Source organism: Eupeodes corollae, chromosome 1 (assembly GCF_945859685.1).
Source record: "Eupeodes corollae chromosome 1, idEupCoro1.1, whole genome shotgun sequence".
Classification (NCBI taxonomy): Eukaryota; Metazoa; Arthropoda; class Insecta; order Diptera; family Syrphidae; genus Eupeodes; species Eupeodes corollae.
In genome coordinates, this window is record NC_079147.1 from 155,826,883 (window position 1) to 156,115,240 (window position 288,358).

Below are 288,358 nucleotides of genomic sequence, written 5' to 3' on the forward strand. Positions count from 1 at the left end.
GAACCTCATTCCTGTTGTGACATCCCTCTATCCCCTCGATCGTGCTCTCATTTTTTCAATCTAAGAAGCCGGTGTTCCTCTCTCCTCTTCTGCTCGTAGATCTCGTGAGCAGCTCTAGTCCTTTTGTGCAGCGCCCTTTTGTATGCCTCTCTTGTTTCGCTGCGTGCATTCGTTCGTGGTGGCCGTGTGTAACCTAGCACTTCAGAGGCGGCATCTCTGATGGCTGCAAGGCAATGTTGCCACTGGTTTTCAATGCTTTATGCAGGAATCATAGGACTACTTAAGATGTTATTAGAGACTCGATCGGAAAAGGGCATGGCAGTCTCTTGCGATTGTAGCCGGCTTACGTCGAATTTTCTCATAGTACTTCCTTGTTTTGGCTTGGATCGGGATATCCGTAGCCGTACCTTGGCTACAACGAGGTAGTGGTCCGAGTCAATGTTGGCCTCTCGGAATGTTCGGATATCCTGGACACTGGAGAAGTGTCGTGCGTCGAACGCAATGTGGTCAATCTGGTTGACGGTTGTTTCCATGTCCCCTTGTGTCTCGCCCCGCAGCGAAATCGACCAGCCTGAATCCATTGTCGGAGGTAGTGTCGTGCAGGCTGTATCTTCCGATTATGCCACCAATGATGTCTTCTCTTCTTAGCTTGGCATTAAAATCTCCTAAGACAATTTTAATGTCATAGCAAGGGCACTGCTCATATGTCTTGTCCAAGAGCTCGAAGAATATGTCTTTGGTGTCTGCATCTTTCTCCTCTGTTTGGGCATGCACGCATATTAGGCTTATGTTGGCGAATTTAGCCTTGATGCGGATTGTCGTGATGCACTCGCTCAAACTGTTGCAACTCAAGACTTTTTGCCTGAGTCTAGTTCCAACAACAAATCCACACCTAAATAGACGCTGTCTTTGTTCTCGGTAGCAGTCGCCGTAGTAGATATCGCAGTCTTTTAGTTTGCGTTTGCCCAGTCCATCCCATCGCACTTCTTGGATGGCTGTAATATTTGCCTTGCAGCAGTTTAGGGGTTCCGCTAATTGTTCGGCTGCACGTGGTCTGTAAAGGGACCTAACATTCCACGTTCATATCCGAAGTTCGTTGTCCTTATTTCGTTTGCGTGGGTTGTCAACAGTGAATCCGTCCGTATCCGAGGCTTGTTGGTGCTTCGAAACTAAAGGTATTTTTTACGTGGCCAGGAAGTCACCCCTACGGCACAACCCCCAACCTGGAGGGCCAGATCCTTAGTATAACTCCAAGGAAGGGGAGCCGGATAAACCGCTGTTTACAGGCCTGGGCTCCGAATATGTCGAAGAAGCTCTATAAGGTGTTCACTAAGTAGTTCATCCTTACTGGAACTGTAGACGCCACCGTTGATTCCATCTCCAGAATTTGTCGGCTGCCGCCTGGATAAGGAGATGTGCTTCAGTGGAGACACCCAACATGTAAGGGAAGCCGACCAATCCCTCCTCCACTAGAAATTGTATTGAAATTCTCAACATAAATAATCTCTTTATAATATTAATTGCTGCGCTAGCGGTGTTATCAATGCTAATATTATAAAGCTGAAGAGTTTGTTTGTTTGTTTGTGTGTTTGAACGCGCTAATCTCAGGAACTATTGGGCTGTTTTGAAAAATTCTTTCAGTGTTAAATATCCCATTTTTTGGGGAAAGCTACAGGTTTTTTTTTGTTTGTGAACTTTCGCTGCGTGCGCTACGAACACGGTTCAATTGTTGCCAAAAATGTGTGAACAAATTCTACGCCATTAATAGTTCAAGAAAAAAGTCACCAACAGTTTTAAATTTCACATTACTCCTCTGTGAAACTGTAACGAACAAAAATAATTAGCTCACTACAATTAGATCTAAATAGTATTGACAATTGACAGTTTTGTAAAGGGTTTTCCACTAAGGACTTGACAACTTTCTTTGTATGTAAAACCCAAATCCTATTGATACAAAACAATTGTATCGGCTTGAAGTACAATCGAAGCATTTATGAATAAAATTCGACTTCGTTCATATATCGGGCACGTTTGCAGCGGTCGTTGGACCCAATTTTCGAATACTTCTAAACATTTTTCAAAACGGGTGCTATTTTGCGTTCAATGTTGGCTCTTATCCAAATACTAAACGTAGTCCCAAATAAAATAGTTTAGAAGTGTTGTCTGTAATAATTATGGCGCAATATCACTGGCTATTCATAATAAAATGACGATCGTTATCCAAGACGAAAAAATATGGCCTAATTTTTGTGAATGAAGTTGTGATTCATAAAAGAAATGTGAATTTGAACCCGGATAGTAACGAAAATTTCACTTATTGACGAATCCATATAGCCAAAAATAAGCTTTGGCCAATCATCTCCAAAGACCAATGGAAAAACGGAGGTTTGCTTCAAATAGTACATCGACTTCAATTCGTCAGTCAGCTTGATCTTGTAAGGATGTAAGCCAAGATTCAAAAATACGCCATAATGTTGTCTTTACGTTACCCAGTTCTTGAAAACGCCATGGAATTAACTGATTTGCATCGTACGTTACGGACGCCTGAACGGAAGCCATATTTTTGACACTTTGAGCAACTCGTTGTATCTCTGACATCGCAATATCACACAACGAATATTTAGACTCAAGTTTTTAAGCTAAGGCGAGAATTACGATTTAATGCTTAATGCAAAATATTCACATTAAAATGCTACTCGTCGTATTTTCATTTTTGAAAATATTGTAGCGATTTCTTCTTCTGCAATACGATTCAGCTTTTTCAATGATAATTGTTGCCAAAGTTTTTAATCGCTTCATAATTGAGCGTAAATATGATTTTCTTATTTCAATTTTTGAAAAAGGAGCTTCCTCCGCGGCAGTTGTTAAAGTCGGATACGATCCAAGGAAATGGTTTGAAGCTAAATAATTCTAAATTAATAGCGGTTCGAGATCTGCAAGATTTGACGTTTGATTGAATATAAATATTTATTTTACTAAAGAGATCTCTAGCTATTATATCCTCTTAAACTTCTTCATCAATTCTTGTGTTGAAATTGTTTCAAGTTTCTAGCAATTTTGAAGTCCATATTTTTTAAAATATCGCAGAGAAAACCGAAGTCTTCGTTTAGATATTGGTGCTTTCCAAAACGCTCGTCGAGAGAAGAAGAACTTCACATCGATACGTGGTAGAAGAAATCAACTTTAAAATTAAATTTTTGATCAGTTGGTTGAGATTTTTTTAGACTGATAACGTTGAATACATAAGTTCATCGAATCGGACACAATGAAATCTAAAGGGTTTTTTAATTGACGTGGGAAAATGTTGGGGCCCCAAGTCGGGGCTTTTGTTTTGGTGACATCTGTTAAATTTTTCTTTATTATTAACTTCCCGTAGGAAGTTATTGTAATGGGTCCGATTTGTCAAATTGAAAATTTTGACATTTCTCGACGTTTCAAGGTCCCTAGAGTCAAAATAAAAGATTTTTAGAAAGATGTCTGTGCGTGCGTGTGTACGTACGTTTGTACGTCCGTACGTTCGCGACGTTTTTTTCGTCGTCCATAGCTCAAGAACCAGAAGAGATATCGACTTCAAATAAATTTTGTTATACAGATAATTAGGCAGAAAGGGCTCTCAAGAAAATTGCGTGGGTGGTTTTTTTACCATAGCAGTTTGAAAAAAGGTGAAAATTTTGGTTAACCCTAAATATCTTAAGAACCAAAAACGCTAGAGACTTGAATTAAATTTTATATAAAAAAAATTTGTCACCTCCTAAATTTTTTACAAAAAATAAAAACCTAAAAAAAAATTAATAAAAGTTGGTAAAAATTGATTTTCGACTCAAATATCTTTTCAGAACTTTGAGATATTGGCTGCAATTTACTTTTGTCCTTCAAAAAATATTGTTATCAACATCCAGTAAAATTTTGAACAAAATCGAATTGACAGTTTTTTTTTATAAAAAATTAAAAACCGAACAAAAATTAACAAAAGTTAGTAAAAATTGAATATGGATTCAAATATCTTTTCAAAAACTTGAAAGTTAGACTTCAAACTTATTTTATCTTATAAGAAATATTGTTTTAAGCATTCTGAAATGACAGTTTTTTTACAAAAAAATAAAAACCTTAAAAAAATGTATAAAAGTTGGTAAAAATTGATTTTCGACTCAAATATCTTCACAAAACTATAAAATATTGGCTTGAAACTAATTTTATCTTATAGAAAATATTGTTTTCAACATTCGATAGAATTTTGAAGAAAATCGAACTGACGTTTTTTTTACAAAAAATAAAACTCTAAAAAAACAATACTAAAACTTGGTAAACATTTACTTTCGACTCAAATAGCTTTTCAAAAATTAAAAATATTGGCTTCAAACTTATTTTATTTTACACAAAATATTGTTTACGATATTCAGTGATTTTTATATAAAAATCAAACAGTCCGTTTTTTCATAAGAAATAAAATCTATAAAAAATAGTACGCAAATTTAGTAAAATTGATACTAGTACATATAGACAAACATTTAAGCAAGACAAATCGACAGACGGGATGGGAAGTTATCAGTGTGGGTCGCATCCCAGCCTCTTTTTTAAATTTAAATCATCATGGTTGAATAAAACTTTATTATCAAAACGAGTGTTCGTTAACGTAAACGTTGAGCACATTGTGCCCATTTTACGGTAGACGAGGTTGCCTTCACATTCGACTCTTCAACGTTTTAGCTTCTTCAACAATTAGCCAACACCCTTACCTTCAAGGAACGAAAGATTGGCCGAGTACATCGCCGCGGTCCGTGAAAGTGTACAGCAGAACCCGAGGCAGTATATTCCTCGCCATGCACAAGAACTTGTTCGCTGACTGCGCTTCGAACCATTTGGAAGAGGACCTCAATTTTGGTCGAAAAATCATTTGTAATGCATATCTTGGAGAATGGCGGTGTGAACAACCAAATTTGCCGTATATGGGACAACACCAACCTACTTGAGGTTAACCAGAGGATAATGCATCCTCAAAAAGTTACCGTTTACTATGGTTGTGGCCACGATTGATATTTTGCATGAACGATTTGAGGGCAATGTTATCTCTCGCAGGGGTGATGTGAATTAGCCACCAAGGTCATGCGATTCGACCCCGTTAGACTTTTTTCTGTGGGGTTTCTTGAAGTCGCAGGTCTATGCAAATAAACCATAATAGACCGATGACCTAAAGGTAAACAAAACACTTTGATCAAATTCACACGAATCTATGCGGAAGAGTCATTGAAAATTAGACCACTCAGATCCGTGCCACCGTAAGAAGCCGAGGTGGGCATTTGAATGATGTCATATTCCACACTTAATGGCATACAAGTGCTTTGCAGCAATATCGGAAGCGCTCTTTATTATGCTTCAAATAAAAATTCCTCAAAGCGGTTTGTCTAAAAGTATTGACGCAGATTATCTAAATGTGCTAAGCATATTAAAAAATCCATAGATTTTGACTGAAGAATTGTTGATAGGACGTTTACTTTCCTTAAAAACTCATTTCAAATAAAATTATTGAAAACAAAAACTTTAATTTTAATAAAATTCTGCATTTTATGCGATTTAGATTAAAGAATCAAAAATTTCTGATAAATTTTCTTTAAGATAGTTAATAGCTTTTGCATTGCTTGGCCAACGTGTATCCGACAAATTTTGAAAAACAATTTCCTTTGGGTACTCGTAGTTAGCATGTTTTTGCAGAATAACTCGGTGCTTGGGTGTTTCCGAAAAAAGTTATACTGGTCATGAGCAGCAGAATAATAGCATTAGACTTCATAAAAAGTTTTTGCTGCTTCATTTACTAGAAAATAGAGTGTATGTGCAGAACAAGGGAGAAAAAGTGCTCTTGCAAATTTGTCAAGAATTAGCTTCTATGCACCTTTTTTGATTTCAACCATACATCTGACGCTGTCATATGGATGATCGTTCAAATAATTTTAGTTTAATTGCCTTCTACTAAGCTCGCTCTAAAAATAGCTTCACTTAATGTTATCCCTGTGGTATTTTCATCCTCCACATAAGATATGAAATGTTCGTGGATTTTCACAAAAATCTACAAAACTTACCAAAGTTATTGACAAATTATCTGCCTTAGGTCTTTTTCAAGTCAGAAGCATTACCAAATATAGGTAGACAACTCGACTTTATGTTTTTGTCAAGTGACATCACCTTACTTCATAAATCAATAATCTTTATTTTAATTCGTTCTTCGATTACGACACCTTAATAGACATTGTCCTGAGTGGCTATTAACCGATGTTTGGTTCAATCGGTACCATATGTCCCAAGCGAGAATCTGTCTTCCTCCCCTCAATGACATAATAAATATCTACGAACCCTTCGAAATGTCAGAAATTCATTTTGGAAAACATATTTGAAAACCAGCTCCGTTGTTGCGTTCTCAAACTATCTACAAGCTCAATGCAGATTTTCATCTCTGATGTGAATTCCTATATCTAGAATACATAAACAAAATGCAATGTAGCCTGATTATGAATCACAGACGCTTCTTTTTATTTATTAGCATTAAACGTAGATCCGATGGAGTCCCTTCAACATTAAAATTACACAATATGACATCTACCGACCCTAAAACTATTTCAAACCTGTTTGCCGCATTCTTCAGAACCCGACTTACCCAAATTGAAACGCTTACTTACTTACTTAAGGTGGCGCTACAGTCCGGGCGGACCTGGCCCTCAACCAACATGCGTCTCCAGCTAGCTGCCTCCAGTTTAACACGCCAAGATGGTTGAGGTCCATTCGCTCTACATGACCTAGCCATCTAAGCCGTTGGACTTTAATTCTGCTTACTAGGTCAGTGTCGCTGTACTGCCCGTACCGTTCGTCGATACCTCTTCCTCCACCCGAAGAATTTTTCCCTCGAAGCAGCGATTTGCAAGAATTATTGTTTGTTTGATTTCAGATTTTGATTTCGTTTGATCTTCCAATTATGTCTATATCATCTGCGTATCCGAGTAATTGGATGGACCTTTGGAAAATTGTGCCTTTAGTCTTGACGGTTGAGTTTTGCACAATTCTGTCAAGAACGATGTTGAAGAAGTCGCATGACAGTGCATCGCCTTGTCTAAAACCTTTTTTGACATCAAATGCATCGGAGATCACTTTTCTGACCTTCCGACAAACAATCTTTGTGCTTTTATGTGACCGAAAGCTAAATTTCTGTACTCATATAGATGAAATACTGGTAATACTCAAAGTCAACTTAGAGCTCGAAGTTGTAAACCCCTACGTTACCCGATATTTGTACATCACCTTTGTCCATCCCTTCCATATCTACGGTATGTCAATTTGAATGACATTTTTGTTTTAGTTACAATGTAAGCACTTTTAGCTTAAGACATCGTTTCCAAAACCACCCAACCTACTTTTTAACTATAAATTACTAAGTTTTTAAGTTAGATTAAGTTTATAGCTTGAACTCAGCCTAATAGATGCTCTTAAATGTGTTTTTTGGCTTGTGATTTACAGTCTTTCAAATACTTTTTTTAGTTTTTACCTCTCAAAAGTTACAGCCTCTAACGGATATTTTCGACAAAAAAGCTTAAAAACTTATTGTCACTTGTTAATATCAATATGTTCAGTCCCTGTACCAATTTTCATTTTTATGCGAACTTTTCTAAGGTGAAATGTCTTTTTTGAACTGATAACTAACATATCCTCAAATCATTGCTTTCGAAAGTCTGTTGCAATTTGTTTTTCTTCATTATCTTTGCTTAGTTAAAGGTTGATTAATTTTGTTTAATTGTTTCTTAAACATGATAAAGGTTTTTAAAGATATTTTTATGTAAAACTAGCACATTAAAAAAAAAAAACAATTTTAAAACAAAAGTTCTAAAAGTTTTAACTCTTTTTCTAGATAAAGAAAGTGAAAATGCTTTTACTTCTGCTTTTTTGTTTGAGCTCTGCATCGCACATTCGGTCTCAACCCCTGGTTGACCTGGCCTTAGATTTGGAGACAACAATTCTCAATACTCGTATTCCCGATACAAAGGCGTTCCATACGACTTATGACTTTATCATAATTGGTGCCGGTTCTGGAGGTGCTGTTATTGCGAACAGACTTAGTGAAATCAAGAATGCAACAGTTTTGCTTCTAGAAGCTGGAGATCAAGAGACTCTTCTAAGTGATGTTCCTGTGATGGCAGCTCTTACCCAAATTACACGCTATAACTGGGGCTATAAATCAGATCCAGTGGAAAATGCGTGTAAAGGCTTAAAAGGTGGTGTTTGTAATTGGCCCAAAGGAAGAGGTCTTGGCGGAACAAGTCTTATAAATTACATGCTCTACACACGTGGTCATCGCAAGGACTACGACAATTGGTCGCAGCTGGGAAACACCGGATGGAGTTATGAAGAAGTTCTGCCGTACTTCAAGAAATCCGAAAGAATCGGTATTCCCGAGTTACGTGATTCCGTATATCATGGTCGTGAAGGTACTCTTGATGTTCAATATGCTGGTTACACATCAAATTTACTGAGAGCTTTTCTTAAATCAAGCAACGAACTGGGCTACAACATAACTGATCCTAATGGTGAAAACTTGATGGGATTTAGTAGGTCCCAAGCAACGATTCGAAATGGACGACGATGTAGCACTGCAAAAGCTTTTATAAGACCAGCAGCTGGTCGGCCGAATTTGCACATATCAATGAGGTCTTGGGTAACAAAAATTGTAATTGATCCAAAGACAAAACAGGCTATTGGAGTTGAGTTTATGAAAAATAAGAAAAAGCAGGTTGTATATGTGAGGAAAGAGGTGATTCTCTCAGCTGGAAGTATATCATCGCCACAACTTTTAATGCTGTCTGGCGTTGGGCCTGCTGAGCATTTGGCTGAGTTTGAGATACCAGTGATTCAAGATCTTAAGGTGGGATACAATCTACAAGATCATGTAACTTTAAATGGTTTGGTATTTATAACCAATGGAACGGCATTGAGTGACAAGGCTTTAATGAATCCATCAGATATGATGCAGTATATTCTGCAGGGCAAGGGACCCTATACTATTCCAGGAGGAGCTGAAGCTTTTGCATTTGTTCGAACAGAACATTCGACTTTTGGTAAGATAATAACTTAAACTTGATTAGACATATAATTTATTTCAGTGCGTACATTTTAGATAATGACTATCCTGATATGGAAATTGTCCTCGGTGCAGGATCTTTAGGTGGAGATACTATGGGTGCCATGAGAGATCTACTCGGCATCACCGACGAGTTCTATGAAAAAGTTTATGGAGATATTGTGCATAAGGTATAATTGTGCTCATTCAGTGTAGTTTCCTTGATTTATGTGCATGACCAAATCCATAGAAAACATTCGGAATGGTTCCTGTGTTGCTGCGACCTAAAAGCCGTGGGCGAGTATCACTTCGAAGTAGAAATCCTTTCCATTGGCCTAAAATGCAGCCTAATTTCATGGAACACGAAGATGATGTACGAGCTATGATCGATGGAATAAAGATGGTAAGACAAAGAATTAAAATGTAAACATCAGTTAATCAATTTATTGTTTTTTTTTTCATTTAAGACCTTAAAAATTGGCCAAACTAAATCTATGAGAAAGTTTGGAAGCGAGTTCCACACGAAACCTTTCCTTGGCTGTGAAAATGAAACTTTTAATAGTGAAGCCTATTGGAGATGTTGCCTTCGATTATACGGAACGAGCTTGCAACATCAATCGGGAACTTGTAAAATGGGCCCTGCTTGGGACAATGATGCTGTTGTTGACCCTGAACTTAGGGTCAAGAGAATTCGTGGTTTGCGTGTTGCAGACGCATCCATAATTCCCGTTATACCAGCTGGCCATACAAATGCAATTGTCATAATGATTGCAGAGAAAGCTGCTGATATGATAAAACAGTCTTGGAACTTAATTTAGGAATAACTTGTCGATAGAGACAAAATGGCTGTGATTTGTATTTACTAAGTCTAGAAATAATTCATAAGATCATACAAATTAAGCTAATACAATTTATTGATCACATTTCATATTCACTTAAAAAAATCATTTTGTAAATATGACTGCCTTCATTTTGAACTAAGGAAATAATAAAAACAAAAATTAATAATACACAAGAACTTACTTTTATAAAAGACTAGGGGGTCTTGGAATTGAATATTTCTCTCCTTTTTGCAAGTGTGAATAAAAAAGAGATATTTAGAAAAGAGGCTGGGAAATGATCCACAGCCGATTGGATTCATGGACCTTTGAAAAGCATAGTATCAAAAAATGAAAAATATCTAATTTAGTGCCATTTTAATTCTTTGTACTGCCAGTTATATTTCTTAAAAATGTTTCCCGATTAAATCATTTTAGTAAAAAGTCAAAAATAGTCAAACGGTGTTACATTTAAAAGTTAATTTTGTCTGACTTAGAGACGGCTAAGTATCGAAGTGTTAAACATATTTTTTCACAATGTATTGACAAGGCATGTTTTCGCATTTTAGTTTCAATATCTGGAGCTTCTTAATTATCACCAGTGTGGTTAGGATAGGTTTTGTTTAAAGTGGCTGTCCGTGATGGAGTAGGGCACAATAAGGCCAGTTTAATGGCCCATTGTGATACCACATGAATCTTGAGGCCTTCCTCTAAGCTCAATAAAAACTGTTTAAGTCCCTTACGAAACGTGTGACATTTATTTAAATTATTTAGATCGGTACAGAAGAATTCTCCTGACCTGACACGCGGTGATTTTCTTCCACCTGGTATTTGCCATCTTCATAGCGTCCTGCATTACCAATAGTTTACATGTGGCGATTGGTATGCCAACATTTGCCAGACGTGTTACAATAGGTTGTACTCTATCATTCCTGGCGAGTTCATCTGCCTTACAGTTTCCTAGAATGTCTCTATGGCCCGGGACACGGCAAAGGTGAATATTAAACTGTTGTGTCATCTCAATTAAAGGTGGTCGACAGTTATGGACTGTTGTAGAGTTTGTAGAGACAGAGTGCAGAGATTTGATAGCGGTCTGACGATCTGATGAATACGGATATCAGATATCGATATCACGTTTTCTTTAAGCCAGGACAAGCCTCTTTTATCGCCAAAAGTTCCCCCTGGAACACTCTACAATGATTGGGAAAGCAGAATCAAAGACTTTTTTTCAGTCGTTCAGAGTACACACCTCCACCAACCCCTTCTTTTGTTTTTGATCCATCTGTATAAAAGTGAACTGACTCGTCTTCCAGAAATGCAATGTCCTCTTCGAAAGATCTGGGAAGTATAGAAATCTGGAAGTTTCTGTCGAATTGCAGCTGGGAGATCATGCAGTCTGTGTGCTTTGGAATTGATTTTAAATACCTAAGAATTACGAAGTGGCCAATGTTGTTGTTAATCCACTGCTACGAAGCTTTGAGGGGAAAAGCAGAGGTTTTAGCTATTTGTTTGCTTAATATATCAAGAGGTGTTAAGTGCTGCAGATGGGGTCGTGCGAAGCGATCCGCTTATGCATAGACAAGCTGAACCTCGATCAGGAAGATCGATGTGTATAGCCAATGCGTGATCCCTTGTTGTAAGCCTAATTTATTACCAATAGCTTTTCTGCAACAAAAAGGGAAAGTTAACAAATAGAATTTTGTATTTCTTTGAAAATAGGACCAATTCGGTTTGGTGTGGATTAACACCCAGTCCACAACAATCAAGGCAAAGTTATAGTCTGTCGAATGCATTGTGTAAGAATTCTTTTAAGGTGTTAAGATACTTTCCTGAAACCGTAATATCAACGTCATCCGCATATGCAAACCCTCTAAAACCTACCGCATGCAGACTAGTTAGAATTCCAATTGCCCTTAATTTTCAGAGGAGAGCGGCCACCTTCCTGTGGCCCTACCACTAACGAATATTGAGACGCAGACAGAAGTCTTGTATACTTGCCCTTAAATGGATATCAATTAATCTTTCCAAGGTCTTAAGAAGGAATGATAATAGACATATAGCTCGTGGATCTTTAAGATTGACTTGCGAGCATTTACCTGCTTTAGGCATAAAAACAACTTTAGCTTCTTTCCATTGCCGAGGGAATATGAACCAGGTAAAGACAGCTGGTAAAAATTGCCTCAAGGATTGGTGCAATTTTGTCAGAAGTTTTTTGTAGCTCAGCTGGTGTTATTCCATCTGGTCCTGCAGATTAAAATTGTTCGAAGCTATTGAAAGCCCATTGTAGCTTGTCCCTTGTAATCAGACCTTGAGGATATGTTATATTGAAACATAAACGAATATGATTGTTTAAAGTTGCGGTTAGAGAACTGCCAGGAAAGTGAGTATCCAGTAGTAATTTCAGTGATTTTTCACTTGAATTTGCCCAGGCGCCTCGCTATCTACAGTTTTTAGACAGCTTGGCATCACTGGATTAGTTGAAATAATTTTCAGTAGCCTCAGAAGTTATTTATATCGTTTCTTCTACAGAAGAATCACCAGGAAGATCGCTGAGATTTCCTCAGTGTTGAATCAAAAACCATGTAATGCTTAGAAAACCCAATACTATCTGCTATCGCAAAGCGTGTCAAAATTCTTCTCATATTTCACAACGCCTAAGGGCTTAGGTTTTCTCCGACGATGCAAGAGTTTTGTACCCTTTCTGAAATGGCAGTAATTCTCTAATACCCTCACTAAGGCATTTGCCACTCTAGAAAGGTCTCATGTCTATTATTATTTCATCTTAAAGTTAATAAACAATGCTCTAATGCAAAAGCTAGTTATAATTCTCCTTTAACAACGTCTGTACTTCAAGGAATGCTTATCGTCATCAGTCTACCCTTGAGTCCATTTTTGGACGTACTCTTAAGTACAGGGATTCTTTTTTTAGCCGCATTACAAGATAATGTAATGCTGTACGAGGCTTAATATTTCCCTCTCATTTTATTGAACAAACTTTCAAAACCAATTAGCATTGGTATCTCCTTTGTAATCCTATTGTCCTTTCATCATTGCTGTAATTGTGTTTGATCGTTTGATCGTTTGAGGGGCTTTTCATAAATAAATAAATTTGAAAATTATGAAACTGAAAAACAAGGCTGCAACTTTGAATACATTTGTTAGCTGTTACATGTAATATTAACAGTTTACAAAGATCCTCACATGTTTTAAATTCTACTTATCATTTTTGGATTGCAAGGCAGTACTTTTTGTTGCTACTGTTACCATATAAAAAGCTCACTTTTTCCACAAACCCAAAGAATAAAAGCGTAAAACAGTCCATATTTTGTACAGTCTTAAATAAAAATAGAGCTTTCTCTCCCTCCTCAGACAACAACCTGTCGCAAATTCTAAGATAGAAAACTCTTATTGCGCATGGAAACAAAAGTTACCCCCAAATGGTTTCATTCTCCAATTATTGAATTTGAGGGAGCATTAAGGAGAAATTCATCTACGGAAAATTGTAAAACGTCAAACCTCAGTTGACGTTCGGTTATCGAGGCAAATAGAAACGGTTCTGCTGCGTGCGTGTGAATATTTTTAAATATTCAAACAAAACAAAAAAAAAAACATTCCCTTGCGAAGTATATTCATCCATAGCTTAAGGCTTTAAGATTGAAAAATAACTAGAGCTTAAACGAAAATGAAAATTATGAAAAGTGCGACACAAAACTAATCTGAAAAAAAAAAACACATTTACCATTTTTTCTTCAGCACACATAGAAAAGGAAAAATTCATTACTCAAACCTTAAATATAATCCTGAAACTGAAAAAAAAAACGAAGTTTTCACACGCGAAATAAGGTTGGTTGACTTATATGAAGACGAAGTTGTAAATCGATACGTGAACTTGTTGTTACATTGTGTGTGCGTTACGTTTGTTCGTTTCATATAGGGAGGGGTCATAACTCATAATTACACTCTGGATTCGAGTTGCACGGCGGCGGCGGTGGCGGTGACGACTACGACGACGACGGGCGTGTAAGCTCGCGTGTTCTATATTTTCACTTTTACCCTGCCTTTACCCTTTTCTTTTTTTAAGTCTTTTTATTCTTCAACCAACAAACCAACCAAACTAACCCATCACATACCCCACCCTTACCGGAATAAATTAAAATCGAAATTCCCATTTGAGAGAGCAAAATAATAATAAAAAAAAGGTAAAAGTAACAAAATTGAAACCAAAACCGGATGACATACCACTCGGAGATTTAAATTACTTTCCGGTAAAAGAAAAATGGAAATCCCGTCGGTTAAAGTGTTGAGGCCACCCACAATACTCGCACCGGCTCAGGTTCAGGCCCACTACTAACTTATACCCAACCCATATCCCCTACTTCCACCCTCGTGTTGCGTCGAGTTAAGTTGAGTCGCGTCGCTTCACTTTGTTTCGCAACAACTATACACTCTTAACGTGGCCTGCTTATGCCAGCCTGTCAAAAGGAACTCTAAAGCGGTAACGGAAAAACCAATACGTCATGTCATGTTGGTTGTTGGTTATAATATGTTGCTGCTCATGTTGCATACTTAACAGAACATAGAACTTCAACAGAGGGGAAAAAGTCTGAATTTTTAACTCGCCTTGTCCCACATTGCACCAATAAATAAAAGTCGGAATAAGTGAACAGGATTCCAGCACAGAAAACAGCAGGAAACACAAAAAATAAGAATATACAACAACAAACAAAGGAGAGCAAAAAGGACTCAAGAGTCCTGAGCTGTGAGCAAGAACGAGAGTGAGAGAGAAAGAGAACGGATTAATAATCTAGATACAACACAAATTATATGCACTATTCTACACGTATGTTAACAGTGAAGCATTCATTTGTTCTGTTATGCCAAGGATTTGATATTTGAACTTTAGGTGCAATAGCTGAGGGAAATATATCACAATCATCATCATCATCACCACACGCTTAAAGAAGGGCAACAAGGCGAGGGGGTGTTGATTTTTTCTTTTTTTTTCCAACCTTACGCCATCAAATCAACAAACTAACCAACCTACCAACAAACCAACACCCTTTGCTATAACATTGGAGCTTTGAAGTGTGGCAGAATCCTTCAACCCTCTTCGCCTCCAACACATAAAGCATCAGCCTTTCCCATATACATAAACGTAGGTAAATGTAAAAAGGACTCGTGGATCTCGGAACAATAATATTACAACGAACAATGTCAATGACGTTGACGTTGACGTCGACAACGACAGCGACAGCGACAACAACACCAACAACAACAACGAGCTGCGCGAGGACGGAATTTTAATTTGCATTTAATCGCTGTTGCATATGATTTATGTGGCAACACACCATCGGCATCAGCATCGCCTACACCCCCTTTTCATCATTCAGGTCGATACCGACCCTGTTGCCAGTCATACCAGCCGCAGCCCAAACTGAAACTGAAACCGAAAACGAAACCAAAACCAAAACCAAAACCAAAAACGAAGACTCAGCTAGCCATCCAGCCTCGGCCTTGTCTCAAAACTAAGCAATCGTTGAAATTACTACGCCAAACTTAAAATCACATACACAAAACTATATTCATGCACTGAACAAAGGTAAAGGAAGGAGTGCAACAATATCCTGGGACAAAATGTAAGTACTATGCATTAATTAAACAAATTGGGGGACTACCATAATAGAGTAGCATATAGATGCATATATTTTATAGTTAAGGCTGCTCTGCGGGGTGGTGTGTGATTGTATAGGTTTGGGAGGCATCAGAAGTATGAAAAAGGCATATCTATTGTTTGGGTTTTGAAATATTTAGCTTTTTTTTTGTATTATATTTCACGTATATTTGTGTGTATTTATCTTGAGAAAAGTCGATTAATGAAACTAGGTTTATGATGAAGAATCTTGTTTGTTGAAGGTTTTCACGAAGGATCAATTTAAATTAATTAAAGTTACTATTCTATGCGCTTAGCTTGCTAGTTTTTGGGATTTTCAAGGGTTCAATGACACTCTTTTAAATTAGTGCTTACGAACCCAACCATGATCATAATGTTGCTCTAATGCTGTAAAGACACAATTGTTCCCATTCTAACGAATATATTCAGAAGATCTCTGGACATTACCTATATTTCTCTTAGATGGAGAGAAGTCAATGTTATCTCGGTAAGCTCTCTCAAATTGAAAAGGAAGATTTCAGGCTTGTCTTCCTTTCTTCCAAAGGCTTTACATAGATAAGTAGAAACTTAGATTCGACAAAAACTATATAATAATGCTCTTTAATAGGCCCAACACAAGCTTTTATGAAAAGAAGGTCTATTGAAACAGCACTTCATGAAGTAGTTGGTACAATTGAAAAATCAATTTACTTCAAAGAATATAACTTAAGTGCATCGAGAGAGCCTTTATCAATGTCACTAGCAGTGCTATTCAACAAGCCCTAAACTCTGTCAACATAGAACCAATGTTGTCAAACTGGATTGATGCTATGCTCAAAACAAGAATTTTAAACGCAGAGATGAGCTTCAGCAAGTTACAAGACTCTTTCCGGGCCGTTGGTATGTAAACCGTACCACCCATTTTAGATTTTTTTATGCTTTAATGTGCAATTGTTTAAACTAAATACCTCGTTTCTATTAAAATGGAAACCAGTGTCTACAAGAAAAAAAATATTTTTTGAGTTAGAGAGGGTTAAATATATGGAATAATTGAGTAGTTTGTGTCCAGTTTTACTAAATGTCAGAACGGTTTTTACAATTTCCCGACTTTGGTTTGAAAGTTATTCATCTTTCAACTACATATATTCAAAGGTTCAAAGTAAGTGTTGCTAAAATCATACCACTGCGCATATATAGATCGTATCAAATAATTTTTTTGTGAAAACGAAGTTTCAGAAATATGGTTCGTAGAAACCTAAAAGAAGTCGATGATGGCAGATATACCATCTGACGACGAATCTATCATTGACGATGTTTTTGAAGACGAAGACAGCGTTCTTCATTATAATAAATTTGACATAATATTCAACGACGGAAGTATTGAAAATGTCGAAGCTCTTAAAGATCATGAAAGTGATCAAAATTTTGGTAGGTATACATCACGTGATGATTTTGGTAGTGAAGACGAAATTATTCTTAGTGAGCTGAGAAAAAAATAACCAGTGCAATTAGTGCCCCTAAAACTCATGCAATGCAACCAGCAGGTGAATATTTAGGCAACAAACATGACCCAGTTGATGAAATTGAGAATTTAGAAAACCATGACGCTTACTCAATATTTAGTAATATACGTAATTACAAAAGAAATTATTGATCACATTGTTTTTTAAACCAATCTTTTTGCTGAGCAATCGGGAAAATGTTTTACTTCAACAAATGCGTCTGAAATAAAAGCTTTTATTGGAATCAATTTTCTTATGAGTATCAAGCCTCAAGGAAGCTTTAGAAATTATTGGTCCACTCGGCCACAGCTGCACGATTCTTTCATTGCTAATGCTATGCTAGTGAAAAGGTTTGATTGGCTTTTGGGAAACTTGCACTTGAACGATTCATCGCTTATGCCAAGAAAAGGATATCCAGGATTCAAAGGTGTGTTACAAAAATAAGGTTCTTTTATATTGTTGCTACAATGTTCTTTTTTGGTTCCCTGAAGGACGTTCTACTCGCATTCAATACATACCCAAAAAACCAATCAAGAGAGGGTTCAAGGTTTGGATGCTGTGCGACAGTAGTGAATACGTTTTTAGATTTGATTTATACACCGGCAAAAAAGGAAACTTCGTTGAGAAAATGCTTGGCGAACAAATGTGTTGATAACTTTTTCAGTTCATGTACACTGTTGCACACGCTAAAAGAAAGAAATATCAATGCATGTGGAACAGTGCGTCAAAATCGTAAATTTTTGCCAACCAATATCAAGTGATAAGCAGTTAAAGAGGGGGGAAAGTGATTGGCAAGTTAGTGGCACCGGCTTATCTTAAATGGAGTGGATGGATTAAAGGGCCGTAACCGTTCTGTCTAATTTTCATGATCCAAAATCATGCGTAAAAGTTTAAAGACGACAAAACGATGGTTTTCGAAGAGAAATTGAAATTCCGGAGATGGTTTAAGACTAAAATATGCAAATGAATATCGTCGACAAACTTGACCAATTCAAAAAATATTATGAGGTCGATTGGAAAAGTAGGAAATGGTGGCATAGAATTTTGTTTTCACTTTCTGGATGTTGCTGTGGTCAATGCTTACATCTTGGCAAGATATACAGGATACAGTTTACCTCTAAAAGATTTCAAACTGGATCGTATAACTAATCTTTGCCATCGTTCAGATTTACAACCAAAAAAAAGTTGTGTCCAAAAGAAAAAAAATAAGCCATATGTGGACAGAACTTTCGATCTGGTTCTTCACACAACCGAAAAAAACCTACCTCATTGAGGAGATGTGCATACTGTAGCACAAAAGGCCATCAAAGAAGAACCCAGTGGATATGTACAACTTGCAATGTTCCCCTCTGCTTGAGGAAAACAAAGACATGTTTCAAAGATTTTCACGCGTAAAAATAAACTTAATGTGCATTGGGATAAATTTTGTACCATGTCCTTACAATGAATCCTGCGACGTTTATTTTGTTTTTTTTTCACAATATTTATAATAGTAGGACCTAAATAAAGTTATTTTTAAAAAAATGTTTTCTCTTGTAGTGCCCAGGAAAGAGTTAAGACATGAAGGGGTGCTCTGAAAATTACGCAATATTACAAGAATAAAGTGTCAGTGAATTAAAGATCTTAATATGCTCAGTAATAATTTGGCCAGTAACTATGGACTTAATGTCAACCCACTTAAGAAAGCACTTTTTCTATTTACGAGAAAACGAAACATTCCAATTATGGACTGCCCTACTATTAATGATGTTTCCCTACACATTACTGGTAAAGTAAATCAAACTGGAAAGAAAACATCAAAGAAAGAGGGAGAAAAAGTCTCAGTTGCCTTCTATACCTACAGCTGATTTTTTGTAGATGATGGAGTCCAAGCCTTAATAACCAGCGCTTGAAAGGTTTACCAATCTTAAAAATATGACAAAACACCAACTGTCGACCTAGAGACATTTGTGAATGAACTGGCGATTAAAAGCGCATTACATATTATATGCGCTTAAATAACTGGAAAAGGGCTTCCTTTGGTCACAGGAACATAGAAACACTATTTAGATAGACATTAGCACTCAAACAGGCTTTTTAAAGCCGTGCATTGATTTTAACCCTGTAGGACAAGCATACATTTCCACAAGAAAGGACTTGATGAAAAACAGTCATAAAATAAATTATGGATCTATTTTCACGGATGGTTCCGAAACGGAGGAGTGGGAAGGTCTGATATCTTTTCATGGAATACTCAACTAGAAAGATCAATAAAACTTTCAAATTACTGCAAAACCTTTAAGCAGAATTACTGGCGTTTTCGAAGCCGCTTAGAATCTTTCTTCCCACAATTTGGAAGAAAACTGCATGAACACATTTATCGACAGCAAAGCAGCAATCAAGGCGATTTCTAACACCGTAACAAAGTTAAGACTTGTACGGCAATGCCGTAGGGAGCTTCTTTACGGCTACAGGTCCCAGGATACTAACAAATTGGTCAAAAATGGATCGATGCTCAGTTTAAGCCATATGGTATCAATGATATACAGGTCAATAGAGTAGGTTAATAAACAAATCCTACAAAGTTTCATTGGAACCGCAAACAGCAGGTGGGCAGCTCTAAAACTTGTACAGGGCCAAAGATTTCCAAAGATAAAACGAAATTCCTTTTGCATCTAGGTAGGCTTCAGCTAATAGCTATCCTAACGGGTCACAACTCATTGAGTGCCCACATAAACAGAATGAGGACGGGGAGACGGAGGAAAATACCTTCCACTTTCTATCCGAATGCCCAAACCTACCCAAAAGAAGACTGACAATATTAGACAATTACTTTTTTCGAAGACTTATGCGACGCACATCTCGTAATTGCTATCTAAAGACATTGTTAAATTTTACCAGAAATAAAAATGGTTCTAAGAGGTGCCCTCAACCTAAATCCTCATCAACCTACCCACTTCCGTCCCAATAATTTCCCTTTCCTATGGAGCACAATGGATCCAAAAGGATCCAAGTGAGATGTTACCTTTTTTAAAGATAAACACTAGTTTTCTGGTTTATCAAAGTTTGATTTGCTTGTCGATTATTAAATAAGCTTATTAACTTCCCATAGGAAGTTATTGTAATGGGTTCGATTTGTCAAATTGAAAATTTTGACATTTCTCGACGTTTCAAGGTCCCTAGAGTGGAAATAAAAATAATAAAATCAAAAAAACTGAAAAAAAATTTGTCACCTCCAAAATTTTTCGACTAAAATATGATTTCAACTCCAAAACAATTTTTTGCAACGAAGAATAATGTTGACATCTGATAAAATTTTGAGAAAAATCGAATTGACAGTTTTTTATAAAAAATAAAAATCTAAAAAAAACATTACTCAAAGTTGGTAAAAATTGAATATCGATTCAAATATCTTTTCAAAAACTTAAAATTATTCTTCAAACTTATTTTATCTTATAAGAAATATTGTTTTCAACATTCTGAAAAATGTTGAGAAAAATCGAATTTATAGTTTTTTTCAAAAAATTAAAAACCGAAAATAAATTAATAAAAGTTGGTAAAAAATTATTTTCGACTCAAATATCTTTTCGAAAATTTGTGATAATAGCTTCTAACTAATTTTTACTTATAAGAAATATTGTTTTCAACATTAGGACAAATTTTGAGAAAAATCGAAACGAAAGTTTTTTTACAATAAATAAAAACCAAAAAATGTATAAAAGTTGGTAAAAATTGATTGTCGACTCAAATATCTTTTCAAAAATTGTAGATATTGTCATAAAACTACTTTTATCTTTCAAATACTGTTGCTAACATTCAGTAAAATTTTGATAAAAATCAAATAGACAGTTTTTGTACAAAAAATTAAAAACTTAAAAAATATTTAACAAAAGTTGGTAAAAAATGATTTTTGACTCAAATATCTTTTCAAAAATTTGAAATATTGGCTTTAAACTAATTTTATCTTATAAGAAATATTAATAGAGTAAGAGCCCAGAGCCGCCAGACGTTTCTTATTTTCTGAGTAACAAAATGTATCGTACAGAATAGTGTTAGTGTATACTATGAAGGTTTACATACTTGCTAGGTTGGGGCGGCGGCCAATTTACCTGTACCAGGTACTAAAGGTACAAAAAAAAAACTCTTACTTTTCTTAAAGTCTGAGTGATAATTTTTGTATATATTTTACACAATTTCATACAAAATTTAAAATCAATATTGCCAGACAGTTTTCGTCGGCGGTAATTTCCGCCAAGCACTTTAAAGTTTGCGAAAAAATGAGGTAAGTTTTCTTAGAGTCTGAGTCTTTATATTTATACATGATATTTTGGAAACTATTTCAACACACTTTGCAAACAGCCAGACAAATTGTAGGAGCCAAATATCCCCCAGACATTTTTAAAATCTTATAAGAAATATTGTTTTCAACATTCTATAAAATTTTGAAAAAAATCGAATTGACAGTTTTTTTTACAAAAAACAAAACTCTAAAAATAAACAATACTAAAACTTGTTAAAAATTTACTTTCGGCTCACATAACTTTTCAAAAATTAAAAATATTAACTTCAAACTTATTTTATTTCACAGAAAATATTGTTTTCGATATTCAGTAATTTTTCATAAAAAATAAAATGTACAAAAATAGTACGCAAAGTTGGTAAAAGTTGATACGAGTACATATAGACAAACTTTTAAGCAAGACAAATCGACGGGCGGGATAGGAAGTTTTCACCGTGCGTCGCATCTCAGCTTCTTTTTTTGAATTGTATTCCATACGGTTTTAAGGAAATAATACAAAAACAAGTAAGCTGAGTTAACTAGATTTCATCTGAGGTGGTATCGAAAGGCTTAGCTTAAGCTCATGGAATGAAAATTTCCCAAGTACTATTACAAAAATGATAAATTTTATAGCAATTTTCTTGCTGGTTGTTTGTTCAGAAACCATGCAAAATTAAATGCTTTAAAAACTGAATGCTATCCGCTGTGGGTAAAGTGAAATCACCCTCTATGCAACTATTCCTAAATTGCACTTATGTACATCAAGGAAAGTAATCAACTTTCAGTACAGATCAGATTAGTCGCTCAAGCTGCTGGGTTCTGTACTCTGTACATTTATGTGCTTAGTAGTATGTAATGTAATATTACCAAAAATACGGCTAGGAGCGACTGACGGTGCAAGAAATCGTCCACCTCTTCTGATATAAAACTCGCATATCTTGGCAGGTGCCAAGTTTGAGCTTTTTGGATAGGACATAAAAAAGAGCTTTGAAAATTAAAGAACTATAGCCGAAACAATTACATATCGCGAACACCGCAGCAAAGTTCCATATTTTTCATTGTTTAAACGATATTTTTATATAGCCAGTTGCATTCCCCTCTCAAGCAATTCTACTCGCACTTCCAGGAATGCTCATCAGTTTATCATTGAGCTCGATATTGGGGATTCCTTTTTTAACTACACATCGAGGATATGAAATTCTTTACCGAACTCTGTTTTCCTCTCCCATTTTACTATTCAAAATTTTAACATGAATGTGCACCGTTGTCTTCATTTAAATCTTTCATATTTTCCTAAAAATCGGACTTAGTTTTAACGTAAATGCATTAATACCCCTAGATTGCCTGCACAGTTAACATTTTTGTTTAAATTGTTTGCATTTTTTTTTGATTAAATTCAAGTTTTAAAATATATGTACACTTCAAAAACTATTTACTTTAACAATTTTTTGTAAAAATAAAATTAAAAAATTGGTTTCTGAACTCTCAAAATGCTGAAGCATGACTCTTTAAGTATAATCGTCCTTTTTTTAATATGTTTAATTCCTCATAGTAAGATATTGTGTAAATAATTATCTCAACGTTTCAAGGTTCCTACAATCTAGAAAAAAGCTGTGATGCGACCCACACTGAAAACTTTCTATCCGCGCCCGTCTGATTTTTCGAAACCTTTAACAAAAAATATTGTGTGAGACACAAAAGTCTTAAGATAATATCTCTCTTTGTTCGCCACTTGGTGATTTTCGTGTTTTATAAAAAAAAGTTGTCAATTGAAATTTATCAAAAATCTACCAAATGTTGTCAATTGAATTTTTCTAAGAAATCTACCAAATGTTAGTAAAACTTTTTTGCAAAAAATTTTATTTTAAAAGCACTTTTTTAAAGTTTTTGTCTTATTTAACAAAAAAAAGAGGCTGGGATGCGACCCACACTGATAACTTCCCATCCCGTCTGTCGATTTGTCTTGCTTAAAAGTTTGTCTATATGTACTCGTATCAATTTTTACCAAATTTGCGTACTATTTTATGTAGATTTTATATTTTATGAAAAAAGGGACTGTTAGATTTTTATATAAAAATTACTGAATATCGAAAACAATATTTTCTGTGAAATAAAATAAGTTTGAAGCCAATATTTTCTATTTTTGAAAAGCTATTTCACTGGAAAAATTTTTTTTACCAACTTTTGTTAAATTTTTTTAGGTTTTTAATTTTTTGTACAAAAACTTTTAATTCGATATTTTTCAAAATTTTACTGAATGTTAATTACAATATTTTTTGAAAGATAAAATTAGTTTGAAGCCAATATTTCTAATTTTTGAAAAGATATTTGAGTCGAAAATCAATTTTTACCAAGTTTTATACATTTTTTTTTTTAGGTTTTCATTTTTTGTAAAAAAACTGTCAATTCGATTTTTCTCAAAATTTTATCAGATGTCAAAAACATTATTTTTCGTTGCACAAAATTGTTTTGGAGATGAAATCACATTTCAAACGTAAATTTTTGTATTTATAAAAAAAAAAACCGTAAAAAGGATTTTTTTCAAAAAATATACCTCTTTGATATCACGTTACAATATACGAGCATTATATAAAATTTAATTCAAGTCTCTAGCGTTTTTGGTTCGTAAGATATTTAGGGTTAACCAATATTTTCACCTTTTTTTCAAACGCAATTTTCTTGAGAGCCCCTTCTGCATCTTTCTGCCTTATTATCTGCACAAAATTTATTTGAAATCGATATCTCTTCCGGTTCTTGAGCTATGGAAGACGAAAAAACGTCACGAACACAGGCACCCACAGATATCTTTCTAAAAATCTTTTATTTCGTCTATAGGGACCTTGAAACGTCGAGAAATGTCAAAAATTTCAATTTGACAAATCGGACCCATTACAATAACTTCCTATGGGAAGTTAAAAAACACTTTTAGCAGCGTTTTTTAGGTTTATATATTTTTTGTAAGAAAAACTGTTACTTCGATTTTTCTCAAAATTTTAACAAAAAATACAAAAATGCATACAATTATTTTGCATTTCATTTCTGGTCGCAAGATATTCAATATGACAAACTTTTATGAATCCAATTTTTAAAACAAAAAAAACTATCCTTTTTGAAATAAACAATTTCACGCTTTTAGTGCAAGATTTGTTTCTTAAGTTTCATGAATGTAAATGAATAGGATCGATTTGAAACCACAATATTGTAAACTTCTTTAAATCACGCTTTTCCAACAAAATATTTGTTTCATATAAGAAGGTTCAGAAAATCTATAATTCCGCTATGAAAGGTCTCGTTTTACTTTAAGCATTTTATAATCGCACAATAAGTTCAAGCATGTCACTTAGGCACTAAGATTCAATCAGTACGAATTGGCATGTTTTCGCTATGAAGTCTTAATGTAAATGTATATAAAATACATACATATGGTTATTTATATACACAATATTATTTGCTGAACGTGATATGTGTTTGTGTTTTGAATGTTAAATATCAAAAACACACGAAGTGACGATGATTATCCTTGAATAAAGTTAATGGAGTTTTCTCTTCAATTTCCATATACACAAAACATACAGAGGCACAGAAATTTGAACTGCATTCATTTTATTTTCAATCGTAGAAAACGAATTAATAAATAAATGTACACTACTGAACAAAAAAAAGTAGTCAAAAATGTTGGCTTTTTAAAGAACTCATTGTAAAGGGTTTAACAATTTAGTAGTTAGCAATTTATAAATATTTAGTTATTTTATAAGTGACTCTAAAATTTTAAACTTTCCTAAGTAGGAAATTGCTAGTTTTCTTTTATTAAAAAACAAGCATCCAAAATGATAGTTCGTGAAAATAAACAATGCAAATGTACATATGAGTGATGGTGAGTTTGTTGGACTGTCGTGCCAGAGGTCTTGGGATCAAAGATCAAACTATGCCTGTGCCAACTAAGGTTTTTTTTCTTCCGAGGAATTGGGTACTTGTCATGAAAAGTGCTTTCTAAAATTAGCTGTTCGGAATCGGCTTGAAACTGTAGGTCCCCTCCATCCCTGACAACAACACTCGCACACAGGAGTGGATAAGAGTTGTAATTCACTAGACCGTAATTCACTAAATCGTTTGAAATTTTGCGCCATTGTTTCTAACCCGAGTATTGTCTATTAATTGTTTTAATTATTAGCCCAATAGATCTGTACATCTGTACAGAATCTAAAAAATCTAACCAAAAAAATGTGACTACAAATTTATATTTTCACTTGAAAAACTCGACTTCTTTTCAGTATGTCAGTAGTGAAGTACGAATTTCACTGAAGATAAAAGCAAAAGTAGTATCCAGCTACGGATAGAATTTTGACGTTTCCAGTGTTTCGAAATTATATGTTAGTACAAGTGATGCCTTTTTCATATCTCGAACACTCGAACTAATGTTTGATAGTAAGATAAGTAGATTTTGGTTCTGGTATTACATCGCACATTATTGAATTCTTCTCGATTATTTTGCTTTGATGTGACAGTTAATGATGCGCTGGTTATTACACGAAGACTTTTCTGATTTTTCAGTGTTTTGTGTTGTTTGACAGTTTACCTTTAATTTCAACTTTCGATGTTCACTTGGTGCTTCGGTGTGTGGTTAAGTAAATACAAACAAAAATTGCAAAATTTATTTTAACAACTTATTATATTCAGTGTCGACATAATTTAATTTTCCAGTCACAATGAGCTGAGTATGTTAAAGAGCAGAAAAGAAATAAATCAAATTCGAAAAATAAAAAGAAGCAAAAAAGGAATCGTCAAAACATGCAAGGAATATTCTACCTGCTCATTTCGAAAAATATTTAGTAAGATAGTAAGTAGTTGTATTTAGTCCAATTTGTCGAATTGAAAATGTTGACATTTTTCATAGTCCATAGAATCTAAATCAAAGATTTTTAGGGAGATGTCTGTGTGTGCATGTGGTATACGTTCGGGATAACTGTGTTCGCTAGCGAATTCTCTAGAACCCAGAACAGATATCGACTTACATAATATAATACCATCGAAAGATGCAGAAAGGACTTTTAAGAAAATTGAGTTGGTTGTTTTTTCACTAAAGCAATTAAAAAAAATGAAAATTGTGTCGACTTAAAATATCTCACAAACCGAAATGTTTCTCACCTCGAATATTTTATTAACAAAAAATTATACTACCTGCAAAATCTATATATATAAAAATCAATGCCACTTTTCGTTGTAATGTTATAACTCAACAACGCCTTTACCGATTTGGCTAATTTACGTCTTGAATTATTCGTGGAAGTCCAGAGAAGGTTTGTACGGAGTGAGAATTAAAAAAAATCTTGAAAAAGTGTAAAATCAACATCTTTCTATACTCCCATATACAAACAATTTGTACTAATACTTAACAGCCGATTTGAACCTTTGGCAAAACAATCGAAGAAAGTAACGTTGTTTCTGTCAAACAAATTTAATGTGATCATGTGTCATTTCATTTTATAAGCGATAATTATTGCTTTGTTGTGTTTGTATTTTCCAAAATGTTGTTGAGTTGTTGAGTGAAGGTAAAATGCCACGAGCAAGACGACCAAACATAGGCCGGCGAACGCGTACTGCAAATCAAGTGGCATTATTAAGACGATCTCAGACTACAGATGAACGCGCACAAGCTAATACACCGCAGCACAGTACACAATACTGCACAGAATAGATCTGTTGAGCTGTACCTGTACTTAATCTTGCACTACGATCAAAAATACGTCGTACTGTTTTAGATGAAATGCTACGTGCTGCTTTTAATTACAATAGTCAGATTGATTATTGTATGTACGGATACATTGAAATGATGGACGCATTATGTCCACATTGTGATGCGGCTAACTTTCCAGGTGAAACGCCCGGCATGTGTTGTGGTAATGGAAAAGTGAGATTGTCAACATTAGAAACTCAACCCGAAAAATTGTGTTCATTTATTTTTGGGACGTCTCAAACTTCGAAGCAGTTTGAAACTAAAAACTCTGTAAACTCTTGCATTTGTTGGAGGATGATGTAACTTGGGATCCAACTCTTCAAGATGCATCTACTTCAGCTCTTCCAAAACAAATACGAATGCTATTTGCCATTATATTATCAACATGTTCGCTATCAAATCCACTTGAATTATGGAACAAATATAAACATTATACGGCATAAGATATTTTAATTCGTATGCGTCATCATGAAAACAATCCCGAATTGTTGATTGCCTTGGAAATGTACAACGAAACTTTAATAATAATTGAAGATATGTGTCTAAGGATCGTAAATAAAGCATAAGCACAGTTGGGTATGAAAGCACCAAATCTTGAGATACATGATTTTTTGGATCGTGAATTGCAACGTGAGCAGGAGTTTTATTCTAATGATTTACATTCGTTTATTTGTACAATCGAATATAATTATAACTTTCGTTGTATCATTGATTTTAGCGACTATTCGATCAGAACAGAAAATTGCATTGGCACTTTCATCTTCGAGAATTGCTGCTACATTATTAGAAGGTAGTCGGACCGCACCTTCTGCATTAAAATTGCCATTGAATGTACAGGTGATTGAAACTCCAACTTGCAATATTTCGAGTAATTCTGCTATCGCAAAAGTTCTGCGATTGCACAATGGCGAATAAAAATCAATAGAAGCATTTAATCGAACAAACGCGGTAATCAACAGCTTTTGGTGGTGCTCTGATATTGCTGTCAGTGGACTTTCGTTAAACATTGCCTGTCATTCCTCAACTCCTGCTGATGAAATAAACGTTTGAAGTCATCAGTTCTTTGGAGATATGTACTAAAATTGAAACTGAACGTTAATACATAATCACCTACATAATGATGCAACTGCACATGAGTTGGCAAAATACCAATCGACAGTACCAACGGATTGATCACTTTATCAAACAATTTTTGTACAATTGCGCAATCTATAAATGAGTTAATTAAATGTGTTTTTCCGAATATTATTCTTTGTTTCTTTGTTAATATTATTGCGAAATATTAATCCACCAAAACTGTGTAATAGCACCAGATTAGCAGTGAAAAAGTTGTTGCCAAATTTGATTGAAGCTACAAACTTAATTTGTAAATCAAAAGGAAATATTACAATATCCTGTGCGTTTATCATTTGCTATGTCCATAAATAAGGCCCAAGGGCAAACATTTCACGTTTGTTGTGTCAATTTGGAGAAATCATGTTTTGCACATGGCCAACTTTATGTTCCCTGTGCCAATTTTTTAATAAAAATTATTTTTTATCCAACTGTTTTAGACTAACCTAAAGTAAGAGCACCCAATTCTTTTTTATTTTGTACTCTTTGCTGATAAATATAATATAAACACTATATCATTTGGGTCATTTGGACTTTTAAATAGCTAGCAATTTAAAATATTTTGTATTACCTTGCCTTATACGTAGCGAAGCACGTACCGGGCCGTTAGTTTTTTCGTATAACGAAAAATAACATTTTTGATATCTTTTAAATTTTTTTAAAATCAAGATAATGCTTAAAAAAAATAATAAAACACTGCTAAAAGTTTGGAAAAATAAATTTTCGACTTGAATATATTGGCATAAGTGTCTATATATATATATATTTTTAGAATTTGTCGTATTTTATAAAAAATAAGAATCTATAAAAAAATGGCAAAATTGGTAAAATCTGATGTTCGATTCGAAAATTTCGTAAAAAAGATGAAAGTACTGAATTCAAAATTATCTCAATCTTTGCAAAAAATGTTTTCATTCTAGTAAAATCCAATTAGTATTGTTTTCTATAAGAAATAAAAACTTTAAAAAAAAAGCTTGAATTGATGAAAATTATTTTTCAAATATAAATGACAGAAACAAAAATAGGTATTGAAATCTATCTTATTTTATCGTATGCAAAATATTGTTGCTAACTTTATGTAATTTCTAAAACACGAACACCAACAAAGACAACAAAAAATAGATAGAAATTGTTTTTTGACTTAAATATTAAAAAATAAAAAAAATAAATATTATTAAACACAAAAATATTGACTTTACGTTTTTTATCGCACATCAAATATTGTTACCAATGTTTTGTCAAAGTTTTGGAAAAATTGATAGACGGGCACTTATGGAAAATTGTAGGAAGTAAGTGTGGGTCGCATCCTAGCCTTTTTTACGCCTTTAACTGGTTGCTGCATTTTTAAGATTTCATGTTTTTCTGTAACCAGACTTACGCCAAACAAATGCGGGAAAGAATTAAAAACGCTATCGACAGCAAGTCTCTTCTAAGCCAATGCTATTTGAAGCAGCGACATAAGGTCTTATTTTAGTAACCCATCGTTTCATGAATGCTCGCAACCTAAAGTGACAAAAATGCATGTTTTCGTTTAATTATAATATATTCCTACAAAATTTTAAGGCACCATACATTTTAGAACGACTTCTTCAGGTTTTTTGTGCGCATCATTTCTTTTTGATAATAAATCGCAAGAATTAATAAAAATGCATTTCTCTTTTTGTTAGATGACTAGACTAAGTTCTTTAAATACTCGTATATGAAAGTAAACATAAATAAATAAATTAAGTGGCGCAACAGTTCGTATATTTGTTTCAAATTACAACTAGTAAACATCTTTGCCTTTGATATGTATTTTTTTGCTCTTTTACCTTTACCTACAGCCTATACTACTTTGTGCATACATGATTATTTAATTGTATTAATCTTAAATAACAAAAATCATTGATCTATATTTTTTTACTCTAATCAGGCTATCAATATCTGAAATGGGCCTGATAAGTATTTTAACTTCTTGTAAATGATTAAAGAAGACTTTTACTTACTTACATAAAGTTTTATTAAAGTATTTAGGTTAGATGTGGCTCGCTTGACAGTCAGAAATAGAAGATAGCTAACTTAAGTTAAATGAAAAAGAAGAAGTTTAGAAGACGATATTCTATTACAATTATTATAGTGTAGACAGATGTGTATGAATCAGCACTCTAGTACTCTATTTTAAGTAAAAAAAGGAGTTCCAATTCACTACCCATCTTGAGGGAGTACAACAATCGCTCAATGGCTGAGTGGGGTGGTACTTGCAAGCAACCTCGGATGAGTTTGTGGTCTCGAAAATTACATCGGTCTTTGGCCTGCTAATACAACAAATTAAATGATCGAATATTCGGAAATAAGGATCCACAGAACTTCAAAACTGCGATCACAGCCAGTACAGAGCGGCACTTAATTCTGATTGAAAAATTATCGGAGAAGAAAAGCGGCCACTTTTTAGTATGGAAAAAGCTCAGCGAACCTAGTTGGTCTTGTCGGGCTAAAGCTTCGAAAGCCGTAGTCAACGGCCATTCGAAAATCGAAGAAGCTCTAACCAGCATATCTTCCAATAAAGAGCAAAAAGACATCGTGAGGAATGAATCAACGCCTAATTGCAACATTTTGGAACGATATCTTGGAGCGATTCAACACTACAAACAAAATGTTGCAAGACCCGAAAATGATTCTTGAATCGGCAATGCGTCCACTATTGAAATCATTCGGGGAATCCAAACGAAATTCTTTTGATAAATACGAGGAAGCAGCCAAAACCATATCCCATACTGATGAATATGTACAATCACGCACCCACACCAGAACGAGAAATGTGAAGTTGAATCCGCTTGAATACGGGAAAGCACAAGACGCAAATCTGTCACCCAAGGAAAAATACAAAGTATCCGCCTTCATCCCAGTGATTGACCAGTTATCTGTTTCTCTTACTGAAAGATTGCATGCCTATGAAGCTGTACGTTCGAGATTTGGATTCCTGAAAGGAACCTGAAATTAAAAGGACTTTGGAACAAATCAATCGCTGGAACTATTTTATTACCAAGTTATCGAAAATAAAAAATTTCAGAGCTACATTCTTAAACATCGAAATTGCATTGAGAATGTATTTGGTTTTGATGGTAACAAATTGCACTGGAGAACGCTCATTTTCAAAAATGAAAATTATAAAAAAGGCATTTGAACCACGATGGGACAAAACCTTCTATCGAAGCTTTCTCTCCTGAGCTTTGAAAGTGATTTACTCCGAGAGCTGGATTTCATGTGTTTGTTCAATACTAAAGGAATCTACTTGGTACACCTTAATGCGCAATGCATTAAACTGAAAGACAGTTTCTGCACTGTTCTTCGGGAAAATGAATTGATTCCAAGTATTTTTCCGGATTTGCGAAGTAATTACTTGAATCAGTCTTCTGGTTATTTTGGAATGCAAACATTAACTTCCAGATGCAACAGTTTTTACAAGGCGATTTAATGTCTCTTAAATAAATCGATACTGTTGTAAATGCAAATGAAAGGGTAAATTTATTAGGCATACCTGGAATGCCACCACATAATCTTTGATTGTTTCACCTATTATTCCCCTGCGTAATTTGAATCCACCTCAATTATAGAACGTTAAAAGTTTGGTCATAAAAAAGATCACCGGAAATATTCCTGAAGCAACCATTTTAGCTTTAAAAATTAAAGGAAAAGAGTTCCAGTTTCCACGTGTTCCAATGATACCGTCTGATTCTACAATACACTTAAGAAGGTTACAGTTTTCAATTCGTTTATCTTGTCCATGTCTATAAATAAGTCTCAAGGCAAAACGATGTCCAATGTGGTTTAGATTTGGAAAATCCTTGTTTTTCTCACGGGCAGCTATATGTTGCATGTGTGACTTGCAGGAACACCGTAGAACCTATTTGTGTTAGCGGACAAACACATAGGTTGACAAAAAATATTATGCACCGATTAGTGCTAAATTATTGAAATTAAAAGTTTTTATAATTGAAAACAATAAATATAAAAATAAAAGGACTAATATAAAATTAAAGCCATGGATAAATAATTTGCTCTTAAAATCTATACGTTTTAAAAATAAATTATATAAAAAATGTCGAAAACATCCGCTCAATACAAATCTAAAATTACGCTTTAAAAAAATTAGCAAGGAAGTTAGTAATAAAAATCATCAGAGTCGCGATAGTTATTATAACAACAAAATAATAAATGCCAAGAATAATCCAAGAGAAGAATGGAAAGTCGTAAATGAAATTATAAACCGAAAACAAAATAGTCAGTCAAATTTTATGACAGTTGAATATGGAGATACGTGTATCTCAAATCCAAAAGAAATTGCAAATCTATTCAACAATTATTTTACTAATGTTGGTAAAACTTCTTTTCCTCGTGATATCAAAAACTCTTGTGAATGTTGTATTAGCTTCAGCTATTCAAATGTGGTACATAGTGAAAATAGGTTAGTCTTCGAAAGAATAAATGGCCTTGAAGTACCTACTAAGAACTATAAATACACTGAATAAATCAACCTCAGTTGGCGTTGATGGCATTTCTAATACATTGTTAAAAAAAACTGCTTTTTATTTAGTGGGAGGTTTGACGCATTTTTAATTAAAACTGTTTTTTCAGGTGTCTTCCCAAATGACTTAAAATCTGCTTGTGTTTTACCAATTTTCAAAAAAGGGAGCAAAAAGGATGTAAAGAACTACAGACCTATTTCATTATTACCATCAATTTCAAAAATTTTTGAAAAAAGCTAGAATTACTTTAGCCCCTCACAATTTGGATTTAGATCTTGAATGTCAACTGAAGATGCTTTATTAAATTTCTGTTGTTCAATACAACAAGGAGTGGACAAAAAAATGAAATGTGCTGCGCTTTTTGTTGGCATTACAAAAGCCTTTGATATGGTCAGTCACTTTATCCTTTTAAAAAAATTGCATGATGTTGGTTTCCGAGGATACATCTACAATTGGTTTGAATCCTACCTGTGTAAAAGGTCTCAGATAGTCAAAGTAGGTAATGTTCTAAGTGATTCCATGGATATCAACTTGGATGTCCCATAAGGGTCAGTTGTTGGGCCCATTCTTTTCTTGGTTTATATAAATTCCATCTTCAATCTGCCATTTTTAGGGAAAGTTAACGCGTTTACTGATGATATAGCAATTAGATACAATTCACTTAGTCCATTAAATTTGGTTTCGGATATAAACCATGATGTATGTACATTTATTAAGGCTATGGTTTACGGACCATACACTTTTAGTCAGTAACAAATCCAAACTTATGATGTTCAGCAATGGACTAAATGACATACAGTTATAGTTCCATGCTCCGTCTTGTTCTAGTTTTAAACTCTTCAATAGCAAATGTCTAGTATCTCATTTAATAAATACCTTCAATATTGTTCATTCTCCACGTTAAAAAAGGTTTAATATGGTATATTCCACTCGAAGCTACAATATGGTATCAGTTGTTGGGGATACATACTTAAACAAAATCCAACAATTAAAAAAGTGTCCTAAGAAAAATATGCAACGCTACCCCCCTCGCTCAGTCCGCAGATTTATTTAGACAAACAGGTATTCTACTAGTAAGAAACTTGTTTTATTTTAAGGTTTTGAAGATATTTTTTATGAGGAGTGGTAGAGCAATTCTTACTCGGTACGATCAAACATTTTTTGAACTACACTTTTTAGGAATTCCGCTTACTTACTTACTTAAGGTGGCACTACAGTCTTGTGTGAACTAGGGCCTCACCCAACAAACTTCTCCATCTAGCTCGGTCCCTAGCTAGATGTCTCCAGTTTCGCGCTCCAAGTTGGGTGAGGTCACCTTCCACTTGTGTGCGCCACCTGATCCGCGGTCTTCCTCTACTGCGCTGTCCTGTGGGTGCGGATTTGAAGACTTTCCGAGCCGGAGCATTGGTTTCCATGCGCTCTAAGTGACCCAGCCATCTTAGTCGTTGGACTTTTACTCTTCTGGCTAAGTCTACGTCGCTGTACAGCCCGTACAGTTCGTCGTTCTATCTTCTCCTCCACTCCCCTTCGATGCATACGGGACCGTAGATCACACGAAGAACTTTTCTCTCGAAGCGACCCAAGGTGCTTTCATCCGCTTTTGTCATGGTCCATGCTTCTGCACCGTATAGCAGGACGGGGATGATAAGGGTCTTATATAGCAACACTTTGGTCCCTCGAGAGAGGACATTACTACTCAATTGCTTTCTTAGTCCAAAGAAACAGCGGTTAGCAAGAGTTATTCTGCGTTTGATCTCAGCGCTGGTGTTGTTTTCTGCGTTTACAGCGGAGCCTAGGTAGACGAAGTCCTTGACTTCCTCAAAGGTACGTCTGTCGATTGTGACGTTTTGACCAAAACGTCGGTGTTGTATGTCCTTTCTAGATGACAGCATGTACTTTGTTTTGCCCTCATTAACCGTTAAACCCATTTTTGCCGCCTCTGCCTCAATACTCACAAAATCCCCATTGACATCACGCTGAATTCTCCATGGTCATCCTGCACAAACGGACGAGTTTGGCAGGGATGCCAAAACTAGACATGGCTCTATACAGCTCGTCCCTGTAGATGCTGTCATATGCGGCCTTGAAATCGATGAAAAGATGGTGGGTGTCGATTTGGTGCTCTTGAGTTTTTTCCAGGATCTGCCGTAATGTGAATATTTGATCAACTGTGGACTTTCCTGGTCTAAAACCACACTGATAAGGACCTATCAGGTTGTTGACGATGGGCTTTAGACGTTCACATATTATGGCAGAGAAGATTTTATAGGCGATGTTAAGTAGACTTATTCCTCTATAGTTGGTGCAGTTTAGAGGGTCTCCTTTTTTCAGGATCGGGCAAACAATACTGAGGTTCCATTCATCGGGCATGTTTTCTTCCGACCATATCTTACAGATAAGTTGGTGCATGCTCCTAACCAGCTTATCCCCAGCTGCTTTAAAGAGTTCGGCATTCAAGTTATCTGCTCCAGCGGCTTTATTAGACTTCAACTTAGATATGGCAATCTTTACTTCGTCTAAGTCGGGAGGACGGGATTGTTGGCTTTCGTAGTCTATGTTGAATGGGTCATCCTGCCTGACAAGGGGATTCAGTTCTTCGTCGCCGTTATACAGTCTGCAGAAGTGGTCCTTCCATATCCTCAGCATTGACTGCGGTTCCACTATGATGTTTCCACTTTCGTCTTTGCAGCCTTCCGTTCTAGGTTTATGTACCTGTGAATTTCGTTTCACCTGTTCATAAAACTTTCGAACCTCATTCCTGCTTTTATACCTCTCAACATCTTCGACCGCACGCTTCTCATGCCCTCTATTTTTCCTTCTGAAAAGTCGGCGTTCCTCTCGCCTCTTCTGCTCATAGAGCTCACGAGCAGCTCTCGTCCTTTTATGCAGCGCCGCTTTGCGTGCCTGCATTTGCCTGCCGACATTCCTCATCAAACCAGGGGTTCCTTGTTGGTGGCTGTTTGAAACCCAGCACATCAGAGGCGGCTTCTCTGATTGCATCTTGGCAATGTTGCCACTGGTTTTCGATATATTGTGTTGGCGGCAGAGAACTTCGAGAGAGGTTACTTGTCACTCGGTCGGAAAAGGATTTGGCGATCTCTGGCGATTGTAGCCGTTCGACGTTGTATCTTCTCCCAGCACCTCCCTGTTTTGCCATGGGTCTGGAAATCCGATGTGCTACCCTGGCTACAACGAGGTAGTGGTCCGAGTCGATGTTAGCTCCTCGGAAAGTTCGTACATCCATAATGCTGGAAGCGTGTCTGGCGTCGATCGCAATATGGTCAATCTGGTTGACGGTAGATTGATCTGGAGAAGTCCAAGTTCCTTTGTGGATGTTGAGGTGTGGAAAACGCGTACTGGCTACTATGACGTTTCGCCCCGCAGCAAAATCTATGAGCCTGAATCCATTGTCGGAAGTGTTGTCGTGCAGGCTGTTTTTCCCGATTATTCCACCAAAGATGTCTTCCCTTCCTAGCTTGGCATTAAAATCGCCCAGGACTATTTTAATATCGTAGCTAATGCACTGCTCATATGTTTTGTCTAAGAGCTCGAAGAACATATCTTTGGTGTTGTCGTCTTTCTCTTCTGTGGGGGCGTGCGCGCATATCAGGCTAATGTTGCCGAATTTAGCCTTGATGCGTATGGTCATGAGGCGCTCATTGATGCACCTATAGCTCAAGATTTCTTGCCTAAGTCTGGCTTCAATGACGAATCCGCATCCAAACAAGCGCTGTTGGTTTTCGTGGTAGCAGTCACCATAGTAAATATCGCAGTTTTTCATCCTCTTTTTGCCCGGCCCATCCCATCGTATTTCCTGGATCGCGGTGATATCTGCTTTATATCGTTCTAGGGCCTCCGCTTATTCTTCGGCCGCACGTGGTCTGTTAAGGGACCTAACATTCCACGTGCATATCCGAAGTTCGTTGTCCTTTATTCGTTTGCGTTGGTTGTCAACAGTAAATCCGTCCGTATCCGAGGCTTGTTGGTGCTTCGCAACTTTGAAAGCTTTTACGTGGCCAGGAAGTCACCCCGACGCACAACCCCCAACCTGGAGGGCCCGATCCTTAGTATAACTCCAAGGAAGGGGAGCCGGATAAACCGCTCCTTACAGGCCTGGGCTCCGAATATGTCGAAGAAGCCCTATAAGGTGTTCACTAAAGAGTTCAACCTTACTGGAACTGTAGACGCCACCGTTGATTCTATCTCGAGAATTCGTCCGCTGCCGCCTGGATAAGGAGAGGAAACACCTCTCCCCCCTCTCTCGTTTGCCTAGTGACTTACACCTCTCATCCATTCCTGTGTGCGAGTACTGTTGTCAGGAATGGAAGGGACCTACTATTTAGGCCGAATCCGAACGGCTAGTTTGAGAAAGCACTTTTTCATGACAAGAATTACTCTTGAAGGATTTGTCAATTCCACGCTAGAGGCAGTACCCGCGAAAATTTTTTTTTTTTAAATTAAGGTGGCACAGGCAGGGATTGAACCCAAGACCCCTTGCATGACAGTCCAAAGCACTAACCATCATGCCACGGGTACTACTTCGCTCTAAGATATGGTTTCAAAATGTTGCAAGCAAAGCGGTTTTGAGACCACTCTTCTTCTAAATTCTAACTGATGGCGACTGAATGTAGACTGGATTGAGTATAAATAAGTATAAATTAAATTCATATTAAAGTGAATGTAATACAACTTAATACGCAATGCATTAAACTGAAAGACGATTTCTACACTGTTCTTCAGGAAAATTAATTGAATCATAACTGGTTCAGTCTTCTGGCTATTTTGGAAGGCAAAAATTAACTTCCAGATGCAACAGTTGTTACCAGGCGATCGGATGTCTTTTAAATCAATCGGTATTGTTGTAAATACAAATTATAGTGCACATATTCCTGAAGCAACCATTTTACTGGAAAAATTAAAGAAAATGTGTTCCGCTTTCCATCTATTCCAATGATAGCGTCAGATTCTACAATACCCTTTAAAGGGTTACAGTTTTCAATTCGTTAAGCTTGTCCATGTCTAATATACTCATTTATTTCAAACTAATAACGGATTTTATTTTTGGTATTGATTTTTGCTTTACAACAAATGAACGAAAATATTGATCAAATGTGTTCAAAGTCCTACCTATAAAATCCCAAACCCATAAATTTTTATACTAGTTTTAAAGTTTCGTCTTCGTTAGTAAATAATATTTTCATTTTAATATGGTAGTAGGAAATAAGTCATGAAGGTCGCCATGTTTTTTTACAAATGGCATCTTCATATGCACGAAAACGTTAGCTACAGCAACGCGTTGCCGGGTCAGCTAGTTAAATATAAATTGGTCATGATATTTTGATAATCCTCTTAAAAGTGTCAATTTTATCAAGTTAAAATTCGCTCTTTTATGAATTTTGCTAAACTTTTAAAAATGTTGTTTTAAATTATTCTTATCTTATTGTGACAAATGTTTAATTGTCAATTGTGTAAACTACTGCGGATCGTTGTATTGGCAATTTTTCACTCTACTTTATACCAAAGAATATCAAAAAACAAGGCAATTGGCTTTGTGTTATTTTGCTGTTTCCCGAATAAAATTTATATCATATTCACCACAAAGAATTTGCATATCAACATTTTATAATAATAATATTTAATTTATAAGATTTTTGCAGATACTACTGTATTTTTGAATTATTTACAAAAGGACCAATGTGGTTCGAAATGCCTTAAAGTATTTATGTACATATCTCTTAGTAAAGTGATGGAAACGACAAAAGTTGAACACAAAATAGTAATAGAGTTGTCTTGGGAATATACAAATGGGAAATAAGTGTATATATACATACATACTATGTACCTATATGCATTTTAGATGTGTCTACATATATAAGCTTCATATAAAGTCAAAGCAATAGTAATTTGTCCTTTCCCGTGTGTGTAAATTACTCATCCTTCTTCTCTCCTTCCAAACTTCAGAAATAAACGCCTTCATTCACTTAACTTGTATTTCTGGCTAAAACAGATCGACCATTCGACATATGTACATACATATGTACATCTATGTATAAGTATATCCTTTTCTTCGAAATTGTTACCCGCTAAAATAGAAGTCATGCCATTTTTCCTCCCACCGCATCGCAATAAATTCTTATTTGGTTTGAGGAATCTATTACATGTAGAAAGAAAGAGGTTTTATGCTCTCTGCGACAGGATATGGCATGGATTGGATGTCCTTTTTGAAACGAGACAAACATTCGTATATGTGTAGATATGTATGAACGGACATTGAACAAAATACATATGTAAATATGTATCTATTGATGCTCAATGTCATTCTATATATTATAGTTTATATAAAATTGTTGTGTAGGTATGTTTGGTGTTGGTTTATATAGGAGGAAAGGATACTAATCGGCCGGAAACCCAAAACAAACGGAAGGAAGGATTTTTTTGACAGATAGGAGTATTTATTTAGGTAGTAGATTTTGTTTTTGATGTCATTTATGCCTTCTGGTCTAACAAAACTAGGTACTTTTACTATATTTTGTTGGAATTTGTTTGGTGTGTGTTTAAACAATTTGATAGTTCGTTCACATTCATTTCCGTTTTCTGTTTAGTCTTTCATTTTAGTTTTGTTTTTGACAGTTTCATTTGGAAATATGTGAAATACATTTGTGTAAGAATTATGGCCAGAATGTAATACTAGTAAAGTAAAGAAAGTGGTTCATTTCAAAATGAGAGATATTGAGCAAGAAATTTGTCCATAACTTCCTTTTTGTGTTCTTAACATTGAGCTAAAAGGCTCATAAGATCTCATGTCTAATTTTTAAGTTAAGGACCGGAAAAAGTCACGATAACAGATTTTTCGTGGTTGTCTTCGTTTCTTCAAGTCCAATTGTGTTAACGTTTTTTTTTTTAATTGTCAAGCATAAATTCTAAAAAATCAAAAAATGTTTATTTCAATTATTTGTTAATAGAATAGAGTATTTCAGGATTCAGGATATTTGGATTATAACAAAAATGTACCAGGTGCAAGTTTTTGAGTTTTTAAGACACATTCTTTTTGAAATTCTTCTCCAAGATCAAAAGGGTATAATTTTTTCACCTATGTGCTCAGAAGTGAAACCATTTGTTATATGATTTATTGTTGCTATTCAGCTCACTTAATAACTGCTCGAGATTGAGAATGAATGTATTTATTTTGGAATTTATACGACAACTTAATTTCGTTTTTTCCTCTTGACCATGCTTTTTTGGTGGGTTTTTTTGTAAACTTTCATAGGTTTTGTTCTTCGCCTCTCGTAAAGCCTGGACACAGTATCAGAGTCTATATCAACACCACGAATGTTTGTTGATACAATATTAAAATTCTTGACATAACAACGAAATCTAATAGTCAGACACTGGAAATTTTCATGCTTGAAAAATCCCAAAAAATCGATTTTTTAAAATTTTTAATTTGTTTATTATTCTTCAGAAATATTGTAAATTTAACAATTGTTAGGGGTGGCTTGCTTGAGAATTTCGAAAGTTTAACCACTAAAAAAAGAACATTACAATTTGGAAAGTTGCTAGGGGTTTGCGCCACCCCATAGCCGCCTTGCCATTCGGTGCTGTAGCCCTTTAAGCTTTAGGTTATATAGGTAGGTAGGTAGAAATGGTGATCTCAAGGCAACCTAGCCTGAGATCCAATTAGCGCTGTAGTGTGCCGTTTTGATACCAAAAACTCGTTTGACCATTGAATGAAAGGGATAGATTTATTGAGAAGCTTCATAGCGATTATGTTAGAGCCATTTTGTCGCATTGAGAAAAAAGATCAGGTCTGTAATCTTTGTCTCGATAGCTCATCAAGTTCTTAAAGAATGCTTTTCCAAAGTATTTCATTCCTCCCCAAGGAAAACTCTCAGATTATCTGAAGCGCACTTACAGTGCTTCAGATTAATCTGGATGACCTTCAGCTCGTTTTTTAATTGTTTTTAGCTGCAGAGCTGGGGCCCGGCAACTCACTGTTGATCTCGACTATCCGCTTATAACATCGTCAACCTCGACGTTGTCATCAGCTTTGTCGGTGTCTGTTCCCCGACTCTGCAGAATTTTAATTTTGGCATTCCTTATGTCAAAACTGAGTTTATTTTCGGCCTTTTCGAGAGCCCCTAGACTCTCCTCGCTAATCTTCAGAAGGTAAGAGGCGCTGGTCTTCTGTGGTTCTTCGGCTTTAACTAAAGCCCAATCGTGCATGGGGACCAGCGGATTTTGCCTCTGAAGACCGCGGATCAGATCCTATCCGCTTGGCTTTATGCTCATGAGCCGCAACCAAATGCGAGCCTTCGGTTGTCTAAGGATGTCCTTGGCTGGGATAAGCTTGAGCTTCAAGCCCTCCCAGTCATTGCTAACCTTAGCTATGCTTTCACTAAGGAAATCCCTAGAAAACCTGTCCGCACACTTAATTACCCTATGCCTCCTGAGCATCTCGCCAGAGTCAAAACTAGGGTAGGGGCCCTAACTGTTTGTTATGCATGAAAACACCATCTCAGAGAGCTTGCCTTCGATAGAATTCCACACGTTCAGCAGACCTTTGCTGTTTGGTGAGAGCTCATCCACAACTGCTACGTGGAGGTCAACCTCACTAAGAGTACGCAGTTGCACTGCTCCAGAAGATGGTGCTTTCACTGGCTTTGTCCGGTCGTCAAGCTTGCTCTTTTCTTGAGACGTGTAGATCTCTACCTGAGATCTGTTTCGCTTAACGGCCTTTTCTCGGCTGGCTAGAAGATTGTTGTATTCATCAACAACCTTCTGGTACTTTATTTTATCTTGGGCGTTCCTCTCATGAATCACTCCAGTCTCTTCATTTTTGGCAATCTTGGCAAGAATATAAGAGGCCGTTTTGAAGCGGTTGCTGAGAAGAGCGCGTTCTGATGGTTTTTTGGTTCCTCGAGTTGCACTGCTACTAGGAGTAGGAAACTTCAGCAATTCAACCTGACCTTAGCTGATCTCCATCTTGACAACGTGCAAGACAACTGTGGTGAGCATTACCGCCCGGCACCCACTGGGTGGTTTGAAACGAGGATTTTTGCCAGGCCTAGGTTATATACGCCTCTGGTTTTCGAGTGTTCAAAATAATAGGGTTAAGGTGGACAAACTTCTCCATTTAACCCTGCAACTGGAGAGTGAAATCTCCAAGTTGGTTGAAATCAGTCTTTTGAGGGTGGATTCGATGATTTTTCAGGCATTTTTTATCCTTCTGGCTAAGTCTACGTTACTTCACAGCTCATACATGTAGCTTGCCGTTACACATTCTCCACCACTACATACCTTTTATGCATACGGGACCATAAATCACGAGAAAAACTTTTCTCTCGAAACGACCGAATGGGCTTTCATCTCCTTTTGTCACAGGCAACGCTTCTGCACTGTATAGCTAGAAGGCCTTAGCACTCACTTGCTTTCTTTGCCCTCATTAATCGTTCAACTCAATTTTCCCGCTTCTGCCTCGATGCTCACAAAAGCTCTATTAATATAACGCTGAGTTCTTCCCATTATGTGAATATCAACAGCATATGCAAGTTATTGGACAGACTTTTAAAAGATAGTCCCTCAAGTGTTGACGGAGGAGCTCTACACTATTCTTTTAAGAAAGATGTTAAAGAAATCACATGACAGCGCATCAGCTTGTCAAAAGATTTTTTTACATCACGATCATCATGCAAAATCGTACAAGAAAAGCAAAAACACAAATGACTAGCAAATTAAAAGCATCAGAAGTCTTCATTCATAATTCTGGTTTACATATATTGTAACGTAACTTTGCAATAGTTATATGTACAGCTTGGAGACATCCATCTCATTCAGCATACTAAGAACTTGTTCCTCTGATAAAAAGTCATTTCCAAGAATATTTCTTCTAGTTTACCTAAAAGTTGGACACGTTCCGACGAAATATATGACGTTCTTTCGTTCTGCTAAATTGCAAACAGTACACTCCAGAGGTAAATCGGGTCTGTGCGGTATGAAGCTCAGGTTGAATAGTTCGCTTTTTAGCTTGACCATTGTAGCATTGATGCTAACATTATTTGCATCATGGAAGTAGTTCCTTTCTGCGAATCTATGGTTGCAGTAGGCTCAACCTGAATAAGGACCCAGTAGCTTCAGCTGCATGTTCTGATCTGCACTTTTCATCTACCGCTACTACAACCTTGGGTTTTACTGTGCGATACATCTTCCGCATTTAAATTAAAATTCAAGTTGCATCCCTCTGGGATGCTCGACCACTCACTGTACCAGAGATTTTGGTCTTCTTCAGCCTTTACTGTTAGTTTTTTACCAAGTCGTTATTCATTCATACTAAAAACGTTCAGGAGATAATCCACTTGCATCTTTAGGGTCTTTATAAATAGAGGTGATAGTCTGCTTTCTAGCATAATCATGTAATTTGGCGTATTTTTTGGCAGACGAAATATTCTCTTCAAATAATGTGTTAAGAGTTTCTCCACCGTATGAAACTTTTTGTATCCCCATATTTACTACTATGAGCTATGTTTTCGTTCGTAAAGCATCTTTTCCATGAAATTTTAGTTGTAAGTTTTTGCCTCTAGTAGTTTCTCGCTTAAATGTTTCTCCAAATTCAGGTTTCTTGAAAAAATTACTTTTAGGTATTTGTATTCGTTAACAAATTCTATATCTTTTCCTCTGAAATTCCACTTTTCATTCGATGCATTTCGTCCACCACCCTTCTTAAATATCATCACCTTAGATTTTCAAGTATTGACTGTAAGGTTCCAAATGCAGCAGTAGTGGTAGATATACTCTATTTGTCATAAGTTGTAGTGTTCTTGAGGAATACGAAAAAATTACTATTTCATCAACAATCATTAATGCTTTAATACGAAATTCTGCTAAATCAACACCACCTGAAAGGCAATCTACAAGGTCATCTATGAAGAGCGAAAACAAGATGGGACTCAGCTCCGTTCCACACTGCAGCCTGTGTTCCTCTCTACAGCTCTTCGAGAACACGTCCCAGCTTCAGAGACAAGCCCAGACCATATAGCTCGTAGAATAAATCACCTTGGTTCATTGAGTCGAATGCTGCTTTGAAGTAAATAAAGAACGCATACACTTTAAATAAAGCTTTCAGATAGCCTTCTGATAATGAAAAATTATCTTTTGTAGAGTACCCTGATCTTAAGCCCGCTTGAGTCTCATTTTACAGGTTCTGGATTTGCAATCCACGTTGGGAGTCTCTTCTGCAAAAGAGTTGTAAGAATCTTAGTAGTCGAATTAAGAAAACAAATTCCAATAGTTTGCTACATCCAACAAGGATCCTTTTTTGTGTGTCGGGAAGATTATCGAGTTTCGAAATTCATTTACAGAAATACGCCCCTCAAATATTCGATTAAAAAGTATTACCAGACGGTCTTTTAACATGCCTGTTCCGTATTTAAGAACTTAACAGGAATACCATTTGCACCCGAAGCTTTTCCATTTTTAGGAGATCCGTATTTTCGTATCTAGGATTTCTTTGTTGAATCCAGGTATTGCGTAGTAACAATTTGTTTGTATGCTGCTTGGATTCAATAATTCTTTGAAATGAGAAGATAGAATGTTTTTACTATTCAATTCCCACTCAAGTTTCCAAAAATCGGTGGCGTGTTGGCAGGTTGCCAGTTATGATGCCTGCAGTTCTTCATAGTTCTTATTTTTGTTTTTAAATAGCTCCTTATATTGAGAGTTGGCATCTAAGTAGTTTCTACGCAACAATCCTTGGGAATTCCGGAAATTTCTCAGCCAAGCAAAATATTTCTTACGGGCTTTTTCAAATTCTTCATCAAACTAAGGCTCCATTTTCCACTGCCCTGTTGTTGAGGGTATAATGACTTTATAATTTGTCCTAACATGGAAAAGTCTACATTTTGGTGTGATTGAAGTTTCGAATCAAGTTGTTGTTTATATGCTTGGATTCTTGAGATATTCCATTTAAGTCTAGGAAGTAATAGCGTGTTACAGGTTTCTTCATTTGATTGTGTAAGCCATTGGAAGGTAACAACCACTGGAAAATGATCGGAGTATGGAATTTCTTTGACCTCAAAATCTTTCACTAAATGCTCCCAATCTTCACTTAAATTTGCATAATCTCTCACTGATGCTCCTTGTCCCCCACAAAATGTATGATTTTCCTCACAATCATTTGAACTGGTACTAAGTCCAAATCAATCGCATAATTCTAATAGTTTCCTTCCTCTGGCGTTACATATGGTATCTTTTGATTGCCTCATGCACTAAGAATCACTCTACAGGTACAACTTACACTAGATACACGTATCTATTTAACTTAAATATCGTTTAAAAATGAATAAGATTTGTGAACGTACTTCGTTCAAAAATATATTATACTATATTACGAAAGGTACTTAACTTATGACTGACAAATGAGTTCTAATACATTTTTCTTCAAGTTTTAACCAAATAAATGTAATTCCACAAAAGGACACATTATTTGTAGCCAATAAATAAAGAAAACCATAAGTTGTTAAGCTACTCTCCTTTTCAGGATCAGATTTAGTATCTCCAACACTCCATATTTACAGCATAATCATATGGTATTTGAACAAGGAATTTATGTGCGCTAAACAATCCCCATTCCAATATTTTAAGTCCAACAAAAATAAAATGAGGAGGAAAAGAAACACAACAACAATATTTACTGCTGCTATTCTCCATGGGGATCAATACGAATTTGCCACAACACCCATCATTGGCATTCGAATCAATTGGCTGTGAAGGAAAAAATATTATACGATGTACCACCACAAACCAGCAGGGTCTCAAATTACCCATAGGTTAGGTACTTAGATACTTTGTTTATTCCATTCGAATCCTGGAACTCCATCTCAGCAGGGGATGCGACGACGACGACGTTGATATGGAATGAAGAAACCAAATAACACACAAATATTTTGTCGCTTTTTTTCGGCTCCCATGTTTCCTATGGTTGAAAGTTAACTTTTAATCCTTGCCAAGAAATTTCGTAGCGATGTAAACAAAATGAAAAAATAATAATAAAAAAGTAAAACAAACAAAAGTTCACACTTTGTTTTGTTCATCCAAAATATACTCAATATTCAAGAATGTGCTAATTGAGATGGAGCATGGAAATTCTTTTGTTGGCTCTGAGCCATGCAACAACTTTTTATGCCTTTACTGCTGTATCTTGAATAACTTACAGCGATTATCACTGCAAACCAATCGATTGGAAAGAAATAATAGCTCCACTACCCCGGCCACGGCTCCGGTACCTTTCCTGCCACTGCCATAGCCGCACTGCCGCCGCCGCTATCGTTGTTCGCCGCCTCCATATCCGTCTTTACAAAAGCCATCATCAATTTGAATCGAGGAATGAAGTGGTAGGTACGAGTTGGTGTATAGATTGAATCCTTGCAGAAAATTCTCGGCGATGATTTATGTTGGGGCATAAATATTTTAACAGGCAATTGTGCCAGTAGCTCAAGTGTTTATTAGAAAATGCCTTTTTAGAATAATAAACTCGACCCCGTATAAGTGGATATTAATATATATATTAGCTCTGCATAAATACATATACCTACTTGAAAATATTTGCCTATACAGATACACCTTAGCTCCGTGAAAATATGTTTCAAGGTTATACTCTGCCAAATCGCGAAACCGCACTTAAACTGACTCGAGCTACAGTGGGGAAGATAAATATTTCTATTGTTAAAAGTAAGAAAATAAACCCTCCCTCATAACAATGTTTTAAGAAAAAGTAGAACCAAAGTCTTTCATTCTATTTTTAATTATTATTGTAATGGTCGTAATAATGCGTGTTTTGTTGAATCTACAATCTGGCAATAGTTCGGAATTCGATCTATGCTTATTTTGGATTGTCATTTCTTAAAACATAGACTTATACTATTGAACAACGTATGCAAATCGCGCATATCTTTTACCAAAATAATAATTCGATTAATTGCGTCCAATGTTCTGTCGACATAATCCCCGCAGGAGTATCGATACTCTAGTGCAGCGGTTCCCAGTCTTTTTTAGTCACGGAGCACTTTTTGCGTGAGAAATTTCGCAGTTACGTGTAGCAAATAAAATAACTTTTTTTATTTATTTTATTGAATTCAGGAAACCGATTCTACAACTAAAAACACAAGAATAATCTTTACTTAACTTAATAAGAAATTACTTAATTATATTATATGCATTTTAATTGTAAGGAGTTCCTTTTTAGTGGGAATAATGTGCCTGCTTATTTTTGCGTAAAGCTGAAATATCTGGTTGAATTTGGGACAACTGCAACCGTATATCAGGTTCTTCATCGAGACGGGATCTATATTTTGTTTTGGTTCCAACATATGCAGGGAACCCTGATTCGCACAGTATGTTGTTGCAAACGTCAGAAGAATTATTGAAGCTTTTTTTGACAGTGAACTGAACTAGTCTTTCAATAAGCAGCAGAATTCTATTAAAGACTTCTTTGTTGCAAAAAGTTCTTTTATCAAAGAATCTGATGTCAGGTCAATCAAGTAATCAAACTGCAGCGATGTCGGCGTAGGTGGCTTTTCCAACGCGGCAGAGTACGGGTTTATTATCTTTACGATTTCTTTAATCTTCAGGTGGAATTCGTCTGGAAATTGTGGAGGAAGCTATTTAGCAAACCATTTATAGCAAATATTTTATAGATTCAGCTTGATTTAATATTTAAATGCTTCTATTTTGTCACTGGCATTGAAAACCGTTATTGCATTTCCCTAAAGTGATACACTCAAATCGTTTTTTTGTTTTTTAAATATATCTGACAAATATGCCAACTTTAATAACCAACGCTTATTACACAAAATGTCCCAAAAAAGAAATTGTCGTCCATGAGAAAGTTCTAACTACAGCTCTTATTTCGAAAAGCCGTGTCAGTGTTTTTCAGTGAGAAAGCCACTTTACTTCTGCGTGAAGAAGTAAAGACGTATGTAGGCTACCCATGTCATCACACAATACTTTAAGAAGCCTTGTATTCTTTGGCCGTGATTTAATAAAGTTAAATATTTTTTACGTTTTCGTCCAACAACTCTTTAAAAGAGAACGGTATTTTTTTCATTGCGCAATTTCTTCTTTATTCTTGCGATGGCACCGGACGTTTTTTCTATTCATGGAGTTGGCACCGTCGCGTCCGTGCATATTTCCACGCAGTTAATCCATGGTATTTCATTTACAATAACAAAATGATCAATCAATCAATCAAATTAAAAATTTCACCACCAGTTGTAGTAGTTGACAACGGCTTGCAGAAGAGCAGATCTTCTTGAAAGGACTGTAGATATTGGTAGAGCACAAATACTATTAAAATAGCCAACCCTGCAACATTAGTTGATTCATCCATTTGCAGCGCAAATTATGTGACTTTTATTCGTTAAAGTAAGCAAAGTAGCTTTCATATTCTCCACTAAGTCTCCGATTCATCTTGATATTGTGTTATTTGACAAAGGAACGGTGTCAACTAATTTTTTGGCCTTTTCACCCAACAAACATTTAACAATGTTTTTAAAACATGGCTTTGGAAACTTACCAAGTAGGACGCCAAAAACGCATTTTCGTTCACTCTCTTTGAGTGATAAGTAATAATGGTTTGAGATTTAGTAAGTTCAGCATACTTTCTTTTGAAGGAATCTGGATGAATCGCTGCAAAGTGACGTTTCATTTTTGCTGCAAGCATTGCACTTTTCGGGAAAGCTTTGTCGCAAATTACGCATTGAAGTTTGTTGTCACTTGTCTCAGTAAATCCAAAGTGCAAATATGATTCGTGGTAATTCCTTTTGACAGATTTTTTTCTCTAGCATTGATCACCTTGGGTTGTACTCGTGGCATCATGCTAAGTACGTTGGACTGTCATGCGAGAGACCTTAGGTTCGATCCCTGTGCAAACTAAAAAACAAAAAAAGAAATCACGGGTACTGCCTCTTGCGAAGAATTGACAAATTCTCCAAAAGTAATTCTTGTCACGAAAAAAGTGCTTTCTCAAATTAGTCGTTTGGATTCGGCATATAAACTGTAGGTCCATCCCTACAAATACTCGCACACAAAAATGGTTGAGAGTTGTAAGTCACTAGGCTAGGCCTGGTTTCCTACGGACTGCCACCTAATGCAAGGGGTAGTGCGTACCATTGAGAAGACAATTAAATATAAGGAATTTACTCTTGCTTTCTAGACGTAGAAGGAACATGTGAGTAGAGGAACACACAGCTCTTATTGATTTTAGTCATGAATAAAATCCTCAAATCCTGTCTCTAGCGCGAAAGTCATTCTATATCAAACTAAACTGGAACGTAAACATTTAAGTTCCCATATCATGATGGTTAGTGCGTTAGACTATCACCGTGCCAGAGGTCTTGGGTTCTATCCCTGTCTATGCCATCTAAAGTTTTTTTTCACGGTTATTGCCCCTAGCGAGGAATTGACAAATCCTCCAAAAGTAATTCTTGTTATGAAAAGTCCTTTCTCCAATCAGCCATTAGTAGGCTTAAAACTGTAGGTCCCCTCCATCTCTGACAACAGAACTCGCACACAGGAATGGTTGAGAGTTGTAAGTCACAAGACCTTAGTTCTCAACGGAATGTTGCACCATCCAATTTAATTTAATTTAAACATTGAAGAAGGAGTTTAAAATGTTTGAACTGCTTTAGAAAAATGTTTGGTAAAAAGTGCAGCCTTAAATCGAAGAGGACTTAGGAAGATTTAATTAATAGCTAGTGTGGGCACTTCTTAAATGTTATTCTGCAGCTCCTGCCAGTAGTAGTACACATTAAATATTTAGAAGCGTGAAGTGCGCTAAGGTTTAAAGAATCAAACTGTTGGTTTTTCAGACCCTACGGCCATGTAATCTTTCCTGCAAGAAAGGATTGGGAGGATGAAATAGTTACGAAAGACTTCGATAGCACTATGTTTTTATGACGGGTCAAAGGTGGATTGTAGAGCTAGGTTGGGAATCTCTTTCGAGACTTAAAATGTCTTAAGTCCTTCAGCTGTACTGGTCCAACAATGTCGCTAAGAACTACCCAGCCTCAACATCAACCTCCGTTTCACTCTTATTTGATTTCGAGGTGATAGTGGCATTGATGGAAATGAACGAGCTAATTAGTTGGCCCGGCGAGGTTCGGCCCTTCATAGCACATTTACGGAAAGAGTAAATTTTCCTCTTTAAGCTATGAAGAGCAAAATTTACTTGATTTTTGACAGAATCCAACCGCAGCAGGTGGAACAGTCAAACGGATTGTACTATATTTAGAAAGATATGGCCTACCTTAAAAGAAAAACTCTTTTATCGAACCGGATATTGGCTGCAAAAGAGAGCATGCATTAAAGTTGGGTATACCCCGCAATACTCATTGAAGTAGCCGGGGAGACCAACATGAAAGGGAAACTATGATTCACTTTCTCTGTAAACGTTCTGCTCTGGCCAGTTTTAGAATGTTAAATATAAATCAAATGTCTAATTTCCTTTCTGAACTCTAGGAAGGAACTCTATTAAAACGATGTTTTTCAGCGCTAATTGAGTCATGCAGAAAGATCTGCTTGTGACTGCCATTTCTACATATCTATCTGTGATACTTGTGGATGATTTGTCGTCCATCTAGGTTTCTAGTTGTTTGCACTGGCGTTTTACGTTTGCCAAATTCAGCTTTTATATGAAGTATCATAATATTTCTTAAATGCTTGCCTCTAGCCTTACAATTAAAAAACGTGAAATAAACTTAAAATTTCTTAAGGCCTCATCGTAATTCAAGCTCAGTTTTTCTTTTGAAATGACAATGCATTGAATAGTTGATTCCATTTTTGGAATTTGTTCGCTTCCTTTTAAATATTCTATATGCATTCTTTGTTTCCTCGAAATCCGAAACAAATAACTAAGAAACAAAAACAATAACATTAACAAATCAAATTACTGGCCTCAGGACTTATATTTTCTGGACGGACTTCTGTAGCGGAGAATTCTGAAATTGGAATTAAATTCAATTTAAGGATTGCATTCATTGTGTTCGTAGAAAAATTATCTTGATTTCATTTAAACATCTTAACCCCATATTCATGTCCTGATTGGAGGAGGTAGGAAAAATGGACATATAGAATTTGATACTCAGGTTCAAATCCCAGGTGAAAAAGCTTTGAATAGGATCAGGACTATTGTTGTTATGTTGTTAGAGTTTTACACATGTCCATATAACAAGATTGTATTATTGATTTGTACAATAGAAACATTTTACTCCGATCCACTGTTTATTACACGCAGCCAAATACGGAACGGGACGGGTGCCGGTTCTGATGGTGGCGCTGTTTGTTGTTTTTATTTAATTTCAGATTTCGCTACCTTCATTGTGAGTGACTTAAGGCTCACTCTGATGGTATTTATTTAAATTTTATTATCCAACTCTCACCTTCGAAAAAGAAGTATTTTCTCGTTTATACTTTTGATGAATTGTCTTAAGTAATTACAATTTAGAAACTCATTTAATAAACAAAAGCTAAGGAATTTTTGTATGTGGGTGTGTGCATTTGAAATAAAACCATAAATCTTTAATTTTCATCGCAAAATAATCAAAAGATAAAAAGAGATTGCTTTTGATTGAGATTTAAAAATTGCGAACAAAATATCAATGTGTACACTGCGGTTCATCTGAATAGGTTCACAAGCTAAAAATGGAAGAAACCATAAGAACAATTAAGGTAATTAAACAATTTGTTTTGCATATTAAATAGGAAGGGACACAATAATCTATATTAAAAATGTCTACTGCCACCTTTTTTTTAAATGGTTTCGAAAATTCGATTTCGAGTTGATTCATACACTGTTTTTAGGTATTGTAGATGAATTTCTGCACACGGTTTCCTAATTTCTTCGAATTAAGGATTCCTTGTCTTTATATTGTCTCCCCGACGTCTACACCTTACGGCAAGAAGTCCCCAAACATTTTCAACAAGATCAGCCTTACTTACACTTTTTCAATTCTCGATAAATTGTTTTAACGCCACTGCTATATGGTTAGGAGCATTATTGAATGACCTTTGGAATAGTCCCAAATGGTAAGAGATTCGTGGGAAGCGCTTTTGCAACACATCCTTGCACAAATTGGCATTCATTCACGATGTAAGAAATTGAAGTTCAAAGGTTGCATAGTAGGAAATAATTGCTTCAGACATCATGACACTGCCTTCACAGCTATGCAGGCGGCTTTAATAATGTTCTTCTTTGCGAAGGTCATGACCATCTGGACCTTCTTAGATGAATTATTTTTCATCATAAAAAATGACTCGCTTTAACTCTGATTTTTACGACATGTATTTTATGATTTTAAATGTTTTGCACTCTTGTCCTTGATAACTCGTTTCACCGTGTCAAAACCACACTGGGCACCAGTTTCAAGCCTCTCGGCCATTCATGTGCCACTATAAGTTACACCTTTCATACTTTTCCTGAAGTTTTCAGCTTAATAATTTCCTACTAAAAGTGGATTCTTTCAATTTTGTTTGTTATTTTTCTTTGGGTCGCATCACGCAGAATATCGATTGTGTTTGGGGCTGTGTGGCACGTGCTATTGAAACTATATGTCTTAGGTGTCGATATCATGCAATTCAGCCTACAAGAAGTTGATCACCTACCGATTGAGATTATTTTTGACAGTAAAAGGGAGATATTTTGACAGAAAGTAGAAGAAATAATATGGCCGCCACTAGCTATCAACTCGATTCATACACATACACAAAAACTAACTGTTTAAGGTGATTTTTGGCCGCTTGTAGCTGTTACAGTCACACCTATAGTGCCTTGACTACTTACTTTTACGTTTATCACAACAACTTATTAAACTTGGTCCACAATTGAAGAAAATATTTTTTTAACCGCATCGGTTCACGTTACGGACCCTTAAATTGGTCTCCAAGATCACCACTTGATTATTGCTTGGCCTGCAATGCAGTCGTTACCTTTTCAAATCGTATGTTCAATCCATTGCCACTTACGCCTTCGTATTATAGAGTCTATATGTTCCTTGCCTGTCCTTCTTTGAAGGACCTTATTTGATATACGGTTTGGCCAGAAAATCCTTAGGATGTTACGAAGACATCTATTCACGAAGGCTTTCAGCATTCTAGTAATGGTTGTTGTAACGCTCCAAGTGCTGCACCCATAAAGAAGCACAGATTCGACATTTGTGCGAAACAGTCGCAGCATTGCCCTTAAACTGATAGAGTTAATTCTCCAAATTTTCGACAACAAACCGAACGCCGCTTTTGCTTTGCCGATGTGGCAGATGACGCCTTGTTCGGTTCCGCCTTCGAGGGAGATGATACTTCCAAGGTACCGAAAACCGAATGCTCTCTACTTTTTCTACCGGTTGTGATTAAATATTTATTTGAGAGGATGGTTGGGTTCCGAGCCTGATCATTTTTGTTTGGCTGGAATTAATTTTCAGCCCCATATCTTCTTCTTCTCTCTCCACACTTTCCACACTTGTTGTCATTTGATGGAGAAACATGATCCTATGAGAGAGTATGCAAACATCGTCTACGTAATCCAAGTGCTAGGATAGGATAGTCAAAGTCCATTGGATCCCTCCGCTACCTGAAAAAGCTGCGCGCAGTTCATCGCTTATCACCAACAAAAACAATATTGGTGACAGAATACAGCCCTGTCTGACTCCGCTCCGGATTTCAAAATCATCTGACAGCCGACCATAGTGCATAACATGACACTTGGATCCATCATATGATGTTGCTTTAATAATAGTAATTAGTTTTTATAGAACGCTTCTCCTCCGGAAAGGTAATCAGATATACTCCCTGCTAACCCTATCAAAAGCCTTCTCGAAGTTATGAACAGCAGGTTTAGTGGTGATCAATACACTGTTCAATATTGATCTGCAGGTTGTTGATATGATAAATACAGGGGGATCCAGCACGGAACGCTTGTTGGGCATCGAGTGTGGCCTCAAGGTGTTCTCTGATGCGTTTCAGTATTCAGTTTTCGAACTTTGTTAGATCTGTTTTTTTGGGAGCTTGCAGAAAATTGCCTTATTCCAATGATCGGGGAAGCTTTCGGTGGTATAGACTTCCTTTATGAGCGGATGAAGCAGTTCGCTTGATAACGTTGGGGCTGCTTGTAAAAGCTCTGCGGGAATTCCATGAAGTCCTACAACTTTGTTGTTCTTAAGTGCTTTCATTGCGGCAACGATGTCATCTCTACTGGGAGGTGCGGTGCGGATTCGCGGATTAGTTTGCTCATGCGCTTCAGAAGGTATCGGCTCCACGTTGTTTGCAAATATTCGGTTTAAAACTGAGGAAAAGTGTTCTTTCCACCTTCTGAATTGCTCATCCACCGAACTTACCACAGTTCCGTTTACTTCTTTCACCAGGTGTTTAGCAACGTTAAAAACAAAAATGTAGGTATGTCCAAGCCAAAAAAAATGTTTTTGAAATATTTCAGACATTTTTTTTTAAATACTGTTAACTGAAATGTTTCTCTGGTGCGCACAAATATTTATTTTTATCCTTTTTTCAAAGGTTTTCCAAGATGCTTTGAAGGCTTTGTTCTGAAAGGTGTATGTACCACAGTTAATATGGAGTCACCACAAAATTTTGTACTTCTATACAAAATAAAAAAACAAACGTAAGCTCATTGGAAAAATACAGAACTGATTAAATTAATAAGCATTAGTTTAAATAAACTACAAAAAAAATCTGTTTAAATATCACACTTCATCCTGAGTTTCGATATGGCATCATAGTATTTTGCATGGTGTAAATTACTCTAAGAACACATCCATTGAGCCTCTAAGGGGTATGAATATAGGATTTTAATGCACAGCATTTAAAAAACAGCATTTTTATTAGCTCACATCAAATTATCCTCACTCCATTTTGTCTCAAATTAAAAATATTGCTTAAAGTTTTGTTTTTATTAAAAAAAAAATAAAACTTAATTGGAGCTTTCTATGCCCGTGAGATGTTTGAGAGCAGATAAATGTTACACTTAAATTGCTATGGTGAAAAAACAACTGAATTTTTGAAATTCATTTTTCATTTTGTTATTTAAAGGGTGGTTAAATTTTAGGGGCCGATGTTGATTTTGAATAAAACATAAATTATTTAGGAAATAAATGTCAATCCTTTTTATTATCATTAAATTCGTATGGTTCAATTATGAATTGAGGAAAATATTAGTCAAACGGCCACTGCGACCTGGACGACATACCTTCATCCTTTAGTCCAAATTTTCGATGACGCTGAGGCATAATTGAGGAGAGAAGTCCATCGCTGTCAAAAAACATAATCTTGGCGGCCAATTGACATCGACACCACGTTAGGTAATACTGTTTCGTTAGCTGCGGGTAAGTGGTGCTGTCCAGTTGAAATCAAATATCGTCCACATCCATATCTTCCATTTTGATGGGTTTTTCTTCAATTACTCCTGATTTATAACTCAACTAAATGCGAAAATTCTTCTTATTGAAGAAACCACTGAAGTAAAATGTTCCTCATCTCTGAAGATGGTTTTCTTCGAAAATTGATCATTCACTGTTACTTTTCTTGTCACCATTCTGAACATTGACGATGTTTGAAATTGTAAATAGGCTTAATTCTTGAGTCAATTGTAAAGTAAGAGGCGCAATTGTCGTGGACGACAAGACGACGAGTTGAGGTGGACGGCTCTTCAGCCACACTATCGCGAATAGCAGCCATATTTTCTTCAGCACGAGGAACGATTTTCCCGATAGTACGCAAATTTGGACAAAAAAATCACGAAGTGAACGATACGCATAAGCCTGATGGTAACTTTAACATGTTTCCCGAGTGTGTATGGTTCAAATTGAGTAAGACTGAAATTGAGAAATGTCAAATAAAATGCAGGAAAAAACTTGACCCTTAGGTGTGGTTCACATTCAACATCGGCCCTTAAATCCTTTATCAAAGCTTATTTCGGAATGTTCTAGTTCTTTTTTTAAGTGAGTCATCGGAACCAAGTAATAAATCATGTATCTAAAATGTTTACTCAAATCATACTATATAATACTAACGAACATACATACAAACATATGTGTCCTTGAAAAGAAAGAAAATCCAACCCTAACAAAAGATTGTTTTCTTTTTTTTTTGTTTAAGGTTTACATTTTTTTCCAAACTTTGGTTAGATTCTATTTAAATATTTAATTTTATGAATACTTAACCAATACACTACACTATACACATGCCCCTCAGGGAACTTAAAAAAAGGCTTGATACTACAAAAATATGTATGGACTAAAATGACCAAAACTTATGGGATACTGGGTAATTTTTGTTTGGATTGTTTTTGTTGGTTCTGATGGTAGATGAAAATGAAATGATTTTCCCTGAAGCAATGCAGATATAGTGTAGTACGTCAAAAATGACTCAACTTTTTAGTTTGTATTCTGTTTCGTTTTCCTTTGGGAAAAGAAAAACAAATAAAGGTGGATACTTTGTGTCAGCAGCAGATATAAAATGATGCAAATTATTAAAATGGTGCAATGAGTATTTTATATCATTTGATATTAATATAATCTTAGTTGATGTTTAGTTACCTTTTGAGTCACCCTTCAAGGTTCTGTGTCTTTATTTTCTTATTGTTATTTTGTTGTTGTTTAATATGAAATTTTGCTGACCAATTTTTGTGTTCCATTTAATCATTCTAATAAATTACAGCACCCGTGGCGTGATGGTTAGTGCGTTGACTTTACTTGGGTTCAAAGCCTTTCTGTGCCATCTTACATTTTTCTTTACACGGGTACCAAATTTTGCGAGGAGTTCTTATCATTAAAAGTTCTTTCTCAAATTATCCGTTCGGGTTCAGTTTAAATACTGTAGGTCCCATCCATCAATAACAACAAACTCGCACACATAAATGGTTGAGAATTTTAAGTCACTAGGCCCTAGTTCTCAACGGACTGTTGCGCCAACTAAATTATGTTGTTTATAAGTAAATTACATCAAACGAAATGAAAAAAGAAGAAATAAATTAAAAAATAAGATGGTGCTACAGTTTTATGTAAACTAGGGCCATACATATCAAACTTCTCCATCCCTAAAAAGATGTTTCTAGTTGCACAATAAAAGTTGGGTGACGTCACTTTCCACGCGTGCCACCTAAACCGCGGATGTCCTCTACTAAACTGTCCCGTTGGCGTGGATTCCAAGACTTTCTGAGCTGGAGTATTGGTTTCCATGAGCTCAACGTGGCCCAGCTATCTCAGTCGTTTGACTTCTATCCTTCTAGCTAAATCTACTTAGCTGTACAGCACGTTCATCTTGTCGGCCTATATTCTCCTCCAATCACATTCTATGCATACGGTACCGTAGACCACGCGAAGAACTTTTCTCTCAAAATGACTGAAGGTGCTTTCATGTGCTTTTGTCAAAGTTCATGCTTCTGAACCGTATAGCAGGAAGGGGATGATGAGGCTCTTATATAGCGACACTTTGGTCGCTCGAGAGAGGGCTTTACTACTGAACTTCTTTCTCAGCCCAAAGAAACAGCGGTTAGATAGAGTTATTCTTCGTTTGATATAAGCCCTTCAGTTGTTTTCTGTATTTGCAATCATTAACCGCCAAACCCATTTTTGCCACCTCTGCTATAATTCACAAAGGCCCCATTGACATAAAGCTGAGATCTTCCGACTATGATATTGTCATCAACATATGCTAGTAATTGGACAAACTTTTAAAAGACAATTCCCCTAGTGTTGACGTTAAGGAAGATGGTAAGGGAATAACCGGACAGCGCATCACCTTGTGCAAAGTATTTTTTGACATCGAAAAGTTTAGTTAAGTTGTTTCCAACATGTATGGAGCAGCGCAAATTTTTCCAAACCAAAGAGTTTGACAGAGAAGCCGAAACTAGATTACTATACTATTGGGTGGCGCAACAGTCCGTTGTGAACCAGTGCCTAGTGACTTACAACTCTCAACCATTCCTGTGTGCGAGTAATGTTGTCAGGAATGGAGGGGGCCTACAGTTTATATGCCGAATCCGAACGGCTAATTTTTGAGAAAGCACTTTTTTCATTACAAGATTTACTCTTGAAGGATTTGTCAATTCCTCGCAAGAGGCAGTACCCGTGCATATTAATTTTTTTAAATTAAGGTGGCACAGGCAGGGATTGATCCCAAGACTCCTTGCATGACATTCCAACGCACTAACCATCATGCCACGGGTACTACCGAAACTAGATATTGCTCTATAAAGATCAACATTGTAGATTCTGTCATATGCGGCCTTGAAATCGATCAATTTTAAGGATCCGTGAATATTTAATCGACTGTGGTCTTTGCTGGTCTAAAGCCACACTGATAAGGACCGAAAAAGTTGTTGACGATTCAGAATTAAATGCGGTTCTACTATGATATTTCCACTTTTGTATTAGCAGCCTTTCGATTCGAGGTTTTTGACTTGTGTATTTTGTTTCACCTGCTCATAAAATGTTTAAACTTCGTTTCTGCTTCAGCTGCATTTGCTTGGCTGAATTCCTTATTAGATAGAGTAAAGTTGATCAAAAGTGTTTGCGACTGAGCTCCGTTGTTTATAAAGAAAATATTGCTTAAAGTACCGAAATAAATTCGCTTAAGTGCGCCAATTGAAACTCAATCTTTTATCCTTGTAAGGGTAAGTCGAAAACATATATTGTAAGTAAAATCGCAGTTTTAGAGATTTAAAACTTTTAAAAAATGAAACGAACACCGCCAACGAACAAAGGCTTCGAATTTTTCACTAATACCACTCAACAACCGAAACGGGGGCTGCACGACACTTCGCCCACATACCCACCAGTAAAACAACGGGGATGATCAGGGGAAGTGGCGATGACTTAAAAACCATGATCTGCGAATCCATATCAACAACTTTGGACGCAAAGATAAAGCTTTTGGCAACAAAATCTAATCTCGAAGGAATTGGGGCACAATTGAACTTGATAAAAATAGAGAATGCTAACCTCCAAACTCAACACTGCAGACAACGGAACCTCGCTGCATCTCTATTGAGAAGCAAGTAGAGTGGCTTTCAAATAAAACCAATGAAAAAAACATAGTGGATCACATACCTGTTGAGAATGGAGAAGCTGCCGCTGGGAAAGCAAAATCAATCTGCATGGATCTGCTTGAGAACTATAATCCTGCAATTGTTGCATCAACGAAAGAAATTAGATCTACAAGAGCAAATGTTGGAAATGTTTAATTGAGTTTTAAAATAGAGAACACGTTAGACACATGTTGCAAGCCGCAAGTAAACCCAAAGGGTCTGGTATTTCGATACACAGAGATTATCCTTTTGCTGCGCGTGAAAAGCGAAGAAAAATTATCAAAATAAAAGAACAAATTATGTCAACAAATCCAAATAAAATTATTATCTGGATGTAAACAATAGAATGACGTGCGATCAAGAAGATGGGATGACAGTTGAACAGCTGCTAAGTAACAATCGAGAAATGTCAAATTATGGTGGAAGCGCAGGTTGCAGTCGGTCCAGCCGAACACAAGTAGGGAATCTCGATGAACACGTTAAGCGTATTTAGTTGTAATGCCGTCAGCCGTTGTAGAAATAAAATTAAAATTAGTAATTCAAACAAATATTTAAGTATTTGATCATTCAACGTAGCAGGATTAGCCTTAGATGGCAACACCATCGATCGCAGTTATCTATTACCAAAGCTGCAATGGAGAGTACAAATAAAAGAGAGATACAGATCAAACCTAGATGAAGAACTTATGCTAGTAAATCAGAGACTGATCGAAACCATCAACGGAACAGACTAGCTAACAACCTGCATAGTCACAGCCGCAAGACCACTCCAATCGAGACAAAAGGAAAACAACCTTGCTATGATTGAGAATGCGAAGCAGCCACAATAAAAACGTTCGTTTAAGGGAACTGAAAAAAACTGGAACCACAAACACGAAATACCTATACCAAGAAGCAAACAAAAAGTATAAAACGCTGTGTAAAACAAAAACAAAAAGCAAACACTCTCACACTAGCATTGAAACTTAAGGATGTTAACGATAGCAGATCCTTCTGGAAGATCATGAAGACAATAAACTTCACAACTTTTGGGCAGAATATAAAAGTTGATGCTTCTATGTTAGCAACCCATTTCGAGAAACTCCTGAACAACAATCTCAATGAAAACCAAATTCACTTTGCGCTGCCATTTTTAGAAGTAGAATAGCTAGATCGCCTAATAGCTGCACAAGATGTAAGCAGAGTCATTTCCTGCTGCAACACTAACAAAGCTCCTGGTGAAGACCATTTTCCATATGAATTCTTCATAAATTTAACCGAAACTTTTCTAGAAGAGTTTACAAAGGCTTACAACTCTATTTTTAATTTTGGAAAGGCAACAGAAAGCTTCAAGAAAAAAACATAACATTTCCTTTTCTAAAGAAGGGTGACCCAAAAGATTCAAGCAATTACAGAGGAATCTCGTTCCTCAATACAGTGACAAAAATATTTACTGGGATTATGTTGGAGAGACTGGAGAACTGGATCCGAGACATTGATCTACGCAGTGGGTTCCAAGCGGGTTTCCGAATAGACTACTCCACCGTGGACAATATTTTCTCCCTTACTGACATTGCGCAGTCGTTCCTGAATAGAGGAAAGAAACTCGATAGATAGGAAAGCTCTATTTTTTAAATTGAGTATCCTAGGGATGTCAACGAAAATGCTCAAGGTATTGCAGAATCTCTATGAAGATAATCTTACGGCGGTATGGGATGGAAACACTTTGTCTAGTTGGTATCAGACGAAAACAGGAGTCAAGCAGCGATGCCTCCTGAGCCGAATACTATTCTCAATTTTTCTTGATGATTTCAAAGATTCCCTACCTGGTGGTATAATGTTTGATGGTCTTGCAATAAAGCTGCTACTATATGCTGATGACATTGTCATAATAGCAGAGAGCACCAACATGATGCAGTTGATGATCAACAAACTACAGCAATATCGCTACTTATGGAATCTTCAGCTCAATACGAGCAAATCGAACATCATGATTTTTCGCAACGGACGAGGACGATTTGGTGGTTTACCACCACTTTATATACACACTTTCGAACTTCATTTCAGCTACATCCAGAAAGTCATGGCACTATCGAGCAATCGTCTCCCTCACAGAGTACTGAAGTATCTCCAAAGGGGTAATCTGCAATCTTTTAATGAATGGGTTAGGCTAAGCAGCGCCCTCAGCGTTATTTTGGAAAACAATAACGAGATACCCTCAAGGAGTAAGATACAAGATCTAATATCAAAAATAGAAGATTCTACACGAAATGAATTTAAGAACAAAGCCAGTCAAGAACAACATACAGACTATTGCAGCATGACCTTGGTCCGAAGAATTATTTTGATGATAGCTTTAACCTAGATATGATATCTGCCATTTTTAAAACCAGGGGAGAACTACTATACTTGAATTACCTGTCATACATCAATGAAACAGATGTGGAGTGCACTGCTTGCAAGGAAGATGTACAACACCTCGTGGGTTCCTGTCCAATACTTAGCCCAATAAGAAGAGCAATATGTTTGATGCAAACACATAATTTGAAGTCACGTCGAACACTTGCATCATACATGTTGTATCGAATCTGTTGCATCGATCTTGTTTAAAGCCGCGTCAAATATGCTGCATCATAAATTTCCAAATTTTAATTAAGGAGCTAAAAGTCTGCCACTCAATGCAAATAAACCAAGGGTAATCCCCGAAAAACGTAAAGAATACACAACTTTGAGTTTCTTTCTTGTTCATGCTAAAATCAACTCCTTTATTTCATAGTCTTTCATCCGGCAAAACATTTGAAATATTAATTTCCCTGAGGTCAGGCGACAGAGAGTCATGACAACAATAGGTATCTTCCTTCAAAATATGCACAAGTTTGGTGCATCATCATGTCTAGCTAGCTAATCTTCAAAAACCGAGATCAACCTTAGAAACAAACTAAAGATTTTTTGTCGCTTGCTTGAAAATACTATTTAATTCAAAAACGTAAGGTGTTCATGAAAAAGTATATTTCATCTGCTATGCTGTTATTTTTTATTTTTTAAGAGTATATGGTAACCTAAGGTAGGTTAGGTTTTAGGTATAGATACGTATGTATATGCAATGTGCCAGCCTACCCACTTCGAATAAGAATGACTCTTAGTCCCTTGTCTTTCAGTGAGAGTTCTTGAATTTTTTTTATTTTCCTGTATAGCAATTCAAAAGGATACACCATGTGCGGAAAAGCTTGAAAATACCCAAAAGCAAAACAAAAGAAATACATACGAGTATATAGATATTTTCTTTAAGTGAGTTGAAAGAGGTGCGGTTGGTGTATGTGTTGAAAGTTTGTTAACTGTGATGGTTTTTCCCAAAAAAAAATTTGGAAAGGTGTTGTAGAAAGTTTAGAAAATTATCTCCGAAGATTCCCAATGGAAAAGAAAAAAAATTATGAAAATGGATATATCCTCGCGTATAAATTTATACGATCGATGTCATTGGATTATGGTCATGTTTATTTTTACAAGTACATATGTACACATAATGCATTTGTAAATTTAAGCAAGAGCAGTTTTCAATTTTAATTTTGCAACGTTTAAATTAAGTTACATATAAAATACAAGGCTTTAGCGGAATTGGAAGGAAGAAAGCTTTCTTTATTTCATTTATCAAAAAGTTTGAATCCCAAAAAAAAAAATAATAAAAATCTCTTAGTTGTATTGCAAACAACTTTGAACGGATACTATATGTTTGTTCCAGGAAAGGCTTATACACTTTATGAGTAAGCGTGCAACTGTCAGTTGCAAAGATAGTTGTGAAAGGTTTGTTGACTTCTGCAAACGCTAACAATCCTGTGATTGGTGGCATGGATTTAACATAAGACGTGCCAAAAAATGAATTGATAACTTTTCTATAAGTCGATGCTTCAGGACTAGTCCCCTGGATGTCAGAGGAAGAAGAGTGACATGGGACTTTCCCGTGATCACCATCTTATGGTAGGTGAAGATAAACACCGACAGGTTAAAGGACCAACAACCCGCCAACAACTCCGGGAAAACAATTTGCAGTCAGCAGTACATGACCCGAAAATATAAATAAAACTTATCGTGCTGCTAAAATGATTTCATATCAGGTGCTGAAAAAATAGTCGATGGTGTGCTAGGACGGACCAACACCAAAACCATCGAAGGGATGCAATTAAAAACAGAGGTGAAGACAAAAAAAAAGATTCAATCCGCATACCTCATGAAGATGAAAGAGGTTCGACTTATAGTAAGATGTACTTAACACAATAACACACACCCTTTGGTTCAAGAAGAAGAAGAAGAAGAAGAAGAAGCCACAAATATATGCGACAATAGAACTTTCTATTTTTTTTGTAATTCATTTTTATTAATTCAATCTTAAACCTATCTTAAAGCTAGACAAAAATTCATAAAACTAGCCCAATTATCCATTTAATGGTTCCATACGGACACTCTAAGTTAAACAATAATACTTAATCTTAATGCCTTTCGGCTCTAAGATCTATTTTAGCTCAAATTCAATTTTATTTATTCGAAAATTTAAAAAACTAATATCAATATCCTTTTTTATTCTTACTTAAAACTACTTAAAATTAGATCCTTAAATAGAAATTAACGCTAACTTAAACTACCTAGCCTACCTTTAAACTACTTAAAACTAAAACAACCACAGCAGCAAATCTAACTAACTAACATTTTTGTTTTTCATAATTTGTTGTCTTTTTTTTTTTCATTCCTATTTTTTTAATGTTTTTTTTTATTTGTTTTTTTTTTGTTTTGTATTTTTTTTTTATTTATTTTTGTGACACCATGCCTATTCTACTTGAAACTAAACCCTTAAACAATAAAACAACTATGTAAGCCGGCCAAGGCTTAAGACCCCATCCCGACTACCCACTATCAAGTGCCGTTTGAAGCCACCAAAACTGGTTTTCCTGCTTCACCCTATCAGGTCGGACACAGCCCTACTGAACGGAAGGAGCTCTGCTCTGCCTTTTGCCATGACGTCCCGATTGGACAGGAAACGCCAATCCACGGTTCGTCGTCTGACGTGGTAGATTAACGGAACTGCCAATCCTGTATCAGACAAATGCGTCTAAAAAGAGGAATGCCTCTGGTGGAATGAAGACGCTCAAGCGTGCACTTTCAAAATACTCGTCGTTTGGATGTTCTATCCGCCCCGAAAATTAAATTGTTGGTCGAAGACATAGCTCTTGCAATGTGACTTTGAACGAGTTTTATCACGAAATTGTCAATTCTGTTGATTCGAGCCCCGACAGGACCTCGTTGGTATAGTAATGCACGTAAGAAGATTCGGCTATTCAATATAAGTCGGTACAGCGTCGTAAACACCCGAAACTTCTCCACCTGGGAAGCGGCAACGTCGAACCGCAAAGGATAACCATAAACGATCATTGGCCGTATGAGGGCCATGTAGAAAACTACATTCACTCTGGAGTCAAGCCGACTGCTAAAAAACAGCTGTTTCGTCACAGCAGCATTTGTATGTCTGTCGAAATATAAATACTGATCTAACCAGATACCGAGGTACTTCACTACACTTTTGCTCGCTATTGGCTGCCTGTGAAGATCAACGAAGACCATCTTGAACCAATTCTTGCACGTATCCCTCGTGGCCCCAGCCAGCGGAGTCCGGATGAGAATTGTCTCCGACTTCTGGACATTTACTTTCAGTTTCCAGTCGTCGCAATATCGCAGAATCTTGTCGAAATCACGTTGCAAGAGAATTCTAATAACATCAATTTCGGGCCGTTCTGTACGCAATTAGATCGTCGGCGAACGCAATTGCCTTTGTAAGACTACCTATTACATCGCTTGTGTAAATGCTGAAGAGAATCGGGAATTCACCGCTCCCTGTTGAAGACCATTTTTAATTGAGAATGTTGTGGTAGAAGTTACATTGCCACTTTTGACAACAAACTTCCTACCGTTAAGCATATACAACAATGGCTTGCTTATGCCAAGCCTGCTCAGTTTTAAGTAACGACCCTCTAACTATACGGTGTCAAAGGCCTTTTCCAAATCAACCAGAACAGCACCTGTGAATTGTTGGTTTGATTTATTCCATTGGATATCAGAAACGGGCTTAGACGCAGCATGAATTGTGTCATAACCCGCCTTGAACCCGAACTGTTTATCCGGAATTATTTTGTTGTCCGCAGCCCACTTAGTCAGAGCCCTTTTAATGATTTTTTCGAAAACTTTGCTGATGCTCGGAAGAAGACTTATCGACCGAAGATTTGACGGGTTGGAGTTGTCCTTTCCCTTTTTCGGGAGAGGATGAACCCCAGCGGTCTTCCAATGCACTGGATAATATACATTATTCAGTGCATTATTGAAGTTGAAGAGTGTGGTGTAAATGTCAATTGACTCCTTTGGTAAATGTCTTAGTACAACGTTGGATATACCATTGACACCTGCTGACTTTTTGCTTTTTATTGAATTAAGGATCACTAACAAGGGACTTGGTCCCGTTTGTTCGACGATTATGGCATTTGCCAAGGAATCGTCATTGAACCGCATGAAACCTCGGTTATCTGATCGCTCTATATGATAACCAAAGTGCACGCTGGTGTTTTCATTTCTAAATAATACCCGGTAAAAGATATAAAGGGGGCAACGGCCTAGTCACTGAAAAAGCTTTGGTTTCCATCCATCACCGAAATCAAGCATCAGTGAGCCAGGTGAGTAGACAGATGGGATACCGTTTTGAAGCCTACCACATGCTGTTGTCATGTGTTTTTTCTGTTTGTTGTTCTTTTTCTTCTGTCTTGTAATAATGTCTTGAGTTGTTATCACCTTACATAGTCTTGTCGCTCAAGGTGCTGTGTTCTCTACTCTGTCCGTTTATGTGCTGAGTAGCGTGAAATGTAATGTATTGTAATATAAATGGTTCCCTGCTGATCCCGGGTGAGCACCAGCTTAGAAAAATTCTACATGAAACTGACATTTTCTGAGATCCTAGATGCAACAAATTCTCATTAACTCACAGCAACCCCAGCAAGGAAGAGCCAAAGAAATGAAGAACAACATTATTCCCTCAGAATTGATACAGGCACCGTCAAGTTCATCAAGCAAATGGCTGCAACCACTCATAGAAACAACATTGTACTCTGAACTCTTCTCCCCAAAGTGTGCAAAAAGGGAGACCTGATGAAGTGCGAAAACTAAAGAGTCATTTCCGTTTTTCTTGCAGTTGCCATAATAGTAGCAAAGATTGTCTTAAAACGCGTAAGAGCAGACCCCGAAGCATCAGTTAACGCTGAACAAATAGGTTAACGCACTGAATCCTTCTGTATTGATGAAATCAACACTTTGCATATCGTCATCGAGCATAAAATTCTATATAAACATATTTCATAAGTCGACTTATGAGGGGTACAAATGTGACGTCTTACACGGAGGTAGGTTGTTAGAAGAGTTTGATGTTCAAAGTTCGGTCAAACTTGGCTGCATACGACTACTAATTCTGTTATGATTGATGATCACTGATGAGCTGTGGACAGCCTTGACCGGCAATGAAGACATAAGATGGACTTTGGCAACGTACTTATAGAACATCTAGACTAAGCAGACGATGCATGCTTGCATCAAAGGTCAACAAGGGTGTTAAGAGAAAAAAAAAATCATGGGAATGAAGATCAACACGGGAAAAACTGTTCCGCTTAGAAACCTCCCACTTAAATTCCCTAATTAACAGCCAATACAAAAAGTAGATAGTTTTCAATATCTTGGAATTACGGTTTCTTCCCGAGACGGATCCGAACAAGCCTTCACTGATAGTACCGAGATATCTAAGGCTGAGTTCGAGATATTGTCCAAGAAACTCCAAAACTTTATTAATAGGTGGCAGACATTTTTGTTGGCCAAATTTCCACATAACGGGTCTATAATTGGCCACACTCTTGACTGCTTGATCGGGAAAGAGCTAGAGGGATCATACACACTTCGTAGGAGTAGTTGCTGCCTTATTTCAGGTTAGGGCTTTTTGAGTCTTATTTTGACAAAAAAAAAGTTCTGTTTCTCAATCCTTTTACTAATAGGTCCTGTTTTTGAACATGATTCACGCTCACTCAATGCACTTTATTGTTCACTTCTAAATGCTTCTATTCTGAAGTTTAAAAATATTGACCTAATTCAAAATAAGACAAAAACATTATTTACGCAATGCGGGCATAATCATTAATCACGGAACGTATACGTTTTTTGCACTACTTGTTATTAATGGAATACAATTGCGTATTCGACAAAAAGGAACCACATTAAAATTAATGGAATTTTCTTGTGGGTTTTGATATTTGAATAAAATAATGAAAAAGACACATTGAAGATATACATACTCACTACATACATAGGGATATACCTACAACTTACAGCAGAACTTGTCCTTTCTTCTTTGGCCTTAGGAAATTTACTTTATATTTACGAAGTCATTGTAGCGTTTGTTCTGTGAATAGGGGAGGTTAGGTCGTCCTTGATTCAACTCTCAACACACTTCTAAATCGAATTGGAACTGACAATGGATATTTTCTCAAAAACGCTGCCGCGACAAAATATAAAAACATCTGTTGTTATCACGCGCGTAAAGTCGATACTATGTGTATATAATTTTGTAAACCAGAGCACGAAATCGCTAGGCAATTAATTTTGACAGCAGGATTCAAAGTCAAATGTTTTGAAAACGTGTTTTATCTAAAGGTTTTTATTTTTTATTAGACTTATGATGGATTCAGGACACGTTGTTGAAAGGAGTGAATGTAAAATATACATGTATAGCCAATGTGTCTACTACTATTACAAAAAAAAAAAAAACAAACTCAATCGAAAGGAAATATTTTTTGGGGCTTTAATGCTTTAACGAGGGTTCGGCAATGAGAAGTTTGTCAGCCATAGAAGGAGCGCTGGAGGACGGAAACGTTCCTGTGCTGAAAATAAACCTCTTATTTTTTTTTTCTTTTTTATATACTTTTCGGCTTAAATATTGTAAGTTAAAGATTCCACACACGCTTTGTCATAACATAATACCCTATTATGAAAGTTGCTTGGTAAATGAATGATTACATACATTGAGTATTTTGATTTTTAGATTTTTGTGACACCTATTAAGTGAGGGTTCCTATCGATTGAAGACCAATTGTGTGCTAGTAGGAAAGACGTTGTTGAAATGAGATAGGTATACAAATTCAAGCCGAAAAAAAAACTTTAACAGTAAGAACACAACAGTTTTTCTATGGTCTAGATTCCTTGATCTTTCTGAAAACAATTAAGAAGCATTTACACGTTTTTAGTTAAACGTTTCTTTTTGTGCTAGTATTATAATAAGTTTAATACTTTATTAAAAACAGTTGTGAACTTAAAAGCACAATTCATTATATTTTTTGTTCTCAAAAGTCGTTTCCATTTAGCAAACCTTTCACCTCTTTTTCTCGCAAGAAGTTTCTCCCTGAAAAAAGCCTTCTGTGCTTCCTAAAATACGGACAACTCGTAAGGAAGTGAAAGGTGTGTAAGTTGCAATTCACATAAATTTAAGGTCATTCCAAATTCCGGGCAAGACCAAGCCAATCACTGTACAAAAGCAACGATATCATCAAAAAATAGCGCAAAAAGAAGAGGGCTTATGTTGTACCCTTTTCTTACGCCACTATTAATCTCTAGATCAGTACATATTGAGGCAGCATTTGAAGTTTCTTCATTTTGTTTCTATATATAACTCTTAGGTTATAGAGGATGTCTATCAATTGAATCGAAATCTACTTTAAAATCTGGCTAGTATTCTGTTAGATCCAGCAGCGTTTCCATTTTAAGAACTTTCAGTGTTGTTTATGACATTTGGCTTTGAGTAATTCCATTGTAACTTTTGCGGTGACCAGCTCCATGAGCAAAATTTTCTCTAAAATCTTGAATTGAGATCTAAAAATACTGTTCGCTGACTATTTTTCAAAGTAATATTCGAAAATTCTGCCAAATTTTTGCATTTACTTGAACATCAGGCTAAGTTCTCGACATATCTTTTACGTTTTTCCTTGAATAATTTCTTATAAAGTGTTCACAGTTCTTTTTTTCGCAATAGATGTTTTCCAATCATAACATAAGCTGCATCTCTTGAAACGGTTTCTAACTCGATTAACAAGTAATCCACTTCACCTTCTGAGCTATTCCCGATAATATTTGGTCAAGAGAATCTTCACTGCTGTTAATTTCAATTTTAACTTCAGTTGGAAGATGATCAGATAAAGTCATTAGGGTCTTACCTCTCTTGGGGATATTTAGTATCCCCAAGGTGGCAAAATGACATCACCAAGACGAATGATACAATTTTGGAGTTCGTTGCGCGGTGTGTTCCACTCTGTTGCCTACCATAAAATGTATTACAAAGGACTTTCCGAGCTGGTTCCTCTTTACTTTTACGAGTTAAGTGCCCACTCACCAAAAGCTACTGAACTTAATTTTTGTCAAAATATCAGATTCGAGGGAGAATGTACACAGTTCATTATTTTAGTGTCTACGTAATTGTCCTTCATTAAGGGGTCTGAGTTCACTAGAACCTGGACTATTTAGTCCTTCCTCTAACGCTAATGAACTTGACAGCAAAGTCAATGACCTAACCTCAACTATGAACAGAACGCTGATAATTGGTTGTCCACTTATACACATAAGAGGAAAGAAGAAACCACAATGGTGGTTCTCAGAGCTTGACTCGCTCAGGAAAGAATGCAGGAAACTTTTCAACCGGGCCGAAGCCGCAAGACTAGCCTGTCACTGGGACTCTTACAAAGAATCCCTAAGAATCTACAAGAAGGCACTAAGGAAATCCAAGCGATCTTCTTGCCGATTCTTCTCTGGCACGATAGAAGAAATTTCTGAAGCCTCTAGGTTACGGACAATTCTTTCAACTAGTCCAGCTATGCCAAGCTGCTTGAAAAATACAGACGGCTCCTGAACAAATTCAAGTAATGAATCGCTGAACTTACTATTGGACACTCACTTTCCTGGTAGTTCTCTTACTGAAACTTGCAACAATTATATTCGTTCAAGTTCAAATGCAACATATCCACAAGGTCTGGCCACAAAGGATAAGCTACAATGGGCTCTCAACGGCTTCAAACCATTTAAATCTTAACTAAGCACCGTCGAATATTCCCTACATCATAAAGAGTTCACTATTGTAGCTTTTGACATCGAAGGTGTCTTTAACAACGTGGACACATCTGCACTAACATCTCTAAATGTAGAGAGTTCGCTTCGGGAGTTAATTCATTTAATGCTTACTAGCAGAATAATTACCTCAAAACTGGGCAACTAGACGATTCGTTAGTACAGGGACACAGCAAGGTGGTATTCTATTCCTCTCCTCTGGAACCTAGTGGTGAATGAAATCCTAACTAGCCTTGTTGTGGAGGGTTTCAGAGTGATAGCCTCTGCGGACGACGTTGCTATAGCAGTTTCAGGAAAGCATCTTAACATCCTTAAAAAACTCTTACAAAATGTCTTGGACATACTAATACTGAACTGGGTGTTAACCCACACAAAACCGATCTGGTCTTGTTTTTGAGAAGATACAAAATTCCATCCAAAATTCTCAGACGAGGCTAAATACCTGGGTCCTGTCTTAGACAAAAAACTAAATTGGAAACGCAACGTACAGGAAAGAGTCAGAAAAGCTATTGTTGCTCTCTTTTCTTGCAAAAAAGCTATTGGTAATAAATGGGGTTTACAACCCAAAACCACGCATTGGCTATACACATCGGTAACCAGACCGATTTTAACGTACGGTGTGGCAGTATGGTGGACTGCTTTAGAGAAAGGTATAAACAGGGATAAGTTTAATAAAGTCCAATGTTCAGCTAGCCTATGTATTAGCGGATCGCTTCGCACGACCCCGTCTGCGGCACTGGATACCTTGCTCTACCTTACACCTCTTGCTATATTTAGCAAACAAATAGCTGCAAGCTCTGCTATTCGCCTCAAAGCTTCGTCGCAGTGGACTACCAACAAAATTTTCCACTCCGTAATTCTAAGGTATTTAGAATCAATTCCAAAGCACATAGACTACACTATCCCTCAACTACAATTCGACAGGAATTTCCAGATTTCTATACCTCCCAGATTTTGTTGGGAGGATAGGACATTCTTGGAGGACGAGTTAATCCATTTTTACACAGATGGCTCAAAAACCAAAGAAGGGGTTGGTGGTGGTGTGTACTCTGAACGACTGAAATTAAGTCTCTCATTTCGCCTTGCCAATCATTGTAGCGTGTTCCAGGCGGAACTTTTGGCGATTAAAGAAGTCTTGTCTTGGCTCAAAGAAAACGTGATATCAACATCTGATATCCGTATTTTCTCTGATAGCCAGGCCGCTATCAAATCTCTGGACTTTGTCTCTACAAACTCTATAATAGTCCATAACTGTCGACCATCTCTAATGGAGATGGCGCTACAGTTTAATATTCACCTTTGCTGGGTGCCGGGCCATAGAGACATTCCAGGTAACTGTAAGGCAGATGAACTCGCCAGGAACGGTACAGTAAAGCCCATCCTACCACGTTTGGCAAGTACTGGCATACCAATCGCTACTTGTAAACTGCTGCTAATGCAAGACGCTGAAAGGAGATCAGGCACCAGATGGAACAACATCACCACGTGTCAAGTCACAAAAAACATCTGGTCAACACTGGATTTAAAACGTTCAAGGTGCTTGCTCTCTCTAAGCAGATCGCATATAAGCTCGATAATAGGTGTCATAACCGGACACTGTCTAATAAAAGCACGCCACGAGACTAGGCGTATTCTCAAATGACTTTTGCAAAAGCTGTATGGACGAGGAAGAGGAAGAAACGGTTCTTCATCTTCTCTGCACATGCCCTGCTCTGGCTCGAAAACGCAAGAATTACGTAGGAGAATTCTTCTTTAACGATCTAAATCATATCGGTATAATCAGCCTCTCACGTTTCGTAAGGAACTCAAGCTGATTCCATTGAGCTTAGGAGGAAGCCTCAAGTTTCATGTGGTAACACAATGGGCCATTAAACTGACCTAAGTGTGTCCGTTTCCATCTTACCTAAGGAGTCAACTATTCATGTTAAGGTATAGTTTCTGGATTTAAAAAACTTTGACGGACCGAAGTAGGTTCTGTTAGCTTTAAGCAACCACCCACGTATTTCTTCTTTTATATTGTTATCGGCTTCTTCTATTGTCCCAAAGAATTTCAAGGATTGTACTATTTCAAATTCATGCTGCGCCACCTTGATTTCTTGACCAATTGTGCCTCTGGCAGTCGACGCCACCATTTACTTTCTTTTTCATTTACAAGTGTGTAGACTAGGGTGATTCAAAAAAAATTTTTTTTCTTGCAAACAAGCTTAAAAGTTTAAATTCAATGTAAAAAGATGCCAGTTAAAAGTTGAGCCCTTAATATTAATATTAAGACTGTCCGCATCGCGTTTTTCTATTTCCCGTAAGAATAATATGGAAAAATTATTCTCTGCACTTTTTGAATTTTATTGCTAGTCTGTCATGTATTATAAAAAAGAGACTTTTACTTATTTTTGTAGAGAATCGAACGCTCTACAAAAAAGGTCTCTTATAATTTTTTGATAAACCTAATAGTTTACAAGTTATTTAAGGCCAAAGTTAAATTTATCGAAAATTTTAAGGTTTTTGATGCATTCCAGCAATTTTGATGGTTTTATTGGAACAAATCACTCAAAAAATTCATGTTTATTTTAAATTTAGTTACTTAGACAATCATTGCTAATAATTTTTTGCAATAATGCGACTAGTGAAACTTTTGAAATTATTTTTAGCATCGATTAGCTTCGAAATCATAGTCCATCTTTTTTGTTTAATCTAAACACAAAAGATTTTGTTTAATCATTTGAAATACTCACAGAAGGAATATATTAACTAACAATGGGTTTTGTTTGAATAGAATACAACAACTACCTTACCAAAGATGAAAATCAACTACAGTATTTGTTACAGGTAGTTCGAGAACATCGACAACGCTATCCAGATTGTTTAAAAAAAGTCTTCAATATTAATTTATATTACATTAGACTAAGTAATTTTAAAAATAATTCTTGAAAAAGTGAATAAATTTTTCTATTCAAACAAAACCCATTGTTAGTTAATATATTCCTTCTGTGAGTATTTCAAATGATTAAACAAAATCTTTTGTGTTTAGATTAAACAAAAAAGATGGACTATGATTTCGAAGCTAATCGATGCTAAAAATAATTTCAAAAGTTTCACTAGTCGCATTATTGCAAAAAATTATTAGCAATGATTGTCTAAGTAACTAAATTTAAAATAAACATGAATTTTTTGAGTGATTTGTTCCAATAAAACCATCAAAATTGCTGGAATGCATCAAAAACCTTAAAATTTTCGATAAATTTAACTTTGGCCTTAAATAACTTGTAAACTATTAGGTTTATCAAAAAATTATAAGAGACCTTTTTTGTAGAGCGTTCGATTCTCTACAAAAATAAGTAAAAGTCTCTTTTTTATAATACATGACAGACTAGCAATAAAATTCAAAAAGTGCAGAGAATAATTTTTCCATATTATTCTTACGGGAAATAGAAAAACGCGATGCGGACAGTCTTAATATTAATATTAAGGGCTCAACTTTTAACTGGCATCTTTTTACATTGAATTTGAACTTTTAAGCTTGTTTGCAAAAAAAAAAAAAAAAAAAAAAATGTTGTGAATCACCCTAGTGTAGACCCAGATTTTGTCACGTTTGCCCGATTAAGGTTAAGGAATAGTGTACAACTTGTTCGGTTTTCTAGGTGATGTAGATGTTGTTTGTCTCTTTAGAAGTTTAACTTGGAATACAAAACTAGTTTTGTAATAAATATTTTTAAACTACTTACTTACTAAAGGAGACGCTACAGTCCGGGACGAACATAGTCTTCAACCAACATATGTCTAAAGCAATCTCGGTCCCCAGCTAGTTGTCTCCAGTTTCGCACTCAAATTTGGTTGAGGTCTTCTCCCACATGCGTGCGCCACTTGAGTCACGTTTTTTCTCTACTGCGCTGCCCCTTAGAACTGGATTTGAATTCCGTGCTGAAGCAGTGGTGTCCATTCGCTTTTCATGACCCATCCATATAAGTCCTTGGTCTTTGTACAGCTCATATGGTTCGTCATTGTATCTTTTTCTCAACTCTCCGTCTGCCATGTCCAGGCAACGTTGAAGAAGTCACATGACAGTGACATCAAGGCATTGGTGAGATCTTTTCCAACCTTGATAGAGCAGCGTGTATTCTCCATCGTCCTTCTATACAAAAAAAGATTGACAAGTGTGCCAAAACTAGACATTTCTCTCTAAAGTTCTTCTCTATTGGTACTCTCATACGCAGCCTTAAAATCGATAATGGGTATCGATTTAAAGTTCCTTTTTTTTTCAAAGATCTGCGTTATGTAAATATTTGGACAATGGTAGACTTTCCTGGTCAGAAGCCACATTAGTATATTTTTAAACGTTTGATGTGTTTAAAAGCGTTTGGTTTCATTTATTGCTGAAAATTCATTTCCAATGTCTGACGCTCTTTCAGCTTGCTTTGTTTATTTAAGTCATTTTATTTGCCTTAGTAACAATTCATAAAGTACTTCTTTACCAACCCTATACTTTCCCTATTTATTTATACCTATATAATGCTTCTTCAACATCAACAATAAAAGTGATAAATTGACATTAAATTCATCTGATACAACAGCAAAGAGACAAAAGCTTATACAAAACACACAAAACATCCAAGCATTTTACATTGAGTGTAACTGAAATCTCAAGAGAGTCACAGACGACAATGTGACTTGTGACAGCAACATGTCTTCGTCATTTATTGTGACTGTTGCGACGATACTACCATAACCGACTCTGGCATTGATTGAATGAATTTATTTGTCTTTTACATTTGAAATGAATTATCTATATATTTCATCCAGTCACAGTCCCATGTAATGGATGAATCCCTTTTCCAATGATACTTAAACTTATACATATGTAAAGGTGTATAAATAATTTGAACAAGTCGCCCCTCTTATTTGTAGATTTATCTTTGCTTTATTTGTATTGTGATTTCTTATATACAGATTTATACTTAACTTATATTTTAAAATTTATTTTTTTATAAATGTAATTAATTGTACTTAATTGTTCTTTAATGCCAAAATTTGATAGGTTAAAATAAATTGCTAAATTTCATTTCGGAAAAGGTCAATTAATTGGTCAGAACATAAGACCCTCAAGGATATAGCAAAAGGGTTATGGTAGGGTAGCGTTTTTAAGTTTTAAATTAATTCCGCTTGGCTTTTTTTAATATAGCACTCTGTCATTAATTACATTGTATGAAACTTACAAAAGGAGGAGTTTCGATAAAGTTTTACTTTCTGATCCTTTTCACTTCTTTTTATATTAAAAAGTATCGATTTAATTTATATTTATAACGTTATACTTCATACTTGTATGTATGTGGAGATCCTTTGTTTTCAACAGCAAACATGTTTTACATTGATGTACACATACCTACATGCAGGTGAAATTAATTCTGATAGATTTCTAAGGAGATGTGAAAATCCTATTTTTATTGTTGAGTGTGGAAATTAGAGAAACTTTGAAAATGTCCAATCTTTGACATGAGAATAATTTTCCATTTTTATTGACGCGTAAATTATACGTAAATGTTTTACATGTAATATTGGTTTGGTCTATCTTTTTAGATACAATCACAAATGAACTTTATTATTTTTCATTACATTCCTTCTCTTTTCAATGAAAAAGTTTTATGATGCACTGAGGCGTATGAGTGCTTTTTTATTTTCTAACAAATTTGTAAATGTTTCTTCTGTTAAATTCAGAGTTTCTTTTTACAACAAAAAAAAATAATAGGGTGGGAACGATGGAATTTAATGTACATATGAAATTAATTGATGAAATTTTATGATTGGAATGCTACGTCGATTTTTGGAAAAGGCGAGTAATTAGAAAAGGATAATAGGATTCGAAAGGAGATACTGACATATGTACATTGTAATGAGTGGGAAATATTGAGCCTGGCAAATTATTCCACATATGTGTGCTGCGGCTAAAAAAAGAATCCCTGTACTTAACAGTACTTCCGGAATCGACCTCAAGATAGATAGATAGATAGATTTATTAATTTATCAAGAACATTTTTACAAAATCATTATGTTTAATTGACTAAAATCTTATAAGGCATGGCCAGAGGGCCGTCAGCCAGATGATAGCCCTGCTTACTGTTTATATTTGAATTTTTGTAAATTAATTGATTTTTTAATCTAAATTTAAAAGCTTTCACTTATTATCTTCCTTCTATAGTTTACTTGTATTTTAATAAATTGTGCTAGTTGTTGCCAGTTTTTCCCATTTAAAATCGCTAGAAGATCAACTTCTTCTAAAATATTTTGTTGCCTTATTTGTCGTCGGATTTCTGCCAGAATTGGACATTTTGCGATGAAATGAACTATATTTTCCCTTTCGTTGGTATTGCACATGGAGCAAATCAGAGCTTAGTCATTGCGGTGCGGTATGAAGTTCAAAGATAACAACTCTCCTCTTACTCTTGTCCTAAATTATATTGGAGTTTTGAATATATTAATCTGTGAAGTGAGCTTCTCGCCTTCTCTATGTTGTCTTCCCTTTCTTTGTAATGGAGGCTTTCCAGTAAATTACAGAGAAAAGGTTTCCACTCTGTAACATTTTCCAAAGTCAAGCTAAAAGGTATTTCACACGAGTCTGCTAAATTTTTCCATTCTTCAAACCATGAACTTTGGGACCTTATGACTGATACTGCAATCTTCCTAGCAATTTTATCGGTGTGGCTGTTCATCAGTTTAACAATGTAATTAAAATGTAATCTAAGTGATTTTAGGTACAGTGGTGATACCCCAGTTTCGATAAGAAGCATATAGTTTGGTGTAGACAAAACTGTCGTTTTAAAAAGAATCGGAGGAATTTTTCAGTGGTCTCAGAAGGGCGCCAGCCCCATGATTCTGCAGCATACAATATGATGGACTGAGACGTTGCGGTAAAAACTCGATATTTGGTTCTGAAAGAGAGAGCCGAATTTTTAGAAGCCGATAGCTTTTTCTCAAGGTGCTTTTCGGAATTCAGGTTGCTCGTTACAGTAAAACCAAGGTATTGGTATTCTTTTACATTTTCGATTAAATCTTCACCATAGTACCATTTTTCATTTGCAGCCAAAGGCCCAGTTCCTCTCCGAAAGACCATCGCTTTTGATTTGTTAGGATTTACAGTAAGGTAAGGAACCCATCGATTGTTATGCCACATGGCAATTCAAATCTTGAATGTAAAGGCAATATATTGGGGGGCTGCGATTACAACCTTGTTTCAATCCAGCGAACGCAAGAAACCACTCTGACAAATTTTGCCCATCCCATACCGTATAGCTTGTTTCTTTGTAGATGTTTTCAATCAACCTCCCAAATTTCAGAGATATCCCGTTTCCAAACAGCTTGTAAATTAGGGCTTTTCTGTCGATAGAATCGAAAACTGCTCAGAAATCGACGAAAAAGGTGTATAATTTTTTGCGCTTACGAAGGTATAATTCAGCAATGTTCGTCAAGCTAAAGATGCGGTCCACTGTAGAATATCCTTTCCGGAACCCAATTTGTACTTCACTTATCTTGCATCTTAAGATTTCCATAAATATTTTAAGCGAAGAGTCAAGAAAAGATAAACCCCAATAGTTCGCTGGATCCATCTTATCTCCTTTTTTGTGTAGGGGAAAAATAATACATTTTCTAAAAGCATCCGGTGCATACCCTGTGGTGAAGATATCATTATATACTTTTGTAAGATGCATAAGAAAATCTTTTGTTGCATATTTAAAGAATTCGTTTGGGATCCGATCAACTCCGGGAGCTTTTTTTTAATTAACATTAGCTACAATTATTTCAACCTCTGAGATTGTTATTTCGCTATCTAGTATTAGGTTTTCGAAATTAGGCCTGGCATACTGAATTGGTTGAGAGAAAAGCTCTGCGTTAAACTGATTTTGAAAATGATTTTTAAGTGCTGATGCCGATAACGGTGTTTTTGATCCAAACGTTTTTCCTCTAAGAATTCTTATTGCTCTCCAAAAATCCGAGGAGTTTCTGCAGACAGCTATACTTTCTGCTTCTTTCTTCAAATAGTTTACTTTTTTGGCATTGCAAATAGCTTTGAAGGTTCTTCTATTAGTAATGTTGTCGGCTTTTAAAAAAATGCCATTGAAGTTTTGGTACGAGTTTAAAAACGCAAAAGATTTTTTCCTCGCAGACCTTATCATACCAAGGTGATTTAGCTTTACATTGAACTGGATTAACTTGATGTGTAATAGCTATGGATGTTATGATGTTTTCAAAAACTTCTCTCGTCAAAATGTTACACTTTATTCTTTGTACTGTCATATTTCGGATTAAACTCATTTGATACGCTTCAACTTGATAAGTTTTGGAAGATGGCAATTTTGTGTTTCTAGTTCATTTCTGATTCTGAAGTGGTCAAAGTGGTGACCAATGGCATATGGTCGGAGTATATCTGACTCTTCACCTCGAAATCATAAAGATAAACAGAAATGTCGTTCGACATGAAAATATAATCTATAACAGATTGGCCTGGATTAAGGATGAAAGTGAGTTTACCTTCCTCATCGCTTTTTTGGTGTACCGTTTATAATGGACAGATCGAAAGCATTTCAAATGTCCAAAATCATTTTACCCCTAGCGTTTAACTTTTTATCTGGATTTTCTTGCAAAAGAAGGTTTTCCAAATGATACGCACTGTTCTTGTCCAGTATGCGCATTGAAATCGCCAACGAGAATACTATATTTGTCTCCCAACTTTTACATAGCCTCCAGTAAATTTGCAAAATCAGATTACCAATGCGAACAGTTAATATAAACAGTTTATCATAATTTCTAAATATTTTAGCTCCTCCATTTCCTTGAAACTATGTATGTTATATTGTTGAAATTGTCCTTTTGTACCCATATAGTGCTCCATCCAATACTCTACCTCTTGTTGCTCCATTTCTTTTTACAGCTTCTACCCAACATAGCTCATAATCCGTGAAGAAGTCTTCGAAGTATTTTTGTTTTTTTTTTCATGACATGCGTTTCAAAAAGGAAAAATATTTCAGAAGTATTGACATAGTTGAAAAAATCACAATATATTTTTTTTTGATAATCCATTGATATTGTAGCTTAAAATTTTAATTTTCTTATAACTAATTTTATTTTCAATTTTCTGGCTGACTGGTAAATCCTAGAGCGAACTTTCCTTTACATGATCTGCATTTCGATGCGCTACATTACCGATACCAATATTGTTTACCATTTGAGATGTAGATGGCGGTAGAGAATTGATTGATGACATATTCGTGATGTTCAATCACAGGTTATTGTTTTGATTTGTAAAGTTTTTTCGCCGCAAATTAATTTCATATTTAGAAAAAAGTACACTTAATCTATCCGACCTTCCACACATTAAACCACTTTCTTCGTTCCAGTAGAAATAATGATCATAAATGCGCAAATTATCGTCCAAAAGGTTAATTTTGAGATTCGGGCTTTGGTGCTTCACCTCTCATTTTAGCTTCAGCAAAATTGTTCTTCTTCGGCGCATACCCACTGGATAGTCCTTGTGCATGGAAATGCCAGTAGTTGCAAGTTTTTTTTCCTTGACTTAATATATCCCGTGCTAATTTCCCATTTGCTACCTTGCATGGCCAAACATTACGGCAAAAAAATACTGCAATGTCCCAAAGGCAGTAAGAATTTTTGGTCATTTGTAAAAAACATGAGGAATTCTTCCTCTTCCTCGGTTCCTACGCTTGTTGTCAATGACACTCCTTTAGTTAGCTCTATTGATAAAGCTTACTTGTTTGCAACGCAGTTCACTAAAAATTCCACCTTTCCAGATAGTGTAATGGCTCCCCCAGTTCTTAAATGCGCAAATGATTCTATAGACCAATCTATTTTCGTACTCATACTGTGGCGAGAGTTGTTAAAGATCACAAATTACATATATCCTCTGGTCCGGACGGTAACCCCACTATTATTCTAAAGAGATGTTCTTCCACGTTAGCAAAACCACTGCGTAAGCTTTTCTTTCTATCCTATTCTTCTAGGCACCTACTGCATTTGTTCTACCAATCCCAACAAAAGTCGAATCTTCTTCCTCCGCAAGTTATCGACCGATAGCACTAACCGCACTAACGTCCCTTCTTTCTTAGGTCATTGAAACGCTGATTAATCATCAGCTTATAAAATATTTTGAGGAGCGGAAGCTTCTTAATGGCTGTCAGTACGGCTTTCGTGGCAATATGTCCACTGTTGATTTGATGGTTTATCTCACCGAACAGTGGAACTAATCTTTACATCGTTTTGGAGAAAGTAAAATTATTGCATTCGATATTTCAAAGGCATTTGATAGAGTTTGGCACTAAGCTCTCTTATCGAAAATGCGTGCGTATTGATGAATCCCTTCTTCGTTGGGTAAGAATTTTTTTTTCGAACCTTTCAATACAAGTTGTTTTGGACGTATTCAAGTCTAAAACTCATAAAATAAATGCTGGTGTGCCCCAGGACTCCGTTTTGTCTCCGACCCTTTTCCTCGTGTTTATAAATAATCTCCTGTCTGCTACTTCTAATCCAATACATTCTTTCGCTGGCGATAGCACTCTTATATCTTTTCATATTCTTTTCTAGACTCACAACCCTCCTCTTCGGATGTGGAACTGCAACGACAAAATATGATTAGCTCATTAAATTCCGACCTACACAGCATTGTACAATGGGGAATAAAAAACCGTGTGGAATTTAATGCTTCGAAAACTCAATGCTGTCTAGTATCGTTAAAGCGAGATAAACCCTCTTTGCCACTATCTATGAGTGGCACTTGCATCAACGAACTGAAAATCTTGACATTCTCGAAATGTGCATCAGCAACCGCCTTTTGTGGATCGATCACATACGCGATGTCACCAAAAATGCCGCAAGATGTCTAGGTTTTTTGAGACGTTGCAAGAACTTTTTCTCTCCGTCTGATCTGGCTACAATCTACCAAACCTATATACGTCAGAAACTTGAATATAACTCTCATCTCTGGGCTGGTGCTCTAGTAACTTATTTAAGCCTCTTGGGCAGTATTCAAAGAAGATCTTTTAAAATGATAATTGACATTAACATATTACCAACACGATTACGTCACTCGAACATCGTCGTAAAGTTTCTTGTCTTACCCTTTCTTGCCATTATTTTAACGGACATTGCTCAAGTGAAATAGCCAGTTGCATTCCTCCCCTTAAACAATTTAACAGTTATACCCACGCTTCTAGGAATGCCTATTAGTTAACTCTTGAGCCCAATTTCAGCCGTACTATGAAGTACAGAGATTAATTTTTTAGCCTAACTACGCGCATGTGGAATGCCTTGCCACGCTATATCTTTGCCTATCATTGCAACGTTCAGGAATTCAAAATCAATGTGCACCTGCACCTTCTATCCAACCCTTTCCTCTTTTCCTAATACTCAGACTGTGTCTTTAGCATATTAAAGGCATACAAAACCCTTTAAATGTTCGCTAATTATAAAAAATAAAATAAAAAACTATGAGGAGTTTTCGGACTGACTAACTAAATTATAATTTTTTAGTAATAGATATTTTTAATATATCTGAACATAGACTCATGTAGTTTTAGCTTTTTAACCCAGCTGAAGCACAACATTTTGTGATTAATAACAGCTTATGCTAGAATTTTATAGCTTTTAAGCTACAAATTATATCAAAGTTCCTGGACATGACTGAGTTTGTACGCGTGCAAAAGTCAGAGTTTTATAAAATTTGGTGATGAAAACTGGCATAGGAATCATCAAAGCGGATATTTTTGAGACATAGAATTAATCTGGATTCCAGTTCAGAGTAGGAAAAGATGTTGAAGTTGAACGCTTTACAGTGTACAAAGCAATTAATCACGTAGCCAACAAAAATATGAAAAAAAGTGAGACAAGAACACCAACAACATTAACAAAAAGTTGAAAACTAAGGCCTTAATTCAAGTGAAGAAACCTTCGTAGACACAAAAATTAATAAGCCAAACATATATTTTTTTTTCAAATAAAAATATTGAAGTTTTATTTCCATTTTATGATTTATTTGACAAAAACCTAAAAGGAAGTTTAAAGCAAAATTTTGAAAATTGTAAATTATAACCAAAATCCAAAACTCGCTTGCATTTGCTTTTCGGCAAGAAAATTCAAAGTTTTAGCTTAATCTTCTCGGCTTAAACACGCGAAAAGACAAACAAGAGCTAAAGGGTTTTTCAATATCGCCGGGCAGATGCTGAAAAAGAATAAAACAAAATGTGTGTGAGGTATTAAAAAAATTATTTTTTTTAAAGGCGCATGTATGTCATTAAGTGTGGAATATGACATCATCAAATGCCCCCCTCGGCTTCTTACGATTTCACGGTTCTGACTGGTCCAATTTTCAATGACTTCAGCATAAATCCGGCTGAATTTAAGCGATGGCCTGTGTTATATTCACCTTAAGGGCATTGGTCGATTGTGGTTTATTTGCATAGACTTGCAACTTCAAGAAACCCAAACTGTCAAACTGCATGACCTTAGTGGCAATGCACATCTCCCCTGCGAGCGATAACCTTAACTTCAAAAAGTTCATGAAAAATGTCAATCATGGCGTAACGCTGTCCTGCTGGAACCACATGTCGTATAAGTCCATATCCTCACTAACGTAACTAACTTACTTTTTAACACAGCCATTCATCCAAAAATGCGCCTCGTCACTAAAGGTGATTTTTCGGCCAAAATTGGGGTCCTCTTCCAAACTTTTCGAAACTCAGTCAGCGAACAAACGGCGGCGTTGTCTATGTTTATGAACTTTGAGCTTCTTTGTCAGTTGGATCTTGTACGGGTGTAGGCTTAAGAAACGACACAAAATTCGCCAAGTTGAAGTCTGCGAAAGGCCGACTTCTTGTGCACGGTCATCTCAAATTTGGCCACCAAAAGTTGACGAGTCGACTGTGAAGGACCGCTACGTCATCCGTAAAATGGGCGCAATCCACGCAATGTTTTCGTTTACGAACACCCATTTTGATAAACAAGTTTTATCATTTGAACTTGCTGTTCAATAGTGTCACTTGAAATGATGATTTGGCTTGAACAACAGAACAATAAACGAAAGATTTGACGGATGTCACCAAAACAAAATGGTCGCTACGAGGTGCCAAAATATACCAGCGCCAATCGAACAAGACTTAAGAAATATTATGCTCAAGCTAGAATCTTCTAGCTAAGTTATTTAGCGTAGCTTTTTCACATTAAACAGAGTTTAAGCTAAAACTGCCTTCCTTCACCTCCTACTAATAGCTATGAAAAGCTAGCTTTATTTTAGAACCTTGTAATTGAGATATTGTTTTTCGGGAGAAACAAAAAAAAATGAAATGAAAGTGGGGGCCAACGTTATTGCCCTGCTTAAATGCTTTAAGAAATAGACAAATAATTTGTTAGTGCAAATTTTATACTACGAATACTGTTCCTCGACATAAAATGGCTTAAACTTCAGTTTCTAATAGCATACTCAAGTTGATAATTTGGCTTATTAAGAGAATAAAACACCAATCGGAAGTTATCATAAGTGTGGGACGTACCCCAGTATCTTTTTTTTTGAATTATGTATGTATGTTATTTCAACTTATTCAAGGCAGGCTGAGATCCTTGGAGTATATGACATTTGAATCAAATATTAAAATTGTATTCACATACACCCACATACACATAACTATAGTTATCCTTTCCAAGTATACTAAGTACATTTTATCTTTAGTATACTTGCTAAGGTACATCCTTTATTCTCACGGTCTTATCTCATATATGTATGTGTTTACATTTAAAAGTTTTATACACACTCTTTTTTAAGGTTAATTTTCCCAAAGGATAAATATAAATAAATATATATGTGTACAGTTATATATAAGGCCATAAAACGGTGACGCATCCATTCCCATCATTATCGTTTGCATAGGGATGTTATAATATATGTATATTATTTTCGTCTTAATTACAAGTTAATGTGTTGAAAAGGAATTTCCCACGTGATATCTTTGTCCCATCATCATCATTATCATCCTCATCATCACGGTCGTCATTATCATGTAATGTACATATATACCTATTACCCGACTACCGTCAGTATACTTAAAGTTTTCTGTCCTCCTTGTGTTATCATCATACTCGTATACAGGATTATGTAACGCATATTTTAACGTCCTTTTTCTTACATTCATTATATTTTTTGAGGTAGGTTAAACGTTTGCTTTGAAGATATCTTTCCTTATTTATACACTCAGAAAAAAATGTAACATTAACTGTTTAAATCTTTATATTTAAGACTTATAGATTTAAGTGAATGTTGGTTTCACCAAAAATCATATTTATTGTAAATGAATCAAAATCTAAACTATTTGTATATATAATTATTTTTCCATCAGATATTAAGACATACAAAATTTAAACTTAACCTAACAAACTTCTTAAAAGCTTCTTGATCTAAGAGAAAATGCTGATTTAGATCTAGATGAGACTATTGGATTTTATAACCTTTAAAAAGCTGGAAGAACGAATTAACTTATTGCAGAATCACCTAAAGTAGTAAAGTAGTGCCATAATTTTTGTTTCACAGTCACCGCCCCTTGCTAGGACATTCCACCAAAAGTAACTCTTCAGATAAAAAGTGCTTTAGGTCCCTTTGACAATATTCCTCGAACATACGAATGGTTGAGAGTTGTAATTCTCTATGCCTTAGTTCACTTTTGTGCTACCTTACTAGAAGCACCTTAGCTCAAAAACAATATAGTAATTACGCACAAAGAAAAATCTCTTCTAAGTTCACAAGTTCACGTTTTACTACTAGGAAGCAGCGTTTGTCAGTAGAATTCTTCGGTCACTTATGACTTTACTTCCCAAAGTATATACCACTAACTTTAAAGACCTATTGAAGAAAATTTAATGAATTAATGAAGAAATAAGGTCCATTGATATTAGTCTACGAAAAAGTATTGAATATGTGACAAATTCAACACTCGGAATAATTAAGCAACTAGCGATTATCATATCCCGAACAACATCTTCGTTGCAAAAGTTAAAGTTAAATATGATGGGATTGACCAGGCAAAAAAATGATGAAAAACTGCCATATTTACTATGGTAACTGCTACCGAGAAAACCAACAGCGCTTATTTGGATGCGGCTTTGTCATTGGAGTGCGTTGGACTGTCATGCAGGGGGTCTTGGGTTCAATCCCTGCCTGTGCCCCTAACTTTTTCCAAGGGTACTGCCTCTTGCGAGGAATTGACAAATCCTCCAAGAGTAATTCTTGTCATGAAAAAGTGCTTTCTCAAATTAGCCGTTCGGATTTGGCATATAAGCAGTAGGTCCATTCCATCCCTGACAACAGTACTCGCACACAGGACTGGTTGAGAGTTGTAAGTCACTATAGGCCCTGGTTCTTCAGGGACTGTTGCGCCACCTAATTTATTTATTTATTTATTTGTTATTGGAACAACACTTAGGCTTTAAGTCTTGAGTTATAGGTGCATCAACGTCTTTGCTGGAATAAGCAGCCTGCATGACAATGGATACACTCTCATCGATTTTGCTGCGGTGCAAAACGTCATGGTGGCCAGTACTCGTTTTCCACACCTCAACATCTACAAAGGAACTTGGAGTTCTCCAGATCAATCTACCGTCTACCAGATTGACCATATTGCGATAGAAGCATAATGGATGTCCGGACTTTTCGATTAGCTAACATCGACTCGGACCACTACTTCGTTGTAGCCAAGGTAGCACTTTGGGTTTCCAGACCCAAGGCAAATCAGGGAGGTACTGGGAGAAGGTACAACGTCGAACGGCTACAATCGCAAGAGATCGCAATCCTTTTCCGACCGAGGTACACCCGGGCGTAACTTGGAGAGATTAACAGCTGAAGCGCAAAGGCTCAACATCGGCCTTATCATCGGAAGTGATGCTAACGCCCACCATACAGTGTGGGGTAGCACGGATATAAACGACATATATTCTAAATACAATATATTCTAAACACAAACCTACTCATAAGTAACGTTGCTAAAGAGCCAACCTTTATTACTCAAAATGGACAAGAAGTTTTAGATATAACTCTTGTCTCCGACTTCATTAATAATAATATTTTGAACTGGAAATAGTTAAGTAAAACCTGAACTCTTAAATACCCCCTCCAACACTGAAGATCTTGACGACAAAGTCAATAATATAACATTAGCCCTTAACATAGCTCTAGATACTGCATGTCCTCTTAAACAAGTAAGAGGTAAAAAGAAACCACACTGGTGGAACTCCAGGCTAGATCCACTTCGAAAAGAATGTAGAAAACTCTTTAACAGAGTGAAAGCTTCTAGTGACATGTCTGACTGGGATTCATATAAAGAATCACTGAATATATATAAAAAAAGAACTGAGAAAAACCAAACGATCGTCCTGGAGAAACTTCTGCAGCAACGTGGAAGATTGCTCTGAAGCATCCAGGTTTCGCAAAATAGTCTCCAAAAATTCAATCATACCAAGCTGCTTGAAAAACGCCTCTGGACCAATTTAAGCGAAGAATCGCTCAACTTGCTACTAGACGTTCACTTTCCTGGTAGCTCTAATATTATTAATAACATTGTACCAAATAGATGTGACAATACATTATATCCCCAATATATACACGGTCTAGTCACTAGGGAAAAACTCAAAGTGGTTATAAACAGCTTTAAGCCGTGTAAATCTGCAGGTCCGGATGGTATAATTCCAGCTGAACTGCAAGAAAATGCAAGTTTTCTAATAACCATCCTAGAAACCATCTTCAAGGGATGCCTTAAATTGGCTTATATCCCGATGTCTTGGAGACAATTTAAAATCGGTTTTATACCAAAAGCTGAAAAATCCAGCCCTCCTTTCAAAGGCACAGTATAGTACGTACAATCGTATATTCCCTCCATCATAAAGAGTACACCTTAGTTGCCTTTTAAGATATAGAAGGTGCATTTCACAATGTCGACATATCTGTAATTGCACGTGTATTGACATCTCTGAAGGAAGATAAGTCGATCAGCGAATTTATTAATCAGATGCTGATAAGCAGGATTTTAAATTAAAAACTGGGCGATTTACTGCACAAAGGGGTGTCAGCAGACGTACGCCACAAGGTAGTGTCCTAAGCCCTATCCTCTGGAACTTAGTAATAAATGAATTACTAATTTCTCTAGAAAGAGAGGGATACAGAGTGTTTGCTTATGCGGACGATGTTGCTATTGCAGTAACGGGTAAACATCCCAATATACTAAAATCTCATCAGATGGGCAAATCGGTGTGAACTAGGCGTTAACCCACAAAAAACCGACATTGTCCTCTTCACAAGGAAATACAAAGTCCCACTCATTGACCCTCCCCTCATAAACGGTGTACCACTTAAATTTTCTGAGCAAGCAAAATACTTGGGTCTCATTTTGGATAAGAAATTAAGTTGGAACCCTAATATTCAAGAGAGAATAAACAAGGCCACAGTAGCCCTGTTCTCCTGTAAAAAGGCCATTTCTAATAAATGGGACCTACAGCCCCGCATTACACACTGGCTATATATCTCGGTCTTAAGACCGATCCTTACTTATCGAGTAGCGGTATGGTGGACGGTGCTAAATATAGCGAAAAATCGCGATAAACTCGGCAAAGTCCAACGAATAGCCTGCCTGTGTATGTAAGGATCACTTCGCTCTACCTGCTCCACCTCACTTGATGTTCTGTTCCATCTAATACCGCTGGACATTTTCAGCAAGCAAACGGCCGCTAATACAGCCTCACGGCTTCAAGCCTCCTCTCTGTGGATCAATAATGGAAGTGGCCACAAAACTATTTTAAACTCGTTCAGAACTATAAACAGTAATATTGACTACACCATACCCCATCCTCAGTTTAATAACTATAGCTTCAAAGTAACTATACCTCCCAGGTCTTCTTGGGACAATACATCATTTTTGAACGATGATCATATACACTTTTATACAGACGGATCAAAAACTGAGGATGGAGTTGGTGCAGGCGTATACTCAGATAGACTAAGCTTAAGTCTCTCCTTTCGTCCACCCGATCATTGTAGCGTTTTCCAAGCTGAAATCCTGGCTATAAAAGAAGTACTATCATGGCTTAGAGAAAACGTTATATCAACTAATGATATACGCATCTTCTCGGATACCTAAGCTGCGTTAGAGTCCCTAGACTCTGTCTCCACTAACTTACTAACAGCCCTTAATTGTCGATCATCTCTTACGGAGATGGCTACACAGTTCAACATTCACCTTTTCTGGATCCCGGGCCATAGAGACATTCCAGGAAATTGCAAAGCTGACGAACTTGCAAAAAGTGGAACAACTTTAACTCTACTGGCTCACATAGGTATCCCGAGGAGGAGACAATCTCTCGTAGAAGTAGAATCCACATTGGAGACTACTACTTCAACGATACCAGTGACCTAAAAATTCTGACATTATTTGTCTCCTACGCTTCATTCGGAGCTCCAATTGGTTGGACGAGTTAATTTGATCAACTGATCCACGTGGTATCACAACGGACCATACTTTGGTCTAAGTGTGTTTTGGATTTCCCAACCAACAGCCACTTTAACCTAACCTAACCTATATGAAAAGATCTTGTCACTCACAGATATTTAAAATGTTCTCAGTAACCTTCCTTTATGAAATTGTTTTTGAATTTTAACGATTGCAGTACGTTTTTAAGATGAAATCCTTCTGTTTAAAATAATTTCGTTGATTTTTCTTGCCAAATGTCAAAAGATGACAGCTGCTTAAAAAGTGGGTTTTTCAAAATCAAACTTTTTATTGGAAAATCTTTATAAAAACTCTATACTTTTGACATTCACTCAACAAGGTGTTTTTTGTCAGTGTTTATTTCTATACAACATTTATTTATTCGTATTTGTATTTCATGCGCATATTTGTACAATACATACATTTTATCTGGCAAAACACTTGAGAAAAGTTGATATGCTTCACTTATGAAAATGAGAACTTACCTAGCATACCTATACCTACCTTTCTGACATAATATACCTACTTTTATTGTACTTAAAATACACTTCCCCAGCACAGGGTGTTCTTATTCACGGAAGTACTTTAAACATAAAGGCCCCGGTAACATACTTGAAAATTCTCTTTCCAGGGATTTCTTTAGTTGAGTGTTTGTACGAAATTGTAGGTTGGTATAAAGTAGAGGTACTTTACTCACGACAACAACGACGATGTCGACGACGACAACGACTACGACATAAAAGAAGGGGTATTTTCCCTTAAGATGAAGGTACTGTACAAACCATTAAAAAAGACCAAGACAGTCGAAATATTTTTGATCATCAAGAAAAGCATAAACGGATGTTATTCGCTCGTTAAAATATACCTTCATAATTTACATGTACTTCACCACTGATGACACAAGCTAAAGTTAAAAATTATTACAGGGATTTGTTATCGGAGAGAGTTAGTTATTGTATATAGTAAATGTTTGTATGTAGTACGTTTCAAGGCGGAGCGGAGGAGACATTCCTTCGCTCAAAGGTGTCAATAATTTTAAGGAGTTTTTAATGGTGCTATTAGCATTAATTTGGTTGTTTTAAAGGAGTGGTGTCTGGAAAATATCCTTGGGATGGCGATGGCATTAAAGGTGACAAAATAAACACCATGTTTGTTTGCATAATTTATGAAAAAGGAATTTATTTATTTTTACTCTTTTTTAATCTGATACAAGGTGTAATATTAAAGGGAAACTTTTTGGTGAAATTTTGAGTTGAAATTTTTATATTTTAGAAAGGCTTACAGGATTTTTGAACTTTTGATGTTTTATACTAAAGTACAAAGACTAGTTGCAATTTTTGTATAATTTTAAGACTTTTGCAACTGTTTACCCTTTGAAAACATTATTTTTATTGTATTTCATAATTCATAAATGTTTCCGCTAGTGCATATAAGGAAAATAACCAACGAGTTAAAATCTTTAACAGAACTTTATAACTAAATTACAAACAAATGTTGAACAAATTCTATAGAAAATAGTGAAACAAGTACATTCAAAGCTTTGTAGACAAATATTGTAAAATCATTATGTAATTAAATTAAAAATGTTAATCAATCAGAATTGACAACTCATTAAATACTCTAGGAACATCATACCTGGTAACTTTCCATCTCGCCTGTCGTTTTGTCTTGCTTAAAAGGTTTGTAGGTTTTAAGGTTTTGTTAAAAAAGTTATCAGTTGATTTGGAAACAACATATTTTTTGGAACATTTCTATCAACTTTCTGTTGTGACAGCTTTTAAGCTATCAATTTGACTATCACCTTGCATAGATCAAATTTGATTAGTTTGACTATCATTTATCAACAAGCACCTTAGGTACGGCCCAAGGACGCCACCGGCCCATAAACGACACCAAACCGTAATTTTTTCGGGATGCAACGTGTTGATTGCTGCCTGACCAATACCTCATATTTTGTTTATTGACGAAACCATTCAGAAAGAAATGAGTCTCAACGCTGAAGATGATCTTTCGATGAAAATCTGAATCATTTTCAAGTTGTTGCTCAGCCCAATTCACAAACATACAACGCTTCTGGTGGTCAAGCGTTCAGTACTTGCGTCAATTTAATCTTGAAAGGATGTAGGCTAAATTTTGTTCGCAAAATTCACCACAACGACGTAACAGAGATGCCCAACGTTTAAGAACGACGTGTAAAAGACACATTTGGGCTTTCTGCAACTGAAGCCTCAGCGGCAGCAATATTCTCGACACTACAGACACTTCTTTGTCTCAATGATACGAAACATTTTGTAGTGTGGCTGTGGATTCAAATTGTTTCACTAGACGATCTTCTAAAATGATTATGACGACCATAAAATGGAAGTTAAGCTCTTAACGTTAGGGGCACTGATAATTTCGACTCGTTTTTGGCTTGTATATCTTTCCATCATGAAATGGCAAACCTTACTGAAGAGAAATATCAAAAGAACCGCAAGAAATATGGCATCGTTTGTTGTACCTGTCACCCTACTTTGGGTTAAAAATACTGGGGTGCGACCCACACTGATAACTTCCCATCCCGTCTGTCGATTTTTCTTGCTTAAAAGTTTGTCTTTATGTACTAGCATCAATTTTACCAAATGTGCGTACTATTTTTTATAGATTTTATTTTATATGAAAAAACCGGACTGTTGGATTTTTATTTAAAAATCACTGAATATCGAAAACAATATTTTCTGTAAAATAAAATAAGTTTGAAGCCAATATTTTTAATTTTTGAAAAGCTATTTCAGTCGAAAGTAAATTTTTACCAAGTTTTAGTATTGCTTTTTTTTAGAGTTTTATTTTTTGAAAAAAAACTGTCAATTCGATTTTCTTCAAATGTTGAAAACAATATTTTCTATAAGATAAAATTAGTTTGAAGCCAATATTTTATAGTTTTGAAAAGATATTTGAGTCGAAAATCAATTTTTACCAATTTTTGATAAATTTTTTTTAGGTATTTAATTTTTTGTACAAAAACTATCAATTCGATTTTTTTCAAAATTTTACTGAATGTTAACAACAATATTTTTTGAAAGATAAAAGTAAATAAAAGCCAATATCTACAATTTTTGAAAAGATATTTGTGTCGAAAATCAATTTTTACCAACTTTTATTAATTTTTGTTTTAGGTTTTTATTTTTTGTAAAAAAAACTGTCAATTCGATTTTTCTCAAAATTTTATTGAATGTTGAAAACAATATTTGTTATAAGATAAAATAAGCTTGAAGCCTAAATTTCAAGTTTTTGAAAAGATATTTGAATCGATATTTAATTTTTACGAACTTTGAGTAATGTGTTTTTAGATTTTTATTTTTTATAAAAAAAACTGTCAATTCGATTTTTCTCAAAATTTTATCAGATTTCAAAAACATTATTCTACGTTGCTCAAAATTGTTTTGGAGATGAAATCATATGTAAGTCGTTAAATTTAGGATGTGACAAATTTTTTTTTCAATTTTTTTGATTTAGAAAAAAAAACCGTTAGATAGTTTTTTTTCAAAAAATATACTTCTTTGAGATCACGTTACAGTTTGTTATATTAAATTTAATTCAAGTCTCTAGCGTTTTTGGATCGTAAAATATTTAGGGTTAACCAAAATTTTCACCTTTTTTTTAAACTGCTATGGTAAAAAAACCACCCACGCAATTTTCTTGAGAGCCCTTTCTGCATCTTTCTGCCTTATTATCTGTATAATAAAATTTGTTTGAAGTCAATACCTGTACTGGTTCTTGAGCTATGGACGACGAAAAAAACGTCGCGAACGTACGGACGTACGAACGTACGTACACACGCACGCACAGACATCTTTCTAAAAATCTTTTATTTCGACTCTAGGGACCTTGAAACGTCGAGAAATGTCAAAATTTTCAATTTGACAAATCGGACCCATTACAATAACTTCCTATGGGAAGTTAAAAAAGCGTGCAAAAGTTTTTGGAATTCTTGCGTTCTTTGTTTGAGTTAAAAAAACTTGGATTATTTATTATTCCAACATCATACTATTGTTTTCTAAGTTAAGATAATGTTTTCGGTAGGCTTCGATATATTTGAAGACTCTGTTTTGTTGGGTAAGGTCACTTTCCACTTGTGCGCGCCACCTCATCCGTGGCCTTCCTCTACTGTGCTGTCCTATTTGCAAGAATAAATATTAGTTTTATTTCAGCGCTGGTGTTCTGTTTTAATAGAGAAGCGTTGGTAGACAAAGTTCTGAACTACCTCAAAGTTACGACTATCGATGGTGAAGCTTTGAACGGGGCGACTAGTGCCTCTAGTGTTGACTTGGGAGCTCTGCACTATTCTTTCAAGTACGTATTAAAAAAATGGAGCAGCATGAATCCTCCATGGTCATCTTGCAAGAACAGACAAGTATTTCTACTTACTTACTTATGCGGCTCACAATTAATGAAGGGTCTCAGCCTGAAATACTGCAGTCTTCCATCGTGAACGATCCCTCGCATGCACTCCCCAGTCACCGAGACTAAGCGCTCCGCAGTCACTTGGTCTTTGTACCGTAGGTTCGGTCTTCATTGTCGTCTTGAACCTGGGGGCTGGGCTGAGAAAACTTTCTTGGCTGGAGAGTTGTCGTCCATTCGCTCGATGTGGCCGAGCCAATGTAGTCGTCTTTTCTTGGCCTTCTGGACTACATCCACATCTTGGTACAGCTCATACAGTTCTCAGTTGTATCTTCTTCTCCATTTGCCATTGTCGTAACGGGACCAAAAATCCGTCGAAGAATTTTTCTTTTGGAAGTGCCGAGTATCAATTCCCTTTTTTTACTTATTGTCCAGCACTCGGTGCCGTAGAGTAGGACTGGTAAAATCAAACGCATCTCCTTGTCTAAACCCTGCTCAAGTTTGGAATAACTCGCATGAGCTGTTACCCATTTGCACAATGCACTGTGTATTGTTTAGCGGCATGCGGCTCAGCTGGATCAGTTTGTTCGAGATCCCGAATATAGACATCGCCATCATCAGCTCTTGGCGGTGGATGCTATCATAAGCAGCTTTGAAGTCGATGAAAAGATGGTGGGTTTCGACTTGAAATTCGTTGGTCTTTTCCAGGATCTGCCTCAGTGTGAATATTTTGTCTATCGTTGTTCTGCCTGGCCTAAAACCACATTGCTACGTGCCGATATTTGTGTTGCAGAAAGGTTTAAGACGCTCACACAGTACGTTGGATAGGATTTGGTATGCAACATTAAGCAGGAATATGCCACTGTAGTTTTTGCATAACATCAGGTCGCCTTTTTTGTAGATGGGGCATATGGAGCTTATTGAACAGTCAGCGGGTATACATTATTCCTCCCAAACTTTGGTGATGACTTGGTTTATCAAAACACTTCTTCCATGTTTGAAGAGTTTCGCGGGTATGCCATCCGACCCGGCAGACTTGTTATTTTTTAGCTTTTGGATGGCTCTTTCTAGCTCTTCTTTACTTGGGGCTGGGACTGGGTCTTCATTGACTGGTCTTCCTTCTCTTTCGTCATTATCTTGCTCGAGATTTTGCGCATTCAGCAGCTGTTGGAAGTGCTGCTTAAAAACATCTACAATTCCCTCTGTTTCAGTGACTAGGTTTCCTTCACCGTTTCGAAGAACTTGTGTCCCGGTTCTGAAACCAGAAGCTAATTGCTTTGACCTTTTAAAGAAACGTCGGGTGTTGTTTTTGGCCCGAGACCCCTCTATATCTTTGAGCTGAGAAACTGCGGATGCTCTTTTCTTCCTTCACAGTGTCTTTTTCTCATTCCTCTTTTTCGTGCGGTACTCTTCCTTTGTTGCTTTTGTTTTCCGTTGCAGGATCTGCACACGTGCATTTTCCGTCTCTCTTTTCAATATCATGCACTCATCATCATACCACGGGTTCTTTTTCGGAGGTGTCTGGTAACCTATGGGGATCTCGGCTACATTTTTTATTATTTCCCGATATTGGTTTCACGATGTGTTGGCGTCTGTAGTATTTGGGAGGACGGCGGCGGAGAGGCCTTAGCTCAGGCGCTCACTGTAGTCTCTGGCATTCTCCAATGTGCTAAGGCAACCGATGTTGAACTTCTTTCTTTGGGCCGCACGTGTTTTTTTGTCGTTTGATACTACTCAGGGACATCCTATCAGATTGTTGACGATGGGCTTAAGTATTTACATATTACGTCAGAAAATATATATAAAATAAACACTAAGGAGACTAATTCCTCTATAATTGGTGCAGTTTGGTGGGTCTGCTTGTTTTAGTATCGCGCAAACAATACTGATGTTCCATTTATTGGGCATGCTTTCTTCCGGCCATATCTTCCAGATGAGTTGATGCAGCTGCATGAGTTGATTACTGTTGCAAAAGTCTATAAATAAATTCGTATAAGATATTTTTCGAATCACTGATGGTATACTAATCCTACATAATATAGATATTTTGTACTAAGCCAACAGATTCAAAAATCTTTTCTTATAATTTAAAAGGTCGAAGGATTCTATGTTTTACATAACTCATTATTTTAAAATATTCGTTCAACATGAAGAGGTAATATTAAATTTTTGACATCAGTCAAAAGTAACAACCAAATAAATCTTAAATAATCGAATTCAATTGAAAAAAAAAGGAATTCTATACATACAAAAAGTATGTATTCTGCAATATGTAAACATATACAAATTATAAAAACATGCCCACGTCGCGTACCTACAACCTACATATGTTTATGAAGCTTAACCAAAGTGATTTATTGTGTCTTTGTTTAGAAAAACAAGAAAAGTAAAAACAGCTAAAGCCCCGCAATGGTGTAGTAAACAACGGAAATTACCCTAATTTTCGAATTTCGGTTCAACGCAACTTATATTTTATGTATTTTAACTTTTTTACTTAAATATTGTAAATCTAAATCGCAATAAACACTCAGCAAATTTGTATGTAAATTTGTGAAAAATTTCTTCCCTGCTGACGCTCGTTCTTGAACTAACAAAAATAAATTGTTTTATAATAAAAAGTAAACAAACCGTTTTCTCCGTCCAGTGATGGTGCTGCTCGAAAATAAAAATAATTCATCTACCCAAAAATAGAGTAAAAAATTGGATTCTAAAACTCAATGATTCTTTACAATATTGGGAAGGCTATTGGTATGCCTATGCCGTAATATAGTTTATGGTTTCAATGCAAGTATTTGAACCATAAGGTGGGGGCGTGCAATGCATAGTAGAAAAACAAATAATTTCTCAATTTAAGAATTGTTTTTTTTTTTTCAAAAATTAATTAAAATTTGTAACAATAAAACTCAAATTGATTACGGGCCGACCGGCAACGGAACTGGGTTTATTCATTGGGACTTTTCGATTTAGCTATTATTTACTTAGCTTTACAAAATGCATGAGCAATAAGAGATATTGCACAATTCGATTAATTATGCAAGGTGTTAAAATACGTGAAATAAGAATTGGACTAGTTTCTAAAAATTCAAGTTTTTTGTATGTTTATTGCGCACTAGAGGGGTAATGACTATCTTGGAAATGAACGAGGTCAGTAATCGGAATTCATTTTCTTCCATTTCATTTGAAGTTGGATTCGAGGGACAAAAGATATAAATTTTAAGGGAGACAAATCAAAAGTTACATTCTGCAAACTAAAGGGCGTCCCAAAATTAACGCAAGATTTGAATTTGCCGCCATTTATGCAGTGAAGTGTTGGAAACCCTGAAAAAAAGCAATTTGACAGCTAACAGTATAGGGTTAATAAAAATGGAGCTTTACACGATAGAACAACGTGTCTTCATTATTAAAAAATATTTCAAAAATAGTGAAAGCTTGGCGGCTGCAGTTCGAAAATTTCATACAAAATACGGTCGGAATAGTCTTTTAACTTCGTCAACTGTGAAGAGATTAATTGAAAAATTCATGGAGACTGGATGCGCTGGAGAAGCCAAACACACTGGTCGTCCAAAAACAAGCAGTTTAAATGTGAATGTCGAACAGTGCGTGAGAGTGTTGCTGACAATCCAGGAACTTCAATTCGACGTCGTGCACAAGAATTGTAAATTTCAAGAACCTCTCTACAGCGTATACTCACCAAAGATCTGTGTCTTCATGCTTACAAAATTCAATTAACACAACAATTGAAGCCTAATGACCATGGACAGAGAAGAGAGTTCGTTGAATGGATTATTGAACATCAACAAATGGACCCTGATTTTTCGAGCAAAATCATCCTAAGCGATGAAGCACATTTTCATCTTGATGTGATTGTCGAAAAACAAATGCATCCACAACGCGTGACTGTATGGTGTGGATTTTGGGCTGGAGGCATAATTGGGCCATATTTTTTTGAAAATGATGCTGGTCAAGCAGTGACTGTTCCTGGTGCTCGATATCGCGACATGATTACACAGTTCTTTCTGCCAAAATTGGATGATATTGATGTGTCCAATATGTGGTTATAACAAGACGGTGCCACATGTCATACAGCCCGTGAAACAATTCAATTACTGCATGAGACATTTCCAGGTCGTGTACTCTCTCGTTTCGGTGATCAAAATTGGACTCCTAGATCGTGTGATTTAACACCATTAGACTTCTTTTCATGGGGTTATTTGAAATCACAAGTCTATGTCAACAAGCCCACAACCACCCGTGCAGTAAAGGAGGAAATTCAACGCTGCATCAACGAAATTCAGCCATATTTATGCAGAATGGTCATGTAAAATTTCAACAAAAGAGTGCGCATGTGCATGCAAAGCCGTGGAGGCCATTTGTCCGATGTGTTATTCCATACAAAACCCTATGCTATGTACTTAACGAGACAATAAAAATATAACTATCAAAAGACTAAAAACGGCGTTTTCTATTTAATTCAAATCTTGCGTTAATTTTGGGAAACCCTTTATTAGCCTTACTGTTACCCTTATACTACTTTAATTTTTTTCCGCACTTGTGTGCTTCCACTAAAATTTGAGGTTGAGGGAAAGGGGAATAAAAAGGGAAACACTCGGAACATTCTCCTCGCGATGGTAATGAAATCAAAACATGTGTTGCATTTACCTATTAAACGAAAAATTGTCCAGGAAAATACTACTTAATATTTTGAGTATTGGTTTTGTGCTCAACTTTTCGTTTTTATCTATCGAATGTTAATAAGGACCAATAAGTTTAATACTTTCCCATAGCATTAAGTATTTTTAGTATTTCTTAATCTCCGAACATTGTCTTGTGCATTTAGTAAATTTAGGAAGGTCACCATTTCAGATTTGGTATGTATTTGCAATCAGTGATTGTGTGATATAGCGAGTTTTTAAACCACTTCTGAAACCATTTCAATTTGAATTACTGGATAGGTTCAGCATTTGTATTTTTTTGTACAGATCCATAGCCGAACAGGCTTTAATACTTCTTTATATGACGTAATTTTGTAATGGATAAATAGGTCAGTGTTCGTTCCTATAAACCAAAACTTCTTATTGATGTACTCTTTTCTTTTACGCTTTGGTCCTCGAGAGAGGACTTTATCACTCAATTGCTTTCTTAGTTCAACGAAACAGCGGTTAGCAAGAATTATTCTGCGTGTGTTGACGTGTGAGCTCTGCACTATTCTTTCAAGCACGATGCTAAAAAAATCACATGACAGCGCTTTACCTTGTCTAAAACATTTTTTGACATTGAAAGGTTCTGTTAAGTTGTTTCCAACCTTTATGGAGCAGCGTGAATACTCCATGGTCATCCTGGACAAGCGCACTGGTTTGGTAGGGATGAAAAAACTAGACATGGCTCTATACAGCTCGTCTCTGTATATGCTGTCATATGCGGCCTTGAAATCGATGAAAAAATGTTGGTCGTCGATTTGGTGTTATTGGGTTTTTTCCAGGATCAGGTTGTTGACGATGGGCTTAAGACGTTCACATATTACGGCAGAAAAGATTTTATAGGCGATGTTAAGTAGACTGATTCCTCTTTAGTTGATGCAGTTTAGAGCGTCTCCTTTTTTCAGGATCGGGAAAACAACACTGAGGTTCTATTCATCGGGCATGGTTTCTTCCGACCATATCTTACAGATAAGTTGGTGCATGCTCCTAACCAACTTATCTCCAGCTGCTTTAAAGAGCTCGGCATTAAAGCCATCCGCTCCACCGGCTTTATTAGAATTCAGCTTAGATATGGCAATCTTTACTTCGTCTAAGTCGGATGACGGGATTGTTGGCTTTCGTAGTCTATGTTGAATGGATCATCCTTCCATTCAGTTCGTCGTCACCGTTATACAGTGTGAAGAAATGGTTCTTCCATATTCTCAGCACTGACTGCGGTTCCACTATGATGTTCCCACTTTCGTCTTTGCAGCCTTCAGTTCTAGGTTTATGTACCTGTGAATTTCGTTCTACCTGTTCATAAAACTTTCGAACTTCATTCCTGCTTTTAAACCTCTCAACATCTTCGACAGCACGCTTCTCATGCCCTCTCTTTTACCTTCTGAGAAGTCGGCGTTCCTCTCGCCTCTTCTGCTCACAAAGCTCATGAGCAGCTCTCGTCCTTTTATGTAGCGCCGCTTTGCGTGCCTGTCGTTTGGCTACGTTTGCCTGCTGACATTCCTCATCAAAACAGGGGTTCCTTGTTGGTGGCTGTTTGAAACACAGCACATCAGAGGCGGCTTCTCTGATTGCATCTTGGCAATGTTGCCACTGGTTTTCGATACATTGTGTTGGCGGCAGAGAACTTCGGTCGGAAAAGGATTTGGCTATCTCTGGCGATTGTAGCCGTTCAACGTTGTACCTTCTCCCAGCACCTCCCTGTTTTGCCTTGGGTCTGGAAATCCAAAGTGCTACCTTGGCTACAACGAGGTAGTGGTCCGAGTCGATGTTAGCTCCTCGGAAAGTTCGTACATCCATAATGCTGGAAGCATGTCTGGCGTCGATCACAATATGGTCAATCTGGTTGACGGTAGATTGATCTGGAGAAGTCCAAGTGCCTTTGTGGATGTTGAGGTGTGGAAAACGCGTACAGGCTACCAAGACGTCTTGCCCCGCAGCTAAATCTACGAGCCTGAATCCATTTTCGGAAGTTTTGTCGTGCAGGCTGTTCTTCTCAATTATTCCACCAAAGATGTTTTCCCTTCCTAGCTTGGCATTAAAATCGCCCAGGACTATTTTAATATCGTAGCTAGGGCACTGCTCATATGTTTTGTCTAGGAGCTCGAAGAACATATCTTTGATGTTGTCGTCTTTCTCTTCTGTGGGGGAGTGCGTGCTTATCAGACTAAAGTTGCCAAATTTAGCCTTGATGCGTGTGGTCATGAGGCGCTCATTGATGCACCTATTGCTCAAGAGATATTGCCTAAGTCGGGCTCCAATGACGAAGCCGCACCCAAATAGCGCTGTTGGTTTTCGTGGTAGCAGTGACCATGGTAAATATCGCAGTTTTTCATCCTCTTTTTGCCCGGCCCATCCCATCGTATTTCCTGGATGGCGGTGATATCTGCTTTATATCGGTCTAGGGACTCCAATAATTCTTGGGCCACAGGTGGTCTGTTAAGAGACCTAACATTCCACGTACAGATCCTTATTTCGTTTGCGTGGGTTGTCAACAGTGAATGCGTCCGTATCCGAGGCTTGTTGGTGCTTCGCAATTAAAGGTATTTTTTACGTGGCTAGGAAGTCACCCTGACGACACAACCTTCAACCTGGAGGGCCAGATCCTTAGGATAACTCCAAGGAAGGAGAGCCGAATAAACAACTTCTTCAAGGCCTGGGCTCCGAATATGTCGAAGAAGCCCTATAAGGTGTTCACTAAATAGCTCAACCTTACTGGAACTGTAGACGCCACCTTGATTCCATCTCGGGAATTCATCCGCTGCCGTCTGGATAAGAAGAGGTGCCTTAGTCGAAACACCTCTCCCCCCCTCTCTCGTTTGCTGCCCCCAACAACTTTCCACTGGGGTTGGAACCCAATCTCCAGTTGAGGTGCTAGGCATCCGATGTTCACCGCGGGGAGGTGAGAGTAGGAGTTGATATACAGAGGTGGGTTTTGAGAAAAACCTGCGGACGCTTGTGTCCTCTTGAATGCACAATGCACATGTCTACCATTTGAACATCCATGTACTCGTTCATATGTACAAATAAAGTCTAGTCTAAAAATCCTTAACCTTGTTACACTCTTTCTGAACACATCTTTTCTTTTTTTGGTTGTAAATTCCATCTATCTGTAACTCAGAGAAAGAGAAGGGAAAAACAAATTCACCACGATCTACTGTCATAACGTTTACTGTAATTTGTTACCAAACGAAATTTTTTTGCTAGAATTAATTTGTGACGTTTTTGAGTAAAAGTGTTAAATTAAAAAATTAAATATTAAATAAATTGTTTTGTTTTCTAATTCGGCGGAAATGACAAATGTCTCAATATCTCAACAGAAGTGAAAACATGTATACACCGATACGAATTCAACACACTATAAAAAATGAGTGTAAGAGGTTTCGAAGGGACGGAAGCGAGGAAATTTGGAAAATCTCTGGATTAGTTTTTTCTCTCTGCTTTAGGACATAGAAACCCTGGTGACCACAGGATGCTACTTTGTTCAAATTTCTTTTTCATAATATAAGATTTACAAAATATAGAATTTAGCTCCCAATAATTTATTTTTGTATTGAAGGTGGCAATCAAAATATAACTACACACATTGTTGGGTAAATTCAATTCTATGGACTCAAAAAATAAACATATCATTATGATTAGTTAGCTCGTGAAAGACCGTTGCAATTGTAGAGAAGTATCAAAGGTCAATATGCAAACAACAGCACTTTTGAAATTTGTATCAATTTCATGTAAAGAACATGTTATTTTATACAATTGTACGATTGCATTCAGCTGAAAAACATCCTGTTTTTTTTTTTGTTAACAAATTTCATTCAAATCCTAATCTAGTATGAGTGTATCTGTATATATTTGCACAACACACAAACTACATTGCACATTTACCTACGTATAAGTATAATCCTTTTTGAGATTGACTTTACGATATGTGAGGGACTTCATATCAATTCTGATTGTGAGTGTGACGTGATCAATGATGTCAATTTCTCACTGTTCACTAGAGAGAATAATCGTGTGAAATTGAGTTATGGATAGCTAGGAACACATTTATAGCATTGCGTTGAAGCCCCCACCATGCATAAGTATAAATATAGCACCTGCTATATATGAACATATATGAGGGAACGTAATCTGATTAAAAAGTCAAACATACACATTCAGAGAGTAAAAATGATGTGAGAACATCACAGGAAGAAGAGGTTCAGGCAGGGACAGATTAAGTGCAGACTGAAATGAAACTGCATACATACATATATGAAACTATATGTAGACTTATATAAAAATGGTCGAGGAAAATTGTAGTGAACGGATAAAATGGTGTGTTGCGTTGAATTGAATTTTATTATCTACAACGATGAATGGAGTCATAGTTGTTGAAGTGGCAGGAGTTGAATACCATCAATTCAGGATTTACGTCCTTCTTTTCGAACACATCCCTACAAATACACGAAGTCATACAGTCAAGCAACACCCATTCAAGCAAGGCACAAAATATATACATACACACTACACAGGTATACTAACTACATCCAACGAGACAAACATCCAATTCCATTAAAGGGCTTTTCATGTAATTACTATTGATGTGATTTTGTATTAAATATTTTTGTCTTCCTTTAATTTTTTTTTCTTACGATGAAATACATACAGAGGTACATATATACTCGTCTTGTATAGGAACTATATACACATAAAAGTATTACACCTACACTCCAAGTCATAATGATTGATGCAGGCATCATTTACTAGATTAAAACTGATATTACCATAAATTGTATTCAAGATCTCAAGTGTAAATGTAAATGAAACGCATATAATTCAATTTTAAGGCCAAGAAATAAAATCTAACACAAACGCCATAAGGGAATCGTCTTAAAACCTTTATTTTCAAGTTTGAACTCAATCCATAAAATGGAAGGAAGGATTCGGCTGACCCACTTTTTTTGATTTCTCTACCACCGTATTTCATTATTTGTAAGTGTATGTTTGGAAAAAAAGGTATTAACTATTTTTTTCTAAAAAAAAACTAACTGAAAGATAGCAAAAATGTTTTGCCTATAATAAAATATGTTTAGTTTCAAAACCTGTTTTTGTTAACGAGATCTTAAGTCAAAAAAAAATTTGTACCTATGATAGTAGCATTTTTTGAAAGTTTGTATTTCTTTTAAAGGTTGATTTTGTAGCCATTATTTTTTTGGCAACACTGGTTTCAACAGCTGACGCACTTTTCGTGTTTTGTTTCATTGTCAAACATCTTCAGTTTGGTCTATAATTTAATAATGAACAGTTTTAAAAACGAATACCCTTAAAAATTAATGAATTTTATCATCAAAATGCGTGCTTTGTTAAGAAAGTTCATCGCGCGCTTCTTCCATTTTATGGCGTTCAGCGACGAAGCTCATTTTTGGCTCAATGGGTACGTAAATAAGCAGAATTTTCGATTTTGGAGTGAATATCAGCCAGGCGCATTCCAAGAGCTTCCAAAGCATCCAGAAAAAGTCACAGTTTGGTGCGGTATATGGCCTGGTGGCATCTTTTACACTTCCGATGATATCCAACTTCTTTTTTTTTGCCCAAAGTGCAAAAGCTTGACTTGCATGACATGTGGTGCCACATGCCACACAGCATGCGCAACTATGGACTTATTGAGAGACGATTATTTTTCCACGTTCGGGACCGGCCAATTGGACGCCTAGATCGTGCTATTTAAAGCCTTTAGACTATTTTTTGTGAGGCTATGTTAAAGTTTATGTCTAAACTATACAGACAAGCTCACTTCAATTGACGCATTAGAAAACAACATTGAAGCATTTATTTGTTAGATACCGACCGAGAATGTTAAAAGAGTGTGCCAGAACTGGACTAACCGGATGAACTATTTGTTTGTGTTTTTTTGTTGAAAAATTCTCTTATAGCTTTTAAAGAATCACCCTGTTTAAAAAAATACAGATTGGATTTCTCAAAGAATATTATCTTAAGTTAACAACAAAACTTAGCACAGAATAAAATCGTTTGAAGGCAACACCTGCATTTATACGGGCAATATCAAGAACATAAATTTTTACCAATTTTTGTAAAGTATTTTTTCTTGATTTTAATTTTAATGTAAAAATTGATTAGTTTAAAGCCAATATCTTCCATTTTTGCCAAGATATTCCAGTCGAAAATCAATTTTCACTTCATTTCTGCATCCTGAAAAAAGGAAACCCTCTAAACTGCACCAACTATAGAGATATCAGTCCACTTAACATCGCCTATAAAATCTTCTCTGCCATAATATGTGAACGCCTAAAGCCCATCGTCAACAACCTTATCTTTTTATCGATTTCAAGGCCGCATATGACAGCATCTTTCGGGACGACCTGTATAGAGCCATGTCTAGTTTTGGCATCCCTTCCAAGCTAGTCCGTTTGTGCAGGATGACCATGGAGAATTCACGCTGCTCCATAAAGGTTAGAAAAAACTTAACAGAACCTTTCGATGTCAAAAAAGGTTTTAGACAAGGTGAAGCGCTGTCATGTGATTTTAAAGTGCTTGAAGGAATAGTTCAGAGCTCACACGTCAACACTAGATTCACTATCTTTCAAAAGTCTGTCCAATTACTGGCATATGCTGATGACATTGACATAATTAGAAGAACTCATCGTGATGTCAATGGGGCTTCTGTGAGTATTGAGGCAAGGCGGCAAAAATGGTTTCGCTGTTTCTTTGGACTAAGAACGCAATTAAGTGGTAAAGTCCTCTCTCGAGGGACAAAAGTGTTGCTATATAAGACCCTTACTATCCCCGTCCTGCTATACGGTGCAGAAGCATTTACTATGACAAAAGCAGATGAAAGCACCTTGGGTCGGTTAGAGAGAAAAGGTCTTCGTGTGATATACGGTCCCGTATGCATCGAAGGGGAGTGGAGGAGAAGATGGAACAACGAGCTGTACGGGTTGTACAGCGACGTAGACTTAGCCAGAAGAGTAAAAGTCCAAGGCTCCGGCCCGGAAAGTCTTCGAATCCACACCTACAGGACAGCGCAGTAGAGGAAGACCGCAGATCAGGTGGCGCGCACAAGTGGAAGGTGACCTCACCCAAAATGGAGAGAGAAACTGGATATATCTAGCTAGGGACCGAGCTAGATGCTAGCTCACACAGGACTGCAGTGCCAACTTGAGTAAGTAAGTAAGTTTCTGCATCGTTCTGTAATATTCTCTGCATAACAACATTTTCTTTGAAGTCTATGTCACTAATGATTCTTAAGATATAGACGCCCAAATATTGTGATACCACGATCGTACGGATATACACACAGACATCTCTCCAAAAATCTTTGATTTTGATTCAAGGGACCTTGAAATATAAAGAATTGGAAAATTTTCAATTAGAACAAATTGGAGCGAGTAAAATAACTTCCAATGTAGAGGGGACCTACATTTTTTGTGCTGAATCCAAACGGCTTTAAGAAAGTACTTTTCATAAAAATACTCTTGGATTATTGGTAAAATCCTCGCAAGTGGCAGAACCCGTAAAAAAGCTTTTAGGTAGCGCATATTTAGGCATTGAACGCAAGACCTCTAGCATGACAGTTCTGAGCAGTAAAGACGAATTCATGTGTATTATAAAGATCATTGTTTGCCACTATGTTTAAAAATGATTTCGGGCAGATGGCAGCCACAGTTTACTGGAATAAATTGCAGAATATAACAGCCCCTGTATTTAACCACTTTTTGACGTACACTTCGTGTTACATGTCTTTTTTTATTTCAAGATATTTTTCAAAATCTTTGTTTTTTTTGGAAAAACCCAAATGTAGAATGAATGAGATATGTATTAAGTAGCAACACAAATCTTAGATTAAGATTTAAGGCGGTTTTTCCCGAAGAAGTTATATAAAGTATCTGCTTTTTTATGTCACATGAATAGGGACAATATCAAAATTTTCTTTTTATTGTGTTTGAAATGAGATAAAAGGATACTGTAATTTAATAGAATCCAGTAGTATGGGTGGAGGTAAGGGCCTAACCAATTAAAATAGGTTAAATTTGAGCTTATCGATATCTTGGCAGAACCTTCCGCTGTATAGTCAGCGAAATTAGAAGAAGTTCAAATGTTGTATACAACTACCTTAAGGGCCCAGAGACGTTTGGCAGAAATTATAACGGAAGAGTCAAAAAAACCACATCATTTTAGGAAAGGCGTACGATAGTGAGAGTTTCTTCGAATTAAAGATTCTTATTAGTTAAATCAAGATAGAAACTGAGGCTAATAGATCGACTGTTGCTCGAGTGATACAGAAGGCAGACCATATACGACACCAAAAAAATGAGATTAAAAAAAAAACACCATTGAATGCTACAGGCAAGAGACAACGCCTTAGTTTAGCAACAAATCACATCAGGTAGCATCGAGCATGGCATAGCGTCGTCTTTTCGGATGAAAACAAATTAAATTTGGACAGACCTAACGGATATAGCTGCCACTTTCATGATTCAGGAAAGGACAAGATCTAACTTGAAAAACAGCAAAGCAAAGAAGTCGGTGTATTGGTATGCAGCAATCACCTATTACAGGACCATAGAGCTGGATTTTTAAAGCTCTAAAATGTTGGCAATTACTTAAAAACCGATTCTTTAACGAGCTTCTACGCAGTATTCTGAATTATTTGGTGGTCATCAATAGACTTTCCAATAAGATAATGCACCAATATATCCCACACGGACAACAAAAACCTGGATTCAGGGGCAAAATGTAAACCTATTACCATGGCCCCTATATTTCCTTGACTGAACATCATGGAAAACGAGTGGGGATGGTTTTCCAGAAAAATCTACGAAGAGGGAGGGCCATACCAAAGAACCGAATAACTTATTGAAGCCATAAAACTTGGCACTCCATACACCATACACCACAGGTTGCTTGACATTATTAAAAAATCAGGAGGCAGCACACATTATTAAAAATTATTTTAATCCATTCAATAAAAATAGTATTTACCTTAACCATAAGGTTAATGGGCAAATTAGTCTCTTACAAGGCGTCAATCGTCTCGAGCTTATCTGCATAGGCAAACGACTTTACAGTGTGCCAAATTATCTCATCCTTAAGGGTATGTCTCCCGCAGAAGCGAACTCAGAACTCATGTAAATGAATTTGAATGTATTAGTGAATGATCGTTACTCTCTTCATTATCAAATTCAAAATTTGAATTTCCAATTACTCTATATTTGCCTCTTGATCTTTTTTGTCTCTCAGAGCGAGGGATATATTTCCGCACAAGCAGCCAATCAAAGAAATAAGAAATAGAACAACGTTGCATGATAAACCGGTTTTTTTTGGTATGTCTAGTTAGGTAGATTTGTTGTTATCTTTTGCATATGGTTCGAATTTTATAAAGCAAGTGGGTATTTTGCTATCGAAGGAGATGTTTTTTTCTTGAATTTCTTTTTTTGGTCGACATTTTCTAATTATTGAAAATACCTATTTTATTTTAATATTTTTTACTTCCCATTGGAAATTATTGTAATGGGTCCGATTTGTCAAATTGAAAATTTTGACATTTCTCGAGGTTTCAAGGTCCCTAGAGTCAAAATAAAAGGTTTTTAGAAACATGGTTGTGCGTGCGTGTGTACGTACGTTCGTACGTCCGAACTTTCGCGACGTTTTTTTCGTCGTCCATAGCTCAAGAACCAGAAGAGATATCGACTTCAAATAAATTTTGTTATACAGATAATAAGGCAGAAAGCTGCAGAAAGGGCTCTCAAGAAAATTGCGTAGGTGGTTTTTTTACCATAGCAGTTTAAAAAAAAGGTGAAAATTTTGGATAACCCCAAATATCTTACGAACCAAAAACGCTAGAGACTTGAATTAAATTTTATATAATATATTGTAACGTGATATCAACCAAGTATATTTTTTGAAAAAAAATTCATTTAACGGTTTTTTTATAAATCAAAAAACTGACAAAAAATGTGTCACCTACCAAATTTTACGACTAAAATATGATTTCATCTCCAAAACAATTTTGTGCAACGAAAAATAATGTTTTTCAAATCTGATTAAATTTTGAGAAAAATCGAATTGACAGTTTTTTTATAAAAAATAAAAACCTAAACAAAAATTAATAAAAGTTGGTAAAAATTGAATTTCGACTCAAATATCTTTTCAAAACTTTGATATATTGGCTTTAATTTACTTTTATCTTTCAAAAAATATTGTTGTCAACATTTAATAAAATTTTGAGAAAAATCGAATTCACAGTTTGTTTACAAAAAATTAAAAACCGAAAAAAATTAACAAAAATTGGTAAAAATTGAATATCGATTCAAATATCTTTTCAAAAAGTTGAAATTTAGGCATCAAACTTTTTTTATCTTATAAGAAATATTGTTATCAACAATTTTGAGAAAAATCTAATTAACAGTTTTTTTTATAAAAAATAAAAATCTAAAAAAAACATTACTCAAAGTTCGTAAAAATTGTATATCGATTCAAATATCTTTTCAAAAACTTGAAATTTAGGCTTCAAGCTTATTTTATCTTATAAGAAATATTGTTTTCAACGTTTTGAAAAATGTTGAGAAAAATGGAATTGACAGTTTTTTTACAAAAAATAAAAACTTAAAAAAAAAATGTATAAAAGTTGGTAAAAATTGATTTTCGACTCAAGTATCTTTTAAAAACTTTGAGATAATAGTTTCTTACTATTTTTTCTTTTAAGAAATATTGTTTTCAACATTGGGTCAAATTTTGAGAAAAATCGAATTGACAGTTTTTTTTACAAAAAATAAAACTCTAAAAAAAAAAACAATACTAAAACTTCGTAAAAATTTACTTTCGACTCAAATAGCTTTTCAACTTAACTTAACTTAACTTAATTTTTTTTATTTCACAGAAAATATTGCTTTCGATATTCAGTAATTTTAATATAAAAATCCAACAGTCCGTTTTTTTCATAAAAAATAAAATCTACAAAAAATAGTACGCAAATTTGGTCAAAATTGATACGAGTACATATAGACAAACTTTTAAGCAAGACAAATTGACAGACGGGATGGGAAGTTATAAGTGTGGGTCACATCCTAGCATCTTTTTTGAAATAGTTTGACAGGATTGTGCACACTGATAACTTCCGATCACGTCTGTCGATTTGTCTTGCTTAAAAGTTTGTCTATCAATTTTTAGCAAATTTGCTTTTTATTTTTTGTAGATTTTATTTTTATGAAAAAACGGACTGATGGATTTTTATATAAAAATCACTAAATATCGAAAACAATATTTTCTGTGAAATAAAAAAAGGTTTGAAGCCAATATTTTTAATTTTTGAAAAGCTATTTGAGTCGAAAGTAAATGTTTACCAAGTTTTAGTATTGTTTTTTTTTTTTTTATTTTTATTTTTTGTAAAAAAAACTGTCAATGAGATTTTCTTCAAATTTCTATCAAATGTTGAAAACAATATTTCATATAAGATAAAATTAGTTTGAATCCAATATTTCAACTTTTTGAAAAGATATTTGAATCGATATTTTATTTTTACTGCTGTGGTAAAAAACCACCTACGCAATATTCTTGAGAGCCCTTTCTGCATCTTTCTGCCTTATTATCTGTATAGCAAAATTTATTTGAAGTCGATATCTCTTCTGGTTCTTGAGCTATGGACGACGAAAAAAACGTCGCGAACGTACGGACGTATGAACGTACGTACACACGCACGCACAGACATCTTTCTAAAAATCTTTTATTTCGACTCTAGGGACCTTGAAACGTCGAGAAATGTCAAAATTTTCAATTTGACAAATCGGACCCTTTATAATAACTTCCTATGGGAAGTTAAAAAAATGCATGACCCTACATCATACCACATACTAGAAATAAAAAAATATTTCTAAGAAAAGTCTTTTTTTTGTTGTATTTTCTGTTATTGTATACCGCAAGCAAAACAAAGAATACAAAAACTAAATGAGCCATGAGACCAACAACAAAAAAAAAATCTGAGAGAGGATGGGCGGGCAAAATTCTTTTGCAAAGAATTCTCTTCTTGAGCGCTGAGATGCAGTGGCATTCTTGGGAACTGGAAACTTCATTGTGTGCGTTTAGAAAGAAATTTGTTGTTAAAAAATGCAAAATAGACCTCTTTTATAAAAATTAAATTAAATAAACAGTAGACGCAAGAACTTTTTACTTTTTTAAATAGAATAAACAAAATGCCAAAAAAAAATAAAAAAAATATTTTGCAATTATATAAGCTCCCAATCCCTCACAATTGCACCACAAATGTTGTTATATTGAAATGCATTTTTAATTATGTTGCGACAAATATTTTTTTTTTTTTCAAAATCGATAGTAAGAGTAATATATATGGTCCTTTTTTAAAAAAAAAAAATTAAAACCAAAAAAATAAAAATCAGCTCGCCCCATGAATTCGCAAAAAATATTGGAAAAAAAAGAATGCATTTTGGATTTTTTGTCTAAAAAAGTTACTATAACTATTTTTTAAAAAAAAAATTTAAAAGCAAATATCTGAACATATATTTAGAATTTGAAAAAAAGTTAAATTGACTTAGCTAGCTGTTATACTTTGGAAGTTTTATCAAATATTGCACCTATGCCACAATGCAAATTTGCCCTATTTTTCATAGTTTTCTACAATTTTTCTTGGAATAAATAAATAAATTAAAAAGAAAAGAAAATCGATACTATTTATAAAAATTTATTGTTTTTTGGAAAAAAATATAAAAAAAATAAAAAATTATATTTTACACACTGCCCCATTGATTTTCGCAAGTAACTACCTGAATTTAATGATTTTTTAGTGATTCTAGTGCTGTTAACGAACAAACAATTTTTTTAAATTTTGTATTCCTTTATAAATATTTAGCCCAATATATTTTCAATCAAAACCCGTTTATTTCGTTTAAATATTTAAAAAAATGTGAACGCTACAAAGCTAAGCGCAAAGCACCAATCAATTTTTTTGCATGCGACATGCCCTTAAGAGGCTTAAGTTATTAAATCAAGTGTACATTAACGTCGATTGCACCCTGACTTGACGTTTAGGTGTGGTTCACATTCAACATCGGCAAATAAATTTTAACCTCACTTTATATAAAGTGGTAATGTTTTTGTTTGATTGTGATGGTTTAAATTTAAGAACATTAAATGTTGTGTTTTAAAGAAAATAAGTTGAGACAACATGTTCGAAATACACAAAACTCATGTTTAATTTGACGAATGTTTTTTGAACCACTGCTCTAAAGGTCGCAAAAAATTCACTAATCATCTTAATTCTCCTCGAACGAACAACTTATATAGAAAAACTCTTAAAGTTTGCAGACTTGCATCGAATTCAACACTATCAGCAGCTTCGGCCATTTTTAAAGAAGGGGTTGGTCAGGTTTATTAACTCTTTTTACTTCTATCCGTAGTATTGAATATTTCAAGCATCTATAGCTTTAAAAAAAAACCTAAACATTTTAGGGACCTACCTTGTGTTTCGCCAAGGAGTAAATATTGAATGCCCTGAAAGTTTTATGTATATTAGAAACAATGTAATTTAGAACTTAACTTAACTCTCTTTTAATACCATTCTTATATGCCAACAAACCCTGGTTCTATCTTTAAGACTTGGAGTGTATTCTTCATATGTAAGTGGGTATATGGATAGTTATAATCATGAATTTGAAAAAGATTTGTTTACAGGATAACATAACACAGTGTTAATTACTTATTTCGTGTGTACACAAATAATGTCTCGATATTATAAAAATAAACAGAAATTATTAAATTATAAATTAAAAGAAAAGAAAATAATATAATTTATATTCGTATTACTGACAGACATGCACATAGATAAAAATAATAAGGAAAGAGGAATAATGAAGATGAATGGTGCTTGTGCTTATCGATTTAAGATTATTGTGATTATTTTATTTTATTTTACTTACTTCAAGGACGACAGGCACTTAATTATACTTAAGAAGATAAAAGCTAAGAAAATGTTCAGTAAGATTTTATCTTAAGAATGTTCCCAAAGAAATGAATAACAAAAGACTAAATAAATTGATGCAAAAAGACTGTTGAGGGTAATTAAGAACACTTTAATCTATATAATAGACCTTGAGAGAAAAAAAAAACTAAGTGAAATTTTGTGTGCTAGTGGAAACTTCATTATGTGGCTTAGCTTAAATTGTTGAATTTTGCATTGAAAATATAAAATTATAATAATTTTTGTCAAAATCTGTACTAAATTTATACTACGTAGAGCGACAAAACAAAAATAAACAATACAAAGTTTAAAAATGTAAGTTAAAAGTTTATCATCACGAATGTTGAAGTGTGCTTTATTCATGCTTCAGAAATTTAAAGCTTGTCCTGAAAGGTGATGCGAGGTCTTGAAATATGAAGGGAAATCATGAAATTCTAAGGAAGGTTTGGAGATTTCAAGGGAGGTATGGAGATTTCAAGATGGTTGGAGATTTCTAGGGTGATCTGGAGATTTTAAGGGAGGTTTTGAAATATGAAGGGAGTTTCTGAAATATCAAGGCAAATCTTGAGATTTCATGGCAGGTCTTGAAATTCAAAGGGAGATCTGGTTATTTCAAAGGAGGTTTTGAAGTATCAAGAGGATAATTTAAGATGTAAAGACAGGTCTAGAGATTTTGAGTTAGTTCTCGAAATATCAAAGTGGGTCTGGAGATTTCAAGAGAGGTTTAATAATGTAAAGGAAGGTCTGGAGATGTTAAATGCTTTAGGCATGTAAGAAACTGCCAGCGGCAAAATTCAAGTTCAGATTTAGGACAATGCGGTTCATCCAGCGAATTTAATAATTAAGTCTTACAACTAATGCAAAAGGTCAGTGGATCGATTTGACTTACAGGAAGTAAAATTTGTAGAATTCTGTAATCGACATGATTGATATGTCAATGACGTTTATTTCGAAAACGATGGAAGAAGTTGTTGATTGCAAGATCTTATAGTTTAACACCTTCAGATCTTTTTACTAATTGCTGCTTTAAAGAATTCCTGATAAAATTACTCGCACACAGGAATGGTTAAAATTTGTAAGTCACTACGCACTAGTTTTCAACGTACTTTTGCATCAACGATGAAGAACCAGGGCCTAGTGACTTACAATTCTCAACTATTCGTGTGCGCGATCAATGTTCTCAGAGATGGAAGGGACCTACAGCTTATATTTTTTTTTTGTTTACACTTCAGAATTTCAGAAAGTAGTAAGCTTATAGCAAGCGTCAAACTACGATCAGAGGCTCATCATAAGTGCATGTGTTAGTTGTTAGTAAAAAATAATACAAATATAGCCTAATACACGCACAAAATACAAAACAAAATAAGCATTTAACTATTACAGAACAAAAAATAAAATGAGATTTTAATCCCACCTTATTTAGATTTAAATCTATCGATGAACAGTTTAAGTTATATAAAATGCTCATTCGACTTAAAGCTTCATTTTTCCCATAGTTAGTTCTATGGAAGTCAATATGTATAAAATCAAATGCGCGCAGGTGATGAGTTCCGCCTCGGTTATTCAAATGTACACAAGAAAGCAAATAAGGTCCATCAATTTCACCATTAATGAGTTGATGAAAAAATACTAAGTCATTATTAACACGCCTTTGATGGAGAGATTGCATTTGAAGAAGTAGAATACGATGTTCATAGGGAGGCAGATCATAAGGATCTTCCCAAGGAAGACCCTTTAGGGCAAAACGAATGAAATAATGTTGAATTGATTCAATACGTTTTATATGAATTTCGTAATAGGGAGTCCATACCTGCGAAGCATATTCAAGATGAGGACTCCCCATTGAACTCCTTTGCCCAGCGTTTTATAAAACCAAGCATAGAACTTGCCTTATTGACAATAAAATTAATGTGAGGTGTAAACTCTAAGTTGCAACAGAAACAAATACCTAAATCTTTAAATGTGGAGACGCGACAGAGTTTTTGCTGTGATATACTCGTACAATAATCAAATACACTAACGATTCGTCTTTTAGTAAAAGTTATTTATTCCACACCAAAATGTGAAACTATCAATGGCGGCTTCTAAAAGGATACGATCATGGGTGGACTTTATAATCTTAAAAATGTTCATGTCATCAGCAAAAATGAGAACTGCACTTGAACGTAGACATGACGATACGTCGTAAATAGACAGGATGAACAGAAAAGGGCCAAGATGGCTTCCCTGGGAAACACCAGATTGAGCAACAAAAGGTTCAGAATGACAATTTCTAAATTTTACCTCGTAGGATCTGTTTTCAAGGTATGACTTAATCCAAGCTAAGAAAAATGGTGGAAAACCAAGAGCCTTAAGTTTAAATAAAATAATTCCGTGGCTATGTTGGTCAAAAGCTTTAGAAAAATCAGTGTATACACAGTCAACTTCATAACCTTGTTCTAAAGCGTTTGAACATATGTTTGAGAATGTGAGGAGATTAGTAACGGTTGATCTTTTTTTCACAAAACCATGTTGCTGTTCCCAAATAAGATTTTTACTAAAAAATGCTACACTTTCACAAACAACTTGTTCAAACAATTTAGGAATGCAAGAAAGCTTTGCAATGGGTCTGTAGGTGCTTAAATCCGACTTGTTACCTTTCTTGAAAATTGGTTTTAGAAATTACTTCTTCCATATACTGGGAAATTTGCCTTTTTTGGAGAAAGTTTGAATAAGAACGTAAGGGGTTCAACTAAAGCATTACTACACTTTTTTAGTACTATCGGGGGATTACCATCGGGACCGGCTGAGCAGTCATCATTCAACGCAGATAAAAGATCAAGGACCGTACTCTCTAGCACAGGTATGTGACTACAGCTAGTTTGCGAAAAAGTGTGATTATTATGAAAATATACTTCATCAACTTCTTGAGGGCTATTAACAAAAGACTCCCGGAAAGTTGTTGCCGAAGCGTTACAGATATCAACAGTTTTATCTAACGCAAGGTTCTTGTAAGTGAAGTTAACTGAAAAGCCATCTGATTTTTTCTTTGAGTTTACAAAATTCCAAATTTTTTTAGGATTCTCTTTCAAAGAGGTGCTCATATCAGTAACATAACAAGCATATAAAAAATTAGGAGGAGACTTACGTAAATTGGAGACAGTTTTGAGATACGTTTTCCATGCCTTATTTCTTTTGTTACGCAGCAAACGCAATTCTTTCGTGTACCAAGGCTGGCTAAAGTTTGTATTTCTTGATTTCTTTATGGGTACATTTTTTTCAAAACAATAATTAAGGATCTTATAAAGTTGAAACTGCTTCGTCAATGTTAGAAAATGCTAGTGTATCAGCAATTCCAGAAATGGTTAAATCTTCAGACAACTGCTTAAGCAATCAAAGGAATTACTGCAATCAGTAAGGTGATTATTTAAATCCAAACAAAATGTTCAAAGGGGGGTGATATTTCTTAATATTAGTAATTCCGATCTAGTAGATTATAGAACAAGAGTACTCATAGCGTTAAATGAAAAGACTAAATCGAGAATTCGATTTTTTGAGTTTTTAATACAGCTTGTTTGCTGTAAGTCAGTAAGAAGGACTTTATCGAGAAGAGATAGTTCCATTTGTTAAGAAAAAGGAGAGGCTTCAAGGCAGGATTCGTCTCCGGATGGAATCCAGTCAATGTGTGGTAAATTACAATCAACTAGAAGAAAAATATTGGTGTCAGAACTGGACAAACTTATAAGTTAGTCTAGTGCCAAGGAGAGATCGTTATAAACAGACTCCAAACTTTTTGGTGGAACGTAAACGTTTAAAATGAAAAAAGTCTTAGTCTGTATCATTAGGTTTACACATACCAGTTTAATTGATAATTTGAATGAAAAAGATATAGAAGAAGAGATATATGTATTTTTTACCGCTGAGAACACATCCACCCAAATCCTTTGCATTACCAACATGACGATCGTTTCTGTAAACTTCGCACTCTTGACTAAAAAGTTTTGTGTCGAAAAAGCTTGAATTAAGCCACGTTTCTGTCAAAACGAATACGTCGTGCGGAAATGATTGGGAGTTAAGAAAAATGTCATCAGTCTTGCTACGAAGTCCCCTTAAGTTTTGGTAGAAGAGCGCAAGCCTGTTAAGTTTTTTCACTTGATAGATACTTAGTGGGAAGTTATATCTTCTGGCGTTGTAACTGGGTCCAGACGAGATATACAAATTATTTTTGGTTTCGAGACAGTTCTTTTGAATACACTTGAAATATCATAACTTTCAAAAGACTTTTGTAGTATTCAAGACAGTTTCCAAGCAAAAACTCAACAAAACGTTGTTCAATAATACATCATTATCAGCTTTGATAGGGATAAAGTTGTTTATTACAGTTCCTGTAACGGAGTCACTATTATATGCCGAATCCGAACGGCTAATTTGAGAAATCACTTTTTCATGACAAGAATAACTCTTGGAAGATTTATCAATTCCTCGCAAGAGGCAGTACCCATGAGAAAATGTAGGTAGCAGGGATCGAACCCAAGGCATGACAGTCCAACTCACTAACCATCATGCCACGGGTACTAAGGCTAGGACATTGCTCATACGATTTGTCCAAGAGCTCCAAAAACATATCCTTAATGTTGTCATTCTTCTTCTTTAAAGGGCGCATATTAGGCCAATGTTGCCGAGGCGTTCGTTGATGCACCTTTAGCTCAAGACTTGTTGCCTAAGTCTGGCTCCAATGATAGTAAATATCGCAGTTTTTCATCCTATTTTTGCGCCACCTATCGCATTTCCTGGATGGCGCTGATATCTGCTTTATAGCAGTCTAGAGCCCCCGTTTATTCTTTTCTAGCACGTGTTATACCGAGGGACCTTACATTGCACGTATGCATATCAGAATTTCGTTCTCCTTAAATCGTTTGCGTGGTTTGTCAACAGTAAATCCGTTCGTATCCGAGGCTTGTTGGTGCTTCGCAACTTAACATGGGTCAGAAAGTCACCCTGACGCACGACCTTCAACCTGAAGGCCAGATTCTTGTATATGTCGTAATAGCCCTTTAAGGTGTTCACTAAGTCGTTCAACTGTAACTGTAGACGCCACCATTGATTCCATCTATTTAATTCCTCAGTGGCAGTCTGGATGGAAGGAAAGGTGCCTTAGTGAAACACCTCTCCCTCCTCTCTGGTTTGCTACCCCTAACAACTTTCCATCGGAGTTGGAACACAATCTCCAGTTGAGGTCCTAAGCACCCGATATTCACAGCACGGAACTGAGGTGTCCGTGTTTTTTTTTTAAATTTAAAATACGGAAACCCTATAAAACAAACCTTAGTTGTTTTTGTTTTGAACCGCAAAAATTAATAAATTTGGCCTAAAAAGCTAAATATTGTTCGACGTTCAACAACCCTTGGAAAGTCAATTATCCGTTTGACTTAAGACTACAAACAAAAATAACTTCAAACTTGTAGCACAAGCCTCCTTCTTTGATTTTATCCTCTCTGCACCTCTTTCAATACACACCATAAAATTATTCGTGTGTAAACAATTCGCGTAATTTACCTACTGGAGGAATAAAATAAGAAGCCAAGCTATTTTTGGTTCGATTATACACTTCGATTACAAACGCCCATGTTTCACATGGCTACGATAAACACATACAATTTATTTGATATGAAAGGTCGATTTAAAGATCGCAAGATTATACTTTATGTTTATTCTTGTTAACTTAAATCGTTCCAAACAAAATAAAACCAAAACACAAGACTCGGTACTTTTATCTATTTTAAGAATTTCAAGAGTTTTAAGATTTTTGGTTTTGTTGGTATTTAAAGATTTTCAGTCTATCTTTATCTTTGGTATAGAGAAAGATATAGGCTAATCATGTTCGCATTTTGTAATAATATCCGCGAGGGATTGGATGAAAACCAAATTTAATTCGAAGGTACAATTCTGTGGCAAATAGAATAACGAAACGTGATTGCCAGGTGTGTTTTCAGGCGCAAGCCTCTGAGCAATATAGAAGAATAGAGACGAAATGCGTCTTATAAATGGTGAATTTAGATGCTCGAAAGAAGAGACTTCAGTACTCAATTGCCTTCTAAGTCCAAAGAAGCACCGATTTGCTACAGTATGTAGACACAGTCCTCAACTACCTCAAAGTTATGAATAGCTGTCCATGGCGCCTTTTTTCCAATACGTTGTCATTCAATGTTCTTTCCTTCTCTACTTCCATGGCAATGCTCAGAAAACGCACCACTAACATCGCGCTTTGATCTTCCAATAATGTCAATATCATCGGCGTATTCGAGTAATTTACTACTTACAAATCTAATTTTTTGCGTGCTTAATTCTTACAAAATAACACATTGCGTTCGGTTTCAGTTCGTTTCTTCGTACTCTAGCATTCTTCCCCGGGTGTGGAGTAAACAAAGTTTCCTTTTAAATTGATGAACATACTAAATATTAACGTGAAACGATAGCAAATAAATATTTAGTATGTTTCAAAATAAAAAATATAGTACAAAATAATGAAAACACAAACTGAAAAGTTTAAAAAAACAGATCTTGTTAAACGTCAACTATTAAATTGTTAATACGAATATATTTGTCTCGTTCCAACTCGTTCGACTTGACTTTCCGCATTGTGATTGCTTTAGATTTTTGTAAGTTTCATTCATGGAGCGTTTTGTTATCAATGTAAATTGTGTTATATTACTTCTAACTTAATAAACGGTGATTTTTTAAGAGCTTGAGAACTTTTTTTTACGTTATATTGGTCCATGACATTTACTTTTTGAAGATAATTTCATTTAAATGTTGATCGCGGCTGCGTCTTAGGTGGTCCATTCGGAAAGTCCAATTTTGTGTAACTTTTTCGAGCATTTCGGCCGGAATAGCCCGAATTTCTTCGGAAATGTTGTCTTCCAAAGCTGGAATAGTTGCTGGCTTATTTGTGTAGACTTTAGACTTGACGTAGCCCCACAAAAAATAGTCTAAAGGCGTCAAATCGCAAGATCTTGGTGGCCAACTTACCGGTCCATTCCTTGAGATGAATTGTTCTCCGAAGTTTTCCCTCAAAATGGCCATAGAATCGCGAGCTGTGTGGCATGTAGCGCCATCTTGTTGAAACCACATGTCAACCAAGTTCAGTTCTTCCATTTTTGGCAACAAAAAGTTTGTTAGCATTGACCGATAGCGATCGCCATTCACCGTAACGTTGCGTCCAACAGCATCTTTGAAAAAACACGGTCCAATGATTCCACCAGCGTACAAACCACACCAAACAGTGCATTTTTCGGGATGCATGGGCAGTTCTTGAACGGCTTCTGGTTGCTCTTCACTCCAAATGCGGCAATTTTGCTTATTTACGTAGCCATTCAACCACAAATGAGCCTCATCGCTGAACAAAATTTTTCGATAAAAAAGCGGATTTTCTGCCAACTTTTCTAGGGCCCATTCACTGAAAATTCGACGTTGTGGCAGATCGTTCGGCTTCAGTTCTTGCACGAGCTGTATTTTATACGGTTTTACACCAAGATCTTTGCGTAAAATCTTCCATGTGGTCGAATAACACAAACCCAATTGCTGCGAACGGCGACGAATCGACATTTCACGGTCTTCAGCAACACTCTCAGAAACAGACGCAATATTCTCTTCTGTACGCACTGTACGCATTCGTGTGGTTGGTTTAATGTCCAATAAAGTAAACTGAGTGCGAAACTTGGTCACAATCGCATTCATTTTTTGCTCACTTGGTCGATTATGTAGACCATAAATCGGACGTAAAGCGCGAAACACATTTCGAACCGAACACTGATTTTGGTAATAAAATTCAATGATTTGCAAGCGTTGCTCGTTAGTAAGTCTATTCATGATGAAATGTCAAAGCATACTGAGCAATGAGCATCTTTCTCTTTGACACCATGTCTGAAATCCCGCGTGATCTGCCAAATACTAATGCATGAAAATCCTAACCTCAAAAAAATCACCCTTTATTATAAATGTGAAAGTAACTCTGTCTGTCTGTTACTCAATCACTCCTAAATTACTGAACCAATTTGCATGAAATTTGGTATGGAGATATTTTGATACCAGAAAAAGGACATAGGCTACTTTTTACCCCGGAAAAATGAGTATTCTCGTGGGCCGATCGCTTTACGTCTAAATTACTGAACATATTTAAAGGAAAATTTGGTAAGGAGATAGTTTGAGACTTAAAAAAGGACACGAGTTACTTTTGACCTCGGGAAAAATACGCATTCCTAGGGGAACAATTACTTTCCGGGGAATATGATCGCTTACGCGGTAAACGAGGCAGCGAGGCAGGTGGGGAGAGGACATCACTGAGTGGGTCTACCCTACTACTGACGAGAAGTATGTAGGTAGGTAGTTTTAAGTCAGTTTTCTGTATTTATTTTAATACATTCATACGTGTTTATTTTTTAGTTTTTAAATAATAATTTTAAAATAATAAACGGTATGTAAACCGACTTAATTTCTATTTATTTTGGTTGCTTTCAGACTTACTTAATTTTAGTTTACGTTTAGCTTGATTTGCCTGGAAAACGTAAATGTAATCTAGCGCTTAGTACTAGCAGAGCTCGAGCTGACAAAATAGCTAGAAGCCAAGATTGCAAAGAACAGCGACAAACCCGTTTGTCTTTAGATGCTGAGCGCCATAGGGCTCAAAGAGCTTGAGAAAACGAAAACTAAGACCAATAACATTTAATTTTATGGACACGGAGCAAATAACATCATACCCCATAGAGTTTCTTAATTCTTGGGAATTATCAGGGGTGCCTTCTCATAACTTGAGATTAAAGGTTGGTGTTACAATCCTGTTAAAAAGAAATCTTGACGCACCAAAGTTATTTAATGGTACACGGCTACAGATAACTCACCTAGGACGAAATATTATAAAAGCTATAATCATGACAGGAATAGCAAAAGGAAAAAAATGTTTTAATCCCCCGAATTCCGATAATTCTAACCGATTTTCGGTGTCAGTTTAAAAGAGCGCAGTTTCCTCTGAAAGCAGCATTTGCAATAACAATAAGTAAAGCTCGGGGACAAACGCTGAAAGTTGCAGGTGTAATTTGAAAAAAAAAAAAATGTATGTACCTTTCGAACCGTTCAATTCAAGTAGTACTGAACGGGTTCAAATCTGATATCTACAAAATAAACGCTTCGTTTTGTCTCCGATGCTCTTAATTATTTTATAATTGATGTTTTATCTGAAACTCTTAGCCCACTACATTGTTTCGCTGATGACATTACCTTCTGCTTTTCATATTCGTTTTTAGGTTCTCATCCTTGTTCTTTGGATGTTGACTACCAACGGCAGCGTATGATAAGCTTATTAAATTCTGATCTTGACAGCATTGTATAATAGGGATTCAAAAACCGTGTAGAATTGAATGCTTCGAAAAAAAAGAGTAACCCTCCCCCAAAGCCACTATCCATCGGTGCTACTTGAATCGGGGAGATTGAACAACTATCAGTCCTAGGTATGTGCATCACAAACCACTTGTTGTGAAGTGGTCACATATTTGACATCGCCAAAAATTTTTAGGTTTTCTCCGACGATGCAAGAATTTTTTTTACCCCTTGTGATGTGGCTATAATTTACCAAGCTTTTATTCATACTAAGCTCGAGTATAACTCTTATATTTGGGGTGGAACCCCTATAACGCACTTGAGTCTTCTGGATAGAATTGTTATCTCACGAGACATTTTCTTCTCTTGAACACCGCCGGCCGCAAGGTCTCATGCCTGTAATTGTTTTATCGTTATTTCTTTAAACTAGCGGAATAGCCAGTTGCATTCCTCCCCTTAAACAATTTAATCTTAATACCCGTACTGCTAGGAATGCCCATCAGTTTACCCTTGAGACCAATTTGGAACTGTTAAGAACAGAGATCCTTTCTTTAGCTGCACTACGCGAATGTGCAATGCTTTACCTGACTCAATATTTCCCACTCATTACAATGACAATGTACAGACATTCAAAACCAATGTGCATCGGTTTCTCCTTTCGTAATTGCTCGCACTTTGTTTAATCATTATAAGGGTATTCATAACCCCTTTAGCGCGAGCATAATATAAACAAATTGAAAATTTTGGTTGATTCTTAAATATCAAATGTAAATTAAATCAAATAAATTTAAAAAAAAACTCGTCACATCGAATATTTCAAATAAAAAAATCACTACTAAAAGTTTGTAAAAATGGATTGTCAACTCATATTTCTGGCAAACTTTGGGTGGGTGATTTTTTTAACCATAGCAGTTTAAAAAAAGCTGAACATCCTAAATATCTCACGAACTAATGACGCTAGACTTGAATTTAATTTTATATTATATAATATAACGTGAAACCAAATAAGTATATTTTTGGAAAAAATACAATTTACGTTTTTTTTATAAATCAAAAAAAAATTGTCACTTCGAAAAATTTACGAATAAAAACGATTTCATCTCCAAAACAATTTTGTGTACCTAACTAAAAAAAACGTTTTTAACATCTGGTAAAATTTTGGGAAAAATCAAATTTTTTTTATAAAAAGTAAAAACCTAAATAAACAATACTCAAAGTTGGTAAAAATTGAATTTCGACTCAAATATCTTTTCAAAAATTTAAAATAATTTCTTCGTAGTAATTTAAACTTATAAGAAATATTATATTCAACAATCGGTAAAATTTTAAGAAAAATCGAATGGACATTTTTGTATAGAAAATAAAAAACTCAAATAAAATACCAGTGAAAGTTGGTAAAATTGAATTTAGACTCAATTGTCTTTTCAAAAATTAAAACTATTTTTTTACTATTTCATCATGTGCAAAATATTGTTATTAATTTTTAATTTTCTTAGAATGATTCAACTGACAATTTTTTTTAACAAAACACGAAAACCTACAAACCTTTTAAGCAAGACAAATCGACAGACAGGATGGGAAGTTCTTAGTGTGGGTCGCATCCCAGCCTCTTTTTTTTTGAATCATTTGATGTTAGAGTTTTCACAAATCATCAAAACAATATCGTTTCTTGGCTACCGCTTTATAATATTAAATTGGCAATGGCGCCTTAAACCAAAAACTGATGACAATTTTGCGAAAATATACATTTATGTAAAGTAAAAGCAAAGAATTTTGGTTGCACAATTGTTGTGAAAGAAAAAAAAACTTGGCAACATTCTTGCAATAGAATCAACGGAATTTGCTCTTCAATATCTTCTATAGAAATATCTAAAATTGCCCCTTCAATTGGAAATGAGGTGCAAATTGTAGCGGATGGTAATTTCCAAATTCTGTTTGTATTTCCACCCCCACTGTGATTCATGGCATTTGGACGAAGAGAAAAAACATCATAAGAATAAAAAAAGAAAAATGTTTTTGTAATTGAGAATTTTTTTTCTTTTTTTTTATTTTAGCCACATGCATATTCTTTAACTAAAAAGCTTCTCGATGGTTCATGACTTCCCGAAAAATAAAGAAAGATCTAAGTTATATTAAATAAATATTTGAATATCTGTGAAAACATCAATATGGTCAGAGTTAATTTAATTTTTGATTAGAATATTTTCATTAGTTTGTGGGAATCAACTTTGAAATCCAATATTTAATATATTTTAATATTATGTATGTTTTATTTAAAGTTTATCATTGTTTGATGAGAGCTTTTGTTTGTGAGCAGACTTATTGACATACTTAAACGACAAAAATCTTGGTATATTTTTGTTAATTTGTAGTTTTCTTCATTTTTTCAAGAGTCTCTCCCCATGATAAGTGGAACTACAAAAGTCAATAAGCCGGCTGAGACAAAACAAATTGATTTAGGATATATCAAGGCAGCTACATGAACCTGGAGGGAAAACATTTTATCGGGAAATACATGAATTTTGTGATTAAAGTACATTTATGGGAACATGAATGAATGTTCATAGACTATACTAAACATTTCTGTAATCAAATTATAAAGCTAAAGAATTTGCTTGCTTCTTTGTTTGTCTGTTTGAACGCCCTAATCTCAGGAACTCTTAGTCCAATTCAAAAATTTTTTCAGTGTTAGAAAGCCAATTTTTCGAGAAAGTCCTTAGGCTATATAACATAATGCTAAGACTAATTTTTGGATAGGTTCAGCATTTGTTTTCTTTGTATAGCCCCAAATTTAGATGCCATAAGTCATACGGGTTTTAATACTTCTTTATATAACATACAATTGTTATGGATGGATACCTATGTCAGAATTCTTGAAGTTTTCTTATGATGTACTTTCCTTTTCATCAGGTAAATAAGTAAAAAAAATTATGCAATGTGTTTATTATCAAAATGCTAGTGGTCTTCGTGCAAAAACTCATCAATTAAATATTTGAAGTTCCTTGCATTAATATGATGCTTGAATCATGATTAAATTCCAATATTGAATCATCTGTAATTTTTGATGATTTTCTCAATTTTAGATGAGGAATTTGAGTTACAATTAATTCTGTTTATTCAAGTAAACTTATAAATTTGCCCAAAACAGAAGATTTTATAGAAAAAATGAAAAAATGTCTGTGTTCTTGTTAAGTTTTTAAATAATAAAATAGTGTTTACTTAAAGCCATTTTCCACCAAAAAGTTGATTTCAGGTAAGTCTTAAGCATATTTTGAATATTGAATTTATAACTGAAGTATAATTGTAAAGTAATTGCCCTTTTTGTGCTATATTTAAGCCATGCTCGCAACATTCTCTTCGTCAATGAGATTACCTGTTATATGAATTATCTATATGCCTCAGAGTTTCTTTTAAATAAATTGTAATATTATGAGTACAAGAAAACAACGGCTTTTATTGAACACTAAAATATCTCAGTGGCGACGAGATAAAAACAAAAAAAAATAGAATAAAGATCTAAAAAACGTGCGCAACAAAAAAAAAAGACTTTCGGTACTATTCCAACTTTCGATTGTGCTACTAATTGTTGAATGTTGGGATATATTCTTAATAAGAATAGAACATTTTTTTTTAGCAATGTCATCGATGACACAAAGGGCAAGCAAAAAGCCATTCTTCTCAACGCGTTGCATGAGAATTCCTACAAATTGCTTAAGAACCTGCTACATCCTACCAAGCCAGATGAGTCCACCACAGGAAGTATAAAGGCTGCATTTAATCAGTTCTTTAAATCATCAACTTCTGGATTCGCAGATAGTTACCCATTTTATGAAGCCTCAAAATCAAAGCAAGAAACTATTTAACAGTGGGCAGCGCGTGTTCGAGAGCTTGACATTAATTGTGACTTCGACAACTTTCTCACAATTGCCGTGCGAGATAAATTTATCATGGGTCTCGAAAAAGGTCCCGAGAAGGACAAGCTTTTCCTTGAAAATGTAAAAACCTTGACTTTGGTAAAGGCGATCGAAATTACGCAGACAGTGGAGTTCATACGAAACCAATACTTAGTGACAGCGGTAAAATCTGAACCAACAGACTCTGAACTGTACCGTATGGGATCCCGCAAACCTATACAAAATCATGTGGTCAGCAAAGCTGACAAACCGGTACAGTTTGTGGATATACAAATCACGTGAAGAGCCAATGTAAATTTCGAAACTACCGATGTAAAAACTACAAACAACGTGGTCACCTTCAGAAGATGTGAAAGAAAGCTGATTCCAGTTCCAAGTCACTGCATTATAATTTAAGTTCTTTTAAGAATAGTAGTTGTAGTGGTAATGATATTGAATCTTTACCTTTACTTCATTTCAAAACATATCTTATTTAGAGCCTTTAACCGTGGATGTGGAAGTGAACGGTATTTTGTTAGCTATGGAAATAGATAGCGGTGCATCAAAGTCGGTGATATCACAAAATTGTTACAGCAGGATATTGCCGAATGAAGGTTAGGTTCAGGTATGAGAATAAAATCCGATTGCTAGATATATATGTTATTTCGAATGGTGGCCCGCCTCTTTTAGGTAGAGATTGGATGAATGAATTCAACATAGGTTTTGGTAAAATATTTTTTTTAGAAAATTTAGATTGTGAATTAAAAAAGGTTCTTAGTAAGCATATTTCGTTATTCGATGGAAAATTAGGCACTTTTAATAAAATGATAGTTTCGCTACAATTAAAATAAAACGCGGAACCCAAGTTTTTAAGCCACGACAAGTTCCATTGCCAACAAGGGCAAAGTAGAAGCTGATCTTTCTAAGTAAATTAAGTTAGGAGTGTTAGAGCATGTTGATTACTTGGAATGGGGTACACTAATTGTTCCCATTCTTAAAAAGACTGGTGATGTCAGCATCTGCAGTGACTATAAAGTTACACTCAACTTTCAACTTAAAGTAGTTCAACACCCATTTCCTAAAGTTGAAAAGCTATTTGCGGAATTACATGGTGGTCAAATGTTCACGAAGCTCGATTTGTCAATGGCTTATCAGTAGCTTTTGTTAGATGAAAAATCTAAGGTTTGACAACCATTTCCACAAATCTAGGTCTGTTGAGGTATACTCGTCTCGTGTATGGTGTAGCGTCTGTTCCTGCAATTTTCCAGGGGTGGAATCGGCTAAGGTGATTGTTAATAAATTACAATCAAAATGATCGAATTTGGTCTACATAAGGTGATAGTCAAATTGATACCTAAAAAGCTATCACAAAAAATGCGATATTCGTTTTCAAACAAATTTGTTTATTCCGAATAGAGCTACCAGACGCTAACACAAACGAATGGAAAATTTTCTTAGTTCACTTTGTTTCTTTTAAAAAAACGACAAAGCTTACGACATTCGAAAAAAAGCAAGAAAAGTAAGAATTTTATTCAAAATCAGCCAATTTGAAACTTTTATTTAGATATTTTATAAGAATCAATTTAAAATTTCACCAAGGCAACAACGAATTTTGACAATTTGAATCTGAAATTGTTCAATCGAATTGAATTGAGTTGAATCATCTTACACAGACGGAATGAAATTGATAGTCAATTGGACTATCAAAATATTGATAGTCAACAATCACCTTAGCCGATTCCATCCCAGTCAACAATGGACAAATTTTTACTTGGCATAAAAGGTGTTGTTATCTTTATGGACGATCTCTTAGTTACTGGTAGAAATAAGATGGAGCATCTTAAAAGATTAGACTCAGTTTTGAGTGTCTTGGAAGGTTCCGGTTTGAAGATAGCTAAAGACAAATTTGAGTATTTTTCGAAGTCAGTAACCTATTTAATCAATGTAATTGATAGCAAAGGATTACACCCAAGCCCAGAAAAGATTGATGCGATTGTTGGCATTGGAAAACCTTCGAATGTAGCCGAACTTCAATCGTTTCTAGGAATATTGAACTATTACATGAAGTTTTGTCCAAACGTAGCAACAGTATGTGCGCCTTTGTACGATATCTTAAAAAAAGACTGAACATTTTTGTGGGGATCGAAAGAAGATAAAGCATTTGCAGAGGGAAAAAGTCTTTTAACATCGAATAAAATGCTAGCGCATTATGATCCTTCCGTTCTAATACAAATTACTGTGGACGCAAGTTCGGTTGGCCTCGGAAGAGTTCTTGCTCACGTTTATCAAAATGGTGTTGAGCACCCAATTTGTTATATCTCTAGGAAATTGTCTAGCTCTGAACAAAGTTTCATCGCAAACTGTTTGCATAGTGTTTGCTGTAAAAAAATGTCACCATTATATTTTTGGCAGAAAATTTGTTTTGGTTTACGACAACAAACCACTTATTTCCATATTTGGTCCGAAAAAGGGATACCTACAATGACTGCTAACAGGCTTCAACGATTTTGATATAGAGTAGGTATATCAATTCAAAGAAAAATATAGCTGATTACTTTTCTCGTAATCCAGTCGTAATTTCAATGATAAGGTAATTTTTTTTTTTTTATCCGATGGAAATCTTCAAAAGACACTCGGTAAGAATCGGTACCGAGTAGTGTGGGACTCTTACCGCACTAAAACCACCGTTGAATCAGGACCAATCTATGAAATATCGACAAATGATTTTTATTTCTTAATTTTTAAATCGCATTGGGGGAAGTTTAAGGTTATAACACTTTCCCGTAGCTTTTAGCCCATCAGCTCATGAGGCTTGGTTCTTCTTAATCTCCGAACATTGTCTCGTACATTTAATACGGTCTCCATTTCAGAGTTAGTATGACTTTGCAGTCGCTGATTGTGTGATACAGCGTGTTTCTTAACCACTTCTGTAACCATTTCAATTTGAAGGTCACGATGTAGATCGCTATTTCTTATATACCAAGGGCCATTTATTATTCCACGAAGGACCTTGCTTTGGAATTTTTGGATGGGATCAGCATTTGTTTTCTTTGTACAGCCCCATAGTTGGATGCCATATGTCCAAATGGGTTTCAATACTTGCTTATATAACATTAGTTTGTTCTGGATAGATAGGTCAGAGTTCTTTCCTATTAACCAGTACATTTTTCTGTACTTCAAGTTTAGTTCTTCTCTTTTCTTTTTGATGTGTTCTTTCCATTTAAGCTTTGCATCCAAATTCATTCCAAGGTATTTGGCGGTATTGGAGTAAGGTACTTCTGTATTGTTTATAAAAATTGGAACATTGTTTATGTTTGTAAAGTTTATATGCGTCGATTTTGTTTCGTTTAATTTGATACGCCATTTGTGCGTCCAATCACAAACTTTATCAACTGTATTTTGCAATTTTTGTGTAGCCTTCGTAACGGATTTATCTGGCACCAATATTGCAGTAACATCAGCAAAGGTGGCCATGATAGCGTTGATGTCCACTGGAATATATCTTGTATATAACAGATACAGGGTTGGTCCTAGGACACTTCCTTGTGGTACACCGGCTTCAATTTTCTTAAGTTCCGAGTAATTTTGGTCGTACCGTACTCTAAAGAGTCGGTTCGTAACGTAGGATTTCAGTATTTCGTAGTGCTGCCTGGGGAAGTCCCTATGCAATTTATACTCAAGTCCCAAGTGCCAAACCTTGTCAAAAGCTTGAGCAACATCTAAGAATACAGACGAGCATACTTGTTTTTCTTCAAGTGCCTTTTCCACAACATCCGTAATTCGATGCACTTGGTCTATCGTGGAATGTTTATTTCTAAATCCAAACTGATTGCTCGGAATTAGTCTTCTTTCTTCAATTATTTTGCTAAGCCTTTCAGTAGCAGTTTTTCAAAAACTTTTGCCATGATTGGTATAAGCGATATTGGTCTGTAAGATGTGACTTCTGTTGGTGGCTTACCTTGTTTAGGTATAACAATGACTTCCGCAATTTTCCAATGATGTGGCACATATCTTAGTTTAAGGCATGCGTTTATTATAAATTGGAGTTTATTGAAGGCTATAAGAGGCATTTCTTTCAGAACCTGAGCAGTTATAAGATCGTACCCTGGTGATTTTTTGTTTGACAACTTATGTTGACACATGCTTCTTACTTCTTTGAGCGTGACAAAAGGTATTTCACATTCGCCGTTTCTGTCAACAAACTGTAAGGGATCTGTAGCTGTGCTTGCTGGGAATGGCTTGAAAACATTCGCGAGATGTTCAGCGAAGAGATCAGCCTTTTGTTTCGGGTTTCCGATCCATTTACCATCTTGAGATTTTAACGGCGGGTTTTGTGTCTGAGGTCTTTTTAGGCGCTTAGCTGCTTTCCATAAGGAGTATTCTGTAGAAGCATCTGTCGTCAGACTTTTCAGGAATCTACTTAGTGAATCATTTTTAAACTCACAGATTCTTTTTTTTAATTCGTTGTTAAGACGGTTAAAAACTACCTTATCATCTGGGAATCTCGTGGATTGCCATTTTCTTCTAGCTCTTTATTTCGATAGGATATTTTATTTCTTTTTCTCTCGCATTCGAAATAGTTGGAGTACTTTCTTCTGCAGCCTGCTGCACATCAGCAATAAATTGTTCTACTTCATGATCAATTTGTTCAATTGTTTGCATAGGGGACCTTAGGTTTATAAATTTTTCAAGTTTGTCTCTGAATTCGTTCCAGTTTGTTCTGTTATTCACAAGCTTGGGATTACTTTTTTCTATTATTTCTGTTTCGCTCAGTGATAAAATTACTGGAGTATGATCTGATGATAAATCGTAATTACCTTCGACATTTATATGATTTCGTTTAATACCTTTAACTCGATAAGGTAATTGAATGTGAAAATAACATTAACATGAATTGCATTAATGGATCCGGTGCTTTACCTATAACTTTTGATATGGTTAAAAAAGAGACGAAACAAGATATCATCTTAAAAAAGTTCTCCGACTATACGTTAAAAGGATGGCCATCCAAAGTTACGGATAAAGAACTTAAACCATATTTCATGAAGAAGTCTGAGTTATCACTGAAAAATGACTGTCTATATTGGAGATTTCGTGTAATTATACCCTCTTCTTTACGAGCAGCTGTTTTGAGTGAGAATCATAAATCTCACGCCGGAATTGTGAAAATGAAGCTAATGGCTCGCTCATATTTGTGTTGACTAAGCTTAAATTCAGGTATAGAGACTATTTCCAAATCATGCGAACAATGTTTACCTTATAAGGCTGCACAGCCGAGAACTAGTTTAATTAATTGGGATTGACTGAAACAGCCTTGGTCAAGAATCCACTTAGACTTTATGAGTCCTGTATTTAATCAACAATTTTTAGTTATAGTAGACACAATTGGATTTACTGAATTTTTATAAAAATTGTTAAACTGTTACCTTACAAAGAAAAAATAATCTTCACAACTTTGCAATAATTATTCTCAGATTTTTAAAATATTATACGAAATTTATTCTCTTTCTTCTATAATTTTGTTAAGCCTTTTCAGTAAGTTTTCGAAAACTTTTATCAGAATTGGTATGAGCCATATTTTTATGTACGATTTTACTACTTTAGGTGGCTTGCCAATTGTTTAGGTATAATAATAACTTCTTTAAGAGTGAGAAAAGAAATGTCATAATTATTGTGGTTCCTTTAAACTTTGAATATCTGTAGCTGTATTTGCTAGCAATGCAATGGCTTAATAACATTTTCAAGATGTTCATAAAAAGGATGAGCTTTTCATTTCGGGTTTCGGATCCATTTTTTTGTTTTATAAACTGTAATTTATATCATTAGCCAAAGGGTTTACATTCATTGTAACCATTCAAAACTCTTAGACATAAGTTAAATTTAATTGAATTTTTGAGGCTATTATTCCAATGCAATTCCGGGGCCGATGGGACAGTTGAGCTCATTTGTCGCTGGATACTGCCGTCCATTTCTAACATGCACGCTTTGGTAAATCTACATATCAAACACCTTTTCTGAACTGAAAAATAATAATCAAAATAATCTTTTTACAAAACAAAATAACTCTGATTTAAGCCAAAATTATTCTCCATAAATGCGATTCCGGGTTCGTTTTTTCCTAAGAAATAATATAATTATACCAAACTACAGGAACCCTGTCGCTACAAATTTTAAAAGTCCATCGTCAGGAATAGGTATATGGACACAAAAGTAATTTAAAAGTCCGCCTTAGTTTTATTAAAACAGTCTTTCAACTTTCCGCCAACTTTTTCAACTACTCGTTGTTCCTCGTAAGCCACAAAAAAAGGAAGAACTCAATAAGAAGAAAAAAAATAAATCTTTAAAAATAAACTCTACGTCAACGATGCACACAAGTAAACTTAATGAATCCTTTTCTAATTAAATAAAACAAAAAAAAATTATAATCGTTATAAGAACCGAATGTAAAAGAGCGTAAATTCTGGTTCTTAAATAATAATATTCATCATAGACTTACGTTAGCGCACTTTTACATAAAAATGGGTTAAGGCTTCTTACCACGTTTTGTTTTTGTAAGGAAAGGACATTTTCGAAAAGTTTATTTTTTTTTTAAATTATATATTTATTGTGAAACAATGTCTACTCTTGGTTTTTGAATGGGAAGTTGCGTTTGTCGTACTGTCACTGGTAATTATTTCTGATTATTTTCATCCCAATTAAAAAACAAGCTAAACGAATAGCATGGAGCGGTTATTATTTCATAGGGACGTTAAATTTATAAGGGTATGTTTTATGATATTATTTTGATTTTGATAAATAAGGTATTTTAATTGCTCTCTCAGCCCAAGTTTAAATGATGATAATAAAATATTAATAATTGGATTAAAATGAACTAAGAGACTGAAAATATAAGTTTTAAAAACTTCTAAAACATTTTTTCTACTTGCTGAACTTTTGTTCTCCCAACGAACTTTTGTTTTTGATTTTGAAGTTTCTTTATTTTTGCACTTTATAAACGTCAAAATAAGACTGCAAATTTCAGAAGCATTCCCATATTTTGCGTGCTAACGATAAATCTTTCCATTTAACATTTATGATTGATTTTCAATCAAGACTTGACAACTTAGGTAAATAAGTTGGCGATTGATGACGTTATCTCCACATTTACATCATTGTAGATCCTTTTTAATTCCCTTAAGTCTAAAAATTCCCTAAAAATGAAATTAAAAACATATTATCTATATCTATTAATTGTATTGCTCAAGCCATTTGGAGGCTTTGAGAAACCAAAATAGGCTGAAATGCCTTCCAATTCTTCAAGATTATTGAAGAATTATCTGCCCAAGAGTTTGTTATACATATCATTGGTGGTAAGCGCCATTTTCTATTTTTGGTAACCCAACAGGTTTTGACCAATTATTACGTTCACAAGCAATCGAATAGATTTTTTGTCTAGGTGCACAATCGAACGGGATCTAGTTTAGTGAAACAGGTTCAAGGCTTTTCCATCTATCATTGGTTTCTTGAAGTATCTTGTTACTAATGATCTGTTTCAGTTCATAAGATCGGTTATTTATACTTGATTCTATAATCGATTGGTCCAGTGTTGAGTGTTGTATCTATCATCGCCAGCCCATCAGCTCTTTCGTTCCCGGGCACATCGCTGTGGCCTGACAGCAGTTATATGAAAGCTTCGATTTGATTATTGTATAGCAAAAAATAAATCGATTTTATTGCTGCTTGACTTTCAATGAAAGAGACAGAGTTCGTCACTGAAGTCTGAAAAAGTTGTTGAGTTGCACAGCAAATACTCCAGAGTCCGTTTTTGAGCCACTCACGTGTGGAATATTGTTCACCGATTCGTTCCTATCAGGAAGGATTATACTAAAGGGTTAATTGAAGTTCGGACAGCGTGTCATGTAGTCTGTGCTTTCATTGTTTCCTATGTACTTCTGTAGAATCTGTGCATGTCCTATGTGGCTTTCTTTTTCAGCAACTGTGGTAGCTTAGCCTCACGGCATTATGTACAGCAGTGTCTTGTAAATATAGTTGAGTATTGCTTCCATTCTTGCACTTAGAGTGGTCCTCATTGCTTTTGTTGCGCCTTTACCTGCCTTTTTCTGTCCCAGGACTACTCTTCGGTATTTAAATAAAAAAAACCTTTGTATTATTATGAAAATTACAAAAAACAATTTAGTTCATTGGATGGCTTCAAATTGTTAGCGCCGACATATGAAACTTATCAAACTCACAACAAAACTCAAATCAATAGAGACAGATAAAGTATATAGGGTGAAATCTAAAATCTATCAAACCCAAAGAGAACTCATGGTTTGATTCGAGCTGTAAAGAGCTTATTAGGTTCAGAGATGTAAGTTTCCGTTGTTATAAAGCCAACCCGACTGAGGAAAACCGGAATAAGTTCAAACAAGCTTGAAACACCTGTAATGGTCATATTCGACGAACCAAATTTTTGCATGATCAGAAATTAAGGCAAAAAATACTACAATGTCCCAAAGGTAATACAAATTTCTGGTCATTTGCAAAAAACGTACGAAACACCACGCCATCCTCGGTTCCAACGCTCGTCCACAATGACACTCGCTATGAAAGCTCGATTGATAAAGCCAATTTGCTTGCAGCACATTTTGCTGTTAATTCGACGCTACCGGATGGTGTTATGAGTCCTCCTGTTCTTGAGAGCGTAAATGATTCTAGGGACGAATCTTCTTTCGCTCTTGTGCAGTCACAAGAGTACTGAAAGACCTTGACAAATCCGCTGGCCCGGATGGTATTCCCCCTTTTGTTCTGAAGAGTTGTTCTTCAACGCTGGCAAAACCACTGCGTAAGCTTTTCCATCTGTCCTATTCTACAGGTCTCTTCCCTAGTGGATGGAAAACTGCATTTGGCCAGCCTGTAACTAAAAAAGGCGAATCCTCCTCTCCCTCAAGCTATCGTGCAATTGCACTTACGTCCCTTCTTTTTAAGGTCATGGAAACACTGATTAATTTTCAGCTTAAGAAATATCTTGAAGAACGGAAGCTTCTTAATGACCGACAGTATGGCTTTCGTAGTAATAGGTCCTCTGGTGATCTCATGGTTCATCTCTCCGAACAGTGGAACAAATCTTTACATCGTTTTGGAGAAAGTAAGATTATTGCACTTGATATTTCAAAAGCATTTGATAGAGTTTGGCACCAAGCTCCCTTACCGAAAATGCGTGCTTTTGGTATTGATAAATCTCTTCTTCGTTGGATTAGAAATTACCTTTTTAACCGTTCAATACAAGTTGTATTAGACGGTTTCAAGTCTGAAATTCATAAAATAAATACTGATGTCCCCCAGGGCTCCGTTTTGTCTCCGACTCTTTTTCTTATATTCATAAACTATCTTTTGTCTGCCACTTCTAATCCATTAACCTGTTTCGCCGACGACAGTACCCTCAGCTTTTAATATTCGTTTCTAGATTCACATCCTTGTCCTTTGGATATGGAACATCAACGGCAGCGTATGATGATCATTAAATTCTGATCTTAACAGCATTGTCCAATGGGAAATCAAAAACCGTGTAGAATTAAATGCTTCGAAAACTCAATGCTGTCTCCTGTCGTTAAAGCGTAACGCACCCCCGATGCCACTATCTATCAGTGCCACTTGCATCTAAGAAACCAATCAACTATCAGTACTCGGTAAGTGTATTACAGATCACCTCTTATGGAATGATCACATATTCGAAATCGCCAAAAATACTGCTAGATGCTTAGTATTTCTCCGACAATGCAAGAAATTTTTCACCCCTTTTGATCTGGCTATAATCTACAAAGCTTTCATCCATCCAAAGCTTGAATATAATTCGCATATCTGCGCAGGTGACCCCAAAACAAGTTTAAATCTCTTGGATAGAATTCAAAAAAGGGCTTTAAAAATGATAGGCCACAGAACTATAATCGAAATATTAATATCGCAATGTGTCATGTCTTTCGTTGTTTTATAGATATTTTTGCAAACAATGTTCTGTCGAATTAGCCAGTTGCATTCCACCCTTAAACAATTCATCCGTAATACTCGCACTTCTAGGAATGCTCATCAGTTTACCCTTGAGCTCAATTTCGGGCGTACTGTCAAGTATAGAGATTCTTTCTTAAATCGCATATCGATAATGTGGAATGCTTCATTATTTTTAAGACTTTTTTTTTAAATTCTATAATTAATTTTGAGCAAACCTTGAATGCAATACTTTCATAGTTTGGAAAAATACGTTTTGAAGTTAAAAACGCTGATTTTGAGTGCAAACTTTGATTACGAACTAACTTCTCAAGTTAAAAAAAAGCGGTTTTCAACATGCATACTAATAATAAAAATGGGAAAGCCAGTGTTTGTTTGTTTGCTTGTTTGTCCGCCCTTCAGGCCGAAACGGAGCAATATTATAGATTGATTGTTTTTGTGGTGGTAGCTATGAGGCTGAAGAGTGTAAAGACTACTCATTAGAGCAGATCGGCCGGTAACACTCATAATTAGATATTCAATATATTCGTGTTTTTTTAGAACACTAAGTAGTAGCATATCATTAGGTGTTCTTTGCTTTTGGACCTTTCATCTTTTCTTATAGTTTCATAAGCGAATGAAAGTATGCTGAAACACTATTAAAAGTTGAAGATGGGTGGTTGAAAACTAATACCGAGAAATATTTAATAAAGTAGCAGAAGATATGAGGGTGTATTTTTCATTAGACACCGTTATGGTTCTTAATACTCAGTAGAGCTTCTTAACTCGCTAGAGCTGTCCAGTATGCCCTCACATATCCTCCAATCGATTTGAAATATGGTTGACCTTGATTATATGTACGACTTCGTCTCGCAACAACTTGGGCGGAACATTATTGGATGATAATTTCTTAATCGGCGTCAGCGTTGAAAAGGGTATAAATGTTATTATTCCTCGAATCCCAATAATTATTAAAAGTTTATCAATTCAATTTAATAGCCCAAATCTTTTTGCCATGTTCATGTTGGACCTGATTGATTTTCTTCCTGGTTGAATTGAAATATCGAGGACACTCATCAAAGCGTTGCTTTTTGCAAAAGACGTTATATTGTTTGCTTGCTTGCCCGAAACCTTACAGCTGGTGATTAACCGAATAAATGTGTATTGCCGGTTATGGAATCTGAAAATCAATTTGAGCAAATCCAAGGCGATGATATTTCGGAATGGTTATGGTAGAACAGAAAAATAATAAGCCTTAATTATATACCACATCAGGACGATCGGCTTATCAACTGCAGCCTTTGTAACCTAAGAGTAAGGGAAGATGTAATTCATTTCATAGGAAAGTGCCCAATTTTATGTGAAATACGTAGAAATTTGCTCGGCAGCAATTCAAAGTCCCAGAAGAAATAGTTGTCCTCAATTATTTAATTATTTTCTATGTGCAATGTCTTACCGGAATCAAATTAGAAATGAGTCATTTTAAAAGTCAAAGGCAAATACTTAAAGTAGCTGAGGTGAACCTAGAAAAGCCGTGTTTCATCACTCTAAGAAGAGACAGCGTTACATTTGGTTTCTCTTTCTTTTTTTTTGATTGTGGAAAGCTTACCAACTAACTCAAGTTTACTTGTTCCTGAAATTTCTCTTTGTGATATTTTGAATTTCCCTGGTAAACTCAAGACAAGACATCGTGTGACTGACAGCAATAATTTAGCTGACGGATTCCTTATAACAAAGCTTACTTTCAAACCGTTTTGCCTGTTTCTGTTGAAACCAGTTTTTGCATAAATGGTCCACCGTTTCCTTAGGATTAATTTGAAACACATAAATCCTAACGACTTATAAGGATTTAATGAAAAAGTGCAATTTGATTGCCAGGAACAAAATCTTAACTACAGCGAAAACAGTATTGAGTGTTTGTGTGTTGTTATTACCATTTTACACAAAGATAAAGTTAAAAAAAAGAGCGGAAGCCCTGTAACATGAGTCAGTCCTGAGATCGCAATTTTAAACCCATTTTATTAAATTGTTTTATTTACAAGAATCTGAGGTGGTAAGTAAAGTTTAAATTAATTCTCTATGAATTAGTAAGTCCGCTCACTATTAAATAGAATTGTAGCAAAAAGAAAACTTTAAAAGGACTTGAAATTACTTCCGCTGTTGAGTCCACGACGACGACGGACAGACGGACGCTGACTGGTGTCTTCATTTTAATTTTGCGCGGTGATAAAAGATGCATTATAAAATAAAAAGAAGACACAAAAAACGCAAAAATTTCCGTTAAGGGATTCACAGATGAAAAATTATTTCTCGTCCTCTTTATTTTTTTTTTCTTTCAAAACCTTTTTGCTCTACAAGCGATGACGACTGACGACGCTCCTTATACTTATTTCTACTATATTTTGTTTTTGTTTTATTTTCGTTTTGTCCTACCTTTGGGGATTTTACTTTTAACGGATTACCATTCTGTTTTAGTTTATCACTCCAAGGACATTTTGAGAAATTCATTTTCTTTGTAACATGCAAAGCCCACTGGAAGACCACTGGCAAGAAAAAAAAAAACAACAACAACAAACAAAAATCCAAAACCTCTCATGGACAAAATTAACCTTCACCTACTAAAATATAAACTCCCCTCTTTTCTTATAGAAACATGTTTAGACTTTTGAGTACAGAGAATTCTTATATCTAGCCCAACAATATGCGTCACAACGACGACGACGTACAATTTACATCAGACAGGACGACTTTTAGTTAGTTCGTGATTTTACACTTCAATCGAAATGTAAACATAGTTGACGTTTTCTTCAAAACTAGGAGTAGGAATGTGAATGTGCCTTCAGATGTTGGTTTACGTTTCAGTCAACTGTGTATTTCCTTGTGGTATGTATAGAAAAAGAAAAGAAAGAAGGTAGCTCTTGGTACATTTCATCGGATATCCTTTTCCATAATAAACGCCTCTCAGCATAACGACATGGAAATTAACTTTTTTACATCTTGGCATTGATTTCCTAAAACCTACGAATTCGTCTACTTACTTCTAATGTGTAGTAATTGTATAAGTCCTTTGCCATCTTTTGGTCTGTATTTGAAAGTACAAGACATGCAGCCTTCATGTCAGGTAAAATTGCTTCTGATTTAAAGGAAGTGCAAGGCCTTGAGTATTGTTTGTCGAAACTATGTGCGTTAATTAACTTGTCATTGAAAGTAATTGATCCATATAACAGAATTCGGCAAATGAGAGAAAGTGGTAGTTTAAAATTATTTTTCAAAAGTGTGCTATTATCGAATCCGACGAAAGAAAGTTTAACGAATGTCAGTAACATTAATGCGCTACGGAAAATTTGTTCAACTTATTTGGTGATATTTAAATCGCAACCAATTTGGACTCCATACAATTTCTTAATTAATTTAATTAAACACGAATTATTTAGGAAATTACTACCATTTCTTTTTATTATGATAATATTAATATGGTTTGATTATGTATGGAACAAAATATCGAACAAAATGCACCCTTGACCTCTGCAGTACATCTCCATCCGATAGTCCAACTTTTCGATTACGCTGAGGCATAATTAAAGTTCTATGTCGTTAATGTGCCAAATGTCAAATCACATCGTCTTGGTGGCCAGTTAACATCGACACCACGTGAGATAACACGGCCATTGATTTACTTACTTACTTACTTACTTAAGGTGGCGCTACAGTCCGGGGCGGACCTGGGCCTCAACCAACATACATCTCCAGCCAGCTCGTTCCCTAGCTTGCTGTCTCCAGTTTCGCACGCCAAGTTGGTTGCGGTCATGTCCCACCTGGGTGCGCCACCTGAGTCCCGGTCGTCCTCTACTGCGCCGTCCCTCGGGATTGGATTGGAAGACCTTCCGGGCTGGAGCGTTAATGTCCATTCGCTCTACATGACCTAGCCATCTAAGCCGTTGGACTTTAATTCTGCCAACTAGATCAATGTCGCTGTACAGCCCGTACAGTTCGTCGTTATATCTTCTCCTCAATTCTCCATCTATGCGTATGAGACCAAAAATCACCCGAAGAATTTTTCTCTCAAAGCATCCTAAGACGCTCTCATATTTCTTTGACAGGGTCCAGGCCTCAGGGCCATTGATGAGAATCGGGATGATGAGTGTCTTATAGATGGTGATTTTACATGCTCGAGAGAGGAATTTACTTTTTAATTGCCTTTTAATAGCGGTGCCTAGATAGACAAAGTTCTAAACTACCTCAAAGTTATAGCTGTCCATGGTGACGTTTTGTCCAAGACGTCGTTGTTCAGTGTCCTTTTTTGATGACAGCATATACTTGGTCTTGCCCTCATTGACCACTAAACCCATCTTCTTCGCTTCCGTCGCAATGCTCAAAAACGCTCCACTGACATCACGCTTTGATCTTCCAATTATGTCAATATCATCTGCGTATCCGAGTAATTGGATGGACCTTTGGAAGATTGTGCCTCTAGTGTTGACGGTTGAGTTTTGCACAATTCTTTCCAGAACGATGTTGAAGACGTCGCATGACAATGATTCGCCTTGCCTTAAACCTTTTTTGACATCAAATGCATCGGTAAGACATTTTCCGACCTTGATAGAGCAGCGTGCATTTTCCATCGTCATTCTGCCCAAACGGATAAGTTTGACAGGGATACCGAAACTAGACACTGCTCGGAAGAGCTCTTCCCTATAGATGCTGTCATACGCGGCCTTAAAATCGATAAAGAGATGGTGGGTATCGAATTGAAGTTCCTGTGTTTTTTCCAGGATCTGCCGTAGTGTGAATATTTGGTCGATAGTGTTCAAATGGCAGACATGTGCATTCAAGAGGACACAAACGTCCACAGGTTTTTCTCAAAACCCAACTCTGTCTATCAACTCCTTCTTTCACCTCCCCGCGGTGAACATCGGGTGCGTAATACCTGAACTAGAGATTGGGTTCCAAACCCAGTGGAAAGTTGTTGGAGGCAGCAAACGAGAAAAGGGGGAAGAGGTGTTCCACTTAGGCACCTCTCGTTATCCAGGCGGCAGCGGTCGAATTCTCGAGATGGAATTAACGGTGGCGTCTACAGTTCCAGTAAGGTTGAACTACTTAGTGAACACCTTATAGGGCTTCTTCGACATATTCGCAGCCCAGGCCTGTAAGGAGCGGTTTATCCGGCTCTCCTTCCTTGGAGTTATACTAAGAATCTGGCCCTCCAGGTTGGAGGTTGTGCCGTCGGGGTGACTTCTTGGCCACGTAAAAAATACTTTTAGTCGCGAAGCACCAACAAGCCTCGGATACGGACGGATTCACTGTTGACAACCCACGCAAACGAAATAAAGACAACGAACTTCGGATCTGCGCGTGGAATGTTAGGTCCATAAACAGAACAAAAAAAAAATGTACTGTAGACAACCAACGCGAACGAATAAAGGACAACGAACTTCGGATATGCAAATGTTAAGTCCCTTAACAGACCACGTGCGGCCGAAGAATTAGCGGAGGCCCTATAACGATATAAAGCTGATATCACTGCTATCCAGGAAATACGATGGGATGGGCCGGGCAAAAAGGGGATGAAAAATTGCGATATTTATTATGGTGACTGCTACCACGAAAACCAACAGCGCTTATTTGGATGCGGATTCGTCATTGGAGCCAGACTTAGGCAAGAAGTCTTGAGCTATAGGTGCATCAATGAGCGCCTCATGACCATACACATCAAGGCTAAATTCGGCAACATTAGCCTGATATGCGCGCACGCCCCCACAGAAGAGAAAGACGACAACACCAAAGATATGTTCTTCGAGCTCGTAGACAAAACATATGAGCAGTGCCCTAGCTACGATATTAAAATAGTCCTGGGAGATTTTAATGCCAAGCTAGGAAGGGAAGACATCTTTGGTGGAATAATAGGGTAGAACAGCCTGCACGACAACACTTCCGACAACGGATTCAGGCTCAAAGATTTTGCTGCGGGGCGAAACATCATGGTAGCCAGTACGCGTTATCCACACCTCAACATCCACAAATGAACTTGGACTTCTCCAGATCAATCTACAGTCAACCAGATTGACCATATTGCGGTCGACGCCAGACACGCTTCCAGCATTATGGATGTACGAACTTTCCGAGGAGCTAACATCGACTCGGACCACTACCTCGTTGTAGCCAAGGTAGCACTTCGGATTTCCAGACCCAAGGCAAAACAGGGAGATGCTGGGAGAAGGTACAACGTCGAACGGCTACAATCGCCAGAGATCGCCAAATCCTTTTCCGACCGAGTTACAAGTAACCTCTTTCGAAGTTCTCTGCCGCCAACACAATGTATCGAAAACCAGTGGCAACATTGCCAAGATGCAATCAGAGAAGCCGCCTCTGATGTGCTAGGTTTAAAACAGCCACCAACAAGGCACCCCTGGTTTGATGAGGAATGTCGGCAGTCAAATGCAGCCAAACAAGAGGCACGCAAGGCGGCGCTGCATACAAGGACGAAAGCTGCTTGTGAGCTCTATGAGCAGAAGAGGTGAGAGGAACGCCGACTTCTCAGAAGGAAAAAGAGAGGGCATGAGAAGCGTGCGGTCGAAGATGTTGAGAGAGGTATAAAAGCAGAAATGAGGTTCGAAAGTTTTATGAACAGGTGAAACGAAATTCACAGGTACATAAACCTAGAAATGAAGGCTGCAAAGACGAAAGTGGGAACATCATAGTGGAACCGCAGTCGATGCTGAGGATATGGAAGGACCACTTCTGCAGACTGTATAACGGCGATGAAGATCTGAATTCCGCTGTCAGGCAGGATGACCCATTCGATATAGACGACGAAAGCCAACAATCCCGTCCTCCCGACTTAGACGAAGTAAAGATTGCAATATCTAAGCTGAAGTCTAATAAAGCCGCTGGAGCAGATGGCTTGAATGCCGAGCTCTTTAAAGCAGCTGGGGATAAGCTGGTAAGGAGCATGCACCAACTTATCTGTAAGATATGGTTGGAAGAAAACATGACCGATGAATGGAACCTCAGTATTGTTTGCCCGATCCTGAAAAAAGGAGACCCTCTAAACTGCACCAACTATAGAGGAATAAGTCTACTTAACATCGCCTATAAAATCTTCTCTGCCATAATATGTGAACGTCTAAAGCCCATCGGCAACAACCTGATAGGTCCTTATCAGTGTGGTTTTAGACCAGGAAAGTCCACAGTTGATCAAATATTCACATTACGGCAGATCCTGGAAAAAACTCAAGAACACCAAATCGACACCCACCATCTCTTCATCGATTTCAAGGCCGCATATGACAGCATCTACAGGGACGAGCTGTAAAGGGCCATGTCTAGTTTTGGCATCCCTGCCAAACTCATCCGTTTGTGCAGGCTGACCATGGAGAATTCACGCTGCTCCATAAAGGTTGGAAACAACTTAACAGAACCTTTTGATGTCAAAAAAGGCTTTAGACAAGGTGATGCGCTGTCATGCGATTTTTTTAACATCGTGCTTGAAAAAATAGTGCAGAGCTCACACGGCAACACTAGAGGCACTATCTTTCAAAAGTTTGTCCCATTACTGGCATATGCTGATGACATTGGCATAATCGGAAGAACTCAGCGTGATGTCAATGGGGCTTTTTTAACGGTTAATGAGGGCAAAACAAAGTACATGCTGTCGTCTAGAAAGGACATACACCACCGACGTTTTGGTCAAAACGTCACAATCGACAGACGTAACTTTGAGGTAGTCAAGGAGTTCGTCTACCTAGGCTCCGCTGTAAACGCAGAAAACAACACCAGCGCTGAGATCAAACGCAGAATAACTCTTGCTAACCGCTGTTTCTTTGGACTAAGAAAGCAATTGAGTGGTAAAGTCCTCTCTCGAGGGACCAACGTGTTGCTATATAAGACCCTTATCATCCCCGTCCTGCTATACGGTGCAGAAGCATGGACCATGACAAAAGCGGATGAAAGCACCTTGGGTCGCTTCGAGAGAAAAGTTCTTCGTGTGATCTACGGTCCCGTATGCATCGAAGGGGAGTGGAGGAGTAGATGGAACGACGAACTGTACGGGCTGTGCAGCGACGTAGACTTAGCCAGAAGAGTAAAAGTCCAACGACTAAAATGCCTGGGTCACGTAGAGCGCATGGAAACGAATGCTCCGGCCCGGAAAGTCTTCGAATTCGCACCCACAGGACAGCGCAGTAGAGGAAGACCGCGGATCAGGTGGCGAGCACAAGTGGAAGGTGACCTCACAAAACTTGGAGCGCGAAACTGGAGACATCTAGCTAAGGACCGAGCTAGATGGAGAAGTTTGTTGAGTGAGGCCCTAGTTCACACAGGACTGAAGCGCCACCTTAAGTAAGTAATTACAATAAAAAAATAATAAAAGTTGGTAAATATTGATTTTCGACTCACATATCTTTTCAAAACGTTGAGATAGTGGCTTTTAGCTACTTTTATCTTTTAAAAAATATTGTTGTCAACATTCGGTTAAAATTTAAAAAGAAAAACCTAACAAAAAACCAATACTAAAACTTGGTAAAAATGTACTTTCGACTCAAATAGCTTTTCAAAAATTAGAAATATTGTCTTGAAACTCTTTTTGTTTCACAGAAATATTGTTTTCTTTATTAAGTATTTTTAAAAAAATCCAAAAGTCCATTTGTTCATTAAAATTATTAATCTACAAAAAATAGTACACAAATTTGGTGAAATTGATGTTCGGTTCTTGATATCTCTCAAATTGATTTCAGTCATCCAATTTGTAAAAATTTAAGAAATGCTACTAAAGTTGGTACAAATTTGTTTTCGACTAAAAATTTATTTAACAAAACTAGATTTTTAAACTAAACTATTTCTTCATATGAAAAATATTGTTGGTAATTTTAAAATTTTTAAGCAGAATTCCACTGACAACTTTTTTAACCCAACACGAAAACCTACAAACTTTTAAGCAAGCCAAATCGACAAACGAGATGGAAAGTTATCAGTGTGGGTCGCATCCCAGCCTCTTTTTAAATTCAATATCGATGCGAATGCGGTCAAATATATCAAATAGCAAACTTCTAGCCAAATGTCAAAGTGACATTACGAGATATTGCACAATTGATCTTGAAGTTAAACAAAATACGTTTTATAGAGGTTTCAGGAAGGAGGTTTTATTAAACAAATAATATACTTTAGGTCGTCTTCATCCCTGATATGACTCGCATACAGGAATGGTTGAGAGTTGTAAACCACTAGGCCCCGGTTCTCTATTTTGAGGCGTGTAACACTCCATTTAAGTTAATAGGGCAATTTTTACTTGTCAAATGTCAAAATGTGAAATCTTTAAAAGTTACAGCTTACCAAATAGCAGTCTATTCAAAATGAACCCTCTAATTTGAAAACCATATGTTTATTGCTAAATCTTTGAGCTTGGGGTGAAGATTCAAGGTAAATCAGATTAAAGATAAATGTCAGTTTTGTGTATTTTTATTTATTCACATATTTGTAAATCTTTTATTGGCGTAGAAATAGAAATACAATGGAATGCGTTTCCCAAGACTATACATAACCTTAAACAATATAATTTTACGAAACAAACGTTTATAATGTACATATTTTAACTTAACTTATTATATAGTTCCCAGGATTTAAATGTTCATGATATAAAAAGCCCACCTTTTTTCCCTGCTTATGGATCCAATAAAGTTTTTATTCACCACTGCGGCAATTGTACACCCACTTTTTGTCAGTCAAAATAAAAATATGGGTCGATCCATTTAAATGGAAATTCGGCTTCTCATTATTATTTACATAAACGATATTGTTGTGAGTGACGGTATACTCTATGTCTATACATACATATAAACAAAATTTCAAAGGACTTTTAGCATAGCATTTGAATTAGCTTGACTTAACGTTTATTTTTGTCACCAAAGAACTTGACATATGGATTTTTGTATATTCCATGTACCAGCAAAGCTATACCATTGATTCTCTAAGGAGGTGGGTAAGAGGTTTTTTTTGGAGGAAATGGAGAAGGCAAAGCAGATTTGCATATTGTGTGTTTTTCCTTTTTTTTAAGGAAAATCTAATAAAAACTGTAGTGGTATGAATGTAAGTTTTTTTTTGTTTTTGTACACCTAAAAGGAACTAAACATAAACAAACAAAAAGGTTATTTTAAATTATACACCTAATTCATAATTCAAGGACTGTAATACTATATGGTGCGCGTTTTTATTGGGACTTAATTTGCATAGATGGAAAATTTAATTTATTCTATTTTCTTATTTGTTTATGTTTTGTATGTCTTAGATATATACATTCATAGGTATACAAGGTTCTGAGAGAAAATTGATATTATTAATTTACAGGGATTATGGTTAGCCAAATAAATGTTGTTGATGGTTATTCTAATAAAATACAAACACCTGACCTTTATAAAAGTTTTTGTATTGTTTAAAAAGAAAATACCATTAATACCTCTGGTCATGCGTTAGGACTCGTCCTCGATGGGCTCGATGGAGGGAGTTTAAGTTCCTGGGGTCAGAATGACGGGGGTAAAAGAGAAGTGTACTGTACATACCTTAAAAACGCTGTCATAAGTACTGCCAATTCCACCATAGGCAGCAGTAACAGAGATCTGTGCGGATGGTTATGTGATAAGTGCAAACTAGCGACTGAACTTTAGAATGTTGCATACCGAGCAATGCAATAATCCCATAGAACGCTTGCACGCGAAGAGGAACATAAAAATCTCAGAAAAACAGAAAAACGGCTTCACGGACCGAAAAAGAAGAGTTTGATCAGTGAACTTTTACAAAGCCGAATAAGTTCTTCCAATCCGTCAAAAACATGACGCAGTATACAACACGCTGCGCATATTGGAAAGTCGGAGAGGGACATCTGATAACCAATCCTGCAAGCATACTGGAGCGATGGGAAGAGTGATTTAATTAATTGCTTAATGGTTAGTTTACTAAAGTCGAGGCTACACTACTGCAAGTAAAAGGCCATATGCTACCGCCACCAAGCATAGAAGACATCAAGAAGGCTTGAAAAAGGTTTAAACAAAACAAAGCTCCCAGGAGCCGATGGAATATCAGCCGAGCTATTTCAGCATGAAAGTATGCCCGAAATAAAAATTGTCAAAAAGGTTTTATATGTTTCAAACACTGAGAGGGAGATGTCACAACGTGCAGCAGTTATGGAGGTATCACGTTGTTGAGTACCGCCAACAAGATCGGATAGCTTCTAAATAGCGCTAAAACTATAGCTTCGGACAATATAAGTGGCTTCATCGCAGGCAAATCAACAGCCAATAAAATATACTGTGCACCCTTAGCCACGCGATGGAAAATGTCTAGATTATAATATTCTAGGTTACTGTCTGTTTATAGACTTTAAAGCCGCTTACGATAGCATAGCGAAAAAAGCCATGAAGGAATTTGGCATACCAAATAAATTAAAACTACTATGCAGGTTGACCATGAACATAATCCAAGTTAAAATGTCAGCATCGACAATAAACTCCGACAAGGGGATACCTAGACCTGGCTCCCCTTCAACCTGGCTTTGGAGAATATAATCTGTGGCTCTGGCACATCAATAAGCGGGATCATCGTCTCCATGTTCAGACAGATACTGGTTTACATAGACGACATCGACATCATCGGGATAACCGAACAAAGTCTGGGACTGCACATTAGTAAAGAGAAAACAAAGTACGCCATGTCGACAGTAAGAGGCACAATTGATGAAACAATCAAGGTATTGCAGTGCAATCCTTCAAAGGTCGTTAGCAACCGATAACAACATAGAAGAACACGAGAGCGGTTGCCTAAAAACTAACAGAACCCACTTCAGTCTGTCAAAGCTTTTTAAATCCAGAAACCTTGGCATAACTTCTAAAATGCTGCTGTACAAGACAATGGTTTTGCCAGTATTCATATATTGATGAGAGTCCCGGGTGCTTAGTAAATGGCACTCCGACTTCTTAGGCGCGTTCGAGAGGAAGGCCTTGCGAAAAATGTTTGGCCCCCTGTATGAGGAAGGACGATTCCGTAGACGTTTCAATCATAAACTTTATGCTTTCTACCTCTGAGTTGATGTTGTGAAAAAATTAATATTGGCTAAACTCCGGTGAGCAAAGAGGAAGGAACCAGCTCAGACAGTCTTTTGTAGTTAATTTCAAAGTAAGCAGACCAAATATGGCGTTTTGAAATGGAGTCGCTATAAATGAAGGAATTGTTGTACATGAGGCCATGACCAAAAATATTTCATTTACCAAGATGTGAATGTTTCTTACGTTTCACCCATTGTTTAACATTGTTGTGTTTGTAATTTCGACAATTAGTCCATGAGTAGATGTGAAAACCAAAAATAAAACGATGCGGTGAGCTAGTGGCACTTTGCAAAGCAACAACAAAATATGGAGGTGAATAAGTTTTGTTCAGATTTTTCTTTTTAATTTTTTCAATGAAAAAATCAGTTAGTTGCAAGCTTCACTTTTGCAGTCATTTTTTTGATAGTAAACCAATGTATATTTTTGTCTTGAAAAAAGCATATTCAACAAAAGTTTATTATAATTAATTCATTAATTTATATTAATCACCACGAAATTCTTTAAATTTCAGAATTCATCTCAGATTATTGTATCAAAGATGTATTCGAAGAATCATCGAGTTAAGAGTGCGAGCGCAATTTATTGAATTCTACTAAATGTTCGTTAATGAACGCCCTAAATATTTTTTTTGCAAGTGATTAAAATCTATATCAAATTAATTAATCCAAGTACATATATTAATAGTTATAAGTGAAAAATACTTTATCCATAACATTCTTGATTGATGGAAGCATTTACCATACATGTATTTACTATCAAAAAAGCTATGTAACATATCAAAGGAACACCAATATTTTAATGCAAATTTTGACATTTAAAATGAAAACGTCAAAAAATCGTTTTGAATTCATGCACAACTCATGTAATTGACATGAATGTTTAGCATTGTAACGACAAAAATATAATTTCCGTTAGTTTCTTAATAATGTCTAGTTACCAAAATTCAAGAGAGTTTAGTAAAAATGCTGCTAATAATGAAAAGAAAAATAACTAATTTTACGCACCTATACGTAGTCGTGCCATAAATACTGTTACAACTATTTGAACCTGTATAATTTGACATTCAGCTGCATACAACATCTATTGTTTTTAATAAATAAAGTATAGTCTTAGTTCTAGTTTTCAAGTGCAACGGTGGAGTCCTCAAAAGAAGAAAAGAGAATTGCAGTTGTTACGCTGCATAAAGCTGGAAAATCCAATTCTTTTATTTGCAAGTTGTTAAAAAACCTCGGTGTTAATCGAAGGTTTGTGTGGCGTACAATTAAACGTTGTATGGGTAACTTAAGTGTAAAAGATAAGCCTCGTCCCGGTCGTCCACGAAGTGTGAGGACAAAAAATGCCGTTCGCGCAGAGGCAGCTCGACTTCGCCGAGATCCCCTTCGTAAGCAGAAAATCATGTCACGAGAGATGGATATTTCAAGAACTATTCCGCGACAATTAAAAATGACCTTGGAATGGCCGAGTGATTGGGCAGAGATTAAACATTAAGCCTTGAAAAAAATAGGCTGGAAAGATCAAAAAGCATTGATCAGACGTTACGGTAGTGGAAGACATCGTAAAATCATGTTTTCAGATGAGAAAATTTTCACCGTTCAAGAAAAATACAATCGTCTATATGCTCGGAGTTCACAAGAGGCAAAAGATAAAATTGGTAGAGTCGAAAGAGTCGAAAGAGGCCATCATCCAGGTTCGGTCATGGTTTGGTGGGGAGTGAGCTACGAAACCACCACAAAGTTGTTTTTTTGTGAACAAGTTGTACAAAAAAAAGCAAAAAACTACAAAGAAGACAGTTAAGAAAAAGTGGTGAAACCACTCAACAATACTCTATTCAATATAAAGCAAGTTGTTCCAACAGGACTCAGCTCCAGCCCACAAAGCCAAATCGACCCAGTTGTGGCTGGAAAAGAATGTACTTGAGTTCATCAAGGCATCAGATTAGCCCTCAGGCAGTCCCGATCTCAATTATCTGGATTATTCTTTTTGGACAGAGCTAGAGCTGATGGCTTGCCACAGAGGACATTCGAATTTATTTACGTATGTTGTTTTTCTTAATGTGAATAACATGAATAACACCGATAAAAGTTAGAGTAGAATCTTACTATGGATTGGTTTTTGACATTTATCTCGAATGGATCTTATATGATTTCGTTTTCAAATGTTGGTACGATTGATATTGCATTTGTATCTCGATGGCTGTGTTCATTAGGTAGATGTGCATTTGGAATTGTGTATGTGTTTTCCATTGAAGACAAAAATCAATCTGTTACTGTTGATAATATTTAGTTTTGTTAATGAAAATGGAGTAACTAGGTTTATTCTGCAAGAGAAAACAATAGAAAAGATAATTAAGTTTTGCTAGGTTTCCTACAGAGGTTTAACTCAGTTTAGATAAAATAAATCTTTTTGGTGTTTCCACCGTACAAGAAGATTTAAAAATGATTATGTTTGACAGCACTTTCTAAAATTCAAATAGTGTTTCGATGTGTGAATTGATTCGTGTTAAACAATGAAGAACTAATTAGATCAGCACCATATGAGAATACCTATTCCATGTCCATTTATTTTAGAGATTTGATTAAAACAAAACTATATTTTTTTAGACAAACATGCAAATAAACAGAGCATAATGCATTATCTGTTAAACCAACTCCTCCCCATAGGTTTTTCTTTTCAAATTTCAAAATTCCCGTCGGAGATCGGAGTCTTTGCGGCATCATTTGACTCTGGATTAAACGGAGCTGACGTCAAATATTGAATGGAGTTATCTCGGCAGTACTGTTGAAACTCAGTTGACATGAACTGGTTGGTTTTTACATCATTTCACGGACACTTTCTCACATTTAGTCTTCAGTACCTTGTAGGCAAATCGAAATGTCAGCGTGAGATTCCTATCTTGTTATATGGTGTATTTTTGGCTAGGACGTTATCCCGGTTGTCGATGGTGATGATTATTATTGTTTGAAAAAGTTTACAAAATGTTTTTTTTTTTAATAATACCCTTTTTATGTTTTATTCAACACGCCCCTAAGAAGTTCGCTTTCCCCAAGCTCATTTAAAACCTATTGCTATCTATGATACCTAAACCCTTTGAGTCAGTTACATGTGTAGTGTTCTTGCCTTTTATCGAAGTTTAGTTTTGTGATAACCGGCATAGTTTTATCATATAAAAAACGTTCCTTATTTCTTAAAACAAAAATAGAAAATAGAGTGTAATTTTTCATAATGAATGTTCGTATTCATTTATTGTAATTTTTGGTGTTCTAAAGCGCAGCCATTAAGGTCCCATTTTATTTAATAAATCGTTTTTTTTGATCATAAGAAATTTGTCTGTCATAACATCGGGTTTTCCAACAACTACCATACAACATTTTTTTTAAATAAGACGCAAATCATTTGATGTGTCCTTAAAGTAAAATAAAAACATTTATGAATAGAACTCGACATCGTTGATTTGGCTAACACGGGAACGTTTTGGGTGGTTGATTCGTTGGAGACAAATTTCGATGACTCTGTCACACATTTCAGTGTTCAATGTTGGCTCTGAACTCAACTTCGTCATTTTGTTAGCATAAATCAATGACTTATCAAAAAAATTGGCGTTAAGTCGCACGAACGAAGCTGTCTTTACACAACCCCATTTCTTGCGATAACATGCTCATCAAACTAAGACTGAGTTCGTAATTACAGGCTTTTTTGCCTATGTCTTGATTAAAATGTGTGCAGATACTTTTATCAACAAATCAGATGTCGCCCAAGGCCATATATTTCCATTCGGACTAGTTCGCGTAGTTAACCATGTTGAAAGTGTTGAGTTTACCGAATAAACTGACAATGACAGTTCTTTGATAATTTAAAGCGTACGTTCACAAATCCAATTTAAAGTTGTTAAGTTCCTATTGAAAAACGCTTTTCAAAAAAAAAAGTGGCTCTACATCTGACTGCCTTTTTTTGCAAAAAGACTTAAAATTATTTGGAGAATGGAGCAATGTATTTAATTTAAATGTTGACAAATTTATAACATTAAAAACATGTTTAAGTTATTTTAAATATCATCGGTAAGAAATTAATAATAATTTAAATTTTTCTATTTTTCCTTTCAGGTACATTTTAAATGGTTTTCACTTAGATCAAGATAAAGGTATGAGTTTATTATTATTAATTTTATAAAACACCAGCTTAATATTCTTGAAACAAAATTAAACTAAATCAATAAGGTAAGAGCAGAATACCTGAAAAAAAAAGATTTGTTTATTTTACTATGAATAGAGATGTAGACATTTATGCGATTGTGAAAAAATGTTGGAAACATAATTAAAAATTTTTCAATCTTTACGTATTTGAAAACAAGAGAACTTCTTTGGAGAAATTCATGGATAAAATTTAATAAATCTGGTGAAATTATTACCAAACTGTTTGGCTGCATTTGAACATGCTTTATTTGATATTTATAGGGCGGAAGGTTGTAAGTATCACATCATGATGGATGAAAAGCATGAAGCTGCGTTAAACAGATTCTATCCTATTTTTTTGGATCTCGTTAAAAATAGTCCTTACCTGCTGAGCAATCAAAATCGAAATGGAAGTATGATATAGAACGAGAGTAACTTAAGGATTTTGAAATTCTTTAGACAAACGTTTTGTAAATCGTGCAAAACTAAGATAAGAGATTTTCAAAACTATGAACACGATAAATAGAGTGCAGAACCAGGAGTACGTTTTTTAGAGAAAGTCATTGCCCCACATTAAATTCGGTTAGGGTTTGACCTAAAGTTATTTAAAATAAGAAGGAACACGTTTCTTATGAATAATCTTTATTAAATATAATTCAATTTACTTAAATCTAAGAAAATACATATCTTACAAAGTTCACCATTTGCTAATGACACCTGACCGCGCTCGACTCACGACACGACTAACTAAGTCATCATTAACTACAACTACTACTCCGAAGAGAAGGAAAGACTTCGGAACTATGAATTAGTGAATTGGTGGTGTTGCCACCACAACAATAAAAAGGAATTAGGTGGTGTTGCCAGATACACCACAGACCCATTATTTTTGCACCAAAAACTTTTAATATCCTCTTGGAATTGTATTCGATTATTTATAGATTTTCGTCTCTTTAAAATTTTCTTATCGTCCGCATGAATACATATGTTAACGTACCATACACAGAGACTAACATCATTGATAGTTTAAATAAAGAGTAGACGTTTTAAATGACTACCCCGGAGATCTTCTGATATAGCAATGAAAGGGTTCGATAAGGAACTTCTGGTTATAACTTGATAAGACCTTTTTTGAAGATAATGTAGAATCTATGTGATTAATTGAGGAGGAAACCCAATTGCCTCCCGCCTTAAACCTCAAAAAGCTTGGTAATTTAACAATTGGTCTGTATTACCCCTTTTAAAGACAAGTTTATAATAAATGCCTTCTTGCATCTGGTTGGAAATTTGAATATTATGAAAGGCAGGCTTTGGACAGTCTCCGAAGTATCATCTATTTTTACTTGAGTTTCAATGAAAGGTTGCTGAAAGTTTTTAGCTTACGCATTACAAATTTTTATAGTATTCTACTTAAAATATAACCTAGTAAAATGTACTGCGTAAAAGTGGCATGATGATAAGTGCATTGTTTTGTCATGCTAGAAGTTTTGGGTTCAAACCCTGCCTGTGTCATCTAAAGTTTTTTTTTCACGGGTACTGGCACTTGCGAGGAATTGACAAATTCTCCAAGAGTAATTCTTGTCGTGAAATGTGTTTTATTAAATAAGCCGTTAAGATTTGTCTTAAAACTGTAAGTCCCCTCCATCTCTGAGAGCGTTAATAGTTGAGAGTTGTAAGTCACTAGGCTTAGGCTATAGCTTTTAACAGATTGCTGCAGCATTTAATAAATGTATTTATTTTAGAAAATGAAAGCTTCAGAAAACTTTCCAATTTTGAAAGATATTGGGCATATAAACAAAATTTAAATTCTTCAAAGAGGCTAACATACAATCATGGCCAGATTTGGGATTTTTTAAGCCTTGTTTCTCTTGTTTCGAAGCATTTTAAGCTCTTTCGAATAAGTAGTTTAAGTGACAGGCTGCACCATCAAAAATAAGCAGACATGGTCCTGGAGTCTTAAACTTACCCAAATGGGATATGAACTCTACAAAAGTAGCGTGTCATGTTCACTAAGGAACCAGTTGGAAGATTGTCCATGAATTCAGGCTTTTGCCTCTTTCCTTTGAAAAGAATAACTGGTGGAATGGCCGTCCCTTTAGCGCTAACACATCCTACAATCGTCACACTTTCGGCATGTTCATTGTAAATTTGATGAACCCTCTTCGATCCGTTTTGAGCCAAGACATTCTGCTGGTGATGGAGGAAAATCCTGCAGCCTTTCTCGTCCATATTATATATGCATTCTAGTTTGTTTCGGATATTTAACTTTTCCATAAGTGTCCTTACCTTTTCAAAATGATCAGAGACAATATGCTTGTTGAGTTTGTGGGGTATTGCTGGGTTCATCATTTGAGCCTTGCGTACAGAGATTTCCGGATGTCGTTTCATAAATAGTAGCAACCACTTTCTTCCAGCGCCATTTTCTGAATTACTAAGGCTTTTAGGGATGTTGTTCGAAGTGGAAGCGCCTAGAAGCTTCATGTTGTGAAAAACCACGTTCTATAAGCTTCATGGCATTTCCCATGTCCCCCTCGCTCCAATTTGCTCTTTTTTTTTGTTAAAGTTGACATGAAACCCAATAAAACTTTAATTAAACAGAGAATAGAATGGATTAAAAAACATTTTGTCATGTTCCCAATAAGACCCACCATGTTTTTGTATGGGCCTTATTAGGAAAACTAAAGAAAATTGAAAAAAAAATTATAAGTTATAAACATCAAAACGTTGAATTTTCCGCAAAACACACAAATAACGCGCTCTTTTTTATAATTCTGGTGTTGTTCACCCTTCAACGAACTTCAAACGACTGCAGGTCACGACATGAATCGCGCAGCTGGCTGTTTTTGCTTTGTATGAGTTTCAACCAGCGTTACCACTTTACTTCAATTGAAGTAGATCTACTTCTTGTTTTCAAATAAATTTAAAATCTACTTCCTACTTCGCACCATCATCAAAATATTGAAATCTACTTCATTTTCAGTATCTGGTTTTTTACCTACTTCAATTTTAATAAAAATAGACAGAATCTTCTCCTTTTTTCTCTCACTCTTGTATGTAGTCTAAAACTTTCTAGAGAATTGAAAATCGCTTGAGTATTTTCATTTGCAGTTAAGTTACGTCTTATCTAGTGTATTCTAGTGTAACCCTTTTGTCATTTTCGACATACATGAAAGGGTCTAGAAGGACCTTTATCATAATTTCTAGTAAAAATGGGCTGTTGAAAATGTCTAGGCCGTATTTCAATAACAACGACTTGATTTCAATAGACGAAAACTATTTATTGTTTTTGTTTCGTTTTCAAAGCTTATCGATCTCCCAATAACAAATGTACATAGTTTGATTTTGTAAATATCTTTATCTATCATACATAAAGGGCCTGTATTGCAATTTTTGCGTTCGTATACAAATTCGAATTCGAGATTTTAATCAAACATAACATTACACAGCAGAGAAGACGAAAAAAGTGGTCCCCCGATTTTTTCAAACTAAGAATAACATTTGTTTCAATACAAATTTGTACGGTCAAAAATCGATAATTCTATTTTTGGTTCAAAAACAAATCGATAGATTTTTTTAAATTCTTGCTAAAATTTGTGTTCTTAGTTTAGCTTCTTCCAATATAAAAAATATATAAAGGCTATCCCATCCCAGCTAGAACCGTTATTTTGTTTTTGAGTTTTCTCAAGAACTAAGATATTTTTTTTTCTGCCAAAAATATCATTGTTTTTATTTTCAATTTAAGAACGAATATTATTTTTTTCGAAATTTGATTTCTTGAAAATGGGTTATCATTTTTAAAAAAATTGAAATGCGAGTCGTCTAATAATAAGTTCAAAATTATATACCAAAAATATTATTAAACTGAAATTCAAAAACGATTTTAAAACGCAAATTCTAATTTTTTTTATTTTTTCTTGAGAAACCAAATGGCATTTACATTTTTGAAAACAAAAGTTTTTGCAGGTACGTTTTAATTCAATACAGGAAATAGTTTTACACAGACATTTTTGAATACATGAGCGAGTTCATGCGAACCAGTCGTGCATTTTATTTTTTTCTGTTTGTTAATGTTTTAAGTTGTGCCCTAGTCTTATTTTGGATTTGATTGTTTGTTTTCAATATGAAAAGATATTTTCAAGTTTGTCCAAAAACAAAGATAAAAGGTTTTTTGATGTACTAAAATTGTAGTACGATTACAATAATAACTATTTCTTGAAGAACTCGTCATTTGCAATAAAAACATCCTAAAGTCATTTGATATGACCAACACGAGCCCAATCTTTGCTTTTTCGTTGCTAACAACCAAGATTTAATTTAAGAAATGTTACATTAACATATTGAAGGATATGATATGGAGCCTTAAATAATTATTTTTTTTTCTATTTTTTTTATTGAAATACTGTAATTTAAAAATATGAAAAAGTTAATTTTTGAAATCTATTTCCATTTTTCTCAATCTACTTCACTTTTTTCCTAAAATCTACTTCCACTTTTTTTTGAGAAGTGGCAACGCTGGTTTCAACAGACAGAGTTCACATTAACAAAGCAAAAAAAGCCCCCTTATTTGCTTGTTTCGTTATTTTCTGTGAACTGTGAATTAGGCCTTATTTGGCCTCCCTACCTTACATTGAATGGCAAAATCTGGAGTATTTATATATTTTAAGTCAAGTTCATCTTCAATACAAAGTCAGAAACCTGCTGAAAATTTGCTTTCCGAAAATCAATGAATATGAACTGTCATGTGAATTACTATTTTTTAATAGATGGCCATCCATCTTGCTAAACTTGCTATAAGTACGAATCAAATGTCAATTTTGACATTTTTGTCATATTATGAGAGGAGATAATCACCTAACAGAAGAGTATCGCTATCCGAATCTACGAAGTCCATGATATTTTCCATGAGTCCTGTCATATTTGTGGCTAAATGTCCTCGATAACGGATCAAATTTCTATCTCTAAGGTCATGAATCAATTTTCTAGCTTTGGAAGAAGAAGAAGAAATTCTAAAGGTGTTAAAAATAGAGATCTCGGTTTCCAATTGTGATCTCTTTCGAAAGCAACAATGTCAGGAAATTGATAATGGAGGCAGTTCTGTAAAGGAGGCTACCAAAATATAAATAACATAATATTTATCTTAACCTTAAAAGTACACATTTCAAGGGCTTTATTAAAAACTTTGGTTTAAAATTATTATAGGACGCTGTTGCCCAACAAGGTATAGCCTTATTGTTTAATTTGGTCAATACATATGAAAGTATTCCAAGATTCATACAGTTTTCTATATGCTATATTAAAACGAACAGAACAGTTTTTAAGGGGGTTTTGTTGCTTTCACGCAAAAATGTATAAAATTGTTTTGAAACCTAACCTTCTTCCAAAAAGAATATTTTCTTTTTTGGTTCTTGAATTTAAGGAAATAGGTGCATTTAAGAACATAATTTCTCTCATTGTAAAATAAGTTGGGAAGAAACTTTCGTGTGGCAGTCAAAAATCACACGTTTCAGAATCAATTTTCACTTCATTTCTCAAGAGATCCAAAGCTTTTATATTAATAGATACGATACGTGCAATGTGCATTGTGTTTTTCAATTAGCCATTAGTTTACCCAAGTGTCACTTTTGCTGTTTTTGGGATATTTATATTCTTGAAATTCGTGTTTAAATCGAAGTTTTAGAACATCTAGAGCAAATTCACTTCAAAAATTAGATTTCGTGAAACAGACATTTCAATTTTTCTGTTTTAATAAAATATCTTGAAAATAAATTATTCTGCTCCATTTTTTTTATTTTATTGATCACTTTACACTCTTCTCTTTTTCGAATCATGCAAACATTAAATTGTTAAAGCTTATCCCATCACAAAAGAAAAGAAATCATCTTCAAAACAAAATTGCCACAAGAAAAACAAACAAAAAACAAAACTTTTTAGATAAGATTTACTCGTAAAACTTAATGGAACGTCCACATTATCGGTCTTCATCACCTTAATATGTATGTTTGGGTAGCCTTTTGTAAATTGAGCAAAACAAAAACACCATCTCACTATCATCTATATCTATACGCTACCGGAATACTATACCGCCTAGCCATCCGATACCGATTCCGAAACAACTAGAACATAAGCTTCTGTGATGATGATGATGATGATGCTGACTACGATACGTTGATGGTGTCTCTTTGCCAAAACACACATCAAATTGTATGTCATGTCGGTTCGAAAACCGAATATCCCCCGAATATCATTAATATAAATCGAAATTTGTGGGAAAAGCGTTGATGCATACGGCATACCGCTCCCACTCACAAACGTCCCGCAACACCTCCTATACACAGGAACACACACTCACACACACAAAGGAAATGGGATTTAACATTTTTCATTTGGAATTAATGACCTCTGATGATACCATGTTGCTTAGCTCGTTGATGATGGAGCTTGGAGCATATGCCAAAGCAAACGGTACAGTAGAAGCAATCAGTTCTGGTTATGCTTCTGCTTCCATTGATGATGATGAGCTTGTATTATGTCAAAGTCCTTTTACAGGTAATTTTGAATGCTTAATCACCAACCAACTTCAACCTATCAAACATATCACCTCTCCAAAGCCCAATAAGAAATCACAACATACATGTACTAGACACATACTCTAAGAGCATAAGTATGGGCTGGATGTGAATCAGAAAGATAGAAATCTTGAGAAAATCAGAGTTGGTGTTATCGTTAATCTTTCCGAAATCAAGTGCAAGTTAATTTGTAAATCCGCAATCAAATTGATTGAGTCTCATACTAACTCTCATCATCAGCCGTGTTTTTTTTGGTAAGTGAATACGCTATTTAAGACGGAAAACAATAACAACGGTTTAGTGACCAAAATAAAGTGAGGAGTCAAAGTCATGAAGAAAATATTAGTGAAGATAGAGTTTTAAATTATGAAAAGTAGGAGGCAGTTAGGTGGTGGTGTCAAAAGACATAAATATTTGGGGTATGTGTTGTTGACAACTTATACTATTTTGTGGTAATCGTTGCAGTTAATTTCCAAGTGTCGCATTCTTGGACAAATACATACTGATTTGACGTTTAAGAGGAACAGTCATTGCATTGTCTTCAAGCGAAGATAGTTTTTCCTCTTTAGATTTCCCGATATGTTGTTCGGTTCCAACTTCAGGAAATACAATATTTCCAAAATACTGACCAATGTCAGAGGGAATGCGTGGGAGGTTCCGAAGCTAAATATTTTAATAATAGTTTCCGTTTTGATTTTCAGGCCTACGATTTCTGTCACCATCGTTGTCTTATAATTGAGATCCATTTTCTTATGAGAGAGGAAGAAGTTGTTAGAGTCCATTTTATTCCTCCGTTTTCTGTCAAAGCTGCAAACAGTGCATCACTGATCACCAATAAGAACAGAATTTGTGGTAATATGTGGATCTGTGTGACACTACTTCGAACTTCATACTCTTCTCACATCTTACCCATTTGGACCATTGCATTATCCGGGATACCCCTGCTCCGGCAAAGCAAGCAACTGTCACTATTGACGCTGTCAAACGCATTCCAAATTTGATGATTTGATTTGAACAGCAAGTGAAGTAGTAGTCGATATTCGACGCACTACTCGATGGCAATCCTGAAGGTGTTAATGTGATCAATCTATGATGTTCCAGTGCGGAATCCTGCGGTTGTTCAGCGTAAAGTATTGCGTCGCTCTATGATCATGAAGCTTGGAAGAATTCTGCGGGAATGCCGTCTTTGTTGTTCTTAAGCGCTTTGATCGTAATAGGTATCTACTCTGCATATATGTCTTCTGTACTGTTGTTTCTATTTGTGGCATTCTATTGTCCCTCCTATTGTTGGCTTCTGGTTTTTGAGCCAAAGCGTTGGTATAATAACACTTATCAAATCTAACGCTACTTTGAACCTATTTCATCTTCATGAGGTATTAGGTTTAGAGTTCGTTTTTTCTTCACCTAGAGAGTTTGTAAAATGGGGTTTTAATTGCTGCCCCTCGTTGATCTTTGTACAAGTCTTCTCTGAAAGCCATGTGTTGATTCCATCTGGAACACGAACGAATATTCTTTCTTAATTATGAAAACATTTTTATCAGTACTCCAATGGTTTTCTATGGTTTCGGGTCCGATCTTGAGAACTATTGGCGAACAGTTGCGTCCGTGTTGAACTTGGGCATTCTTATATTCAAATATGATCTCCCGACTGCGAAGTGATCAATTTTGGTTGGAAGAAGACGTGCCATCAATCATAAGATGATTAGCGTTGCAGAAGTCCACAAACCTCTCATTATTGCCGTTACAACTGCTAACTCCATGACTTTCCATGACGTGTCGTTGTTGTTGCCAACCTTAGAATTCAAGTCTGGTTTTATATCTATCTTGTAAGCAACCATAGAGACCATTTGTCTTATGTGGTTTTCCATTAATTTTTCTGTGAATAATTATCAATTAAAATATTGAACTGTTGGAAAATGATTGTCCTGTTTATGGTACTTCACTCCAAATCTTTTTTCGAAATGCCCCTTTTTTATTGATCGAAGTAACAGTAAATTAAAATCGTTAGCTAGAAAAAAGTTGTTGTAAGTGAAGGTTTACAACTGTCACTAATGTCACTTTTCAATCAACTTAGACGTGACGGTATGGATACCTTCGAGGTATAGTTACTTTGAAGCTATAGTTATAAAACTGAGGATGGGGTACGGTGTAGTCAATACTACTGTTTATAGTTCTATTCGAGTTCAAAATAGTGGTGTGGGCAATTCCATTATTGATCCACAGAGAGGAGGCTTGAAGCCGTATGGCTGTATTAGTGGCCGTTTGCTTGCTGAAAATATCCAGCGGTATTAGATGGAACACAACTTCAAGTGAGGAGGAGGGGGCAGAGCGAAGTGCTCCTCCCTTACGCAGGCAGGCTGTTCGTTGGACTTTGCTGAGTTTATCGCTATTTGTCGCTATATTTAGCGCCGTCCACAATACCGCTACTACATAAGTAAGGATCGGCCTTATGACCAAGATATATAACCAGTGTGTATTGCGGGGCTTTAGGCTTCATTTAAAACCAATGGCCTTTTTACAGGAGAACAGGGCTACTGTGGCCTTGTTTATTCTCTCTTGAATATTAGGTTTCCAACTTAATTTCTTATCCAAAATGAGACCCAAGTATTTTGCTTGTTCAGAGAATTTAAGTGGTACACCGTTTATGAGGGGCGGCTCAATGACGTTAACGCCTACTCCACACTGATTTGCCCATCAGGTGAGCTTATTTAAAGCGTTTTGTAAGAGTTCTCTTAGAATATTGGGATGTTTACCCGTTACTGCAATAGCAACATTGTCCGCATAAGCAAACACTCTGTATCCCTCTCTTTCTAGAGTAATTAGTAATTCATTTATTACTAAGTTCCAGAGGAGAGGGGATAGGACACCACCTTGTGGCGTACCTTTGCTGACACCCTTTTGTGCAATAAAATCGCCCAGTTTTTAATTGATAATCCTGCTTATCAGCATCTGATTATTCAATTCGCTGATCGACTTGTCTACCTTCAGAAATGTCAATACACGTGCAATTGCAGATGTGTCGACATTGCCTTCTATATCTAAGAAGGCAACTAAGGTGTATTCCTTATGATGGAGGGAATATTCGATTGTACGTACTATACTGTGTAGATCTGTTTCAACTGATTTCCCTTTGTTGTTGGCGTGTTGAGCCTTTGAAAGGAGGGACTCATCAATACTTGCCCTTAAGTGGATATCGATCAAACTTTCAAAAGTTTTGAGAAGGAATGATGATAAGCTGAACGTCTTTAACATGTCTCCAAGACATCGGGATGTAAGCCAATTTAAGACATCCCTTGAAGATGTTTTTTAGGATGGGTATTAGAAAACTTGCAATTTCTTGCAGTTCAGCTGGAATTTATATGACTTTAAGCTGTTAATAGCCCATTTGAGAATTTCCCTAGTGACTAGGCCTTGTGGGGGATATAATGTATTTTCACAACGATTTGGTACAATAATATTAAAGCTACCAGGAAAGTGAACGTCTAGTAGCAAGTTGAGCTATTCTTTGCTTGAATTGGTCCAGAGGCCAGAAGGGTTTTTCAAGCAGCTTGACATGATTGGATTTTTGGAGAAGATTTTGCGCAACCTGGGTGTTTCAGAGCAATCTTCCACGTTGCTACAGAAGTTTCTCCAGGATGATCGTTGGTTTTCCTCAGTTCTTTTTTATATATCTTTATTCTTCTTTACATGAATCCCAGTCAGACATGTCTCTAGAAGCTTTCGCTCTGCTAAAGAGTTTTCTGCATTCTTTTCTAATGTGGATCTAGCCCTGAGTTCCACCAGTTTTTACCTCTTACTTGTATAAGAGGACATGCAGTATCTAGAGCTATGTTTAGGGCTTATGTTAGATTATTGACTTTGTCGTCAAGATCTTCAGTGTTGGAGGGGGTATTAAAGAGTTCAGGTTTGACTAAACTATTTAACGTTCTCTTGTATATTGGCCAATTTGTTCTTTTTGGATTTCGAAAGATCGGTTGGCAAGGTGGTTCATTTAGAAACTTAAATTCGATTTATCTATGGTCAGAAAAGGAGTGATCTTTAGATACCTTCCAGTTCAAAATATTATTTTTAATGAAGTCGGAGACAAGAGATATATCTTAAACTTCTTGTCGATTTTTAGTAATAAAGGTTGGCCTTTTACCAACGTTACTTATGAGTAGGTTTGTGTTTAGAATATATTCGAAAAGAGATTCAAGCCTGTCGTTTATATACATGCTACCCCACAGTGTATGGTGGGCGTTAGCATCACTTCCGATGATGAGGCCGATGTTGAGCCTTTGCGCTTCAGCTGTTAATCTCTCCAGGGTGTCACCCGGGAGAGGGCTTCTTGTGCGGTGGAAACACCATTTATTTAATCTAAACTGAGATAAACCTTTGGTGCAAAATAAGCCCAGTTAGTCCATTTTCACTAACAAAACTAAATAATATCAACAGTCATAGATTGATTTTTCTCCAATGAAAAACACAAATGATATGCACAACTACTCAACGAACACAGCCATCGAGATACAAATGCTATATCAATCGTACCAACATTTGAGAACGAAATCACATAAGATCCATTCGACACGCGTATAAATGTCAAAAAACCATCCATAGTAAGATTCGGTGTTATTCATGGATGTTATTCGTGTAAAATGCTTTTATACTATCGATAGATTTTCCAACAAAACACGGGTTCATTCATGTAATCTGCTGAAGCAACTTTGTTAAACTTCAGCTTAGACATGGCAATTTTCACTGCCTCTAAGTTGGGAAGGTGGAATTGGTGGCTCTCGTTGTCTACATTGAATGGATCATCCTGCTTGACAGCAGAATTTGGTTCTTCTTCGCCGTTATCCATTCTTCAGAAGTGGTCGCTCCATATCCTCAGTGTTGACTGCGGTTCTACTATGATTTTTCCACTTTCGTCTTTGCAGCTTTCGGTAAGGGGTTTATACTAACTTACTTACTTAGGTCCTCAGACCTGTTTAGTCCATTGGGAACCCCTTAAGGGGCATAGGGCTTCTACTACGCCTACGCGCCATCGTTAACAGTTTCCGGAGATGTGTTTCAGCTCCCTTCAACTCTTGCCTAATGACGCTGATTCCGCCTCGACTGTCGTGCGCCAAGTGCTTCTCGGTCGTCCAGCCCTTCTTCCTTCTTGTGTGAGCGGATTCCACTGCATTGCTTGGCCTGCAATGTAATCGTTACCTTTTCGAAGTGTATGTCCAATCCATTGCCACATACGTCTTCGTATTATAGATTTTATGCAGTTATGAATTCCGTTTCACCTGCTCATAAGACTTTCGTACTTCATTTCTACTGTTGAACCTTTTAACATCTTCGACTGCACGCTTCTCATGCTCTCTCTTTTTCCTTCTGAGAAGTTGGTGTTCCTCTCACCTCTTATGGTAATAAACCTCATAAGCAGCTATTGTCTTTCTATGCAGCTCTGCTTTGTATGCCTGTTGTTTGCCTGCATTAGTCTGCCCAATTTCCTCACAAAGAAAAGGGTTTCTTGTTGGTGGCTGTTTACAAACCAGCTGTTGGCAACGTTGCCACTGGTTCTCGATACATTAGGTTGGATGATGAGAAATTCGAGAAAGGATACTCTTGTGACTCGGTGGACCTATTAAAAGCAAAATATAAAAAGAGGCTGAGATGCGAGCCACACTGATAACTTCCCATCCCGTCTGTCGATTTGTCTTGCTTAAAAGTTTGTCTATATGTATTTTTACCAAATTTGCGCACTATTTTTTGTAGATTTTATTTTTTATGAAAAAAACGGACTGTTGTATTTTTATATAAAAATTACTGAATATTGAAAACAATATTTTCTGTGAAATAAAATAAGTTTGAAGCCAATATTTTTAATTTTTGAAAAGCTATTTGAGCCGAAAGTAAATTTTTACCAAGTTTTAGTAGGTATTGTTTTTTTTAGAGTTTTATTTTTTGTAAAAAACTGTCAATTCGAATTTTTTAAAAATTTAACCAAATGTTGAAAATAATATTTTTATAAGATAAAATTAGTTTGAAGCCAATATTTAAAGTTTTTGAAGAGATATTTGAGTCGAAAATCAATTTTTACCAACTTTTATACATTTCTTTTCAGGTTTTTATTTTTTGTCAAAAAACTGTGAATTCGTTTTTTCTCAAAATTTGTCCTAATGTTGAAAACAATATTTCTTATAAGAAAAAATTAGTTATTATCTCAAAGTTTTTAAAAGATATTTGAGTCGAAAATCATTTTTTACGAACTTTTGTTAATTTTTTTTTCGGTTTTTAATTGTTTGTACAAAAACTGTCAAATCGATTTTTTTCAAACTTTAACTGAATGTTGACAACAAAATGTTTTGTAAGATAAAAGTAAATTAAAGCCAATATCTCAAAGTTTTGAAAAGATATTTGAGTCGAAAATCAATTTTTACCAACTTTTATACATATTTTTCTTAGGTTTTTATTTTTTGTAAAAAAAACTGTCAATTAGAGTTTTCTCAAAATTTTATCAGATGTCAAAAACATTATTCTTCGTTGCACAAAATTGTTTTGGAGATGAAATCATATTTCAGTCGTAAAATTTTTGAGGTGACAATTTTTTTTTTTCAGTTTTATTGATTTATAAAAAAAACCGTTATATTGATTTTTTTCAAAAAATATACCTGTTTGGTATCACGTTACAATATATTATATAAAATTTAATTCAAGTCTCTAGCGTTTTTGGTTCGTAAGATATTTAAGGTTAACCATAATTATCACCTTTTTTCAAACTGCTATGGTAAAAAAACCACCCACGCAATTTTCTTGAGAGCCCTTTCTGCATCTTTCTGCCTTATTACCTGTATAACAAAATTTATTTGAAGTCGATATCTCTTCTGGTTCTTGAGCTATGGACGACAAAAAAAACGTCGAGAACGTACGGACGTACAAACGTACGTACACCACGCACGCACAGACATCTTTCTAAAAATCTTTTATTTCGACTCTCGGCACCTTGAAACGTCGAGAAATGTCAAAATTTTCAATTTGACACATCGGACCCATTACAATAACTTCCTATGGGAAGTTAAAAATATCGAAGCCTAGATAAAATATTGGTATTTGTGTAAGCAATTGAAGTACTTTTTTATGCTCCAATTTTTCTGTACAATCCGGAGAAGTATATTTTTCGATATCTTTTGTAGCTTCTAAGATTATCTCTTTTAAGGTGATAGCTCGTCAAAATTTAAATATTTCTTTGTCGTATGTTCTCAAATAACTTTCAGAATTAAAAAGACATTTTAAACACCACTGTGTGCCGTCTTTTAAACTGATATTCTTATAAAATTTCAACAACATCAACAAAATAATTTGGATATTAAAGTTAAAGCGCGTGTTATACTGAATTGGAATAAAGTGAGCATGTGGCTCTGGCGCGGGTTCTATAAACAATCTTTTTCCTTAATGGACCAAGCCAATGGCACTTCTGTGAAGCTCAGCAACAAATTACTGCTGTCATTGTAGTAATTAATTGATGCGTATGTTCTATGTTGGCAGTTTGTAAGGAATAAATTTCACACTAAAAATCCACCAACCCATCATGAGGGAGGCAGAGGATCAGATTAAATTATATTACACGGCCCCTAGCAGTGCTCGGTACGGTGGTAATTGTTTGATTAGCTAATCGTCTATTGAAACGTATTGATTGTGCCGCGCGTCGCCCCATCGCCGAGCACAGAAAATCATGAACTCAAACCTCTCGGGTTGCCAATATTCCGGGCATAACATTTTATAGTCGTTTACGTTTTGTTTAGGTCGGTGCGTCCACCCATTTTGTCGACTATGGCTGCCCATTTCCTGTTGTCGTTTGAGTTCTACAATTATTTTGAAAACGTTTCCAATTCTGAAACATCTGCAGATTTTTGTTTTTTTTTTTTTTCGGTATTGGAATAAGAGATAGGATTTTAGAGGCGTATATTACTGTCAGCTTGGCTGATGGCGATGGTGCTGCTTTTGCCCTGCAGTGGAAATAAAGGTTTTATAGGTTTTAGATGTTTTCCTTTTTCCGAGTCTCTCTCTCTCTATGGAATTAATTGAAGTTGGAAATGAACTCAGTCGGTGAGTTTCGGGTCAGTGGTTGAAAGCTTTGTGGTAAATCGATTTGTATTGAAATCGAATGGATTTTTAAAGTATAATCCCATCACTATGACTGTGTACACTTTTATATGTACATTGTACAGTGCTTAGGGTTTATTATAGTGCCAGTAGTATAATTCTTGATAATGAAGAACCAGTAATGAACATTCATTAAAGCTGTTTTGATATGTTTACGTTTAATGTAGGTAAATGAAAATAAAAGTAATAGCTTTCTGTGGATTTGACTTTGATTAGTTTATTAATTGAAGTGGTGATGTCCTATAATATTATATTAATATTATATTCCACAGACTTCAAACCCTAGAATTTCGAGGTAACTTTTTCATAGATAAGAGCCACAAACATGGTTCAAGCCGATTAAAGCCAGGTTAAACTGCGTACATAAAATACATCGAAGGATGGATATTGGATATAAAGTTCTCGAATTGGATACATGTCAAACATCATAATATAAGTTGAATTATAACCACTGACAACATCGAATCGCTTATAGCTTTTCCACAAAAAGGATAATTTAAAATGAAACCACTTTTAGCTCACGAGCATTTTGTAAAACTATAAAGATATTTAAAGAGAAAAAGTTAACAAGATCAGCTAAAAAAATTGCTGTTTCGTGTGAAAGTGTTTTTGGTGAACCGAATTTATCGATTTCAAGAGGTTCGTACATAGCAATTATATAAGTAAACTTTCTTTTTGGCTTTGATTAAAGATCATGATTTGGGCGATATGTGTTTCCAACAAGACGAAGCCACCAACCATGGTTTAATGCTTTCAACGCGTAGTTTTACGCTTTGGCGATATGAGTTGGACTTTCTTAGCAAAATGATGTGATTTGACATCAATGAACTGTTTTTTGGTAGGGTTACGCAGAAAATGAGGTTTGAATACTTACGTTTTTCTGAATTTTATAACGAAATTAAGTTTGCGTCGAAAATATATGTCCTTTATTTCTTTCCGATATAAATCTTCCAAAGACGGTACCGAGTCGTGTGTGAAACTTACCACACTAAAGCCAACAAAGACCAATCTATAAAAGATCAATAACTGTTTTTTCTTAATTTATAATTCACTTTAAGGGAAGATAATAGTGTTGTAAACTTTCCCATAATTGCTATAATGAAAAGTTATTTAAATATTGAAATTTACAGATACATATTATATCTTTTATTGAATAATAAAAGAGATAAAATTTTATGTTTAAAAGTCTCTCTTGAGCAATTTTCAAAAAAATCTACGTTTTGACAAATTGAGTTGGCCGCCCTGATGCCACGAGATATTGGTTCATTATAACCATAATTTGTTCGATGAAATTGTACATAAAATAAAACAGTGGAACGAGTATCTCTTGGGGGAATATGAAAACCAGTTTTTTCTAACAGGAATGAGCATTCGATTTGAGATGTGAGATTGTCCCGAACAAACATAATTGAAAAGAACTTCCTGCGAAGCTCGAGAGTATTAATCCCAATTAATAAACATCAACTACTGGGCATTTCCAAATTCCAATTAAGTTTGGAGATAGCATACCTTGTAAACCTTTTTTGCACTTTCTCGATTCTAACTACTGCCTATAAATAATATGGGTTCCAAACCACAGAACAATACTCTAAGATCGACCTTACCATTGAGAAAAAAAGACTGCGTAACTTAAAAATATCTGAAAATTCACGGGCTTTTCTTTTTATGAACCCTAGCACCGAGTTGGATTTACTTATTGAAAAATCAATGTGAGATTTAAATGTTAATTTATCATCCAGGATAACACCTAGATCTGTTTTTGAATGACTCGTTCCGGAGTTTCATCTTGCAAACCGTAGCTAAAATGATTGATATCTTTTTTCCTGGAGCAGGAAAGAACTTGACATTTCGATATGTTCAAATGCAGAGAATTTAATTCACACCATTCGGATAGTCTAGAAAAATCGTCTTGAAGAAGGATACAGTCTTGACAAGTATCTATATTTCTAAAAAGCTTTAAGTCATCAGAGTATAAAAGGCACCGAGAATTTGTGAAAATCTCAGAAATATCATTAATAAATAAAAGGAATAACAGAGGGCCGATGTGGCTACCTTGCGGAATTCCTGAAGTACATGAATATAGTCTGAAAAAGAACTCTAAATTTTTACAATCTGCACTCGATCTGTTAAATAAGATTCTATCCTCTTAAGGAGGTTCGAGTGAAATCCTAGACATCCAAGTTTATTAAGAAGGAGCTTGTGGCTTACTCTGTCAAATGCTTTAGCAAAGTCCGTAAAGATAGTATCTGTTTGGGAGTTTTTCCCAAAGTTTGATAGAACATAATTGACAAAAATTGTAAGATTTGTTGAAGAAGACCTTCCTTTTATAAATCCGTGTTGGTAAATTGATATATGCTCACGCACAACGAAGAATATCTTGTCGGAAATTATTTTTTCGAAAAGCTTGGGTATAGTTGAGATCTTACAAATTGGTCTATAATTTGAAATATCTTGTTTGGAACCCGCTTTAAAGATTGGATTTAGAAATGATACTTTCCATTCATTCATAAATAATCCCCTTTGAAGAGAAATATTAAATAATATTGTTAATGGTTCTGCTAGAGAAGCAGCTGATTTTTTAACCAAAAATGGTGATAATCCATCAGGTCCAGGAGACTTGGAGTAATCAATTCCTTCAAAGCATTTAAAACTTCCGCTTTGCTAACATGAAGGTTGCCAAGACTAAATTTTTGAGGAACAGTTGTCAGATATTGAAAAGGAATGTCAAAAACATAAACTGATTTGAAGTATCTCGGAGACAAATCACAAATTTCAGAAATGTTACTTGTCGAAGAACCCAAATAACTCATACAGCGCGGAAACCCTGTAGTTTTTCGTTTAGAGTTTATGAATTTCCAAAATTGACTACTATCATCCTTAATTTTAGGCCCAGCTGTAGATATATATTTTTTATAAAGAGTAAGATTTAGACTGTTGAAATCACGTTGGAAGGAGAGATACAAATTACGCAGAACAGGATCATTTTTCTTACTTTTATATCTTTTATATGCTTTGTTTTTCGATTTTTAAGCCGAGATAGCCTTTTATTGAACCAAATTGGAACTTTCCTTTTTGGAACAAATCTCACAACCGTGCTATTAATAACACGTTTAAATAAGTTATAAGCAGCATTAAGGTTAGGCTGATTCATCATATCACCCCAAAAAAATTGTTGGGTTAGATAACTTTCCACTTGTGCGCTCCACCTGATCAACGGGGTTTCTCTACTACGCTGTGCAGTGGGCGTGAATTCGAAAACTTTCCGGACTGGAGCATTTGTTTCCAATATGACAACTGCGGTAGTCAATACGACAACTGCGGTAGTCAATATGAGAATTGCAGTAGTGAATATGAGATGTTCAAATGGTAGACATGTGCATTTAAGAGGACACAAGCGTCCACAGCTTTTTCTAAAAACCAACCTCTGTCTATCAACTCCTACTCTCACCTCCACGTGGTGAACATCGGGTACCTAGTACCTTAACTGGAGATTGTGTTCCAACCCCAGTGGAAAGTTGTTGGGGGCAGCAAACGAGAGAGGTGGGGAGAGGTGTTTTCACTAAGGCACCTCTCCTTATCCAGACGGCAGCGGAGGAAATCCTGAGATGGAATCAACGGTGGCGTCTACAGTTCCAATAAGGTTGAACTACTTAGTGAACACCCTATAGGGTTTTGTTCGACTTATTCGGAGCCCAGGCCTGTAAGGAGCGGTTTTATCCGGCTCCCCATCCTTAGAGTTATACTTAGGATCTGGCCCTCCAGTTTGGGGGTTGTGCGTGGCGTCGGGGTGACCTCCTGGCCACGTAAAAGCTTTCATAGTTGCGAAGCACCAACAAGCCTCGGATACGCTCGGATTTACTGTTGACAACCAACGCAAACGAATAAAAGACAACGAACTTCAGATATGCACGTTGAATGTTAGGTCCCTTAACAAACCACGTGCGGCCGAAGAATAAGCGGATGCCCTAGAACGATATAAAGCAGATATCACCGCCATCCAGGAAATACGATGGGATGGGCCGGGCAAAAAGAGGATGAAAAACTGCGATATCTACTATGGTGACTGCTAACACGAAAACCAACAGCGCTTATTTGGATGCGGATTCGTCATCGGAGCCAGACTTAGGCAAGAAGTCTTGAGCTATAGGTGCATCAATGAGCGCCTCATGAACATACGCAATAAGGCTAAATTCTGCAACATTAGCCTTATATGCGTGCACGCCCCCACAGAAGAGAAAGACGACAACACCAAAGATATGTTCTTTGAGCTCTTAGACAAAACATATGAGCAGTGCCCTAGCTACGATATTAAAATAGTTCTGGGCGATTTTAATGCCAAGCTAGGAAGGGAAGATATCTTTGGTGGAATAATACGGAAAAACAGTCTGCACGACGACACCTCAACATCCATAAAGGAACTTGGAGTTCTCCAGATCAATCTACCGTCAACCAGATTGACCATATTGCGATCGACGCCAGACACGCTTCCAGCATTATGGATGTACGAACTTTCCGAGGAGCTACGGCTACAATCGATGGAGATCGCCAAATTCTTTTCCGACCAAGTTACAAGTAACCTCTCTCGAAGTTCTCTGCCGTCAACACAATGTATCGAAAACCAGTGGCAACATTGCCAAGATGCAATCAGAGAAGCCGCCTCTGATGTGCTGCGTTTCAAACAGCCACCAACAAGGAACCCCTGCTTTGATGAGGAATGTCGGCAGGCAAATGCAGCCAAACAACAGGCACGCAAAGTGGCGCTGCATAAAAGGACGAGAGCTGCTCGTGAGCTCTATGAGCAGAAGAGGCGAGAGGAACGCCGACTTCTCAGAAGGAAAAAGAGAGGGCATAAGAATCTTCTCTGCCGTACTATGTGAACGTCTAAAGCCCATCGTCAATAACCTGATAGGTCCTTATCAGTGTGGTTTTAAACCAGGAAAGTCCACAGTTGATCAAATACTCACATTACGGCAGATCCTGGAAAAAACTCAAGAACACCAAATCGACACCCACCATCTTTTCATCGATTTCAAGGCCGCATATGATAGCATCTACAGGGACGAGCTGTATAGAGCCATGTCTAGTTTTGGCATCCCTGCCAAACTCGTCCGTTTGTGCAGGATGACCATGGAGCATTCACGCTGCTCCATAAAGGTTGGAAACAACTTAACAGAACCTTTTTGATGTCAAAAAAGGTTTTAGACAAGGTGATGCGCTGTCATGCGATTTTTTTAACACCGTGCTTGAAAGAATGGTGCAGAGCTCACACGTCAACACTAGAGGCACTATCTTTCAAAAGTCTGTCCAATTACTGGCATATGCTGATGACATTGACATAATCGGCAGAACTCAGCGTGATGTCAATGGGGCTTTTGTGAGTATTGAGGCAGAGGCAGCAAAAATGGGTTTAACGGTTAATGAGGGCAAAACAAAGTACATGCTGTCGTCTACAAAGGACATACAACACCGACGTCTTGGTCAAAACGTCACAATCGACAGACGTAACTTTGAGGTAGTCAATTACTTCGTCTACCTAGGCTCCGCTGCAAACGCAGAAAACAACACCAGCGCTGAGATCAAACGCAGAAAAACTCTTGCTAACCGCTGTTTTTTTTGGACTAAGAAAGCAATTGAGTGGTAAAGTCCTCTCTCGAGGGACCAAAGTGTTGCTATGTAAGACCCTTATCATCCCCGTCCTGTTATACGGTGCAGAAGCATGGACCATGACAAGAGCGGATGAAAGCACCTTGGGTCGCTTCGAGAGAAAAGTTCTTCGTGTGATCTACTGATAGACTTAGCCAGAAGAGTAAAAGTGGAACGACTAAGGCTGGGTCACGTAGAGCGCATGGAAACCAATAGTCCGGCCCGGAAAGTCATCGAATCCACACCCACAGGACAGCGCAGTAGAGGAAGACCGCGGATCAGGTGGCGCGCACAAGTGGAAGGTGACCGCACCCAACTTGGAGCGCGAAACTGGAGACATCTAGCTAGGGACCGAGCTAGATGGAGAAGTTTGTTGGGTGAGGCCCTAGTTCACACAGGACTGTAGCGCCACCTTAAGTAAGTAAGTAAGTAGTGAATATGACAACTGCGGTAGTCAATATGAGAATTGCAGTAATGAATACGACAACTGCGGTAGTCTATATGACAATTTTTGTTAAAAACCGAAATTTAATTTGACAACTGGGTAGTCAATACAACTATTAGTCAATTCTGGTAGTCAATATGACAACCAATTGTGCCTACCGAAGTTGTTCTTTTGAATACTTTTGTTGTCATATTGACTACCCAGAATTCACAATCGAAAATGGTTGTATCGACCATCCAGAAGTTAATTTTTAAAATAAGGTTGTTATATTGACAATTTTAGAAGTTAATGCGACAATTTGGCCAAATTTCAAGTTGACTATTGACGATTGTTAATATGACAACTTTTTTTTCTGTGTAAACTGCTAAACAAATTTTCGCCGCTTTTTCTCGATATTTAAAAAAGCCCCAATTGATATCATACTGATTTCAATTCTTCTTATTATGTCGATGTCATCAGCTTATGTCACTAATTGGAAAGACTCTTAAAAGAATGTGCTTCTAATGTTGACAAGGAAGCTCTGCACTATTCTTTCAAGGACGATGTTGAAGAAATCACTTGACAGCATCAACATCATCTTGTCTAAAGCCATGTTTGGTTAAGTGAGAACCACTCACCTTTATGGAGAAGGGATAATTCTATATGGAATAAAAGGAATGCTAAAAAGTATCCATACAGTTCAGTCCCTATAGATGCCACCAGATATGCGGCCTCAAAATTGATGAAAAGATGGTGGGTGTCAAATTGATGTTTTAGGGATTTTTTTCAGTATCTTCAGTAATGTAAATATTTTATCGACTTTTTGGTCTAACGCTACACTTATATTACAACTACTACTATTAGTTGTTGACGATTGGCTTTAAACGTATACAGATTAAGACAGAGAAGATTTTGTATGCGATGTTAAAAAACTGACTCCTCTACAGTTGGAGTTTAAAGGGTCTCTTTTTTCAGTATCGGACTTTCTTCTGACCATATTTTAAGCAAATTATCTCCAGCGGCTTTGTTAGACTTAAGCTTGGATTTGGTAATCTTTGCTTCGTCTGTATATATTTAGTTGATCATTCTGCCTGCCACCGGAATTCGATTCATCACCGTTATACAGATTGTTTGACTGGTCCTTAGCATTGACCGCTATAGGGACTTGTAAATTTTGTTTCACCTGCTCATAAGACTTTCAAACTTCATTTCTGCTTCTGTGCATTTCAACATCTTTCACCGCACGCTTCTGATTCTCTCAATTTTTCTTCTGAGATGTTGAGAAGTCGGTGTTAAACTATTCGATAAAAAGTACAAATGAGCTTAAGTCAATCGGCTTCCCACTATTCTTTAAAGTCTTGTTCCAAGTATTATATTAATACTTAATACCATAATACCTTTATAATTGTAAAATGGAAGCAGGTCGGATAATCCAATTAAAGTAACAACCCGACACAATACGAAGACTCTAAAAGGTTCATCCGCAATCATCTAGTATATTCTTAGCACTGAATTACTTACAATTGTATTTTCATCACACTCTGTTATGTGGTGTTTTCGTGTTTTACTTCCCGCCTTACCTTCTACTTCAGTAATATACCCTTTCGGATTTAGTTTCCAAAACCTCCATAATGACTTTAAAATTGACTAAACTCAGCTGACATTTGTGTAAAGTTTTTTTTGTTTGTTCTTATAAGTTCATAACTTTGGTTTATTTCTCTTCAATTTAAAAGCAGCTCAACAAATTTTGTTTTCCAAGAAAATAACCCTTTATTATCCCAATTAAGGCTATATAATTAAAAACTCGTTTAGGTCAACACCGTTCGTTTTAATTTGTAAAGCCTTTATTTCTAGCACCTACTTCGACTACACCTGCTGCTAACGTCAAAGCTATATAAAAAAAGTTTCTAAAAACCAACACAACCTCTCTGCTTGTGCTTAGGTTAATATATATACACATTTTACAAACATATACATACATACATACCTACGGCTTGGTTATGGCTGCTTATTTATTCAAACATAAAATAAAATTCAAATTCATCCTTTCATAACGAGAGAACCAAAAGGAAAAAAAAAGGGAAAATGCCTCCGTAACTCCAAACTTAGCTTTAAACAACATCGACGCCGGCCGCCTCTTGTATGTATGTATGTATGTACACCACCACGATATCGTCCTTGCGACCCACTCACTTAAACCACTACCTTCAAAATAATACCCTTTATCCATCAAGAGCCAATTTATAAAGAAAACCGTTTGCTTAAGGCTATTTCCTTGTTCTTTTCCCTTCAAACGAATTGTTTTCCTTCGTTTTGTTTTATAAAACAATAGATATTCAGTTACGTTTACGTCCTGATGTCTGATGAGGGTTAAAAAATATATTTTTTTGTTTTTTATTTTTGTTAAAGTTTTTGTATTTGCATTTTTTGATAAAAATAAAAAATGCAAGGAAAATAAAAGTGGACATGAAAAAAGGGCATTCCTAAACATTAAAATTTAGGTACAATAGATATACCTAGGTATCTAGATACATATAAGTGAAAATATTATAAGTGAATACCGTAATGCGTGCTTACTAGCCTAAGAATCTTAGCCATTAAAATTGATGAAGGTTGTTTTTCACAGCTGACTGAGTATTCTACCACTAAAGCAATTTCTATATTCATTGTCCTTTTACATTGTTGCCGTGCTGAAATTTTGGACGCTAATTTAAAAACATGGACAATCCTTTCTTATAGGTTGGTCGTATTTTTAACTTCAAATAGGAAGTTATTGTAATGTGTCCGATTTTTCAAATTGAAAATTTTGACATTTCTCGACGTTTCAAGTTCCCTAGAGTCGAAATAAAAGATTTTTAGAAAGATGTCTGTGCGTGCGTGTGTACGTACGTTTGTGCGTGCGTGTGTACGTACGTTTGTACGTCCGTGCGTCCGTACGTTGGCGACGTTTTTTTCGTCGTCCATAGCTCAAGAACCAGAAGAGATATCGACTTCAAATAAATTTTGTTATACAAATAATAAGGCAGAAAGATGCAGAAAGGGCTCTCAAGAAAATTGCATGGGTGGTTTTTTACCATAGCAGTTTGAAAAGAAGGTGAAAATTTTGGTAAACCCTAAATATCTTACGAACCAAAAACGCTAAAGACTTGAATTAAATTTTATATAATATATTGTAACGTGATATCCAGGAAATATATTTTTTGAACGTTTTTTTTATAAATCAAAAAAAACTGAAAAAAAAATTTGTCACCTCCAAAATTTTACGACTAAAATATGATTTCATCTCGAAAACAATTTTGTGCAACGAAGAATAATGTTTTTGACATCTGATAAAATTTTGAGAAAAATTGAATTGACAGTTTTTGTACAAAAAATTAAAAACCTAAAAAAAAATTAATTGATCGGAAAATTTACTTTCGACTCAAATATCTTTTCAAATATTTGAAATATTGGCTTCAAACTTATTTTATTTCACAGAAAATATTGTTTTCGATATTCAGTAATTTTTATATAAAAATCCAACAGTCCGTTTTTTCATACAAAATAAAATCTACAAAAGATAGTACTCAAATTTGGTAAAAACTGATACGAGTACATATAGACAAACTTTTAAGCAAGACAAATCGACAGACGGGATGGGAAGTTATCAGTGTGGGTCGCATCCCAGCCTCTTTTTCTTATAGTCTTCGTCTGTTTTGGAATTTGTTATTCTTTTATTTGCAATGGCTGAATTTTCAGGGTAGATTATTGTAATATTCGTGGGCTTAGAGCGAATTTTCTTTCTGTGTACTCCCATACTGCTTTAAACAGGCCAGCTGTATTGGCACTAAAAGAAACTCAAGTGGGGGAGGATTCCGATCCCACTGAACTCTTTATTCAAGGGTATAACTTGGTGCCATTATTCTTTTCCCGCCATGGTCTCGCCATATATATTAGGAATGATGTTGCTTATCAGTTTTTGTCACAATATGGTCTCTGCACCAATTCTTTTTTCAATTTTATGTGGTTTAAATTTTCCGCGAATAGGCAAATCTTTCACTATTGCTTCATTTATCGAAGCCCAAATCTAGAGTGTCAACTTCTCGTGAATTTGATTCTTTGTGTGATTCCATCCAAAGAATTGTTTCGTCCTATCCTCGCACTGAAATCGTTGTTGCGGGCGATTTCGATGTACACAATTCTTCATGGCTTCAACATTCGGGCCAGTCAACACCAGAAGGAGTGTGTGCTGAGATCTTCACTGAGTTAAACCACCTAACTCAGCTGGTCAACGAGCCCACTCGAATATCGGACGTGGTAGGTCGAGCAGAAAACACTCTTGGCTTGTTTCTTACCTTTGACCCTGATAAGTACACTATTACTGTTCTATCTCCTCTAGGAACATCTCATCATTGTGTCATATCAGGAAATTTCTCGTGTAAAACCTCTGCATCAGTGAAAGAAAGAGCTCCTAAGAGAACCGTTTGGCAATACGAGAAAGCCTTTAACTGGTCACTATGCTTCCTCGATAGTGACGTTGACACCAGCGCTGATATGATCACAAGTTTGATTCTCCTGGGAATGAGAACTTTTATCCCGAATAGGGTTAAATGCATCAGATCTAAGGAAAGCATGGTTCGATGCGAGCTGTTATTAGGGTCAAGAAGGTAAGTTTCCGTTGTTTTAAAGCCAATCGAACTGAGGAAAACCGAAATAAGTTCAAGTAAGCCAGAAAGAAATTTTTACATGACCAAAAATTACGGCAAAAAATACTGCAATGTCCCAAAGGCAGTAAAAATGTTTGGTCATTTGTAAAAAACATGAGGAATTCTTCCTCTTCCTTAGTTCCTACGCTCGTTGTGAATGGCACTCCATTTGTATGCTCCTTAGAGAAAGCAAATCTCTTTGCTAGGCAGTTCGCCACAAATTCAATGCTGAAAGTGAGTTTTATGACTCCGTCTGTACTTGACCGAGTTAATGATTCTATGGCGCAAATCTTTTTTCCCACTCGTACTGTAGCGAGAGTCCTAAGAGATCTTAACATATATAAATCTGCTGGTCCGGATGGTATCCCCGCTATTGTTCTGAAGAGGTGTTCTTCATCGCTGTTTTATCGCTAACACTGTTTCTCATTTTTATTAATGATCTCCTGTCTGCACATCTAATCCAATACATTGTTTCGCTGACGATAGTACTCTTAGCTTTTCATATTCGTTTTCAGATTCACACCCCTCTTCTTTGGATGTGGAACTGCAACGACAAAATATAATAAGCTCATTAAATTCCGACCTAAACAGAATTGTACAATGGGGAATAAGAAACCGAGGAAACTGAACATCTCGATATTCTCGGTATGTGTATCACCAACCACCTTTTGTGGAACGATCACATACGCGATGTCGCCAAAAATGCCGCAAGATGTTTGGGTTTTCTAAGGCGATGCAAGAAGTTTTTCTCCCCCTCTGATCTGGCTGTTATTTACAAGACTTATATACGTCCAAAGCTTGAGTATAACTCCCATATCTGGGCTGGTGCTCCTGCAACTTACTTAAGCCTCTTGAATAGTATTGAACGTAGAGCATTTAGATTGATTGGTGATATTACCATCATAAGATCATTTACCTCACTTGAACATCGTCGAAATGTTTCTTGTCTTACCCTCTTTTACCGTTATTTTAATGGTTTATGCTCTAGATAAATAGCCAGCTGCATTCCTCCCCTTAAACAGTTCAACCGTAATACTCGCTCGTTTAGGAATGCTCATCAATATACCCTCGAGCCCAACTTCGGTCGTACTGTCAAGTACCGAGATTCTTTCTTTAGCCGTATTATGCGAATGTGGAATGCCTTGCCACATTCTGTCTTTCCCAGCTATTGCAATATTTAGGAATTCAAAACCAATGTGCACCGACATCTCCTTTCAAGCCCTCTCTCCCTTTCCTAGTGCTCACGCTGTGTCTACATAATAAGGGTATTATATCCCGCGATGAAAATTATGAACACATTCATTTTCAATGTGTGTTAGGCTCTTTGTTTTAAAATCTTAATTAAGCCTATAAAGGTTTTTGTGTAAACTAGCCCTTGCATGTGTTTTACCATGATGTCATAATTTAAAAACCTCATCTTAAAATAGAACTTGCCAACCACTTTCTACAAGTTTTCTAGCTGAAAGCAAATTTTAACTCTTAGTCTTTTCGGACTTCAACAGCAGTCACCAAAGAACTGTTGCCGTCTCTCAAATTTCGTAAGAGAAACGCAACTACAAGATAATCTGCTAATTGCTCTCCTAAGCTTATTACACGACCCACAATGTCCAGCATTTCACAAAGGTGATCTTTCATTGTCTGTACGTTCTGAAGCTGAATACTACACAATTTCTTTAATAACGTTACCTTATTCGAGAGTGTTGCCTTCTCGTGTGCTTTCTTCAGAACATCCCAGCATTCTTTAGCAGTATTCAATTTCCGAATATGCATCAGTTAAGAATCGTCCACTGCAAGCCCGATTGTGACACGAGCTTCTTCTTTGATTAATAACAGCTTAATTCTCTATTTCCATGTTTGATAGTTGTTGTTGTTCAGCTTCTTGAAAATCGATCTTCCTTTTTCCATCTTGAAATATTTTTCTTTATCTGTAAGAAATTTCTGAATTAATTTTCTCAATTATATTTGTTGCGGTTCTGGGCCCATTACCTATTAGAACTGCTATTCCAGGAAGTCCATTTATATAAATAAGATGAAAATTTACAAGAAAATATGATCGAATAATAATAAACTGAAAAATATCGAACTTCAATTTGTTCGATATAAAAACTATAAATATCTTACATAGTTAAAGTTGCGCTACAGCCCTGTTAGAACTAAGGCCTCACAGAACAAACTTCTCCATCTAGCTTGGTCCCCAGCTATATGTCTCCAGTTTCGCGCGTTGGGTGAGGTCACTTTCCACTTATGAGCGCCACCTGATTCATTCGTGGTCTTCCTCTACTGCGCTGTCCTGTGGGTGTGGATTTGAAGACTTTCCGGGCTGGAGCATTGGTTTTCATGCGATCTACATGAACCAGTCATCTTAGTCGTTGGACTTTTTTTTCTGCTATAGCAGGACGGGGATGATGAGGGTCTTATATTGCGACACTTTGGTTATTCGAGAGAGAGCTTTGCCACTGAATTGCTTTCTTAGCCCAGGGAAACAGCGGTAAGCAAAAGTTATTCTTCGTTTGATTTCAGCGCTGGTGTTGTTTTCCGCGTTCATGGAGGGACCTAGGTAGACGAAGTCCTCGACTACCTTAAATTTACGTCTGTCGATGGTGACGTTTTGACCAAGACGTCGGTGTTGTATGTCCTTTCTTGACAACAGCATATACTTTGTTTTGCCCTCATTAACCGCTAAACCCATTTTTGCCGCCTCTGTCTCAATACTCACAAAAGCCCCATTGACATCACGCTGAGTTCTTCCGATTATGTCAATGTCATCAGCAAATGCCAGTAATTGGACAGACTTTTGAAAGATAGTGCCTCTAGTGTTGACGGGTGAGTTCTGCGCTACTCTTTCAATCACGATGTTAAAAAATTGAATGACAGCGCATCACCTTGTCTAAAACTTTTTTTGACATTAAAAGGTTCAGTTAAGCTGTATCCAACCTTTATGGAGCAGCGTAAATTCTCAATGGTCAGCCTGCACAAACGGACAAGTTTGGCAGGAATGCCAAAACTAGACTATATAGCTATGTGGTCTTGAAATCGATGAAAAGATTTTGGGTAACAATTTGATGTTCTTGGGTTTTTTCCAGGATCTGGCACTGATAAGGACCTACCAGGTTCTTGACGATGGGCCTTAGACGTTCACTTATTACGGCATAGAAGAATTTGTAAGCGATGTTAATTAGACTGATTCATCTATAATTTTTTCAGAATCGGGCAAACAATACTGAGGTTTCAATTATCGGGCATGCTTTCTTCCGGCCATATCTTACAGATAATTTGGTTCATGCTCCTAACCAACTTATATCTAGCCGCTTTAAAGAGTTCGGCATTCAAGCCATCTGCTCCAGTGGCATTTTTAGACATCAGCTTAATATGGCAATCCTTACTTGGTCTGAGTCGGGAGGACGGGATTGTTGGCTTTCGTCGTGTATGTTGAATAGATCATCCTGACTGACAGCGGAATTCGGTTCGTCATCGCCGTTATACAGACTGCAGAAGTGTACCATCTTTCTTTGACAGGGTCCAGGTCTCAGCGCCATAAATGAGAAGCAGGATGATGCGGGTCTTATAGATGGTGATTTTAGATGCTCGAGAGAGAACTTTACTACTCAATTACCTTCTAAGTTTGATTTCAGCGCTGGTTGCGTTGTCTGAGTTTTTAGCGGTCCCTAGGTAGACAAAGCCGTAAACTACCTCAAAGTTATAGCCGTCCATGGTGACGTTTTCTCCAAAACTTCGTTGTTCAATGTCCTTTTTTGATGACAGCATATAGTTGGTCTTGCCCTCATTGACCACTAAACCCATCCTAATCGCTTCCGTCGTAATGCTCAAAAACGTTCCACTGACATCACGAAGTTTAAAAATAAGAATTCAGACAAACAACTTTTACTTTTCTTATGGCAACTCTGGCAAGGATATACTCGTATGTGTGTATTTTAGCTGTTTTTTGTTTTCAATTTTTTATATTATTTTATGTTTATAGGTTTTTTATCTTCGTATTTTTTCGCCCTTGAAGAAACCAAAAAGGATCATTTTTATGTTTCAATTATCTAAGTTTTATTTATATATTTTGTTTTGTTTTGTATATTTACATATCTTTGGTCTTGAATAATGTAAAATATTTGTTTAAATAACGACATAGCTGTTCTTTGTGATGGACAATAAAATATTATTATTTTGTTCTTATTTCATGTTGTTAAGATTGCAAGTTAAGAATTTTTATGTTTTGTTTGTTTTCTTTTCGCGTTGAATTAATTAAGGTTATTCTTAATACTTGCAATTTTTTTTGTCTTAAAAACCAATTTAAAAAAAGAGACCATTATATTTTGGGTTTTATCGGTTTTTAGGTGTGTTTTGCGATGTTAACAAGAATTCAATTAGGGAAATGTATTTTATTTTAAATTAAAAATGAAAAAAAAACGCTCAATCGGTAATAGGATTAAACACTTTATTTATTCCTTACACCTCATTAAGTTTTTTGCATGATTAAGTATAAGTAAACAACGACCCTAATAATTAAAAATGCAATTAATTTTGAAAATAGGCTTTTATTTCAACTTCACTTAAGGACCTTAAAAATCAGCTTTAAGGAACTCATGTTTAAGGCTCTTAACTAGGCCCATATTGATTCGGAATGTTCTTATGAAACCTTAGACCGGTTAGACATGGCAAGGATTTGAAAATATTTTGGTGATGAGTCATACTGAATAATGGCAACGACTATTGTCTTAAATTCTTCCGAAAATACTTGCGTTTTTTTTTTTTGTGGTTATAAATTTTCATGTTTCGCGTTTTCAACATGATGCTTCACATGAAACAAAATCAAAAATAATTATTGCGTTTTGTATTTAAATATATACTACATATGTACATACATATATGAAATAAGTATACGGCTTCCTACATTTGAGGCGTCCATTCACGATGCCTGCACTTTGCACAGCATTGTACATGAATAACGACTCGAGGCCAATGAGTTTGCCTTGTAAACAAAATGTTTTCTCGCGCTTTTAACAAATCCCAAAAAAAGAGAAAAGTGAACACGTATACATATGTATGCAAGGGGGTTTTTACGGACCCTCGCCTACATACATTTGTATGTACATTTAATTTAACAGATCCTGGTCGGTTGTTAACCCGTTGTTTCTGTTATTTGTAGGGATAGGGAATAGTGGCTAGAAATGGGATAGTTTTTACAATAGCCGCGTTTTATTATCACCATGATCTGATCCGGATCTTGGATTTACATGCATTACAACAACAACACAAGATCCTGCTTTGTGTTTGGATCTCAATTTGAAATCCAAAATTTAATTCTTTTTTTCACAACAAGGAGCGCTCTATCATTGTGATTTCACATGTAAATGTTGGTATCATTGCAAACAAATTAAATAAAACCTGTATTGCCATATAAACATTTCAATTTGACTGAAATAAAATATTTTTTTAAATAAAAAGCGAGAAGCTTTATATTTATTTATTTGGTATATAATCCATGAAATAATTAGATATTTTAACAAAACTAATTAATTGGTGAAATTCAAATATGTAATTAAGTCCAAAAAAATGTATATTTGACATAATTTATGGGTATTATTTTCCCCAAAAAAAAAGGAACAAAAAAATCATTGAGCAAAATGTTCTATGGGCAACCCTGCTTTAAATGTCAAAAAACATAAATAAAATCGGGAAAGCTGCAGCAGAAAAAAATGTTGAAAATACTTTTACATGGGATTTTTTTGAAATCATTCTTTAAATTGAAAATGGTTGTAAGAAACACTTAGGTGACATAAATTAGAACTCAGAACCGTCTAAACCATTTCAATAAAGAGAGTAGTTTTGAAATGACAGTGGTTTGTATGTAACACTTCCAAGAATTTCGAGAGAAAATCATACAAAATTCTTAAAAGTGTTACATACAACCCACCGTCATTTCAAAACTACTCTCTTCTTTGGGATGGTTCAAACGGTTCGGAGTTTTAATTTATGTCTGCTTACTGATTCCGTAAACTCTATTAAATTCAAAAAATTATTTCAAAAAATTTCCATCAACAAATTGTTTTAACTTTTTTTTTGAGAATCAAAAAATGTTGAAAATACTTTTACATGGGATTTTTTTGAAATCATTCTTTAAATTGAAAATGGTTGTAAGAAACACTTAGGTGACATAAATTAGAACTCAGAACCGTCTGAACCATCTCAATTAAGAGAGTAGTTTTGAAATGACGGTGGGTTGTATGTAACACTTTTAAGAATTTTGTATGATTTTCTCGCGAAATTCTTGGAAGTGTTACATACAAACCACTGTCATTTCAAAACTACTCTCTTTATTGAGATGGTTTAGACGGTTCTGAGTTCTAATTTATGTCACCTAAGTGTTTCTTACAACCATTTTCAATTTAAAGAATGATTTCAAAAAAATCTCATGTAAAAGTATTTTCAACATTTTTTGATTTTTGTGATTTGCACATTTTCAGAAGTTGTGGAGCTACAACTGGAACTTGAATCATCATCGATAAGATTCAATAGGGATAAAATTAAATTGTTTGATTCTTCGCTTTCATCACTTTCAAATAAAAACTGCAAATTATAAAAGTTTTTAATAGAGAAAAGAAATACAAATTAAAATGAATACTTCGATAAACCACAGTAGCTTCCATTTTGGGTATTTGTTTATATTTTTTTTGCTTCGAAATGTCACTTTTGAAAGAACGAATTTGACACTGCTACCAAACTTTAAATAATAAAAAATATGATGATCCAATGCTGTTTTATTATCATGATCTGATCCGGATCAGATCACGGTGATAATAAAACGCGGCTAATATTTAAACTTTCGTTTTGTATGAAGACTAAAATAAGCTTTTTGGGGATGTTTAAGAAATACTATACAATTAATCGAGATTACAGAAACGGCATTTTTTAGTCATAATATAGTCCTATGAATTTTTTTTGATTACACCTTTATAAAAGGTTATCCAATAGGGACGGGTTCATTTTGAAAGCTCTTGGTGGTCATATTGTCAAAATATCTTCATTTAATCAGGCACTAAAGATAAATCTTCATTGCAAGTTATAGTGTCGAGAAACAAGTGTAAATAATAAAACTTTATTATCAAAATATCTTTAACTGACATCACGCTTTGATCTTACAATTATGTCGATATCATATGCGTATCCGAGTAATTGGATGGATCTTTGGAAGATTGTGCCTCTAGTGTTGACGATTGAGTTTTGCACAATTCTTTCCAGAACGATGTTGAAGAAGTCGCATGACAGTGCATCGCCTTGTCTAAAACCTTTTTTGACATCAAATGCATCGGCGAGATCTTTTCCGACCTTGATAGAGCAGCGTGCATTCTCCATCGTCATTCTGCACAAACGGATAAATTTGACAGGTATGCCATTACTAGACATTGCTCTCTAGACCTTTTCTTTATAGATGCTGCCATACGCGGCTTTAAAATCGATAAAGAGATGGTGGGTATCGATTTGAAGTTCCTGGGTTTTTTCCAAGATCTACCGTAGTGTGAATATTCGATCGACTGTGGACTTTCTTGAACTGAGGCCACACTGATAAGGACCAATCAGGTTGTTGAATGGCTTCTGACGTAGAGAGGATCTTATACGCAATGTTAAGGAGACAGATGCCTCTGTAGTTGGCGCAGTTTAGAGGGTCTCCTTTCTTATGTATCGGGCACATTATGCAGAGTTTCCACTCATCGGGCATGCTTTCTTCCGACCATATTTTGCAGATGAGTTGGTGCATGCTCCCTACCAAGTCATCGCCTGCTGCTGTGAATAGTTCGGCAGCGATGTTGCCAGCTCCAGCAGCTTTGTTTGACTCAAGTTTAGACATAGCTATCCTCACTTCGTCGTGGCCGGGTAGACGGAAGTGTTGATCTGAGTCGCCTAGGTTGAGTGGTTCTATCTCCCATACAGTGGTATGTCAGCGCTGTTATATAATTTGAAGAAGTGGTTTTTCCATATTCTCAACATCGACTGCTGTTCTACTACAATGTTCCCCTGATCGTCCTTTCAGCCTTCGGTACCCTTGGGAGGTTTTTTTACCTTTCGGTAAAATTTACGAACCTCATTCCTGTTGATACATCCCTCTATCTCCTGGATCGCGCGCTTCTCATGCTCTCTTTTTTCCATCTAAGAAGCCTGGGTCACTCTTATCTTATGCTCGTAAAGCTCGCGAGCAGCTCTGGTCCTTTAGATTCGTGCGCTGGTTTCGCTGTGGTGGCCGTTTGAAACCTAGCAATTCAGAGGCGGCATCTCTGATGGCTGCAAAGCAATGTTGCTACTGGTTTTCAGTGGTTAATGCAGGCAGCATAGGACTCCTTAAGAGGTTTCTAAAGACTCAATCGGAAAAGGACATAGCAGTATCTTGCGATTGTAGTTGTCTAACGTCGAAACTTTTCACAGTACTTGCTTGTTTTGGATTGAACCGGGTTATCCGTAGCCGGACGTTGGCTACAACTAGGTATTGGTCCGAGTCAATATTTGCCCCTCGCAATGTTGGGACATGAAGTGTCGTGCGTCGATCGCAATGAGGTCAATCTGGTAAACAGTTGATTGACCTCGAAGGTAAATGGGTTAGCGATTGATGACGTCATCCCCACACTTAGATCTATCTAAATCTATTGTGATGTCCCTTAATTTGTAACGTCTTTGACAATAAAATATCGAAACCTATTATGACTATGGATTTTTTTGTTCTAGACATTTAGAGGCTTATATAAAGCCCAACCGGTATGGTTTCCTGAAATGCCTGCCAGTTCTTCAAGATTATTGAAAAAATGTCTGCCTAAAATGTTTTTGTTTCTAGTGTGGCATAGTGGTGGACAGTGCAATAATCTTCTCGTCATTGTATCATCGTTAGTAAGCCCGTTTCCAGGCACAGTACTGTGATCTGGTACCCATCAGAGGCTAATGTAATGATGTGCGCTAAGAACTTTTAGTTCTTGGCGACAGTAATTTATAAGCTTCTTCATCATTAAGACCTGTTTTGCAGCGTTTGCCACTGTCAAAACCTCCCTCATCTTGGAAGGCTCTGCTTTGATCGGGGAGTATAAAAGAGTTGACAAGGTTAAGTGTTTCACAAAAGAAACCTGCACCTTCCGCATTAGTTTTCGATCAGTCAGTGGATATATACGGATGTTGTCGAATCACTTTTGTGTGGGACATTGTTGACCCATTCCTTCGTATCAGGGGTCATGTAGTCTGTGCTTACATTGTCCCCTATGTATTCATCTATAATATGCGGATGCGAGTGCCCGATATAACTGGTTCTCTAGCAAAATATCTCGCTTAGCCGCAAGGCGATGTTTGTAATAGTTTGTAAAAAATTGAGTATTGCTTCCTGCAGTAGGAGTATTCCACAGAGCTCCTGTTATACCTATATATGCTATTCTCTGTGCCCTTGAGAGTGTTCTTAGATTTTTAGCTTTCTCTAACGCCTTCCAACCACACCATGTTACCATAAGTGCGTACTGGTCTGGTCTGTCAATTGCGGTGTACATCCACGGTATGATGTTAGGAGTTTCTACTGAAGATCGTACCTATTGCATGAGTAGAATGCGATCTGAACTTTTTGGATATATCCAATACATTCGGAATCCAGTTCAGTCTTTTATCTAGGATAACTCTTAGGTATTTTGCTTATATATTTCATATTTTAGCTTCATTTTACAAAATTCAAAAAATGAAAAAAAATTATATATAAATAATTTTTGGTATTTTCCAAACATATCCTGCTTCAGATGTCCATTTAAATTAAGATAAGTTCTGGACTGAATTTCGCTTCATTCTTTACTTAATAAATATTTCTGACAACCGGACTTTGGAACTTTCTCACTACACTGTGCATTGAACAACAAAAAAAACGACTATTGTTGCATCAGAAAACTAAAGAATTTTATAATCTAGATTGTGCCCTTATTTATTCTTCTGCCCATTACACCCTACCTGGATTTTGTTGGAATTGAAGCTTTATTATGTACTTGTATATGTATTTTATAGTTTTGTTTTTGTCTGTACTTTTGTTATGGATGCAACATAAATCTTACCAAAAAGCAGCTTACTCACTCACACAACACAAACCACCAAAAATCCCGCATGCCTTGCCTATGCTTACTTCACAACCCTAGAGATAGAGCTGGCCGTAATGTAGCCGAGTCATGGAAACAAAATATATACATTTTTTGTTCAGTTGCTGAAATATGCAGATTTTAATTAATATTAATTGTTCATGGTAATTATTTTACATTTATGAAACAACAGTTTTTGGTTCTGGTTGTAGTTTTCGTCAGTTATGAAACAACACAAAAAAGAAATACAACAATCATGTAAATTATTTATACCTATGTTGAGTTTAAGTACAAGTTAATGTACCTATTTGTGAATAGGTTGAGTTCAAAATCGTTTGCTTAAAAACAGATTTGAGGTTGTAACAAGAGACATTGCGTTTTAAAATACCATGACGAAATTGAAAATTTAACATATTTGGTCGTCATGAGTTCTTCAAAATCTTATTTCAGTTTTAAATAAAATTATAATTGGTGTGTTATGTTCATACGTTGGGGATACTTTTTTTGTAGCTCTGCTAGCAGCATGAATCTCTAAAGAGCACACCCCCATTAGAGGGCGCCACAGCTAATACCTATTACCAACTGACCTAAGTAATAGGTATTAGCTGGCCAAAAGTCAATGTTTTAAGGTATTGGTAAACATACAAAGAACAATCACAAAGCTAGAAGACCGTCATATATTGTTCAAACTTCTTAACATGACAAATTAAACGTGGGAGTTTATTGGGAAATTAATGGTCTTCAAAAGTAAGTTTCATATTATTATAAACGAGTTAAGGGGCTGACCCATATAATCCGTGGTATAAGTTGCGGCAACGGATCCATCGACATTTGGCGTTTTTTAGTTCAGAGCTGAGCACTGGCCAGAGTCTGAGCGAACAGAGTAGAGTAAAGTAGAGTTCTGAGCAGAGTATGTTCAGAGCTCTCTGATTCAATTATGAAACAATTTGAGCACTAAACTGTCATGATTGTAATGTCGTCTGTTTGAAGGCGTTCAAAATTTTCTATAATCAAATTAATTAAAAAAAAACAGTTATAGCGTTGGTTCATTTGACGGTTTGATTCATAAAAATGGTATATGCAATTAGTTTCTTCGAAACTATCTTTCTTTCTGCGCAAGAGCGGCCAGGCTCTCCCGCCATTTGTATTGTTTTGACGCTATTTTTTTTAATTTACTGGCTTTTAAATATTAATTTGTTTGCGTTTAGCATTTTACTCCGGTTACTCTGATATTTTATTCTGAGCTAACAGAGCGCGCTCTGAACATGTTCAGAACTAAAAAATAAACATTAATTTGAAGGTCTGAACGATCAGAGCTCAAAAAGAAACACAATTATATTTTTGACAGTTGGAGCTCTGCTCTGAACTAAAAATGAAAAACGCCAATTGACGAACGAAACGGATTAGCGTGACCCATTGAAAACGTTGCGTTGTTTTGACAGCTTAATTCAAATAACAAGGTGTGTTCAATTTCTTGAACCCAGTGCATACTGAAGAGAATTTTATAGAACTAATAATAGCTTTTCTTTATTATGTTGTCTGCGTTTTCTAGATTTAAAAAAGTGTCTGAATTGGCATCATAAAACTGTAAAAATAATTTACAAAATCTAAAAAATAATGTGGGTTTTTTTTTTGTTAAATTATGTTTTATTCTAATTCGACAGATGATTAACATCGCTGTCATATAAAAGAAATCAAAATATTTATAAGAAATTCATAAGTAAACTTAAAACGTAAATTACTTTTCCATATACACCTTCCATTCACGCTTAATACCCGTTCTTCATATAAAAAGCATACATAATTTTAAGAGAAGTGGATTTTTGAGACAAAACCCCTTGAGCTGGTCGCAGCTAACAAAACTGATAAGAACGAGTTCGGACTTTCGAAGTACAACGATGCACCATTTGTTTATTATTGACATATAATGCCAAGGGTCCTGGTAATACACAGGGGAGACAAAATAAAAGTTTACCGGATTTTTAAACCATTCGTGGAACCAATACCTTAAAGGTCTATTGAATAAACTGTTGACTATGGTTTAAAGATGAAATACACCAAAAACTAATGTTTGCAACCTAAATAAAAATAACCGCCATTGAAATAAAGCCAACTCTCAACAATTATCGCCAATTTTGATGTTTGCAACAATTTTTTTTAATTTAGAGAACCTAAGTTCAAAGAAATTTATTAAAAAATATATTTTCTTGTGGCTTATAGAATTTTTATAATTTTACTTTCGGTGAGTCAACTAGAACCACTGTTTTTTCACTTTTGTTGTAAGACTTAATTATAACTATGCAGTTCGCCGTATAAACATTGTTGTAACATTGTTACAATATTGTAATTAAATAAACAAAGACACAAATTGGTAAGTTGAAATAGGATTCGACCTACAATGGTAACTTCCCTTCCCGTCTGTCGATTTGTCTTGCTTAAAAGTTTGTAGGTTTTCGTGTTGGGCAATTTGAGAGATATCAAGAACCGAACATCAATTTTTACCAATTGTGCGTACTAGATTTTATTTTTTTTTTTTGAAAAAGCGGACTGTTGGATTAAAAAAAAAAATACTGAATATCGAAAACAATATTTCTTGTAAAATAAAAAAAGTTTAAAGACAATATTTTAAACATTTGAAAAGCTATTTTAGTCGAAAGAGTAAATTTTTACCAAGTTTTAGCATTGTTTTTTTTTATGTTCTAATATTTTGTAAAAAAAACTTAGATTTTTCTCAAAATTTTATTGCATGTTAACAAAATTATTTTTTAAAAGATAAAAGTAATTTATAGCCAATACCTAAATGTTTTAAAAAGCTATTTAAGTCGAAAATCAATTTTTAAAAACTTTTAGTAATTTTTTTGTTTTGGTTTTTATTTTTTGTTTAAAAAAAAACCGTCCATTCGATTTTTCTCTAAATTTTTCCCAATGTTAAAAACAATATGCCTTATAAGATAAAATTAGTTAGAAGCCAAGATCTCAAATTTTTGTAAATATATTTGAGTCGAAAATCAATGTTTGACAACTTTTGTTAATTTTTTTTAGGTTTCTAGTTTTTTGGAAAAAAACGTCAATTCGTTTTTCATAAAAGATAAAAGTGTTTAAAGCCAATATCTCAAAGTTTTGAAAACATATTTGAGTCGAAAATCCATTTTTACCAAGTTTTTTTTTCGTTTTTGTAAAAAAAAATGTGAATGTGAACTTTCTCAAAATTTTCCCGAATGTTGAAAACAATATTTCTTATAAGACAAAATTAGTTATTTTAAATTTTCGAAAAGATATTTGTGTTGAACATCAATTTTTGACAACTTTTGTTAAATTTTCTTCTACGTTTTTATTTTTTGTGAAAAAGCTATCAATTTTATTTTTCTTGAAATTGTATTGAATTCTTATAAAAAAAAATAAGTTGGAACCCATAATCTCGAATCTTGAGTCGAAATTCAATTTTTACCAACTTTAAGAATTGTTTTTATTTTTTATAAAACGTAATTTTTTGTTGCACAAAATTATTTTGGAGATGAAATAATTTGTATACGTAAAATTTTCAAATTGACAATTTTTTTCAGTGTTTTCGATTTATAAAAAAAAAACTGGTATGGTAAAAAAAACCACCCACGCAATTTTCTTGAGAGCCCTTTCTGCATCTTTCTGCATTATTATCTGTGTAACAAAATTTATTGGAAGTCGATATCTCTTTTAGTTCTTGAGCTATGGACGACAAAAAAACGTCGCACACACAGACATCTTTCTAAAAATCTTTTATTTCGACTCTAGGGACGTTGAAACGTCAAGAAATCTTAAAAATTTCAATTTGAAAAATCGGACCCATTACAATAACTCCCTATGGGAAGTTAGCAAAAGATGGATGGATGGTAAGTTTAGAATTTTTTCTTTGGAAAAGCTTGTCCTACAAAAATAGCATATTCCGTTGTAGACGAGTTTCCCCTGGATGATTTTACTCAGAATACTAGTTATTTCGGCTCAGTCTTCATTATTTTCAAAAATTTACTGAATTACTCCTTATTAGTTGTCTGTTTTCTTTAAAATAAAAATGTTGAAATCACTTAATCATTCAATCACTGTAAAAGAATTCCCCCAAGTGAATACTGCGTTTTTGAACTATCATTTTCAGATCATGTGCGGAATTTTCGTTATTCAGTAAAACAAAATTTCCGCTGATCCGAATTTTCATAAGCAAATTTTGTTCAGCGATCAAGCTCAACAGATGTATATCAATAAACAAAAATTCTGTGTACTTGGAGTGATGATAATCTTCTAGTGTATTGAGACTCCGTTCCGTATTTCTTTAAAAACGAGGCTGGCCAGAACAATACTTTAACTGGTAACCGCTCTAGAGCCATGGTGGCTGACTTCTTCGTCTATCAATTGAACAACCATGATGTGCTTTATTTTCAACAATATGGCACAATATGTCAAATAGCTAGTGCCATAATTGATTTATTGAAAAAAAACATTCGGTTACTACATTACATAGTCTTGGGGTTATGTAAAGGCGATAGTTTACGCCGATAAGCCTAAAACGATTTACCAGTTGGACAAAATTTGCTGAGTTATTGACGATACGCGGACACAAATGTTGAAGTGTAAAAAGTCATGGAAAGTTGGACCTAAAAATTAGACTATGATACGTCGAGCCGTGGGCCGTCAAATGTCATATTTACATTATAATGAAAGAAGATTGTCTTTTGAATAAAGTGAATTTAATGACATAAAACAACATCATTTGAAAGATCCAGATACTCTGAATATTTTGATTGATTACCTTTTCTAGGAGGAGTTTTAAAATTAGTATTTTTTTATTACCAGGAGAAAAAGACTACATATTGATTTGTGTGGGTTGAAACGCAGTTCACATTGGCCTGCACAATGCAATCACTTATTAAAAGCATTTTGTAAGTGTTATATATATCGTTGGCTATTAGGTTGTTTCTCTAAATCCGCTGTGAGAACGTCATCCTCCGCATCTAGGCATTTTCGTTCAGAGATCATAATAAACATGTGGTTGTAGATAAGTCCTCATATAGTTAAAAGCACCTTCGATATGAAAGAAATCCACCATCATGAACTCTTTCCCTTTAAGATGGAGGAAATATGTGATGGTGCTTAAATCACGTGTGTAACGCTGATTCCACCAACTAATAATTCTGAAGAAATACGAACCAGATTTTAGCAGCTATTGAATATAATCTCTAGGATAGAAGTTGGGCTGCTATTAAACCGTCTCAAAGTTGTTAAGAGCTCATGGTATAGCTTGTAATAAGACCTGGTATTATACACAATTAATAGAATTGATACAGTAGTACCCGTGGCATGATGGTTAGTGCGTTGGACTGTCATGCAAGGGGTCTTGGGTTCAATCCCTGCCTGTGCCACCTTAATTAAAAAAAAATTAATTTTCGCAGGTACTACCTCTTGCGAGGAATTGACAATTCCTTCAAGAGTAATTCTTGTCATGAAAAAGTGCTTTCTCAAACTAGCCGTTCGGATTCGGCATAAAAAAAATTGTAGGTCCCCTCCATTCCTGGCAACATTACTCGCACACAGGAATGGTTGAGAGTTGTTAGTCACTAGGCCCTGGTTCACAACGGACTGTTGCGCCACCCCATTTGATTTTTGAATAGAATTGATAGGGAGTAATTACTTGTTTATATCGATCACAAAAGTAAGATCCAGTAGCAAGTTGAATGCTTCTTCGTTTTAGCCACCTGCTTTTTCCAGATGGTTAGGTAAAACTTCATTGGCTGACAGATTTTTTCTTAGCCTTGTGGCTTGGTAGGTTTGTTTGATTATACCACAAATGGACCTTTGCTATTTTATTATTTATTGAATTTACTCGACGTTGTCGTAATCGCTTTTTTCAACATAAAAAAGCAAATCCAAAGCTAAGGACTTAGAATGGTTGACTGAAAAATGCGTGAAAAATGTTTCAACTTGCACAAAATCAACTAAATCCTGTCCCAGTGTTTATAAATAGTGCCAAAAAAAAGTTTACATAACAGCAAGAGGATATTCTATTCATGAATGCAATTCAACTTCAGTGCATGGATAGCAAGAAATATTTTCAACAATAAACGAAAAACTTTTCTATCTAAATATTTCCTTACGTACACACAGATTTTACTTTTTCTCCAGTCCAGACCGATGTTATTCAATAAGGTAGGAGGGAACTACACGCTCTACAGGTTATTTATGTTATGACAACTAACTTTAAGGAATTAAGCCGCAAGTCTTTATGACATTGGTCAACCGTGTGAATGTAACTGAATATAATGCTATATTATTCTGAACAATACAATGGAAGCAGTGAGCTTGGACGTTATGGACTATGTAGCTTAATATTTATTTTGTCTTCTTTAAATAACAGAATATGGACTTGAAGTTCTTTACATTGAGATTAAGTTTTGAAAACGAATGACACACAAAAACGCAAGTAGAGTGTTGTAAATAAATCCTCATACACAAAAGTTACTAAGCTTTTAGAGACTTTGCATGCCATACGGTAAAAAAAAAACAGTTTTGTGTTGTTTGAGTAGTTAGTGGTTTTTTAACTTTGATTTTTTGGTGAATTTTATCGAATGTTAAATGATAAAATAAATTGAATAACAAATACGTGTAAAATTGTGAAAGTTGGGGAAGAATACGTTGTTTTTCTACAGTGAATAAAACCATTGGTAAAACTATAAAAGAGGCTCAAAAGGATTTAGTTTCCAAGGTAAGTTCCTTCGTATTATGCATATAGACTTTATGAAAAACAGGCTCTCCGAAATATTATGAAACTAGGATTTCTGTGGATCCATCGATATGATCCGTATTAGAATAGGTTGAAGTTGAAAGTTAGTGTTGTGGTTATGAGTTATAGGGTTTAGTAGTGAAATTTAATTTAATTAAAAAAAAGTGACTTTACCACGACAAAACCGTAAGCAACCCCTGAGTTTATTATTCATTTAGAGAAGAATGTATAAGAATTTATTTTTTCTGACAGTTGCTTGTTTCTGGATAAAAAAAGCTTGTCCCTTTTTTTAATTGACGGACAATGGTAATTTCGCAACAAGACAGCACGATAAAATATTTCAAACAATTCTTTATTTAAATGATTTTATTTTTTGGAAAATGTTCAATGAACCAACAAATTTGTTTGTTTAGCCATAATTTATTTTTTAATTTAAATTATAAAAAAACTGCAGTACAATTCATACATTTTTTAAAGTCTTTACTTAGAGGTATATCTAGTATAAAATAGATTCCACGACTAGATTACGTCTTATCAGGAATTGTTGACGTTACCGCTTCTTCTTCTTCTTAAGGTGGCGCTACAGTCCTGTGTGAACTAGGGCCTCAACCAACAAACTTCTTAATCTAACTCGGTCTCTAGCTAGATGTCTCCAGTTTCGCGCTCCAAGCTGGGGGAGGTCACTTTCCACTTGTAAGCGCCACCTGATCCGCGGTCTTCTTCTACTGCGCTGTCCTGTGGGTGTGGATCCGGGCCGGGTATTGGTTTCCATGCGCTTTACGTGACCCAGCCATCTTAGTCGTTGGTCTTTTACCCTTCTGGCTAAGTCCTCGTCGCTGTACAGTTCGATGTTCCATCTTCTCCTCCACTCCCCTTCGTTGCATACGGGACCGTAGATAAAACGAAGAACTTTTCTTTCGTCATAGTTCATGCTTCTGCACTGTATAGTAGGACGGGGATGATAAGGCTCTTATATAGCAACATTTTGGTCCCTCGAGAGAGAACTTTACCACTCAATTGCTTTCTTAGCCCAAAGAAACTGCAGTTAGCAAGAGTTATTCTGCGTTTGATCTCAGCGCTGGTGTTGTTTTCTGCGTTTGCAGCGGAGCCTAGGTAGACGAACTCCTTGACTACCTCAAAGTTACGTCTGTCGATGGTGACGTTTTGACCAAGACGTCGGTGTTGTATGTCCTTTCTTGACGACTGCATGTACTTTGTTTTGCCCTCATTAACCGTTAAACCCATTTTTGCCGCCTCTGCTTTAATGCTCACAAAAGCCCCATTGACATCACGCTGAATTCTTCCGATTATGTCAATGTCATCAGCATATGCCAGTAATTGGACAGACTTTTGAAAGATAGTGATTCTAGTGTTGACGTGTGAGCTCTGCACTATTCTTTCAAGCACAATGTTAAAAAAATCACAAGACAGCGCATCACCTTGTCTAAAACCTTTTTTGACATCGAAAGGTTCTGTTAAGTTGTTTAAGACCTTTATGGAGCAGCGTGAATTCTCCACGGTCATCCTGCACAAACGGACTAGTTTGGCAGGGATGCCACGTCCACACAACAGTTGGGAGTTCCAATACAAATAATAGGTCCGTTTATTAGTAATTGCTTTGTTTATTTTCACTAAGTTACACCTTTAAGACATGTTTGGATGCTCGTTTTTTATATATATAGTTAGCAATATAAAAAGAAGTTTAACATTTTGGACTACCTATGAAAATTGCTAAATAATTAACAAATTGCTAATTAGTAAATTGCTAAGCCCTTAACAATAAGTTATTCAAAAATTTTGCGCCACTGTCTTTAAATATAACAAATCATTAATAACAATACTTCTATGGCATGACACAAATTGGAAGTCAGAATCTTGTTTTATTCCAATGCCAATGAGTGAATGCCCCCTCTTGTACTTAAAAATAAACGTTATCGTAAAAGATTCTATGAAACAAATATTCTTTCGCAATTAAACGGTTGCTAGAGTACTTAAAAATCTTGATGTTCACTAATCCGTTATCAAAGCCAAAACAATGCAAATAGAACATTGATATTTGAAAGAACTTTTTTTGAGTTGAGAAGTAAGAACTGCGAACAAAATTTCTAACCCGCAATTAAGAAGAAGCAGGATGATTCATCTAATATAGTTGACGAAAACCAACAATGCCGTCTTCCAAGTAAAATTAACCATATCTAAGCTGCAGTCTAACAAAGCCATTGGAGCAGATGTCTTTAATGCCGTGCTTTTCAAAGCAATTGGAGATAATTTTGTTAGGAGCCCGATAAATGCAACCTCAATATTGTTTGCCCGATCCTACCGTAATATTTGAACGTCTTAAGCACTTCGCCAACAACCTGATATGTCCTTATCAGTGTGGCCTTAGACAAGGAATGTCCACAGTCGATCAAATATTCATATATTATAACAGATCCTGGAAGAAACCCAAGAAGATCAAATCGATACCAACCATCTCATCATCGATTTCAAGGAAGCGTTTGAAACCATCTACATTTTACCGTGACGAACTTTACATAGCCGTATATAGTTATGAAATACCTATCAAATTCGTTCGCTTGTGCAGGATGACCATGGAAAATTCGCCTTGCTCAATCAAGGTCGGAAAGAACTTAACCGAACATTTTAATGGCAAAACAGGCTTTAGACAAGTAATGCACGGTGATTACTGTAACACCTTTTAAAAGTCTTGAATATGCTGGTGCATTGACATAATCGAAAGAACTCAGCGTGATGTCAACGCGGCTTTTGAGGGCTTTGACACAAAGGCGGTAAAGATGGGTTAATAAGTTCAACACAAAGTACATGCTGTCTTCTAGAAAAGGCCTACAACACCGACGCATGTCGGTCAAAACGTCACCAACGGTAGACGTTATTTTAAGGAAGTCAACGACTTTTTCTACCAGGGCTCCATTATGAATTCAGAGAAACCAAAGATCAAACGAATAAGTACTGCTAACAGCTATTTATTTGCTAAGAAAGCAATTGAGTATTAAAGCCCTTGCTTTAGCAACCAAAATGTCTATATAAAAGACTCTAATAATCCCCTTCCATGCACAAACAAGGCCTATGACAAGAGCGAATAAAAGCAATTTGATTCGATCGTCGGGGAAAGTTCTTCGCTTGATCTACGCATGCGTAGAAGATAAGTGGAGGAAAAATGAAACAACGATCTGTCCGGGCTGTTCAAAGGCTTAGACTTAGCCAAAAGGATAAAAGTGAAACGACTTAGATGGTTGGGCCAAGTACGAGGTGTGTTTAAAAAGTACCCGGCATTTTTTATTTATTTATTCGTTTACATCAACGTGCTCCCCATCAGAGTAGTCCCCGTAGATAAAATTCACATTTGATCGAATTTGACGGGGTTTTTTCGCTCTTGGTGACGTTGGATGCTTTCAGGTAGACGATTGTGCTTTGTTTTCGATACATTAACCGTACACCCATGTTTCAACACCAGTTTTGACCATTTCAAGTCAGCTTGGATCGCCGTTGACGTCATTTAACAGCTCCTGAGCGATGTTCATGCGTTTCTTTTTTTTTTGTCAAAATTCAGCAGTTTCAGCAAAAATCGCCGAGCTCATAAAAACACCTCGAACCTTAGCAACTTCCAAAAAGACAAAGTAAATAGTGAATATAGCTAAAAATTGCATCATACCTTAGGGGCATGTATTTTATACCAACACAATTTTTAAAAAAAATTGAGATTCGGACTTTCCAGACCAGCGAAATTTAAAAATTTCGGGTACTTTTTGAACACACCTCGTAGAGCATATGAAATCCAATGCTCCGGACACAAAGGCTTCGAATTCACGTCCACAGGACAGCGCAGTTTAAGAAGTCCGCAGATCAGGTAGATAAACAATCTTTGTTTTGTACAACTTGCGTACCAAAAACAAGATGCGTACTGATGTTTTTGAATGGAAATGTTTCCACATTTGACCTATTCCTCGAATAAGGTAAAATCTGTATTGTTATTGAAATATGTGTATCTCCAATTTGTTGTTCAAGAAAAAGAATGAGAACTTTCCATCTTCAAAAAATTTCAGTTTTAGCTTAACTTATATTTTGTATTAGTAAAGCCTAATAAAGTTCATTGAAATAGTGGCACCCTTATCATCTGCAATCTGAATAACCAATTTCCATTGAAACACAAAAAAGCTATATAATGTAGGTACTCGTACGTAACGTAGGTACATTGACATAAAATGAATATGTTGGTGAATGGGTTCTTGAATGTTTTTAAACATCTCATTAGAAAGATGGTTTCAGTTTCAGTTAAACAGACTTCATTGCACCACTTCCCACTCACTCTCCCAATCCGTTCTTATAATTAAATGGGGATGCAAACACCCATAAAAGGCGCAACCACAAAATGCCTCTCTGACACCTCTAAGGCCTTACCCAAGAGGAACTTTAATTAGAAATCCAAGTTGTCTGCGGAAAGCCTCCCTTATATTCTCCCATCAGCTCTCGAGCACTCAAAAACTTTTGAAAAGTACTAATTCTTTTTTCGTATACAATCCTAAGTATATAGGAATAGGTATAGGAGGAGAACCGAAGAGGAGACGGTTGGGATTTAATGTGTGAATCACTGCCATATAAACTTAAATCCTCGACGACGACGGTGACGCCAACAACAACAACGACAAGTACAAGTAACAACGAGGACAACGAGACCAAGAGGAGGAGGACAATCTTGAATCGCGCGGAGCTCTCATGCTATTGTGGCAAATTGCAAATTAAGTTAATTAATATTTTGTCACCGGGGAGAAAGTGCGACAAGTGACACTGCTCCTTGGTTTGGTCCTCGTTTTGATAATATGTAGATATACTTTTAGGGAGACATGTTGCTATATTAGGTAACTCTTAAACATTGAATCGCCATTGTGGCCTCAATAGCTTTTGTTTAAGCAATTATTTCACACAAAAGTAGGACACAATATTATTTCTAGTGAATTGTTTTTGATTGTTGTTGCTCATACAATGTCCACGACGACGCACGCCAACGATTTATAGTTTAAACTTTAAGCAATTTAATTTTAAATGCGCGTTTATAGGGCACGGTAGTTGTGGCACTTCTACTTACTTACCATCCATCTCTTACTTAACTTTCAAGTTTTAAATTTGCAATACTAACTAAATCAAGTCGATTCAGCTCCGTAGTCAAAGGAGTTTTAAAGATGCAGCACTACACAAAACCTTAACTGGTTTACTTCCACTGTGTTAAGGCCCAAGATCTTGGAGGCTATGCCACAGTATTGAAATATTGAAAGCCACATGTCTTAAAAACACCCGTTAAAGTATAGAATTCCACAAAAATCCATATCTAAAGGCAAATATGTGTATAAGTTATTCATTCATATGTAAACCAAAACAAAACAATTATTTTCTCGAGGAATCTAGGAGACTACTGCATGTTTGGAGCTTATTAAAGTGCTTAAACGGAAATAATTGTATGATATATCGTGAACTCACGATAGGTGAACTTTGTTTACATTTTAAGGAACTTAGGAATCTCCAACAAAGGAAAGTGAACATTATCTATGCCGAACCGAGGTATGGAAATCTAGAAATCTCATGAAGAAATAAGCAGCACCCTGAGAAGTTTAAAAGGTAGAAAGGCGGCGGGAGAATTACCTATTGAGTTTTATTAGTATGGAACCATTTAACTTATGATTATCAAAAAGATCAAAATACTTATGGAATTCCTATAATCATTCCTATTTACAAGAAAGGAAATATGCGAAATCGGTAGTGGGATAATCTTTCTTAGGACTTCATACAAATGATCAATGTATGAAGTCCTAAGAATGACCGCAATTTTGCATCAGCAATTAATTCTTCGTCGATCAACCAAAACAGCTTACTGAAATAATTATTCTAAGTGGAATTTGTGTAAGTCTGGTTATTCCACAATTAATTTGAAATCCATTGAGAAACTGCATAGTATAAGAGAATCCTTACAGTCTCTTTTTTGACTTAAAAAGAGCGGGTCCTGCAAGGAAAAACTAAGGTATCACTATGTCTACAAAAATGATGATCAGAACCTATGGTGTAAGAAATCGCATACACAAAAGATTGTTCTATAATTTCATAGCTATTGTCACTAATAAATTTAGATAGTTTAGCAGAATATGATTTAAGAAAACCCTAAGAATGGATAAACAACAATGTGAGAACGTTTTTGAAGCAAATATTGCCATTGGAACTATTTAAAAAAAAGTGTTTCAATAGGAGAAATCTTTGCATTTGTAGCTGTGTTTGAATCAATCATGTTCTATGCAGCTAAGGCATGGGATTTTATGTAAAAAGAAAGTGTAGAAAAGTTGTCGAGGTTTTCTATCAAAAGAGGATTTCATCCTTCCATAACCTCTAAGATATCGAACTACATAGTAATATTAAAACAATGCCAAAACCCAGATAAATTTCATTATCAACATAACTAACAAAAAGCTACCCAAGAAAGAAACGCTTTATACGTAATTAATTAAAGATCCTGCTGGTATGCAGAACTTTCGAATTGGTGTTCAGAAGCTTCCAGAGTAGATGCCAAGAACTCTATTTCTGGGGCGGTTTACAGAAATAGTTTATTTTGAAAATCTAGTTTTGTTAAATTGAAAAGATATTTCAGTCGAAAATCAATTTTTACCAACTTTTAATAATTTTTTTGTTTAGGTTTTTATTTTTCGTTAAAAAACTGTCAATTCGATTTTTCTTAATATTTTTCCGAATGTTGGAAACAATATTTCTTATGAGTGAAAATTATTTGAAAGCCATAACCTCAAATTTTGAAAAGATATTTCAGTCGAAAATCAATTTTTACCAAATTTTAATAATTTTTTTGTTTAAGTTTTTATTTTTTGTAAGAAAAATTGTCAATTCGATTTTTCTTAAAATTTTCCCGAATGCTGAAAACAACATTTCTTATAAGCAAACATTAGTTGAAAGCTATAGTTTCAAATTATTTAAAAGATATTAGTCGAAAATCAATTTTTACCAACTTTTTTTAAATTTTCTTTTAAGTTTTTATTTTTTGTAAGAAAATTGTCTTTTCAATGTTTTTCAAATTTTTACTGAATATTGAAAAATATATTGTTTTAAAAGATAATAGTAGTTTAAAGCCAATATCTAAAAGTTTTGAAAAGATAATTGAGTCGAAAATCAATTTTTAAAAACTTTTAATAATTTTGTTGTTTAGATTTTTATGTTTTGTAAAAAAAACTGTCAATTTGATTCTTCTCAAATTTTTTCCGAATGTTGGAAACAATATTTTTTATAAGTTAAAATAATTTGGAAGCCATATTCTCAAATTTTTGAAAAGATATTTGGGCCGAATTTGTCCTTTGTTGTTATATTCGACCAGCCCAACAAATTAAAGCACACCAAGCCGCTGTTAATGCCATTGATTATCTGCTTGAACTAGTGCAACCTAATGATTTGATCATCGTTCTAGGTGACTTTAATCTTCCCCATCTCAATTGGTCCACCTCAGATGATCAGACATCCTTCTTTCCAACTAACATCTCTTCTGAATCTGAATCGCTGTTCATTGATCGTCTGTCTGATTGTGGTCTTTTTCAACTTAATGGGGTAGCAAACTTTGTGGGGAGACACCTCGATCACATATTCTCATCTGATTGCTATAACTGCGTTGTCTCCCCGACCCCTCACATTCTCTCAACCTTGGATCGCTATCATCCTCCCCTTAATCTCTCCAACTTCTTTAAAATTTAAAATAACTGTTATGATTTTCGTAGGGCTGATTTCTCTAAACTTAACAATCATCTTAGCTCAGCCGACTTTGAATTAAGATCCCTCCACTTAAGAGTTTAGTCCCTTACAAATTGGTTTTATTTGATTCTTTCGTACTGTATTGAAGAATCAGTACCGTTCTCTCGTAGAAAAGATTTCACTTCTGCCCCCCCATGTTACAACAGAGGGCTCCGTAGCCTGAGAAATACCCGTAACAAGCTTTGGAAGATCTTTTTACAGTCCATATCTGATACTGATCATAACAACTATTTTCTCGCCTATAATTCTTTCTCTGAATTTAGGGAATCCCTTTATAACCAATACCTTAACCAAATGGAAAATAACCTTCTTTCTGATGCAAGGAAATTTTTCAAGTTTATAAATGTCAACCGAAAATCTGATGGGTTTCCACCTTCAATGAGTTTCTCCAACATAATCTTCTCTGATCCAACAACCATATCAAATCTATTTGCTAATTACTTTAGCAAATCGTATGCTGAACATCTGCATGATCCTGATCCACACTACTTTAGTTATTTAGATGGTTGCACTCAAACCTCCCTTTCATCGTTTACAATAACTGAAGAAATGGTACTTGCCAAAATCGTAAGCCTCAAAGAAAACTTTAGCCCTGGTCCTGATGGCGTCCCATCAGTTGTTCTAAAAAAATGTATGCATTCTCTGTCAAAGCCTCTAACTGCACTCTTTGAACTCTCTCTTTCCCAAGGTGTGTTTCCTCATATATGGAAAGATTCATTTATATTTCTCATTCATAAACAAGGCAATAAAACTGAAATTAACAATTATAGACCTATTGCTAAACTTTCATGCATTCCAAAACTTTTTGAAAGCTTAGTTTATGATTCCGTTTATTTCCATTGCAAGCCTTTATTCTCCCCCGCTCAACATGGTTTTCTTAAAGGTAGATGCACTACGACTAACTTAATTGAATTTATATCCAAAGTTTTGTCAGCCCTTGAGAATGGCAAAGAAGTTGATGTCGTATACACTGATTACAGCAAAGCCTTTGATAAAATATCCCATAACATAATTTATCTCAAACTAAGAGCTCTAGGCTTTCCATCTATATTTATAAACTGGATAAGCTCCTATCTTGCGAATAGAACTTATAGAGTCCTTTTCCGTAACTCAGTCTCCAGTCCTATACATGCAACTTCTGGAGTCCCACAAGGTAGTCACCTTGGTCCCCTTCTCTTCGTCTTATCTGTTAACGATGTCTGTCTTAAATTAAAAAACTCCGATATCCTAATGTTTGCGGATGAAATTTTTTAAGATTATCTCTACTCCATCTGATTCCTTACTTTTGCAAAATGATCTTAATATCTTTTTTGTTTGGTGCATGCATAATTTCCTAGAGTTAAATGTAGGTAAATGTAAACAAATGACATTTTCGCGCAAACAAATCCCATCTCATAGAGTATACTACTTCCTTAATGACGCCGTCAACGTAGTCGATTCTATTAGAGATCTTGGTATTATGTGTGACAAACACCTGAATTTCCATTCCCATTTTGACCAAATTATTAATAAAGCTAATAGATCTCTCGGTTTTATTAAGAGATGGTCAAAAGAATTTTCCAACCCCTATGTAACTAAAGCGCTTTACATTTCCCTAGTCCGTCCTCATCTTGAATATGCATGCCAAGTATGGTCTCCCTTTTATGAAAACCATTCACTCAGAATTGAAAATGTTCACAGACGCTTCGTTCGATTTACCTTACGTGGCCTCCCTAAACACAGTCGGTAATTCGAAGAATCATTATTCGGTTTCACACTACGTTTTCAGAGCGTACAATGTGCACCGAAGACGCTATTGCTGGTGTGAAGCAGAGTATAGAAGAAGATCCGCATGCACGGTGGCGGCGGTGGCGGCCATACATGTCATACAGCCAACAATTAAAACTTTTGATTAACCTGTGGTGTGGGCTCCTAGATGGTGTGATTTAAAACCGTTGGTAAATTTGTGTGGGTTTAAGTAAACTTGTCTATGCAGATAAGAAGTCCGAGACGCCTAAGAAGAGAATTTTCATCGCGTTTTTGTCGAAATACGTCCTCAATTGCTGCAAAAACCTGTCGAAATTTGAGCTAGAATTTATTCCAGTTAGCCGCGGCAACCACTCGACGAAATCATTTTTAAAACAAAATGGCAAACCTTTATATTTACAATAAAGATTTGTTCTTGAAACCCACACGTTAAAATGAAAAAAACATCCTTTTTACACTTTTTACTTGATTGCTAAATATAAACCATTTTTTGATCTCTTTGCCTTTTGCGAGGTGGATTTCCTTAGGAGAATTTTTGGCTTCGTATGTGAGAAAGGAAGACTTCCTTAAATCACGAAATCTTCCCGAAAGCAGATATTTAAACTAAAAATAAACTCGACAGACGCACGCACGATTGTTGGCGAAGGCGTTTTCTGCTGACCATCAAATAAGTCATTAAAACATAAATTATGTAGGTACGTAAAATAAAGTACTTTTTTGTGAAAATCATGAAGTTTATACAACGCTACAGATTTAGAGAAACAAATTAAATATTTTCCAACATAAAACCTTACCTAAAGCTACAAACATTAAGAACAGATTACTACCATGAGATTTCTAAGGTTGATAAAATATAGATACAAAATTTTGATATACAAAAATTGTAGACAGTTTAACTTTTTTCATAATATATTCATTCAGTGTTCAGATTTTCATATCTATCACGGTAAGGTACAATAACTTTTCCTAAACACAGCAACCAAATGCAAAGAGGTGGGAAACTGATTTATGACAATGACTTCCGGAATACTAAGGCACTCGTGTTTCCTTTTTAAAAACACCATCATCGCACCACAGTCAGCCGGACTTGAGAGTGAAAACTTATTCCGGTCTAATGAAGTCTTTATATTTCTTTAAAAAAGTTATGCATAGCATGATTCATATGCCAACTAGCTCCTTGGGACTATATACCTACAAAGTACAAGAAGATTTTACTTCGTTTCCGCATAGAGCGGTGATGAAAAAAGCCAAGTCAACATCGTCCACGCTATATAGCCTATATATTATAACCAAGAAGCAAGAAGGCATTAAAATCCAATGCGCTCCATATATACAATATACATTTAAAGGATAGAGATAAAGTATACCTATGTAAGTTTGCAAAGAACCAACCCAAGTCAGAAAGTATCTTGGAGAATTCAATTATGCTGACTTACAAAAGGAAACACGTTTTGTGCGCTTTTATTAGTTGTATTTTGCCCCATTAAAGTTGCTTAACATGTAAGGTTATTAAGATAAAAGTTAACTTGCTTTTGGATTTATAAACTTTACCTTGTACTCTTATAGAGCTTTATTTGTGCACATATTTATACGCGATTTTTAGCCAAGCCATTGTCTTTTTAGTAACGTGAAGTCATAAATCTGCTGAAGTCTGAAGTTCAAGTCTGCTGAAAGTAGCGATTGCTAAATACAGCCAACGTCTTAGAATCAAAAAACTCAATTCATAAAACTATCATTTTGACTTTTTGAATGGCATTTTGCTAAGGAAATAAGTGCCGTGAATATTCCAAACGATTTAAAATCTGTAATCTGAAAAATAACTATATAGTAATTGTTGTGAGCTCTGGTCCGATCTAACATCGTGACCCAAGGCTTCAGATGTAGTGATCTACATCGCATTTTCTGCCTCAGAATGTTTTGCACAGAAGTTCCAAAGCGGCAACCCTTTGAAATCGACGACGCTTAATTTTTACTATATTTTTACTAATTTGGCCTACCGTTTTTTTGTACATTTTTACCAGGTTTTTTTTAGGTTTTTAAGTTTTCGTAAAAAATGGTCAATTCTATTTTTGTCACAATTTTACTGAATATAGAAATAATATTTTCTGTGATATAAAATTAGTTTGAAGCCAATATTTTTAATTTTTTAAAAGATAAATATTTGAGTCGAAAGTAAATTTTTACCAACTTTCAGTAATAGGTTTTTATTTTTTATAAAAAAAAGTTTTACCAACTTTGAAAAATGTTATTTTTCGTTGCATAAAATTATTTTGGAGATAAAATCATTTTCGGTTCGTAGAATATTCGAGAAGACAAATATTTTTTTATTTATAAAAAAAAAACGTTAGTGGAATTTTTTTTCCAAAAATGTACTTTTTTAGTAACACGTTACAATATATAATACAAAATTGTATTCCAGTCGCTAGCGTCAGGAATTGCTTTTGAATGTCTGCACATTGTAAAGAGTAAGTAATATTTTACCTGGTAACGGATTGAACATTCGTGTAGTGTGGCTAAGAAATTAATCCCCTTACTTAATAGTATGCCCGAAATCAAGTGGGTAAGCTTATGATTATGACTATTCGTAGAAGTACGGGTATTACGGTTGAATTGTTTGAGGTAAGGAATACAACTGGCTATATTTCACTAAAACATTGTTTGTGAAAATATGAATGATGAAAAAATGCTGAGACCTTGCAGCGGTAGCAAATGTCTCAGTAAGAAACCAATATCCTATAATTTTTAGACCTCACTTTTCAATCCTTTCAAAAAACTAAAGTTTGTTTATAGAATACCGCACCATCCCAAATATTAGAATTATACTCGAGCATCGGACGGTAGGTAGAAATGGCGATCTAAAGGCAACCTAGCCTGAGATCCAATTAGAGCTGTAGTGCGCCGTTTTGATACCAAAAACTAGTTTGACCTGTGATTAAAAGGGACAGATTTATAGAGAAGCTTCCTAGCGATTATGTTAGAGCCATTTTGTCCCATTGAGAAATAAGATTAGGTCTCTAATCTTTGTTTCAGATAGCTCATCAAGTTCGTGAAAGAATGCTTTTCCAAAGTATAGTGTTTGCCAAAGCAGGACATTTGCAGAGGAAATGGATTATGGTTTCACTTTCTCTTTGGTCACTACAAATACGGCAAAAGGTGTTGTAAGAGATACCCAACTTCTCTTCATGAACTTCTATAGGCCAATGTCCGGTTCAAACCGCAACAATCCTGGCTATGTCTTGCCTTGGCCTGCACAGAAGATCGTTTGTACGGGTTTTATTATAGGTGGGCCATATCTTCCTAGATATAATGAAGTTGGGTAAATTGCTCCACCTTCGGTTTGATTCAGTTTGGTAGATAGAAAAGATTTTACCCTTCATAGCACCAAGAGGAATGTTTACCATTTTCGCAAGTGAGCTATAAAGGGCCGATCCTTGCCTGGCTAGCTCGTCAGCCCGTTCATTTCCCACGATACCACTATGGCCCGGAACCCATATAAGGGTGACACCGAGGTTAATATTCAGGCTCGCAAGCTCATCGCGACATTGCTGGACCAATTTAGGATGTGGCCGAGTTTATGGCTATGACAGCTGCCTGAATGTCTGTAAAGATAGCCGCATTTCGGGTTTTGGTTTGGGTTTTGTTTAAGTATCTTACATGCCTCCCTTATTGCCAGCAGTTCAGCCTGAAAAACGCTAGCAAAGTCAGGAAGCCTAAAGGATTTGGCTACATTTAGGGAGTCAGAAAAGATCCCAGAACCAACTCCGCACTCCATCTTTGAGCCGTCAGTAAAAATGATTGTGTCGAAACCGCACAATCGAACCATATGTTAAGATTGGACGTACTACGGCTGTGTACGTCCATAAAATCATATTCGACTGTAGTCCCCACTTTTTGCCGAAAGTTTTGCTGCTGGCGTAGAAGGCAACACAGGCCTTCTTAACCCGTTTAGCGTCGAGTATAACTCCCAAATACTTTGCACTGGAAGACAATGATAGGACCGTTGAGTCGAGGTAGCGTGAAGGGCGGTACTTTAGTTTTGGTGGTAAAGAGCAACAGTTCAGTTTTACTTTGGTTAACTCCTAGTCCACTACTAGTGGCCCAGTTGCTAACTTTCTTTAAAGCTGAATCCGTGATTTCACTAATCACAGAGGGGTACTTTCCTGACACCAATAGCACCAAATCATCCGCATAGGCTACCGCCTTCACTAAACATCTCTTTGATTTAACGAGAATTGTATCCATGACCAGAAGCCATAGAAAAGGCGAAAGGACACCACCCTGGGGTGTTCCCCTACTCACGTGTTTTGTTGCGATTGTATTGCCTAGAGTGGCTCGAATCTTCCTACCACTGAGCATGGAAATAATCCATTCTCCAATGAAGTCTTCTACACCGAACTTAACAAGCGATTCTTCTATGGATTCGGCAAGGACGTTGTTAAAAGCACCTTAAAAGTATAAGAAGGTGGCAAGAGTAAATTCTTTATAATGGATTGTTTTTTCTACAGTACGCTCTACCTCATAGAGGGCAGTCTCCGTAGATTTGCCCTTAAAATAAGCATGCTGAGAGCTTTCGAGAGGTCGTCCAACTAGGATTTCTCTAATATGGTAATCAAGAATGCGCTCCAAGGTTTTAAGCACAAAAGATGTTAAGCTTATTGGTCTGAAATCCTTCGCGGATTCTCGCCTACCCACTTTCGGGATAAAAACTGCATTGACCTGTCTCCACGACATGGGCACATGTTTGAGAAGGAGGCATCCTTTGAAAATTTGTTCCAGCCATGGAACTGCCACATCATGCAACTTTTAAAGCATAACTGGCAGTATGCCATCCATGCCTGGGGATTTATATGGAGAAAAAGTATTGATGACCCACAAAATATTTTCTCTGGTTATAACGAAATTGAGCTACGTTTAGCTCTGTGGTTTCAAGCGGTTCGGGGTTATCATTCTCGCAACCTGGAAAATGCGTCTTCATCAGTAGCTCAAGAGTTTCGGCTGGAGAGGCTGTCCAGGTTAAATCAGGCCTTCTTAGAAATGAAGGATTATAATTTTCCTTCAATAAAACTTTGCTGAGCCTTGCGGAGTCCTTTATGTCTTCGATTGATTGACAGTATTCTCTCTAGCCTTGTCTTTTGGCTGATGACAGGGCTTGCTTTTAAATTTTAAGAGAGTCTTTATACGGTTGGTAAAACTTATGTTTGTGGCAGATATTGAAAACTGTCCTCGTCATTTTCCTAAGACTGGACAGTTCTTCATTTTACCAAGAAGGAAGGGTTTCACGGCTATATTTAACTGGGCAAGAGACTCTAAAAGCTTTACTTATAGAAGTTTCAAAGGTCTCCTATCAAGGTCTCCTATCGATTCAGTGAGATTCGGTAAGTTGCTTAGTTTGGAATTCGCAATTTGACTGAATTTCGTGCCGTCAGTTCTTATGGGATTCCTGTAAGGCGGAGGGTTTTTCTATTCGAAATTATTTTGAAAAAGAATCCATTTGTGATCCGAAAACGAATTCAAAGGGGAAACTCTCAAATTCTCCACTAATAAATTACGGTTGTTTACTAAAGTAACATCAAGCACATCATCCCATCGATCATAATTTTCCAAGCTCGGAAAGACGAAAGTGGGAATATTGCTCCTGTTACAAATGGTCATATTATTTTCAATAATAAAATGAAAAAGTGACTCACCTCGTTCGTTGATCACAGAACTTCAACAAAGGGTATGCTGAGCATTTGTGTCGCCTCCGAACAGAATGTTTGCCTTTTAAATTTTAGCTTCGGTTATGATTTTGCACCCCTCCTCCGGAGGTGATGGAGCATTATGGGCAGAGTAAAAAGAGGCCAACATCAAACCCTGTGTATTCTTATCTTCAAATCTTGGACATGAAAAGCCTTTTAAATGTTTCTTAGCTAAAATGCAAGGTCTGGGATTACCTTGGTCTTGATCTGCGGTTTTATAAAAGAGATCGTATTGGTTGTCTTGGAGGCCTCGCACCTTGAGGCCGTTTATCCACGGTTCTTGGATAACGCCAATGTCGAAGTTTTCCTCCCTAAGAAAAACTCTCAGATTATCTGAAGCATTATTATTCTGATTATCTTAGAGTGCTTCAGATTAATCTGGATGACCTTCAGCGTGTTTTTTATTTATTTTTATTATAAAGGGTACAAAACTTTAACACACTCAGCAGCATTTTTAGAAATGTTTCTAAAACTCAAAGCTGTACAGTCTTTTCGATTCAAGTACAACCCATGAATATTGGTATTGGGAGATTGTTACGATTTTGTGACAGTAACTGCGGTAAGTTTTCGAAGCATTAAATTCCACACGTTTTTTGACAAAGATCAGAATTAAAATGAGTTGACGGTCGTGGATTAAAAATTTCAGACAGAAGATCATTTATAAAAATAGGGAAGAATGTCTTAGGCAAGACAAAGCCCTGTGGCACACCAGGATCAAAATCAAATGTACACATTTTCGATAAGAGAGCTTTACGTCAAACTCTATCAAAGGCGTAAAGATTTGTTCCACTATTCTATGAGATGAACTATGAGATCACCAGTGGATCTATTGTTATTAACGCCATACTGCCGGTCATTAAGAAGCTATCGTCCTTTAAGATATTTATTGAATCTATTTGGAAAGCGACCATTAGAGTATAGAACAGATGGAAAATCGAACGCAGTGGTTTTGCCAGCGATGAAGAACACCTCTTCAGAACTATAGTGAAGGGACAACAGTATTCTAGCAACTGTTCGAGTGCGAAGAAAGGTTCGTCCCATAGAACCGTGTACGCATTCAAATACAGCCTCCCTCATTTGCAGAATCGAATGCGAATTAACATCAAACTGTGCTGCAAGCAAATTGACTTTATCAATCTGAGCCTACAATATTTGAACAACTTTTGTAGAACCTGGTTATCTATGGACTGTGGTGCCACCTAATTTATTTAGTATTTTTTGGCGTAATTTCTGGTCATGCAAACAATTTAATACGTGAAATAGGCCAGTTACAGGTCTTTAAACTTATTTCGGTTTTTCCTCAGTTGGATTGACCTTTCAAATCCGGAAACTTGCTAATTGGATCCTTTTTGATCGTTTGCTTAGATTGACTCATTCAAACGCATGATATTTTTGTAAAACTAAATGCAGCCTTGTTTTAAGTAATATGGAAAATCTCCTATTACATTCTTTCCCGTGCGTCGGCAAATATAGCCATTTTGGTAATCGTTAAGGTTAAGAAGTACTTTTTCATTAATGGAAATGATAGAACCCTTTATTATTATCCTCCAACAAATCAATCCCCAAAACAATAATGATATAAAATAATTCAAGTGGCTAATCAAGAAAGAACGAAGTAAAAGTATTCCTTAATATTTGTATTAATTAATTTGTATGCAATCAAAAATTAATTGAATAATAATAATGTGTAATAATTGATGCAAAAATAAATGTTTTTTTCTTTCCGTGCGTGCGTCGCTCTGGCTCGTCGTCCTTTTCAAAGAGGCCTTATAATAGCAGTGAATATATTTTCCTTTTTATGATTTTCACATACGACCATTTACAAAAGGATGAAAACTTTTCTATCCCATGTAGATTATATATACATACTCGTGCATAGATATATTTAATTTGCATATGAAATTGCTATTTTAAATGAAAATTTTGTAATTAAAATGCTAGCGCTTCATCTTGAAGTCTTGAGGAAAGCAGCTTCATTTCACTTATATGAAAATATTGCTTCTATAGTAGCTATACAGTTTTAATCATTGCATATTCATTATTTTGAAGTGTAAAATCCTTTTTGTGGGGCAGAAGGAAAATGTAAATGTATACTTTCGTATCTTATATGTTAATCGAGCTAAATTCATAGCCCAAGAGCAAGCAATTGACACCATCCTTGTTTAAGTTAAGTCAGTGTATAGTTTAGTTTAAATATGTGCATATGTACCGACACATAGACAAAAATACTATATTATAATACACTGAGAGAAAAAATTTAAAACAATGTATTGGGAACAAACCCTGACCTATCTTAACAGAACAAACTTATGTTATATACATAAGAAAGTACTCAAGCCCGTTAGGACTTATGGCATCCAACTATGGGGCTGTGCAAAGAAAACAAAGTAAATACTTATTTGCTTGCTAAAGGCGGGGCTACAGTCTTGTGCGAAATAGGGTAGGGCCTCCCCTAACTAATTTGTCCATCTAGCTCAATACCTAGTTAGAAGACTTTCTGAGCCGGAGCATTTTTTTCAATGCGTTCTACGTGACCCAGCCATTTCATGCGTTGGACTTTTATCTTTCTCGTACAGCTGCTCGTCACATCTTCTCCACTCAACCCATACGGGACCGTAAGTCACGCAAAGAACTCCTCTCTCGAAACGACTAAAAGTACTTTAATACTTGGTTTGTGCATTCATAACCCCAGGTCGAAAACTTAACTACACCTTCGAAAATTGGACGATGGATCGTTATATTGGGCCATATACCATATTTCCATATTCATTATTCTATTCGCAAAATTAATCTAATCCCATTTATGCAAGAATTCGTGTTTTAGTCTAGAGTCCAAACACACTTTAAATTGGAAAATTTAAAGTATTTAAGAAGCTAGACCTTTGTTTAGGCAAAATTCCAAATTCACCAATTTTCAATACAATTTTTAAACTTTATAAATTATTATTGATGTTTATGTTTCAAACTTTGAAAAAAACTTAATGAAACGTCAGCTTCGATTCAGGATAAAGGGGAAGGATGTTTTATTAACTGAAGAAATCTTTATATGTAGAGTTTTTTTTAAGACGTGTGATTTTCAATCTGGCAATACCCTTTCCCGTCTTTTTGGCAGCTGTGACTTGATTTATGCTCAATCTTAGTATAAACGATTGGAAGATCTTCCAATATTGGAAGGTTGTTCGCACAAAATTTTAACCAATTTTCTATCAATCATGTAAACACTCAATTTTATCTGTCAAAAGTGACAGAACAAATTGTTTGTACTCGTCTAAACACACAATTTCTTTGTATTTTCAAATAATGGGACGATTGTCCATCATAAAGATATTGGAAGAATATCTTCCAATTTTAATTTGGTAGGAATTTTTTGTTCAGGAAATACAATATACATAAGTTAGAGGATCTTGAACAAAATTTGAAAACTACGAGAATCAAAATTAACAAGAAGACAGGCAAAATAACAAAAAAAACTTATACAAAAACAGATTACAAAGGATTGAATGCATGATAAATTGGTCCAAGATAGTCGTTATTGCATGTTTCACTTTTCTTCACTTGGTAATTGTCACCTGGATGTCATTTGTAAATTGGGCAATTTTTTTACCAAAATAATAAACAATATTTTAATGAATTATTCTTCTGGTTAGCGCATTGTCTCACGTCGTGTTCCCGTAGAGTGGCCTCCAAAATTGTGCAGTTTACGCAAATACCTGAGACGATTAATACTTTGGAAGACGTACCCAATCGCTGCAAAAGTGGTACAAAATCGGGCGTCGAATTTATTCAACCCAGCCGTGATGGTCATTTGTCCAAAACCATTCTTAAAACATAATGGCAAACCATTATCTTTTCAATAAAGCTAAATTCTTGACCATAACTAATAGTTGGCCTGTTCGTGAACAATGCTATGGGTCATAGTTGCATGGAATATAACTATTCATATTTCAAATATTGGAAACAAGGTTGGGATGATGGCATTTTATTGGCAATGACTGTGTAATGAATTTGGATGATGATTTCTCCTACCCGAACCATCTGAAAGAACGACTGTTCAGCATCAGAGAGGAAAATAAGGTCAAGAGTCATTCGGGAAAATAATATTAAGTCAGCTCAACTGCAATCCCGCTACCATGAACTTATTCCTTAAATTTGCTGATTTATGCAGAGATATCAATAACCTTTAAAGCAAGATGCGACTCAACTTAGTGGAAATCCTGAAAATGGTTGCTTTTACGAATTTTGAACGGTGTGTAACTTGAAATCAAAAGAACTATATCTATACTTCTTATTAAACCTTAAAGACGTTGTTTTTTCGAGAAAAATAAAACTGCTCAGAAAGATTTTCTTACTGGAGATAAAATTGCACGTTTCCAATGGATTTTGATGGCCTTAATTCAAATCCAACTACAAAGTACATGTATAACGTCTGGTTTTTAAAATATTACTTTTTAATAATTGTAAAGTTTTGTATCCGTGATGGATTTCCAAATCTTTAATCCTTTTTTTTTCAATATTAAGTTAAAATATTTATAATATTTCATATAATATTCAAAAAATCTTCATAATTTCTTATAGATTTTAACGTATCTTACGAGAGGAACGCTAAACCATTCATGCTTAAACGGTTTTCAACAAAACAAAGGCATAACGATTTGAAATTAATTTTTACTGTAACGAACCCATTGTGCAAACATTTTTCCATAAACAGTTTTTGAAATACATTTTTAAAAATATAGATATCAATAAAACTGAAAAAGGGTATTTTTAAAATTTGAACAAATAATTAAAATTAAAGTTTTGATTTGAAATCAGGAGAATTTCCTAAAACTAAGCAAGCTACTGAAATTATTTATATTGCATCTAGAATAGAAAGATGTGTATTTTGCAAAAGCATTAAACAATTTATTGTTAAGATTTTTGGGGATATTTAAACAAAAGTATGTCCTAGAAAAATTTAAAGGAGAAATTCGAAGCAAAGATATCTTAATCTTGTTTAATTATTTTAAACATTTAAATTCAATGACTATGAAAAAACTAAAATATCACAAAAATAAAGCTATTGTTTGACTGGATTGATTGACGCCTACGCATCTTTGCCGTTCATTTTCATACTTGAATTCTTGATGGAGCAATTTGGTTTTTGACAGTGTCAATCTCAATACCTTAACTTTATTTTTTTATCATCGAGAATTCCCATTTTCTACATAAAGCACATATCCCTTAAGCCCAAGCATGAGATTAATTTAACTTAATTTTCTTTTTAGTCTTCTCTCTTACATATTGCCACTCATCTCATAGATACATTTATACATAGAAACAAAGATAGAATTACTTTAACATCTATATCGTACATATACTATAGTACGTGTGCATATGTGAAGATGAAAAATGTGTATAGTTGAGTAGAGTGAAGAGTATGCATATGCATCCTTTTGATCCTTATTGCATTTAACAAAAGCTATAATACTTGTATATGGAAATAATTTTGTAGGCGTGCTTATAGTTAGTTCATGGTTCATGGGCTCAATAAAACTTTTATAAGGAAACATTATAGTGCACTGCACGTATCCTACTATCTACATGTGTTATATGTTTATTAAATGCTCTTTGGGCTTTTATTAATTTTGAAGATAGAATATTTTTGAGTGGAAATCCTAGTTTAGTTCTTTGATACGTTATTATTATTACTAAAAAAAATGGAATTCTCAGAAAACAAATTGGTACCCAAGGCATAACAAATAAACCGTATATAGCTGAGATTATGGATGAAATTTAGCGGGGCCACAGCTGGTAAGGAACCAGGTTCTAATGACTTACAACTTTCAACCATTCCTGTGAATTTTCAGGTTTGGAGGGGACACCCAATTTTAACGCTAAATTCGAACGGCTACCAATATTTCAGTACCATGACAAAAAGGTGGCCAGGATAGTATTGATATCCACTGGAATATCCCTTTAGTAAATATAAAAGATACAAAGTTGGTCCTGGAAAACTTCCTTGGGGATCACCGGCTCATAGTTTTCTTTAGTTCCGAAAAACAAACCCTGTCAAATACTCGAGCGACATCTAATACATTTTGTCTTTTGACTTACATTATTTAGCTGAGCCTTTTCAGTAACAGTTTTTCAAAAAATTTCGCCATGATTGGTATAAACGATATTGGTCTGTTACATGTTGGTGGTTAAAGTATAAAAATGATTTGTGCAGTTTTGCAATGATGTGGTTCATATCTCAGCTTAAGGCATGCATCTATTATAAAAGTTGGAGATTTTTAAAGGCTATTGGGGGCATTTCTTTCAAAACCTGAGGAGTCCTAAGATCATACCCTGATGATTTTTATAAGATAAGTCATGTTGGGAAACGCTTCTTAAATCTTTAAGCGTGACAAAAAAATTTACATAAGTCGTTCCTGTCAACAAACTGTTAGACATCTGTAGCTCCAGCTGGTAATGGTTCGCAAGATATTCAGCAAGAAGGTCAGCCATTTCGGGCTTCCGATATATTTGCCCCTTTGACATTAAACTTTTAGTTTATAAAGTAGATCTTTGGCCAACTTTTCAAAAGCCCATTCACCAACAATTTGAAATTGTGGTAGGGCATTCGGCTTCAATTTTCGTACCAGTTGTATTTTGTAAGACTTCACACTTAAATCCTTCTGCGAGATTTTCCACATATTGAAGTAACAAAGACCCAATTTCTTAGAACGGGTGCCGAATCGATAATTCGCGGTCAGTAACAGTAATAGTAACATTGGCCAATACTTTTCTGATAGTTTCCTAAGTTAGCACTCTATAAGTAAGGCGTGATAGACGCCCTGGTCATAATTTAATTATTGAAAAAACTGAAGATGTCAGTAACGCAAAACAAGAAACTTGTGTGATATTTCCAAACCAAATTTGCCAAAAAGAAAATAGCGAAACAAACCAACTATTAAAGTGCGTTTTTTAATAGAGACTTTACTTTGAATATTTACAATTTTTTGCCATTTGTCACTTTTAAGGCTGTTATCTTTTGAAAAGTAACAAACGTAAATTCTGCTGGTAATGAAAACGACACATACCTCAAAAAAACAAATAAGTCCTGAAAAATAGCCTTTGCTATCTCTCTTTTGGAAATACAGAGGGAACGAAATAGAATTGGTCCTTAAAATTGAAAATAAATAATTTGTTTTTATTGTTTGACGTATTTCATTGGACTTAATTTTGTCTCCTCATGAATGTGAATGAATCAAATTATTCTTAAAGCTCAATACTTTGGTTGTTGTATGGAAGATTCATCATAAAAATGTCTCGTGAATTTTTGAGATGGTCTGAATTAAATTTTCTGTTGAGTTTTTAAGTTCAACCTCAACTTTTTGTAAATACTTCGAATAGACAAAGAGAACAAAGAATTTTGGTCTCCAAGGTGAGATTGGTCTCTTCTTTTATTCGGCAGTCAGAAAAACCCAACAAGTTGAATCTCCACATCCAAACGAAATGTAACAACCCCTAAGACATTTTATGCTCAACGGGAGCTGCGTAGATTTGGCTTAGATAATAAATCATGAAAATATTTAAATGATTCTTTTTTCACTACTGACAAGTGTTATGTTTCAAGTGTGCGTACATTGATAAAGACAAATATGTTCAACAGAGTTTGTTTAGTTTTATTTCTTTTTTACAGAACGCAAAAGATAATACACATACATATAAATCTCTACTCAACGGTCGAGACATGAGCTAGACTCCTTAAACAGGATACACTTAAATTTTCGTCTTCATTTTTCACAAATAACAAGGTTAAGCATTTTATGTCATGATGTTTCGTATAAAAAGGTGAACAAAATAAATTGTTTGTGAAATTGCTTTAACTTTTTTAAAGCACTTTACAAAAGTTGTCACTTTTTTAGTGCGCATCGTTCAATATTTGAAAATCAAAAAAAAAACTGTCAATATTGCGGCTATAGTGTTGCCGAAAACTCAAGTTTATTGATTCCTTATCAATCTTTGTAACAAAGCATTCTACAAACGAGGTTGCACATTTGCATAAAGACTTAGTCAGGTGTTAAGGCTTATAATGTTTATTTGACATAATAACTCAGGTCAATCAACCCTTCGTTGATTGGGTCCTTTAAATGTGTCGAAATGATCCAAGAGCTACGTTAATTTACAGAATTGTCCAATTTGGGACTCGGAAAATCAATAAGTGATATTTGAAAAGCTATTTTTCAACAAAAAGGATAAGAAGTTATTATATATTGGATTTCACACCGTACAACTTTTTTCTTTGGACTGGCTTGAAAAATAAAATCTTTGTCAATAATCTAATAACTCATGAATTTATGAATTTACCCAGGACATACAACCAAAAGTGTGCGAACAGGTCATGTATGGAATACATTAATGGCACACCTCCTAAAAAAGGTAAATCACCAGGATAATTTACATCTTACAGAATGAAATTGCTTCTAAAAAGGTTCAGCCAAATAATAGAAGAAAGAAGCCTTATTCCGAATCAGTTTGGATTTCAAAATGAACATTTCACTATAGACCTAGTCCATAATTTCGGATGATGTGAAATAAGCAGTGAAGTGGTTAAGACTTTGACAAAGGTTTGGAACTTGAGAAAAAACGGGCTGACTCTATAGAGAACAGTACAACCAAAATTACTCGGAAGCCGGTGTTGTAGGACCAATGCGGTATCTTTTAGGTACAACTTATATTCCATTGGATAGCAACGCTATCATGGCCACATTTGATGCAATGCAAAATTAGTGCCGGATAGATTAGTTGCAAAATCTATAAAAAATAACACTGAATAACACATTCGAAAAATTTAGTGTTTGGACCCAAAAAAAGGCAAAGCAAACCAAATGAAGGAAGATAGATGCATATTAATTTTTCAAACAAAAACGTACATGAATAATGTTCCAATTTCTATAACATACACAAGAACCTTATTCCAATAACCTATGGGTCATGAGGGGTGGTTAAATTTTAAGGGCCGATGTTGATTTTAAATGATATACATATTGGTATATGCTTCAATTTATATATGAAACAAAATAGCAGACGCGACCAAGAAAACACGGACTTTGAATTTGTCGCTCAAAAGAGTAATTGTTTCCTTAGCTGTGTGGCAGGTGGCACCGTCCTGTTGAAACCTTATTTTCCAATTCGGGCCATATAAGTTCATTATCATCTCATGATACGGAACACCATCCACAGTGACTTTCTGACCGGTCTTATTTTGGAAAAAATACGGCCCGATGATGCCAACAACCCTTAAACCGCATTAAACAGTAAGTTTTTTTGGATGCATTGGTTTTTCGACAATCACTCTTGGATTACCATTACCTAATGCGGCACACTTCGAAATTGATCTCAAATTGATCATCTACTGTTGCTATTTCTTGCCACCGTTCTGACCATTGACGGCGCTTGAAATGGACAAAAAGCTATAGTTCTTGTAAGAATATAAATGCAAGTCTTTATGCATAACATTCATAAACGACGAGCGCGATAGGTGCAATTGTTGGGCATGACAATGCGCTGGTGTTTTCAAATCACCTACAGACCCGGTTTGCACGATTTTTCCAACTGTACGCACATGCATTTTGATTTGAACGCCCATTTTCATATTAAGCCTGGATAGCTTTACCGCTCCAATTACTCGAATACGCAGATGATATTGACATAATTGGAAGATCAAAGCGTGATGTCAGTGGAGCGTTTTTGAGCAACGCGACGGAAGCGAACAAGATGGGTTTAGTGGTCAATGAGGGCAAGACCAAGTATATGCTATTTCTTGCTGTCACTGCAAATCACTGCTTCTTTGGATTTAGAAGGCAATTGAGAAGTAAAGTCCTCTCTCGAGTATCTAAAATCACCATCTATAAGACACTCATTATTCCTGTTCTCATTTATGGTGCTGAGGCTTGGATGGAGAATGGAGGAGAAAATATAACGACGAACTGTAGGGGCTGTACAGCGACACTGACCTAGTTAGCAGAATTAAATCCAACGGTTTAGATGGCTAGATCATGTAGAGCGAATTGACATCAAAGCTCCAGCCCGAAAGGTCTTCGAATCCAATCCGGAGGGACAGCGCAGTAGAGGAAGACCGCGACTCAGGTGGCGCACTCAGGTGGGAGAGGACCTCAACCAACTTGGCGTGCAAAACTGGAGACAGCTAGCTAAGGACCGAGCTGGCTGGAGACTCATGTTGACTGATGCCCAGGTCCGCCCGGACTGTAGCGCCACCTTCAGTAAGTAAGTAAGTAACTTTACCGCTTTATTCCATTGTGCATCTTTCCATAGTTCAGATTGAAATAGTCTTAAATTGAGATATGTCAAATGAAATTTAGTAAAACTTGACGCTTAGGTGTGGTTTACATTCAACATCAGTCCTTAAAATGGTACCCCGTCGTACGTGACCGGACCGTCTTAAATGTACGACACAGTGTTGGAAGATTAAGAAGAACCAAGGCTCATGATCTGATGGTCTTATAAAAATAGGGAAGTATTAAAACAACTGTACACTTCAATAAGTGGCTTGAGTTGTCTTATTCAAAAACGATAAGAGAGAATATTTATTTTCTCTCCCCAATCTTAATTATGACACCAAAACGCTTCTGAAAGCGATATATTTTTTCAAAAATTAAAAACTACTTTTATCTAATTTTATTATTTTTCTTTAATATGAAAGAAGATACCGTTTTAAAAACTCTTAACAAATACGAATTTCGTACACTCAGCTTAATACTTTTCAACCCTCTGTTCTTGGTATTTCTTTACAAATTCCTGATACTGCAACAAAATATAAAATAATTTCTACCTATGTATATACTTCATTCCACCAAATGTAAAAGATCAAGGAATATAAAAATACAGAAATATTAAAGATTAAATTATATTGAAACATTTTAATCCACATCTGAATTCCTTTAAGCCGCATTCATTTAAATCCCTTATTGATTTCCTCTTCATATCTTTTTCTTATTTTCAGATAACAACTAAGAATGAACTTTCATTTGAAAATACAAATCAATTGAAAATAATCCTTGAATCGAAGTAAAAAGGACACAAAGAAGAAACAAAAAGCAAAAAACAAAAAAACCAACAACAATAGCAAGCTAGCAACTAGAAATGACTCAACCCGTCGATTTACATATTCACATACTTAGCTTTTTTACAGTGGCATTTGCAGTCCTCATCCATAAAGGTATGTATTGTTATTGTATAGGTGTATATGGAAGGGACGCGATGTTTCTAGTGTTCCTTCCACATCTTATCTATTTCAATTAATCTAAATATTCTACTACCTACTCGACTCTTTCTTTGATGCCTCGAATGCGACCTCAAATGTGCGGTTCAGCCAATTGCATAGACTGTTTCAAGTGTGTTTCCTACAATGGAGCGAATAAGGCATGCGATGATCCTTTTCATAACAACTACACTACAGAGATATTGGAATCACCCTGCATGGGTGGCCGCAAAGGACGTGATGGTGTATTTCCAGCTACAGCTTGCATCAAAATCGCCGGTTATTACGGTTCGTATATATAGATTTTTATATGGAGATATTTTTTAAATCTTTTGTTTATACGTACTTGCCAGATAGGTACATTTTATTTACAGCAAATATAGAATTATGATTGTATAAAATTCTTAAAAACTTAATACTGTCCAATTGATTACATAAAATGGAGGAATTACATAGAACCGATAGGAAGAGAAATTTAAACAACAACAATGTGGTCAACAATGATAATTTCTTTCAATGTTTGTATAATGATTCCGTCAGAACCACATAATTGAATTATTTGGCTTAGATTCTTGTGTGACTTTCTTGTAGTCCTTACAGCCGATAACCAGATTAACCATCCAACCAGGAGGAAGAAAATAACTATTTCTTATTTCGTGAATGGTAACACTTAGCTCATATCTTATTTGACAGATTATTAGTTTCATCCTCCGCTGTACGAATTTGGTTGTGTATCCGCTTAAACAACACCGGGAAATATTGCCTGCGATCTCGACTTAGAAAAGATGACGATTTTGCCAATAAAATCATCTTTTCAGACGAAGCTCATTCTGATATTTGCGGGTAAGCCGATACACACAGAACGACTCACTGTTTGGTGCGGATTTTGGTGCAGAGGCATAATTAGGCCATTTTTTTTCGAAAATGAGCAAGGGAGTGACCGTTATAGTCAATGGCGATCGTTATCGGGCCATGTTGAACGAATTTTTGCTCACACAAATTAGAGAAGAGGATATTAGCAACATTTGATTTAAACAGGACGCCGCTACATGCCACACAGCCGAAACTATACACTCTATGTCCATTTAAAAAAAAAGTTATTTGGTGGACCATTTATAATACGAGCCGCTTTAAGAAATTATTTGGTCGGAAAAACTTTTACGGGGAATATTTGGCGGGAGGTATTTCCGGTATTGGTTTTTGACACTTACCTATAAGATTCTCCAACAGTTGGTTGAACTAACAAAATCAGGGAATTAAGGTTTGTCCAACTATTTCAAAAACCTATTTTTGTCATCAGTAATATCGTACTCTTGTCCTATTTTTAAATGTTTTGAACATCTAAAAATGAATAGTAGTCCAACTACATTTAAATCTTTGGGAGAAATTTGTTGTTTCTTGGGCTTTGATGATCGATGCGATTAATAATAAAATAAAACTAATCCATCTTGGTTTTACCCTACGTTTAGCCAGTTGTTTTCCAGCTTCTTCAGGGGATTTATTTAGCATTTTATTTAAAAAAAAAAATATGATTAAAAATGCGAAAAGTTTAACTATGGACAACACTAGTACCATCGTATTTAACAACTAGTGTATGTAAACACTATACAAAGCATCAATGATTAGAAGTCCATGCTTCTGCACCGTATAGCAGGACGGGGATGATTAGGATCTTATAAAGCGACGTGCGTCGGTGTTGTAGGTCTCGATGACATCATGTACTTTGTTTTGTCCTCATTAACCGTTTAACCCATTTTTGCCACCTCTGCCTCAACTCACAAACGGCCCATTAATATCACCAACATATGCTAGTAATTGGACAGACTTTTCAAAGATTGCAAACCAAAATCCTTCCCAAAAATCTTCCAGTTGTTGTGCGCGGTGACTCCACAGGCAATTATATGATTTCCATTATCTACGAGAGTAAATTTGGTGCGAAACCGATTATTTTACCGATATTTTACACAGCGTGTACCACAATTCTTGAGTACTTTGATAACAACCAATTCACTCGACCTAGACAATATCAAGTAAACACTAGAAAGCGAGCCCAAGGAATGTTACAAATCCCTAGCAATTAAAATAACTACGGCAGTCGCAAACTACTACATACTATTCCCACGATAATTAACAATCTTCCTTGTTAAATAGTAACTATTCCTAATTCAAAAAAAAGAAAAAAACACATACAAAATTACTTCTTAAATAATCCAAGTACATAATCAATTTATAATACTTCAAGATACTTTTGATTAAAACTTTGAATATTTAATTTTTTTTTTCTTAAATTTCTCACTTTATTCATAAGATTGTATAGAAAAATAATCTTCTGCAGAAAAGCTACGGCTTCGCAGATACTTACTTAATTGTAAATGATTAATTAATAAATAATTAAAAAAAAAGAAATCGACTTTAAATAAATGTTGCTATACAGAATAATAATACCGAAATATGCAGAAAGAATTGAGTATGTGTTTTTTTTCCAAAGTGATTAAAAAAGAAGTAAAAATGTTGGTTAACCCAAAATATCTCCGAATATATAAAATTCGCTTAAGCTTGAAAGAGTTCGATTTTTTAGTTTATCTGCGAAACAAAAATAAATGACAAGAATTACTCAATGAATTATTTGTCATGCCTTCTATTGTAATGCATTGAATACTTTAGTTTCAATAACAATAATGGCTGAAACACAAACACGCTTCAGCTTCGGCTTCGTCTGCGTTGCGATGGGCCTGCTTCGAGGTTGGTTTGAATGACATTTCCAATATGACATTTCTAAAATGGCACTTTTGTCATTAGCAGCTGTTATTTTTCCTCAAAAGTTTGTTTTGATTTTTCGTGCAGTAAAATATGTTAGTTTTGAAATGGAACAAATTAAGTTTATGGCGGAAGTATAGCTTACGCAGCCTATAATAACCAATGGGAATCCCTCGAAAAGCAATTGTATTTTGTTTGTTGACTTTTTTTTACAGCTGTTAAACTGTCAGACAAAGCAAATGTTCAGCAAATTTGAGCTAGAGCTTCCATATGGAGTCACATTACGTAACAATACGTTCTTTCCTTACGATTGTCAAACCAAACCTTAAGTCAAACCTTCATTGTGATAGCATAGCTGAACTCTTAAACGTCAGGCGAAGCCAAAGCTGAAGCGTGTTTGTGTTTCAGCCATAAGAGTCATTTCTTAAATTAACATACGAATAGAATTGCCTTTAAAACATTTCTTTAAATAAAAATAAAGAATGGGTCACACACTGTAAAGCTGGACATTTTTGTATGCCTTCTATTTGATGATCCAAACATTGTATAAAAAGTCTCATTCAATCTAGAATCAAAAGCGTAAGTTATACAACCCCAAAAATAGCGAAAGTTGATTTTTCATGATTTTCTCCTTTTCTAAAGCTCAAGTTTTTTTTTGCTCAGTAGTGTTCCACATTGGCTATAACACAATGGCCTGCTTTATTTTTTAAGAAATATGATTCACTCTGCCCATAGAGCACATCAAATAGCAGCTTTTTGAGAATTAAATCCTGGCCGGTGGCTATCTCGTTTTGGGGTCCATTCATCGAAAGTGAGACGCGCTTGAAGTTCTTTTAGTTTCAGCTTCAGTTCTTGCGCCGAGTTGAATTTTTTAAGCCAGCAAAGCAAAATCCTTTCACAAAACTTTCCGGAAAGTGGATAGGCACAGTTTCGGCTGTTGCCCGAGATAACGGATGGATTAATTCGGGTCTTCTTCGATACTCTGCTCACAGCAGCAATAGCGTCTCCGGTGTGTACTGTACCGCAAGGCGTCTGTGAGGATCTGCGTTATCCACTAGAATTAACGTGATCCGAAACTGATCGGTTGTTGCTTGAACTACCGACTTTGTTGGACGATGAGTCGCATGAAGGTAACCTTTATGTCGAACAAACATTCATTATGAAATGGAAAATCAAGCTGAGTATAAATCTTGTTACAGCCTTTAGAAAGACCAACTCCGAAAAAGTACTGACAGATTTAAAACCACGCGTTTACAACAACGCCGGTTTCAAACAAAGAAACAATTCGAAAACTAAAGTATTTGGTTTCGTTGGTAAAAAATTGTAATGTAATACTTTACAAACTGATATAATTTTAGCCATTAAAAATTTTATAGCGATTTTCAGTCTTCCTTGAACTGATTCAATAATTCCTAAGCTAATTGATATTTAATCCTGCTATATTATGAACTAAGATTGGATGAATTATGACAGATTTATTGATCGGGTTGAAAACTTCCTTAAATTTGTAATTCAACAATTGTATCTGGCAATCCTGTTTTTATATGCATATAAAATAGGATAGGTACATTAATATAACTGTCATCTTTTCATGTCTTTCAGATGACACCGGTGAAACAATTACAGTACGTGGATGTGCTCTCGATAGTGGAACCCTAACGACAGATACAGAAATTATTCGCATGTCCCATTGTGGAAAGTTCTACTATGACGACAGGTACTCGTAACAATTATAATTTATATTTCAAATTCCAATATGCCCCCTTTTCTCCTGCTGATGTACTATATGTAAAATGGTAACTTAAGTACTCGCTTCTCGATGGTGGCTTTTACAAAATATATCTATGTTTATGATATACAAGTATAAAATGATAAATGAGTATTTTTCTGTCCAATTCCCAACAGATATGTTCATGGATGCCTGCAGAGCTGCAACGATGCAGATGCGTGCAACACGGCACCAGGAGTAAGAATACAACCGCAACTGCTGCAATTTCGAATATTAGTGATGGCGATGGCAACTCTCTCGAGACTATTTAGATAGCACACATGGAATTTGTAGTGTTTTTTTGAGTTAAGTTTATTATTTTGTTTTTTTATTTGCATATATTTTTAATAATTATTTTCTTTAATTAAAAAAAAGAGAAAAATTATTAATTTTATCGTAAACGAAGCCGTTGTAGTTAGATTTTTGCACAAAATAATGTGATTTAATTTTAGAACAAATGTGTATCTATACTTATCGTGAATCAAAAATTATATTGTTAAGTATTGATAAATTATTTTCTTAATTTTCGTTATTAACTTAAACGAAAGCATTATTAAATTCTTCTTTATTTAACAAAACAAAAAAACGTTCAATTGGAAGTAAGAGAAAAAATAAACAAGATAAATTATACCTAGATAAGAAATCTAAGCGGATCAAAAGGAATCTAGTTGTAGGAATTTTTGTTAAATTAAAAATAAGTTATAAAATAATGTTATTTAAAATACAAACAAAAAATCAAAAGAAAATTATAAACATTAAATGCAGGTAACACAATATATAGGCTATTATTATTATCATTGTAAATATGTAACTAATTTAAATATGTATAATCGAAGATAGATAGGGTACATTTTTAATGGTGTGATATTCTTTAGGATTTAAAATTGTTATATGTAAACGATTCGGAATTAATTTCAAAATATCGAAAGAGGATTTTCCTGAACTTCAAGCACCGCAGCGTTTTCAGTTCACTTTGAGTAGGTACCTCATAAAGACAGAGAACGTAAAGAACATGTGGAATCATCTTCTGCGTCTTCTGCGGTTCCTACGCTCGTAGTCAATAACACTCAGTTTGTTAGCTTAGAGAAAGCTAAAATCTGGTTTAGGCAGTTCGCCAACAATTCAACGCTGCCAGAGAGTGTTATGACTTTTTCTGTACTTGAGATTATAAATGATTTTATGGCGCAAAACTTTTTTTGCACCTTTTTCGCAAGAGCCTAAAAACATCTGTACACATACAAATACAGTGGCGTAGATGGCTAATGAAAAACACCCTTTCTCCAGCCCATATCCAAAAAAGGCGAATCTTGCTTGGGTTTTGACAAATCTCTCCTTCGTTGGATTAGAAATTACTTTTCTGACCGTTCAATTCAACTAGTATTAGATTAGTTCAAACCTAAGAAACACAAAACATAATAATTATGGTGTGCCCCAGGGCTTTGTTCTTTCTCCCACATTCATTCCTTTTGATGCACTTATATTCTACGCTGATTTGTAGATTCACACGATAAGAAAAACTATGACATAACAGTGCCCCCAGGGATAGGGGGACCTCCAGTTTTTAATGCCGAATTTGAAAGGCTTATATTAGAAAGTACTTTTCATGAAAAACATTATTTTTGGCTGGAATATTTGTGAGAAACTTTTATGTGGCACAGGCAGGGGTTGAAACCAAGACCTCTAGCATGAAAGTGTTAACCGTCGAGCCATGGGTTGGGTACTACTAAGCAATATATGATAAGCTCATCAGGTTGATTATATCTCTGGGTTAGTGCTTTTGCCACTCACTAAAGTCTCTTTTGGCAGTATTGAACGTAGAGCATTCAAATTGTTAATAATATCATTCTTTTTTATCGTTATTTTAACGGATTATGCCCTAGAGAAATGACTAGTTGCATTTCTCGCCAGAAGCAATGCAACCATAATAATCGAGCCCCCAGAAATGCTCATCAGTATACCCTCGAGCTTAACTTCGATCGTATTGTCAAGTACAGATATTCGTTCTTTGGCCGTACTTCGCAAATGTCGAATACCTTATCACACTCATCGTTGTACTATTCATTAATTCAAAACCATTGTACACCAAAAACTTCTACCTCCCTTTTCTAATGCTCGCACTATGTCTAGGTATTACAAGGGTTTTAAAAATACCCTTGATTAATCCAAAAGTAACGTCCCTTACTTTCAAGCCAAGTGTATATAAATATTTGTCATCGCCTAAAATGCTGCTTAATGTTTAGATGTTCTCCCATAATACAAGAGTTTTGTTTACCCCTTCTGATCTGTGTGTTATTTACAAAGACTCTGAAGCTCAAGTACAATTATCATATCTAGCCACACGTCCTAATAACTTCCTTAAAGTTCTAATAATGATTTGAAACCGTTTCCAAACTGAAATATTTATTTATGCAGTTCATTATTTTACAGCAGTAAAAAAGCTCAGTTGCATTTCTCCACTTTACCCGTATTTCTAGAAATGCTTATCAGTTTACCCGTGATCCCAATTTCGGACCTACAGTAAAGTACCGAGATTCTTTCTTACAGCAAACAACATGAATGTGGAATACCAGGCTCAGTGTTACCCACTCATTGCAATGTTCCGATATTCAAAATCAATTTGCTTCAATATATCCGCTTTATTAAATCATTAAAAGGGTATTCATATGCATGTACATAAAATAAATTCCCATCATCAAAAATTTCACAGTATGGAATATCCTCGTAATCGAAATTTGATATTAATCCCTATTATTTTAGTTATATCAGGAGCATCGCACCGAACGCAGTTTTTGTTATGCCTTAGACAGTAGTAAATTAATATATCTCGTAGTTGCATATCATTAATTCGATAGTTTGTTAAAAAAATGTATAAAAACCTTAATCTTAAAAACAATACAAAATTAAAAAAAAAATACAAAACAAAAATGTAAATCATCAATTGTAAAAAATATCAGTAATTGGTTAACAAAAATAAATTAATTAGGTAAACTTCAAAATTCTCCTTCACAGTAGAATTAAAAATATTATTTACACTTATTCATATTATTTTGGCTTCAAATTTGCTATCAACTATACAAATTATTAAATTATTTAAAAAATACAAAATTGTTAAGAAAATAACATTGTATTTATTTTTCGAAAATAAATTAATACAAAAAACATAATGCAGACCAATTTTTAAGTAAAACTATAAACAACAAAATTAATTTTTCCAAGACAAAATGAAAAATTAATATAAAATAATAAAAAAAAAAAACATTTTTCACATTTTTATATTTAACAACAACAATAAGAAAGAAAAAAATCAAAACTATAGTTTAAAAAGAAACAAAACAACAAAAACTAATCAAAATTTTAAACTCTCTATCAACGAAATGTTTATGTTTTTTATTTGAAACAGGTTAAATAAAAGTAATCTTAATCTCAAAACTTTGACTTCAAAACAAAGTTAAAAATAAGAATATTTTAACAAAAAAAAATATGTGAGCTTTACATGGTTTCCTTATAAGGCAATTTATAACATTAATAATATTACCTAAAAACAAAAAACAAATCAAAACGAAATATTCATGTTATCTATATGGCTAATAATAATTATAAGATTGTTATCTATAAACTTTTCAGTTCTAATGTTAAATGCCTGAAAACATACATTGAATTTATTATTGTAAATCTTTAAGTTATTTGGCCTGACATAATCAACACCGCTTTGCTATAAGAACAAAAAATATAATTAAATATATAGAATTTTGGTTATTCTTTTATATACGAAACAAATACACTTTGAACTCTCCATATTCTAAGAAATTTACAAAACAAAACAAAAAAAACACTAAAACGTAAAAGAAAAATGCATCTTTTAATATTTTTCAAGCTTACATATAAAAATATAAAATTTAAACAAAAAAGAAAATACAAAAATTGAATGCTGAATTATTCAAAAACCAGAATTAATATTTTAATATTTCGAAATCATGAATAATAAAAATAAAGCTCAAACGAAAAATCATATAAAACATAAAAATAATAACAAATAACTAAAAGAAAAGGTGTTATGATGACCAATTGAAAAAATTAAAAGATTTTAATACGAGCTTCTGATGATAGGAAACAGTTAAGGTTCTGCTCTTATGAAAGAAATTAATATAAAACAAAGAAAAAACGAAAATAAAAAATAATCACAAAATTCAATTGGGGTTTTATTTTTGAATTAAGGTTTTTACAAAAAGCAAGTGATAAGTTTAATTTTATATTGGTTGGTTTCTATTAAGAAACTTTTGAACTAGCCAGCGCATTTAGGCTTCCAAGTTTCAGCAGATTCAGACAACATCATTTGCATTCAAATTCATTCTTTTTTTTGACAGGAGGAAATCTTCAAAAGACACTTGGCAGTATTCGACACCAAGTAGTGTGGGACTCTTAATTACTAAAACCACCTCTTCATCAGGACCAATCTTGAAGGATCGACTACAGATTTTTCTTTCTTAACTTTGTACAATCACTTTGGGGGAAGTTTAAACTTATAATGCTTTCTCATGTTTTTTAGACCCTAAGCTCAGGCTTGGTTCTTCTTAATCTCCGAACATGTTTTCTTATATTCAAGATGGACTCCATTTCAGAATTAGTATGACTTTGCAGTCTCTGGTTGTGCGGTACAGCGTATTTTTTAACAACTTCTGTAACCATTTCTATTTCTTATGTACCAAAGTGCATTAACTATTCGACGAAAGACTTTGTTTTGGAATTTTTGGAGGATTTCGGTATTTGTTTTCTTTGTACGGCCCCATAATTGGATTCCATAGGTCCAAACAGGCTTTAGTACTTGATTAAACAGCATTATTTTGTTTTGGATTGATAAGTCAGAGTTGTTAGCAAGCAAGCAGTAAATTTGTCTATATTTCAAGTTTAGTTCTTCTCTTTTCTTTTTGATGTGCTCTTTCCACTCTAACTTTGCATCTCAAGTCATTCCAAGTTTTTTGGCCGTATTGGCGTAAGGTATTTATTTGTAATGTTTATATGTGAAGATTTTGTTTCATTGAGTTTGATACGCTATTTTTCGGTCCAAGCTCTCACAGTGTCGACGGCATTTTTTAGTTTTACTGTTGCATTAAAGACACATTTGTCGGGTACCAAAATTGCGATATCATCTGCAAAAGTAGCCATTATGGTGTGATTACCAACTGGAATATTCCTTGTGTATAGTAAATACGGGGTAGGACCTAGGACACTTCCTTGTGGAACACCGGCTTTTATTTTCTTCAATTCCGAGTATTCTTGATCGTAACTTACTCTAAACAATCGGTTTGAGATGTACGATTTTAATATTTCAAAGTACTGCCCGGGAAGATCCCTTTGCAGTTTGTACTCAAGTTCCTCATGCCAAACCTTGTCAAAAGCTTGAGTAATATCTAAAAAAAATAGCTGAACATACTTGTTAACTTCCCATAGGAAGTTATTGTAATGGGTCCGATTTGTCAAATTGAAAATTTTTACATTTCTCGACGTTTCAAGGTCCCTAGAGTCGAAATAAAAGATTTTTAGAAAGATGTCTGTGCGTGCGTGTGTACGTACGTTCGTACGTCCGTACGTCTGTACGTCCGTACGTCCGTACGTCCGTACGTTCGCGACGTTTTTTTCGTCGTCCAAAGCTCAAGAACCAGAAGAGATATCGATTTCAAATAAATTTTGTTATACAGATAAAAAGGCAGAAAGATGCAGAAAGGGCTCTCAAGAAAATTGCGTGAGTGGTTTTTTTACCATAGCAGTTTGAAAAAAAGGTGAAAATTTTGGTTAACCCTAAATATCTTACGAACCAAAAACGCTAGAGACTTGAATTAAATTTTATATAATATATTGTAACGTGATACCAAACAAGTATATTTTTTGAAAAAAAAAACAATATAACGGTTTTTTTATAAATCAATAAAACTGAAAAAATAAAATTTGTCACCTCCAAAATTTTACGACTGAAATATGATTTCATCTCCAAAACAATTTTGTGCAACGAATAATAATGTTTTTGATATCTGATAAAATTTTGAGAAAAATCTAATTGACAGTTTTTTTTTATAAAAAATAAAAATCTAAAAAAAACATTACTTAAAGTTGGTAAAAATTGAATATCGATTCAAATATCTTTTCAAAAACTTAAAATTTAGGATTCAATCTTATTTTTTCTTATAAGGAATATTGTTTTTAACTTTTTGAATGATGAGTATGGCTTAAAAATATTCCCCAGATGTTCAGCGAAAAGTTTAGCTTTTTCTTTCGGGTTACTGATCCATTTCCATCTTTAGATTTCAAGGGCGAGTTTGGTAACTGCGGTCTTTTCAGGAGCTTGGCTGTTTTCCATAGCGGAAAATCGGTTGAAGCATCAGTCGTTAAATTCCTTAGGAATGTACTGAGTTAATCATTTTTGAATTTGCAAATTTGGTTTTTAAGATAGTTGCTTATACGGTTAAACATTGTTTTATCATCTGGAAATCTAGTATTTTGCCATTTTTTTCGAGCTCTTCTTTTCTCTATTATCAACTCTCTTATCTCTAAAGGATATTTTATTTCATTTTGTCTTCTATTAGAAAATGTTGGAGTACTTTATTCAGCCTGTTGTGACATCAGCAATAAATTGTTTCACTTCATGGTCAATTTGCTCGATTGTATCCATGGGAGATCTTAAATTTATAAAACTTAAAAGCCTTTCTCTTAAATCACTCCAGTTTGTTTTCTTATTTACAAGCTTCGGATTACTTTTTTATAGTACTTCCGATTTACTTAGTGATAGAATCACTAGAGTATGATCTGAGGTCATAATTACCTTCGATACTAATGTAATTTTGTTTGATTTCTTTAGCTTCGAAAAAGTCAATAAGGTCTGGTATTTTGTTAGTATCAGAAGGCCAGCAAGTTTTCGACTTGGAGGAATAGAATTCGCAATTGTATTTACGGCCTGCTTGAAAAAGTCTTTTGCCTCTTTTTGATATAAGTCTTAAACCCCAATGGGTGTGTTTGGCACTAAAGTCTCCACCAACAAAAAAGTTATGCACACGAAGATTAAATAGATCTGTACAGTCATCTTCTGTCGGGAAGCGCCTTGGTGGGCAGTATATATCTGCTATCTTAAACTCTTTATTTTTCATACCAATGCTAATAGTTGTTACTTGCATATTTTCACTAGTAAACTTGGTTACTTCATAATGTTTTAAGCTTTCTTTTATAAGAATCGCCGATCCTCGATCGATAACCTCTTGCCTTGTCAGCTGGATGTGGAGCGTGGTAACATTAATAGTTTTCTATTACATTGTCTAGACTTTACCCATTGGAGAAATGAGTTTCGGACACCAGGCAAATATCGATATGTTCTAGATCTAAAAACATTTTTCATTCGGATGAATGTTGTATAAGACCGTTTGCATTCCATGTAGCGATTTTAAGTGTTCAGTCCATCATTGTTTTTTAAGAGCTACTTTTTCGCTTATCTATTTAATATTCAAGTCCTGTTTATCAATTCTTTGAAGAATAAGTTGTAGCATTTCTTTTATTTAAGCCTCTTTATTCTTCCGAACATTTTTAACAATCTGATAATAGGCTTTATTTTCAACAGCCTTTCTAGGCGTTTCCTTCTTAGTATTGTTTTCTGCAGTTAAATCTGTATTTACTGTGTTTCTGGGTTTGTCTATAGCAGATGTATTTATAGGGCCTATTATGGATCACAACTCAACTTAGTTGAGTTGTTAGCAAGACAACTCAATTTGAAGACAACTGCAAAAAAAAAATCGTATTATGGGAGACAACTTTTTTCAGTTGAGTAGACCAAATACGTTGCCTACTTTTATGTGCTTGTTTTGTGTCAAAATCAGCTGTGTAAAGTAAAATACGTAGGAATTTCAAAATTTTGAATTCAGTGCAAAATTTTATAAAAAAAGACAAAATAATAGGAAATGGAGAGTTCTAGTGATTTGTTTCTTGGAAATTCGGAAGAAGAAAATGCTCTGAATGTTGCGCTGATGAGAAATAATATTCGAGATCATTCCAATCCATTGGAACTTCCAAACAAAAAGTATTATTTATAAACAAATGCTTTGATGAGTGTTGATTTTAATGTCTTCGTTTTGTTTCAGATTTATAAGTTATTTTAGACTCAACAAAGACTTATTGTTTATGTGCTAAATGAAATCAAAGATCATTTGAAACAACCACAGCGTTCCTCCGCAATCCCACCAATTCTCAAACTCTGCACTGCCCTACGTTTCATGGCAGAAGGAAGTTACCAAAAGTGCAGTGGTAATGATTTTAATTTAGGCCTTGCTCAGCCAATAGTTTCGGTAGTGGTAAAAAAAAGTGCTAGACGTAGTAGAAGAACGTATCTGTCCACAATGCATTAAGGCTCGTATGACAAATGATGAGATGAATTTATCAAAAATTCATTTTTACCAGAAAACTAGATTTAATGGAGTAATAGGATGCATCGATGGAACTCATGTTCGAATCATAGCACCAAAATATGGTGGTCTTGATGGTGGTCCAATGCTATTCAGTTGAACAGCTATATTTTCCCATTCTTCGTCTTGGGTTCTTTTTGTGGAACCGAATTGTCCCTTGCCTCTGGCCAGCTCAGGTTTCTGCTGCAGAACCTCAATCAACCTCTCGAATTGGGCAGGTTTAGTTATTTTTAATCTAAAAAATTATTTTCTTACTGATGTTTATATTATTATTTGTAAAACTTACATTTTTTTCCCATTTTCTTAAAAAAATTGGTTTTCAATGAACTGTTGATGCCTACAGTTATTTTTTTGTACACACAAATGCACTACACAACTAGTAAATATCAGTTGCTGAATTTTGACAACAATCACAACTGAGAGACAACTCAACTGGCTTACATAATAACCCGAACACACTTAAAAAGTCAACCATTTTTTAGTTGACTACTGGTTGACTTGTGACAGTCAACTAGTTGTGATCGGTAATACCGATTGCCGGATTACAACTCAACTTTGTTCTCAGTTGTCTTACATAATAGGCCCTTATGCTTCTGAACTCTTGGAATTTTTTGGCAACTGGGCAGTCTCTATAGCTTGACAAGTGACTTCATTCTTTGAACGTGGCAACTAGTTAGTTTTTCAAGTGTCATGAATTTCAAATTTTGAACTCTACTCCACAAACCGCTACTTTAAGTTAATAGTACAAAAACTACCAAAAACATTATTGTCTACAAAACACTCCTCGAAAAAGCTACAAGTTTATCACGTTTTGTATTTTGTACTGTTAAGAAATATTACTTATTTCTTTTCCAAATTGACAAGGAACTCTTTTACAGAAAGCAAGGAATTTATGCAGAATATAAATAAATCACAAAGTAATAATTTTCAGTTGAATAAAAAAACATGATCAACTGTCATTTTGTCAGAAGTATAGACGTGATTTGATAGTTAGGGAGATTTTTCTTGACTACGTTTCCAGTAAACTTTCTTATAAAGTTGCCTCAATTGGAGGGACATTTTTTGGCAGCTGACCAATTTGATACCAAAAACTTGCCTTATTTTCAATTCCCTGAACCTGCCCAATGTGACAAAAGTTGCTAGGCAAATCACAAGCTGATATTACAGTTTTGATTGAAAAGCAATGAAAGGAATTTTTGCCATCAAAATCAAATCAAAGCTTGTGAATTGATGTCGCGAAGAGCTAAGGATTCTTGGTACCCAGCACAACTTAAGACTCTGTTAGGTTTCTGGTCATAATGGTGTTTCAGGAACTGAAAGAGCTGATTAATTGGAAAGAATAGGTTCAACACTTGATCTAGATCAGGCAGATTTAACCGTCAGATCCCTCCATGGAATCTAAAACCGGTAATCAAGGGTTAAATACTTGATCTATCTGAAAAGAGACGGAACTCACCTATGAACTTAACACCTGTGCTACAACCAGAACACCAAACATAAACAAACACAAAACTCAAAACGTTATCCTTCTTGGCTTAAGGTAAATCATTTTGTTTTTCTGGTCAGGAAGTCACCCTCAGGGCGAGAGAGGTATTAGGCAGCCGGTTTTGACACTTCTGTATTACTAGATGCACAAGCACATGTCTACAATTTAAATATTGAAAACGTTATCCAACTGAGCAAAAAAAAACCCTCCTTTCTCGTTAACGTTACCACTAGGCAACAACAAATTAAAGAATATAAAAATCATACGACATAATGACTTGAAATTAAAGCATGTTTCTAGTATCTGATTGGCCAAGTGGCAAAAAATTGCCTTTCAATTTAGACATTTTTATTGGAAAGTTTACGGGAAAGTTAGTAAAAAAAATCTCACTAACTATCAAGTCAAGTCTACTTATGTCAAAATGACAGTTGATCGAGTTTTTGATTAAACCGAAAGCTTAACTTTATTACTCTATGGTTTATTTATTTTCTGCAAAACTCCATTTAATGTTTAACCAAACGAATTGAAATTTTCCCTCCGACGCAGTGTACAAATTTCGGCTACAAAAATATATATTAAGATTTTCATTAATATGACAGTTTCCTATTGACTAGATTTGAATTGCAATTTTTGATCACTCAGATAGTTGAATTTTTACTACATTTTACTACTTTTATGAATTATAACTTCTTAACTCCCTGGCAATGTGCAATCTCGTGTTGGATAGGCTATCTCGGATAGGTACATTTTTAGATACGAGTTGGGTACCTATAGCTGGAGATAGCTTTGCAAAGAATAAAAACAACTCTTAGCAGTTCAAATTGTCGGCTCTGTAACTCTAAAAGTATAAATCATACAAAAAAGTATTCTTGACAAAAATGGAAATAACACTAAAAACTTGAAATTGTGATGAGCCGATATTTGTTAAAAAGCATCCTAAGAATACTACCTGAAGCCATTTTTTTTCTGAATACCTACCAAGTCATAGAATAAAATTTGAATATTTCTGCATTACATTTTTTTTTTGAGCGACATGGTTTTGTTATTGCAATTTATTGTTTCTTGGTGTCGGTCTTGAATGCAGCAGGTAGGTACTTATTCGATGAGAAATGTTTTCTCGCGCCAATCGAATGTACCGAATTTCGTAGTGCGAATTTAAAACCCTAAGACTTGAAATTATTGACGTATGGGAAGACTGCATCTTTGCCTTCAGTGACAATACAACGCGTAAAACAACAAATGAAAAGTATCTATGATAAATATTTGCATTTTTTGAGATACCCTAAATCGAAACAAAATGAAAACTATAAAAACAACTTACAAGACTGGAAGAATAAATCTCTTACTAAATTATTTGATATTTGTTGGTGCAAGTGCGTAAATTTAAATAACTGTTTTCGTCCTAGAGATAAGAACGTTCCCCTACTAGAAACATCTTTTCTTTTAGATCATAGGAATGACAGAAAAATTGCTATAGGCGGGTTGGACCTTTTGTAAACCAAAAAAAATAAAGGAAAAAAATTTGAGAAAAAAAATAAAGAAAAATAACACAAGAAACGGCGACATCATCAATTAGCACAAAAATTAGATCAAGATCTCAATCAAAACCTATAGTTTGCCCACCTACTGATTATGATGATGACCCACAGCAGAGAGAAAAAACTAAATGAGAGAGCCAAATTTCCTCGTCTCTGTCCCTTTGGAACCTCTTACTCTCATTTTTTGTAGCGTGTTGAATTCGTATCGGTGTATACATGTTTTCACCTCGAAGAGCAGAGAGAATCGAGGCATTTGATATTTCTTTCTCTCTCTGGTTTTCACAAATTAATTCTAGCAAACAATTTTCGTTTGTCAATGAATTACGGTAAACGTCAAAACGGAAGATTGTGGTGAATTTGTTTTTCTTTTCTCTTTCTTTGAGTTACAGATAGATGGCATTAACAACCAAAACCAGAAAAGATGTGTTCAGAAAGAAATGAGTATATAAAAATGTTTTCAATGTTTCTGCGTTGTTTTATTTTAATGATCCATGTTTACATTCTTCAACTCTCGTTTTCAATGTTCCAGCAACTCTCGCAGCCAAAATTAAGTAGATGAACTCTGAAAACTGAAACAAATCTGAGTTTGTTTTTGCTTTTTTTAACGCTCGCTCTGAGCGAAAATTAAACACATAAACGCAGCTAATAATAAAAAAAATAATAGTTGTAGTGCTTTCAGAGTTTTATGTTTCTAGGTCCTAATTCTCATTGGACTGTTGCACCATCTAATTTATTTTTCTTACTTAATGATTAAAACTGGCTTCAAACAACTAACTAAAATTTCTCTAAATACGTAATATAGAATTGTTTCTAAATCGTCATTGTTATGGCACCTAACAAGAGTAATTAATTTCACTTCATATTCGAATTATATTACTCCCAAACGAACACAATGAGAGTACCACAAAATTGTTCATCCACAATTTTGAATATTCTTTGAACACCTCTGAACAGCTGACTGCATCCGCCATTTTTCAAAGGTGGACGCCATTTTTCAAAGATGGACGCCAATTTTTGCAATGTGGGGAGTATGCACATCTTCTTGCATAAGTATTCGTTCCCCACATTTTTTTTATATGGAGTTAATACATATGCAAGTTTATGTGCAAATCGCAGCTTGTAGGCAAAAAGAGAGCAACCGTCGAAGTTGGTTCTCTCGTTTAGTTTTTTTTTCTCTGCCCACAGCCAAGTACTTTTTCAAAATGACAAGAAATTAGTGTAAGAAATCGGTTATGTCTTCCAAATTTGGCAAGAGTTTGTGATCAATGCGGCATTTCGGGTCGATCAGCAGCAACAGTTGCGAGTCAGTCTTACAGGCTTGGTAACCCCAGCAAATGTCGAAAAGGTCATAGAAAGAAGTAAAGTTCGTAGGGCCAGAAAACGACAAAGAGAAATTCTCCAAGCTAAAGACTGTCTTTCGAACATTGAAAGCATTTATTTCGATGGAAGAAAGGACAGGACATTGGTTTGTGAAAAACGAGGCCAACGATTTTACAAAGTGACTAAAGTAATGGAACTTATTCCACTAATAACGGAGCCGGGTTCAAACTACCTAGAGTCCTACCATATTTTCTGGAAAAGGCAAAACTATAGCGGATTCTATTAACTCCTTTCTTGCGGACAGAGAACTGGATTTAAGTAAACTGTCTGTTGTTGGTTTCGATGGGGTTATCCGGCTAATGGAGTTGAAGCTGGGGAGACCACTCCAATGGTTTTTATGCCTACTATATGCTAATGAATTGCCTCTGCGTCATTTATTTATTAAATTGGATGGAGCTACATTAGGACTTCAAATCTATTCAGGACACATTGGAAAGGCGCTGGAAAATTGTTGTGACCTTCATGTTACTGAGTTTTTACCAATCCTAGGGAACCTACCTGCTTTGTCAAAAGAAATCCAAGATACTTCAAGTACGGATCAAAATTATTTGTTTCAAATGTGTGACGCTATAAGTAAAGGATCCTGGGCCCTTATTATGAATTACGAAACGAACGGCAGAAAAAACGAAACTCGAAGAAACGAAAGTCATGGTGAAGAGCGATTATAAGATACGAAAATAGAAAGCAAAAAAAGTTGCCAGGCAAAAACGAAAAATGATAATTTTTTAAAGGAGCAACTAACTTCACTCCTATTAACAAATGTCAAAATATAAATAAAGTCGAGGAAGTTTCAAAAATAAATGTAATTTGCATAAATTCTATAAAATGTTTTTTCACTGCGACTATTTCCTTGAAAGCGAAGATGAATCCCAAACTAACGAAGAAGAGGAAATGCGTATAAAAGAAGAAGAAGAGAGCCTTCCACGCATTTTGCGCTTAAGATTGTACCTAAAATCTTTCCATACCTAACGAAGAACAGAATTAATCATAAACACAACCATCCATTGGTTTCTCTGGAGGACCGCATGAATTTAGCTTATCAGTCAAAGCCTTCCAAAGAATTTTGGATTTGGCTTTGGCTTGGCTCGTCGGCAAGTAATTTTTTGCTATGTTTGGATTAATTTCCATAAAAGCTACCAGCAAATCCAACTGCTTAGCATTAGTTGTAGGCCTAGAAGGTAAGAAATAACTTATTTGTATGTTTTTGACAATTTTATTTGTTATTTACTTACATTTTTTTGCGCACTTAACAAAACAAAAACCAACCAAACAAAAACAAAAAAATAAATGACATTTGACTTCTACCCCCAAAACGAAAGCTGAACGAGAGCTGAAGGCACTCGTAAATAAAAATACGAGTATCGTCATTTTTACGATTCTCGTTTTTCTTAATCGCAATTTGACGATTTAGTGCCACTACAATCGTTTTTTCTAATCGCAATTTAACGAATAAGCGTTATTTTTAACGAGTTCCGTTTTTCATAATAACCCCCCTGTCCTAGAAATCTCTCCAACAGAAACCCAGGAAAAATGGTTGACAACTGCCAATAGATTTCTAAGGCTTTATGTTGCCACATCTAATCCGAATGAACACTTAAAAATACTTGCACAATACATTGTAAAGGTGTATGGCCCAGTTTGGTTCAGTGTGGAGAAAGACAGTTCTTTCCAAAATGGTCCAAGTCACGTTTTCGAATTAGTAAATTTGTCAAGATGCTTCAATTCGAGCGTAAGAGAAATAATTGACTCCGTTATACAGCGCAATTCTTATTTTGCACATCCGGAGAACATATTAATGGCAATGCTTTGTGATGCAAGAAAGATGAACATCAGAGAACAGGGATTAAGAAAAATTAACCAAGCTTGAAAAAACATAGGTCTTCAGTTAGAGTCTTTAAACTACCGAAATTAAACTTCAATGCCAAAGATTATATTGACTTTATTATCTGGACCGAATCACAGTGACAAGGATTTAGAAGACATTCTACAAAAAAAACTCCGGGTAGAGGGTTAAAGACTTTAAAGACTTTATCCAAATTATTTTTTTAATGTAAAATTATTAAAATTACCAACTCGCAACAAAATAGAGGTATCCGAATTAAATACAGCAACTTTTTTATTGTTCCATACATTGACGCTCCACCCTAATGTACATATGTACATACATATTTCGTGCACAATTTTATTAATGTTTTGTATTCCTTGTCACAAAACAAAACAAATAACTAATTTTCCGTACAATAGGAAAATTATTTTCCATGGAAAATAAAATTGTTTATTTTGACGATGTTTCCCTTTGATTAAAAATACAAATTTTATATTGATCGATCGAAAATCCCACAAAGAATTTTTTTGAAAAAAAGAGTAATTGTGCATTTATTTGTCTGTTTTCCGGACGGAAATTCATTTTCCTGAACAGCAGATACTTTTATGTTCAAAGGTGAAACGAATTGTTACACTGATTTGTGTTCAATTCCAATGACAGATTTCTGTCAATAAAAGTTTTTCGGTGGATTTCAATCAGGAAATTTTGTTCAATGACCAACATTTTTAATGATAGCTATAAACGACCTGTCAAAAAAATCCAATGTTTGTTTTCAATGCTTTAAACCAATGATAGCTATAACTGGCGCCTAAGACCTCAACAAAAAAAACGCATTTTCGGCAACCAGTGCCAATGAAAGCAGCGACATGGACGTCGCGTCGGTCAAAATCGTGTTTTAAATTAACAATTTGAATCCGTCAACATTTAAAATTGTATTTTTGATGCACTGTGCTCGGAAGTCGGAAACGCGAACTTTAACATTAATATCAACGTGTCTTTCAAGTTTGTTCCTTTATAATGAATACCAATTTAAAATTTATAAAATTTTAATAATATAAAAAACAAATTACATTTGTAAATTTGTAGCATAACTTTATCTAATTCTTAAGGTAAGCTTCATCATCCTCAATGAATTTTTTGCCAATATCTTCTGGTACCTCAATTTCTTTAAGATTATCCAAACCAATTTCTTCTTCTTTCCTAAAAATAAAAGTTATTATTATTAATAATTCTTAAGAACACAAATATTCAATGGAAATTATTTATATACCTTATTAGAATATCAACAACATTTTCACAAGCCAGCAATGCTTCATTATCTTTACCAATTTTCGCTTCCCATTTATGGTATTCACGTAAGATTTCATAGGTACCTTTGGCTCTTAGTAATTCACGGTATTTTTTCGTGGCACATAATTGCAACAATGATTCGAGAATCATTTTTCTTAAATCTGGATCTTCTTCACGGGTTTTATCTTCTCCTAAGAACTAAATAGAAAAGATGCATTATTTTAGAAATAATTCATACAAAGGTCCAAGAATTGGTGTGTGTACTTTACCTGTAATTCCATTGGGAATTTTTCATTTTCTTCTTCATCAAATTCCTCTGGACCAGCCAACGGATATAGGAGACAATAAAGAATGTCATCTTTATCGTTTAGTATCACATGATGATAGACTGGATCAAAGCATATGTTTTTAAGAATTCCAAGGGTTCCACCACGTCGAACAATGCTACCATCGTATGAGGCAAAGGGAATTATTTTGTCTAGGAGATTGTATTTGGAATTGCAGACTATTTCTCGTCCTCGGCTTATTTGAGTAAGATTGCAGAAAATCGGAGCTGTAAATGGAAAATAATAAATTTAATTTAAAATTCCGAAAAGTGCAAAAAATTACTGATAAAATGAGGTGTGAAGCTGTTGGATATTAAATACCTCTTGGTTATTGGCGTAAGTTTACTGATTACTATTTCAGATTCATATTGTTCTAATTTCTACTGATGGATTTTACTGATAGTTACATATAGCCGGCCCTATAGTTAATTTTTAAGTTTTCAATGAACAGATTTCCCATTTTTGAATATAATCGTCGGAAAGCGTTCTATTTTCTTTGTATTCTTACCTGTCAGTTTTAGAGGACATTTATAGATATCATTGGCTGCGTTCAATGTCAAACAGATAGGGTATCCGGATACCTTTTTGTTAGTGTTTTACGTGTAAAATAATAGTTAATCAAAAACAGCTGAAAAAAAAGAATCCAAAGGTATCCAAGAATTTCTGGGGTATGTAGGTATCTGACAGAACAGCTGATTCAGCACATGATTGAATTTCAAGAAACTCGAAAATTGATTTCAGCTTTTTGTATTTGTTGGTAAACAAAAAGATACAAAATGCTTGTTGTAGTTTTATTTGAGGATGTTCTGTACTGTACATTAGGGTGTCCCGACAAGTTTTGTTTTGGATTTTCCGAACTAAAGACCTCTCAAAACTTAATTGGACTTGGATTACAAAAATATATGAAAAAAAATATTAAAATTTGTCTAGGGGGTTGTGCCGACCCTCAAAATTTTGACGAATTGATATTTTTATGTTTTTTTCCCTTCCTTAATTTCGGTTCCTGAGCTCTATTTATTATAAAATATTAACTTTTTGATTTGCATGCAACAATACGTTTAAAGCGGTTTCAAATTTATAAGGTCTTAAGCTAAAGAGCTGTAATTTTTGGCGCATATTGCTATTATCATCATTTTCCTGGAACTTAAAACCACTTCTCTATAAATCTGACACAATTTGAATTTAAGTTTCTATTCCTATCCGATTTTGAAGAAAAATGTGTTTATAAATTTGAGGCCTACCTGTACAAATGACTTAATTTATTGATGTCCTTTAAGGATATAGGTGTTTACTTGTTTCCTACCTGTAAAATACGCAACGAAATACGAAAGAGTTATTCAATTAGCGATACAAAATGCTAGTTTCGAAAACAAACTGATGTGTTTTTTAGAGTCATCTACGAAGCTTTTCGACGTTGCTGCTTGTAATTGTACTTCATTTGAAACTTGTTCGTGTTTAAAACCAAAGAAAGTTCCCAACCATGAGTTTTTTGTTGGATCAAAGAAATGAAAGGAAAATGGTTATAAGCGGGGTTGACAAGAAAGAAACAAATATCTTGAAGAAACGACAGCAGAGGCAAATTGAAGAGTCAAAGAGGGAAGCAAAAAATGTTCTACGCAGGAAACGGATATTGTCTCAGAAAACTGCAATGAAGAGTTGGTGCGTGAATCTTACCCAGATACACATTCGGTAACAGAGGCATCCCCAACAAACTCCCCTTTGACAGAGGCACCATCGACTTCAAGAGCTTATCGCAATAGATTGATGTTGCCAACGCCAAGGAATGTGATCGATACGGTTTATCGACGCGATCTGCTGCTCCTGTCGTTTTTGTTGTTTTGTCTGATGCCGGCTTGGTTTCTTGCAAAGATTCAACTCTTGTTATAGACAAAAATAAGATCCACCGAGCTGTATCGAAATCACGTAAAGAAGCTTTAGAAGATATTGGAGGTATTGCTATAAAAAGCATTTACTTTGATAGAAGAAAGGACTAGACCCTGACAAATGAGAAAATATCCACCGTAAAGACATTTTTGAAGAACACATCTCAATTTTGGCAGAACCTGGATCAATTTACTTGTGACACACAACACCAGGTCGTGGCGCCGCAAAAGGGATTTTTACTTCCATCACAACCGTTTTAGAGAGTCAAGGTTGAAATTTAGATGACGTGCTTTGAAATGGATGTGACGGAACTGCAGCTAACACTGGTTGGAAGGGAGGCGTCATTTAATATTTAGAGGAGTTCTTGAAGATACCGCTGCAATGGTGAATTTGCATGCTTCACGCCAATGAGTTACCTCTTCGTCATTTATTCTTGACATTAGATGGTTGCACTTCGGGTCCTAGAGAATATTCTGGACTTATTGGGAAACAATTAGCTGATTGCGAAAGTAAAACCACCTTGAGCTTTTGTGCAGTGGCTGGTAATATCCCTGACTTGCCTAAAAATGTGGTTGATGAACGGATCAAAAATATCTTTATCAGATATGTCAAGCTATATCTACTGGTTTCTGTTCTCCTAAGCTGGCAAACCGTCAACCTGAGACTTTATGTTAGTACTCTTCGTCTATCAGAGAATTCGCTATTGCTTGTCAACTATGTCGTCAAAGTATACGCTCCAATTTGGTTCCAAAGTAAGCGACAGGCGTCTTTTAAGGATGGAGCCAAACAATCAAACATATTTTCCAATTAATTATGTGCTCTCGATATTTACCCGAAAATTTGAGATGTGTTGTGGATTCTGTTATACAAATAAATGCTTATTTTTCACATCCAGAAAACCTGCTTATTAGTATGTTATTTGATGAAAGGGACCACATTCGGGAGCTGGCATTGCGAAGAATAAAAAAGCTATAGAAGCTGAAAATATCAACAAACGCAGGATATATAAACCACCAAAGATCAACTTCTCTGCTAAAGATTATACAGAAATTATTTTGTGGAACGAATGTCAGGTAACATCACCCCCGGTTCTTCGACATATTTCTTTTGAAGACCTTCACATCATGGCAAAAGATAAGAGCTTGGAAATTGTTGACTTTCCCTGTCACACTTAATCTGTGGAAAGATGTGTTAAACTGGTAACAGAGGCATCACAGTGCAACTGACCCTACTTCTAGAGATGGCTTTATTAAAAACAAGTTGAAATCTAGTGCAGAAATGCCAAATTTTGGACACAAAAATAAGTTTAAATTCTAAGGTTATGTCATTAATTAAAAATTATTTCTTGCTTATTTTGTTTGTATGTGATTTGTTTAAATAATATTAATAATAAAATACGTTTAAAACTTATTTTTTTTTTATAGTTTTATTCAAACGGTTAAAGTTTCCCCCAAGATAACATTTTCTTTCAGTTTTTTTGGCGTTTTCTTTATCTGTGTAAAATTACGCACATCGACGGGACACCCTACTGTACATAATAGACGATAAAGAAGCTATTTGCCTCCGAATTTTAGTGTGCAAAAAGAGAAAGGACCAGCTCCGAGAGCCAAAAACCCGGCGAAGAACAATTTTTCAAGAAATTGCAAAAGTTCTTAAAGAACACCAGTCAATTTTTAATGAGAAGGAATTGAAAATAATATTACAAAATATGAAAAAGCGCTACAACATTATCATAGACTCTCTCCTTTTGTTAACAGCTGAAAGTTGTTTTAATTTTTTGACAGCTATTCAATTCGTTCAACAAGGTATCTAAGAATCCACCTATCCAAGATACCCTATCCAACACTGGATTGAACACAGCCATTGGGCAGGTTCAGACGACATACAAAAATATTGTTGCCTTCAAAACAATCAGATACTATAGAAATTTGTCTAACTTTCAAGTCCCTTATGTCGTCTGAACCTGCCCATTTGGTTTTCATAATTGAAACCAATCATTGGAATTTTTTTGACATGTCGTTTAATAGCGATCATTAAAAATGTTTACGGACAGAAATCTGTCATTTGAATTGTGTGAATTTGAACACAAATCAGTGAAACGATTCGTTTTAAAAGTAGCAGCTATTCAGGAAAATTAATTTCTGTCCGAAAAATAGTAACACAAAATTCCTATAATACTTTATAGTACATAAGTGTTGACTATGTTTTTTTAATTTCTATATTTTTTAATTTAAGTCATTTTTTCTAAAACTGATCCTGATATAAGAATCCGTTATCAATTTTCGGCGCCAAAGTTATCGTACTCGTGCCAATCTATTTTTGTTTGTATCATTTAATATTCTTATCAATTCTTAGTCAAATTCAATAAACAAAATAAAAGAATATGTTTTAGGTTTTGAGAAGTTAAAAAGCAAACAAAAAAGTGATTAAATTTCCTTTTCTAACTATTTTTAACAATCGTTAACTACTGTCGTTTCTAAAATCAGCTCGCGAGCTGAGTTGAAAGTTTTGAACTGTAAAAGTGAAAGGTTTGTTTACAAACAAATAATGAATTTACTATCTATTCGTTATCACTAATAACAAATTTAATAAAACTTTGTTTTTTTGTTAATTCCCTTAGTTTTTTATCCTTTTTCTCAAAAAAAAAATAAACATTTCATTCAGGAAATGTTGTATTATTTAATATATAAAATTTTCCTGTCACAGTGTTAGTTGCCATAATCCTCCAAAATAGCTTAACCAATTTTAATGAAATTTCGCATTCACAAACATTCGCTTGAGGTGTTGAATAGGACATTGAAATATATACAAAACAACGACAGACTATTTTGCGGCACTCTGTTACTCCTTTCAGGTGATTTCATACAAACACCGCGTTCAACGTACGCTGATGAGATCAACGCGTGCTAAGAATCATGGCTACTGAGGAGTAATGTTGTAAAAGTAGAACTGACAGTGAATATGCGTGTTCAAATGCTTCAAGATCCATCCGCTGAAACATTCTCAAAACAACTGTTAGACATAAGCGACGGAAAAGATACAACGGATGAAACTAGATGCATTAAATTAAAGGTCCATTTCTGCACGATTATTGATCCACCAGATGCTCTCATTAACCAGATATTTCCTGATGTACACAGGCATCATACAATCATGGGTGGCCAGAAAGAGCGATTTTAGTAGCAAAGCCTGTGGATGTCAATGAATTAAATCTCAAGATACAACATTTGTTACCAAAAGACTTGATGTCATACAAATCTATTGATACAGTTTGTCATGCTACCGAAGCTGAAAAGTATCTAACTGAGTTTTTGAACTCATTGTGTTTACCAGGCATGCCACAACACAATTTACAACTGAAGGCTGGATCTACTGTGATTTATTTTCGTATTATAGAAAAATGTTATCGAAACCATTATTCTAAATGGCAAATTCCGAGGTGAAAATATATTATTACCGCGAATCCCTATTATACTCACAGATGTGCTTATTTAATTCATACGTCTTCAATTTCACATTAGATTGGCGTTTGCAATGAATATCAATAAGTCTCAAGGCCAAACGATGTCTGTCTGCGGCTTAAATTTGAGCAAAATATTCTCTAGAAAAAAGAACTTTCAGCTATTCACAAAAAGCAGACAAATATTTCGATTTCGAGAACCAAACTTATTGTAAAATACAATTTTTAATAATGAAGCATCCAAATATGAATTTTTTTATTTTTTTTTTCTAATTCAACTCTATGTTAATCAGCTGTTGTGTCAAATGCCCACATAAAGGTACCAATAATTTTGAATTCCTTTTTTGACATCTCAGCGGTTTTGGATCAGCTTTTCGTTTACACGTGAAACACTAATAAAAAGGTAGCCAGATACCCTATCGGTCTGAATCCGAACGCAGCCAATGATTCTATAAAATACCAACAGTTCTTAACGAAGATATTTAAATCTTTTCTTTTAACACAGCAACAAACGCTTACAGTTGTACATAAATAAACAGATCTCAGGTATGTTCCCAACTTTAACCAAAACTAACAATTGTTGCCCAAGTGCTGTCAAAAGCTTCACAAATTTGACTGTTTCTTCTCCTTCGAGAGCACTCATCAGAGAATAAAATAATTTCCACTCCTGACGAATTCTGACCAAGAAATTTCTTTGGACAGAAGTTGGGCAGTTTCAGACAACATTAGGGACTTCATTTGCAATCAACTTCCTGATCTGAAAGTACATTTTAATCAAGGCAACTAGTTAGTTTTTTAACCCTGCAGTCGTCACGCACCAAAATGTTACACCAGTCGTCACGTGGATTAAATATTGTTCAATTATCAGCAATAACCATACGAAGGCGACTTCAAGAAAGAAATTTGAATGGACGAATCGCTAGGCGTAAGCCCAAACTGTCAAAAAAAATATTGCTCCAAGAATGAGGTTTGCTAAAGAAAACATTTATAAAAGTCCAAATTTTTGGAATTTCGTCGTGTGGAGCGACGAGTCCAAGTTCAACGTTTTTGGCAGTGACGAAGACAGTATGTGACGCAACCTCCATTGAAAGAATTGGACCCGAAATACACAAAAAAAAAACTGTAAAACATGGAGGGTTTTCCGTGATGGTTTGGGGATGTTGATGATGTACATCAGGAGTTGGTCCATTGGTGCAAATTCATCGAAATATGACAGGAGAAATGTACAAGGACATTTTGGACAGTCATTTAAATAGGGATTATGTTGACAATTTACTGTTGGCCTGGATAATTGATATTTGAGCAGGACAACGACCCGATGCATTGCTCTCGGGTCGTTAAATCCTGGTTTGAATCAAATTCAACCTAAGTCCTGGATGTGCCTGCTCAAAGCCAGGCATGTCCAATTCCAAAATCGATTTACAACATATCATTACGGTAATAAGTTTTTTAAAGATGTTTTTTATAAATAAAATATCATCCGAACTTCTAGTTACTAAATGTATATTATGCATAAATAAATTATCTTATCATTGTGTTAAGTTTCTTCATTTTCAACGAAATCTTTTGCTATATATTGATGGCTTAATTGTATGAGCACGACTGTAAGTTCACTTGACTTCATAGTTAGGGACATTTTTCTTCACTCACTTTTCTGTCAACTTTCCAATAAAGTTGCCTTAATTGGAAATTAATTTGTCGGCAGCTGGCCAATCAGATACTAGAAACTTGCCTTACTTTAAAGTCCCTTATGTAGGCTAAACCTGTTCGTCTCAAGGGCGGCCCCAGAATATTCAAGGGGGGGGGGGGGGGTCACACGCAAGGAGGCTAACAAAATTTAAATAACATAATGGGCGGTGTGAATAAAAACGAGTAGGACAAGTAAATACTTGAACATATCAAAATTACAAGTAGGTAAACGCCAAAATTGAAGTGAATAAAACAAGTATTTACTCTTACTCGCGAGTAAATACTTGAGAGGCTAGTAAAACCCGGAAAAATGCCAATTTTGGTGTGAATAAACGCAAGTAAATACTTCTGTAGCAAGTAAATATTCGTCTACTCGCAAGTCAACCCGACCCCAGAATTGCAGTCGTACTTGTACACGAAAGATGGCTGCATTTATGAACCTGCGTGGTGTGAAACGTTATAAAGACCGGCGTGATATAAGTCCCGATCTATCTAAGGGACTATTACGGTTTGAGAGCGAAAACGTAGATGGATTTATTTAGCACAACACTAAATTCTTTCAATAACGCTACAAAAATAGCTCTATTGTCACAACCCGAAGTCACACTACTTTCATCCATAGCTGCAAGAGGATAAAAACAAACGGGAACGACAACTGACTTGTGAGTAATGGCGGGGAGTCAAGGTCAGTTTAGGCGAAAACAGAACAAGTCACAACAGTAAATGATGCGTAGTCTGTGTGGCGCTACAAGTATTTACTTGCCTTTTTTGTGAATTCAGTTGTCTCGCGAGTAAATACTTGCTAGTAAACCCTCGGGTTGACGAGTACACGGTCACAAGTAAACTCGACGCTTTATTCACATCGGTTTACTTGGAGTTTAAATACTCGTTACACTTTACTTGTAAGTAAATACTCGTCATACTCGTTTTTAATCACACCGCCCAATGTATACGAGTATATTAACCTAACCTTTAGACATTTCAGTTGCTAAAATGACAACTTTAGTTATTAAATTATTTTAAAACATTGTTGTCCAGCAAGGTATAGTCTAACTATATTTAATTTGGATCACCCCCTACATATGAAAGCATTCCTAGTTTCCGAAAGTTTTTTTCTTAATATGCCATATTTAAGAGCTAAAACATAATAGTTTAGGTGCTTCTTGCTGCAATTTTCGCAGAAATGTAAGAAATTTTTAGACTTTTGAAAGATAGTGCCTCTAGTGTTGACGTGTGAGCTCTGCACTATTCTTTCAAGCACGATGTTAAAAAAATCGCATGACAGCGCATCACCTTGTCTAAAGCCTTTTTTGACATCAAAAGGTTCTGTTAAGTTGTTTCAAACCTTTATGGAGCAGCGTGAATTCTCTATGGTCATCCTGCACAAACGGACGAGTTTGGCAGGGATGCCAAAACTAGACATGGCTCTATATAGCTCGTCCCTGTAGATGCTGTCATATGCGGCCTTGAAGTCGATGAAAAGATGGTGGGTGTCGATTTGGTGTTCTTTAGTTTTTTCCAGGATCTGCCGTAATGTGAATATTTGATCAACTGTGGACTTTCCTGGTCTAAAACCACACTGATAAGGACCTATCAGGTTGTTGACGATGGGCTTTAGACGTTCACATATTATGGCAGAGAAGATTTTATAGGCGATGTTAAGTAGACTTATTTCTCTATAGTTGGTGCAGTTTAGAGGGTCTCCTTTTTTCAGGATCAGGCAAACAATACTGAGGTTCCATTCATGGGGCATGTTTTCTTCCGACCATATCTTACAGATAAGTTGGTGCATGCTCCTAACCAGCTTATCCCCAGCTGCTTTAAAGAGCTCGGCATTCAAGCCATCTGCTCCAGCGGCTTTATTAGACTTCAACTTAGATATGGCAATCTTTACTTCGTCTAAGTCGGGAGGACGGGATTGTTGGCTTTCGTCGTCTATATCGTCATCCTGCCTGTGAATTTCGTTTCACCTGTTCATAAAACTTTCGAACCTCATTCCTGCTTCAACATCTTCGACCGCACGCTTCTCATGCCCTCTCTTTTTCCTTCTGAGAAGTCGGCGTTCCTCTCGCCTCTTCTGCTCATAGAGCTTACGAGCAGCTCTCGTCCTTTTATGCAGCGCCGCTTTGCGTGCTTGTTGTTTGGCTGCATTTGCCTGCCGACATTCCTCATCAAACCAGGGGTTCCTTGTTGTTGGCTGTTTGAAACCCAGCACATCAGAGGCGGCTTCTCTGAGTGCATCTTGGCAATGTTGCCACTGGTTTTCGATACATTGTGTTGGCGGCAGAGAACTTCGAGAGGTTACTTGTAACTCGGTCGGAAAAGGATTTGGCGATCTCTGGCGATTGTAGCCGTTCGACGTTGTATCTTCTCCCAGCACCTCCCTGTCTTGCCTTGGGTCTGGAAATCCGAAGTGCTACCTTGGCTACAACGAGGTAGTGGTCCGAGTCGATGTTAGCTCCTCGGAAAGTTCGGACATCTATGATGCTGGAAGCGTGTCTGGCGTCGATCGCAATATGGTCAATCTGGTTCACGGTAGATTGATCTGGAGAAGTCCAAGTTCCTTTGTGGATGTTGAGGTGTGGAAAACGCGTACTGGCTACCATGACGTTTCGCCCCGCAGCAAAATCTATGAGCCTGAATCCATTGTCGGAAGTGTTGTCGTGCAGGCTGTTCTTCCCGATTATTCCACCAAAGATGTCTTCCCTTCCTAGCTTGGCATTAAAATCGCCCAGGACAATTTTAATATCGTAGATAGGGCACTGCTCATATGTTTTGTCTAAGAGCTCGAAGAACATATCTTTGGTGTTGTCGTCTTTCTCTTCTGTGGGGGCGTGCGCGCATATCAGGCTAATGTTGCCGAATTTAGCCTTGATGCGTATGGTCATGAGGCGCTCATTGATGCACCTATAGCTCAAGACTTCTTGCCTAAGTCTGGCTCCGATGACGAATCCGCATCCAAATAAGCGCTGTTTTGCATAAACTTAAACCTAAAAAAACTGCAGATATATTAGGATTTTTCCTTATCTTTCTGTTCCGCTATTACATCTATTCAATGAATCTATTTCCAATGGTATTTTCCTGAATGAGTGGAAAGTCTCTATCATTGGTCCGATTTTTAAATCTGGATCAAAAAACTTAGTAACGAACAATAGACCAATAACTAAGCTACCTGTTGTTCCAAAGCTTTTAGATAGCCTTGTTCAAGGTAAATTTAAATCTATCATAAAGCAAAATGTAAGTAAATATCAACATGGCTTTTGGAAAGGTAGGTCTACTAATTCTAATCTAGTAGAATTCACAAATTTTGTCATTTATACTCTAGACAATCGAGACCAAGTTCATGTGATTTATACAGACTTTGTAAAAGCCTTTAGTAGGGTTAATTTAAACATATTCTTAAAAAAACTTCAAGCTTCCATGGACCGCTACTTCAATGGCTTTCATCATATTTATTTGGTCGAAAACAATATGTAAAGATCGGGGAATTTTTTTTTAAAAGAGATTAAAGTAACTTCTGGTGTTCCAGAAGGTAGTCATATGGGTCCTTTATTATTCTTACTTTTTATTAATGATCTTCCAAATGTTCTTAAAAATTCTCATTGCCTTATTTATGCGGATGACATAAAGTTCTTTTCTCGAATTTCTAATTTAAATGGTTGTTTTTTTCTTCAAAATGATCTAAATTCATTTGTTGATTGGTGCAAGTCAAATGATCTGTTGTTAAATGTTGACAAGTGTGCTTGTATGGCCTACAATAGAACTTTGTTAAATATTATTCCAAACTATTCATTAAATAATTTTCCGTTACAAGTTGTTGAAAAGGTCAAAACATGGTCGTTGTATTTGATTTTAAATTGAAATTTAACTTACATAATTATTTATATTGTATCCAAAGTAAATTCTTTACTTGGATTCATCAAAAGAAACTCATTGGAATTTAAGGATCCTTACACCATTAAATCTTTATACTGCAGTATTGTACGTCCTGTTCTTGAATATAATTGTGTTGTTTGGAGCTCTACAACTGATTTTAATAAAAAGAGAATTGAAAATGTTCAAAAAAAATTTCTCAGATTTGCTCTTCGAAATATTTTTGAAAACAATATAGAAGGTTTCAATCATTCTTATAATTCGAAATGTCTATTACTTGGAATACAAACTCTTGAGTCGAGAATAAAAATGTATAGTGTCATGTTTATTCGTAATATTTTGACTTCAACCATTGATTGTGAGAGTTTGCTTAACTGCTTGCATCTGTATGCTCCTTCAATTTCCTTAAGAGCCAGACCGCTTTTGTCAATTGATTCACATCATCCGCTGTATGGACAACGTGAACCGATTTCAGCATGTTGTAATTTTTTTAATATGTTTTATTCTAGTTTGTATATATCAATGTCCAGAAACTTGAATATAATAGAAGACGTTTTCTCTGAGTGTGTACCCCTCAAAAGAGTGGTGAGCTCAAATAAGCCTGTATGGTTTTATAAAAGATTGGCCAACTTAAAAGGTGAAATGAAACGAATGTATAAGAAAAGTTTAAATGATTCATCACATCATGTAACATTTTGTCGACTGAGAAAAGAATATGAATTTTTAAAAAGATTTCTTTATCGCCAGCATATTTTATCTGTAGAATCCAAAACTAAGAGGAATCCTAAGGCTTTTTGGACTTTTCTGAATACAAAAAGGAAATCGCTCGGTATTCCTCTATCTATGAAATACAATGATGTTCTGAGCAGCGATTTAAAAAATATTTGGAACATGTTTGAGAACTTTTTCAATCTAACTACGTTGCTGAGCCAGAATCTGCTTTTGAACCAATTCGTGATGTCTCGTCTGTAAATTTGGGAAATCTTTATGTCTCTAAAAATGATATTTTATCTGAACTATCATCTCTTGATGGCTCTCCTACTCTTCCGCCTGACAACATTCCAGCTATTTTTGTTAAAAATTGTAGATATAATCTAGTAATCCCGTTTCATATAATCTTTAATCTTTCGCTGTCTACAGGTGTATTTTTGGATTGCTGGAAGTACTCATTTGTCACCCCAATTCATAAGTCTGGTTCTAAGCAAAATATTGAAAATTATAGGCCAATTGCGAAACTACAATTGGTCCCTAAAGTCTTTGAAGCTATAGTCAAGCGAAAACTCTATTCTGTCACTCGGTCTCTTATATCCGAAGATCAACATGGGTTTGTAAGTGGTAGGTCTACGGTAACAAATTTGGCAATTTTTACCAACTTCTGTCTTCACAGTATGGAAAGACGCTTTCAAGTGGATGCTATCTACACAGACTTTGCTAAGGCCTTTGATCGTGTTCAGTTTCATATTTAAGAGCGTAAATTATTGGGCTTGGGTTTCCATGCTACTTTACTGAGTTGGGTAATGAGTTACTTAAAAAACCGTAAGCAATATGTTCGCATTTTTTGAAAACGATTTTCAATCATTCGGGTGTTCCACAAGGAAGCCATCTAGGTCCTCTTTTGTTTCTTTTATTTATCAATGATTTGCCAAATTTTATTTTAAATTCAAGTGGATTACTTTTTGCGGATGATTTTAAGATTTTTAGACAAATTAAAACTGTGTCTGATTGTACTCAACTTCAACTTGATATTGACAGGCTTACAAATTGGTGTGATATAAATAGCTTGTATTTAAATATTCGTAAATGTTCGGTGATGTCATTTACTCGAGCTAGAAATCTAATTTTGTTTGCATATAACATCTCTCAGAGTGATCTTAATCGCGTTACTGTGCAAAAGGATTTGGGGGTTATTTTTAACTCTCAGTTGAGTTTCGCCTTGCATATGGACTTTTTGATCTCAAAATCGAATGCTATGCTCGGTTTTATATTTAGAAATTCTAAGGAATTTAGCGACCCTTACGCGTTAAAGACTATGTTCGTATCCTTAGTTCGGTCTAATCTTGAATATTGCTGTACAATATGGTCACCCTACTACAACAAAGGATCATTACGGCTGGAACGTATTCAAAAAAGATTTACAAAATTTGCTTTGCGTAGAACTTACTTGCATTCTGATATGCCTATTCAATTAAAGCCACTCCAAAACAGACGAGATTATTATTTCGCAATGTTTGCCAGGGACATTCTGTGTAACCACATTGATAGCCCTAAGTTGCTGTCTTTATTTAATATCTATGCTCCTGTGCGTTTCCTACCTAGAGAAAACGACTTCTTTTATATCCCAAGACACAATACTAATTACGGTTTGAATAATCCTATATGCAATGCTGCTTCCTGTTTCAATCAATTTGAGGATTTATTAGATTTCCATTTAAGTCGAAATGAATGTAAGACTCTACTTGTAAATAATATATAATTAGATTTAAGTTTAGCTTATAAGATATTCTATGAAAGTCAAATGTACTTGTTAGAGTTAAATAAATAAATAAATAAACTTATTTAAAAGTCGATTGTTCACTTTAATTAATTAAATTTTTTTTTTCCAATTTTTAATTTTATATATAATATGTAATATTATGTATTTATAAACTGAATTGTATTATACATGTACTTAATTTGAAATCTGTTGAATGTAAATTCGTAGATTGGTTACTAAATAAACAAATTAGTTATTTTATAAATGGAAAATAAGTATAACATTCAAAAAGAGTACATTAAAATTGGTAATTAGCAACATGGCTATAAATCATGAGTACAGCGGTGCTTGGATCTGATCCATGGTTGCTATAATTACCGACCCAGCTGAGCGAGTATGCCGACGGAATATTGGACGCAGTGCGCAATCCATTACTCCAACCGAACGTTGTTTAGGAGTAAGTATTTTCACAGTGAAAGGGCAAACCGAACTGAGCATAAATCAAGTGACAGCTGTCAGAACGACCAACTTCAAAAAAGGATTGGTAGATTGTATATCATACGTCTAAGAAACCACCAGTTATAACATAAAGTTTCCTTATAATTTAGATATTATATTCGGTAAATGTGAATGTAAAGTACAAAGTAGTCATTAGACAACAAAAATTTCATTGGCCCATTAGCTCAGTTGGTTAGAGCGTCGTGCTAATAACGCGAAGGTCGTGGGTTCGATCCCCCCATGGGCCAGCACAACTTTTTACTTTTTTTATGTTTCTATGTCTTAAAAAGCTATGAATTTCATTACAAGGATTCCTTCCTTCTTTAGACAAAAGAAAGACTTACCCAAATAGTTTAATTTTGCTTTCTTTTTGTTGTAGTCCACATTGGAAAATGCCTTCGCTAAATTAAGCATTGTCTTCTCATCCTTTTCCAATTCGTCCAAAATCTGTCCAACTAAACGTTCCACCCTTGTCAAATTGCTAAGAACCATTGTCCATGGGTCAGATAGTTCTGAATTCTGATCTGTTATGTGTTTTACAGCTTCTTGGATAATTTCAAATTTCTAAATGGATTTTTTTCTTAAATTCTTTACTGATGAGATTTTGTTTGTTAAAACTTACTGGATGAAGGTTTTTACTTGTCTCCAACACTTTTATGGCGCCTTCTTCTTCTGCAGTTAGATTAATTAAAGTAAGAACAGCATCTTTGGAGATTGTTGCTGTTGAATCGAAAGTAAGTCCAAAGATTGCTGCTAACATTTCATCAAAGCCAAGAAGTGTTGCTTTACCTTCCGGAGTCCCAGTTAGACCTGGATTATGAACAACCGTGTATTAATGGTTGATAAGTGTGGTGGAACAATTATATAGGTATTTACCCAAGACTTCAGTTAATGCAACGACTTTTAGATCGATTCGTTGATTTGGTGCCATAAAACCCACTAATTCTTTTAGTAATTCCATGATTGTGTTTTTTCCAAACAATTTTTACTAACTTCAATGTGAAAATGTTTATTTACATTTTCTTATGACAATGACATTCAAAAGCAAGTGTGGAAACGTCACTTTTGACATTCCCCACCACGTGTAGGAGAACATTTCTCTTTAGATTTGCGAGCGACATCTTCAGTGTTGGCGGGATAAGTCGCATTTTGGTTGTTGTCTTCATTTTGGTGGCCGGAAAATGAGAATGACTTATTATTGTGAACTAGCCTACTTTGTAGTAATTCAAACTGGTGGTTGTTAAATCGAAGGACGTTTGTTGGTCCAGTTTTCAACTGAAACGTAAAACTGTGTCCTACTTTTGGTTTGATGGGAAGAATATTATAATCACAATCTCGGGGGAATGTCACTCAATCATATTCCGATATCATATCCTGCTGCTGATGCTGCCGATGGTGGAACGACGACGATGTTCATCGCTGTATTGTTGTGTGAAAATTTGGATTTGGAGCTATATTTGAGGCAAAGAGATTTATTATGCTCAAAGGACATTAAAAATTGAAATATCAAAAATTGAGTACAAATTGATGTTTTAATATTCATTTCGGTAGATTATGGAATATGTATTAAAATAAATCGAAGTAGGTACATGATATGTAACCTACCTTGGAGTACAATTTAATGAAGTATTCTAATTCCGCTGGGATTGAATACAAAAGTTACGTTTGAAACGACGATAGGCTTAAACAAATTTTGATGAATGAAAAACAATTGAAGATTGATTTTTAACTTCCCATAGGAAGTTATTGTAATGGGTCCGATTTGTCAAATTGAAAATTTTGACATTTCTCGACGTTTCAAAGTCCCTAGAGTCGAAATAAAAGATTTTTAGAAAGATGTCTGTGCGTGCGTGTGTACGTACGTTTGTACGTCCGTACGTCCGTACGTCCGTATGTCCGTACGTCCGTACGTCCGTACGTTCGCGACGTTTTTTTCGTTGTCCATAGCTCAAGAACCAGAAGAGATATCGACTTCAAATAAATTTTGTTATACAGATAATAAGGCAGAAAGATGCAGAAAGGGCTCTCAAGAAAATTGCGTGGGTGGTTTTTTTACTATAGCAGTTTGAAAAAATGGTGAACATTTTGCTTAACCCTAAATATCTTACGAACCAAAAACCCTAAAGACTTGAATTAAATTTTATAAAATAGATTGTAACGTGATACCAAACAAGTATATTTTTTGAAAAAAATCAATATAACGGTTTTGTTTTTAAATCAATAAAACTGAAAAAAAAAATTTGTCACCTCCAAAATTTTACGACTGAAATATGATTTTATCTCTAAAACAATTTTGTGCAACGAAGAATAATGTTTTTGACATCTGATAAAATTTTGAGAAAAATCTAATTGACAGTTTTTTTATAAAAAATAAAAATCTAAAAAAAAACATTATTCAAAGTTCGTAAAAATTGAATATCGATTCAAATATCTTTTCAAAAACTTGAAATTAAGGCTTCAATTTTATTTTATCTTATAAGAAATATTGTTTTCAACATTCTGAAAAATTTTGAGAAAAATCGAATTGACAGTTTTTTTTACAAAAAATAAAAACCTAAAAAAAAATTTATAAAAGTTGGTAAAAATTGATTTTCGACTCGAATATCTTTTCAAAACTTTGAGATATTGGCTTTAATTTACTTTTATCTTTCAAAAAATTTTGTTGTCAATATACAATTAAAGTTTGAAAAAAATCGAATTGACAGTTTTTTTTACAAAAAATAAAAACCTAAACAAAAAATTTATAAAAGTTGGTAAAAATTGATTTTCGACTCAAATATCTTTTCAAAACTTTGAGATATTGGCTTTTATTTACTTTTATCTTTCAAAAAATCTTGTTGTCAACATTCAGTTAAAGTTTGAAAAAAATCGAATTGACAGTTTATTATTATAAAAGTTGGTAAAAATTGATTTTCGACTCAAATATCTTTTCAAAACTTTGAGATATTGGCTTTTATTTACTTTTATCTTTTAAAAAATCTTGTTGTCAACATTCAGTTAAAGTTTGAAAAAAATCGAATTGATAGTTTTTTTACAAAAAATAAAAACCTAAAAAAAATAATTTATAAAAGTTGGTAAAAATTGATTTTCGACTCAAATATCTTTTCAAAAATTTGAGATTTTGGCTTTAATTATCTTTTATCTTTCAAAAAATCTTGTTGTCAACATACAATTAAAGTTTGAAAAAAATCGGATTGATAGTTTTCTTTACAAAAACTAAAAACCTAAAAAAAATAATTTATAAAAGTTGGTAAAAATTGATTTTTGACTCAAATATCTTTTCAAAACTTTGAGATATTGGCTTTAATTATCTTTTAACTTTCAAAAAATCTTGTTGTCAACATACAATTAAAGTTTGAAAAAAATCGAATTGATAGTTTTTTTTACAAAAAATAAAAACCTAAAAAAAATAATTTATAAAAGTTGGTAAAAATTGATTTTCGACTCAAATATCTTTTCAAAACTTTGAGATATTGGCTTTAATTTACTTTTATCTTTCAAAAAATCTTGCTGTCAACATTCAATTAAAGTTTGAAAAAAATCGAATTGACAGTTTTTTTACAAAAAATAAAAACCTAAAAAAAATGTATAAAAGTTGGTAAAAATTGATTTTCGACTCAAATATCTCTTTAAAAATTTTAAGTATTGGCTTTAAAGTAATTTTATCTCATAAGAAATATTGTTGGTAAAATTTTTAAAAAATCGAATTGACAGTTTTTTTTTACAAATAATAAAACTCTAAAATAAAACAATACCAAGTTTTACTTGGTAAAAATTTACTTTCGGCTCAAACAGCTTTTCAAAACTTAAAAATATTGGCTTGAAACTTATTTTATTTCACAAAAAATATTGTTTTCGATATTCAGTAATTTTAATATAAAAATCCAACAGTCCGTTTTTTCATATACAAAATAAAATCTACAAAAAGAGTACGCAAATTTGGTAAAAATTGATACGAGTACATAAAGACAAACTTTTAAGCAAGACAAATCGACAGACGGGATGGGAAGTTATCAGTGTGGGTCGCATCCCAGCCTCTTTTTTTTTTGAAATTAAAGACTGATAAAATTAACTAAATCAGTTATGAACATATCAATTTTGTTTTTAATTTTTTCCTATCCGGTGGAAATATTCAAAAGGCACTCATTATGAATCGGTACCGAGCTAAAAAATGTTCTTTAATGCTCTCAAAATATGTAATTTTCGATAAATTGATCGCAAAATAGCTTTGTAAAATTTCCCTAAGCATAGAACAGCTTTTATCGGTTTAAACCCCGTTAATTTAAATTCGCTTAATGGAAAACTGTTGACAACCAACGCAAACGAATTAAGGACAACGAACTTCGGATATGCACGTGGAATGTTAGGTCCCTTAACAGACCACGTACGGCCGAAGAATTAGCGGAGGCCCTAGACCGCTATAAAGCAGACATCACCGCCATCCAGGAAATACGATGGGATGGACCGGCCAAAAAGAGGATGAATAACTGCGATATTTACTATGGTGACTGCTATCACGAAAACCAACAGCGCTTATTTGGATGCAGCTTCGTCATTGGAGCCAGACTTAGGCAAAAAGTCTTGATATGCGCGCACGCCCCCACAGAAGAGAGAAGAGACAACACCAAAGATATGTTCTTTGAGCTCCTAGACAAAACATATGAGCAGTGTCCTAGCTACGATAATAAAATAGTCCTGGGCGATTTTAATGCCAAGCTAGGAAGGGAAGACATCTTTGGTGGAATAATCGGGAAGAACAGCCTGCACGACAACACTTCCGACAATGGATTCAGGCTCATAGATTTTGCTGCGGGCGAAACGTCATGGTAGCCAGTACGCGTTTTCCACATCTCAACATCCACAAAGGAACTTGGACTTCTCCAGATCAATCTACCGTCAACCAGATTGACCATATTGCGATCGACGCCAGACACGCTTCCAGCATTATGGATGTACGAACTTTCCGAGGAGCTAATATCGACTCGGACCCCTACCTCGTTGTAGCCAAGATAGCACTTCGCATTTCCAGACCCAAGGCAAAACAAGGAGGTGCTGAGAGAAGGTACAACGTCGAAGGGCTACAATCACCATATCCTTTTCCGACCGAGTTACAAGTAACCTCTCTCGAAGTTCTCTGCCGCTAACACAATGTATCGAAAACCAGTGGCAACATTGCCAAGATGCAATCAGAGAACTCTGATGTGCTGGGTTTCAAACAGCCACCAACAAGAAACCCCTGGTTTGATTAGGAATGTCGGCAAGCAAATGCAGCCAAACAACAGGCACGCATAAAAGGACGACAGCTGCTCATCAGCTCTATGAGCAGAGAAGGCGAGAGGAACGCCGACTTCTCAGAAGGAAAAAGAGGGGGCATGAGAAGCGTGCGGTCGAAGATTTTGAGAGGTTTAAAAGCAGGAATGAAGTTCGAAAGTTTTATGAACAAGTAAAACGAAATTCGCAGGTACATAAACCTAGAACTGAAGGCTGCAAAGACGAAAGTGGAAACATCATAGTGGAACCGCAGTCAATGCTGAGGATATGGAAGGACCACTTCTGCAGACTGTATAACGGCGACGAAGAACTGAATTCCGCTGTCAGGTATAGGATGATCCATTCAATATAGACGACGAAAGCCAACAATTCCGTCCTCCCGACTTAGACGAAGTAAAGATTGCCATATCTAAGCTGAAGTCTAATAAACCCGCTGGAGCGGATGGCTTGAATGCCGAGCTCTTACCAACTTATCTGTAAGATATGGTCGGAAGAAAGCATGCCCGATGAATGGAACCTCAGTATTGTTTGCCCGATCCTGAAAAAAGGAGACCCTCTAAACTGCACCAATTATAAAGGAATCAGTCTACTTAACATTGCCTATAAAATCTTCTCTGCCATAATAAAAAAAATCATAGTGAAACCGCAGTCAATGCTGAGGATATGGAAGGACGACTTCTGCAGATTGTATAACGGCGTCGAAGAACTGAATTCCGCTGTCAGGCAGGATGATCCATTCAATATAGACGACGAAAGCCCAATCCCGCCCTCCCGACTTAGACGAAGTAAAGATTGCCATATCTGAAGTCTAATAAAGCCGCTGGAGCGGAGGGCTTGAATGCCGAGCTCTTTAAAGCAGCTGAGATTGAGATAAGTTGGTTAGGAGCATGCATGGACTTATCTGTAAAATATGGTTGGAAGAAAGCATGCCCGATGAATGGAACCTCAGTATTGTTTGCCCGATCCAGAAAAAAGTAAACCCTCTAAACTGCACCAACTATAGAGGAATCAGTCTACTTAGCATCGCCTATAAAATCTTCTCTGCCGTAATATGTGAACGTCTGAAGCCCATCGTCAACAACGTGATAGGTCCTTATCAGTGTTGTTTTAGACCAGAAAATTCCACAGTTGATCAAATATTCACATTACGGCAGATCCTGTAAAAAACCCAAGAACACCAAATCGACACCCACCATCTTTTCATCGATTTCAAGGCCGCATATGACAGCATCTACAGGGACGAGCTGCATAGATCCATGTCTGGTTTTGGCATCCCTGCCAAACTCGTCCGTTTGTGCAGGATGACCATGGAGTATTCATGCTGCTCCATAAAGGTTGGAAACAACTTAACAGAACTTTTCGATGTCAAAAAAGGTTTTAGACAAGGTGATGCACTGTCATTTATTTTTTTAACATCCTGCTTGAAAGAATAGTGCAGAGCTCACACGTCAACACTAGAGGCACTATCTTTCAAAAGTCTTTCCAATTACTGGCATATGCTGATGACATTGACATAATCGGAAGAACTCAGTGTGATGTCAATGGGGCTTTTGTGAGTATTGAGGCAGAGGCGGCAAAAATGGGTCAAAATGTCTTGGTCAAAACGTCACCATCGACAGACGTAACTTTGAGGTAGTCAAGGACTTCGTCTACCTAGGCTTTCGCTGTAAACGCAGAAAACAACACCAGCGCTGAGATCAAACGTAGAATAACTCTTGCTATAACCGCTGTTTCTTTGGACTAAAAAAGCAATTGATTGGTAAAGTCCTCTCTCGAGGGACCAAAGTGTTGCTATATAAGACCCTTATCATCCCCGTCCTGCTATACGGTGCAGAAGCATGGACTATGACAAAAGCGGATGAAAGCACTTTGGGTCGCTTCGTGTGATCTACGGTCCCGTATGCATCAAAGGAGAGTGGAGGAGAAGATGGAACGACGAGCTGTACGGGCTGTACAGCGACGTAGACTTAGCCAGAAAGGTAAAAGTCCAACGACTAAGTGCTTCGGCCCTGAAAGTCTTGGAATCCACACCCACAGGACAACGCAGTAGAGGAAGACAGCGTATCAGGTGGCGCGCACAAGTGGAAGGTGACCTCACCCAACTTGGAGCGTGAAACTGGAGACATCTAGCTAGGGACTGAGCTAGATGGAGATGTTTGTTGGATGAGGTCCAAGTTCACACAGGACTGTAGCGCCACCTTAAGTAAGTAAGTAAGTAAGGATCTTTAAAAAATAATAATCGAAGTAAGTTTTTTCACTTGGAAGCACTGAAATTGGCATCACTGCGAATACAAAGAATCTCAATACGAGTAAACATAATGAAATCTAGCTCCGTTTCGTTCAATTTTTTTCAGTTTTGTTCAAGCAAACTTAAGTAAGAGCGATCCCAGTCGCTCGCCGCATAAGTAAAATCTGACATGTATGTAGATACGTGAGCAAAATTTCATTATGGCTATCCGCAGTAATTTCACAAACTTAAGTGAACTTTCATTAGGTTTTTGACATAAGCTGATGTTTGCTTATGCCTATTATAGTTGGGCCTTTAGTTCCGAGCTGAGCACTTAGCAGAGTAGAATTTTGGGTAGAGTATGTTCAGAACTCTCTGATTAAATTATGAGCACTTTTTTGATATATTGTTTTTTTGACGTCTGTTTGAAGGCGTTTGAAATTTTCTTTAATCAAATTAATTAAAAACCAACATAACGTTGGTCCATTTGACGCCTGAAATACATTTGATTCATAAAAATGATATATGCACTTAGTTTTTTCTTAATTAGGTTACCTTCTGCTTCTGCACTAGAGCGACCAGTCTCTTTCGCTATTCTTATTGTTTTGACGAAAAATACTCCATTTAACAAGATGGGAATATCAGATCGGTTTGCCTACAAACTAACTGCACATTAAATGTGGGAAAGTGTGCGTGAAATGATGCAAAAACAAACACATTCTCACATTTAGTGTTGCGGCCCATCAAAATACTTCATTTCATTTTGGCCTTCGTTCAAAAACGAAACAATCCGAACCAACAGAATCTGAAGTGCTGACATGGTCTTAAATTAAAAGATTTGTATAGCATTTTAATTTCAATACAAATAAATGTTGTAAATGTATATTAAATAAAATAAAATTGACCAATTACATATTTAATGATTTATTAGTGCTGTTTTTTATTTATTTTAATTATTTGCCAACACAATATGAGCTGCAACTCGTTAAGAATAATTGGAAATGGACAAAAGTGTAACTCAATACTTTGTAAAACAACAAAACAGACAATTTTTTCAGCTGTAGTTTGTTTAGAGCATTTTTTTGGTGACGAAGTTGAGGCGGAAACAGTAGGCGGGTGTCTCACTATGTCCGTATTTTTTTTTTGTATAGACAATATATAATAATAATAATTAATTATTATTAATTATTTTTATTTTTTGCGTTAAACTTTGGGAATTCATTAAAAAACTTCTGTACGTCAACAATAAATATTCATGTTACATTATATGAGAGTTATAAGTAAAAAATGCGTCCGCTTGGATTGAAAATACAAAATGAAGTAAAGAATTTATTCGTTATGTCTGAACTTTGAATAAAAGAAGTAATACAAGATATGAATACAAGAGAGGGAATTGCCAGACTCCAACACCCCTTCTCAATTCGTTGTCCGAAGATGATGAAGTCCAAGTTCAATCGAGCACCTATAGTGACTTGCTTTAGTCAACGGCTTGGTTAAAATGTTTGCGACCATTTTCTCCGTCGGAATATAATCGAGTGTTATGGACGAATTTCTGATTACTTCACGGACAAAATGGTATCTGATGTCGATGTGTTTCGATCGAGAGTGGTACACTGTATTCTTGGCCAACTTTCCAGCTCCTTGGTTATTATTGTACATTTTTATTTGGCTAAGATGATTGTATCCTAATTCTTTTTAAAAATGTTGACAAGTGAACTGCCTCTCTACTAGCATCGCTGATAGCCATGTACTCGGCTTCGGTCGAGGATAGAGCCACTGTACGTTGCTTGTGTGATTCCCAAGATATTGAAGACTTTCCAAATACAAACGCTGAACCAGTATAGGATCGACGATCGCGCAATCTCCACAATCATAGTCAACGTAGCAAATTGGTGATTTGTCGTCCTTCCCGAATTCAAGACCGAGATGAGTTGTACCTCTAAGGTAGCTGCAGGACGCGCTTTGCTGCGATCCAACGTAAGGTTCTGAAACAGTTGTTGTGGCTATATCGCACTTACCGAGTATGCAATGTCCAGGCGCGTCGCAAGAGCAAGGTACATCAGCGCTCCTAGTAGCTTCCGATAAGGTTTCTCTCATTGGTCTTCGGTGGAGCGTGCGCTGTCCTTTAAAAGTTTTCGATCAATAACCATGGGAGTGGCGACTGGTTTACTGTTTTCCATTCCAAATCTTTTCAAGACGTCTTCGATATATCCACTCTGCGGTAGTTGTATCTTTTGTGGTGAAGTTTTGAATGCCTAGGCAGCATTTGGCTTCTTCAAGGCCCCGTACAGTGAAGTGCTTGGTGAGAGTTTGCTTGATTTTATTTTCCATGACTTGATCAGATGAAAATACGAGGATATCATCAACGTATAAAAGTTTTCTTGTGTTTGTCGTGATAAACGCACGGGTCAGAGTCTGTTGGGACTAAACCCGTTTTCTTCAATATACCATCAATCTCGATGTTCCATTGGCGTCCTGACTGGTGAAGTCCATATAATGCTTTTTCGAATTTACAAACCTTATCGGAACCGCATTGAAGATCCTTCAGTATTTTTATTGACAGAACTCTGAGGTTCATATCTTCATCACTTGTGGACATTCTCTGCAACACGACTTCCAACTTCCAAGAACTGAGGTTTGTCCATGAAGATGTCTTCGTCAACTTTGCCGTTCAAATAAGCTGATGTAATGTCCAATTGTGAAGTCTTAAAAATTTCTTTGGCAGCCAGAGCAATAAGTAATCTTAACGAACCCTTTTGCTACTAACCTAGCCTTTCGCCTTTCGAGTGTACCATCCGCGGACCATTTATTTCGTATGAAACTATTCTGCAGCCAATTGTCTTAACATTCTAGGGCTCCTTAACGACTTTTTAATGGCTTCTTCCCACTCGGATTTGTCATCGCCAGAAATGGCTTGAGATATAGGGACTTCAGAAGCGTTCATTACAAAATCATCATTTTCTGATTGTACTTCACCATCGTTAGTTTCGTCAGGCACTGGTTCACATACGGCTTCTTCATTGTCTTCCACTTTCTTGAAGATTTTTCTCGGACGACCTCTATGTCCAGTTCTGAATTTTGTAGGCCTTCCAGGTGCATTGTTGCTATAATTTTTTCTACGCGACGCGACGACGACGACGACGGCGGCGACCACGACTACGACCACGACGATTTAGAACGAACCTCCGACGAAGACTACAACCGATGACGTAAAGAAGGTCGTAGACAAAAATTTAGCACATTCAGCACGTATGATGCTGTTATTTCCGGCCACTCAGCTTAGGGTGGGTTCAGCGAATAAATTGATATCCTAATTGAGATGATATCGTAGGTGATCAATTAAATTGATGAGAATATAAAAATGTCGGTGACCACAGGGTGTCTATCCTGAAATTGAGAAATAGGGCGCCGGCAATTTTTTTTTTTATAATTAAGGAAATTGCAAACCTTCGGAGTGAAACCGACGATGAAAGGAGTTTCAATAAAAGATTAAGTCTTGGAATTAATTTTCAAAATGTTTATTGTTAAGTAAATTGCCTGGGAAACCTTGCAATTAAGTAGGGCTAAAACCCAGAATCTTTTAAACAAAGAAACAAATCGTTATTCAAGGAAAGATAAGATGGACCGGTAACGTTTAGTCCCGAAAAAAAATGTTAACGGTTTTATTTTAAGCGGGTCACGAGTTCCGTAATTTTCGGAAATAAAGCTAACAGCCAAATTCAAACGATAATTTTTTTTTGAACAATGTCTCGACAACGAAATAATGTGATTCAACGGAAATAATTTTTAATCAAATAAACCAAACTATTATACTTAGCTTATTTCTCCTGCCAGATTTCCCTTCCTTCCTTAACCAATTTTTCTTCTTTTCCTCTCCTGCATCGCAAAAAGTATCTTCCAACAAATTTCCAAAATTATTCTCCTTTTTCCAAATTTTTAAAACACTTCCAGAAAATTATTTTTTTTTTCCAATCAAATTTCTTTCTTCCAAAATTTACTTTTATTTCGATCTATTCGATTTCGTGGCTTACAAAAAAGTGAGTTCCCAGGCTTTTTCCAAGCCTGGATGAAACCTTTTTCTTCAAATACCCAGTGCTTTCAGCAACTCAGTGACTTGGGTTTCGGTCGCGTCATTTTTTCAGCAACGCTCAGCTTGTTTGCGTGAGTGTCCCAACGCAGTTGCAAACCCAGTAGTCTTCTCTTACTCGCACTTTAATCTCCCCAGCTTAATGCAAGTCACCCCTGAATTCGCCGCGCTCTACTCTGACTTGTAGAGTGCGGGAATGCAGTGGGTGCATTCAGCCACCTAACATCCCCGATTCAATTTTGAATGAAAGAAAAACCTTGGAACTCAAGAAATTTGATTGTTCACACTTTGCCTTTTTTTCCCACCGATCTTTCCCAGCAAAACAAATATAATTGTGGAAACTTGATGGAAATTAGTAAGTTTCGATTAAAAACAATTGTGGGAAGAGAAATGTGGCAGAAGTTCGCTACACGCGTTTTAAAGTTATTTTGTTTGACTTTCGCGCAGATTTGGGGAAATAGGGACTTACGTTATCGTTCCATCTTGTACATTTAAAGTGTAAAAGTTGGGCTTGAAGCCATTCCCCATGGAGTAATTTCGGCATTTGGAGACCAAGTGTCGACCGTGCCAATTTTGGTTTGCTGGAGTCAGACCATCCGTCTGACACTTATGGTGGTAATTATGCTCATTCTTTGGGGACTGGCTGTCACCCGTTCTTAGTATTTGACTAGACCGCCCGTCTGTCACCTTAGTTAAAGTGGAAAATCGACATCAATGATTATGTTTCTTTCCAAAGTACTGAGAGAGTGAACCGATGGCTGATGGACCATGGCTGCCCCTCTCTCTCTCAGTAGATTGAAGGAAACACCTGTAGGAATGGAGGAGGGAGGAACAAGTATTTGGATGACGGAGAGAATGGTTCTTGTCGCGGTAATTTTTACCGTGACAGCATTTCTGTAGGTTTTAGATACCTTTAATGTTCCTTCTTCATCTCTAAAACACTCCGCCTTTTCTATTTTCTCAGCAGCTGATACATTTTTAAACTCAGATTTGGCATTTTCAGATTTAAATTGATTATTTATGTTCGTAGATTTATTTTTAATATCAATTATCGTTGAAGCGTTCACATCTTCCAAATTGAAACGACCATTAAATGTATAATCGTTTGTAAATTCGCTGAAATTACCTTGGCTTTGATGATTATCGATAAATTTGACGTCTCTTGAAACGCAAACTTTTTGTTGAGATGGGAGCCAAACTCTGTAGCCCTTCTGTGTGTCGGGATAACCAACAAAAATTCCCTCTAGACCCCTATCGTCAAATTTGCCTTTTCGACAGTCTTGTCCAGGATGTAAACCTTGTCGCCAAATATATGCAGGTAATTCAAAGTTGTTAATTTTTGGTTTTCTCCATCCAGACTTTTGGTGACGCCTCGATTTCTAATGTGATTTGCTGTGGCTAAAGCTTCAGCCCAAAAAGTTGATGGGGGACCGGATTTTTGCTCCGGAGTATACACAATCGTGCGTCGGCGGTTGATGCCGTGTTCTTTTAAAATGTTGTCCATTACTCTGTTGCAGTTTTCGGTCCCGTTGTCTGATTGCAGTGCTTTAATTTTTCGACCAGTTTGTGCTTCTGCGAAATTTTTGTACTCAATGAACTTTGAGGCAACTTCATCTTTGCCTCGTATGAAGTATATCACACAAAATCGACTATGGTCATCGATGAATGTTATGAAATAACGAGATCCACCGTGAAACTCAGTGCTCATGGGTCCACATACGTCACTGTGTATGATTTCCAACAGTTCATTAGAGCGCTCGCTTCGATTTTGAAAAGGCAACCGGGTTAATTTTGATGCTTCACATGTTTCGCAGGTTTTCGGACTTTCTTTCAGCACAGGAATGAAATGTTTTTTGGACATGAGCAACAGATCGTGTAAATTCAAGTGACCAAGTTTTCAGTGCCACGACTCAGGATCTCCGGGTTTATTGTTGTTTGCGATGTGACTTTCATTTTTATCTGCACAAACGTAAAACAAGTCGCCGTCACGTTCGGCTATCTTGTATGAAGGCTTTGTCCTTGGTGAACACAACTACATCACCTCGGTCTACAATTTTGGATACGGATATCAGGTTGGTGCGAAGGTCGGGGACAAACAGCGTGTTTGTTGAGTCTAATATCGATATTTTCATTTCCATTCCATGTCGATATCGAAACGTCTCCCTTAGCTGTGATGGAGGATGATGCAGAGGTGGCTAAGGTGATTGTTGATAAATGACAATCAAAATGATCGAATTTGATATACATAAGGTGATAGTCAAATTGTTACCTAAAAAGCTATCACAAAAAAATGTGATAGTCGTTTTCAAACAAATTTGTTTATTCCGAATAGAGCCAGACGCTAACACAAACGACTGGAAAATTTTCTTGGTTCACTTTGTTTCTTTTAAAAAAACACATTCCTGTGACCGCCAAAGCTTACGACATTCGAAAAGTAAGAATTTTATTCAAAATCAGCCAACTTCAAACTTTTATTTAGATATTTTATAAGAATTAATTTAAAATTTCACCAAGGCAAAAACGAATTTTGACAATTTGAATCTGAAATTGTTCAATCGAATTGAATTTAGTTGAATCATCTTACACAGATGAAAATGATAGTCAATTTGACTATCGAAAAATTGATAGTCAACAATCACCTTAGCCGATTCCACCCCAGATGTTCCAAGCTTCAAACTCGATCGAGTTGGTGTTTTGTTTTGAAGAAGTGATGTATCCTTACACACATGTGAAGTGCATCCACTATCTAAGCACCATCTAGCTTGGGAAATATCATTGGATGTGTCGAGCAAATACGATTTGTGGGAATGTGCCGTGCTGCTTTTTAGTTCTTTCTTCTTGAAACATTCCACCGCCTTGTGACCTTTCTTGCCGCAGTAATTGTAGTTGCACTTGAAGGGTTGTTTTTGTTTACTCGCTCGGATTTTCTTTGGACTGCCTGTTGTTGTATTGTTTTGCAAGAAGTGCCCCCGATAATCGATCATTATTCTTACTGGTTCTTGCATCTTGCTCTTCGATGATCTTGACCTTTAGCGATTCGATGTCAGGAAGATTGTCGCTTGACTCGATTGCACATCTGAAATTTTCAAACGAATTAGGTAGACTGGTACAGCAACATAACAGATTGTAACTCATCATTTATGTTGACTTCCATATTTTGAAGTCTGTCGACTATTTCGAAGAATTTGCATAAGTACTAACTTACGTCGTTGCCATCCATCATCTTATTTTGTGTCAGCTGCTTCAACAAATTCGCTTTTCGGGCGAGTCCTTTTGATGCGTATGTGGCTTCGAGTTTAGTCGAGATATCTCTAGAAGTTGAGTATCCTCTGATTTGACTCAGTTCAGATGGACTTATGGCCAGAATGAGATCCGATTTGGCCTTTTGATCTTCTACTATCCATGCATCTAAGAGACTTCGTGATGCTGTCTGAGCAGCTGCATCGCGACCAGTTATTTCGGGCTTTGGCTTGTCGCCACTGACGTAGACCCATGTCCCGTTTTTAATGAGAACGGCTTCCATCTGTATTTTCCATGTCTCAAAATTACTTTTGGATAAAGTTTCGATACGTATGGCGTTGGCCATAAAAAGATAAATTTTAATTTGTTTTTAATTCAAAGTATCTTTTGGGACTGGGCCCATAACAGATGAGTGTTATAAGTAAAAAATGCGTCCGCTTGGATTGAAAATACAAAATGAAGTAAAGAATTTATTCGTAATACAAGATATGAACACAAGAGGGCGCATATGGCGCAAGATAAATGTCAAAGGAGAGGGAATTGCCAGACTCCAACACATTATCTATTGAATGATTTGGATTTTTTGACGTTTTCATTTTGGGATAAACGTTAAAGTTTGTATTTTGTTTGCTCTGCATTTATTTAACAGGTTAGCTATAATCGTTCTGAATATTTTTTTTTAACATTGGTGTTCCTTTGATGCATAGTTTTTTTTTATAGAAAATACATGTATGCTTCCATCAATGAAGAATGTTATGGATAAAGTATTTTTCGATTATAACCCTTTTTTTAAATTTAATATTTATTAATCAAAATGGAATTGAAAAATAGTTGCAAGCTTAAATCATTAAAAACAGACTATAAATATACTTGGATTAATTAAACTGATACAGATTTTAATTACTTGCAAACAAAAAAGTTGGGGCGTTCATTAATAAAAATTTATTAGAATTCAATAAATTGCGCTCGCACCCTTAACTTGATGGTTCTTCGAACGCATCTTTGATACAATAATCTGAAGGTAATTATGAAATTTAAAGAATTTCGTAGTGATTGCTGTAAATCAGTGAATTAATTTTATTAAACTGATGTTGAACATGCTTTTTTCAAGACAAAAATACATTGGTTCGCTATCAAAAAAATTACTGTAAAACTAAAGCTTAAAACTGACTTTTTCATCGAAAAAAGTAAAAAGAAAAATCTAGAAAAAAACATCTTAACCTCAAAATTTTGTTTTTGCTTTGGAAAGTGCCGCTAGACCACGGCATGGTTTTTTTTCACATAATATTCATGGACTAATTGTCAAAATTAAAAATACAACAATTTAGACAAACGGGTTTTAAAGAGTGAAACGTACGGAAGATTTCGATCTTGGCAAATGGAGTATTTTTGGTTTTGACGATGATTTTGTTCAATTTCCCGACTTTCAAATATCAAATTGTTCGTGTTCAGCATTTTACTCCGTTTACGCTATTATTTTATTCTGAGCTCACAGAGCGTGATCTGAACACGAATTTGAAGATCTGAACGATGAGAGCTAAAAAATACACAATTATTTTTTTTTGACAGTTCGAGCTCTGCTCTGAATTTAAAAAGAAACTTGGAAATCAATTATCAAATTATTTCGCGATATCGCTTAAAATCAAATTTATTGCGTCAGCGTTATGAACATGTTTCAGCAGAGCTAAACGAAGAACTCAAGGAAGTTAGGTACTTTTCGCTGACAACAGATGCGTGGACTTTCTCCGCCGTTCCGAGTTATGTGGCCATTACGGGCCATTACGCTTACAAGCAATGGTAATTAAAATTCGTTCTGCTGGATTGTATTTATATGCCCGAATCTAAAACTTGAAGTCGCAAATGTAAGAGTCAAAAGAGAAAGCTGTGGCTTTTACAGCAGATAACGCTGCAAATGTTGGTTCCGTATAGTTATACTTAAAGAATCACTAAATGTTACGTGAGGTGCTGTGCAAAACACCGTCTCAAGTTTGCTGGCTAATGAGTGGCTACTCCTTGAAGAACTTCGAAAAATCTTGAAAGCTTTTGAATTGTTCACAAAAGAGTTATGCTTTGAGAAGTGAGCATATCGAAATTAGTTGTTTTAATAGACGGTACTCGAGTGGTGCTCAAAAAGATATCTTACTGTAATGAATCCTTCCAGTTCGCCAAGAAATTTGTAAATGAGCTTGAAGGTTTGTTGACTCAAAGGATCATTACAATTTATAAAAACCCTGTGTTCCAAACCGGCACTCTGATGGACCCTAGATTTAAGACCAAGGTATATTACAGGAGGCTATGCTGTGCCCATCCTCATCAAGAGTGGAACAGCGATGATATGGTAAAGAGTTTTTTTTATGAGAGTATTGTCAAAAATATTAAAACAGCTCCAACATCATCTGCAAACAGAGAACTTAAGGGCTATAATAATTGAGGAAGATTTACAAGCAAGGAGTTCTGATCCATTAATCTATTGCAAAGCACGACAACAGATATCACCGAATTTAGCTACTCTTGCGCTAAATATCTATGTGTCGTTAGCTCATCGGCTCTAGTTAGCAAATATTTTCCAAGACGGGAAAAATACTAAGTGATTTAAAACCTTGTTTTTTTACTTTTTTATATGAATTCCATTGTAAAAAAAACCGGCCAAAAAATTATATTCAATTGAGAGTACTTTGTCCACATCTTGATGTTTTGTTTGCCGAAAAATTATTAGAAGTCGATGTCCGGAACGTACGGACGTGACATCGTAAACACACATACACAAAAACATTTCTAAAAAACTATTGATTTAGATTTCAGAGATTTTAAAATGTTGAGAAATGTCAATTCGACAAATCGAATCATACCGATTGCAGATATTTCCTATGGGATGTAAATAAAACAACAAATTTGTACGAGTATTTTAAGTAAATGCAAAGTATAATCATTTAAAAGTAACGATTACTTTCGAAAAAGTAACAAAAGTTACGATTACCTAAAAGTACCTTTTCACATCACCAATTCTTAACATTGTATTTAAATATTTCAAGGGCTAAAAGGACTTTAGTTATTAGATTATTTTAGAACACTGTTGTCAGGCAAGATATGGTCTTACTATTTAATTTGGACTACTCTCTATTTATAGAAGCTATCACAGATTCCATCAGTTTTCTAAATTTGACAGACAAATATTGTCTGGCTTTTGGTGGCGTATTATCTTCTGATACAATTTTCGGATTTCGGATATAAGATAAATTCTTAAAAACTGTTGTTTTGTCTAGTTTTGACCGACAATCTTTTGAAAATATTTAGTTCTTGAATTTAAGGAAATAGGTCCTAAAAGTACATACTCGTAGTTTCTCTTAAAATTAAACAAACACAAGTTAAGGCAAACAAATAAGTTGGGAAGAAACTTTAATGTGGCATACTCACAAACTACATCGTTGCAGAATCCCTTTTCACTAAAGTTCTCGAGACATTCAAAGCTTCTATATAAATTTAATAGATATGAACATTTTTATTGTACTTCAATTAGATATTAGTTTAACGAAAGTATCACTTTTGCAATTTTTGGGACGTTTTATATTCTTAAAATTTGAGTATAATTTTCAGTTCTAAAGCATCCAAAGTAAATTTACTTCAAAAAGTGCATTTCTTCAATTTATTAAGATCTTTAACGTTTTACTATTTAATAGATCAATAATTAAAAAGGAGAAAAAAAGCTCTTTAAGATAGCCAACACACTTGAAGATGAGTTTCAGGAATTTAATAACGCAACTTAATATAAAATTATTAATCTCTTATTCAAGGTTTCGTCTTAGGAACCTCTTTTTCTCTCTTTTGAAAATAATAATTTAAAGCATTGTTAGAGTTTTTTTTTTTGAATTACTAAGAAATTGAATTGAATAATTGAATTGGCTATTCTGGATAATCTTAGCCCAGTCCTCAGTTGAAGGTAGTTCTTTTAGCAATAGATTTGAAATTATTTATTAAAATATTGTATAAAAATAATTGATTAAGACATAAGTTCATATCAATGAACGCAACACGATAAGTTTAAACTTCGAAAGAACTCCTTACTTACTTACTAATGAGTGCGCTTCAGTCCGGAAGGACCTGGGCCTCAACCAAAATGCGTCTCCAGCCAGTCTCTAGCTAGCTGCCTCCAGTTTTGCAAGCCAAGCAGGTTAAGGTCTTTCTCTGATGCGCCATCACTTGGGATGGAATTTAAAGACCTCCCGGGCTGGAGGGCTCTGCACGACCCAGCCATCTAAATCGTTGTACTTTTGTTCTTTTAATAAGATCAGTGTCGTTGTTTGTCTTGTTTTTATTCTCTTCCACTCTCCATCTACAAAGACGAAACCAAAAATCACACGAAGAATTTTTCTCTCACTGGTGTTGCTGTATACATTTATGGCTGTTACTTTGTAGACAAAGTCCTAAACTACCTGTCCATGGTGACGTTTTATTAAATACGTCGTCCTTCTACTTACTTACTTAAGGTGGCGGGGCGGACCTGGGCCTCAATCAACAAGCGTCTCCAGCCAGCTCGGTCCCTAGCTAGCTGTCTCCAGTTTCGCACGCCAAGTTGGTTGAGGTCCTCTCCCACCTGGGTGCGCCACCTGAGTCGCGGTCTTCCTCTACTGCGCCGTCCCTCGGGATTGGATTCGAAGACCTTCCGTGCTGGAGCGTTGATGTCCATCTGCTCTACATGACCTAGCCATCTAATCCGTTGGACTTTAATCTGCTAACTAGGTCAGTGTCGCTGTACAGCCCGTACAGTTCGTCGTTATATCTTCTCCTCCATTCTCCATCTATGCGTACGGGAACAAAAATCACCCGAAGAATTTTCCTCTCGAAGCATCCTAGACGGTCTCATCTTTCTTTGACAGGGTCCAGGCCTCCAGCCCCATAAATGAGAAACGGTATGATGAGTGTCTTATAGATGGTGATTTTAGATGCTCGAGAAAAGGACTTTACATCTCAATTTCCTTCTTAGTCCAAAGAAGCAGCGATTTGCAAGAGTTATTCTTCGTTTGATTTCAGCGCTGGTGTCGTTGTCTGCATTAATAGCGGTGCCTAGGTAGACAGAGTCCTTAACTACCTCAAAGTTACAGCTGTCCATGGTGACGTTTTGTCCAAGACGTCGTCGTTCAGTGTCCTTTTTTGATGACAGCATATACTTGATCTTGCCCTCATTGACCACTAAACCCATCTTCTTCGCTTCCGTCACAATGTTCAAAAACGCTCCACTGACATCACGCTTTGATTTGCAAGATCTGCCGTAGTGTGAATATTCGGTCGATAGTGGACTTTCCTGGTCTGAAGCCACACTGATAAGGACCAATCAGGTTGTTGACGAATGGCTTCAGACGTTCACATAATACGGCAGAAAGGATCTTATACGCTCCAGCAGCTTTGTTTGACTTAAGTTTAGATAAAGCTATCTTCACTCCGTCATGGTCGGGTAGGCGGAATTGTTGATCTGCGTAGCCTAGCTTGAGTGGTTCTATCTTCCTTACAGCGGAATTTGGTTCGTCATCGTTAATAATTTGGAGAAGTGATCTTTCCATATTCTCAGCATCGACTGCGGTTCTACTACGATGTTCCCCTGATCGTCTTTACAGGCTTCGGTTCGTGGCAATGTTGTCAATCTGGTTGATGGTTGATTGGTCAGGAGATTTTCATGTCCCCTTGTGGATATTGAGATGTGTGAACCGCGTACTAGCTACCGAAACGTCTCGCCCTGAAGCGAAATCGACCAGCCTGAATCCGTTGTCGGAGATGGTGTCGTGCAGGCTGTATCTCCCGATTATGCCACCAAAGATGTCTTCTCTTCCTAGCTTATCATTAAAATCTCCTGAAACAATTCTAATGTCATGGCCAGGGCACTGCTCATATGTCTTGTCCAAGAGCTCGAAGAATATGTCTTTGGTGTCTTCATCTTTCTCCTCTGTTGGGGCATGCGCGCATATTAGGCTTATGTTGGCGAATTAAGCATTGATGCGGATTGTCGTGATGCGCTCGCTCACACTGTTGAAACTCAAGACTTTTTGCCTGAGTCTAGTTCCAACAACAAATCCACACCCAAATAGACGCTGTCTTTGTTCTCGGTAGCAGTCGCCGTAGGAGATATCGCAGTCTTTTAGTTTGCGTTTGCCCGGTCCATCCCATCGCACTTCTTGGATGGCTGTAATATCTGCCTTGCAGCAGTTTAGGGCTTCCGCTAATTGTTCGGCTGCACGTGGTCTGTAAAGGGACCTAACATTCCACGTAAAGATCAAGTTCGTTGTCCATATTTCGTTTGCGTGGGTTGTCAAAAGTGAATCCGTCCGTATCCGAGGCTTGTTGGTGTATTTTTTACGTGGCCAGGAAGTCACCTCGACGGCACAACCCCCAACCTGGAGGGCCAGATCCTTAGTATAACTCCAAGGGAGGGGAGCCGGATAAACCGCTCCTTACAGGCCTGGGCTCCGAATATGTCGAAGAAGCCCTATAATGTGTTCACTAAGTAGGTCAACCTTACTGGAACTGTAAACGCCACCGTTGATTCCATCTCGAGAATTCGTCCGCTGCCGCCTGGATAAGGAGAGTTGCCTTAGTGAAAACACCTCTCCCCCCTCTCTCGTTTGCTGCCCCCAACAACTTTCCACTGGGGTTGGAACCCAATCTCCAGTTGAGGTACTAGGCACCCGATGTGCACCGCGGAGAGGTGAGAGTAGGAGTTGATAGACAGAGGTGGGATTTGAGAAAAACCTGTGGACGCTTGTGTCCTCTTGAATGCACATGTCTACCATTTGAACATCTGGTCGTACCTTCATTGACCACTAAACGCATCTTGTTCGCTTCCGTCGTAATGCTCAAAAGCGATCCACTGACATCACACTTTCATCTTCTAATTATGTTAATATCGTCGGCCGGCGTATCAGAATAATTGAATGGACCTTTGGAAGATTGTGCCCCCAGTGTGGACGGCTAAGTTTTGCAAAATTCTTTCAAGAACGATGTTGAAAAATTCGCACGACAGTGCACCGCCTTGTCTAAGACCTTTTTTGACATCAAATACCTACATCGGTAAAATCTTTTCCTACTTTGATAGAGCAGCGTGGATTCTCCATCGTCATGCGGCACAAACGGATAAGTTTGACAGAGAACCCAAAACTAGAGATGCTGTCATACGCGGCTTTAAAATCGATAGAAGAGATGGTGGGTATCGATTTAAAGTTCCTGATCTGCCGTAATGTCGTCATGACCCCTAAAATATTGGAATCTTTCCAGATGCAAGTTTCTATTTAAATTAGACCGCACTAGTAAGATTGTGTTGTTTCGATACATTAAAACTTATGAGTCTTATTTTTTGTTATTGAACAAAAAGAGATGCAAAACTTATTTAAAAGTTCTAAAATTAGATTATTTCTACTAAAACAATAAAATGATTTTTGGTGCTTGATTTACCGGCTCACTTTTTTCGCTTTTAGATTGTCGCCGGGATAAATTTTACGTACATGCCATCTGCGACATCGGCTATACAATTTTATTTTTAGATCCCACTTACCAATAGTTTGTAGAAAAATATTATAGATCTAAAATTAAGAAAAAAGTACTTCGCCCAACGTGGGGCTCGAACCCACGACCCTGAGATTAAGAGTCTCATGCTCTACCGACTGAGCTAGCCGGGCAGTTTAAAATTGCTGATGGCAGAGAAAGGTTTTATTTACACAAAAATATAACTCAATGAAAGTCAATTTCCATGGATTGGCTCTTCTTTATATAAAATGTAAGTCCAAATAGACATTCAATTCAAGAATTATTCGCATATTGATGAAAATTGGTACAGACACTGAGAAAATCATTATTAACAATTGACAAAAATACGAGTTTTTAGGCTATAAGTTTTGAAACCTTAATTGTTTGAATAGACTTTTGTAGATCAAGATGTACCTACATATACTACAAAAAAAAAGACAATTGTACAATTGTACAAAATTGTCAAGTTGTAAATTACCGCCTTGTCACCAGTCGTAGTTGTCAATATTTGTGAAAAAGTCCCCAGGTGTATACGTACTTTTTATGTAAGCTTATTTATTATTAAAATCTTAGACATAGAATATTTGTGTTTCTTACGAAAATTATGAAAATGAGATATCAAAAAAGTATACCCTAAAGTTACCAATGTAATATTTAGCTATTTTGAAGAATGCCAACAGACGGAAGTGAAAGATTGACTCCACCAAATCTCCATTTTGGAAGATCTCTGCATTTTTGTTCTACTATCTCTATCCAACTAATGTAATTTAAATGTCTTGTATCCTCTTTTTCTGTAGATTCGAAAGTGTTAATTTTTACAGGTCGATTTTGACAGCTGGTTGACAGGACTGACAAGACAACAAATTGCTCCAGACTCACATAAGGCGTTTCTCTTTTGAAGCTCAAAGTAAAAATTTTGGCAACACATCAGGATATTCATATTCATGTAGTACTTTTTTAATCAGAGATAGAACTACCTCTATAATCTATATCTATCTATATTTTGTCAGGCTTTATCTTAATATCAAGTTTTTTGATATGGTCTTTTTAACTTGGAATGTAATTTGTGAACGCACCCTTTCACAATTCATTCAGTAAACTCAACTTTTTTTATACTGAAAGTAAGCGAAAAAGCAACGTCTGCAAATAAAATAAAATCAATCGAAATTCGAATTAAGAGACCGCAATTTCAGGAGCGTCAACTCCAATTTTCAGTCTTACTCTTCGCTCTATAAGTAAGGCGTTAATAAGTTCAGTGCAAAAATTTGAGTCTATATATTTGTTGTGTGATGTTGTGGAGTCAGAGAGACAACTAGGTGTTCGAAGTGTCAAAAATATCGCTGCGGTTCAGGGTTTTGTAGTAAACACTCCAAATTAGCCATTCAGACCACACCCACCAAAATCAAGCTGACTCAAGAGTTAACCCTTTGTTCTTGAATGTGTCAATTACATTTTTCACAAATAAATTTAATTTTTGTTATAAAATCTATAGAAACATATCAGAAATATATCAATTTTGTCTTTCCACAGCGAAACCACTTGGAACAAAGGGCTAAAGCCGATGGACCTTTTGAAGCCACGTACGTTCTTCGATTAGGCAAGTTGTGCAGTCTTTATTGACACATGATTGCGACTACCAAAATAACATCTATTAACGTTTATTAATACACTTGCCAATACAGCTGTGGTTCATCCTCTCCCAAAACAGCGAAAGGGCAACTCCAATCCTTCAAATCTTCGGTCAATAAGACTTTTTTGGAGCATCAGCAAGGTTTTCGAAATGATCATCAGGGCTCTAAATAGACTATAGACTAAAGTAAACTCATACGTTCAATGATTATTTATGGCTGTTCTGTGAGATTCATCGTATCCCCTTTGCAGATAGCGAAGATTTGGGTGTCTTCGACGTTGTACGGGCTTGCACCTAACCCCCAAATCTCCTTACTTTCATTATTGTTGAAACGTGTCCTACACAAAACCCGAATTAATAGAATTGAAAAGTTCCTGGTAAATGGCTTCGACCAACAATCTGATTTCGGGGCGTTATATCCGAATGAGGAATACTTTGGTAGTGTACTCTTCATCGGCTTTATTCCACCAGAGGCATTCATTGGTTTAGACAGCTACGGTTTGCTATAGGGAAGATTGCCATTTCCGCTAATCTACCACGTCAGACGAAGTACCACGTTTGATTACAGCAATGAAATTTTACGAGTTTATTATATAATCGCCGCCGTCTTGTTGGATTCAAACATCGTCCAAAATACACATCCTTTAATCCGTTGACTGTGACATGAAGGTCGGCTTCATTGTTGAGGAAATATGGAAAAAATATTTCCTTCACCCATAAAGCAAACCGAACAGTGACTTTTCAAGAATGCAACGGCTGCGTTTGAATAATGAATTTTGGATAATGATCACTCAAAATACGACAATTTTCTTATTCCATTCAACCAGAAATCAGCTTCATCGCAAATATTATGTTTAAAATCGTGATCGGAAAGGACAACGTGCTTGATGGTCGTTCGGCTTCAATTCTATTACGAGTTAGATTTTTCAAGCCCAAAATCAAAATACTTCCAAAAAATCTTCAATTAAGTTAAGATGGGTACAGCTCCAATTATTGCGCGCTATTGCGGATATGGACTAATACGATACTCTGCTCCACTCCACAGTAGCAATAGGGGTTTTTGGTGCGCATTATAGGGCAAGGAGTTTCTGTTAATGCCCAATATTTACATGTTGGTGAAATCGATCAATAGTTAATTGAATTAACGACTTTGCTGGACGAGCATGGTGACGGAATATTGGACGTAGCGTACGATGATTCGTGAGAACTATTTTGGTAATAAATTTGCTAGATTTTGAAACGTTGTTCAAAGAACGTATATTTGATATGAATCAAGTGACAACTGTCAAAAAGAACAAATTAAAAAAGGTATTAGCATATTTAAAACTACACGTCAATAAAACACCCGGTACAATAAATTTAAATTTCTTATTTCTAACTTCCCATAGGAAGTTATTGTAATGGGTCCGATTTGTCAAATTGAAAATGTTGACATTTCTCGACGTTTCAAGGTCCCTAGAGTCGAAATAAAAGATTTTTTAGAAAGATGTCTGTGCGTGCGTGTGTACGTACGTTCGTACGTCCGTAAGTTCGCGACGTTTTTTTCGTCGTCCAAAGTTTAAGAATCAGAAGAGATATCGATTTCAAATAAATTCAGTTTTACGGATAATAAGGCAGAAAAATGCAGAAAGGGCTCTCAAGAAAATTGCGTGGGTGGTTTTTTTACCATAGCAGTTTGAAAAAAAGGTGAAAATTTTGGTTAACCCTAAATATCTCACGAACCATAAACGCTAGAGACTTGAATTAAATTGTATATAACATATTGAAACGTGATATTAAAAAAATATATTTTTTGAAAAAAAAACATTTAACGGTATTTTTTATAAATCAAAAAATCTGAAAAAAAAATTTGTCACCTTCAAAATTTTACGACTAAAATATGATTTCATCTCCAAAACAATTTTGTGCAACGAAGAATAATGTTTTTGACATCTGATACAATTTTGAGAAAAATCGAATTGACAGTTTTTATTACAAAAAATAAAAACCTAAAAAAAAATGTATAAAAGTTGGTAAAAATTGATTTTCAACTCAAATATCTTTTCAAAACTTTGAAATATTTGCTTCAAACTTATTTTTTCTTATAAGAAATATTGTTTTCAACATTCAGTAAAACTTTGAAAAAGTTCGAATTCACAGTTTTTGTACAAAAAATTAAAAACCGAAAAAAAATTAACAAAAGTTGGTAAAAAATGATTTTCGACTCAAATACATTTTTAAAAATTTGACATAATAGCTTCTTACTAATTTTTACTTATAAGAAATATTGTTTTCAACATTAGGACAAATTTTGAGAAAAATCGAATTGGCAGTTTTTTTACAAAAAAATAAAAACCTAAAAATAAATGTATAAAAGTTGGTAAAAATTGATTTTCGACTCAAATATCTTTTCAAAAATTAAAAATATTGGCTTCAAACTAATTTTATTTTACAGAAAATATTGTTTTCGATATTCAAAAGTCCGTTTTTTCATGAAAAATAAAATCTACAAAAAATAGTACGCAAATTTGGTAAAAATTGATACGAGTACATATAGACAAACTTTTAAGCAAGACAAATCAACAGACGGGATGGGAAGTTATCAGTGCGGGTCGCATCCCAGCCTCCTTTTTTTATTATTTCGTACCCAATAAAGTAGAACTGCAATTATTGCAGTTAACTCTGTACAGATTTAAGCTTTCTCATGTCTTGGAATGTATGTTTTTATAGAAGAAATATAAAATAAATCTAAAATTTCCTAAGGAATAAGTTCATAAAAAAGATTCACCAAAAATTACACTTAAAGACATATTTTTAAAACACAAAGTTGTATCTGAAAATAATTTTTGTATGCACGTTAAAATATAACACATCCTGAACAATTGCATTACAACTAAAAGTAGGAAATTATTGCATTTTCAGTTTCGCAAAATATTCGACGAAATCCCTTGTTATAAGAATTTTCTTGGCAAAGACCTACCACTGAAGAAATCTAACATGATAAATGTATATAAGCTTGCAGTAAAACTACCTACGTTGTGCATGTTCCTTTAAAATCTGCACTGGAAACACTTTATAAATAAAAATAAAAGAAATAATTTTTCGAATTTAAATAGAACTTAAAAGTGCACAAAAGAATCTCTGCCAGCAAAATGCGAAAAGTTTTTATGTTTTTTATTTTTTATTATTTTTCTGAACTTGTCTCAAGGCTACTGAAAAATTGATTTCAATTTTACATTAAAAAAAAAGTGAAAAGAATTTACTGATGGCAACATCAATGCATATATACGCATTGCACATAAAATCGTTAGTTCTGGGAAAAGTTTGTACATTTGTTTGGAAACATTTTATTGTTTATTGTTTTTACACTCCTAAAGAAGGATAAGTAGGTATTTTATTGCTAAAAGCGAAAAACAAAAAGTGTAAAGTTGAAGAAGTATTTACTTCCTCATGCTCTGAATACTCAAAAATAGTAAAGTTTTTTTTTTTTTGTAATTTCACATAAATTAATGAGATTCAGAAAAGTACCCAATAAGTAGAACTAGGAAATATATTTAAATGTCAATATTAAAGAAAAATGTGAGAATGTACGTGGCTATCAAATTTCCATGAAATATCTACGATCCAATCATGAATACACGTAGTTTTGTTATGTAAAAATCTAACTAACAATTTGAATTAAATATGTTGAGAATAAAAGGGATAAAAGAAACAACTTGAAGTTGTTACATGTCGCAGATATATTATTGTTAATGTTTAGTGACATTCAAAGAAAGTGGCTCGAAATGTTAAACAATCTACTGTTAAGGGCTTAACAACTTACAAGTTAGCAATATGATAAATATTATGCCTAAGGACCTTAAAGGACCTATTAATTGAAATTTCCAACTGTGGACTGGACCATTCCATCCACTGCTCTTATAAGAATAATTGCACAGATTTAGTAAATTGCTTCCGTGATTTCAAACTAAGCTAATTGTTATGATATAGTAATATGTTGAAATCGTTACATTAATAAGTTAAGATATAATTATTAACTTAATAATTTACTAAGTTATTTAAAATTTTGGGTCAGTGTTTTCCTATAAAAAAAGATGTTAACATTTGAAGTATTTTTAAAAATTAGGCAAAATATTGCTCTGCCAGTTCTAAGCAGAGTTGGGAAACAATGATTACTTTTTGTAATTAACTTCAACTTTCACTTCAATTACATGAAATTAATAGGTAGTCGCCCTTTTTTTTAAAAATGAGCTTCGTCGCAGAACAAAATGGGTATGGAAAAAGCGCGCGATAAACTCTTTTAACAGAGCACGCATTTTGAAAATAAAATCGATAATTTGCAAGCGTTTATCGTTTGTGAGACAAGAAATTGTTGAGGCTTCAGATAATTGCTTGGCACAAAATATTCTATGTTGAGAATATGGAAAGACCACTTCTCCAAATTATATAACGGCGATGACGACCCGAATTCCGCTGTAAGGGAGATAGAACCACTCAACCGACGCAGATCAACAATTCCGCCTACCTGACCTCGACGAATTGAAGATAGTTATATCTAAACTTAAGTCAAACAAACCTGCTGGAGCTGACGGCATCGCTGCCGAACTATTCATCTGCAAAATATGGTTGGAAGAAAGCATGCCCGATGAGTGGAATCTCAGCATAATGTGCCCGATACATAAAAAAGGAGACCCTCTAAACTGCGCCAACTACAGAGGCATAAGTCTCCTTAACATTGCATATAAGATCCTCTCTGCCGTATTATGTGAAGGTCTGAAGCCGTTCGTCAACAACCTGATAGGTCCTTATCAGTGTGGCTTCCGACCAGGAAAGTCCACTATCGAACAAATATTCACACTACGGCAGATCTTGGAAAAAAAACAGGAACTTCAAATCGATACCCACCATCTCTTTATCGATTTTAAAGCCGCGTGTGGCAGCATCTATAGGGAAGAGCTCTACAGAGCAATGCCTAGTTTTGGCATCCCTGTCAAACTTATCCGTTTGTGCTGAATGACGATGGAAAATGCACGCTGCATAATCAATGTCGGAAAAGATCTTACCGATGTATTAAATGTCAAAAAAGGTTTTAGACAAGGCGATGCACTGTCATGCGACTTCTTCAACATCGTTCTGGAAAGAATTGTGAAAAACTCAACCGTACACACTAGAGGCACAATCTTCCAAAGGTCCATCTCGGATACGCAGATGATATTGACATAATTGGAAGATCAAAGCGTGATATCAGTGTAGCGTTTTTGAGCATTGTGACGGAAGCGAAAAAGATGGGTTTAGTGGTCAGTGAGGGCAAGACTAAGTATAGACTGTCATCAAAAAAGGACATTGAACAACGACGTCTTGGACAAAACGTCACCATGGACAGCTATAACTTTGAGGTAGTTAAGGACTTTGTCTATCTATGCACCGCTATTAACACAGACAACGACACCAGCGCTAAAATCAAACAAAGAATAACTCTTGCAAATCGGTGCTTCTTTGGACTTAGAAGGCAATTGAGAAGTAAAGTCCTCCTCGAGCATCTAAAATCACCATCTATAAGAGACTCATCATCCCGATTCTCATTTATGGCGCTGAGGCCGGGAGATTTCAAATAAAGATGAGAGCTCTCTTAGGATGCTTCGAGTGAAAAATTCTTCGGGTGGTTTTTGGTTCCATACGCATAGATGGAGAATGGAGTAGAAGATATATAACGACGAACTGTAGGGGTTTACACACTGACCTAGTTAGCAGAATTAAAGTCCAACGACTTAGATGGCTAGGTCATGTAGAGCTAGGGTTGCCAGAAGAATTTTGATGGAACTATGCAGCGAGATTTGCAATCCCGGACTTTTCCGGACAAATTAGAGCCAAAAAAAGAGTACAAAACGAGTACACACAGGCTACTTACTTTTTTACTTTTTTTGAAATATTTTATTTAGGTACTTTTATTATTTTAAAATTATATTATTATTAAATAATAAATAATATTTTTAAATAATAACAATAAATTAATTTATAAATAATTACATACTATGTAGGTACATTTGTCATCAAATTTCATATCAACATTTCATATTTAGTATACATTAAGTTAATAACATTTAGCACATTATATACATTTTTATATGTTGCATAAATGAAATTTAAAAATTTAAAAAAAAAGTTTAAGGTACCCCGTAGGTTGAATATTTTATAAATACATACCTACATAGTTAATTAACTGAAAATATTTTTGAGAATGATCTATTCTAATTGTATTTTTAATTGCATCTAATTTTGTTAAGTATGTCACCAACTGAAAAAGATGAAATTGACGTTTGACAGCAAAAAAATTCTGTTTGTGTAAATTCTGTTCAATCAAATTCTGTTCGTTTGGAATTTCTCTTTCTAAATGATTGGTTCTGTTAATTTATTTAATCTTATTAGCCGCGATTGAGTTTTAGAATAGGAAATAAAGAATATTAAAAAAAAACTTTTTTTTAGAGATAGAAAAAAGGAAATCCCGGACAATCAGCAAAAACTATCCCGGACGTTCCCCGCATAGGTTAAAAAGAGTACATGTCCGGGAAAACCCGGACGGATGGCAACGCTATGTAGAGCAAATGGACATCAACGCTCCAGCGCCAGCCGAAAGGTCTTCGAATCCAATCCCGAGGGATGGCGCGTTAGAGGAAGACCGCGACTCAGGTGGGTGAAGACCTCAACCAACTTGGTGTGTGAAACTGGAGACAGCTAGCTAGGGACCGATCTGGCTGGAAACGCATGTTGGTTGAGGCCCAGGTCCGCTCGGACTGTAGTAGTAAGTAAGTAAGTACTTATGGTGAAACAGTAGGCAAATAACATAGGTTAGGTTGAAGAATCTAAGGTCTATGGATCTAAGGTCTTAGACATGAGGTCTAAGCCTAATGAAACCAGTTTGAGTCCAATTAAGACACCAGACGTGCTTTCCTTTTAGACAGTGCCCGATTCTGACACCTATTATATAGCTTACAATCGATTTGCTCAGAGGTAACAAGCAACTAGTCTTCATTCGGCATGGCAAAAGGAAATCTTATATTTTCATTTTTTGTTTGAAGATAAAGTAAAAAACGGGCCGAGTTCCTGCAATAAGTTCGAAACAGGGAACACAGTCTGATCAAAAACACTCTAAGCAGACTTTAATCTGCCCTCTTATTGATTTGTGAAACACAATGCCGAACTGAATTGTCAAAAGTTTTAGAATTTTCTTTTTTCCACGGTCTTTTATTCAGAATTCTTAGAGCGGGCTTCGAGCAAGCTCTGATTCAAAAAGAAACAGATCATTTGTTGATAGTTCAATTCCCTGCTCTGAGCTTAATGGCTAAACCACAGTCAAGCGTAAGGTTGGTCTGGCTTTTGACAGACTTATTACCGACTTTACGATATCATGAAGTGTCATAAATCGCAACCTAAGAATTAGCAAAACGTAATGTAGCTTCAAACTATAAACTAATCAAGGGAACACACTACTGCTAAACACAAATTATGAAATAATACAAACCAAATTGTAATGCCAATACAGTTGTCAGCTGTCAACGCCCGCCGAACAAAATAGAAAATAAATCTATTTTGGCGTTGAGCTTACGATATTTACGATCTACAACGATCTCAAAGCTTGAGGTTACTTTTCAGATTGTTTCATAAGATTTTATTGTTTCTAATTGAAAGTTAGTACGAAAGAAACAAGAGAGCACCTCCCATAAGGAAATTGCTTTGGAACAGAAAGCAACTTAAGGTTTGTCAACTTTCATTTGTGTTGTGGAGGACTCCAGTCATTGAGCCGTAAAGAGGGTCACTTAAAATATCTAAAACTTCATAACGGGTGTTTTTTAGACTTTTTTTTAAGTTATGCTGTTCGACAGCTGACACTTGGTTAATGCTCATATTGATGCACTATTTCATAATGAATAGACTTACACCAGAATAATGTTTGCAAATTTATTACCAAAACAATGGTTCGGCTAGCTGTGGCTTATCTTTGTAATAAATTAACATTCTTGACCATAGAATTCTATTACCTATGCTTTTTATTTCTTCTTGAAAACGACAGTTTTAAAAAACACCCTTTATTATATGCCTTCCTTGTAAAGGGTGATTTTTTTGAGGTTAGGATTTTCATGCATTAGTATTTGACAGATCACGCGGGATTTCAGACATGGTGTCAAAGAGAAAGATGCTCAGTATGCTTTGACATTTCATCATGAATAGACTTACTAACGAGCAACGCTTGCACATCATTGAATTTTATTACCAAAATCAGTGTTCGGTTCGAAATGTGTTTCGCGCTTTACGTCCGATTTATGGTCTACATAATCGACCAAGTGAGCAAACAATTAATGCGATTGTGACCAAGTTTCGCACTCAGTTTACTTTATTGGACATTAAACCAACCACACGAATGCGTACGAATATTGCGTCTGTTTCTGAGAGTGTTGCTGAAGTCCGTGAAATGTCGATTCGTCGCCGTTCGCAGCAATTGGGTTTGTGTTATTCGACCACATGGAAGATTTTACGCATAGATCTTGGTGTAAAACCGTATACAATACAGTTCGTGCAAGAACTGAAGCCGAACGATCTGCCACAACGTCGAATTTTCAGTGAATGGGCCCTAGAAAAGTTGGCAGAAAATCCGCTTTTTTATCGAAAAATTTTGTTCAGCGATGAGGCTCATTTCTGGTTGAATGGCTATGTAAATAAGCAAAATTGCCGCATTTGGAGTGAAGAGCAACCAGAAGCCGTTCAAGAACTGCCCATGCATCCCGAAAAATGCACTGTTTGGTGTGGCTTGTACGCTGGTGGAATCATTGGACCGTATTTTTTCAAAGATGCTGTTGGACGCAACGTTACGGTGAATGGCGATCGCTATCGTTCAATGCTAACAAACTTTTTGTTGCCAAAAATGGAAGAACTGAACTTGGTTGACATGTGGTTTCAACAAGATGGCGCTACATGCCACACAGCTCGCGATTCTATGGCCATTTTGAGGGAAAACTTCGGAGAACAATTCATCTCAAGGAATGGACCGGTAAGTTGGCCACCAAGATCATGCTAAAGTCTACACTAATAAGCCAGCAACTATTCCAGCTTTGGAAGACAACATTTCCGAAGAAATTCGGGCTATTCCGGCCGAAATGCTCGAAAAAGTTACCCAAAATTGGACTTTCCGAATGGACCACCTAAGACGCAGCCGCGGTCAACATTTAAATGAAATTATCTTCAAAAAAAAAATGTCATGGACCAATCTAACGTTTCAAATAAAGAATCGATGAGATTTTGCAAATTGCATGCGTTTTTTTTTTTAAAAAGTTCTCAAGCTCTTAAAAAATCACCGTTTATATGCACATCTATTTACTAACAATCATATACCTAAACTACACGTACATATCATCCATTTTTTATTCATTTAGAAAACTGTAGATAAGTATAACATTAAAATAATTACTTTAAGAAGTTCAAAGAATTATTATTAATCAACGTCAAACAAACTACAACTGCTGTCAACATTCAAGTGCAATTCATGTCCGGTCCGTTCCATTTTATAACGAAGATTTTTTCATTGAAAACTTTTGAAGAATGATGACTTTAAATTTGTTTTTTTTTTTAATAATTTGTTTTTAACTTGAAGCCCTTCTGATGTCAAACTGCAGTTATAGGTATACTTAGGTATGCATACTTTGTACAAAATAGATTTTCTTTACATTTTCTTTTTTAATTTCCGAAGTTCGTAAACTCTCCTCTGTTGTCAAACGATCATGTTGTCATTTAATTAAATTTATTCCTTCCAACAGAGACCATCACAGTGAAGCTCTTTTCTTAATTGCATTTGATTGCAGAAATAACCACCCGTGGAAAATATTCTAACATTTTTTTCTCCTATTTTTAATTGGTAGCCAAGGATAATGACCGCGCTTTGCATTCCTAAGGGAATCTATTTTCTTCAACACAAC

The 288,358-nt window shown here is 35.6% G+C and overlaps 3 protein-coding genes and 2 non-coding genes across 7 annotated transcripts in view; 3 read left to right on the forward strand and 2 right to left on the reverse strand.

Moving 5' to 3' along the window:
* Window positions 1-10,346, forward strand: part of LOC129942385 (glucose dehydrogenase [FAD, quinone]) — a 22,028-nt gene extending 11,682 nt beyond the window's left edge. The window contains exons 2-5 of one of the 2 annotated variants that reach the window (XM_056051290.1): window positions 7,871-9,092; window positions 9,152-9,285; window positions 9,345-9,497; window positions 9,562-10,346. In XM_056051290.1, coding sequence (XP_055907265.1) covers window positions 7,904-9,092; window positions 9,152-9,285; window positions 9,345-9,497; window positions 9,562-9,912 — 1,827 coding nt within the window. In that variant the 5' untranslated portion in view covers window positions 7,871-7,903 and the 3' untranslated portion in view covers window positions 9,913-10,346. The remainder of the gene's footprint in view (window positions 1-7,870; window positions 9,093-9,151; window positions 9,286-9,344; window positions 9,498-9,561) is intronic. The other variant, XM_056051289.1, reaches the window with a different exon arrangement.
* Window positions 10,347-13,447: 3,101 nt separating this feature from the next.
* LOC129938448 (uncharacterized) lies at window positions 13,448-225,480 on the forward strand. 2 transcript variants are annotated; one of them, XM_056046013.1, is made up of 7 exons: window positions 13,448-14,752; window positions 14,816-15,548; window positions 150,869-150,906; window positions 219,508-219,723; window positions 219,877-220,053; window positions 224,125-224,239; window positions 224,428-225,480. In XM_056046013.1, the coding sequence occupies exons 4-7, from the start codon at window positions 219,648-219,650 to the stop codon at window positions 224,564-224,566; spliced, it is 507 nt and encodes a 168-aa protein (XP_055901988.1). In that variant the 5' UTR covers window positions 13,448-14,752; window positions 14,816-15,548; window positions 150,869-150,906; window positions 219,508-219,647; the 3' UTR covers window positions 224,567-225,480. The 2 variants fall into 2 exon arrangements, with proteins under 2 accessions (XP_055901988.1, XP_055901987.1); XM_056046012.1 differs by having other exon boundaries at window positions 13,448-15,548.
* Window positions 225,481-239,985: 14,505 nt separating this feature from the next.
* LOC129939407 (protein HGH1 homolog) lies at window positions 239,986-255,480 on the reverse strand. Its single transcript, XM_056047405.1, has 6 exons — window positions 255,327-255,480; window positions 255,073-255,260; window positions 254,795-255,014; window positions 240,517-240,800; window positions 240,228-240,445; window positions 239,986-240,157 (listed from the first exon to the last, which is right to left on the reverse strand). Exons 1-6 carry the CDS (start codon window positions 255,409-255,411, stop codon window positions 240,055-240,057), a joined length of 1,098 nt encoding a protein of 365 aa, XP_055903380.1. The 5' UTR covers window positions 255,412-255,480; the 3' UTR covers window positions 239,986-240,054.
* Window positions 254,625-254,698, forward strand: Trnai-aau (transfer RNA isoleucine (anticodon AAU)). The gene has a single exon. It is a non-coding gene; the product is annotated as a tRNA-Ile (tRNA).
* Window positions 255,481-276,863: 21,383 nt separating the features above from the next.
* Trnak-cuu (transfer RNA lysine (anticodon CUU)) lies at window positions 276,864-276,936 on the reverse strand. Its single transcript has one exon. It is a non-coding gene; the product is annotated as a tRNA-Lys (tRNA).
* Between the last annotated feature and the right edge of the window lie 11,422 nt (window positions 276,937-288,358).

What these genes read in the sequence shown, in the direction of transcription:
- LOC129938448 (XM_056046012.1), top strand. Translation starts at nt 219,648, where the DNA reads ATGACTCAACCCGTCGATTTACATATTCACATACTTAGCTTTTTTACA. An exon ending in TGCAGTCCTCATCCATAAAG is followed by an intron (nt 219,724 to 219,876) that starts GTATGTATTGTT and finishes TGTGCGGTTCAG; the next exon opens with CCAATTGCATAGACTGTTTC. An exon ending in CAAAATCGCCGGTTATTACG is followed by an intron (nt 220,054 to 224,124) that starts GTTCGTATATAT and finishes CATGTCTTTCAG; the next exon opens with ATGACACCGGTGAAACAATT.
- LOC129939407 (XM_056047405.1), bottom strand. Translation starts at nt 255,411, where the DNA reads ATGGAATTACTAAAAGAATTAGTGGGTTTTATGGCACCAAATCAACGA. An exon ending in AGCAAAATTAAACTATTTGG is followed by an intron (nt 240,801 to 254,794) that starts GTAAGTCTTTCT and finishes TTCCATTTACAG; the next exon opens with CTCCGATTTTCTGCAATCTT. An exon ending in AATTCCCAATGGAATTACAG is followed by an intron (nt 240,446 to 240,516) that starts GTAAAGTACACA and finishes TTTTCTATTTAG; the next exon opens with TTCTTAGGAGAAGATAAAAC.